Source organism: Ahaetulla prasina, chromosome 4 (genome assembly GCF_028640845.1).
Source record: "Ahaetulla prasina isolate Xishuangbanna chromosome 4, ASM2864084v1, whole genome shotgun sequence".
Lineage (NCBI taxonomy): Eukaryota > Metazoa > Chordata > Lepidosauria > Squamata > Colubridae > Ahaetulla > Ahaetulla prasina.
Genome location: NC_080542.1, coordinates 113,100,948 through 113,389,305, shown reverse-complemented (window position 1 = coordinate 113,389,305; position 288,358 = coordinate 113,100,948). Strand labels below are relative to the sequence as shown.

The following is a 288,358-nucleotide window of genomic DNA, read 5'->3' as shown; positions in this document are numbered from 1 at the left end:
AGCCTCCAGTCCCCTAATCATCTTTGTTGCTCTTTTCTACACTCTTTCTAGAGTCTCAAGAACTTGAAGCAAAATATATTCATCTTTGGGTTTTCTAAATTGAAATGCTGAAAATTAGTAGTCTATAGAATCCAACCAGCTGGCCATTAGGACAAAATATCATCCAATAATTAATTTGCAAAAAATATTATTTAATGAGTGTAGATCCTAAACCAACAAAAATCACCTTATTCATACACAAAAGAAATCCCAGTATTTTTTCTATCCATATTTTTACTTCATGTTGTGTGTATTTTTTGCCCACTTGGAAAATAATTACAGTAACAATAAAAAACACCTTAAATTTGAGCAATTGCTCCAAGGAAAAGCTTTTTGGTTTCCAAAATATGTTTCTTTCCTCACTTAAAATCATATTATAATATGTAAAGCTGTGATGATGAAAGCCATGAATATGTCAGCATTTTGCAACCAGATGCCTTATATGTCATTTAAACCATTATTGCAGACTTATATTGGCTAGATTGTGAGTGGTGGGGGAGGGGGAGGAGAGAGATTCTAAACAATGTCTGCAGACAGATCCCAGCAAAGTACACTGAAGCTCCAGACAAGAGGCAAATGTTCCTACCAGTGGAGAAGCAAACTTCCCACAAGCTCCCCTACTCCTAATCATGAAGCTTTGCAATGATTTCATATAAAACTTTGTAGAACTAAGAAGAAAAAAGAAAAAAGGGAAAGGAAGGGAAGGGAAGGGAAGAGAAGGGAAGGGAAGGGAAGGAGACATTCTTCTTCAATGGTGATGCTGGGATTCATAGTTCATTCTAAACTGAGTTTACTTATGAAGGACACTTTCTCTTCATGAATGTGGTGACTTCTTTCCTTTCATGTTTCGTGCAGGGAAAGTGGATTTGAAGATGAAAATCCTTGTTAAAACTCCACTGCTTTGTATCCTTCTTCCAGTCTCCCCCTGCAGTAGAACTGCTCCTCCATACTTTGCATTAGCAATTTCCTGCTTCACTGCTTCCCCACTATAAAACAAGCTTGAAGATTTAGCGATCTCACTCAGCAGAGCTGTGCAACAGCACTTCCATTTTTCTTTGACAAAAATTGGCATCTCTCTTCCCTTGCGAATGCCTCAGCCTCTGTCAATCAGACTTCAGATGCATCAAGCGCGTGGAACAGCAAGGAAAAGGGAAAAAGAACAGTGTCAGCCATTTTTTGCTACAGCACTCCGGCTTTTTTATTTCCATCCTATCTTTCTCGCACCATGGATTCATTCTGCAGCATGATTCTAATTGCCTGAGCACCTGCGCTATGAAAAGAGATATATTTTCAGTTCCAGTGAACTATATATAACAAGCACACAAATATAATCTTTGCGCATTAGTTTGGAAAGCACAATTTTGAGCCTTCATATTGAGACGTGCCTTCTGCGTGTGAAGTTTTTGCCTTGTGTTTGCAAAAGATTAGAGCGAGAGATAGACAGAACTCCAAACATTTACCATGTGGGGCAAAGTTTGTTTTAGCTCTCACGAACCTAGCTTCACTATAATCTTAGGTTGCCAAAGTCTAACAGCCAATCCAGCACAGTAGATCTTTCCAGGTAATTTCCAAAATTTTCTGAGATGGTATGACACACTGGCTTCAACATGCTTTACCTGGAATAAGGGAAAATAGAATTGATCAGGATTATTAAGGAGCGATTTGCACAAGAGATTACCTAATTGAGAGATAGAAAAAGGGTGAGAAGGAAATTCAGAACAACGTCCTCTTGATTTTAGCATAGATAAGATAGAAATAAACTTGGACAATTGTCAAAATTGTACTATTATATTCTAGAACAGGGGTATCAAACTGGATTGAGGGCCAGATCAGCATTGCAGTTCTCCATGGGCTGACTGGAGGGAAAGGATGGGACAGACGCCAGCTACAGCACTCTGCTGGCCAAAGCGGGGTTTGGGGTGGGACGCGGCACAGGCCCTATTTTGGCAGGCAGAATGCTTCAGGAAGTTGCTCAGACCAAAAACAGGGTGTGGGGGGGCCCCTGCAGCCCCTGCCCCATTTTGGCTGCCAGAGGCACTGCAGGCTGGTAGCAAAAGATAGTGGTAGTGGTGTCTCTGGCAGCCAAAATGGGGTTGCTGTGCATGCCCCTCCCCCATGCCTGTTTTCGAGACCAGCTCCGTGGGCCAGATCTGGCACATGGGCTTTGAGTTTAACAACCCTGCTGTACAACAATAAAACATCATTGTTGAATCCCTGTGGCTTCTGTTTCTTGACCTGGTCTACTTCAAAGTCAATGATCTCTCCATCAATCTAATCAAAGCTCTGTAATCTTTTGGCATGTACAATCTAACAGGCTGGAAAGTCACCCATTTTGAAATTATCAGAGCTCTGCCTATTTCACTAGAATGTTATAGAATCACAAGACTATAGAGTTAGAATAGATTACAAGGATAATCTAATCCAACATTTTACAATGTGCAGAAAAACTAATTAGCCTATTCATGAGAAGTGGCTATCCAGCTTCTTCTTAATATCTTCCAAACATATAGAATTTATAATCTCATAAATAAATAAATAGATCATTCCACTCTTGTAAGTAAACAAAATCTAGGTAGTTACAGCTTGTATTCATTATTACTGGTTTTAGTCCATACCTGAACACTGTTCCCCTCAGTTTTCTTTAAAAGTTCCTAGTTTCTTGATTCAATATTTTGGGAGGTATGTTTTTGTGCTGTCAGACTTTGGTGTGAGTTTTCCACTAGATGTTATTTTTCAATGCTTTATCCATCCTTTTCTTTTTGAAAAATAGATATGCAACTGAATAGGTTCAGGTGTCTCCACCATCCAGGTGACTGGGAATTTGTCTAATCTTATGTGTCACTAGGTTTGTTGAGGGCAAATTTAATCTCCTGGGGTAATTGAATAGATCAGTTGTTTCCTTTTTGGATTTCTCACAACACACAAACCCTCATTGACCCAGGTAAACATGTTATGGAAACAGGTAATGAATCATATGTAGGTTTCATATCTATAGAATGGTGTCACTTCACAATTTAGGCACAAAATTCCATGTTAACTGCAAATTCTATAAAGACTACTTAATTTTAAAGTTTCACTTTCTGCATTGTACAGATGTCCAAGTGTTCTCTGATGCCAAGAGGCATAGTAAACAGTTCTGAAACTGCATTATAATGAGTGAAAACATTGTTCAACTACCCTAATCTTTCTGTTCTGGCTGGCAGCATCTGTCCAGAATCACAGGGATAAATCCTTCCCATTATCAGAAGACTGATCAGGAGTTGAAATATGGGATTTAAAGCAAGCATTTTGCTCCTTGAGCTCTAGAATCATCCCTGAGTTAAGCCAATAAATTCCAGCCTAATGTCAAATAACCATGATGTTATTCAATTAGGCCACAATGCTTAGATGTAAACAGAAGGGCCACCAGCTTCTTACCTTCCTTTGTCTAGTAACCTGCTACTTGGAATTTCCTTATTTCTGGCTATCTGTAGTTTTGGTTCAATGCAAAGTTCTCAAGAAAGATACGGAAAAATCCAGGGATGAAATGCTCCCGGTTCGCACTGGCTTGCCCAGTTGGGTAGCGATGGTGGCGGGTGGTTTGGAGAACCGGTAGCAAAAATCCCTGGCCCCACCCCCTGCCCCTGCTGAGCCACACCATCATGAGAGGTTTTCTTTTTTACTTTTAAAAGCAGTTTTTTTTTCAGTCAAAACCATGCCTTTAAAAGTAAAAAAAAAGCCTTTGAGGATCCCACGGCTCAGCTGAGATCGTCAGAACCCTTTAAAAGTTTTTTTTTAACAACCTCTTCGGCCAAAAAAAAAGTTTTAAAAGGCTCCTCTGGTGATCCCAGCTGAGTTCCTCATCACCAGAACCTTAAAAAACATATTTTCTACAAGCTCTTCAGCCGAAGAGCTTGTAGAAAATCTCCTTTTAAGAGATTCTGGGCTGCGATGAAGCACTTACCTTATACTGCTCCTTTCCGGCTGGGAAAGCCATGCTTTACATCAGTTGCATTAGCTAGCAACTGAAGCTGCCTGCCTGAAATCCATCTCAGTCAGCAACTCAATTTGCCTGCTTTGCTGGCTGAGGAACTCTGGGAATTGAAGTCCACAAACCTTAAAGTTACTAAGATTGGAGACCCCTGATCTAAAAAATATAAATAAAATAAAATAATAAAATAAAATATTTGCGCAGCTTTCTGAGATTTGGTGTGTTTCTGTAGTGTTTCACTCTAACTACACAAACACACAAAATCTCACAAAGCTGTATGTGCAATTTGTGTGTGTGTGTGTGTGAGAGTGAGTCAGTTGTGTTGTGTTGTGTGGTGTAAAGTGTGAAAGTTGGTTTTTGAGCTTTTTGTGGCTATGTGAGGTTCCTGCTTGTTGCAGGGGCCATTTTGGGTGAAGTGCAGCTGCTTTTACATTGTGTATGAGTCAGTTGTGTTGTGTTGTGTTGTGTGTGTGTAAAGTGTGAAAGTTGATTTTTGGTTCCTCTTATTGTTTTGTATACTTTGTTTATTATTTTTATTATTTATTGGTATTGGCCACGCCCACCAATTAAGCCACGCCCACAGAACCAGTAGGGAAAATTTTTAGATTTCACCCCTGGAAAAATCTGTCTGAAAAATTGCCTGCAATCAATCAATGTTGATCCTACTGGGTGAGTTGGAACAATAACCTCACTTACTGGAAGAATTTCTTGTATTCATCAGCATGAAACTTGCAAAATTATGGTGTACTGAGAGAGTGTTAATTTACTATTCTAATCAGCCACTACAGACAGTCCTCGACTTACATTGATTCTCTTAACAACCACTCGAAATTACAATGGAATTATAAAATATTACTTAACAACTGGTCTTCACACAACCATCAGAGCATTCTCCACAGTCACATGATTGAAATTTAGGAGCATGACAATTCAAATGCATTTACAATGGTTGGAACATCTCGCGATCATCTAATTGCCATTTGTGACCTTTCCAGGGGCTTTCTAACAAACAAAATCAATGGGGGAAGCTGGATTTGCTTAACAACTGCATGATTCACTTAAAACAGCAGTGATTTGTTTAACAACCATGGCAAAAAAGATCAAAAGTTAGACATGACTAATTGCCTAGCTTAGCAATAGAAATGTTGGTCCTAATTGTCTATGAAGATTCTCAATCATCCAGGTCATGGTTGTCCCAAAAGTGCTTGTTCAAAAACCTACTGAACTTTCTTTTCTTTTTTTCTTTTGGATGAGAAGCAAAAAAATTTCAAAGAAAAAAAGTTGCCTTTCGAAAAAGCACTCTCTTCAGTACTTCTCTCCGACCATTTTAGTCAACAAAATAGAACGCTTAGTTCTTTGTAAGGTGTTCTGGGGAGTTTTTCCCGCTCTTTCGTCTTTTCCTCAAGATATTCTAAGCCGGAGGTTGCCTCCAAGCAGTTGATGTTTTCCTTCAAAGACCATTTTGACTGCTCAGATAAAAGTAATCACGCAAGTCAATACATCAGTAACAGAAAATATCTTGTATTATTTTTTCCTTTTAGGTAAGGTTACAACACTGTGAACCCAACAGTAAATGGAATAAAGAAATAATTATACCTGAATTGATTAAAGTTACCCTGTCTGCATTCTACCCTGGGATGCATTCTGCAGTATTACAGATTGACACAAGATGGAGATAGAGGATTTATAATAGCATTTTGCAATTACCACAGCTTTGTAAATCATATCTTTGTCAAAGTCAAAATAGAAAAGGGCTTTTACATTAAATGAGGCAATCCATGCAAATTGGTCATTTCTCAGATGCAGTTTCACTGCCTCAAATTCTTCTTAATGTGCTGTCAAGAGTGAGACAGAAATGGACTAATGTACAGTACAGAACTATTCCATGCAAAAGAGCAACTAAAAATTACATTTTTTAAGCAGTGTAATATTAGATTGGCAGCTGTTTCGCTTATTTACTATGATCTCTTCTCAGAACTCAGAAACAGTCTAGTTGCTTGGGAGTTAGGTTTGAATGTGAGGAAAGCAAGTGTAAAAGATCCTTGCAGTTTTGGAATGACATTAATTTAAGGGAGTCCACAAGAAAGTATGTATGTGTATCAATTATATAATGGCTGGCATAGGTGGGCAACTGAACCTCTGACTATAGATATGCATATAGATATGCAATGTAATGCATATTAAAAAGGGATCGGGTTTTAATCTCCCTGCTGCTTCATCATCATGATTGCTGCAAAAAAAGAGCATGTTCAGAGAATTTCTGCAGTTTGCAAAAATAGAAACTACACAACAAAAATTGACAAAGGGAAACTTCCATATCTTATATCCATCATATTTACCTCTCAGAGAAAATTAATGGGAGAAGATTTGAGTTTGTTGTCTTGCAGAAACCTAAATGAGCTGAATCTTGCTTTGTTCTTTCTTGACCCCAAGTAGATGTCAGCAAAGTATTTGTTTTATTCCTGCACTAAAAATGACAATTTACTACAATTTATGTAGTAAAATCACTTTAATATATAGCATTGTTTTAAAAGGTGACCACCCATCATAGTATGAAAATACAGCTATTCCTTGTTTAATGACTACCTCATTTAGTGACTGCAGTTATGACAGTGATAAAAAAAGAATTTTATAATTTTATAACCAATCTCCATAGTTATGAACTGTGAAGCAAAAAGCAAGCAAGCAAGCAAGCAGAAGTAAGATTGTAAGTATGACCAAGTTTCACCTAATGATTAAGTTGCCAGTCTGTCTCCCTTCCTCCCTCCCTCTGTCTCTTTCTTCTCCATGTCACCAAGTTACTCTGAATGAAATGTAAACAAAAACCAATTACAATAGTGCAAAAACTAAGGTACATAGGATAGGAGCTGAGAATAAATCATACTTCATAATCCCTAAATTAATCAAGGAACAGTTCTCTGCACATTTTGAACACAATTTTGGTCACCAAACAAGGACCACCAGTGTTTTCTCTTTCTGTTTATACAGGAGTGCTAAAGTTAGGCAATGAAATATCAACAATGCTGAATTTATATGGACTATTGACTCATGCAAAGAACCGAAGGTGTTTCATGAAGAAGAGCAAAAGAGGGAGAAATTATTCTCATTCCAGGCACAAAAGACCAACACCAGATTCAAATTATCTTATTTTGGACATGTGGTGTGAAGATCCAGCTCTCTGGAAAAGGCTCTAATGCTGGAAAGTTGGACAGAAAGAGAAGAGAGGACAACCAGCAGCAATGTGGATGAAGCCCTGTCTTGGAAGCCCTGACAGAGCAGATTAGGGACAGATCATTATGGAAAAAAATCAATGTGGTTCTTAAGAGTCTACATAGCTCAATGGCACATAATCAATCAGGGTCCCTAACTCTGTGCAGAAAGTATCTATTTTTCCCTCTCTCCAGGATAACAACAAAAGGGCCATCTTCAAATGAGAAAATATTCCATAAGTGCAGTCAGAGAAAGTCCTTCTCTCCTGAACTTTATTCTCTTAATTTCACATAACGGAGCAGAGTCAAAAGGGATGGACATACTCTGTTTAGTAAAAAAGAAAGGAAGGAAGGAAGGAAGAATGAATGAATAAATTTCACATTTATCTGAACCTTACATTGTTTTATAGATAACAACACTTTTAATAATATTTGGGCCTGTGCAGCTCTCACAATATAACTGCTATTCCACTAAAATTAAATTTGGCTCATCACCAAGTAGGCAGCTGCATTTGGGTCAGTTGTATTTTTAAAGATTATGTTCAAAGGCAGCCTCATGTTGAGCAAATTCTGATAAATCAACTCTGAGAATGTGCCATTGAGGCTGACTCTCCAAAGCATCCCACACTCCCAAAAGAGATACATCTAAACTGGGCAAAGTTTTCCTGACCATAGAACATTAGCTGCAGGAATTTTGACCATTACGAGAATTCCGGAGGAAAGGTGTGGCCAACGTCGCTGCGGGACGGCGATTCCCTGGGGCTCCAGAGGAATGCCAATATCCCAGCCGTTTGGGGGTCCTTTATGGACCATAGCAATCTTGGAGAGACAGTGAACAAGGAAGGCATGATCGGGGCGAACAGGGAAGCAGCAAATTCCCTGGAGCGCCGACATTAGCCTTCGACTCTGTGGCATAGGAAGACAGCCATTAGAGTTGTCACAAGCTGGGGCAGCTACACAAAGAGATCGAAGCAGGAGAGGCAATTGAATGGAGTATTCTTTCCGGAAAAGTAATTTGCCAACTTATAGGTAAGAAGAAAACTTATTAAAGCTTAAAAGAAGTCTTCAATTTGAAATCAGCAGCTAAATTGGCATGTGGAAGTACAAATAGAAGAAAAATAAATGTAAAGCGGAACTTTGTAATTAAAGCCCCAAAAAGGACTTTCCATCTGAATTTAAATTTGGCTTTGGAAGAGATCAAATACTAAAAGGGACAGAAAATTGAAGGAAAACATTGGCTGCTAACAAAAGACATGAAGTAATAAATTTTGTGGATTAACAAGTGACATTTTGTTGCTTAAGCATTTGTGAATTGGAAAGAGACATCTGCTGGAGGAAAGAAAGTATCAAATCATTCAGATCAATGTGGGAAAATCAGGAGGAGGCGTTGTTTCAACAGCTGTCATGAGATTGTAAAAAAAAAACGGGGAGTGGAACCGATAAAGACTTAAATTGAAATAGCTTAAAAATATATTTGAATTGGACTTTTCCAGAAACAAAGAAGAAAAGAGATATTATATGGACTTGAATTTGGATTAAGTTAAAGTAATAAACTTGAATTTAGACTACACAAATTAAGATAAATAAATTTAAAAGGTTTTGTTCCTTGTACTGAAAATATGGAGAATTGGGAGGAATTATGGGAGACGCTGCAGATGGTCTGAGAGTCTATTAATGGAAACAAACAGGCAGAATTGTGGCTTAAAAATGAAAAAAGAGAAGATGAGGAAATTATGAGTTATAATGCTGAAAAAGACATCAGTGAGGATAATATAGATGATCACATTGGGATTTCATTGAGTGAAAAAATAAAAATGGAGAGAGGGAAAAAACTTTAAAAAAGGGGGGGAAAGCAAAAAAGAAAAGATTGAGAAGGAAAATTAAAAGAGTGAAAAAACAGATGATTACACTGGGATTAGCCGTGATAGAATAAAGAGAAGAGGAGGAAATAGAGAAAAATTGAGGGGGGACATCAAAAAAGTCAAAGTCAAAGTAAAGTGGAAAAGAGGAAGCAAGAAAGGGAGAAAGAAGAAGATGAAAGAAGGGGAGAAACGGAGAAAAATATTAAGAGATGGGATATGGAAGAGACTGAAAGAAAATAGTTAAAGTAGGAGAAAAATGAATAGAAGAAAAGAAATTAAAGTAGTGATAGACTTGCTTCCTTTTTTTGTGTGTGTTTGACAATGCATGGAATGAGAAAGAATTAAAGTTGATGATTAAGAAATACATTTTAAACATATAAAAGAATAGAAAATCCAGCAGAGAAAATTTGGAATAGCATGGTTTATAAATGAAGATGATTGATATTAAGATGTAAAAGGGAATAAAATTGAAATGTTAGTAAAGGATGTACACTGTTGGAAGAAAATAATAAGTATTGAATTTTGAATAGAAATGTTAAGAAAATAAGAGGTGGAAAGTTGTACTAATTGACTGTATGATATAAATGGAATAAGATGAAGACAATGTTAAGGTTTAAAATATAGGAGAGGAGGTTTGAAAAATATGTATAATAAATGAGAGAATTGGGGCTGTCTGGAACTAGAGATATTGAAAATAAATACAGCAATTGAGAGAGATAAGAAGGAGAGAGATGGAAGGGAGGAAGAGAGAAAGAGAAAGAAGAAAGGGAAGAGGAGAGGAGGTAAGGTAAGGGAAATAGGAGTAGGAGAGAAGGTTAGATAGGGAGGAAGTAGGGTGGAGAAGGAGAAAGGAAAGGGAAGTATAGAAGGAATAGGAGAAGAGAAGAAAGGAGATACGAAGAAAGGAGGGAGGAAAGGAGTGAAAGGAGAAGAAAAGATTGCTGTGAAAAGGAACTGGAGGAAAGACAACCCCAAAAATATTTGAAGGATAAAAATTGAAATAGTTAAAAAAAAAAGGAATGAAAGGGAATGAATATGAATAAAAATGGAGAAATTAGAAAATGAGGGTGAAAAAAGATGTGATTTAATAAAATGAGCAAGGAAATGTTAGGAAATAAATAAAAAATTATGAAAAAAGAATATTTTGGCAAAATTGTAACTAAGAAATATATATATTGTATAAGATAAGATATGGTCAATACTCTGTTCATGAATTGTGTATGTGTGGAGGGGGGAAATTAAAAAATCAACAAAAACTTTTAAAAAAGAGAATTCCCATGCCATGTACTATACCTCTCCTTTCAAAGGAATGTGACTTCATTGGGAGCTACAAACAGAATTTAATTGGTTATAATGTTTTTTTTGAAAAACAGCTATTCTGTCACATTGGAATTTAATTTGGCTGAAATGGCAAAATTGACTACTTTGATTAAAGAGAAGAATACTTTTGCTTCCACATGTAAACCACTTCTTAACTTCATGATTGATGTGGAAAAGAATGAAACTTTGACTTTGGGTTGATGCTAATGCCTTATTGTAATGCAACAGAAAGAGTTGGAAGTCAATGCATTTTTTTCTTTTCTTTTCTTTTCTTTTCCTCACCATTCATCACTTTTCTTTCCCTTTCCCCTCCCACCTCACTGCTCTTTTATTTACTTTTGTATTTTATAATAGTGAATAATTTAATTAATTAAAAAAAAAAAAAGGAATTTAATTTGGGCCCGATTTTCTCCATGAAATTCCTCATAGCATAAGGAAGGATCTCCACAGTCTTTCCTGTACAATAAAAGATGGAAAAATAGAATTGGGATCTATTAGGCCCAGAAAGGCCACCGTACCATCTCTCAAAATCCTGCCATGTATAATTTATATCAATTAGTGCATTTTTTCCTGCATCTCTAGGTCTGAAACTGAGGGTAAGGAATCTAGATGATTTGCTTCCCTAAGATCCTTTGTATCTAACTTCTATACCTTCTCAACAACCATCCCTCAAAATGAAAGATTGGATTCTGGACAAATGTTGTCTGTACTACTGGATTAATGGTTGGCTTTCTTAAGAGGGGATGCATTACTTCCCCCTTCAAGCCAGAGTCAATCCTCTTTTCAAAGAAATCATCCTTGAATTCAATTGTCTATTTGATTCTGGCCAGCTCCAATGCATACTTGCAAAATATGCCACAAGTATTATCAGTCAGAACAGAGCTGGAAGGGACCTTGGAGGTCTTCTAGTCCAGGGGTGTCCAAAGTTTTTTGAGTGAGGGCCAAATACAGAAAAATAAGCAAAGGCCTGGGCCACGGGGGGGGGGGGGGCTGAAATTTTTTTGTACCAGTTCTTTGGGCGTGGCTTATTTTGGGGTGTGGCTTGGTGGTCATGTGACTGGTGGGCGTGGCTAACTGCTCATGTGACTGAGTGGATGTGGCTATGGGCATAGAAACTACTCAGAGGGCTAAAAAAAGTAATTTTTGACCAGTCCTCACACTTATGACCATCCTCACATTTATGCCCATTGCAGCATTTTTAACAACCACATCACTCATTTCACAACTGCTTCTCTTCACCACGGTTATAAGATAGGGTGCAAAATGTAAAGATAGTTGTAGGTGTGAGGACCAGTCAAAAGTGTGAGAACCTGTCAGAAATCACTTTTTTCAGCCGTCTGGGCAGTTTAGGCTTAAGTATACTATATGTGTGTGAGTTATATATATGTGCATGTGTTTGTGTACGTGTGTGTTTGTGTTATGTTGATTTTTAATGTAATATTTTTAAATATAATTATTCAGAAAGGCATGCGGCTGGACAACAAACAGTATATAAGCCTAGTAAATTCATGTGTGGCCCGGGCCACACACAAGAGGTGACATATTGACACATGACTACTGTGTGTATTTCTAACTCGCCTATAATGTGAAGAACATTGCTCTCAGTGGGAGCAGTGATGCGGTCCTTTGGATTGAAGGATGGCTGGGATGTCAGGAGAAAGTTTGGTGGTTGAGACACGAAGGACTTCACAGAGATGGCTATCAGTCATTCTGGATCTCAGTCTGCTTTTGTTCTGATTTAACAGAGAAAATGTTCACATATGTATGTTGAGCCGAACAGGCTCATCATTCTTTTTGCGTGGCGTCTCATCAGAAGAAACTTGGCATGATCCAAACTCTGATAGAAGTCAGGGAGGGAGAGAAGCTGATGTTGACTCTTCAGAGAATCATCACATTGCATTTCAATCAGTTCTAACTGCAGACTCTCCTCCACTTCTTCTGCATCCACCAGGAAGGGGGTCAAGAACAGCTTGATTTGTTTTTCAATGACAGAAAAATCTTGAAAACGTTGGTTGAATTCTGTCACGAGAGATGTAATTACAGAAACATATTTCTCCTTTTTAGCAGAAAGGTCTGCCTTTGGAAAAGCAGACTTGATTTCAGACAGCGCAGGGAAGTGTGCAGCATTAAAGCTTCGTAGTTGTGTCTCAAACAGGCGGAGCTTTACACAGAAGGCTTTCATGTGCGCATACAGGTGTGACACCAGCTGTTCTTTGCCTTGTAGGTTCTTGTTCAGTGTATTCAGATGATGAGTAAGATCAACTAAAAATGCCAGGTCTGCCAGCCACAGAGGGTCACTCAGTTCATGAAGAGGTCGGTCCTTCTCTTTCAAAAAATTGTCGATTTCTGATCTCAGCGAATAAAACCGCTGCAGCACAGAACCGCGGCTGAGCCAGCGCACATCAGAGTGGTAGAGTACATCCCCGTATTCAGCATCCACGTCAGATAAGAAAGCTTGAAATTCCCTGTGGTACAGTCCTCTAGCTCGAATTACGTTGACAGTTTTTACAACAGTGTTCATCACATCGCCCAGCTGCACAGTCTTGGCACACAGTGCTTCTTGGTGGATTATACAGTGCATCCTAACAGCCCTCACCTCTGCTCTCTTTTACCTTGACGCACACCATGGATGCCATTCCTTTGCGCTCACCCGTCATGGCCGGAGCTCCATCCGTTGTTACTCCACAGAGCTTGTCCCATTTAAGCCCCATCTTTTCAACTGCCTCTGACACAGCGTCAAAAATATTTCCACCCGTCGTTGTGCCTTTTAGGCTCATCATATCAAGCAGCTCCTCCGTACAGCAAAAATTATCATCGACTCCCAGCAAAAAAATTAAAAGCTGTGCGGTGTCTGTGGTGTCTGTGCTCTCATCGCATGCTATCGAGTAAAAATCAAAAGCACAAGCTTTCTCTCTCAGCTGAAGTTTCAGGTTAGCTGACAAGTCCTCGATTCTCCGCACCACTGTATTTCTGGATAAGGTCACGTTGTTGAAATCCTGCACTTTTTCCAGGCACATTACTTCTGTGACTTTGATGAGGCGCTGCTTTATGAAATCACCGTCTGAGAACGGTTTGCCATGCTGGGCAATAAGTTTTGCGACTTCATAGCTTGCTGCTGTGGCGTTTTCCTGTATTTTGTTAGCACGAAATAAAAACTGTTGTTGAGCTTGCAGGCTAGCTGCCATTTGCTTGAATTTCTGTGCTCGTTTGGCACCTGTGTACGATGCGTAGCTCTGATGCTTGGTCTCATAGTGCCGACGGACATTATACTCTTTCATCACGGCAACATCTTCATTGCAAATCAAACAGACACACTTTCCGTTGATTTCTTTAAAGAAATATTCATTTTCCCACCGTGTTTGAAATCTTCTACACTCACTTGCTATCTTGCGTTTCTTGATTGCTGCCATTTCTGGTGACTCGTGGTAAATATTTAGGATATATCAGAAGCCTGAAAACCTGGGACATTACAATACAGATGGATACAGTCAGTCTACTAAAAAGCAACAATATGTGGATATCATCTTCATTTAAGGGGGGAAAATGTTTCATATTCATTCATCTTGACCAGGGGTGTGCAAACTTGGTCCCTTAAGACTTGTGGACTTCAACTCCCAGAGTCCTCAGCCAGCAAAGCTGGCTGAGGAACTCTGGGAATTGAAGTCCACAAGTCTTAAAGAGACCAAGTTTGGACACCCCTGATCTTGGCTTTTGTTTTGTATTTGGTATGAACTTGAAACTCCCTTCGTTATTCCCTGCCCAAGGGGTGGAGGTGCGAGGAGCCTCACCAGGCGGCCCAAGGAAGGCGAGGCTAGAACTGCTGGGGTCGGGCACGGCCAGCAGCCACTTTCCCGCTTGCCGCTGCCTCCTCCGCCCTCTCCCTTCTTATTCCATGCCCAAGGGGTGGAGGCGCGAGGAGCCTCACCAGGCGGCCCGAGGAAGGCGAGGATAGAACTGCTGGGGTCGGGCACGGCCAGCAGCCTCTTTCCTGCTTGCCGCCGCCTCCTCCGCCCCCTCCCTTCGTTATTCCATGCCCAAGGGGTGGAGGCGTGAGGAGCCTCACCAGGCGGCCTGAGGAAGGCGAGGATAGAACTGCTGGGGTCGGGCACGGCCAGCAGCCTCTTTCCCGCTTGCCGCCTCCTCCTCCGCCCCCTCCCTTCGTTATTCCCTGCCCAAGGGGTGGAGGCGCAAGGAGCCTCACCAGGCGGCCCGGGGAAGGCGAGGGTACAACTCCTGGGGTCGGGCACGGCCAGCAGCCTCTTTCCGCCTCCTCCTCCGCCCCCTCCCTTCGTTATTCCCTGCCCAAGGGGTGGAGGCGCAAGGAGCCTCACCAGGCGGCCCGGGGAAGGCGAGGGTACAACTCCTGGGGTCGGGCACGGCCAGCAGCCTCTTTCCCGCTCGCCACGTCCTCCTCCGCCCCCTCCCTTCATTATTCCCTGCCCAAGGGGTGGAGGCGCAAGGAGCCTCACCAGGCGGCCCGAGGAAGGCGAGGGTACAACTCCTGGGGTCGGGCACGGCCAGCAGCCTCTTTCCCGCTCGCCGCCGCCTCCTCCGCCCCCTCCCTTCGTTATTCCCTGCCCAAGGGGTGGAGGCGCGAGGAGCCTCACCAGGCGGCCCGGAGAAGGCGAGGGTACAACTCCTGGGGTCGGGCATGGTCAGCAGCCTCTTTCCCGCTCGCCGCCGCCTCCTCCGCGCCCTCCCTTCGTTATTCCCTGCCCAATGAGTGGAGGCGCGAGGAGCCTCACCAGGCGGCCCGGGGAAGGCGAGGGTACAACTCCTGGGGTCGGGCACGGCCAGCAGCCTCTTTCCCGCTCGCCGCCTCCTCCGCCCCCTCCCTTCATTATTCCCCGCCCATGGGGAGGAGCCGCGAGCCTCGCAGCGAACCACCGGGCAAGCACCGGGAGGTGGCCAAAAAGGGCCATATTCATTATACTTTTAGAATTTGCTGTGGGCCAATAAAAACTGACCCGCGGGCCGCAGTTGGCCCGCGGGCCGTAGTTTGGACACCCCTGTTCTAGTCCAATCCCTTGCTTATGCAGGAAACACTACACCATTTCAGACAACTAGCTTTCCAGTCTCTTTTAAATTATATTTCTAAATTATAGTTAGAACAACTTTACTAATCTAGTGTCCTCAAGCTGTATTGGACCTTTCCAAGTAAAGTAAGGGGCGTGCATAAGAGCACAAAAGTGCCTACCGTTCCTGTTCTATTGTTCCCTTCATTATATATATATATATATATATATATATATATATATATATATATATATATATATATATATATATATATATATATATATATATATATATATATATATAGGTCTTTGGTTGTTTGGGTTTTCTCCCATCTAAAATTGGAAGTGTCTTGGCCACGTTTCGCCGAAGTCTCATTTGTCACCTTCAGCCTTCAGCCTCGTGCTTCTGGGACCAACGTGATCGCAGCTGTTTCTTCCTTTTAACTGCTAGTGGGGTTTGAACTGATTCGGTGGGAGCTTGGCTGTGCTCTGATTGGAAGGGGGTTTGTCTGTGCTCTGATTGGCTGGCGGTGTGTCCTGTGTTGGTGGGGGCTTGGTTGGGCTCAGTCTAGTCTGTGCTGCAGGGGGATTTGAGCTGGTGAGCTGCATAGCTGTTGTTTGGCTTTGTGGTCGTGCTACATCTTCATAGTGGGTGTCAGTCTGCTGCATGAATGGATTGGAGGGGTTTGAAATGGCTAATGTTGCAGCTGCGGTCTGGCTTCTGGTCCTTGGTCGTGCTTCATGATCAGTGTGGGTTTGGGTCTGCTTTCTGGGTGGATGTGCAGTGGTGACATCCTGTGTGGACCTTGTGAGTGTGGGTCTGGTGTCATTCCTCGTGTTAGGGACTCGAAAACAAATATATATATATATATATATATTTTCTGACGTTTTCGCGGGTGTTTGTATGTAGGTCTTTGGTTATTCGGGTTTTCTCCCGCATAAAATTGGAAGTGTCTTGGCGACATTTCGACGAAGTCTCATTCGTCATCTTCAGGCTTCAGCCTCGTGCTTCTGGGAGCAATGTATAATTGCAGCTGTTTCTTCCTTTTTAACTGCTAGTGGGGGTTTGAACTGATTGGGTGGAAGCTTGGCTGTGCTCTGATTGGATGGGGTTTTTTTGTGCTCTGATTGGCTGGGTGTGTGTCCTTTTGGGTGTGTGTCCTGTTTAGGTGGGGGCTTGGTTGTGCTCAGATTAGTCTGAGTTGCAGGGGGATTTGAGCTGGTGAACTGCATTGATATTTTTTTTTCATGATTTTTTTTTTTTACTTATGACAATGTTTGTGTATACTGTTGTGACAAAATGAAATAAAAAAAAAGTAGGAATGCGTGGAATTGCTAATCAAGTATATTTGGAGGGCATCTAACAAAGGGAATCTGATTTATAGCTTGCTGTGGAAATGGCTGCATGAATCATCCCACTAGGAACAGAACCAGTGGACAGATGTCCAACATTCTTCTTGACTCATATTCAAAGTGCTTAATAGAATGCTCCTTCTTACGAGGAATCGGCCAGACATTTTGAGTTCTGCTGCTTTACTGGAGTAGTCTTTTTCTTTCTATTGTTTGCAACAGAAACAATAGAAGGAAAGGAAAGCGCTAGCATTCTGAACCTAACAATGCTGGGGCATGGAGAAGGAACCCTGGGTCTTCGAATCAGATCAATCAGATTCAATCTCAGAATGCTTAAGTTTAGTCTGCCAGTAAAACATTTACAGTGGAAGGATTTTATTTTATTTTATTTATTTATTTATTTTGTCACAACAATATATATAAGCATCACATAAAAAGATTATATAGTATATAAACATATATATGAGGTAATATAAGGAAGTATAAGCATATATATATATATATATGTTTTCTGAGGTTTTCACGGGTGTTTGTATATAGGTCTTTGGTTGTTCGGGTTTTCTCCCGTGTAAAATTGGAAGTGTCTTGGTGACGTTTCGACGAAGTCTCATTCGTCATCTTCAGGCTTCAGCTTCGTGCTTCTGGGAGCAATGTGTGATCGCAGCTGTTTCTTCCTTTTAACTGCTAGTGGGGGTTTGAACTGATTGGGTGGGAGCTTGGCTGTTCTCTGATTGGATGGGGGTTTTTCTGTGCTCTGATTGGCTGGGGGTGTGTCCTGTGTTGGTGGGGGCTTGGTTGTGCTCAGTCTAGTCTGTGCTGCAGGGGGATTTGAGCTGGTGAGCTGCATAGCTGTTGTTTGGCTTTGTGGTCGTGCTACATCTTCATAGTGGGTGTCAGTCTGCTGCATAATGGATTGGAGGGGTTTGAAATGGCTAATGTTGCAGCTGCGGTCTGGCTTCTGGTCCTTGGTCGTGCTTCATGATCAGTGTGGGTTTGGGTGGATGTGCTTTCTGGGTGGATGTGCGGTGGTGACATCCTGTGTGGACCTTGTGAGTGTGGGTCTGGTGTCATTCCTCATGTTAGGGACTCGTTTGTCAATAAGGGCGGGTTTGCAAATGGCTGGTAGGCGGGAGGTGTCATCTCGTTTGTTCATGCTGTGTGGGCGTTTTTCTATCTCAATGGCTTCTCTGATTATTCTGTTGTTAAAGTGTTCAGTTTTGGTGATAGTTCTGGTCTTTTTAAAGTCAATATCATGTCCTGTGACTTTAAAGTGTTGGACCAGGGAAGAAGTTGGTTCCTCTTTTTTGAATGAGTTCTTGTGTTCTTCAATGCGTGCACTTATTCTTCTGTTGGTTTGTCCAATGTATGTGGTGGGGCAGGCGGTATATGCGGTCTGGCTTCTGGTCCTTGGTCGTGCTTCATGATCAGTGTGGGTTTGGGTATATATACAAGGAGTATATGAAATCCCATGCACCGCCTGCCCCACCACATACATTGGACAAACCAACAGAAGAATAAGTGCACGCATTGAAGAACACAAGAACTCAGTCAAAAAAGAGGAACCAACTTCTTCCCTGGTCCAACACTTTAAAGTCATAGGACATGATATTGACTTTAAAAAGTCCAGAACTATCGCCAAAACTGAACACTTTAACAACAGAATAATCAGAGAAGCCATTGAGATAGAAAAACGCCCACACAGCATGAACAAACGAGATGATACCTCCCGCCTACCAGCCATTTGGAAACCTGCCCTTATTGACAAACGAGTCCCTAACACGAAGAATGATACCAGACCCACACTCACGAGGTCCACACAGGATGTCACCACCGCACATCCACCCAGAAAGCAGACCCAAACCCACACTGATCATGAAGCACGACCAAGGACCAGAAGCCAGACCACAGCTGCAACATTAGCCATTTCAAACCCCTCCAATCCATACATGCAGCAGACTGACACTAACTATGAAGATGTAGCACCACCACAAAGCCAAACAACAGCTATGCAGCTCACCAGCTCAAATCCCCCTGCAACACAGACTAAATTGAGCACAACCAAGCCCCCACCCAAACAGGACACACCCCCAGCCAATCAGAGCACAAAAAAACCTCCATCCAATCAGAGCACAGCCAAGCTCCCACCCAATCAGTTCAAACCCCCACTAGCAGTTAAAAGGAAGAAACAGCTGCGATCACACATTGCTCCCAGAAGCACGAAGCTGAAGCCTGAAGATGACGAATGAGACTTCGTCAAAACATTAAATGAAGAAGGGAGGAATTATACTTGGTTTCAATATGGGCAAATAAGTGCTGATGGAAAGAAGATCAAAAAATTGGTATAATGCAAAGGGAGGAAAATTTAATAAAGCAAATTAGAAATCAGACCCAGGAGCATATAAAGAGATTGTATAATGTGTTGCTTGAAATAGATTCGGAAAAGGATTTGGTAAAGGATTGTATGATAAAATGGGCACAGAATATTCAGGAACCAATAATGTTGGAAACATGGGAGAAAATTTGGGTTAGAAATGTTAAGTTTACACAAGCACAGAATTTAAGGGAAAATTTTTATAAGATGTTTTATAGATGGCATTTAGATCCCAAAAAATTATCATGTATGTATCCTAATATCCAAGCGAAATGTTGGAGGTGTGATTGTGATGATGCTACATATTTTCATATTTGGTGGACTTGCAAGAAAATTAAGGTCTTTTGGATAAGAATTTGGTGGATTATTCAAAATGTACTGAAGAAGAAGATAAAGTTCCTGCCACAATTTTTCCTTTTGGGAATTATAATGGATTGTACAGGGATTGAGACTAAACTGATTTTGAACTTAATAACAGCAGCAAGACTGTTGATTGGACAATACTGGAAGAAAGAAGAGATACCTACAATAGAAGAATGGATATTGAAAGTTATTAACTTGGCTGAGATGGCTAAAATCTCAGCGTTTTTTAAAAGACAATACGAGGAAAGATATTTAATTGAATGGAAAAATGGATTGATTATCTACAAAATAGATATCAGATTAAGAATTATCAGATTGCCTTTGAATAATTAGAAAGTTATTTTATGTAATGGGAGGTTGGGAGACGAAAAGCTTTGGATGTGGTTATTTGGATTGGACTTTACCTTGTGATTGACCCGGAAGCCGGGGTGGGGAGGGGTTTTTTGTTTTTTTTTTTTTTGGGGGGGGGGGGGGAAAAAAGGGGGGAAAATGTTTTTGTTTTTTTTAAAACTCTTTCAATAAAAAAAAAAAAAAAAAAAAAAAAGAGACTTCGTCAAAACGTTGCCAAGACATTTCCAATTTTACACGGGAGAAAACCCGAACAACCAAACACCTACATACAAACACCCGTGAAAACCTTAGAAAACATATATATATATATATATATATATATATAGATGTTAATATGGCTTTGCACTACATCCTACAGCATCCTGAGTCTCCAAAGACCTATGCAAGGGTCCTTTTTGTAGACTTTAGTTCAGCGTTCAATACCATCATTCCAGACATTCTTCTAACTAAGCTAAACCAGCTACAGGTACCGGAACAGACTTGTAAGTGGCTTCACAAGCTTCCTAACAAACAGGAAGCAGCAGGTGAAGCTAAGCAAGATCACATCAAATACCTGTACAATTAGCACAGGGGGCCCCCAAGGCTGTGTGCTCTCCCCACTTCTCTTCTCTCTGTATACCAATGACTGCATCTCCAATGATCCATCTGTTAAGCTACTGAAGTTCGCAGATGACACAACAGTGATTGGTCTCATTTGAGACAATGACGAATCCGCATATAGACGAGAGGTTGAACGACTAGCCTTGTGGTGCAACCAAAACAATCTGGAACTGAACACACTCAAAACTGTAGAAATGGTGGTAGACTTTAGGAGAAACCCTTCCATACTTCCACCTCTCTCAATACTAGACAACACAGTATCAACAGTAGAAACCTTCAAATTTCTAGGTTCTATCATATCGCGAGATCTAAAATGGACAGCTAACATCAAAAACATCATTAAAAAAGGACAGCAAAGAATGTTCTTTCTGCTCCAACTCAGTAAGCTCAAACTGCCCAAGGAGCTGCTGATTCAATTCTACAGAGGAATTATTGAGTCTGTCATTTGCACCTCTATAACTGTCTGGTTCGGTTCTGCAACTCAACAAGAAAAACACAAACTTCAGAGGATAATTAGAATTGCAGAAAAAATAATTGCTACCAACCTGCCTTCCATTGAGGACCAGTATACTGCACGAATCAAGGGGCCGGATAGCTCAGGCTGGTACAGCCTGTTATTAAGAACACAAAGCCTGCAATTACTGCAGGTTCAAGCCCGGCCCAAGGTTGACTCAGCCTTCCATCCTTTATAAGGTAGGTAAAATGAGGACCCAGATTGTTGGGGGGGCAATAAGTTGACTTTGTAAAAATATACAAATAGAATGAGACTATTGCCTTATACACTGTAAGCCACCCTGAGTCTTCGGAGAAGGGCGGGGTATAAATGTAAACAAAAAAAAAAAAAGAAGAGGGCCGTGAAAATATTTACAGACTCCTCGCATCCTGGACATAAACTGTTTCAACTCCTACCCTCAAAACGACGCTATAGAGCACTGCGCACCAGAACAACTAGACACAAGAACAGTTTTTCCCCGAAGGCCATCACTCTGCTAAACAAATAATTCCATCAACACTGTCAAACTATTTACTGAATCTGCACTACTATTAATCTTCTCATAGTTCCCATCACCAATCTCTTTCCATTTATGACTGTATGACTATAACTTGTTGCTGGCAATCCTTATGATTTATATTGATATATTGACCATCAATTGTGTTGTAAATGTTGTACCTTGATGAACGTATCTTTTCTTTTATGTACACTGAGAGCATATGCACCAAGACAAATTCCTTGTATGTCCAATCACACTTGGCCAATAAAAATTCTATTCTATTCTATTCTATTCTATTCTATTCTATTCTATTCTATTCTATTCTATTCTATTCTATTCTATTCTATTCTATATATATATATATATATAAGAAGAAAAAAGAAACAAGCAAACAATAGGACAGGAACGGTAGGCACGTTTGTGCTCTTATGAGTGTCCCTTATAGTTCTCTTAGGAATGGGGTGAGGTCAATAGTAGACAGTTTTTAGTTAAAGGTTTTGCGATTATGGGAAGAGACCACAGAGTCAGGTAATGTGTTCCAAACACTGATAACTCTGTTACAGAAGTCATATTTTTTGCAGTCTAGATTGAAGCAGTTAACATTAAGTTTGAATCTATTGGTTGCTCTTGTATTATTGCAATTGAAGCTGAAGTAGTCTTTAACAGGAAGGACATTACAATAGATGATTCTATGAGTTAAGCTTAGGTCTTGTCAAAGGCGACGTTGTCTAAGTTTTCTAAGCCTAGGATTTCAAGTCTGGTGGGATAAGGTATTTTGTTGTTTTCAGAGGAGTGGAGAACTCTTCTTGTAAAATATTTCTGGACACATTCAATTGTATTGATGTCAGAAATGTAGTTTGGGTTCCAGACAGGCGAGCTGTATTCAAGAATTGGCCTAGCAAATGCTTTATATGCTCTGGTTAGTAGTGTAGTGTTTTTGGAAAAGAAGCTATGCAAGATTAGGTTTACAACTCTTAGAGCCTTTTTTGCTATATAGTTGCAGTGGGCTTTAGCACTTAGGTCATTTGATATGAAAACTCCAAGGTCTTTGATAGGGTGGGGGTCATCTGTAAGGTAATGTCCATCAAGTATGTACTTAGTGTTTGGGTTCTTTTTTCCAATATGTAAGACTGAGCATTTGCTGGTTGAGATTTGGAGTTGCCAAGTTTTAGACCAAGCGGTTAGATGATCAAAGCCTTTTTGAATGGTAGATGCATTGACGGTGATGTTACATTTTCTGTGACTATGTGATTGGACTCCAGTGAAGAGTAAGCCCACAGCAGGCTTTATCCTCTGCTGGTAGAATACCATGTACTGTGCACACTACAATAATTTAGTAGGCCTCAAGCAACAATAATATTATGCAGTAAGACTTTTCTCTCAACTTTCTCATATAAAATGCACTTTAGCATGTCAGTCCCACAGGCATTTAAGTGTCACATTACTTAAAATTTCAGCAATTAATCAACTTTTTACCTTAATTTTTACCTTAATTTAAAAATCTTCACAATTGGACAGAATAATTTAGTTTGACCCCTCAATGCGAGAATCCAAATTTGATATGTATTCTGCAAATCTTATCAATACCAATGCCAGAGATACCGAGATATATTGAGATTATTATTTTCTATTATTTGGGAAGCTTGTTTGTGATCAGGTAATATTACAAATATGTCTTCCTTTATCTTCTTTGTATGAATCTGTTTCTATTCTATTAGTTCAATCTACTTTTATACCCTAGTCAAATAATATTGTAATTTTTGTTTTTTGATTCTAGGCAATATCACCCAGTTTTGTGTCATCTTTATTTAATAAGCATACTCTTCACCTTCTCATCAAATTAGTTAATGAGTATAGGATCCAGAACTGAACCACAATATCTCTTGTAGCTTGATGAAGAACTATTGATGAGCATTGTCTGTGAAGTTTTCAAGTTGGTTCTAGAGTCAATTTTTAAACATGTCCTCCGATTTGTATTAATCGATCTACTAATCTGAAAACCGTTGAGGATATTGTCACACATGCTTTGCTGAAATGAAGATATATTATATTCACAACATAACAACAAACTGAAAGAAATGAAATAAGATTATATGGATTTACACATACTTGCCAACTTCTAGTATCTACCACATTATTTTCAAGGTGCTTGTAGATCAATCATTTTATAAAGAAAACATCACAGGTATCAGTATCAGACTGATTAGAATCTAATCCCTCCTTTCCTTTTTGATATTATTTTCCCTTCTGTGGTCATCTGGGATCCCTTCCCAAGATAGGGGTTTAACTAGAACATCTGCAAATACTTCACTATTCTAGGATCCAATTTATTTGAACCTGTTATGATTCAGGGTCTGGATCTGGAAGTGTAATTCAAGGTCAGTAGGTATTCTCTGACTATATACATATCAAACATGAACCCATCTTTAACCACATCATCAATGTTACCTGATAAAATGCACATCCTTTTTTTCAATATGATCATGCAACTAAAAGATTTGCAGAGAAGGACGTTCAGGTTGGCCTTTACTCCTGGCAGCTGATGGAATTTTCTAGGCAATAAGGGACATAACATAGGAATTCATCCCACTGATCAAGACATGAAAGATGAGATGGCTTAGGAAATTTTGAAATCACCAGATAGACAATTTTTTAACAAGTACTTTTGGGATGGAGGGAAAGAGAAGAAAATTTGGAGCTATTGCCTCCAGTACAGACATATATTATCTAATTGCAGAAGAAATGAAGCATCTAAAGTGCTAATATTAACTCTCAACCCCTACTTTCTCCCATTTAAGGAAAAGTGGAAGGTTATCTTTCCTCCTACAAATGCTTGAATTACATGCTGAGGTAGCTCTGCTGTTTTATATTTTATGTTTATGATTATGATCATTAATACTGTATGCTAATGTTATGCCTCAAGCCAGTTGGATGAGAAAATAACTCTGTCATGACATCTTATTTCTCTGTTATAGGTAAATATATCCTTAGAGTCTATTTTGTTTGGATTGCCTCAAGTTTGTATAGATATTTCTGCTATCCCTGTAGGTATCCCCATTGCAAGATATGACTGGCAGGTCTAGGTGAATGGAAGTGTGTTGTAAAAGAGGCTATGGATCATGGGCCTCTTGTACCTGCAGGCTCATTTTTTTCATGGAAAAGTGCAAGATTCTTTTTATGTGAAGGGGTTGTGGAGAGACTCAGAGGCACCAGGTAAGTCAGACATTTGCCAAAGGCCCTTCACAAATCGCTTAGCCTTGGGAGTTATTGCTACACTTCCTCTTGATTTTCCATCATTTTACTTCTACTTTCTCCAGCAGTGCTACTCTCTTCATCTGCTATATGAAAATAAGTCATGCAACTGTTGTTTCACAGATACCTTTGGGAGAGAAGTACAAAAAACAAGACAGAAAAGTAGTGATGTGCCTAGGATATTTAATACCTGGAGTAAATCAGGGGCTGAGCCTCACTAATGATCTCAGGCAGCTGACTGGTGCTCTACATCTGCTGCTGATCCTCTGGATAGACTGCTAGGACAATGCACCACCTTGTTGCCTATATCTATTTGCCCCTCCCCCAGCCTTGCCTTCATTACACCAGTGGAAAAGAATTGGATTAAACATGAGCAATTTCACTGAGAACATCCATGGACATTAGAAAATCCAGTGCTATAACTAAGCGCTTATCCAAATGGTAAACAGCATAGTAGCTCATGTGGTTAGGATGCAAGCAGCAAGCCTGTTTTTGAGACCCCAGTGTGCCATGGGGTGGGGTGAACTCAGTGGTGGGATTCAAGTAATTTAACAACCTGTTCTCTGCCCTAATGATTTCTTCCAACAACCAGTTTGCTGAACTGCTCAGAAAGTTAACAACCGGTTCTCCCAAAGTGGTGCGAACTGGCTGAATCCCACCACTGGGTGAACTCCCATCCTTTGCTCCAGCTCCTGCCAGGGACCTGAAAGGAGCCTCCAACTGGGTATCCCCTGGGTAAAAGTGGTTTCACCAGTTAATCTTTTCTTGGAAATGCTCTGGTGCTTCTGACACAAACACGATACGATCCTGAATGGTCTGTGGCCCTCTGATCTCACAGCTATGATAGCTTTTTAAAACTTGAGCATGGGTTCTAGAAAACTCTGGCCATTTGTAATTTTAATGATTGAAGGAAAGAAATATATGATGAAAGAGTATTCATATTAATTATGATTTTAATTAATATTGATGAAAGTACATTTGCTTAGTCTTAATCCTGTTATTATGCAGAATATAGCTCCACAAACAAGAAAAAGGTATGCATTCTGATCCATTGCTAAAACCAGCAATTGCCATTTTCTACCAAAAACTATTTGGCATATATATAATTAACATCATACCTACTTGAATAAAAACAGAAATACAGGGGGAAAAAAACCAGAACATATTTTATAAAATTTTTCTATATGCATTTTTTTCTCGGTTGCTATAGCAGTTTTTAAAAAAGGCCCATTATATACAATATGCAGAGGCAAACCTGGGTTTTACGTTTAATGTTTGCTCAGTAGGGAACTGTGGCCAAATCACAGCTCCTTGACAAATGGACCTGTAGGATATTCATTTGTCACATTCACTTTTCACCCCTTTAGCTATGCAGCTAAACAGTATCAGCTATTAGGCAGCTTTGAGGCATTCTTGCATGTTCCCAGCTGTGCTCCAGGATTCAGGTTGCAAATTCTTTTGCAGTTGAACTTATAAAGGAAGGCTATACACTTGTTACAACCCTAGACAATTGTTCCTGGATCAGTGGAATTGAATATCAAAGGCTTTAAGTAATGATCCTTGTTTTTCTGGAGACCCGAAACACAACAGAAGGTGTGGGGGGAATTAAGATTCCACACTCTGCTATGCCAGTTGTCCATATTCTGAGTAATGCACCCATTGAAAGTAGAACTCTGAGGCAGATAGATTCCTCTAAGAACATGTTTACTGGATACATCATATTGGTACAGCTGGTGAAAACCAATTTTGAAAGTTCCCGCAGTTTTCACCTAATTAAAAGAATAAAACCTCCCCCATCCCCAGTGTCATCAGTCACATTATCCAATGAATATAGCTGTCAAGCTCTTCTCCCTCTTCAACAGCCACCTGTTACGATGATTTATTTATTTATTTATTTTTATTTATTAATTAAATTTCTAGACCGCCCTTCTCCCGAAGGACTCAGGGCGGTGTACAGCCTTATTAAAATACATAGATAGACAATAAATTTAAAATAATTTTAAAATGAAATATTTAACCGGCCAATTTAACTAAAAATAGCAAAACCAATTAAAATCAGTACAAAATTTAAAATTTAAAATTTAAAAAACTAAAAAATCTAATCCAGTCCTGCGCACCTGAATAAGTGTGTTTTAAGTTCACGACGGAAGGTTCTAAGGTCCGAGAGTTGGCGAAGTCCTGGGGGGAGCTCGTTCCAGAGGGCGGGAGCCCCCGCAGAGAAGGCCCTTCCCCTGGGTGTTGCCAGACGACACTGCCTAGCTGACGGCACCCTGAGGAGTCCCTCTCTGTGAGAGCGCACGGGTCGGTGAGAGGTATTCGGTAGCAGAAGGCGGTCCCGTAAATAGCCCGGCCCTATGCCATGGAGCGCTTTAAAGGTGATCACCAACACCTTGAAGCGCACCCGGAAGGCCACAGGTAGCCAGTGCAGTCTGCGCAGGATAGGTGTCACCCGGGAGCCACGAGGGGCTCCTTCTATCACCCGCGCAGCTGCATTCTGGACTAACTGCAGTCTCCGGATGCCCTTCAAGGGGAGCCCCATGTAGAGAGCATTGCAGTAGTCTAGGCGAGACGTCACGAGGGCGTGAGTGACCGTGCATAGGGCATCCCGGTCTAGAAAGGGGCGCAACTGGCGCACCAGGCGAACCTGGTAAAAAGCTCTCCTGGAGACGGCCGCCAAATGATCTTCAAAGGACAGCCGTTCATCCAGGAGGACGCCCAAGTTGCGCACCCTCTCCATCGGGGCCAATGACTCGCCCCCAACAGTCAGCCGCGGCTGCAGCTGACTGTACTGGGATGCCGGCATCCACAGCCACTCTGTCTTGGAGGGATTGAGCTTGAGCCTGTTTCTCCCCATCCAGACCCGTACGGCTTCCAGACACCGGGACAGCACTTCGATAGCTTCATTGGGGTGGCCCGGTGTGGAAAAGTACAGCTGGGTGTCATCACCCAGCGGCTTCATATAGATGTTGAACAAGAGGGGCGAGAGAATCGACCCCTGCGGCACCCCACAAGTGAGGCGCCTCAGAGCCGACCTCTGCCCCCCCGTCAACACCGTCTGCGACCGATCGGAGAGATAGGAGGAGAACCACCGATAAACGGTGCCTCCCACTCCCAATCCCTCCAACCGGCACAGCAGGATACCATGGTTGATGGTATCAAAAGCCGCTGAGAGGTCTAATAGGACCAGGGCAGAGGAACAACCCCTATCCCTGGCCCTCCAGAGATCATCCACCAATGATCTTGGTTCCCACAGGGAAACTTTTTATTTTGACTGTAAATTGGGCTATCTACTTGCCCCCTCCCCTTCTTTCTCAGTTTTTGTGGCAACTGTGAGGCAGCACAAGATGTCTTCAGCCAGGTTTGCTTCAGAGCTGACACAATGTTCATTGTTTCTGTCCACCAGAAGCGTTTTAGGAATGTAATAATCAATGTCCTTCCCTACATGGACATACGGTATATATTTTCCAATAAATCTTACCTTTTGACTCAATTTTGCCTTGCAAACCTGCTCATTATCCAACTTTTCCATGCTATTGGTCACAAATCAGATGCTTCTGCAGACATAACTGAAGATATCTCGAGATCACATATTTGAAATGATTTTGGGGTGAAACATTTGAATTCCTTCTCCTTACCTGCAACTGACAGGTAGACATCTTGCTAGTCTGATTCTGCACCTCCTCCTCCTCCTTTTCCTCCTCCCTCTTCTTATAGTTTAGAGAATAACAAAGATTTCTATCAGAATCACTTTTGAATGGCATCTCATTGTAGACTTTTAAAAAATGCTTCAGCACCTTTTACCTTGGCAATTGATCCTGCATACCTCTGTCAAGATCATCTTCCTTACTCTTACAATGTTTATTTATTAATTTGATCATGTACCCTGTTTATTAATTTGATACTGATTTCTTGTTTTATATGTCTGTTTCTCCTGTCCTTTAGATTGCCTAGACATTATAATTTAGGATTTAGTGCAATGTCAGTTATAATTATCTCTAGAAGATCCAGACTTGTAGTGAGTATTTTTAAGTTTGATATGGATTCTGTTTTCCCCCTCTATGTCTTCTGTTACAAATGAGAAGGGGCCTCTATGGCATAGCACTTTTCCCAGTTGAAATGGGACAACCTGCCATGCCCAACTCTCTGCAGTCAATTTGCCATGGCCAACTCATCATGTGGCAATTCACTGTGGGACAATTCAACAAATACAAGTACAAAAGTTAAATTAATCAATGGGGCCATAATAATAAAGTCAATCCAGAAAAACAGGAGTTATAATAATTTCGATGAAACCCTAGTCACCAATAGTAAAAATAACTGAGTGAAGAGATTAATACAGTGTTGATTTGTTCCATGGCAAGTTGTCCTGAGGTGAGTTGGTTGTGGAAGTTGGATATGGGCAACTTGGTTTTGCAAGTTGTCCTAAACCTGTTTCCAGAGGTACCCAGTAAGATATATTTATGTTAGGTTTCTACCTGAGCTATGGTGGTTAGAATGCAGCAGTGCAGGCTAACTCACTGATCATTGCCAGCAGTTCATTTCTGACCAGCTCAAGGTTGACTCAGCCTTCCAAGGTTGATAAAATGAGGACCCAGATTCTTGGGGGCAATATGCTGACTCTGTAAACCACTAAGAGAGGGCTGTAAAGATTATATAAGTCTAAGTGCTATTGGTACCAGACATATTGAATTTCCTGAAACATCCTATTTTATCTGAATAGAGAGGTACCCATCCCTAGGTCCGCAAAGATTTTCCCTTTCAGTCCAGATTTAGGAAAAATTAAAAAGAAGGCATCAAGGAATTTTCCTAGCCAAAACTCAGAAATATAGAGTTAAGCAAACCTTGTGCCAATCCTGTAAGAAATGGCTAGATGTGCAACTGTACAGCCTCACACCCCATGAGGTTTTTAAAGAACAATCCCTTATTAAACTAATAAAGTCAATTTTCTTGGAAAACAGGAAAAACAAAAAAAGTTAAAAAGAACCCAGCAATAGAACAAATCATCCAAGCTAAACTAGGTACTTTCAAATTCACTTCAGAGAGTCCAGTTGGAGACGGATCATATGAACTTCTTGCATTGATGTATAGGGCAGACTATCATTACCATTCTTTTCTCAGCATAACTCTCTTTTCTTCTTTTTAGAAACTTTAGAAGAAAATTGAAAGCCAGCCTCTTTGAAAAGGCAGACTATTGCTGTGATCAATCAAGCAAGATGCACTTTCTATGATGATATAACCAGCAAATGAGAAATAATGAGAGATAGTGAGAATAAAGTGGCTAAATTTCTCTTCCTAATAATCCTTGGTGGAATTATAGAGGCACACTCTGATTTTTCCAATTTTACCATTGTATAATTTGGATTACATGAAGGGATTTGTAGGAAAATCAAATATGAATTGTACTTATTCATAGAACATAGAAATAATAGAGTTTGAAGGGACCTAAGAGGTCTTCTAGTCCAACCCCCTGCTTGAGCAAAGGAATTCAGGTTCTTTTGGAGTTTGATACCTGTATCAAAAAAATATTTTTTTTTTAATATTGTTGTTTTACTGGATGACTTAAAAATGCATTACAAGATAAGTTACAATTCCACATGTGGAGCTTTCTCTAATATATAGATTTCAGAAACTATAACGTACTATAATGAGTTGCATTACTGCTTCAGAAGTGGGGAAGCTGGAGATTTTTCAAATATGTGAATTGTATGGTAACCCCAGCCTGAACGCAAGGCAAAATTCTGCTAAGAACCTTGAGCTCCCAGGTCTAACATGAATTTTGGCGTGCTTTGTGTTTCAGGCTGGGAGACTATACTAGCCCTTTCTCAATTCTGGTGGAAGGAAAATTTCACCAGTTGAATTGTGCCAATGACATCCTAGGTTAATTAAAAGTTGGAGAGACTTTCTGTGAAAAAAAAGAGAGAGCTGGGAATCATAGATAGAAATAGCTTCCTATTGTGGTCCACCTGTGGGGTTGGCAGCCGAGTCGGACAGGGAGGAGACTGGGGAGGACAATGGGCCAGTCCTGGAGTCAGGAGAAAGCCCAGACTAGGGCTCTGCGTCAGAGGCAGAAATGGGGCCAGGGCTATCTGGGAGTGATGTGCGGACTCTGGAGCCTCCAGAGGTGGACAGCAGAAAGGCAGAGGAACAGGAAGAGCCTGTTCCTAATGCACGCATGCGAAGAGCTGCCAGAAGGCAAGAGCAACTAAAGCAAAAAGGATGACTTGGGAGTAAGGCCAGATTGGCCCCTCCCATAAGGCTTAAAAGAGCAGCAACGGCTCTTGGGCTCTTTGTAGGAAAGCAATGTTGCTACAATTGTTTCTTGTCTCCTGTTTTGAACTTTGTGGGGTTCTTGCCAAGAAAAGCCTTTGGCAGGGTGCCAAAGAAGACAAAGGTTTGTGATAAGGCCAAAGGACTTTTTCTGAAGGACTTTGTTTTGTACTTAATTTGGACTAAGCTGAGAATGAAGTAATTCTCAGCTGTTCTAATAAAATACGATTGTTTAGGACTGATTGTGTCTGGTAATAACTACTTGGGCCTGAGTCACAACACTTCCATCCAATGTTCAAGAATGTAACTGGGCTATGGATCAAGATGCAAGAACTATTGTTATAATTTTTTATTATCAATGTTTATGTCTTCAGCCATGCTGCCTTTGGGAATCTGTCAGTTAATAATCCCTAGGGTTACCAGCATAAAGAATCCTTTTAATTGAATTTTAATGAAAAAATTCACTTTAGTCACACAGCAATTTTTGAAATCTAATTATCTCTTTAGCAGAACCACCCAATTCATTGCTTTTCTCAGCAAATTGTTTCCTTGTTCACCACAGGTCTTTTCTTGTTACTTTGCTGTAAGGTATTTTCATGTACAAGTATGTATGAGTAATTAAAACAATGCTATTCCTTAGAGTACTGTTATAGAAGACTTATCCTATCTGATGAAGTGAATATATGGCAGGCAAGAATTCTAAACATGTATTGTGTATTTTACAAAAATATTCCAGTAAAAAACCCCAAGAGTTAGGTTTTTTTTAGTGGTGAACAAAAAACCTCAATAACCATTTCTGTTCATTTGTTTCAAGGTAGCTGCCCATCTCTCTGTATGTGTATGTATGTGTGTGTGTATCTATCTATCTATCTATCTATCTATCTATCTATCTATCTATCTATCTATCTATCTATCTATCTACCTATCTACCTATCTCTACCTCTATATCTATATGTGTGTATGTGTGTGTGTGTGTGTGTGTGTATGTGTATGTATATGCATATGTATATGTATATGTATGTGTATATGTATATGTATATATCAGTGGTGGTTGCTACCGGTTCTCCCTGGTTCTTGCGAACTGGTAGTAAACATTTTGAGTAGTTCGGAGAACCAGTAAATGCCATCTCTGCCTGGCCCCTCCCCAAATCTATTGCTGTCTCCGCACTCCGAGATGATTGGCTAAAAAGAAAAAATCAGGACTCACTTGACAAAGAAGAGAAAAAAAACCCAAGACACTGTTGCTTTAAATTGAGAAGCTAAGAAACCTCCTAATTGATTGGTTAGAATGAAAAAATCAGGACTCGCTTCTCATCCAGGAGATCACTTGGCAAAAAAGAAGGGGAAAAAAAAGACGCTGTCGCTTTAAATTGACGCAGCTGCTGGAAGGAGATTTTTACTTGCAGAAGCAGTTCGTTTCTGAGTCAGCTGAACAACAAACTGGATAAGAGGAAGAATTCTTATATGGTTCTATGTTTTTGAAGTTTTGAGGTTTGTGCAACATGGGCTTTGTGTTTCTAAAATGGTTTGGGCGATTTACATTCTGAAATATCCTGTCTTGAATGAGTTTTCTGCCTGCTTGTAAATGGAGCTGAACTTCCGGCTTCCACTTTATATTATCTCTAAGCACCGGTAGCTGTTTTCTGCTTACAAAGTTTCCTTTATGAAGCTGGCAGCAATGTGGAGGGAATGAGGATTTTGAAATAACCTTCCCCTGGAGTGGGGAGGGAATGGGGATTTTAGGCTTGCTGTCAAAAGTATTATCAATCATAATACTAATGACTGTTTTGAACAATATGCAGGTTGTATTACATGAATGGCTATTTTATATGTGAAATTATGACTGAAATCTATATTGGTTCACACTGTGAGGAAGTTTCTCCTTTGTTTTAGGTTGCGTCTCTCTTTGTTCAGTTTCCATCCATTGCTTCTTGTTTTGCCTTCTGGTGCTTTTGAAAATACATTGCCCCCCCTCTTCTTTCTGACAGCCCCTTAAAAGCCTATCACACTCTTGGGCAAAGCATGTGAGCCATTTCCTCCTTTCAGTGATCCATGAAAGTGGATCTATAGCAGGGGTCTCCAACCTTGGCTACTTCAAGACTTGTGGACTTCAACTCCCAGAATTCCTTAGCCAGCTTTGCTGGCTGAGGAATTCTGGGAGTTGAAGTCCACAAGTCTTGAAGTAGCCAAGGTTGGAGACCCCTGATCTATAGTATGTCGATAATAAAGTTAAAAAAAGGTGAACAACATTTTTGCAGAACTATAGATATGTTGAGGCTGGGTGTGACAAGGAATGGCTGGGAGGGGAGGGGCCAGGTGAGGCACCCCTTGACGTGAGTGACATTGAGTTGGCCACCCCTACCCGGTCACATGACCATCAACCCACATCCACTGTCACATGGCCATCAACCCACACCCACAAAATAAGCCATGCCCATAGAACCGGTAGTAAAAACATTTAGAAATCACCCCTGATATATATGCTGTCCTGGGTCCGGGTCAATTTTCGTGGCTGGGACAACACACAATGCCACCACCATTCATCCACACTAGATTCAAACCCAAACCCATCCCACAGACAAAACATTACCACTATCCAGAAGCCAGACCATGCTGACATCACTTGCTGCTCTGATCCCCACACAAAGCAGGCTGACACACACCAGGAACACATGACAGGACCTTGGATTCGGAGCCAAACCAGGGCCCAGGATGCTGCATCACAGCCATCTGCTCAAGACATCACATCACAGAACTTCAGAGGCCACAACACCAAAGCTCAGGAACAAAAGACCAGGACCACACCCACACAGGATGCTATGAAACAGCCGACCAATCTGCAAACACCCACTCCATCTACCAATCAGGATGCAACCACAAAACCAACCAACCCGCTCACAGCAACACTCCCCACCTCAACCAATCTGCAAACACCCACTCCATCTACCAATCAAGATGCAACCACACAGCCAACCAACCTGCTCACAGCAATACTCCCCACCTCCCCACCAGTATTTATAGAGAGACGGCAGCTCTGACCACTCTTTGCTCGAGAAGCACAAAGCCAAAGACACCAGCCTAAAGATGATGAGTGAGACCTCGTCAAAATGTTGCCAAGATACTCTCAACCTTACACGGGAAAAGACCCGAATGTGCCAAGACCTACATACCTATATCTGTGAAAACCTACGAAAACATATATATATATATATATACACACACACACAAACATATTTATGTATGTAGCATACTTATACATATGTATGTGTCTATCTGTGTGTGTATAAAACCAACTTTGTAATCTTTTCCATTATTTTTAACAATCTTGATCTTAAATCCCTTCAAATGATGTCTTAGACTTGATTTCTTTTTTTTTCTGTCTCTTTTCATCAAATCTTTCACAACTTTGAATGGTCTCCTTTGTAAATCCAATATTAAAAAAAATACCCAAATCCCTCTTCTGGTTGTTTGTTTGTATGCTGCTTTTAATTATGAAATATTATTGGCTGGTTTCATTTGTTTATCCAGTTTTTCCTCTTTTTTCAGATGATTCTTGTAGACTATCAGTTTTTAAATCCACACTCAGATCTATTTCATTCTTGTTTTGTAGAATTCTTCCATGACACCATTCATACTAATAAGTCAAATAGATTTCCTCCTTTAATTATATTCTTGCTCCTTTTTGCTCCTTTTAGTGTCCGACTTTCAAAATTCCATCTTACCATGTTGTTTTTTTTACAGCCATTTTCACACAGGGAAGACTTTATTAAATTAATTTTAAAATCCCATTATAAATCTATGCAGACTTTTAATCCATTTGTAATTTTTCAAAAGCAACAGTCTAATCATCCTTTTGCTGTTTATGTTCCCAAATTACTAAGTCCTTAAAGTCACATTAAAATTTCTTTTGTTAAGGATTAAAGGAAATGAATGCCATCAAACTGATACAAAGGTTCTTAATATTAAAAAAAAACCTAGCTAAACAATTCTAAAGATGATTAAGAATGAGGCTTCACTGAACTTTATATACATATAGGGTACATTATGGTTGCAGTTTGAGATGGAATTCCATGGTTTATTTTTTTATTTATTTTTATTTATTTATTTTGTCACAACAATATATATTATTATTATTATTATTATTATTATTATTATTATTATTATTATTATTATTATTATTATTATTATTATTATTATTATTTAAATTTGTATACCGCCCTTCTCCCAAAGGACTCAGGGCGGTTCACAGCCAAGTAAAAATACAATACTATAAATACAAATTAAAATACAATTAAAAAAACTTATTAAAATTGGCCAGAATTAAAATTTAGAACTAAAACCCATTAAAACCCATTAAAACACTAACCCAGTCCAGCGCAGATGAATAAATAGGTTTTAAGCTCTTATATAAGTGTCATACAAAAGTTTATATAATATATAAACATATATATGAGTAAATATTAGGAGGTATAAGCACATTTATATATAGGAAGAAGAAAAGAAAAACAATAGGACAGATATGGTAGGCACGTTTGTGCGCTTATGCACGCCCCTTATGATCCTCTTAGGAATGGGGTGAGGTCAATAGTAGAAAGGTTTTGGTTAAAGTTTTTAGGATTATGGGAGGGACCACAGAGTCAGGTAAAGTGTTCCAAGCACTTATGATTCTGTTACAGAAGTCATATTTTCTGCAATCTAGATTAAAGTGGTTAACATTAAGTTTAAATCTATTGGTTGCTCTTGTATTATTGCAATTAAAGCTGAAGTAGTCTTTAACAGGAAGGACATTACAGTAGATGATTCTATGAGTTAAACTTAGGTCTTGTCGAAGGCGACATAGTTCCAAGTTTTCTAAGCCTAGGATTTCAAGGCTGGTGGAATAAGGTATTTTGTTGTCTTCAGAGGAGTGAAGAACTCTTCTTGTAAAATATTTCTGGACACGTTCAATGGTATTGATGTCAGAGATGTGGTGAGGGTTCCAAACAGGCGAGCTGTATTCTAGAATTGGTCTAGCAAATGTTTTATATGCTCTGGTTAGTAGCGTAGTGTTTTTGGAGAAGAAGCTACGTAAGATTAGGTTTACAACTCTTAGAGCCTTTTTTGCTATGTAGTTGCAGTGGGCTTTGGCACTTAGATCATTTGACATGAAAATTCCAAGGTCTTTAACGGGATGGGGGTCATCTGTGAGGTAATGTCCATCAAGTATGTACTTAGTGTTTAGGTTCTTTTTTCCAATATGTAAGACTGAGCATTTGCTGGTTGAGATTTGGAGTTGCCAAGTTTTAGACCAAGCGGTTAGATGATCAAGGTCTTTTTGAATGATAGATGTATTGTCTGTGGTGTTAAATAGTTTGACATTGTCAGCAAAGAGAACACAATTACTTGAGATATGGTCACAAAGATCATTAATGTATAGTATGAAGAGTGTTGGTCCAAGGACGCTGCCTTGAGGAACGCCACTCTTGACAGGAACTGTCGTGTCCCACTCCTCCGCTGACGGCTGGGTCCGGGAAATCCGAATCAGGCGTGCCTCTGCAGCTCTGTCCAAAGTCCTAGCAAAGTCCTCAGAGCAGGCAGGAGACCAGTAAGTGACTTCAGCAAGATAAGTTCGACTTTTTGCCTGACTCAGAGACTGCCAGAAAGTAGCTCCTTTATATAGGCCATGGGGTGTGGCACCATGACTCAGCACTCATTAAGGCCTGCCCCTCCCTTCCCTCTGTAGCCTCCGCCTCTCCAATCTTCTGATGCGAGGGTCACACCAATCAGCTGTTCTTGGGAGTAAACCCTCCTCAGGCTCACCTGCTGTGGAGGAGGGGGAGGGGTCTAGCTGCTCCGTTTGCCTGGGCATGGAGTCAGGGCTGGGGCAGGGAGATTCTCCTTCTGCAGTTTGTGTGGGCATGGAGCCAGGACTGGGACCGGGAGGCATACATTCCTCAGTGTGCGGGAGCAGGTAAGAAGGCCCCGGCTGCTCTGAGGGCGGGCAAGACACAACAGGAACAGGATTAGATAGAGCATTGCCAATTTTGACCACTTGTTGTCTGTTAGACAGAAAAGCAGATATCCATTTGTGGAGGGGTCCTGAAATGCCATAGGATTTCAGTTTTAGGAGAAGTTTATCATGTACTACTGAGTCAAAAGCTTTGCAGAAGTCTATGTAGATTGCATCTATTGTTTTGCCTTGATCAAGATTTGTAGTCCATATGTTTTTACAGTGGGGAAGTTGTAAGTTGCATGACAATTTTTTCCTGAAACAAAATTGTTTATTGGAGAGTAGGTTGTTAGTTTCTAAGTGTGAGGTAATGGATTGGTTGATGATTGATTCCATGACTTTGCAGGTGACACAGTACAGAGAGATAGGTCTGTAATTTTCGACTAAGCTGGGGTCTCCTTTTTTGAAGATTAGGATGACTGTGGCTAGTGACCAAAGTTTGGGAAGGGAACTGGTAGTGAAAGCTTTATCAAAGATTATGCTTAGGGGTTCTGCTATATTAGTGGAAAGTTTTTTTAAGAAGTATGCACATAGTCCATCAGGTCCAATAGATAGCGATGGTTTCAGATTATGAAGAGCTTTTCCAACGTTATCTTCTGTTGCAAGTAGATTATCTTCCAACATTATCTTCTGATGCAAGTAGAGATGGAATTCCTTGACTCCCAGCTGCTGCATTCACCAGCTGACTGCAAAACCCCTGATTTTCATAGTTTACTCATGAGTAGCAGCTATCGGAAGTCCGGCAATCCCATGATTTTTTAAAAAAATTTTTATTTGCATTTATATCCCGCCCTTCTCCGAAGACTCAGGGCGGCTTACACTATGTCAAGCAATAGTCTTCATCCATTTGTATATTATATACAAAGTCAACTTATTGCCCCCAACAATCTGGGTCCTCATTTTACCTACCTTATAAAGGATGGAAGGCTGAGTCAACCTTGGGCCTGGTGGGGCTTGAACCTGCAGTAATTGCAAGCAGCTGCTGTTAATAACAGACTGTCTTAGCAGTCTGCGCCACTCAAGGACCCTTGAGTGATCTCTTCTTTCTCTGAATGGATCCATCCTCTCATTCCTGATGTCAGCTGTAATGTCATCCTTGCTTCTGCAGGGACATCTAGCTCACTATGTTGACACTGAAATTTTGTGTAGCATATATTATGCAATGTGGAAATATTTGCCATCTTCTGGAATTTTTTAAAATAGTCTTAATCTTGCCTATAATTCTTGGATTCTGTAGTATGTCCCCTCCAAGTATTAATAGATCTGATCCCTGTTTAACTTTGAAATCAGCCAAGATTTCAAGTGTCCTATTGTTTCCTTTCGTTATATCCAATTAATATAGTCATTACAGACTCATACTCATATATATGCTTATGTATTGTACAATTATTTCATGCTTATGCTTATATATACTGTGTGACTAAATAAATAAATAAATAATAAATAAATAAATAAATAAATGCTAGATCAGTGGTTCCCAACCTTTTTTTGGCCACGCCCCACATAAACATCTCTAAAATTCTGATGTCCCACCCACCCCCATGACATATAATTCTTACTATTCAAAAAGTAAACAACTACTCACGTGGAGGAAGCCTAAAAGGCTATTAACTTGATTTAAATAATAAGTATTTATATACTGCTATCATGTCACTCCTAATTTTTCTTTTCTTTAGACTAGCCAAACCCAAATCCTGAAGCCATTCTTCATATGTTTTAGTCTCTTTGATCATCTTAGTTGCTCTTCTCTGAACTTTTTCCAAAGTCTCAACATATTTTTTGTAGTATGGTGATCAAAATTGGTTGTAGTATTCCAGTGTTGTAGTTCTTGATTTACAACCAGTTGCTGAATGACCATTCATACATATCCCTAAAAGATACCTACAACCAGGTTCCAAAATTCTGATGGTTACTCCCCTTTCCCAGTCATATGACAGCATTTTGGGTGCTTGATGACTAGCTCTTATTTAGGGCCATTTGCGGCATCCCATGGCCATGGAACCACAATTTGCACCATTTTTGCTGAAAACCAGAACTTGCTGTTTTCAGCAAAAATAGTCCCATAGTGAACAACTGTGGTGTTTGCTTAACAACCACTGCATTCTCTTTATGAGTGCTACAAAAAAAAGTTATAAAACTAGGTCCAGTCACATGGTGATCTGCTTTATAACCAACCCAATTTACTACAGTAATGGGAAGGCTCCATTATGTTCATAAGTTGAGGATAGCAATACATTTGCTGACTCTCAAACACATAAATTCGCCCTTTTCCAGCTCAACCATAAAAATAATTTTAGAAGCATTCAATTTGAGGTTTTGATTAGCTACAACACCCCATTTCATGTCAATGCAATGTAGCTATTCATATATTTGGATAAGTCATAGGTTTGGTTTAACAAGCCACAGTATCAGAGTTACAAATAATGGTAGGTAACCAAGTAACCAAGTCCACAATGGTTAGGGCAATTATTGAAAAGTGGGCTATGTCACATATTTATGTTATGATGTCAGATTTTCTTGTTTAAATTTTAGCTGTGACAAGTGTATTTTAGAGATTATTCTAAATCCTCATGTGATTCTTTCTTCAAAAAAATAGAAATGCCAGAGTTTTTCAGAGAATTTATAGTTACCCTTGAATATAGGATTGTTCATCTAGCCATAAATGAAGATACCACAAATAGTAAAGTAATAGTACACAAATAGTGTAAACCACAGTAGTAAAGATGACACATGGTGTTACATATTGAAATTGAGTGAGCATATGCTTCACTCAGATGTGCCAATCCGGCAGGAAAATACTTAAACTTCATTGGCTGAACCATCTGACAGCTCCCTATAAAAGTGCAAGCAGTCAGATGAGCCAGCTGCTGGGTTATACTGATCTACTAATAAAGAGCTGTTGTTACTGTTAGCACCAAGTTCTGTCTCTTCCATCATCAAATCTAACACTGGCGACGAGGGTGGGATTAGAAGAGCAGTGAACAAAAAGAGCAGAAGTAGATCTACACCGTCCCAAGGAAATGGGAACTATTGGCAGGCATCAAAAGGCTACCACCACAGAACTGAACTGCATCGGCCATTACAATGACTGCTCACTCCTCGCCAACCCCATTTAACCCAGCCACGGACAATTGGAACTCATACATGACCAGGTTCAAGTGCTTTATGGAAGCAAACAACCTCTTGAGTCTGTCAGACAACCAGAAAAGAGCACTGTTTCTCAGCTACTGTGGTAACAAAGTTTTTGACATGGCAAAAGCACTCGTTGCACCAGCTGCAGTGCGCATGGTGCCCTGGGCCAATCTCCAGAATGCACTACAAGCACACTACGCTCCAGTGCAATCCAAATTCATCTGTTGGTGCAAATTCCATAGCAGAGTACAAGAGGAGGGTGAAACTGTCAACCATTATGTGGCGGTGCTAAGGAAGGCTGCAGCCTATTGTGAGTCTAGAGAGCTGGAGGACTTGTTGCTTGAGCAGCTCATCAGTGGAGTGAGGGACATTAATTTGTAAAAGCAGCTGTTAGGAAAGCCTAACCTCACTCTACAGATAGTGCTCGATGAGGCCAGAGCAACAGAATCCTTGCACAAGTCTGCAGCTGCCCTACAAAAAGTGGGAAACACCATGGCTTTGCACCAGTCTGCCGCAGTCCACCAGGAGAGTGCTGAGTTAATCAAGTTATTGGAAGATGAAAATGACATTTGCCAACTACAGTTAGAGAGGAAGAAAATGAAGCGATATCCAGACGAAGAAGGAAGATAGCTACTGTATGCAGGTTGTGGGGGAAAGCATGCCAGGGCAGCGTGCAGATATAAAGAAACTGTGTCAGAGATGTAACCGCAAAGGGCATCTTGCTAGAGTCTGCTGCGCTAGTCAGCCTGCCATTTTTTGCACATGACAGCAGCCCAACACAGCCACAGCTGCAGACCAATGGAAGCCGGCCGCTTGGAAACCCAAGTGTAGAGGGGACCTGCTAACAGAGGAAAAGGAAGCATATCAAACAAATATCAGGCAAACTAATGCTTCAAAAGCAAAGAAAATACATATCACTGTACAGATAGAAGGCTCACAATGTGACATGGAGATCCATAAGGGGTCCTCTTTGACCATCATGTCCTGGGAATCAATGCTATGCCTGGCATCAAACCAAGAGACTTGAGTCTCCAGAGAATATAGCTAAAGGACTACCAAGGGAACCGGATCCCTGTCATTGGAAGGGGGACCTTCCAGGTGAGATTTAAAGAGTTCTCCAGACCCCTAAAACTAACTGTCATCATCGGAGCATTGCCAAGTCTTCTTGGTTTGGACTGGTTCGAGGCCCTGGTCCGGAATCAACACCGTCCACCACAATGACACAGATGACCTCATCCGAGAATTTGAAGATGTCTTCAGCAACGGCCTGAGAAGTATAAAGGAACGCCTACTTCATTCAGCCTAGACCCAAAAATTGCCCCAATTAGGCTTAAATCGCAAAGGGTCCCCCTTGCCCTCAAACCTAAAATTGATAAGGAATTAGATAAGTTAATTGGCTAGGGAATCCTTGAACCTGTCGATCATGCCCAGTAGGAAACCCCTATTGTCACATCTTCAAGGCTGATGGATCAGTCCGCATCTGTGCAGACTATAAATACACAATCAACAAAGGCCCTCCAGCAGAGCACGTATCCGGTTCCCATCGTTCACTATTTGCTTCATTCATTGGGTACGGGACAAACATTTAACAAGCTCAACTTGGCACAGGCATACCAGCAGCTGCCAGTTGACAGCTACACAACTGTGGTGCAAACGATTGTCAACCACAGAGGGGCATTCAAATGCAACTGGCTACAATTCAGTATAAGCATGGCACCGACTGTTTCAGATCATCATGGAATGGCTACAAAGCATTCCTGGGGTAACTCCCTATTTTGATGATGTTCTGGTAACAAAACAATTCTATTTGACTGATTAAATAGAATAGACATTCTCACTAAATTCAGAGAAGCCAGGCTTAAGGTAAAATGCGAAAAATGTCAGATTGGTGTGCCCAGGGTAGAATTCCTGGGGTACATGATCAGCAGGTCTGGGATACACCCAACTAAAAGTTTCAGTGATAAAAGAGGCGCTCACCCCCAAGAATAAAAAGGAATTGCAAGCATTCCTGGGGTTGCTTAATTTTTATAGCGATGTTCTGTCCCCTCCCGGCCTCAGCCACGCAAGCTGGCTAAACGAGCCAGTAATTGAGTTCACAGCTGCTATCAGTCCTGGCAGGGAATCTGCAGCTGCCTGCCAAAGTCTTCCTTTTATCGTGGGGTTTCCAGGCAACCAGGAGGTCAGCAGTCCAGGCTGAATGTTCAGCTCAGTTTTCCAAGAGTCAAAGAGTTCAGCTCAATTTTTGCTCATCATGGAGCAGAAGAGCAGCCAGGGCTGCTTTAATACTCTGTGGGGTATGGCTCCATGACTCAGCACTTCCTAAGGCTACCCCACCCCTGCTTCTGTTGTTCCCACCTCTCCTGCCTACGAAACCTAGGGTCCAGCCAAGCCTGATTGCCATCAGCCGAGTCTGGAGGCATGGCCTGGGGGGGAAGAGTCAGGGGTCGGAGGCTTCGTTATTTCCTCCATCTGGCCTGCTTCTGGCTCCTGGAGCTGAGCCAGGGAAGCCGGTGCTCCTGATGGCCCTTCCCCCTCACTTTCCGAGTCACTTTCTGGCAGGGGGCTCGGCTTGGGGGGCACAGACACAACAAGCATTTTTCTAAAACAAAAAGCAACTGTAGAGGAATCTCTGCATAGGCTTGTAGGAAAAAAGACTTCCTGGGTCTGAGATAATGCTGAAGCCACTGCTTTTGAAGCAGTTAAAGGACTCTTATCTTTGGACAGCATACTGGTCCACTATAACGAGACTCTACCTCTAGTTCTGACCTGTGATGCCTTCCCTTTTGGGGTTGGTGCTGTCCTGAGCCACCGCTTGTCCAATGAATGTGAGGCGCCAATCACATATTACTTTAGGATCCTGTCCTCCGCCGAGCATAACTACAGCCAGCTGGACAGGGAAACTCTGGCTGCAGTCGCTGGGGTCCAGAGGTGCCATGACTACCTATATGGTAGAGACTTTGTGCTTGTCACTGATCATAAGCCCCTCCTGGGTTTATTGGCCAGTGACTCCATTGATTTTGTCCCCCAGACTGATCAGGTGGACTATTTTCCTGGCAGCTTACAGCTACCAGCTGATTCACCAGCTAGGGAAGTTGTTGGGTCATGCAGACGCTCTCAGGCACTGCCCGCTGCCTACCCTGGTCCCCCGTTTACCTTACCCCCATTTGCCCAGTTCCCCTAATTAAGAAAATTGCCACCAGGGCACTTACCGCAGCTGACATTGCTAGACAGTCAGCAAAAGATAGAGACTTGATGCAAATAATGAACTATGAATGGCGAGGGTGGCTGGGTATCCCTATTCTGGGGTATGTGCAACCTTATTATGTGCATCATCTTGAACTGTCTATATTGAAGGGATGTCTGTTGTGGGGGAGAGGGTTGTCATACCCCCTAAATTAAGACATGCAGTGCTGGAAGTCTTACATGAGGGTCATCCTGGAATAGTAAAGATGAAAGCCCTGGCCCGGAGCTATGTCTGCTGGCCCAATATGGACTTTGAGGTAATGGAATGGGTTGTCACCTGCTCACTGTGTCAGGAATCCAGACTGGTACCCCCCTCTGTCCCGGTTAAGGAATGGGAAGCCCTTAGTCCGCCGTCGTCCCGGGTACATATTGACTTTGCAGGACCGGTAAAGGCCAAACCTTCCTGATTGTGGTCAATGCTTTTTCAAAGTGGCTGGAGATATTCTTGATGTCTACCATCACAGCCGAAGCAGTCATCCGGGTGCTCTGGAGACTGTTCACCACACATGGCCTCCCCAATGTGTTGGTATTAGACAATGGCCCTCAATTTATGGCCAATCAATTTGGCAGAGCTGGGCATCTGTAATGCCCTTGTGGCCCCCTTTCATCCAGCCATGAATGGTATGATCCGCTAAAGAGGCTCTATCCAGAATGGGCACAGGGGATTGGCAAGCACGGATCGATAAATTTCTCGTAGTGCAACTTATCATCCAGAGTGTGTCAACTAACAGGAGCCCTTCGGAACTCCTCATGGGGAGGAGATTGAGTACACCCAAATTATATTGCAGAGACACCATCCAATTCCACTGGAAAAATCCAGTCATTTAATATTGGGGCCCGAGTATATGCCTGGAACTATGCCAGAGGTGCCCTCTGGATTCCTGCCACCATAGTAGAAATTTCCAGGCCTTGCTTGTACAAAGTTGAGCTGGAGGATGGTAGATTGTGGCAATGACACTTGGACCAAATCTGAGGCCGTCTTGAGTCATCACCGCTACAACCACCGGAGACAGTTCAAACTGACCAGAGACTGATCCCTACAGACACTAGCCTACAAAATAAACAAATGCCTAACAGTAACTCAAACCCGATTGTACAGTGGGAACACCCACCTGAAGAACCAAGACTGCTGCGTAGACTGCTGAAGGGGCTGGGCCTGGTGACTCTGACCACACCTCACAACAGGATCCCGAAGCTTCCATTGGCAAGTGAAGAACCAGCAAATCCAATCGCTCAGGCCGATGGCCAAGAAACAACTGAACTGTGCAGGTCGTCCAGGGCTTGTCAATGTCCCACTTACCTATGTGACTATGTTTATAAATAATGTGTTTTGATTGGACTGTGTTCTGCCCTGAAGGGAGGGGTGTTACATATTGAAATTGAGTGAGCATAGGCTTTACTCAGGTCTGCCAATCCGGCATGAAAATACTCAAACCTCTTTGGCCGACCCTTCTGACAGCTCCCTATAAAAGGGCAAGCAGTTAGATGAGCCAGCTGCTGGGTTCTACTGATCTACTAATAAAGAGCTGTTGTTACTGTCAGCACTGAGTCCTGTCTCTTCCATCGTCCGATCTAATACATAGCATTAAATTAACCCATTATGCTTAAAACAATGTGTGAACTCAGCAAAATGTGCTTAATCTTAATAATGATCTATTTAATCTATTGGGATTTCAAATCTTCAGCATCTTATGACCTAGTGAGAAGAAAGGTGCAGGAAGGTGTAGATAACAAGCTACTGATTTATTTTGTGTTCTTATTTGTCTCTGCTCTTCATTTTTGAGAATGCTAATCTCAGTCACCTTCTTCTGCCTTTCTTGTGTGTGTGTGTGTGTGTGTGTGTGTGTACCCCCACCTCCACCCCCAGAATGTTTTGATCTCCTCCTGATAGGATGTGGTTAGCTAGATGATAGGCTTTGCTTATCCTTTTAATGCATTTCCTGTAAATAAATCACCTGTCTGTTGTAATTATAAAGCCTACTTCACTAATCATTGCTCAGGTAGAATTCTCATTCTCAGGAATGCTCATCTGCATACATAGAATGCCTCAACAACCAATATAAACAAGCAATGTTTACACTGGCTTATTTTTGCTAGGATGAGGGGTATCCATAATAAGCCATGATGGTATAAAAATGACAATATATGGATCATGCTATCATCAATAAAGGATGTAATGTGTATAAAATGATTTACCACAAGTGCACAAATTGTGTCTTTCATATGTTGATTGTTTGCTTTTCGTCCCCTCTCCCCAATGGCAATGCTTAAATCTGCTCACAGCTCTGGATTCAGATGATGTGTTGAGAAAGAAACAGAAACTGAGGTAAAATTTCCTAGTCTCCTCTTTGTGACTAATGCAGTAGAAGAGATGGAAGACCTTTCATAGGTGGAGGAACAAACTTATTGTGACAAACCACGTCTAACTATGTAGACAGTTTAGATTGGCTTCCCCTAGAATAGATTCAAAATTATGCTGCTTGAAATCTGATCATTTATTATTTCGAGATGAAGACTCCAACACAGTGCAGGAAAAATAATAAGAGAATTAGAAGAAAAGGATTTTTGTCAGCTTCACTTTAACACTGCAAAATTTGAATTGAACATTTCCTACAGATAACTTTTGACTCAACCAGAATAAGTCATCTTGTTCACTCTGAAACACTGAAGACAGTGTCTTTTCTCTCTCTCTCTTCTTTATTTTACCCATTTCACTAATAAAGACCAGTCTTCTTCCAGGGAACGTCAACCTAACTCCATTCCAGCCTCCCAAATAAAAAAAAATCATCTGTCCCCTCCATTTTTTGCCAGCCATTCCTCCTCCAAAGGCTGAAGGAGCCTGCTGTGGAAGATCTACCAAAATATCAAAGAGATAACGAGACTCTCCTGCTTGGGGATTCTAGTGTATCACATGCCAGATCATCATTTACCCTGAAAGAGAAGCTGACTCTGTTTAGAAGTGAAGGAGCTTTGATCAGTAGAAATAGCAAGTTAAAAAATGCAGTTGTGTTATGTTCTGTTTTTTATTTATTGAAGTGCTTGATTTTAACAGGAAAAATGAACAAGTTACTTCTGTGGCATGTTTCCATGTTCCTTTGTTAAAAGAATGAGAAAGTGGAGAAAACAAGCAAAGAAATATACATCTGAGCCATAGCTCCTGAATCAGGTTTGTAAAACTATAGGGACTAGCAGCTAAAGACTAGGTCCCATTAATCCCTTTGTTTTGCTGACTGCTTGTGGCAGCAGAAATGACAGTTCAGTCCCTGACAACCTTCAGCAGCTGGCAGGGCTCCTGGGTAGACTGAAAGTTTTACAAGTCTGCATTAAGTCGAGATATGTGGGTCTTTTTATCTACTAATAGTTTTAGGCTGTTATGCCAAAGCAATTTATCTTCCTATGTTTAGTTCTGGCACTCATTTGCCTTTGGCATTACTAGATTATTTCTCTCTTGACCTTTGCATCATCCTAGAGTCACTACACCTTCTGGCATTCTTCTCTTTTTGGAGGATCAGGTAGATCTTTTAAATCGGCCTACTAATAGCCAGGGAAACAAACAAAATTCTGAAAGCTGGAACAGAAACCACAGAAGATGGAAAGAACAACCCCTGGCATGAAGTTGTACTGATGAGAAAGTCACAAGAGCAGCTTATGATGATACATTGGATCACTGTTGCTGCCATTGTCATTTAACTTAATGAAGCGAAATCAGCACAAAGTTACAATTCCAAACGTACTCAGTAGGAAGTAAGATACATTGAACTCAGTTGGATTTCCTTCTCAATAAACATGGTGGAATGGTGCTGCCAGCCATAGTCCTTCACTTAATTGAGTTGTGGATCAGACTGCCTGTTGTTACAAAATAAAAGAGCATTTTCTAGACCTTCTTGGGTGGTAAATGTACATTGCATAGATTAATGAAAAAGCAAGAGGACACTATTTGCACAGTAACCTTCCTTATAAATAAAAAATCCAAATACAAACATGTCTAAATGTGCAGTTTTCTCCACTGAATGATATTCATCTACTTAGTAGGATGCCCGTCAAATGCACTAGATTACCAATCTCCTCACCCATAATTGGTATGCTATGGCCATAACTTTTCCATTAAAAATGCATTGATGGATTGTGTATTGAAAGAACGGTTGATTGTTGATTATGAGGGCCAATTACAAGCAGATAGTCCCAATTTAATTACTAATTTTTTTTTCTGAGAACTACTTAATGCTGTTGAGAGCTACTGCTGGTTAATGCAGGTAAAATTAGGCTTGATGAAAGAATAATCTCACTTTACAGTATTCTAGGACTGAGGCCATTTACCAAGATTAGAGATTCGTCCTTCTAAATCTCCTTCCTTTACCTACGGCTTTCAGTGTGTGAACATGTTCCTGTAGGATTTTTTTTTCATATTCAGATTTCAATAATGGAAGCATTTTCAAAAATATCACATCTTCTCTATGCATCTATATACAAGAGATGTTAACAAAGATGGGCACTGAGTTAAGATACCTATTTTTGTGGACTCTGGAGAATAATTTTTCTGTCAAGTTTCTATGGTATATTTGATGAGAAGATGTTTGTATTTTGATATTTGCATGAACAAATATTGAAAACTCTGCAGGGCTTAACAGAATGGAAAATGTCAACACTCCCCCTACTCCTTTAGTACCACACAGTGTTGCTGTGCACCTTAGGATTCTTGAAGGCTGAGGAAAAAAAGGAAACTTACCTCCTGTAGCTCAGCTCAGTAATACAAGACTAAGTCACATATCCAACGTAATCGTTTCATTACAATTAGATAAGATAATAGTTATTGTCATTTTTTTCTGTAAGCACACATTAAAAATGAAATTCTGTTGCCTGCTCTCAAAAGAAAGCATGTATCTACCCATACACATATATAACATGCATCTATACATGCTATATACCAGGGGTGTCAAACTTGTGGCCTGTGGGCTGGATGCATCATGTGCTGGCCATGCCCACCTCTGGTTTAGCAAAGGGGAAAAAAGTTGTGATATGTCACGTGACAATGTGTTGTCAAAAGTTTGACATCCCTGCTATATACATACATATACCTACACACACACACACATAATATATATATTAATTGCTGTCTATTTTGAATACATAGCAGAAAGAGGAAACTTGAGAATTCAACAAAGTTGATACTATTGTCAACAAAACTGTGACTGCATCAAATGTTCTGCTTCCGATACCAGGAAATCTCCTCCCAGAAGATAAAAAGGAAAACTGATCATGATGTGTAGCATTCCTGACAATACTGTGGACCAGTGGTGTAATGCTCCCGGTTTGGATCGGATCGCCCGATCTGGTAGCAATGGCGGTGGGTGGTTCAGAGAACCGGTAGCAAAAATCCCTGCCCCCCCCCCGATGCCCACCTGAGTCATGCGATCTTCAGCCGAAAAAATGCTTTTAAAAGTAAAAAAAGCCTCTGATGATTGTGCAGCTCAGCAGGGATCGTCGGAACCTTTTAAAAGCATTTTTTCTACAGCCTCTTCCACTGAAGAGGTTGTAAAAATTGCTTTTAAAGTGTTCTGACGATCAGGCAACTCAGCTGGGATTGTCAGAACCCTTTAAAACCATTTTTTCTACAACCTCTTTAGCCAAAGAGGCTGTAGAAAAAATGCTTTTAAAAGTATATATATAAAAAGTTGGCCATGCCCATCCAGTCACATTACCCCCACCACCAAGCCACGCCCACAGAACTGGTAGTAACAAATTTTACATTTCATCCCTGCTGTGGACCCTGCACAAGCATCACTTACATGGCATGTCCTAGATAGAAAGAAGTGAACTACCAATAATCTTTTCTACCATCCTCACCACCCCCTGCACCACCATTCAGTCTGAAGCAGTAATGCTTCCAAACCAGACAGTAATGTCATATGATGAATTGGTCTCAATCATCCATCCATAGAAAGTGGTAAGGAGAGGGGAAGGAAGATGTACTTTTCTAATGCAATGCAGAAAATACAGGTGCTGCTGTGCCCGCTTCACCAGTGTTTCAGTGTTGAGTGACCAAGCTAGCCTACTCATTAGCTGCACACCCAGAAACTTGGTACTGCTAACCACCTCCACAGGTGAATCATTAATATGTAGATATGTATGTCTGTCTTTTCTGAAAGTGACAATGATTTCTTTAATTTTTCCTACATTTATGACGAGGCTGTTTTCATTACACATTTCTTCAAGACTTAGATTATTCAGAACCAGTTCCTAACATTTGTAACTTGGAGTAGAAAGAGAAAATAATTTTCCTCTATCTGGATGAGATGCATAATACCTAAGGCTGACCAAGTTTTGGTACATGAGACAGAAAATCCCACAAGAATCTTTTCCCTTACTGTCAGTAAAAATATGGTACTAATTAAAAATAAATGAAAATTTGCTGCCCTTCGATGACATTCTAATTCAGCTGTCTGAGAAGATTGCTTCATGTTGCCTAATAACAGGATAGGCTAAAAGAATTCACTTCTTCATACAATTCATAGTAATGAAAAAGTCAATTGCTGCTTCCAAAGTCTATTAACATCTAGAATTAAGGTTCATGTTGGTCAGACTTCAGATCTGAAAGATTAAAGCAGATTTATTGATTTCATAAACAAAGACACCATACATGTGTGTACATGCATATATTTCTTTTATTTGTAGTGTTCATTAACATTTTTCTGGAGGGTTAAGAATAAAGCAATTCAAAATATTTTTAAAAGATGTATTGCAATGAATAGAGGTGAATGGGAAGAATGGTTAAATTAACATAAATTCATCCTAGTAGTTTGGAAGTAGTTTGCCTGCTTCCTAAGGATGATAGAGAGTGACTGGCCAAGGCCATCCAGCTGAGTTTGTACCTAAAGCAAAACCAAAGCTTATAGTCTCCTGCTTTCTAACCCAATGTCTTAACCTATGGGTGTCAAACTCGTGGCATCATGTTGCTGTCATGTGATGTATCGTGATGTTTCACGGAGCTGGGGTGGGTGTGGCTTGCGCAGGACGCATCTGGCCCTCAGACCACCAGTTTGATACCCGTCTTAACCACTGCACCAAATTGCCTCTGAAACTTAAATAGACATTGGTAAAAGCTCAGAAAGCAATTTAATTTAAACTACTAAGACAATCTGTGCATAATAATTCTTTATAAGTGCACCATACTGTAGTTTCCATTCCTTTATAAAAGGGGCTCCACATTTTCATCTGATGAGCTTACCTTGACCAACTAGGCAACAACATCAACACAATCTTAGCCAGTCACAGAAAACTAATCATGTCAGAACTGGTCACTAACTGGATAGGAAGCTATCAGGAAATCCCAGGGCTGAAGGCTATGCTACAAAAAAAAAAAAAAAAAAAAAAGCAAAGAGAAAAAAAAGCAATGACAAATCATTTCTGTATTGTTGCTAAGAAAATTACATGGCTGAATTCATGAAGTCTTTAGAATGTAATTTGTAGAAAGAGGTTTTTCTGTAAAATCTGTCCATCTACTTCCCTGTTCATTGTTCAATTTTTGGTTTTTTTAGAGGGGCATCTGGAAGGCCTCTGGGTCAAAAAAAATCAAGATGGTAACCACAACTGCAAAAGGGCCGTGGTAGCTCAGGCTGTAAAGAAGCCTGTTATTAAAACACAGCAGCCTGCAATTACTGCAGGTTCAAGCCCGGCCCAAGGTTGACTCAGCCTTCCATCCTTTATAAGGTAGGTAAAATGAGGACCCAGATTGTTGGGGGGGCAATGTTGACTTTGTAAATATACAAATAAAATGAGACTATTGCCTTATACACTGTAAGCCGCCCTGAGTCTTCGGAGAAGGGAGGGATATAAATGTAAATTAAAAAAATAAAAAATAAAATTAAAGCCTGGCTCTTTTTTTTACAGGCATTGGAGGGTCCTCGTTTCCTGATGTGGACATCCATGGCTGGTCTTATTTTTGGCAGTGGAAAAAGAAGTGCTTCTAAGAATGATAGCTCTTACAGTAATTAAAAATAGTTGATTTAAACTCCCTCCCTCATAAAACATGGAGATAGAAACAAAACCGTAGAACTTGGAGCTACAGCAGTCCCTGGCCCTCTGTCATTGGTTGAGTATATCCAGTTGCTGATATCTAATACAGGACACTGTTTATATCAACGTAGTTTAAGATGTATGAACTATAACTCCCATAATTCTGGGAACTGAAGTCCACAAAACTTCAAGTTGCCAAGTTTGAGAAACACTGGTTTAGATTGTAATATAGGAAAGCATAACTATAATGAAAAAAAGCAGTTTGGCTTACTCGGGCTTGTTTCATTAAAATCTATTTCTTCAATAACACAAACAGCTTTTACTTTACTTTTTTCTCAAAATAATCTCTCCATCTCTCCCCACTCCACCCCAGGACAGAAAAGAAAAGTTAGTCTAGATTTTTCACACAACTTTAACTTCCCAGCTGCTTCATTGTTGCTGTTTCCCTAGAAGCCAATGGAGCGAAACTGATTTAAATCTGGTCTGTAGTTCTGAATTATATAGCTCATCTTACTTCCCCCTATTGTTGAGCTCACTTCAGAGACTAATTTAAGTCAGAATGCCTGGAATGATATGGACACACTTCAACAACAAGTCCCATTGAAACCAGCAGAGCTTACTTTCAAGTAAATATTCCCGCTTGTTTGCCAGTTCCAAAGAGAAAAACAGTGCAAAAGGCATTCCATGAACTGCTCATGTTTGTTAAGAGTTGCATCAGCTATGCAACTGATGGGTGAATAATTTTTTTGAAGATAAATAGATACTCCATCAATAAGTAGATGGATCCAGAACAAAAGCTGAAGTTCATTTCATTAAAATTATGAAAATATCTAATTTAACTGAATTCTTTTTCATCAAATTCATTCAAGCCCTTTTCCTTCCCTTAGACAATTTCCCTATTTGTTCAATAACACTTAAAATTTGGTAAACCCTTCAATTTCCCATTCCCTGTCTTAGTAAATGCATGCAGGTAAATGGAAGAAAATAAACAAACTGCAGGTAAAACAGTGGTTCCATCTTTGCTGGATGAGTTTAGACCTTAATTATTCTTATGAAGATAAAATAAGAAGACATCTCCCTTTGTTCCAATACAAAAGATGGGGTAGATATGTAATTATCATTATAACCAGATTTAGAGTGATGGGCCAGTTTGGTGTAGTGGTTAAAGGCACCAGGATAGAAACAGAAAATGTGTGTGTTCTGAACAGGTGGTACAGAACCATCTGGGTTACCTTAAGGTACTCATTTTCTCTTAGGTTTTGGAAGAAGGCAGTAGCAAATCACTTCTGACAACTTTGCCAGAAACAAAGAAACCCCCACCTGCAGAAACATATCCAGTTGCCAGAAGTCAACCTTGATTTGAAAATGCTATCTATTTACCAAATAAGAGAAAGAGGCCAAGGTTTAAAGCACTTATCAGAATGGTATATGTGTATGACGTCCACAATTTCTCTAGTTTTACACAGGGGATATACCTATATGTGTTTGTTTCCCCCCAGTTATATTAACCACCAGGAGGCAGCATGTCTCTTGTTTCATCTTATTAGGAATCATCAGGTAGTCCTTGACTTATGACCAGAATTGGAATTGAAATTTCTGTTGCTTAGCAATGTGAACACAACTGCATAGTTAGTGGCACAGTCCCTATAGTCCTGGTCATTAGGTGAGGCAATCTCCTGCTGGCTTCCTACAACTAAAGTTTGTGGGGAGGCTAATAGGAAGATGCACGTCCTAAGCATACAGGCAGGAAAGTAACTGCTGCTGCTGGATGAGCAAGGGGTGGTAGACATGTGAGGGTATGTGAGAGAGGTGCCATGTGAATTGGGAAGAATTGCAAGAATGATAGCAGGGTGACTTTCTGTGGAAGCCAGAAGGGAAGATTGCAAGTTTTGCTCAGGTGATCACAGGGTGTTTAGCCATTGTTCATAAGTCTGAATGGGTTATCAAACATTACTTTGTAATCATGTGGCTGCAGGATGCTAGCACAGCCAGAATTATGAGGACCACATAAATAATCACAGCCACCATTCATTCAATGTCATCATAATTTGGAACAATCACTGACCAAATGGTTGTAGTTTGGTACAGTACTATTTGTATTCAGATTTTATTCTATGGGCTTTAAAGCCTTTACCAGAAACTGACACTCAATAGGGGTGCAGGAAGGAATGTAGGGACAATATCAGGTAGGTCAGCTATGAAACTGGGGGTATATTTTTCACGTTAAATATCACAGCTGGATCATGTTCCTGATTGTAGAGTCAGTTGGATTCAAATGATTGTATGTAGGGAGGGTGATAGCTTTAAATGCAAGCAATGTGACTTTATAAGCAGATGTGTATGTATTTATTTATTATTTATTTATTTTATTTGATTTTTATACCGCCCTTCTCCCGAAGGACTCAGGGCGGTGTACAGGCATAATAAAACTGACAATACAATATACAAGTTTAAAATACGATTTAAAAAACTTATTTTAAATTAGTCCAATAATTAAAATTTACCATACTAAGAAAACCCCGTTTAAAATTAATAAATTTAAACATTAAAATCCCAATTTAAGCCAGCCCTGCGCGGATAAAAAGATGAGTCTTGAGTTCGCGACGAAATGTCCGAAGGTCGGGTATTTGGCGTAAACCCGGGGGAAGTTCGTTCCAGAGTGTGGGAGACCCCACAGAGAAGGCCCTTCCCCTGGGGGCCGCCAGCCGACATTGTTTGGCGGACGGCACCCTGAGAAGTCCCTCTCTATGGGAGCGTACGGGTCGGTGGGAGGCGTGTGGTAACAGCAGGCGGTCCCGTAAGTACCCAGGTCCTAAGCCATGGAGCGATTTAAAGGTCATAACCAACACCTTAAAGTGCACCCGGAAGGCCACAGGCAGCCAGTGCAGTCTGCGCAGGAGGCGGTGTTACATGGGAGCTACGCGTAGCTCCTCTATAACCCGCGCAGCTGCATTCTGGACTAACTGAAGCCTCGGCGCACTTCAAGGGAGCCCCATGTGAGAGCATTACAGTAATCCAAGCGAGAGGTAACGAGCGCATGAGTGACTGTGCATAAGGCATCCCGATCAAGGAAGGCGCAACTGCGAACCAGGCGAACCTGGTGGAAGGCCCTCCTGGAGACGGCCATCAAATGGTCTTCAAGCGACAGCCGATCATCCAGGAGGACACCCAAGTTGCGCACCCTATCCTTTGGGGCCAGTAACTCGCCTCCAACAGCCAGCAGCGGCTGCAGCTGACTGAATCGGGTGCCGGCATCCACAGCCACTCCGTCTTGGAGGATTAAGCTTGAGCCTGTTTCTCCCCATCCAGACCCGTACAGCTTCCAAACACGGGACAGCACTTGACAACTTCATTGGGGTGGTCTGGGGTGGAAAAGTACAGCTGAGTGTCGTCAGCGTACTGCTGGTATCTCACCCCAAAACCACTGATGATCTCACCCAGCGGCTTCATGTAGATGTTGAACAGCAGGCGAGAGAATCGACCCTGTGGGACCCCACAAGTGAGGCCCCTCGCGGTCGACCTCTGCCCCCTGTCAACACCGTCTGCGACCGGTCAGAGAGATAGGAGGAGAACCACCGATATCGGTGCCTCCACTCCCAATCCCCCAACCGCGCAGCAGGATACCATGATCGATGGTATCGAGCGCTGAGAGGTCTAATAGGTCCAGGGCAGAGGAATATCCCCTGTCCCTGGCCCTCCAGAGATCATCCACCAATGCGACCAAAGCTGTCTCCGTGCTGTATCCGGGTCGGAAGCCGGACTGGAACGGGTCTAGATAGACATCTTCATCCAGGTGTTGGGGCAGCTAGTGCGCCACGGCACTCTCCACAACCTTCGCAACAAAGCGGAGGATGGAACTGGGCGATAATTACCCAAAATAGCTGGGTCCAAGAGGGCTTCTTAAGGAGGGTCTCACCACCGCCTCTTTCAAGGCGGCAGGAAAACCCCATCCAACAAAGCGTTGATAATCCTCTGGAGCCAGCCTCGTGTCACCGCCTGAGTGGCCAGTACCAGCCAGGAAGGACACGGGTCCAGTAAACATGTCGTGCCGTGAAGCCTCCCCAACAGCCTGTCCACGTCCTCGGGAGCCACAGGGTCAAACTCATCCCAAATGTGCTCAACAAGACGTGCCTCCTCTCCCTCGCTTGGATCATCCCAAATTCGGTCCAGACCGTCCCTCAGCTGAGCGATTTTATCGTATAGATAACCACTAAACTCCTCGGCTCGTCCCTGCAAAGGGTCATCCGCACCTCCTGATGTAGGAGAGGCGGGTCACCCAAACAGGGCGGCGGGCGGTTATCTGCCGACGCAATGAGGGTGGGCGTAGGGCGCCTCGCTTCCCTCATTGCCACTAGGTAGGTCCTAGAATAGGTCCTAACTAGTGTCCGATCAACCGGGCGACTGGACCTCCAGGTGCTCTCTAGGCGTCTTCTCCGACGTTTCATCTCCCTCAGCCCCTCGGAGAACCAAGGGGCGGACGAGATCTCGCGGGTCAGAGGCCGCAAAGGCGCGACACGGTCCAGGGCCCGGCCGTGGCCGCTCCCAGGCCACGACCAGTTCCTCAGTCGTGCCGTGGGCCAGATCCTCAGGGAATGGCCCAAGCTCCGTCTGGAACCTCTCAGGGTCCATCAGGCGCCTGGGACGGGACCACCGTATAGGTTCCGTCTCCCTGCGGTGGTGAATGGCGGTTCGGAAGTCTAGGCGAAGGAGAAAATGATCCGACCATGACATTGGTTCTGTTACTAAATCGTCTAATACCAGATCATTTAACCACTGTCCAGAGATATAAATCAGATCCAGCATGCCTCCCCATGTGCGTGGGGCCATCATTTACTCGAATCAGGTCCAAGGCCGTCATGGAAGCCTGGAACTCCCGAGCTGCCGTCGATGCCAAGCCAACTGATGGCAAGTTGAAATCCCCATGACTATAAGTCTGGGGTCTCAACCGCCACAGCAGCAGTACCTCCAACAGCTCGGGCAGGGCTGTGGTCACGCAGCAAGGAGCCAGGTACGCGATCAACAAGCCCAACTGATTCCTATGGCCCCACCTCACATAGAGGATTCACAGCCGGCAATCTGAGGAACAGTGGCCTCCTCGGCTCTAGATCTTCCTTAATAACAACCGCCACCCCCACCCCTACCTTGGGCCTCGGCTGATGAAATGCTCGGAAACCTGGAGGCACAACTCAACAAGGCACCCCTCCGGGCCCAACCAGGTCTCCGTAATGCCCATAAGGTCCGGACTCCCCTGAATAAGATCACAGATCAGGGAGCTTTATTAGCCACGGACCGGCATTACATAACATCAGCCAAGATCCAAGCTCTGAGGATCATGGCCTCCTGAGGCAGGTAGGAACTGAGGGGCGGAGCACGTGATCGCCTTCAGACATCAAACACGTGCTCCCAGGTCTCGATACGCCTCCCCCCATCCGCCATATCTGCCTCTCCCACTAACCACACAGATGGAACCACAATTGTCACCTGGAACATCACCCTCCCCCGGAACCTTCGGACCTATTAACACTCCGCCGCAAACACGCGCAGTGACTGGCCCCACCCTCGACGGGCTACCCCCAACTCCCGCCCTTTCCCTCCCCCCCTTAAAATTTCCCTTAAAATCCCCCAATAAAAAACGACTAAAAGAGTTCATTAAAAATCCCCTAAGCCTCCTAGATTTCGCATGCCATCTCTCGGGGCGTGTAAATAGAAGCTTCCTTTGTTTTTGTGTTTAATCACCCGTAATATAATAAGTTGCAGCAGGTAGCAGTACCTTGCCAATTTCGCTGTTCTTGAAATAACTAAACCATGTGGGACCTAGTTTGCATTTGAATGGGATGCCATCAGGAAGTTCCCAAGTTTTAGTTTAGGCAGGGAAGTCAAAAATACATTCCAGAAGAAGGTAGTGCCAAAGCTATTTTGGTATGGTTGCCGAGATAACCCCATGGCCATCATGTTTTTGTAATCACCAATAATGAGCTCAAATGGAAGATTTCTTCTTTTAAAGTACTATAATGGAAACATCAGTTCTGTCGTGTCCCACTCCTCCGCTGACGGCCGGGTCAGGGAAATCCGAATCAGGCGTGCCTCTGCAGCTCTGCCAAAGTCCTAGCAAAGTCCTCAGGGCAAGCAGGAGACCAGAAAGTGACTTCAGCAAGATATGTTTAGACTTTGCCTGACTCAGAGAATGCCAGAAAGCAGATCCTTTATATAGGCCATGGGGTGTGGCTCCATGACTCAGCACTTATCCAGGCCTGCCCCTCCCTTCCTTCTGTTGCCTCCGCCTATCAAGTCTTCTGACGCGAGGGTCACTCCAGTCTGCAGCTGTTGGCAATCGACCTCCCTCAGGCTCACATGCTGTGGAGGAGGGGGAGGGGTCTAGTTGCTCTGTTTGCCTGGGCATGGAGCCAGAGCTGAGGGCTGGAGGTATTTCCTCCTCTTCAGCCTGTCTGGGCATGGAGCCAGGGCTGGGGCCGGGAGGCATACTAGGACATTCCTCCGTGTTCGGAAGCAGATAAGAAGGCCCCGGCTGTGGTGAGATCGGACGAGACACAACAAGTTCCTTCTCTCTGGAATGATGGGTAGGTGAAGCAAAGAACAGTAAGCAATGTTCAGCAGTTTGTTAACACATTTTTCTCAAGTAGGATAGGAACCTGAACAAAACTATGCCAAGTGGGCTAACTGTAGCTTTAGGCTATCTTTTAGATCAAAGGCATCTGGAGATGGAAAGAAACCTCATGGTAATCAATATTATACAAGTAGTCCTCAACCTATGACCATAATGGAGCCTGCCCATTACAGTCATAAGGCACGATGGTTGTAAAGCACATCTTCTATATGACTGATCCGATTTTATGATCTTTTCCATGGCAGTTGTTAAGTGAACATTACAGTCCTTGATCAGTATGACTGGTTTTGCTGAAAACCAGAAGTAACTGCTGGTTTTCAGCAAAACATCATAAAATGCAGTCACATAATCAAGGGACACTGCAGCCATAAATATGCGCCTGTTTCTGAGTTACCCAAATGCGGTCATTTGAAATATACAGCCATCCTTTTGGTTCAAGGAAAGCAGCATTGCTTTAACCAAATGTCAAATTAGATTTCTCTAATTTAAGGGCAATAGGGAAGCTGTGTTTCTTATGCTAACAGTATGTTTTTATTTGTGGATTAATTACTGAAAATTAAAAATCCTTGCTGATTTATTGTAAATCACCTAGACAGCTATCAGTAGATCCACATATAAATTCTGCCAAATTCCTTATTGGTGACTGCTATGATACTGCTTTGTATTTTATTTTTTTTGTAAAAAAGTGTTAAGCTGGTACAGCTTTATGATTTGCTTTCATTATTGAGTGGCACCTTTGTTAAGGAGGCCGAGGATAATTTATACTTAAGAATGACAAACTAGGACATTTATTTAGAATATGAAAGGAGCAAGGCTAGGATCTAGAATTCCAAAATCCCTTTTTAGTAATTTCATGGGGACAAAAGAGGCTTGGATTTTTTTGTAGAAATACACCCCAAGCTTGATGAAATGTTCGCTGTGGTTCCATCATGGTCACATCCAACTTCAATGCAGTTTATCTAAAGGTATTTAATCACCAATCAGCTTTTTATTGCAATGTTCTAAAGTGAAGCTTCTGAGTTGAAACAGTATTTTAGAGATTAGTATCAAAATGTCAGACAGCAATATTAATCATCCAGATGTGTTCCAAGAGAGCAGGTACTTGGCAGGACAAATGAAATCCTTTTCTTTTCTGCTAGACTAGAGCATTCATAGGGTGACGGTCTCTCTCTCTCCCCGTTTCCTCCTTTGGAAGACGATAAATCACAGGCTTTGTCAGCAAGTCATGAGAGGGGCTGCTGTTTGTTAGAATCTGTCCAGCCAAATATCAGAGTTGCATGGATTGGAAATTAGAGCTCCAGAGATTCTTTTAGAAAGGGAAAAAAAAATAATGAAGAGCTCCATTTCTTTATCCCCCCTCCATATTCTCAAACAGTTTGCTATAAAATCACAGAACCAAAAACAGGAGAGAAAAGAAGTGGGGGGAGAGGAAAATGTGGGTGGTTCAGTTTGGAATATTTTGTACGAGCACACATGAATGTGCATCCTAGCACAAGAAGTTGGCAATCTTTTTAAGGCCTGTGAAGGTATTGTCCCCAAGTCACTGCCATGACGAGTGCAAGCAGGCACAAATGCTGCTCACCTTCGGTCCGAATTCTTTCTTTTTATAATCCCCATTCCCCTTTTCTCAAGAATTTGGCACATGTCCAAAACAGTCACTAGACTGGGACTACACATGACTTCCATTTTCTAAGAATGTTTGTGGAACGTAGAGGTTGTGTTTGTACCTTCACTCCTCCATGCACTGATGGTGTTATTGAACTAGATAATAAAACATCATCAAGAAGAAAAGCAAGCCCAGAGAACACCAAGAATCCAGTAAGAAAATGTTTTGAACAATTAAGTGGGGTGATGAAGTGACATCTTGGTTTCTATGAGGGTCACAGAGACAAAGATGATCCAGCCTAAAGGAAAAACAGCTCTCAAGTGATCTACTACAGTACCTGAGAATGATCTCAACTTTGGGAGCATTTACCTTGTTTTCAACTGAGACACCCTAGGATTTAAGCTACAATGTCTTTGCTGCATCTCTCAATGTGCTGTAAGGCACCCTTGATGTACAAAGTGTACAACTTACAGTGACCAATCTATTTGTGAATTGATGTTGATGAACACAAATTCATGTCTTCATTACTTGCAAATTCACTTCGTCATCTCTAGCAAATGCACTCTAAATTAGGATTGCTTTTAAAACACCACGAAACAGAGTTCTGATAGCTGAAATAAAAGCTATCTGAAAACACTCTAAAAATTAGGTAACTTATAAGCTTGGTGTAGTAGCCTTCTTTCCTTATAGCATCTGCAAGATGTGTTCAGTATTATTAGCTCCTCAATTAATGTTCTCTACACAGTCTATTGTAGCACATTTGCATTGCAAAATCTGCCCAGAAATAAACCCATTGAATTCAATGGTATGCAATTCTAGATAAGTCTGTAAAGGTTGCAGTCTAAATCTCTTTTTTTTTTTGCTAAACCAAGACAGCAAAAAGAAAAATTATCCTTTCAGAATAAATCAGTGAAATTCTTAGTTAAGATTATTTACAATAGATTTACCAAGTCTCCTCTCTCTTATTTTTACTAGAAGTGAATTAATCTTAGAACCTCAAGTTACCTGTTCATGATTCCACATTTTTCAATCTGGAACACAATAGAATACCAAAAGTGTGTGTGTGTGTGTGTGTGTGTGTGTGTGTGTGTGTCTACAACTGGACTATATAAATTAATACTGGGAACTATGGTAAACTGGTATTAGGGGGCAACTGACACATTAAACTTTTTTTTTGTACTGGCAGATGAAGAACAGGAGGTATGCATGTTAAGGGCCAGAGGTGGGTTTCAGCAGGTTCTGACCAGTTTTGGAGAACCAATAGCAGAAATTTTGAGTAGTTCAGAAAACGGATAGTAAAAATTTTGACTGGCCCAGTCCCCATCTATTTTCTGCCTCCCAATTCCCAGATGTTTGGGAGGAAATGGGGATTTTTGCAGTAACTTTCCTCTGGAGTGGGGTGGGAATGGAGATGTTACAGTATCCTTCCCCTGTCACACCAACCAAGCCACACCCACCAAGCCACACTCACAGAACCGGTAGTAAATTTTTTTGAAACCCACCACTGTTAAGGGCACAGCAGAGAGTGGGCTGATCTTGAATCCATTGTGTAACACCTATGTTCAAGTCTCAAACGAGGCAGCCCAAGGCAATGATTCCGAAGTAACTATTCCGAAGTTATTGTTCCAATAGGAGTGAGGGAAATAGCCTCAGCTACCGGTATCGACCTCCAGTTTCACCCCGCCCCGGAAAAGGGCGGGTTTTGCATCTGAGGCGGCTCTCGCCAAGCCATGCCACGCCGCCCAACTTTTCTTATCTCGGGTACCAGACTTCGCGGCTCATTGCTTTAGCCATCTCGTAGCCCCCGCAGTCTACTCCAGGGAAGCGTCGGAAGACTTGAAGCTTCCTTTTCCAAATGCTTTATTGTTTGTTCGGGAGCCAAGGGCGACATCATTATTCATATTCATGGGATATTAATTGCTACTGAGAAAGAAGAAGGAGCCAGAAAGCAGCAAGGCAAGCGGGGCGGGGCGAGGCGAGAAACACAGAGAGAAAGAGAGAGAACGAAACGAAGCGAAGCCAATCTTTCTTCTGTCTCCCGGCGCAGAGGGCACGTTAATGCTTTGCTAGGGCATCCCTTTTCCACGCCCCGTGGTTCACGGCGAGGAGACCACCGTGAACGCGGGCGGCTGTGTAAGCCTGCGAAAGAGCGGAAGGGAGTCCCCTGGCGGCAGGGTACTGCACTGCAGAGCGCCTCGGGAGGACTCTGATTCGCCGCCAGTTTCAGGCTATAGAGGCTGGGTTGCAGCTTAAAGTCTCATAGCTTTCTTTCCCCCTTCCTTTTTCCAGCTGAAATGATTCGGACAGCGCTCTGGGGCTCTGCCACCCAGCCGCTTGTATTGCATCGCTTGGCTTCCCCTCCCCTTCACTTCCCCCGTCCACTTCTCCTCCCCCTTTCTTCCTTTTCTCTCCCTTCCCCCTAAAGAGATGATCAGCCAAGGTCTTTGCAGATAGATTTTATCGAAACTTAAAGAGCAGCCATCGCCGGGCACTTGCTGGCCAATAAGTCATTTTTAATAGAGACAAATCACTCGGAACGCCCAGGAGGCAATAGCGGTGGCTACTGCTGGTGCCGCTGGTTGCTGCAAAAAGACGCGGGAGGTCCGGACAGCCTCAGGTCTCTTTCCTCTTGCAAGTTTCCTGCCATCGTGACGTCCCTGGGCGATTCCCTTTCGAAAACGGCGGCACCTGTTTCCACGGGACCTCGGTCCATATCATGGAGCAACCGCGCCGAGGGGACCCTGTCCGAGCACCCGAGCCCGCGTAGCTGGCTTTGATTGTTGTGCCGATTTCTTTTCCTATGGACTATTGCCAGAGGTCGACACCTGCTTTCGGACCCCACATGCAGTAGGTGGACGCTTTCCTTTTCCCCGCGAGCCTTCGGGGGGGAAAGAGGGGGCGACTCGAACAGCGGGGAGATTTGGTGATCAGCAATGAGGCAAAGAGGGTCAGGACAAGCCAGAGACAGAAGAGCGGCTTCAAAGCACCGAAAAGGGGGTGGTGGGAGGTCGGGGGTGGTTGGACGATCTGTGGGAGAAAGCGAGGTGTGTGTGTGTGTGCGCGCGCGCGCGAGCTTCTTTGGGCGCTTCTCAGGTTCAAGCCACTGTCTCGAAACCTTTGCCTGGAACTTGAGCTTGGTCTCGGCCATGATCCGGGAGCCCAGGTTAATCGATTGGCTCCTCTCAGCCTCCCCCATCGCTCTCTTGATCCTTCTCCTCCCCCACTTTCCGCACCCTCCTGGCCAGGCGCGTAGCTTTACTCCTGCCCCACGCGAAGAATCGGGGTGGCGGCGAAAGATCTGGTGGATGCCCTCTCTTCCCACCCACCTAGACAAGCAAGAGCGCTGGACATTGGAACCCCCCCCCAGCTCTTATTAAGCCTCTTGCTCTGGAGTCAGCCCCCAACTAGTTAATTTGGCCCAAGGAAAGCTCTTCTCCCAGCGCCCTTGCCAGATGGACTAATTCTCTTTGAGGCATCCCCTTCTTCCCCCTCGCCGGCTGGGTGTCCTCCCCCTCCCCTTTCCATCAACTCGGCAGCTAACCTTGTCTCGTGGTCATGGAGTTTATCTTTTCATTTTTGCCTAGGCTGAAGCGAGCTGTCCTGGCTCTTTAAAGTAGATGCCGGGTGGATCTATGGTTCTGGCGAAACAGAGAGGGAGCCCGAGCAGCGCGAAGGAAGTTTGAGCCGCGAGGATGCAGCCCACATATTGGTACGCGGTGCTTCTGCTGCAACCTGTCCTGTACCTGGTAAGTTTCTGCGCCTCTCTTTCCCCCACCCCTCTCTGCTCGTGTCCTAGCCGGGGTTGCCGGCGGGATATCAGCAGGGGAGGCCTCGATCCTGGGGGAAACGTCCTACATTCCGGACAAACTTCTTGGATCCCCGAGTGCCTCCATCAATCACGGACATGCCCTGAGGCAGAGAAGAGCGTTGGGTTCCGGCAACTTCAAGAGTCTAAGCTTTAGGTTGAGGAGGGGGAGGTTGCTCTTGGGCAGTTTTCACTTGGAGCGGTGGGCTCCAGATACTGGGCAAGGGATATTGCAATCTTATCGACCAGGGCTTGTTTTTGTGTGGGAAATTCAGAGTGTGAAGGTAGGAATCCTGCGCAGCGATTCTTGGAAGGATTTTGCCAGTTAACAGTGGTGTTTCGGACTCATATTCTATAAAACTTTTTTCCTCCTCAAGTTCTTTTAGTTAAGCATTGAACATTCTGTTCGTTCACACGTAAGAAGGGGGTCAAAATCACAGGGCTCTTAGGAATCACACGGGATTGAGTTCCAAGGCCATTCTGATGAGTCCCCTGTCACCCTGATTCTCCGACCCCCTCCCTCCGGTGTACCGTCAGAAACTCTTCCCGATCCGGTGCCTTCCTAATGACCTCCATCTGTCTCAAACAATTGGCCATGCGCCTCATTAGTTGGGAATGGTGGGAGCAGTACGCTTCCTGTCCAAGCTGGGGATGATGGGAGTTATCGTTTGACAATTCTAGGCGGGCGTTTTGGGAATTGGAACCCAATATACGCACCAGGAGCTAGAAAGTGGAAAGTAATATTTGGTAGAATGCTTCTCGGTGTGATTATTAGAAATCAGCTTCCTTGTCTCCATGCCCCACCTTTCAGGGTTTAGAATGGTTTTCCGGACCGAGGAAAAAAGTCTTCGTTGTTACTCTGAAAAGTCCTTCCAGTCATTTTCCATTAGCTGGAATCTTGCGCGTGGGAAAATAAAGTCCTGTTGGTTATCTTTCCCCCGCCCACCACAGAATAAACTCTACTCATATGAACCATTCCACTATGAGCATCCTCCCTTAGCTTACTGGGAAAGTGTCTCGGGAATAACTCCCCTTTAAGATTACCGGAAGCATAGAGGTTGCAGCAGCTTCTTTTCCCGCCGATCCAGTTCTCTGCATGGATCGAACGATCTACATCACCAGAGCCCTCCGTTTGGTTTCTTTCGGAAGCCACCGGTTTGCAGATCGGATAAATGACAGTACGAGGATTAGGGCGGAGAGGGAAAAAACAAACAAACCAGAGAACAAGAGCTGAAAAGGCTTGAGTGTAATTTCAACCCAAGTAGCAGAAACCCAATGAGCTTCTTTAGGGTCTTCCCCCTCCCTCCGCTGCCTGTAATTGCAGGCTTTGGGCGCTTGAGGGCGCTGTGCCCCAATTTCAGCCTCGCTCGAGACATCTCGGGGTAAACAGGTGAACTCAGGGGCAACCCCTCCCGTTGGAAATCATCGCTCTTGGATGCTATCCACCTGCTCGTATAACCTTCGCTCCCTGTCCCTCCCAAAGGAGGATCGTGTGCCAGTTTAGAAGTTTAAAAAAAAAAATCTTGGAAAGCTTTTTTGTCTTTCCTTTTAATAAAAGACCAATATGCGTGCATTCTGACTACCCCTCCTCTATGCGGTGGACAGGTGTGGATCCAAAAGGAATGTGAGAATTGGCTGGAGAATGGACGCTCCGCCAAGATTCTCAAAGTGGTAAGACTCCGACTAGTGACATCACATAGGGCAATGACTCTGCAAGGCTTCATAGACTACGGACACCTGAAAGGGCCATTTACCTTTGCAATTTTTTTCTTTTAATTTTTTTGGGCCGGGTGGAGGGGGGATTTTGTAGCGTCATTCCTATTCCTTCTGATTGTTGTAAACTGTGTTAAGTAAACTACCGAACATGTAACCAGTGTCGAGATTCCTAAACTGCGTGATTTTTCCCACTTTCGCCCGTTTGCTAGAACTTAAAATAAGTCCTTATTCTAAATGTGCGGCACGCTGGAAGCAAGGGAGTCAGTTCTTTAATTGTAAACTGGAAGCATTTGAAATGCATTCCGTACGCAAATTATGCTGATTCAATTACTGTTTAGTTACCAATTTCATTACCTGACTGCCTTCACTCCCCCCCCCCCGCCAGCGGTGGAAACGGGAGGGGAAGGGGAAAAAAGAAATGTCTGAAAACAATGCAAGATTTAACTGAATTTAAAAATAAACCAACGCTTCAACCCTTTCTCGACTTGGCGGCAGACTTCCTCCTCAGCCCAACTTCATGGTTCGCGTCCCAGTCGCCCGCTCTTCTAATCGTACTCTAGTTCCTGGCTGAATTTCCCGGGGCCTTTCGGCAATCAGGTCGGGTGACAGCACTGAGCTTTTCAAGCAAACCTTAATTAAACTTGACTAAAGCATTTAATGCGACGGCGCGAACCAGTAAGGGGTAACTTTTGTTGCCTGCCGCCCTTTTCCCCATGGAGGCCGAATTGTACAGAATGGGCTGGAGCGAAACAACGTGGAGGGTTGGAGAAAAATAAAATCCGCTTTCATTCTGAGTTCCGCCGGCAGTGAAAATCGATCGAGGTATATAAAATGAAAGGGAAGATGGATCCCACCAGTTCCGAGGAGCGACTGCTGCCGGCCCGCAGCAGGCAAAGCCAGGGTCTTGTTTGGCTATTCAAGCGCAAAGCTCGGTTAGAAGCTCGGCTGGACCAGCTTCTTTTCTCAATCTGTCGGGCTCCCGTTTTTGACACATCCGATCTCCGGCCGCGGCTGTCCGAAAAGGTGAGAAGCTGTATCCACCCAACCAAAGTAACCTTAGCTACAAGCCGACTGAGTTGCTGGCTAAAGTTACTGCCTCTCCCAAGGCCAGGAGCTGTTAGGACAGCAGTTGCTTTTCTGGCCAAGCTCTGGATTGAAGCCAGGAATAGCTTCCGGGTGTGTCTGGCTCTCGAAGGAATTCGGGGCATAACCTTAACAAGTTTTCCCACTGCTTCCCTCTCCCCTCTCCTTTTGGCTTAGTCCTCGGGGATCTCAGCGTTGGCTTCTCCCGGATCTCAGGACCTCTTCTTTCTTTGCACCGGGAAGCGATGCGTTAGAAGAATGCCTGGATGGTGCAAAATAACCATTTCATCACGAAGCTTTCGTTAAAACAAGAACAATCTTCTGTTCGCGGGCGAATCGCCACCCATATTTAAAATGTACCCAATGAATAATAGATAATTCCCCAGGCTCACTGTAGGTGAGCCGAAACATACCGTTCCCTTTAACGTTTCGTGTGTGTGTGAGGTGGTGATGATGGTGGTGGTGGTTAGATACGAACTATTAGAGGAGTTGGAATCCTTTCTAACCTGAAACTTTAATCTGACATTACTTCTGGAGCGTTTCCAGCAGGCTTCCAAGTGTGCAGATTACACTTGTGGGTTATATATGACATTGGGACAGACATATGCAGGACACTGTGAAATAAGGCAATATAAAGTTCTGATACGCAAATAATTTAATATATAAAATCATATATTACTTTTATAGGCAAGTGTACAGTACAAATAGGAATTATATATATATCTTCTCCATTTACACACTAAACGCAAGAATAGTTATGTAAATGCGTGCACACACATATTAACACATTAAACGTGTACCTTTATATGTGTACCTTTATTAGATAAAGCTCCCCACCCACATATAAATTATTTAAAACTTTGTAAGAAAAGTTTTTATTTTTTGAGGGGGAGAATATGTAGTACGCGTGGCAACCAGATAGAATCCACCACAAGACTTGAACCGAGGCTCATTGTCACGGAGACGAATCTCGTTGATTTCAATAGGATTCACTGCGTTCAAACCTAGCCTGTGTGTCTCCGAAGAGGCAAGACAGAAGTATGAATCATAACTTGCAGACGAGCCTCTCCCCTCCGACCTTGATTTAAAGTCCCCCCCCCGGAAATCGTGGGGTTCTTTCCACTTCGGCGCTGATCACAGTCAAAATCTCCTTGCGCAGATTACGCCACTACGGGGAGTCGGCAACCTCCAGCCTTACTATAGAGATGCCTCGCACCCTGCTCGTAGGGACGCACGCTCAAGTTGGCCAGGTTTTCCCTACCGGGCGCCTGCCATATTGGAGGGACCTCATCTCTCATCACCCAAGCGGGATGGTAATGGGAACTGTCGTCCAAACAGGCTGAAGGGCGCCAGGTTGGAAAAGTCTGGGGGTCCATTTGCAAGGCCGCGTCGAAATATTTTCCTGGTGGTTATGGCGGCTAATATTCCCTTGAAAACATTGAAGCCACCGAGTCGTGGAAGAGCAGGTTGATAGATTTGTTTCGACCCGTGTCCTGCTTAATAGTATGAAACACCGAATCAAGTATTTTATTCTGATGATGAGACTTGTCCTTCTTTGCCTTCCTAGATTTATTTTAGGCACCTTTCCCAACATTTTCTGAACTCTAGATTGGAAACCAATGTCTCCTTTAGCAGTACACGGAGTTGGTGTGGGTGAGTACGGTCTAAGTGTGTTAAATAATAATCCCCTCTACCTCGCACAATGTTCTGGGCTAAATTACTTCGCAGTTTAGCGGTGAAGCAGACATGTTTGCCGTTTAAATCCTAAATTTTCACTCGTATCCTGATTGGGCAGTACAGTAGCTAGCTTTGCTGTCGATAAGGGGACTAACATTTGGAGATTAAGTCCCAGGTTTACTTGGCAGCCAACTTCATGGTCTTCAGTAGAGTGTGTGTAAAGGCGTAGAAGATCGAAGCTGTAATGTTAGAACAGCTAGCAATACTTTAGGCCTCTTTGCGTGGTTCACTTCGACGACTTCGGTGCCAGTCACTCGACCTCATAAAGCTGGTGACTAGTAATTGTGACGTGTCTTGTTTTTTGTTATTTTTAAATCGGAGCTGCAATCAGGAGCGGACCAAAAACCATGTCTGAAACTCGAACACTCCCCCCCCCCCACTAAGCCAGTTTAGGGAAGTTGCATATACTTTATTTCAAAGGTGAAAATATATACTTGATATACTATTTCAAATATGTATTTGAAATAGTTGCCATGAAAATGCTTTACAGACGCTGGCCGAAAATCCCAACAACTTCTGTTATGTATGTATGTATGTGTGTGTGTGTGTGTGTGTATATATATATATATACATATATATATATATATATATATATATATATATATATATATATATATATATATATATATATATATATATATATATATGTATGTATGTATGTATGTATGTATATATATATATGTATATATATAAAGAAGGCCCAGTATATAAAGTTGTCCCGATTCTGATCTCCACTCTTGTGTTCATATTGCCTTTTAGCTTCATCGGGGGAATGCCGTTCTTTCAAATTAAGGATCCCGCACGACTCGGGTAACTGCTGGTCTGACTTATCCCGAGGCCAATTACCTAAGGGAGGGGGCGTGACCACACCTTCCTATCTGCCCTTCTCAGATCACACCTCCCAAGAGGTCACCTGACTTCATCCTCGAAAAGGTTCTGCGGGGTATTTCGAGGCCTCTTCCCCACTCTGCACACCCTGAGGGCTGTCAACACTGGCGATTTCTAGCACCTTCCCGAGGCATAGAGTGATATATCACTAATACGGATAGGAGAGGACAATCGCTGGTGTGGATAGCCTGTTAGTGTAACCAAAGAAGGCTGGTAAGGGCTTGGATGCCACTGCTCCTAGACGGGGGCCTATGTTTAGGCAAGGATGAACTGTAGGATAAAAGGCTTGGCCCATGCTGTTTTTTTTTGGTAGAGTGTGTGTGTCTGTATGTGTGTGTGGGGAGAGAATAGCTTTTTTTTTTTTTTGGTGACACGGCTGCAGATTCTAGAGCAGCTTATATTTCTTTAGTCAATCCTCCCCAGTTCCATGATTTTGGTGTCATTCTTTTCTTCTTCTCAGAATTAAAGGGCAGAATTATAAACCCTCTCCCCCTGCCCCAAGTCAGCTAAGCATTTTCCGCAGGCTGCAAGGAAATTATTACCAACTGGGCCCTATTGTCCTCCACTAACCATTCCTCCCAAGGCTTTTTCAAAGATTGTGTGAGAGTGGGTGGGTGAGTAGTGCGAGTGGGAGTGCTGAAAGCATATGGCTATTATTTGACTGCCTCCTCCTTTCTTTGAAGCGATTTGCTGTACTTTTGTAGATATCCAGAGAAAGAGCAAAACAGCTGGCCGCGCACCCGCGGTCGTCACAATTGATTTTGTTTGTTTGTTTGTAAGGATAAATAAACAAAGGAACCACTAGTTGAATTTTTCTGCCTGTAGAAAAATGGTTGTCCATATTAAGGCTGTGTAGGATTTAAAGGGTGTTGCGACAAGCGACCTATGAAATAAAAGTAAGTGTCTACTGCTAGCTGTGTTCTGGGTGGAAGTATGTGGTACCGTCACACGCATCCACACACGTATAGTGATTATTTCTAAGCAATTAAGAGGAAAACAGCATGCCTTAAAGAATACTCTTTGCGCTTCTGTGCAGTCCACTTAGTGCAGGCTCCGCGTGTACCCAATACCATGCTTATCCCAAATAATACATGTACATTATTGTGGCATATCTGGAAACCTCGCTGGCACTACAGACACAACCGTGTCGTTAAAGTGCATCGCTCTCTCCCTTGGTGGTTCCAGTCTGCTAATGAATCGTTTCCTGACATTCCATTGCTTTTGTCCTCCTAATCCCAAAGACGTTTTCCTGGGATCAACACGCTCCCACGCTCCCCCACCCCCGGAATCCAATGCGGCTTCCTTTCGAGGAGATGAATAAAATGACCCGGTTATCCTAGCCCGATCTTCCGGTTCGGTTCATTAGCGCCTTGTTTCTTAGCTCGCTAATGCCGTTTTGTAGCGTTCAGGGAGTCAACTGGGATACCCACGCGTGTTAGTAACTTTCCTCTGCTGCAGTTCTGCAAGCATTGGAGTTCAAAAACTGCACTGATCCCGTCCATGATCCAGAGAGTTCAAGGAAGCGTTCTTCCTAAGGTAAAGCTTCGCAGGGACAGAAACCAAACTTAGATCTTTGCTAAAACACAAGTAGCGGTGCCAGGTCAGTTCAGACGGGATCTACTACGAATTCTCTTCTGCTCGCTTGCTTTTATACTTTTTCTATTTTTAAAATGGGGGTGGGGGCCTCTTGATGCTTCCTCTCTTTTTCTTTAATGTCAGGAGGGGAAAAAAAGATTAGTACAAAGGCATTTAAGTGAAAAGGGAGTGGACATTTCCCCCCTTGCTGCGTTTAGCTTGCTAATTGAACTCCCGCTTCCTTCGGCCTCAATAGCTTGTTTTAAATGTTGGAGTGGCGGGTGAGATGTGTGTGTTTCTGCATTTACACAGAGGCAATATTATTCCCATCTGGCGATTCTGGCAAATATTGTTGATTATATTCATAATATTGTAATATTAACGTTATTAACGCAAAATCGCCAGTAGAGCAGCGATGAAAAAAAAAGCAGTTTATTCTCTCTCCCCAATCCCTCTTGTTCTCTTGCTAGGAAGCGCCCGTTTCTCGAGGGAATGCAAGTCTTGATTCCCCAGGATCGCTGATCCTGTCTTATCTCTGTGCTGCGATCGGGGCGAATGGCGTCCAGTGATTTCCCTTCTAGTTTAACTCAGTCCGGGTTCGCCTAATTTAGCTTTTAAAGCACCCCCTCGGGTGCTTGGTAAATAGGAGCTTTTAGCTATATTTTATACTATAGACTGACAACTTGACGACTCTGCTTGACGGATTTCTACTTCTCTCCCTCCTCCCAGTCTTCGCTCCCCTCCACCCTTTTTTCTAAATCTTGGCAAGCACTTTATCAAGGATAAAAAGGCTATGCCGTAAGGATGTCACTCAATTTATGGTGAAAGTCGAATGAGTTACTTTTAATGAAAGTGCCTTCACGATGAATATTGCCAGCCATTTCCTGAACAGGCTCCCTCGGATGGAAGGAAAGGAGGACATGCCAGTTTTTCTCCCCTGAAAAATACCTCCCCCTCCAAACTCATTTACCAGCGAAGCCGACCTCCGACCTTTCCGAAAACTGTTGGCAGGACTGTAGAGCAGGTCGGCGCAGGGGGATGCCTTATTGCACGCTGAGTAGCGCAGCAGACCGATTTCTGCCAGAGGTGCAGCCAAGACTAAACTAAAATGATCTATGATTGAGTGAACCCAGTCAACAGTGCCCCATTCAGCTATGTGAATAAGCAAACCGTGGCTTGGTATAATCTGTAATCCCTGTCTCTGCCTTTTTATGCCCTAATCTTCTTACCCACCTCTGATGCAACTCCTTTATGATCATGCGTGGTAGCAAGACTCCAAAATTTAGGGAAGTGAGAGAGACGCCCACAGTAGAACACAGGTGTTCCCAGATATACAGTTATACTGGCCTCCAAGTTCAGCAAAGTTTAGGAGAGGCTGATATATGGGACAGCTGATCTTTACATACATACATACATACATACATACATACATACATAGAAAGACAGAGACATACAGAGAAAGGCAGACAGGCCGAGAAACAGAGATACCCCTTCTCTCAGGCCAATCTCATATGCATGCATGTATGTGTATAAAGTATGTTATTACTTTATACACATAACAATATTAACAATTATTGTTCTCTATATTGTTCGCTATCACATACCTTATTTCATGTTTTTGAATTGTATCCACAGCATAAATCTATTTAGGGTGAAGTTAATCTCTGAGAGTTTATCAATTTCTCTGTGGCCTATAATGTTCTTTTCTTACTGTAAACAAGTTTGTTTTAATTTCTTTGAATTAATTGAAAAATAGTCCAAAGCACACTTCTCCAACAAGGAATCTTCCAAGAATTGGCTGGGAGATTCATGGGATTTGAAATCCAAAACTTCCAATTAGGATATTTAGTAGAAAGTGATATCTTTTGGGTGAAGTAAATGACTTTAATGCAACCATGTTTAAGATCACAGACTCTAATGACATGAAAACTTCAGTTTCAAATAAAAGTAGCCAGAATTGCTGTTGGAACTTTTCCTAAAATTTATGAAATTTGTTTGCCAATATACTGGATCACTTTAATGGTTTTATCATTGGTTGTAGGGGATTAATGGGCTAGGTAAAAAATGATTCTATTTGAGATATTAAATACCACCCAATACCACACCAGTGCAGGCCACAGAACCTAGTAATATAATCCAATGCCATATCTAATTTATCATTCGGAATAAATTTCAATAGATTCATAGGAAGTATCTGAGAAGCATAATTATAAAAGAATTTAGTTAGTAGCAAATGAATTAAAAAAAGAGAAAAACAAATGAGTTATCTCTATCTCAAAGCAAATCCCATTGACATTCATTAACTGAAGCTGTAAACAAATATTCACTATACACTGCCGCAATTGACTAGTGTACTGGTCCCAATTATTCCTGAAGAAAAATAAAATAAAAATAAAGCAAACAGTGCATAGGTATTTAATGTGTGTATTGCTGCCTTTTTTTAATGCAAACTTTAGAATGATACAATACTCTTTCTCTGTTCAATTTTATTTTTATTTTATTTTTTAAAAATCCACCTTTATTACTTTATAAGTAAACTCAAGACAATAAATACATACTACTTCTCCCATTTCCCCCACAAAAGAACTTTATGATTTAGTTGGGCTAAGGTTCAAAGTCATCCAGCATCTTTCATGCCTAAAATAGCCCTGGAACTCACAGCATCTTAACTACCACACAAAACTGGTTGTTTTCTGTTGGTTCTAATTTTCTGATTGTTTCAAAATTTTCTGTGAGACCAGAGTTTCTTTTGCCTCCAAAGTGATCCTAATCAAACTTCTGGACTGGATATACTGGTGGCCAAGGTTGCCTTCTTCCTGTAGTTTCTGTCTCCCCAAAGGGTCGGTCAATCCATTATTCACTTAAAAGCAGTGAAAGTAAGTACGGTAGAAATCAACTAGTTTTTTGTTAACCACAGGATGGAGTTCAGAATGTGAGGGAAACCACAGATGTTTTCTAGGGTGAAATCTGGCAGTCAATGAATTATATTTACACAGAATAGCACCTGATTCACTCTTATTGTAAGGATATCATCTACTTTTTGATGGCCTTTCTTTGAGCTTCTCTGCCTGTACTTAACATAATTGGAAATGGAAAGAGCCTTTATTCCTTCTTAAAATTTATTAATTATTTTTCATCCAATTGTTCCATGCTTGTAGGTACTGCTTGACCTAAAAAAGTTTGCTTGTAGGTATCACTTGATCTACAGTAGTTTAATTAGTGACCATTCAAAGTTACAACAGCACCGAAAAAAGTGAGTTATGACTGTTTTTCACAGTTACAATTGTTGCAGTATCTCCATGGTCACATGATCAAAATTCAGACATGTGGCAACTGACTCATATTTATGACAGTTGTAGTGTCCTATGATCACGTGATCACCTTTTGAAACCTTCTGATGAGCGAAGTCCATGGGGAAGCCACATTCACTTAACAACCATGTTACTAACTTAACAGTGATTCACTTAACAACTGGGGCAAGAAAGGTCATAAAATGGGACAAAAGTCACTTAACAACTGTCTTACTTAGCACAGAAATTTTGGACAGAAAGTTGAGGACCATCTGTGATTGTTCATAAAATTAACAGAAGACATAAAAAGAGTGTGACATAACCTGATTTTTAAAAACCCGAAAGCCTAAGGATGAATACTTCCAATTCCCTTCACAGTGGATTCTAATTTTAAAGCTCATCGAGCAACTTTCTGCATCCTTGAAGCTTCAGATTCATCTCACTATAAACTTTTAGATTTCTAGTTAGTGTCATCCTTGGAGTTAATGTAATATCCATCTCCATTTATTACATATTTATATAATTATTTGATTATAAGGTAAAGGTAAAGGTTCCCCTCGCACATACGTGCTAGTTGTTGCTGACTCTAGGGGGAGGTGCTCATCTCCGTTTCAAAGCTGAAGAGCCAGCGTTGTCCGAAGACGTCTCCGTGGTCACGTGGCCGGCATGACTCAACGGCAAAGGCACACGGAACGCTGTTACCTTCCCACCAAAGGTGGTCCCTATTTTTTCTACTTGCATTTTTACGTGCTTTCGAAACTGCTAGATTGGCAGAAGCTGGGACAAGTAATGGGAGCTCACCCTGTTACATGGTAGCACTAGGGATTCGAACCGTTGAGCTGCTGACCTTTCGATCAACAAGCACAATGTCCTAGCCCCTGAGCCACCGTGTCCCATTTGATTATATCCCATCTTTATTATTCAAGTAGTGCATATAACTAATACTCCTTCCTCCTCCCATTTTTTCAACAACAACAACAACCCTGTGAAGTGGATTGAGTTGTGAGAAAATGTCTGGACCAGTTACCCAACTGGCTTTCTTGCCTAAAATGGAACTGGAACTCATGGTCTCCCAGTTTATTATATGAATTCAAATATAATCTTCAACAATATATCTCTGGAAAACTTTTCAATAAAACACTGAAAGTATTCTATTCCCACTGTGAACCTTTAAATACACAGTCTTGTTTTGTTGTGTTGCCGTATAGAGTAAATGTTTCAGCCAGAATGTCCATCTTTTATGGGTAGACTGGGTGATTATATTCACATGAGAAGGTATTTACTTTACTTGACACCACTTCAAAAGTATATCAAATATCTAATTTACTGATATATAAACTTTCATGTTATTCAATTCCAAGACTTTGTTGGGTCTTATATGCACTTAGAATTATTGGACAAATTAGTAAGCCTTAAGCTACTAATTAATGCATGCCTTCATGCATGTTAATCACCAACACTGTTTCAGAGGCCATCTCTTTCCTGTACATCTGTTTACCCAATCAGGACTATTTTATCAGTTATCAATATTTTCAGAATATTTTATCAATATTTTGTCCTCTTTCCCAAGGGTAAGAAGGTTTTCTCTCTCTCTTTCAGAAAGAGAGGGAGAACTTTCTTACCCTTGGAAAATGAGGAAAAAAACCTATATCCTATATCCCTCGCTTTTGTGGTTTTGTGGAATCTAAACTAGGTTTTCTTAAACACGAACTGTTCCTAACCTGCTTTTCTGTCATCCCAATCTTATTGCACTTTATTTGCTTTTCTAAGGGACTGAGTAAGAATGCCTGTTGAGTGATTATTTCAGTACCATGGACAACTACCACATTAATTTTCTTCTGTGAATTGTGACAGAATAGGAGAAAGTTCCCTCTTCTAAATATGGATAGAGTTTTAAGTGTTATATTCTCAAAGGATCACAAGCACATTGCATTCAGCATCTCTACTTGTAGTAATGGCACTTTCTGATTCTAGTACCTTGTACAAAAGGGTAGTTGAAAAGCAGTGCTCTAGAATGCAATCTTTTTCTTTGGAAACAAAGAAACAAATAATTAAGACTGATGTCTCATTAATCATTGGTGGGGATTTTAAGTGGAACAACTGGAATAAAATGTCTCTTTGAGAAACATTTCTTTCAGGCTTCTTCCCTCTCCTTCCCCATATTATGTTTTAACAGTTCCTTTACAATTTGTTTTTAAGAGACTGGACAAGAGATAAATAAATATTCAAAGGAAGACCAAGTTCCTTTAAAACCAGCTTCCACTAAACTTTCCAATGTAAGCACCTTCATTTTCTAGGAGCTCATCCTCTTCTCCCCAAAAAGAAAAGAATTTTTGAAATTAAAAATATCAGCCAGAATTCACTTATTTCCCGCTTTTTTATCTGACTAACCAATTTGCATTAAACATGAATAGATGAAAAATTGAATTGATTTTGGATGAAGTACCCAAGGATTAAACATAGAAGGAAAGGCTTTGGGGATACATAATTTTTAGAATCTTCCCCTGAGTGGGTTAAAACAAACAAACAAATAAACAAACAAAATTATAATAGATTGGAAAGATTAACTTGGAAGATTATTGACAATGAAATAGCTGCAGAAGGTTGAAGGCAGAGAACATTTAATGACCTTCACGAAAACATAGTTAAAGAGGGAGTTTTCTATTGAGCCTCTCACTAAATCAGCAAATAATAACAATAATTAATTAATTAACCTTTGCCTTTACAAAAATAATGGCAACAAATCTCATTTGACTCAAAGCCAAACCTCAGGAATTATGCCACAAGGATGCTGTTACAATCGACAAGCCATAGTGATGGAAATCAACACATTTAAGACGAGTGTTTGCCCAATTAATCTAAACATAAATGACTGTTTATGAGTTGGGTTGGGGAGGGGGATGGTATTCAAACCAGCATATTTCCTTGCTAAGTAAAACATAATCACTGACTTTGCCTCTCAATCACATAAATCCTCACTTAATATTGACAGAGCTGTTCCCCAAGGGCTTTGCGTACCAAGAAGTGGTTGTCAATAAATACAAGAAAGTTTCAAGGGGTTGCGTAGCTGTAAGAATGATAGGGCCCGTGCAATAAAGAATGCAGATGGAAAGACTGTTTTGAATCAGGCTTATTCAAACTCCAATGAAGAATATGTATGGGGATTGTGGGCAGCAAAGAATAGAAGCTAAATCACTTAGAATGTTGTAAGCTCTTTGGAGATTGTGAAATAAAGCTATTTGGGTAAGAAAAAGTCAAGACTTATCTTAGCTATCCACTTGTGCACTTTGCTATCTGTGAAGTGGATAGAAGATTGCTCTGCACAGAAGAGGTGTCTGTGGTGCAATTCAGTGCCTGGAAATTTAACAAACATTTTGAAAAGCAAAATACTTAGGGTTTTTTTAAAAAAAATTTCCACAAGAAACTGAAAGTGGCCTATATACTTGCAACAACCCTCATATAATCTAGGATATGATGGTTCAAGGTCACCCAGCAACTCCCAAGTACATGGTTATATTTTGTTAAGCTCATCTTTTCTGGTGATAAATCTTGTGTAATATTTTAGATATACTATATAATCATTTTTCTGATTTTCCCAATTATTCATTTTCATACAGAATTAACCTACAAGATGATGACAGGATTTGACTCTGAATCTTTCTATAGTCCAGCACTTGGTTGTAAATTTCTCCAATCTTGTATTTTATATTTGTTCTTCCAAACAAAATTCCGTCCAAGCTGAAGGTGATATGTGGTGTAATCCAATAAATTTGTGAGCACAAGATTGGAGAAGGTTGTTCTGCTTGACAGATTTTTCTTTTTTCTTTATTATTATCTTTATATTTGCCTTCTCCCCAGAGGTCTGTTTTATGTTATGTTATGTTATGTTATGTTATCTTTATTTATCTTTATTTTATCAAAAATAACATTGGGGTTAGACTGAAAGATAATTACTAGCCTCATGTCAACATATATGTTTCCATGGTTGAGGAAACCAAACCAAACCAAACCAAACCAAACCAAACCAAACCAAACCAAACCAAACCAAATCAAACCAAACCAAACAAAACCTGTGTCTTCATCAAATTGCTCTTCAAACCTAATTCCCCAAGTGATGGCAACTTTTACAATAGAAGTGAGGCATTCTAAATATTGTCCAGCTAGACTCCTAACAACCTCAAACAATTTGGATAATGGTGAAGAATGCCTAGTAGTAATCCAAGAGATCGAAAAAATGAATATGTTCTTCATATCTTCTTTATATGATTCCTATTTTTTGTTTTGTTTGGGGTAATATGTCCTCATTTTTGGTCCAGTTTTGGTTGCCATGATGTAAAAAAGATGTTGAGACTCTAGAAAGAGTGCAGAGAACAGCAACGAAGATGATTAAGGGACTGGAAGCTAAAACATATGAAGAACAATTACAGGAACTGGGTATGTCTAGTCTTATGAAAAGAAGGACTAGGGGAGACATGATAGCAGTGTTCCAATATCTCAGGGGTTGCCACAAAGAAGAGGGAGTCAAACTATTCTCCAAAGCACCTGAGGGTAGAACAAGAAGCAATGGATGGAAACTAATCAAGGAAAGAAGCAACTTAGAACTAAGGAGAAATTTCCTGACAGTTAGAACAATTAATCAGTGGAACAGCGTGCCTTCAGAAGTTCTGGATGCTCCAACACTGGAAGTTTTAAAGAAGAGTTTGGATAACCATTTATCTAAAGTGGCATAGGGTTGCCTACCTAAGCAGGGGATTGGACTAGAAGACCTCTAAGGTCCCTTCCAACTCTTATACTCTACTCAATGTCCGTGTTCCAGAAAACCCCTCCTGCAGAAAAGACTCCGAAGCCAACATCTTTCAAAGTTCTTTTACTAGCATAGGTAAACTGGCACAGCTGGATGAAAACCGAAACTGGGGATTCAGGTTCCTCCCTCAGTATTACAAACTCCAAAATCTCCACCCTCATGACTCCTCTGCTGGTCACATGTTCCAATCCTCAACCGTCCCATGTCGAAGCATTACCCCGGCCACTCCTTCTCCAGATGTGAGCCCAGCCTGACCTTGACCGGCAGGAAAAATGTTGTTATGTCTAATAGCTACTTGTACCCTCACCCCGCACTCCTACTTTCCCACACTGGAGAAAGTGGCAGTGTGTGGAAGCCTTTGGCCTAGTATGGCTTCCAAAGCTAACTACTCTACTCTACTCTACTCTACTCTACTCTACTCTACTCTACTCTACTCTACTCTACTCTACTCTACTCTACTCTACTCTACTCTACTCTACTCTACTCTATTCTGGCTTTTTTCCTATTGCACTTTCTATTGTTTTCTGTGGTATCCTATGCTGGCAGGTTCCTTTTCATATGTAGATTGTATTGTTCATTGAACAGGTCTGTCATTTAACAGGGGGAGCCTTCTCAGCCACTCCAGGTCCAGCTAGTTTCCCATTATACTCCTTATTAGTGGCAGCAGCAGTAACAGTGAAGAACGCAGCAGCTGCTTTGAATCCACGCCTTAGCTAGCAAATAGTCTGGCTTCCTTTTTTTAGACTGGATTAGAAGAAAAGATGATTGAAGAAGAAAATTGTTGGTGTTTTGTCTCTTCATTTGTGATGAATTTTGAAAGTCATTATAATGCCTATACTTCTGCATTATTTTGACTGGTGTTTTCTAAAGCTCTCTGCCTTAGGAGAGGGAATAACTTGGATTTTGGGAATCTTTAGCAGCACATCCATTGCAGAAAAAGGATACCGAGGCTACATTGCCACTGACTGCAGAACAGTGTGAATTGTGCAGAGGATCAGTAGCTAAGATATAATCTGAAAGAAAGGCTTGTTTCGGAAAAAAAACCCTTATATGGCTCTATGGTAAGAGAAAATCTTTAGTTATTGAATTAGTTTACTGTAGTAAAGTGAAACAATTACTAGGGTTTTCAGGATTTAGTTTTGACAGTGTGATAAGTCTATTGTCCTACATATGAAGTGGCTGCTTTAGGGGTTTGATTTCATGCTTTGAGTCATTTTGTATTGATTTGATATTTCTTGTTATATTGATATTTCATATAAGAACTTTTAAATACTTATTTAAAAGATAGTGTCAAAGCAATAGCTTTGAAAGGAAGGGAAGGCTCCCTCTCAGGAAAATTGTAGGCCTCTTCTCTACATTTTTTTCAACATAGACAAAAGAAGAGAAAAGAATTGATTCTCTTGCCATTTTACATGTGCTGATGTGAAGGGGAACATGGCACCTTAGTAAGAAGAAGAAAATTGTACACATGTGGGTGATGAGAGCTGCAATATAGAGGCAAATCTTTTCATTGAATCGAAACAACATACTCTTTGCTAAGCTAGTTCTTTATATATATTGTATGTTGGAAGTGGAGTTCCCAGAAATCCTAGCCAATATAGCTGCAGATTTAGTAACCCTATCCAGAGTTGGGGCAAAATGAAGATGTTGTTTATTTCACGTTATTGTCTTACAAAATCATGCCAGTATCTTTTCCCAGCTGTTGTGGGACCTACTGGACTGGCAAGATTTACACAGATTTTTCTTCATCCTCTAGAGTACTGCCCTCAAAAGCTTGTTGCTTTGTTATGGTTTGTTGCCCGAGTAATTGTTTCTTGTTTTGTTTTCTATATTTTATTCAGTTGCCTTAATAGCTAAACTACTCAATAGCTAATTAATAGCTAAACTACTACTCTATTTATTGAGATTTTATAATTTGTCTATTGATAAGAGATGAGATATAGGAAGAAGAGATTTTTATTGAAATATTAGAGAAAGTGAAGTTAGTGTTTGCACTTGTCTGGTGGCAGAGAGAAGTAATTTCTTTATACATGTTTTTTCTTATTTTTTTCTTTTTCTCTGCACTTTTAGTTTTTTATATTCATAGTCTGCATACTTTTTATCTTTGTATTTGTAAACTTTAATTCAAATTATTATAAGAAACTATGGGCCATATATTTTGCTTACTGAAAAATAGAATCAAAAGAACATTAACTGAGATTAGATTTTTCAGTGACACCGTGCTGATGTATAGTAGGCACAGTGGCTCCACGCTTTTTTCTAGATCTAAATAAACAATGCTGGTGAATTCATTACAATATAAACTCTTTGGAATTAAGATGCTAAACAAACACCTTTCTCAGTATATGCTTACCAAGTTTTATGATTTGCTTTCAAAGATTCTGCTTTGTGTGTTTCTGCTAAGTGAAGTGAGCCAAGTGTGGTTATTAAGTATTCTTGATAATGGCACCTGAGTTTTATTAGAATACTCCCTAGAGAAGTTTATCTGATGTCTTCTTGTGCTTTATGTATTTGATAAAGATAAGGTTATTTTCCCAGACTTTTTACCTACTACCTGTGCTCCCACTATATTAAAAGAATGATTTTTAATTTCATTTTTCTTGTAGATATATTTGTATGCTTACATTTTGTTTGTTTGTCTGAGTAATAGTTCCTTGGTGATTTTTTTTGCATTTTATTGGTTTGCCTTAATTTCTAAACTACCCATATATTTATTGATGGGCAATCAATAATAAATCATGTCATTTGGGGATATAGAAGACTGGATTAGATGAACTCTTGGCCTAATCTAGGAGCACAATTTTAATAATCTTAGGCTCAATCTAATCATTCAAGTAAAGAGAAAGACATTGGGGAAATTGACAAGCATTAGGAACATGTTATCAAGCTTTGTGAAAATATTTTCACAAAATGATGCATTAATGATGATATTTAGTTTCTTGTTGTACAATATTGATTATTCCATTAAAAAATCTTATATATAACTATGGTCGAACTTGGAAGATCAAGTAACTAAAGTTCTAAAAAAATATTGTTACCTAAATAACTTGATTTTCAAAGTTTATTTATTTATTTATTTATTTAACAGATTATTTATCTGTTTATTAAAGATAAACAGAATGCACACTTAATCTATTTTATGAATAGATGAAATAGAAAATAGGAATCAAGTTACTTTGCATGGGTTTAGATCATGGCTGTCAAACTCACAGTATCACATTGCCGTCATGGGAGGTTTTGTGACTTTTTTCCCTTTGTGGAGCTGGGGTGGTTGTGGCCCGCGCATGATGCATCTGGCCCATGGGGTGCCAGTTTGACAACCCTGGTTTAGATAGTTTCAAATACTGTAGGTATTAAAAGCAGCAAAGTATGATTGGTAAATCTCAGAAAGAGATCTACAGGGTGCTACCATGGCAATGATTTCGTTACATGGGGTGATATTAAGCTTTTGGCTCAAGACTGGAGTATACCAAAGAGTAACCAGGGTTAGAATCTACTACTATGTATCTGAAAATCACACTGGACTGATTTCTGAGAAAACATGTAGATTTGGGGCTACATTTGTTAGTCCATAAACATTTCTTTCTTAGCCCAAGGTATCAAAGTTATTTCTCAACTAACCAATTTTGTCTCCTAGGAAAAGTTTGGCTAAATACCCACCATCTTGATGAGTCTCTGATGATAATTCCTAGTGCTTCTAAAACTTTCCTATGATCTCTTTCATTTTATCTAACTACTTTTTTTAAATTTTATTTTGTCACAATAGTATACGTAAACATTGATATAAAACAACAACACATCATAAAAAGAAAAACATATATATATAAGCAAAAGTATGCAACAACTATATTAATTTGATATAATGAAAGGCAGCAATAGGACAGGTAGGCACTTTTGTGCTCTTATGCACGCCCCTTATAGTCCTCTTAGGAATGGGGTGAGGTCAATAGTAGACAGTTTTTGGTTGAAGTTTTTGGGATTATGAGTAGAGACTATAGGGTCAGGTAGTGAGTTCCAAGCGTTAACAACTGTTACAGAAGCCATAGTTTCTGTAATCAAGGTTGAAGCGGTTGACATTAAGTTTGAATCTATTGTTTGCTCTTGTATTATTGTGATTGAAGCTGAAGTAGTCTTTTATAGGAAGGATATTGCAATAGATGATTCTCTGTGTTAAACACAGGTCTTGTCGGAGTCGGCGGAGTTCTAAGTTTTCTAATCCCAGGATTTCAAGTCTGGTGGCATAAGGTATTTTGTTGTTTTCAGAGGAGTGGAGAACTCTTCTTGTAAAATATTTCTGGACGCGTTCAATTTTATTAATGTCTGAGATGTGGTATGGGTCCAGACAGGTGAGCTGTATTCAAGAATAGGTCTAGCAAATGTTTTGTATGCTTTGGTTAGTAGTGTAGAGTTTTTGGAGAAGCAGCTGCTTAAAATTAGGTTTACAACTCTTAGAGCCTTTTTTGCTATGTAGTCGCAATGGGCTTTGGCATTTAGGTCATTTGATATGAAAACTCCAAGGTCTTTAACAGGGTGGGGGTCATCTATAAGGTAATGTCCATCAAGCTTGTACTTATTGTTAGGGTTCTTTTTCCCAATATGTAAGACTGAGCATTTGCTGGTTGAGATTTGGAGTTGCCAAGTTTTAGACCATATCGGATACAAAGTCAAGGTCTTTTTGAAGGGTAGAAGTATTGTTGGTGGTGTTAAATAGTTTGACATTGTCAGCAAAGAGAACACAATAACTTGAGATAAGGTCACAGAGATAATTTATGTATAGTATGAAGAGTGTTGGTCCAAGAACGCTGCCTTGGGGAATGCCACTTTTGACAGGAACAGGATTTGATAGAGCATTGCCAATTTTGACCACTTGTCTGTTTGAATGGAAGGCATTTATCTAATTGTGAAGAGGTCCTGAAATGCCGTAGGATTTTAGTTTTAGGAGAAGTTTATCATGTACTAGTGAGTCAAAAGCTTTGCAGAAGTCTATGTAGATTGCATCTATTGCTTTTCCTTGATCAAGGTTAGTAGTCCATATGTTTTTGCAGTGGAGAAGTTGTAAGTTACATGATAATTTTTTTCTGAAACCAAATTGTTTATTAGAGAGTAGGTTGTTTGTTTCTAGGTGGAGTGTAATGGATTGGTTTATGATAGATTCCATTACTTTGCATGTGACACAACATAGAGAGATAGGTCTGTAATTTTCAACTAGGCTGGGATATCCTTTTTTGAAGATAGGGATGACTGTGGCTAGTGACAGAATTTAGGAAGGGAACTAGTTGTAAAAGCTTTATTAAAGATTATGCTTAGGGGTTCTGCTATATTAATTGAAAGTTTTTTTAAAGAAGTATGCACATAGTCCATCAGGCCCAATAGATAATGATGATTTCAGGTTGCGAAGAGCTTTTTCAAAATTATCTTCTGTGAAGTCTATATGTGTTAAGTCGTTGTAGTCATTGTTAGTACGATTGGGGAATGTCGGGTCTGAGCCATCGCTGTTTACAAAGACTGAGCCAAAGAATGTGTTAAAGAGGTTTGCTTTAACTGTTTCATCAGTACATTCTTTGCTGTTAAATTCTTTTAGTGGTGGAATGGATCTTGTTTCTTTAAATTTATTGTTCACAAAATTATAAAAAGCACGATTGGGATTAGTGCGTAGAAGATCTTCTTGTTTGGTGTGGTAAATGTTACATTCAGTTTTTATTTGGTTGCAAATATTTCTGTAGCGGTTTTTGAAATTTGCTACATAGCCCTTTTTGTGTCTTCTCCAGAGGGATTGTTTTTTGGATTGAAGCTTTTTTATTGATATGGGTAATTTGTTTTTTTATTTATTTTGGTGGTGATTTGTGGTACATATAGTTTGATGATTTTATTGATTTCAAGTAGGAATACTTTATAGTGGTCTTCTGCAGTGGTACAGGTTGAGAATAGATTTTGCCAATCAAGAAATGTGAGATCGTTGTTTACAAGGTCATAGTTGGCTTTTTTAAAATTGTAGTTTGTAGTACTATTATTATGACGATTTATGTGAGGGCGTATATTGAGACAAAAGTCACCGTTGGAAAAGGGTTCTTTTATTTGTAGTCCATAAATTGAGTTTGTATTATTACAAAAGACAAAGTCGAGGCAGTTCTTGAGTCTTGTATTGTGAGTTACTAGTTGTTCAAGACCTAGGTTTGTAACGGCGCTGTATAGTGTAGTATGGATTGGTTCGGTTGTACATTCATTTGTTATCCAGTTTATAGAAGGTAGATTTAGATCACCCAGGAAGATGAGAGGATATGGGCAAGAGGTAGCCCATGTTAGCAGTGAGGTTAACATATTTGCATGAGCGATGTCGTAGTCAGGGGCTCTGTAGCATAGTATGAATCTAAGTGTGGTGTTAGTGGACAGGTCACATACAATAGTTTCAGGAAGAGAAAGTTTATGTGCAACTTGGTTATTTTTTAAGTTCAGTGATTTTCTGTAAAAGATAGCTACTCCACCACCTCTGTGGTGTTCATGATCTGATCAAAAGACTTGATACTCTTTGTTTGAAATAACGGAGTCAGTGAGGGATGAGATCAGACATGTTTCACAAACAAATATGATATCAAATGTACCATTGTTTAATAAGAGGATAAATTCAGGTAATTTGTTTACAATACTTCTTGCATTTATTAATTTACATTTGAGACCTGTAGTGTTTGGTGTAGGAGAGGTAAGGGGCGTGCATACCTAGTTTTGATTGATAGTTGATTGAGGGTTATGTGCAACAGGTGGTTGAAGGAAAGTTGGTTGAGCAATGAGTGGTTGATTGTTGGATGGATTTTCACTTTTCTAATATTCTCAACCTTTCTGACCACAATGATTTTTCCTAATTTATTATCTACTCATCCCATATACCAAAGAAAGTGAATTTCTGCTTGTGAGATCATCAATCATTGCTTTCAAGATTCAGTGGGTTTTCATTTCATTTTGATTCCGCAGATCATTTCTTCTTCTTGTCCTTGGTATTTAGTTCCCAGATTCATAATCATAAGAAGTCTGTCCTTTTTCTCCTGCTGTTTTTCAGTGTCCAGTTTTCACAGCTGTTCATTACCACTACATAGGTAAAAAGAATAAATGGATAATTTCTCAATTCTGATTTTAATTTAATTTTTTAAATTTTCTGGTTCTAATTTTATTATTATTATTATTATTTAATATTTAATCTTCAATTCGATTCACAATCTGGGACTGCTAAAAACTTAACAGTTCAATTTCTAACCAAGGACTTAATTGCTGTTAAGAATGTTTAAGTATATAGGCAGTTCCCAATAAAGTGGTTTGTATAGTCAGAATATTCAGGTCTGATAAGTCCAAAATTTCAACCACCACCACCACCACCACCACCCCAGACTTAACAATTGTTGATAAGAAAGTCAAAAGAATCTGGATAGTGGATGTGACAGTGCCTGGGGCCATCAGAATAGCAGAGAAAAAACTGAAGAAGGTAACAAAATACAAAGACCTACAAATAGAAATAGAACAACTGTGGCAAAGGCAAGCAAGGGTAATACCAATAGTAATAGGTGCCTTGGGTGCAATCCAGGGGTGAAATGCTACCAATTTGAACTGGATTGGGAGACCCGGTAGTGGAGATTGGGGATGGTTTGCTTACCGATACAATTGCTGGCTGGCCACATCCCCAGACCGGTCCATGGCCCGCAGCCCTGCCATGCTTCCCTGCCTTCCATGCTGCCAAACTCATTGTTTGGAGCGTCTAAGGAAATGTCTTCCAAATCTTCAAGTTTGACTTTAAGAACTCAGAGAAGCCGACAGCAAAAGTAGTGGCAGTGGGGGCAATACGTGTCTGTGTGTGTGTGTCCCTTCTTGGTCCTCCTCTCCCAGGTGACAGCCGGGGCTTCACAGCCTCCTCTTTTCCTAAGAGGCCCACTGCCACTATTGCTGTCAGCTTCTTAAAGTCGATCTTGAAGAGCTGGAAGGCATTTCCTTAGATCGCCAAACGTCAGCAATCTAGATCTTCTTACACCTTCTCCTCCCCATTCCCCCCACATTTTTTCATTTCTGTGCCTGGATTCCGCTTCTTACACCTTCTCCTCCCCATCCCCCCCATTTTTCCATTTCTGTGCCTGGATTCTGTTTCTGCAAGAGAAGGCTCCGATGTTTGCTTGGGTGGCGGAGGGAAACTCGAAGTGTTGGGGGCTTCAGAAAGGCAGAATGTGTTTCAGAATGTGCAGCTCCTGGCTCTAACAGTGAGTGATGTCAAGTTGACCATGCCCACCCATCACATGACCACCAAGCCACACCTATCAAGCCATGCCCACAGAACTGGTAGCAAACATTTTTACATTTCACCTCTGGTGTAATCCGAAAACAACAGGAGCACCACTTGAACACCATAGGCATTGACAAATTTGCCAGAGGTCAATTGCAGAAGGCAGCTTTACTTGGAACAGTTTCCACCTTCTGACAATATCCATAGCACCATCAAACATCCAGATTTGGTTTACATTTAATCAATAGTCAAAAGTCATTTATAGCATTAGTAATAATTGTTTTGAATATATTATATATACATACACATGAGCACACATATATACAGTACATATTGGCAATCTGGAACATAACATTCATTTTTACATTCATAATGTTAATATGTTTCATAGTTTGTTTTTTTAAAGAATAGTGAAGCATAAAGCGACATTAGAATAGCACTTATATACTGCTTTACAGTGCTTTACAGCCTTCTCTGAATGGTTTACAGAGTTAGCATATTGCTTCCAACAATTTGGGTCCTCATGTATGTTCTGAAAATGCATAGTCTTTTTAAAGCATAGTTTCAATTCAGAATGATTTTTCTATCTGTTTCAAGGCTGGCCTAGGGTTTAGTTTTAAAATTAGTTTTAAATGGGGTTTTGTATTATTTTAACAATATTTTTAAATTTGGCCTAATGTAATAAGTTTTTTAAAATGCTGTTTTAACTTGTATTTATTCTTATGTTTTCTATGTTTTTATAAGGCTGTAAACCGCCCTGAGTCCTTCGGGAGATAGGGCGGTATAAAAATTTGAATAATAATAATAATAATAATAATAATAATAATAATAATAATAATAATAATAATAATAATAATAATAATATTTTCGCTAAGGTTTTCACAGGTATGATGACCTGGAATTAACTGATTCTCTAGGATATTTGCTGAAACCCTAGGACTGCAAAGACTCCTGTAAATATTGGGGAAGATAGCAATGTTAACTACTTCTAGCTACCAAAACACTTAATAACAATTTCAACTTGATGTGTAATAGTGAATGTATATAACCTTGAGGATAGTTATCTTCTCAACATTATTTTCTATATACTTCTAAAACTCATTGTCATGACCTTTAAATGAACTAATTTACATGTGTCCAAAATCTAGAACCCATGACTGTCAATGCAATTAAATTGGGAAAATTGTAGCTGTTTCAGTGTTACTGGTTGCAGTTACATGATCTTCATGTTCAATGTTCCATGACAGTTTCCCAGCCAATCTTGCAATCCCTTGCTCCTTTGGTCATCCAACAGCAGCTACTTACCTGCCAGTGGGGATGGATGAGATGGGAAGGGAAGGGAAGGGAGATTTCTAATGCTCAATGGGGAGGTTGCCAGGAAGTCAGAAATTGGTCCTCCTTCCACCGTTTTTTTGCCTGTCATTATTCATTCTGTTTCTGTTTAGATAAAAAATTATCTCTGAAATGATGACCCAATGGGCCATGGGTTGTCTAGGATGAAAATAAATGTGGTGGAACCTCCATATATATGTCCATAGGTAAAAGCAGTCTAAAATGGTATGTGTGGTGGTCCGTCAGCAGCCTACGGAGCTGGCAATGGAGTTGGACTGCGATGAGGCTGAGGTGAAGCCAGGGCCATCGGGAAGTGAGGTGTGGACTCCAGAGCCTCCAGAGCCTGATAGTAGTGAGGCAGAGGAACAGGAGGAGCCTGTTCCTAATGCAGGCATGAGAAGAGCTGCCAGAAGGCAAGAGCAGCTCAAGCAGAGAAGACAACTTGGGAGTAGAGCCAAGAATGATTGGCTCCCTCCATTAAGGCTTAAAACAGACCAGCACCAGCGTTTGGCCTTTGCCAGAAAACAATGTTGTAGCTGCGTCTTCTGCTTTGTCTTCTGCTTCATCTACGTCTTTGTTTTTGTGGCTTCTGGACATTTGCCAGGAAGGGCCTTTGGCAGTTTGCCTAATTGGACCAAGGTTTGCGAGATAACTGAGGAATTTGTGTTGGGAGGCATTTGTTTTACTTTGAGTTGAATGACGCTGGGAATGAAGTAATTCCCAGCTGTTCGAATAAAGTTTGTTTGTTTTTTCACGGACTGAGTTTATTACTACCTACTTGGGCCTGAGTCACAACAGTATGTTACAAGAAGAGCAATATTAAAAAGACTTACTGAATCTTGTCTAGTGCCCGTCCTCTAGACCAACATTCAGCATCACATCAGGGCCAACCAGGAACTTTGAAGAAAGTAGGAAACATGGGTAAAGAAGATGCCTCTCTTCCATGTTTTTTCCCTAGCATTGATATGTTAAAAATATGTTGTCCATAATTTAGGAAGTAGCCTGCCTTCATTTGGATTACTAACCATTTAAGGCATATATATTTATGCCTTTAAAGAAATAGATTTAGTTCTGGTTTTAGCTTCCAAGATTGCTATTTATTATTTATTTATTTATTTATTTATTTATTTTATTTATTTGATTTTTATACCGCCCTTCTCCCGAAGGACTCAGGGCGGTGTACAGGCAAAAATAAAACAGATAATACAATGTACAATTTAAAATGTAATTAAAAAACTTATTTTAAAATTAGCCTGAGAAGTAAAAATATACAATAAACTAAAAACCCCATTTAAAATTAATTAATAAAAATTTAAAATTAATAAAATTCAATTCAAGCCAGCCCCGCGCGAATGAAAAGATGTGTCTTCAGTTCGTGACGGAGTGTCCAAAGGTCAGGTATTTGGCGTAAACCCGGGGGAAGCTCGTTCCAGACTGTGGGAGCCCCCACAGAGAAGGACCTTCCCCTGGGGGCCGCCAGCCGACATTGCTTGGCGGATGGCACCCTGAGAAGTCCCTCTCTGTGAGAGCGTACGGGTCGGTGGGAGGCATGTGGTAACAGCAGGCGGTCCTGTAAGTACCAGGCCCTAAGCCATGGAGCGCTTTAAAGGTAGTAACCAAAACCTTAAAGTGCACTCGAAAGGCCACAGGTAGCCAGTGCAGTCTGTGCAGGAGCGGTGTTATATGGGAGCTACGCGTAGCTCCCTCTATCACCCGCGCAGCTGCATTCTGGACTAACTGAAGCCTCCGAGTGCACCTCAAGGGGAGCCCCATGTATAGAGCATTACAATAATCCAAGCGAGAGGTAACGAGCGCATGAGTGACTGTGCACAAGGCATCCCGATCAAGGAAGGGGCGCAACTGCCGAACCAGGCGAACCTGGTGGAAGGCCCTCCTGGAGACGGCCGTCAAATGATCTTCAAATGACAGCTGATCATCCAGGAGGACACCTAAGTTGCGCACCCTATCCTTTGGGGCCAGTAACTCGCCTCCAACAGTCAGCTGCAGCTGCGGCTGCAGCTGACTGAATCGGGATGCCGGCATCCACAGCCACTCCGTCTTGGAGGGATTAAGCTTGAGCCTGTTTCTCCCCATCCAGACACGTACGGGACAGCACTTCAACAGCTTCATTGGGGTGGCCTGGGGTGGAGAAGTACAGCTGGGTGTCATCAGCGTACAGCTGGTATCTCACCCCAAAGCCACTGATGATCTCACCCAACGGCTTCATGTAGATGTTGAACAGAAGGGGCGAGAGGATCGACCCCTGCAGCACCCCACAAGTGAGGTCCCTCATGGTCGACCTCTGCCTCCCTGTCAACACCATCTGCGACCGGTCAGAGAGATAGGAGGAGAACCACCGATACACGGTGCCTCCCACTCCCAATCCCCCCAACCGGCGCAGCAAGATACCATGGTCGATGGTATCAAAAGCCGCTGAGAGGTCTAATAGGACCAGGGCAGAGGAATAACCCCTGTCCCTGGCCCTCCAGATATCATCCACCAATGCGACCAAAGCTGTCTCCGTGCTGTACCCGGGTCGGAAGCCGGACTGGAACGGGTCTAGATAGACGGCTTCATCCAGGTATCGGGGTAGCTGTCATGCCACAGCACTCTCTACAACCTTCGCAACAAAGCGAAGGTTGGAGACTGGACGATAATTACCCAAAATAGCTGGGTCCAGGGAGGGCTTCTTGAGGAGGGGTCTCACCACCGCCTCTTTCAAAGTGGCAGGGAAAACCCCTTCCAACAAAGAAGCGTTGATAATCTCCTGGAGCCAGCCTCGTGTCACCTCCTGAGTGGCCAGTACCAGCCAGGAAGAACACGGGTCCAGTAAACATGTAGTAGCGTGAAGCCTCCCCAACAACCTGTCCACGTCCTCGGGAGCCACAGGGTCAAACTCATCCCAAACAGACTCAACAAGATGTGTCTCCTCTCCCTCGCTTGGATCATCCCAATTTCGGTCCAGACCATCCCGGAGCTGAGCGATTTTATCGTATAGATAACCACTAAACTCCTCGGCACGTCCCTGCAACGGGTCATCCCGCACCTCCTGATGAAGGAGGGAGCGGGTCACCCGAAACAGGGCGGCTGGGCGGTTATCTGCCGACGCAATGAGGGTGGAGGCGTATGAGCACCTCGCCTCCCTCATTGCCACTAGGTAGGTCCTAGAATAGGACCTAACTAGTGTCCGATCAGCTTCGGAACGACTGGACCTCCAGGTGCTTTCTAGACGTCTTCTCCGGCGTTTCATCTCCCTCAGCCCCTCGGAGAACCAAGGGGCCAGACGAGATCTGCGCCGGGTCAGAGGTCGCAAAGGCACGACACAGTCCAAGGCCCCAGCCGCGGCCCGCTCCCAGGCCGCAACTAGTTCCTCAGTCGTGCCGTGGGCCAGATCCTCAGGGAATGGCCCAAGCTCCGTCAGGAACCTCTCAGGGTCCATCAGGCGCCTGGGACGGAACCACCATATAGGTTCTGTCTCCCTGCGATGGTGGATGGTGGTTCGGAAGTCTAGGCAAAGGAGAAAATGATTGGACCATGACATCGGTTCTGTTACTAAATCATCTAGTTCCAGATCATTTAACCACTGTCCAGAGATATAAATCAGGTCCAGCGTGCCTCCCCCCATGTGCGTGGGGCCATCATTTACCCGAATCAGGTCCAAGGCCGTCATGGAAGCCTGGAACTCCCGAGCTGTAGTCGATAACAAGCCAGCTGATGGCAGGTTGAATCCCCCATGACTATGAGTCTGGGGGTCTCAACCGCCACAGAGGCAAGTACCTCCAACAGCTCGAGCAGGGCTGTGGTCACGCAGCAAGGAGCCAGGTACGCGATCAACAAGCCCAACTGATTCCTATGGCCCCACCTCACATAGAGGGATTCACAGCCAGCAATCTGAGGAACAGTGGCCTCCCTTGGCTTTAGATCTTCCTTAATGACAACCGCCACCCCCCCACCCCTACCTTGGGCCCTCGGCTGATGAAATGCTTGGAAACCTGGAGGGCACAGCTCAACAAGGGGACCCCCCCCCCTCTGGACCCAACCAGGTCTCCGTAATGCCCATAAAGTCCGCGGACTCCCCCTGAATAAGATCGCAAATCAGGGGAGCTTTATTAGCCACAGACCGGGCATTACATAACATGGAACGGGTAGGGACTGAGGGGCCGGAGCACGTGATTGCCTTCAAACATCGAGCACGTGCTCCCAACTCTCGATACGGCCCCCCCTCCGCCATATCTGCCTCTCCCACTTACCGTACAGATTGAACGAGCCTCTAGTCCTGGAACAGAACCCTCCCCCCCTGCCTTCAGACCAGATGTAATAATGTCGTGAACAAGCACAGGGGCTGGATCCCTCCCCGATGGGTTCTCTCCCCTACCTGTCAAATCCCTCCCCCCTCCCAACCCTTAAAATCCCCTCTAAAACTCCCCTTAAAAAATCTATTAAAACAACTAATTAAAAAACCCCTAAGCCTCCTATTTTTCGCATGCCACCTCTCAGGGCTCCAAAGCCCGTCCTCAAGGTGGGCCCTCGATAATCTGGAGGGCCAAACCCGCGAGAGAGGGGCATCTCTCAGGGCAAGTAGGTCAGCCGCGGTAAATGTTCGCATCACAGAGAAGGTCCGGCAAAAGGCCCATCCTGGGCTGGTCAAGATGATAGCAGATGATAAAGCAGATGATAAAATGACCACGACCAGTCTATCCTGATGGGAAACAGTTAGTGGTAATCCTTGTGCGGTAGATGACCAAACCGCTAACTCAGTCAATTCACCACCCCATACAAACAACCAGGGGTGGACTATGAAAGAAGGGGGGAGGAACGATGATAAAGATGTTATTTAAAGATGTTAAATAATGGAGGGGTATCCGCTGGGCCCGTGGGCCTTCCTCAAGGCACCACCAGGTATCCATGCCACCCGCTAGGGCAAGGCCACAACCATGTTGGGCCTATCGGGCCATCCGCTGCCTCAAAGCACCGGGGCAGGCCGCCGCTGCCAGCCACCTCCGCCCGGCCATCGCCGCCGGAAAAGCCCCATCGCCACCGCAAGAAGGCCACCGAAATCCCCACCATCCGGGAAGGGACACCAGTCGCCAAGTCCTGCCAGCAGTCCCGGGGTTCCACTGGCGCCAACGCCCAACGAAGGAAAACCAGGCTGCCGCCGCCGCCGCCACCGGGAGATCAAAGAGGCCGACGGAAGCCCGGGCGGCCCTCCAGATCTTCATTGGGGCGCAGCCCCTCCGGGGCTCCTCCCATCGCCCCCGAAGACGCCCAGCTCCAAGTCACCCATCTTCCAAATGCCTGAGTCTTCCACCATCAAGGCAGGAGTCCAGGGGGTCCACGATGTCAAACGACCCCCCACCGCCGCCGCCGCCAAAACGCCGAAAAGGATCACCGCCAAAGCGCCGCAACTCCGGGGCTCCTCCCAACGCCCCTCGGAGTCGCACAACGCCAAGTCACCCTTTTTTCGGGCGACTAGGTCTTCATCCATCAGGGCGGGGGCCTAAGGTGTTATTAAGGCCCCCCCCAGACCCGGACAGAGCCCGAAAAGGCCCGTCGCCGCTCCCCCGATCAGCAGGGAGACGCCATCTTGGACATGCTCAGAAGATTCCAGACTGGGAAGCTGGAAAACATTACTATTAGCAAGCACAAGACTAACATACATCTTCCATGGATCAGCAAGGGAAATTGTTTTGGTTTTGAAAAGACCTTTGAAAAACCCTACAATGAGCAATATATTTATTCAAATCTGGCTGCAAGTTATTAACTACATTACTGTAACAGTGGTTTTCCTAATACATTAGCTTTGTCTTTACAACTGTAATTTTGAGTTAGAAATAATGATATTGGGTGTTTAATAATATTTCTCCGTATCAATATTTCATTTTGCATGCTTTTACATATATAGATACACACATTATTTTTTTAATTCTTTTCCTTTTTTTTTCTTGTTGAATTATTGTTCTTTCTACTCCATTTTTTAAATCTTGGTGTGGGGATTTGGCTTTCTTTTTTTCAGATAAAATTAAAACAAACAATACAATATAGCAACTGAAAATTTGATTCCCTATTAATTTGATAGGTAAAAATATAAAATATTGGTGGATCTCACTAAGGGTGATAACAAATTTGAAGTGGTAGATCAGAATGGTATCTTGAAATTATAGAAGGTGATTTATTTACTTGGCACTGGTTTTTGCAGTGCATTGGCCATATATCAATATGTTACATATATTTTACTTGGTGGAATGCAGGAAATATTACACTGGCTTGTAAGGTGTCTTTAGATTAGAGACCCAGCTTGCATAGACTAGCATAAATATGCTTGGAATAAAATTAAGCACTTTTGTAGTGGTTTTGGCATATTGTTAGCAGGAATATTGAATGTGACAAATTATGAATATGTTGATAACTAAGTGCATTATGACTTGCAATGTAAGAAGAATGAATGGAGGAAGATGTATTATTGATTTATCATATTATTTATTTACAGATTTCTAAACTGCTTCACTCCAAAAGATTCTAATGAATGAAATGAAAGAAAATTAAATATGATATATTCCTATGAAACTAAAAGAAAGGAGAAGGATATAGTAGAATTGTATGAAGGTTACCTGGTTTTCGTAGAGTAGAATTGATGCATATGAGGAAAGTAATATATAGAATTAATTATGAATCAAAAGTCTGAAATATATGTTGGAAAGAATGAATTATTATTATTATTATTATTATTATTATTATTATTATTATTATTATTATTATTATTATTATTATTATTATTATTAATTACATTTGTATACCACCCTTCTCCCGAAGGACTCAGGGTGGTTCACAGCCAGTTAAAAAGTACAATAAATACAAACTAAGAACAGACTAAAATTTATATAAATAGTGCCCAGAATATTAAAAACTAAACAATATAAAACTAAAACCCCATTTAAAATTTCTTATTCAGGCTAGCCCAGCTCAATGAAATAAAAGAGTCTTCAGCTCACGGCGAAAAGTCCGAAGATCCAGGAGTTGGCGAAGCCCTGGAGGCAGCTCACTCCAGAGGGCAGGAGCCCCCACATGCTTATATATATGCTTATATATCATGTAGTTATTTCATGCTTATGCTTATATATAGTTGTGACAAATAAAATAAATAAATAAAATAAATAAAAGGATCAAACTCCTTGTAGTAGACAGAGTTAGCCTGCAATACTGCATTCTAACCACTCCGGTGTCACAGTGCATGGAATAATGGAATAACATGCATAGAATAATGGGAGAACCAAAAGAATTTATGCCATTTTCCAAACGGATGTGGTGAAAGGGAAAACATTATTCTGCTAGGTGACATGGATGAATGCATAAGAATGTGTAAAAAGATTTTTGGGCCATTTGAGGATTAAACTACATATTCAAAACAAAGAGACCTTTTTCTTAAAAGATACTCACCAAATAATCACCTCATTCATTCCTGGATCCTCAAATGGTTGTTGAGATAATGAATTGAAAGATGCTGTGGATGAGAAGAATGCACTTCAGAGCAATTAAAAATAGATAAAAATTTAAGAAAAACAAAAAGATTAACTGATTTGACACCAAAGTGAGGGAATTTAGGAAAGAGTATTTTAGAGAAACTATATAGGAAATACAAGAGTCAGATTGGTATACTAGTTGAGGCACAGGCTAGTACTAGAGAGATTATGAATTCTAGTCACACCTTGAGCAGGAAACTAGCTGCACGGTTTTGGGCCAGTTACTCTCTCTTAGCTCTAGAAAAGAGGCAATGGTAAACTTCTGTAATTGACAGGATTGCCAGGAGAAACGCCCAAACCTATATACCTACATACAGACGTATTCAAACCTAACCCCCCCCATATAGTTAGATAGATGGGAGATAGATAGATGATAGATAGATAGATGGATAGGGGGATAGAGGATGGGATGGAGAAGAGATGGAAAAGGAGAGGGAGCTGCCTCCCGATCTCCATTTTCACTGGCAGAGGGTTGCAGGAGGCTGTGGCAGCTGAAAACGGAGCTTGGGAGTTTGTTTTCACTAGCAGAATGCTCGGGCCACCACAGGTGTCCCCAACAGGAGTGATATCGAGCTGGGTATGCCCCCCCCGCCTCCCCTGCCCCCCCCAAGGTCAAAGACAACCCTGATTCAGCCCTCAATGAAATTGACTTTGACACCCCTGGGCTATATGGAATAACTGTGTCATGCTTTGACAAAGATGTTTTGTGCCATAAAATTATGCATTCTCATAATTAGGTTTTTTTAGATATTATATAGTAATTCTGGTAACTAGAAGAGGTTTATGAGCTTGCACAATTTATGCACAGAAGCTTCTTGTATTGCTGCTGGTTGAGATATTCAGAACTGTGTAGCAAATCTTTGTTTCATTTTTATAAGCTGAGATATATATTGGATAGTAAAGCAATGGATGTTTTAAAGTATAACAACAAAGGTCAGAAAAGTTTGAGATTAGAAAAAGAGCTTCTAAGATGAATTACCACATTTTAAAGCTTGGTTGGAATTTTTAAGTTTCTTAGTGAAGCTTGTTACAATATACACATGAGCTGTTTCAGATAGTTGGTCGCTCAAATGGAAAAGTCTTTAGGAATAGATACAATTTGGAATCAGGTAAAGTCCTAAATAGTCCTAAACTATATATCTATATGGAACTATGTTTTGGGAACTTCTCCCTTATGTTGACAAAATGGGGAAAGTTGCCTGAGTATATAATTTGGGCTTCCTACTTTGTTAATTAGAATATTCTAAGACTAAAACCTCAATAGAAGCAGTTAGTAACTTGTATAAATAAATTTCATAAACTCATTCTGATTATCAATTAACAACCAGTTAAATATGTAAAATGTTTCTATTTGTTATAGTTCCAATTAGTGCCAGTAAGAGTTGTAAGGAAACAAAATCATTGTATAAACAAAAGAGCTTTACCCCTTTACTATGCCACTATTAGCAGAAGGACCCTGGCACACAATTTATCTTACTCACAAGATAGTTCTTTATTGAAATAGAACTCTAGGCTGCATTGTATCATGATAACATATGATTTTGGTTCTAGAGGCTTGTCAGAATCTGAGTGATAAATTTACAGATTTATTTATAAATGCCAAAAATGTTTTATTCCTATTTTCTGTGTTGACTTTAAAAGAGTGATTTGTAAACTTAATTACTTTGCATGTTACATAATTTATTAGAATGTAATCTAGCAAAGTACTCTATGTAGTTTCATTTTAAGAATGGCTTGAGAAACATTTAGTTATTTATGTATGACATCTTTGCCCAAAGGCCCCCAAAGTAAGTTATGAATGCTCAGTAATAAATATATATACGATATGTTCATATTTATAATCTATTCTAAAACACATGACAAACAAAGGAAAAAGGGATGGAGGCAGAGGAGGGAAAGGCAAGCATTAGTTTTTAATATTGTATATTATATCACAATTATATTACTTTATATCATTGTGCATATTTTGGACAAAGAAATGCATTATTCACAAAATAATTTCTTGGCTGAAAAGTCTGAGAGTTTCGACCACATCACATCTGAAAATACCAACAGGGAAAACTATGTGTAGGCAATAACTGATTGGGTTTAAAATAGCTTCTTATGTCTTCTGGTATTGAGCCTGGTTGGTCATAAAAATGTACTGTGGTAATCACATAAGATAGGGACAACTAAGATAGGAACAATTATTATGCTATGTGTCCTGCAGAGTAAGTTCGAAAGTAAGTGGGTTTCAATTTTTTTTACTACCGGTTCTGTGGATGTGGCTTGGTGGGCATGACAGGGGAAGGTTACTGTAAAATCTCAATTTCCTTCGCAACAGCTGGGACTTGGGAGGCAGAGAATAGATGGGGGCGGGCCAGTCAGAATTTTTACTAACGGTTCTCCAAAATACTCAGAATTTCTGCTACCAGTTCTCCAGAATTGGTGAGAACCTGCTGAAACCCACCTCTGGTTCAAGAGCCTCTGTTTTGAATCTGTTTCAGATGTTAGAATGTTAGAGTTGGTCTGGGAGATCTTGAGCTGAATTTCAGCCCTGGTGACAAAGCTCAGTGGGTGACTGAGGCAACCACTTTATTCTGCCCATTCTAATCTAGGACATAAAGCTACAGTGGAAATAAAAAGAGATCACCATAATGGACTCCATAAAGAAAAAAAACCCTATGCACTGTAAGACCAAATGAACTAAAATGTTACATATACAGTACATAGTACTCTGATAAATTCTACATAAGTAAGAATAATAAATATAGAAAGTTCTAAAGGCCCAAAGACTTGTTTTCTACAAAGCTTGGGCTAGGGTTATGGAACCTCTTATTGGATATACTCAGAGGTGAAATCTAATTTTTTTTGCCACCGGTCTGGTGGGCGTGGCTTGGTGGGCGTGGCTTGGTGTGGGTGTGTGTGACTGGCTGGGCGGGACTAACATGATGTCACTCATGTCACTCTTTCTTCTCTTTCTTTCTCTCTCCCTTCCTTTCCTTTTCTTTCTTCTCTCTCTCTCTCTCCCTTTTTTCCTTCCTTTCTTTCTCTTTCCTTCTTTTCTCTCTCATCAGCTTTGCTGCATGGGGGCTCTCATTCTGGTGGGGACGGCAGCTGATGAAGCTAACCGCCCCACATTCCAGCCACTCAGGAAGCCTCACCCTGGCTCCACTTACTAGCCCTGCATCCTGTTTCTCGCTGGTGGCTCCCACTCCTGCTCACTGCTTCCGGGACCGCTGCCGAGACCTCAGATCTCCTTGTTGCTGCCTGCTCCCTACTGCCTCTCAACTGAGAGGCAGACAGGAAACAGCAGGCACTCAGGTCGGCACTGGCTGCTTCCACGCCTGCTCAGAGGCCCCAAACTTGATTGGGAACAACCCAGGCCACTCAGGATTACTCAGGGCAGCTTGCCCAGGAGTAATCAGAACTCAATAGCCCAGGCAGCACAGGATTAATTAAGGCTTGCTAGTCCTGATGAGGTGTAGTTGGGGCTTGTGCGCCAGTTGCATGGTGGCGGGTGGAGTCAGGGGAGTAGCAGGGCGGAGTGCGACGGGTGCATTCTCTGTCATTGGATGGATGCAGGCAGCGGGACCAGAAGTGGAGGCAAAGGCAAGCAGGCAGTAGTCACCAAAACACCCTGTGGAAGCCAAGCGAGCCTTGCCAGTTTCCCCAAGGCGGCTCTTCTTTGGCCAAGCGCAGCGGGTCTCCTTTTCCAACTGCCAGCATCGGCCTTACATTTGCCTGCCCTCCTGGGGCTGCCAATGCGCACCCCAACAGAGCAGCAGTTTCTGCTCCAGCAGCTGCTGCAGGAGAAGGAAGAAAGTCCTCTGGGAGGGTGGGCAGCCTGGCCTGGAAGTGGTGTCCCCCCCATCATGGGCTGGATGCAGGCAGCGGGGAAGGCAAGTGAGTGGCAGTCACCCAAAGGCTGCACTGAAGCCAACCGCGCCAGACCCAAAAGGCGAGCGAGCCTTGCAATGTCCCTCTGAGTAGTCTCGCAAACCTATCCCTCTCCCCCCCCAGCTGAGAGGTGCTGAGAGGGGCAGTGCTTCTTCACCAGTGGATCCATGCAGTGGATCTTCTGCGCATGCGCAAAAACTGTGCATGTGCAGAAGGTAAAATGTTACTTCCTGGTTAAAACCAGGAAGTAACGACACCCAGGCGGGTGGGTGGAGCTTCATGATTGCTACCGGATTGCCGAACCAACTGGGACGATCGCTACCGGATCGTCCAATCCGGTCCGATCCGGGAGCATTTCATCCCTGGATATACTGTATAAGATGCCATTTTGTTTACTGTTATGTGCTTTGTTTTTTGATTGTTTATTTGTTGGGGTTTTCAGGCAGTGAGATTTTCATGCAGTGATAGATTGGAATAAGGCAGTGCCTAAGGTGCATAAAGCAAGCAAGTAGCTGTCTAATCATCCCTTATTATCAAGCTTTTCTGAATCATTCTTTAAAGATATAATTCAACGATGGTGAACCTTTGGCATGCGTGCCAGAGGTGGTGTGCAGAACCGTCTCTGTAGGCATGCGTGCTGTCGCCCCAGCTCAGCCAGCTGGTCGTCGGGTTTCCGAGGTGCACATGCACACTGGCCAGCTGGTTGTCGGGTTTCTGGTGCTCTGGTGTGCGCACGCATGCATGTTCTGGTTTGGGAACTCTGTGCCTAAAAGGTTCACCATCACTGAAATAGATCATGCTGCATTTGCTTATTTGGCTTCCCTTAGTTTTCTTTGCTGGTGTTCATATGCAAAAAGTTCAAGGGATGAGGCTGTGATATGATTTGTGCAAGTGTTGATGTGCAACATTTCTGGGTGCTCACACGTGACATAATCACAGCTACCATCTTGACTTTTTTGAATCCTTCTCAAATTTATCTGTTTCTGGAAACACTGGATCTATAGAGGTTTTATAAACCACCAAAGTTTTACAAACCACCAAAGTTTATTGTAACGTGATGGAGGAAATTAATTGCATATAAATCTACTTCACTATATCAATAAAATTTTGCAGTCTACAATAAATTCTTATTCAAAATCCTTGTCAGAATTCAAGAATTCAAGTAGCCCTCCTCAACTTTAAGCTCTCCAGTTGATTTGATTCTAATTCCAATTACTGTTAGCCATATTAGCTTGGGCTAATGAGACTTTTATTGTTGAAAGTTGGGTAGCATATATATCTAATAAATTATTATTATTAAATAAATTATTATTATTAATAATAATAATTTTAGTCAGAAATATCTGGAGGAACTTATATGGGGAAGGATAGACTGGCAGCAAAGTATAGAACAAGAGAAGAATAATTTTATGTCCTACTGCAGAATGATAGTGGAATATTTACAGATCTTTACTACTGTATAGTACCAAAAACCCAGCCAGGATAATCAATGATGATAAATGATGGGAGTTAATGTTGGCAAGTTCCTGAAGATCAAAAATTCATAGGGCATAGGGACATAAGAGAATTCTTCTTCACCTGGAGAGTGAAAGAAGATCGTTTGCATCAATGCTAAACTGAAGATCAGAGGATACAAATGATTCTGCTTCATTTTACTTTTGTAGAGGATATGACTTTGAAAAAAATCTTGCTATGCTTAGAGAAAAATGTGGGGTGTTAGAAACCTGAAGTATTCTTTTCAGAGGCAGTATAATTTCTCACCTTTATGTGGATGTAAAAATGTAAATACAATTGCTGGAGGTAAATGAAATATTTGAAGGTCACACTAGTATCCTCCATAAAGAGATCCAGATATACCATTTGATTCATCAGTGCCTGAACAGACAATAAGGCAGTCTATTGCTCTCTAGTAATCTTTTTCTAAGCACTTTATGGCCAATATTTATGTCCCTAGTTTCTAGTTTGGGAAATAAGAAATCTGAAATAAACCTTTAAGAACTTCATTGTAGGTATATTTATATCCTGACTTAACAGCGTATCAAGCAATGAACTTTATAAAATGCCAAGCCTTCCTGGATTACATTTTCTTAGTTGCAAAATGGCAGTACAGAATATTTGTAGAGATAGGAAGAACAGCTTTTGAAAGCTCTGGAGCAATCTTTGCTAGACTTTAAAAGAAAGAAAATCTTTAGCATCCTTATCCATTATTTCGTCCTGCACCATAACCACAGCAAAATAGACCCTTTCATTTTGCTATCATTTTCTGCTAGCTAACAAAAGCAGACATATTTGCACAGGTAACATTTTGCATTTATCTTAATTGCTAAGCAAATGCTCCCAGTATTGTTTGGATTCATAATTTATAAAACTTGCATGTTGAATTTTAAGAAAATCAGGTACATCCATGTGTCTTCATGTGTCACTTGAGGTCTCAGGATTCTCTAGGAATGACCATACCTGGACTCTGTTCCTTTCTTCCTTTTACATGGACACTAATAGATTAATCAATTATTTAGGCCTCAAATTCATGTCCTCTGGAGATATTGGATCACACCAACATCCCAAATTAGCACACAATCTATTTGACCTGAAAGTGGTAGGACATGTAATCAAATACATTTTGAACATGTCCATAAAGTCACCACAAGTTGAGTTTGACTTGAAGGAAATTCAAACAAGCAATTTGGAGACAAATTTTCCTTAAATCACAATAACAAGGATTTCCAGTTCCATTAACAAGATTAACATGACTTTATCTCCATTAGCATTTAAGGTATAACAATTTTTTTGATCTGTTAATAGCATTTTCCCCATCATTCTTTTTCCCCTGCAGATTAGTTGTTCTAAAGCAAAAAGGACAATCTTTTTGTGATTAAAGACACATTTAAGAACCTTTTTGATTGGCAAGGGACCATGGTGCCTTGTAAGGTGCTGATGCAACGTGAGTGGGGCCAGAATTATTTGGATTCATTGTTGTGGGCTTTTAACACAGAATACAATCATTTTATTATTTTATTTTATTTTCAAACTTTATGGCCACTTCAAGCTACTGACTCTAAGCAATGTACAACTCTCCAAAACTTCAATTTGGGATTAAAACAAAATAATTTTTAATGCAAGACTGTGTTGTAAATAACTATATAAAACTGTGAATCAACATTCAATGTAATATATATCAATCCATTGACTTTCAGTAGTCAATGATGCAAATCCAAGTCTTTTTATATTGGCTTAATTGGTTTGTGGTCCTGAAAATCAGTAATAATAGAAAAAAATTAACTTTGGGATAGAAGATCTGTTTAACTATTATAGTAATAAAGTAGGAAAAATAAAATTGAGATCAATAAATATGAAGTTAATATAACACAGTAATATATTTGTATGTTATTAGCCTAAGCTAATAAAACAAAACAGCAAAATCCAATATCTTAATATCTTGTATGCACATAGCAATTGTGGATCAGATTGTATTTCATATGTATATCTCACCATCTTTTAAAGTTTTCTCTAGTTATTCAGTGTTGAATCTACTGCTTTGGAGCTAAGAATGCATATGCTGTATTTAAGAACTACATGTTTGCAATTCTATGAACATCACTTGAATTGAAAGCTCAATATCATCTAATGAAAGTAAATAAGGGACTGTAATAGAAAAATGATGTGCTTTCGCAGTAAGCCTACGAGTGGGGAGACCTAGATTCAAATCTACTCAGCCATGAAAAATTATTGGATGACCAGCCTTTCTTACAGAATTGCTATTGGAGGATAAACTGAAGGGAGATCAACATGTAACTTGTATAGAGCTCCTGGAGGAAAAGCAAGATATCAATCAATCGATCGATCAATGAATCAACTAACTGATATTTCTCTTGTGTATAATAAAATCTGCCTATGCTTTTGCCGGATATGTCCATGTAATAACTGGGTTACCCACTTGATCCTAACCTGACATTTGATTGTCATTGGCATCCTTCAGTCTCAAAAGACTATGGAATCGTGCTCTGGGGAGAGATCCTAAAACAACATCTAGTGTGACTAAAAAGGGCAATTCGAGAGTGGCAATCCCTTCCACACAGAGTGCAGATACATTCTGTCCCCTGCCCAGCCCCCAGATTTCACTGGTTCTGGGACTGCCTCTTTGCCTCAGCCTGCCGAACCAATGTCTCTTCGAATTGGAGAAGGCCATGCTGCGTCTTTAGCCTCCAAGCTGAATGACCGGAGGTCAAGGTTTCCCAGTTATTAATGTCCATTCCCAGGGCCTTTAGGTCCTTCTTGCAGATATCCTTATATTGCAGCTGTGATCTTTCGGATCTCCTTTATGGAGAATTAGTGCAGGGAAAGCGCCTCAGAGGGAGACCATTTGATTATATAAAAATGAATATATACACAATCCAGTCATTATAAGCTGCACTCATTTTAGTCTTTTATTAAATAAATGCAAAATAAAAGTGCTTAACTTTTGCTCACTTGTTGAGAATTGAGAAGTAGACATACAGTAGTAAACATTTTAATGATATGGGTAGAAGTTGACTGGTGGCCTAGTGAATGTACATGAAAATTTGTGCTATCATGAAATTGTATGCAACAGACATATATGTTCTGGTTTAAACAATGTTTGCTTACATGCTGTTTTGTTGGTATGAAGCAATTCCTTTTTCATCACGTATACAGTTTGTTATTGGATCTGGCTTGCAGGTAACTGGATGACCAAAAGATGATAAAAAAGTGTTTGCTGTCATCTGGATTTTGCAGCCCAGATCTGGTAGCCCTATAATGCATCTCCTCTTGTGTGAGATTATTTGAAGCAGGATTAGGTTTAAAAGAACATTTTAATAAAAAGGAAAACTATATATCACAATGAAGAGTGCAGATTTGAAATTTATGTCATAATGACCGTCAAAAGGATGCTGTCAAGACTCCGACTAACTGCATTCATATATAGGCAGAAACATCTCACCCACTGAGAACAATTAACAGGAGGAAAGATCGAAAATGGATCTTTACACTGAAGCCGGAAGGGTCTATCAGGTTCTTGAACAGCATGGGGGTAGGAATCGTATGAAAAAGGTCATTGATTTTGTGCTAATGATTTTTTGAAATATGGGTTTTATTCTCTTCACTATTTCATTTTATATTGATGCTTTTAAATTCTGTTATATGATTTTGCAATCAACTCCTCTAGAATCAAGCAGTTTAGAACAGATAATGTTTTCATTCAGGGGAAATAGGCTAGTGTGAAAAGGAGCAGGCATTCAATGCTATAGGAAAAAGAAAAATATTACTAGGTTAGAGTTACCCATATTGATCTTTGGACTTTGATGGTGGCCTGTCTGATTTCTTTTAGCCTAAATCAGTCAAGGCTGTAGACTTCCCTTGACTATGCTTTATTTCACCTCATTTGAGCAGCTGGCTCAGAAATGATTTCGGGAATCTTTAGACTTGACTCAGCCCCTTTTCGACTCTCCTTACAGTTCAGATACTGAAACACAGCAATTAAGAACAGCCCTGTGTGCTGATGCAAAGAAATGCAGTTTGGGAGTTAGTCTTAATTAATGAACATTGCGAAGGGGTCAGACCCCTTCACCATTCCTATTCAGCAAGGTTTTAACTATAAGCTAATGAAGCAAAAAAAGAGAGAATCCCTTCCCAAGAATCTTGAGAAAATATGTCCCTTGTTTGCATACCTATCTTCAATGTTTAAGTAGGAACATATAGTAGTGGGAGATCCTACTTGGGAGGCACCTGAATCTTTTTCCTTTTTCCTCTAAGTCTCTGCTCTTTATTTAAGAGAGTTGATCTTCTATAATATAATGTGTTTTTAATACCTTGTATTTATTCCTACCTTTTTCTGAGGAGCCAGGTGCAGCATTAACAGCATATTTGCAATGGTATACAAACACAAGGAAGGGATGATTAGCAGTGGTGGAATTCAGTTTGGCTTGGTGGGCATGGCGTGGCTTGGTGGACATGGCAGGGGAAGGATATTGCAAAATCTCCATTCCTACCCCACTCTGGGGCCACTCTGGTATTTGCCGGTTCTCCGATCTACTCAAAATTTCTGCTACCAGTTCCCCAGAACCTGTCAGAACCTGCTGAATTTCACCTCTGGCGGTTAGTTTCGTTTATAAGCACAGGAGGTCTAGAAACTACTCACCTTTAACAAACTCAACTGCATGGCAGGAAAAGAATGGCAAGAGGTTTTCCTTCTCTTTTTCCCACAAGTAGTCTATCCCAGCAGGTAGACGAGACCAGGAACACTCAAAGGACTTTTACTGAGGTGGGATATAATAATAGAAACTGGGAAGTTTGCATCTGTATGTCAGGCACATATTTGATCCCTTATGCTTATACTTCAATCAAATAGGTAGGCATCTCCTTCAGCCACTTCCAAATATTATCTCATAGTTCTGGACTTAAAAAAAATATGCTATAGCCAATTTTTTTTCTAGGCATTCCTGCTTATCTCCATCAAGGTAATCTTCCTTATTATCTTTGTCTGCTTGGTTGTCCAAATTGACTGAAGCATTTTGGTGCTATTGATCATTCTTGTCAATGTCCTTGGCTTTCATCATTGTCAGCATTCCCTACTGAAAACCTTCTTGGCACTTACAAAAGTTTTTTCAGCAAGCCTTTACTTTTTGATATTTTAATTTTTAGGGTTTAATTTGAACATTTATAATCTGTTGTTTTAAGAAGAATTGTCAGGATTCCTCAAGAGTATAAAACAATAATGCTATAAAAAATTTCAGTCTAAATACAAAACTATCATACACATCTCACTAAGCTAATTATGGTTGCTTAATTATGGTTTGTTGAAAAAATCATAGTGCCCTGGATTCTAATAACATATTAAGCCACAACCTATGCTGTAGAAGTCACAATGGCTGAATTAATATAATATACTAAGTCAAAACCAAACAAATCACATCAAGACTTAATATAATATGTGAACTGACACCTATGACTATAAATCACACAAAACTGCAACTAAGTGAATAATTTATGATTGCTTGATTCTGTAGTGCTGTAGGATGCTGCTATGTAAGTTTACAAGTTTACCCCAAGATTCAGATTAAAGCAATGTCTGTAGTACAGTAGAATGATGGGTTAATTATGGTTATAATATTGTAACCAGATATAGAATATAGAGTATTATAATCAGTTATTATTCCAAGCCATACTTTATATTTAGCCTATGCTATCATGGGATATAAAATCACTTCTTCAAATATAATTTCTGATTCATTTTCTACCAGAAAGATTTCTTAATTTCAATATGCTGGTTTTATAGTGGCTAAGCTTCCTTATCCCATAGTTTCCTATGTTGAAAAGTCTTTCCTAATCAGCATGATTCATGGAATGATGGGATATATAGTCCAACATTCTGAGAAACAGGTTGCTTGAGAAAGATGGCACTAAATAGATTCTGAATATACATCCTCATTTAATAATTAAGGGACAGAATGGACTTTCAGGACAAATCTTCCTACTGTTAATTTTACAAATGTTTTCAATGTACTAAATAGTAAAGCAATTCCATTAAAAAAAATCCAAGTCAGGAACTTTGAGGTGGAAACTGAAGGATATTTATCAATGAATTCCGCCCCCCCCCCGCCTTCCCCTTTAAAAGCACATATTCTGGCAGAGCTACAGGAGGAATGACAAAATTAACTTGCTCAAGGGAATGGTATATCTGATATCCAGGTGGCCTATTAAAGCAGAGAAATGTATTTCTTTTCTTTAAAGCCAGACATGTAACTATATTAAAAATCTATTTGGCAAAAAGGAAGGGATGTTATAGTACCTACAAAAAGTAACAGTTATTAGCATCTATAGTATCTGTCAATCTGAAATCCAGAGGTCTTTACAGGTACTGATAATCCTCAATTAACAAATTGTTTAATGACTATTCAAGGTTACAATGGACTTTTAAAAAGCTACTGTGACCCCATTCTTAAACACAGTCATGTGTTCAGATTTCAGGCACTTGACACCTGGCTCACATTTGCAATCAGTTGCAATGTTCTCTGGCCACATGACTATGTTTTGTAATGTTTGTTGCTCTTTTTTTTAAAGCAAAAAACAGCAAAAAAATATCCATTGGATATGCTGGATTTGCTTAATGACCATGTGGTTTGCTTCTAAACCATTTGATTCACTTAATGACCATGTTGATTCAATTTACAAGCATTGTAAAAATGGTTATGAAATCGAGTCCAATCATGTGATGTCTTGGTTTATAACTGCAATGACTTACAACTAAAATTTCAGGTGAGGACTACCTACACATTTAACAAATTGGCAAAGAAAATATTTAGTTTTGTATTCCAAAGCAAGGTGCTGAAAACATTGTAATCTTCTCCTTTGCCAGTGTCCAAGAGTTATTTAGTTTATAGGTTCCATATTGGCTAAAATAATGGGACCTGTAGCCTCAGTTATGCTTATGACCAATTCCTTTGCTCTAAGAATTAGAAATAGCCAAATTGAATACCTTGAGGAACAGAAAGATCAGGTTCACATGATACATTTATCTAGAAGTTGTAGCTCTATGCTACAAATATTTGGAAAGCCACTAGGTGACAGGAAGGTGGTTCATAAAAGAAATTCTTTTGATGCCATCTACTGATTGCCCAATCATGAGACTCCTGCTCATGATTAACATGATTAAATTAGCTGTGGTTTAATGTAGTTCATAGGTGGGTTTCAGCAGATTCTGGCCAGTTCTGGAGAACCCGTAGTAAAAATTCTGACTTATAGACCCCATCTATTCTCTGCCTCCTGAGTCCCAGCTGATCGGAGGAAATGGGGATTTTGCGATAACCTTCCCCTGGATTGGGGTGGGAATGGAGATTTTACAGTATCCTTGCCCTGTCACACCCACCAAGCCACACCCACCAAGCCACACCCACAGAATTGGTAGTAAAAAATTATGAAACCTACCACTGATATAGTTGATTAATTCAATGGTATGACACATTGAAGAATAAACTAGTCATACAGACTTAGTTTAACAATTAAATGTGTTTGACAAGTCATGCAGATTTAACCAATGCATTTACTTACTCTGTACAAAGGGCCTTTATCTAAAAGTCTTTTTCTTTTAATGTGTCCTTAGCAATTTCAAATTATGATGAATATACATTTTTATTTAGTATAGGGAAAATAATTTTAATGTGATTTAGGTCTTCAAATATGTGTCTGACATACAGATGCAACATGCTTGAAGAACAGGCAGTCGTTAAATTTTATTATTTTTGACTGCACACCATTTGCTACATATTGAAAAATTTTAATATTTATTGCTGCAAAAATTACGGAACAGAAACTTACAGTAAATTAAAAATGTGCTCTTAACTTCAAAAGTATTGTGGTCAATTAATTGGTCTTTTCAAAATGCAATAACCTTTGTAGATGCTGCATTAAATATGAAAGTAAATGAGTCTTTGAGACTTTACATTTTATGTGGATGCTTTTAAAATCTAAATACATGTATTGATAGATCCAAACGAGTTCAGGACCTCAACAGATATGAAAAGGCATTAAATTTTTCTAGTCCTGCCTTAATTAGAAAATGGCTTCTGTGTAAGTTATTTGAACAGGGAGAAAATCTTATACTGAAAAACACTACTGAATCATGACAAACAAAGAGTGAGTTGGGAATAACCACCCTTTCATAAAAATGAAAAAAAGAAAGAAATTTGTGTTGTAAAAAGGCTTCGTTTGGCACCACCGTTGGAATGTTCCTTTTGTTCTAAATAGCATTAAAAAGAAAGTACCGTATATACTCGAATATAAGCCGATCCGAGTATAAGCCGAGGTCCCCAATTTTACCCAAAAAAACTGGGGTAAACTGGGGACTCGAGTATAAGCCGAGGGAGGGAAATGAGGCAGCTACCGGTCAGGGAAAGCCTCCCTCCCTCAGCCAAGAAGGCTGGCGGCTCCCCCGCCCCGCCCTCTCACTGCACCGGCAGGGCTTCCCCGCGCTAATGCAAAAGCCCGCCAAGTTTGCACCATCCGGTATAATGTGAAAAAAAGAAGAAAAAAAAAACTCGAGTATAAGCCGTATATACTCGAGTATAAGCCGAGGGGACGTTTTTCAGCACAAAAAACGTGCTGAAAAACTCGGCTTATACTCGAGTATATACGGTAATTTCCTAAAGATTGTGATAGGAAGAAAAGAACTACGCTTCCCCTCCTTGATCTTGCTTATCCTGGATTTCATTATAAGTATTTGCTTTTTAAAATTAGTGCATATTAGTTAGTTTATTTCTTCTTTGATGACACTCTGACCCTGAAACTTACCTGTGGTTAAATGGACCAGCATTTACCCAACCACCTTTTGTGGGTTCGCATCATTGGTGAAATCTACTTACTTTTGCTACCGGTTTGGAGATGGGAGCATGTGGGAGTGCATGCTATGCCTGCGCGTGCCTCTTCTGCACATGTGCAGAGCCTTCAGCACATGCACAAGGTCAAAAATTGGACGTAATAATGTCTTGGTGGGCGGGCGGAGCCTCCTGCCACTGGCGCTACTGGTTTTCCTGAGCTGGATAGATCTGGCCAGATTTCACCACTGGTTTGCATGACACATTGAACCAGATATTGCCCATGTGGATTGGGTTTGCGCAAGACCCTTTACTAAAATATGATTAAATTGATTATGTATGTATGTATGTATGTATGTATGTATGTATGTATGTATGTGTATATATATATATATATATATATATATATATATATATATATATATATATATATATATATATATATATATATATATATATATATATATATATATATATATATATATATAGCCATTCAAAGCATGTGGCATAAAGCTGGCTAATATTTCCATCCTTTCCTAGGCAGTTACTTGATTCCCCCAAAAAGCTTTTCTAGAAGATTGGATGGCCCTGAACAGTAGAGATGGGAATATTTACTTTCATCAATATCTTTCTGTTAATTTGCCTTAGGATCCAAGCCTAATGTGAGCGATTATCTCTCCCTTAGCAATCTTCTCAGAGGAACTTTTCAGGGAACAGGAAGCTGTAGGGAAAAGCAACAGACAGAAAACTTTTCTTCCACGATTTTCTCCAGGCTACTTTGTCTCAGGAAAGTCACATTTTTATTCAGCAAATTTATTTAATTTTCTGCTTCTGTTACTAGCCTTGCATACCAAATACATCTTGGCAACGCATTTACATTCACAGCCATTTTCTGAGAGAAGTATGGTGATTCTGAAGTGACACAATTCCATTTTTTTATAAGCTCAAAGCTGAAAGTGTTTTGCTATGATTTACCTGGAAATAAATCTCACGGAAGACATTGGACCTCCTTCTGAGTAGCCACTTAGAAAATGGCACAGTTGATCTCAAATCTACTTAGGTAGCCACATTCTTTGTTTGTTTAAAAGAAAATAACATCTTACATTGGAACTTTTTCTGAAGCAATTTTCAGTATTTATACATTTTTTAACTAGCAAGTGCAAATATAAATTAAGAAGAAGAGACATGGAAAAACTGTTCGAGAATTCTTCTGTATGTTTCTGAGACTCCAAAGACCCCTTGAAAGCACTTCCAGAGGGCCTAGAGAGGGGAGTCCAGAGAGAGCATAGAGAGTCTGGAAAGGAGGTCCAGAAAGGCCTCTTTTGTCTTGGGGAATGGCAGGCATTTTCTGAATTTTTGACATGCTGAGCCATGCCTGTCCTAAACCCTAAATATTCCATAAGATATTGTTTTCTTTATTTTCCAGGAATAGGATACATATTGTTCCTTATATAATAGAGGGAGGTAACAGCAAAACAAAATTATTTTATTATGATAGCTAAGTAAAGTATAACTTGCAAAAAAGAGCAAGCAAATCCTAGCAATCTAATATGTAGTTTTCAGTATCTTGAAAAGTATAATCTGAATGTTTACATGAGGACCTTCATTGCTGGAGCTGCAATATATTCAGTGTAAATGCCTCTAAAACATGTTTGTCTTAATGAAAAGATGAAAGAGAGAGAATTAGATATATTTATCTTGTGTACAATTTCAACAATTTCATAAATGAATACAAATACCACTTGTGGAAAGTATTGAAGATGTTTATATTACATTAATGTAACTTCCCAGGGGATGCATTCTAGTGACAAAACACAAATATAATTGAATTGTTCAGTAATGTAATTGCCATTTTATCAAGAGGAATGACAGATTATATGCCTTGCATGTATAGTTGGTTAGAAAAATGAGCCTGAACTTTAAGACCTATTCAGACTTATTATATGATTAAGTTTCCTATATAATAATAACCAGATTACTGGAATTGCAGTTTGCAATGCTAAGGGTTTTGGACTGGACCCAAAAAAATCTCAGCTTTAAATTCTTACTGTGTTCACTCCGTAATCTTCAGCCAATCATTATTTCTACTTTAATTTACACAACAAGATTATTAGGAAGATAAAGTTGAGGACACATAAATGACACCTTGAGCTCTTGGGAAAAAGCAAGGAGATAAATGTAAGAAATCAAATCAATATCCTGTGTAAATTGAAATATCTTGCGGAGGTTACTGGAGCCCTGACAGTCAGCAGCAGCAGTTTAATGAGGACTAATTAGATAGAAATGGGAGATTCAGCTTCACACTACCACCTGCCGTGCTCGTGAGTTCACAGAAGCCTGGCACGCTCCATAAAAAAAATCTATCAACAGACACATTGACCTACAACCAGCCTACATACCCCTCAGAATCCAAATCAACCACACAGCCAACTAGATAACACCGACCCTCAACCAGCCCAAGGAATCTTCCACCTCAGCAGTTCACCTCCCAATGACCCTGACTGTCAGGGCTCCAAGTAATAGACCGATAGCAAGCAAAATTCCGAGGCAGGTCGATTCCTCAAAGAATAGCTTTACCTGATGTAATCTCCTTATCACAAGACTCATTGATGACTCACAGCTGACTCATCACAAGACTCCCACTTGCAACACCCACACTTGAAGCCCTTATAAACAGAAGAACACTGACATTCCCTAAACTAAGGCTAACCAAGGCCGGATGCGTCACAAGCTTTCCCAGTTTAGTGAAAGGGAAAAAAGTCCCGAAACGTCATGTGATGCTGCCATGATGTGAGTTTGACACCCCTGCCCTAAACTCTGCTGAAGATGTTACCTAGCCTGGTAATGAAACTTTCGGAAACCAATCCACAAGCTTGGAAAACAAACCCTTATCCTACACTCGAGCTACATATTTTCACCACTATTGCAAAGGCTTTCTGGTTTCCAGTTCTGCATATGATCTTTATGATCATAGAGGATTTATCTTTGATAGCACTGGACTCAAGCTCTGACAGTGGATCAAAGAAGATTGAACAGAATTCTCTTAAATCTCAGAACATCAAGAATTATATATATAGGGACTGCCACATTTGTTTTATTAAGGAGACATTTTCACTCCTAAATTCCTTATGCCCCACTAAACTTATTTGCTATTGCTAGCAGTCAAAATATGCAGAAGAGATAGAATGCTTGGTCGATCTATCGTAGATTGCTTTTAGCAGAACTGGGCATATAAAACAAGGTGTGCCTTGTTTACAGTATGTGATATTTTGGTAGGCCATGGTGTACAGGATAAAAAAGAAGAAAATACAGTGGTCTTGAGCTTTCTTTTACAGAGGTAAAGATGAGCAAGTGACAAAATGTCAATTATGAATGATGTGATGACACAAACTTTCCCCACATGTATTTGTAAATAATTTGAATGTGAAAAGGTGGAATTTGCATTGCAAGGTCATTGTACATTTTGTCACTTTGCTACCCCCATGGCCAGAAACATATGCTTATGAGTTTCTTGTTCCTTTGAATAGCCTAAGAATCGACAGGTAGGAAGATGAAATTGTTCATTAATATTTAGTTAGCTTGGACAGCCAACTAAATTATAGTGACCAGACGTCCCGCTTTTGGCTTGAAAAGGGGAGTGGATGGATCGTACGGGAAGGAGAGGGGGGAAGACTTGGGAAGCTGGCAGGGGGCAACTTTGCACTTCCAGCGGGGGAAGGAAAGGCGGGAGATCCAGGCTCGGCGCTGCATGAGCCTGCAGAGATGCGCTTGCGAGCGCCACAATTTTCCTTTCCTTTCCTTTCCTTTCCTTTCCTTTCCTTTCCTTTCCTTTCCTTTCCTTTCCTTTCCTTTCCTTTCCTTCCCTTCCCTTTCCTTCCCTTCCCTTCTTTTCCCCTTCCCTTTCCTTTCCTTCCCTTTCCTTTCCTTTCCTTCCCTTCCCTTTCCTTCCCTTCTTTTCCCCTTCCCTTCCCTTTTCTTTCCTTTCCTTTCCTTTCCTTTCCATGTGAGAGAGAGAGGAAGGAAGGAGGAAAGAAAGAAGGAAAAAAGGAAGGAAGGAAGGGTCCTATACAAAGGATTGACTTAAAAGTCCCTACTGGGGGCTTTGAAACCTTCAAAGTTGGGACCTTAAGGGGGCATCAGTTTAATGCTGAAAGACAACATTAAAGGTCACCATTGTAGTCCATTTATTGAGGTTTACCCCAGTCTCACTTTTCAGTCTCTTAGCTACCTTTGTCTGATCCCTCAGAACATGCAAACCAGACAGAGTACAGGTAATCTTTGATTTACAACAGCTCACTTAGTGACCGTTCAAAGTTATAACAGTACTGAATAAAGTTTCAACGGCACTTAGTGATTTATTACCACTTTTCACAGTTATAATCTTTGCAGCATCCTACACACTCTGTACTATGTAATATGATTAATTTAAATAGTATATTTTGGATGTTCAGTAGTAGTAAATAAATAGACAGGGAAATTGTATCTGATTGAGACCTTTGAGGTGAGGAGAGGCCAGGCACCCTAACCTTTGATGTGAGTGACATCAAGTTGGCCACACCCACCCAGTCACATGACCACCAAGCCACACCCACCAAACAAACCACACCCACAGAACCGGTAGTAAAAAAATTAGAACATGCCCCCCCCCCCGGTCAATGGTGTCCCACTTTACCAATGTTAAAATCTGGTCACTATAAACTAAATAAGCTATATATATATATATTATTGAACTTTTTTACACTAAAAGCATAGAAAAAAAGGAAAAAGAAAAGATTATATCACTTAACAGTATTCGTGGTGTTTTTCTTCTAGCAATAATCCGTGCAATAATTACAAACATTAAATTGTACATATTTGTGTTCTTATTTTATCTATTGATTATACTTAGTAACAAAATATTCTTGTCTATCTCCTTTCCATCCATACCACCGTTCCCATATACCATAAAATACCGATATCTCTTTATCTTTCAAACTCAGAGTTAGTTTGTCCATTTCTGGGCAATTCATGATCTTTTGAATAATAAGTGTCTCTGTGGGCACACATGGCTGTTTCCAACATTGAGCGAAGGCCATCCTAGCAGCAGTTAATATATGTAGTATTAAATATTTTTTACTCTTCAAGTATTTTTTTTAAAATCCCCAATAAAAAGAGTTCGGGTTCTAGATCCAATTGTTCATTCGTGATTTTTTGTAGCCACTTTTTAATTTTTAACCAATATTTACGGGATTCGGGGCAGGACCACCACATATGGTAATATGTTCCCTCTTTATTTTTACATTTCCAGCATATGGGAGACATTTTGGGATACATTTTCACTAGTCTCGAAGTGGGTAGGTGCCACCTGTAGAACAAAGTTTATATGCATTTTCTTTGTATGCTGCTGATTTTGTTAGTTTATAATTTCCGTTCCATATTTTCTCAACTAAATAAGCTAACGGGTCCTCCCAATGATTAGATGTACAGTATTTCAATTTAATGCTGCCTTTTTATAAAAATGATCATATAGGCATTTAAAGCAATTTTATATGTATTTTTCTTTTTAAAATAAGGTTGAAATTTCTGTTTTGGTGATGCTTAAATACCATCAACAAGAGGAATCCTAGCTGCTGCTATTACCCTGAGTATTTAAGCCCTGCCTAGTGGGAAAAATCCTGCCTTGTGGAATGTTGTTTTCACTGATGAAGGTCTGTTGGAGAGAAGCATGGATCTCTGTACATGGAACACAAAGCAGTATCTCATTCTCCAGATTTCTTAGAAATATTGCCTTTTAATGATCTTGCTAATTCAAAATGATGAAGATTTTACTGTTGATATATTCATAAGAACTTATTCTCTTCCAACAAGTTGCCTTCCAGATATGTCACAGTTCCTACTCACACCTCCTAGCTTGGAATCTGTAAATCATTGGATTTTCAGTCTAATTTAAGGAAGATTGATTGAATGGAATCAGACTTTAAAATGCTATTAAAGAAATTGGATTAATGTAAGCTCCTGCTAGATTTCTGTTCTAAATGCGCCCAAGGATGACAGTAGTTTAGAGAGTTGGTTCCAGAAATTCTTTACTTAGCTGTAACTGTAGCAAAGGATATAACTGTTTCTTTGTTTATTATGAGATATAATTTTATAACCAATCTCTCATAGTAGCTTAATGTAGTTCCTGTCACATCATCAGCAATCATTGAACTTAGAGGAACCCATATTTATCAGTTTGGAAACAAAGTAATGCTATTTCCCAAATAAATAATTATTTTGGTACAATCAGATGATTTACTGAATATATAATGTATGCTAGTTTGTAATCACATATGTAACATGTTTATGAGATGGTTTGATGTAATGATGAAAGGCACCAGTTTAGAAACCAGGAGATCATGAGATCTAGTCAGACCTTGGACAGGAAGCCATCTGGAGGACTTGGGGGTCAGTTACTCTATTTCAGCCATAGAAAGAAGGCAATGGCAAGCCACATAAGAAAATGTTGCCAAGAAAAGTGAAGGGACTCATCCAGGCAGTTAACCAAAGGCACAAATATATAGATAAATATAACTATTTAATTTTCTTCTAAACCAGACAGAAAAGAGCTGTTCATTTCTTTTAGAAAGTTACAATGCTTGATTTTAAATTGAGGGAGCTAATTAGGAAGGAAGGAAGGAAGGAAGGAAGGAAGGAAGGAAGGAAGGAAGGAAGGAAGGAAGGAAGGGAAAAAAAGCCTTATTAAGATTAGGGACATTAGGCTAATTGCATCATAAGGCTAACAGAATGCTCCTTCCTGAACTATTTTGGTAATGTATTAACTTTACAGTTTACATCTTCCTATCTCTAGAAATCTCTTTATACTGCCCCACAAATAAACATAAAATTCTTGTTACCTTTAAGTTTCTAGAATGCTGAGATCTTCATTAAATATCTAGTTCCAAGTGCTGGTTCATGATAAGGTACTATAAGTAGTTACTCAGGCAAAAGCCTTTTCATAATAGATTCTCATGCAAGGGATGTTTTTCTGAGTGATCTGACTGACAAAACATCAGTTAAATACGTTTCCTCATCTTATATCATCTTGCTGATATTTTTAAAGTTATTGTATCTCAGTCATACTCGTAGATCTTCATATGAGACTTGCCTTAGTCTTTTCTAGCTAATGTTTAAAATCAGCTTTTCTATTGCTTGGATGCTGGATTTTGTTAAATGAGTTTTTGGCTACGTGATATCTAATATATACTTTATATATAAATTAAGTCTCTGCTTTAAGTCTGGTGACTTCATGGACACAATCACATAATTTTTATGATTGTCTATCTTCTATTTTTTCAAGAGTAAGCAAATTTAGCAGGATGAATTTGAGAGCACAATGGGGATATGAATAACTTATAATGCTTGCTCAAGCTTTATAATTAATGTTTCCTCCATCCCAGTATAGAAAGTGTTTTAAAATCCTTCCCCAGTTTCAAATGAACTAGCTACATGAAGTATGTATTTGAGTACAATGTTAGGAGTAAAATAAGAAAACATACTTTGCATATAGAGGGCCCCCTAAATTCAATATCTTGGCTCTACAAGAAAGGCAGGGAGCTACTCCTCTATGAAGTCTTGGTAGTACTGGGTTATATTAACCAATGTTTCACCTGTATCAGATAACTTTTAATGTTAATGTTTATTATGACATGGAATAGAAGAAACAAAGAAGAAGCACACTGTCCAGACTTCCTGGAGCATGATATTCTGGTGGCATTGGTCTGTAGATTCCAGTCAAAGAAATGATACACTACCATTTACTATATTAACGTAGAGATGGCCCTCCATCAATCCCAGCCAGGTTAGTGATGTTTAAAGATGCCCCTTGTGTAATCCAGTTGAATTGCATAGTGTCTCATTAATTAAAGGTATTAGATTCCTGTAAGAAAACTATATCTTAATCCTGACAAACAACAATCTCTCTGAACAAACTAATAGGAAAGTCAACTTGGACTGTAATGTTCCAGTCAGAGTGAGATGTTCTCTCTGGTCATATTAACGTCATGCTGATTTTCATTTATTTTTAAAGCCGCGTGGCTCCCCTACCATGTCGAAAACCCTAATAAATAAATAATGAAGCATTAAACGGCTCAGTGTGTGCCGGCAACAGGAATTGTCAGTCTTTTAATTTTGGAACATTTAAAACCTGCCATAGGTGGTTCTGCCCTGAGTTGATGGATAGAGGTTGGTCCTTAGCAGTAACCTTTCTGCACACATTTTCTTCCCTCCCCCATCTGGGACCAAGCTCTCCTGGAGAATTAATTACCATAAAGAAGGTCTCTTGCCCCTGAAGGCCTCCTCTCTGGTCATGGTTCAGCTTGTCAGCAACGCAGGGTGGAAATGCTTGAACCTGGATAGCCTGCAGATCTGTTGACATCTAGATAGATGGAGTCTAATTTCTAGTTTCATAGTATAATATCCCTGAGCTTTGGAATTTTCCACCTTAGCTAAGGGCATAGGTAAATTTTGCTACAGCAGGATGCACTGCATGATCTCCATTGCAATGGTTTCAGTTTGTTCCTCAGTACAATGTATCTTCTTATGACAGATTTAACTAAACGAATATATCATAATAATTCTCTAATAAAATGTGGGCTTCAAGAAAATAACCTGACCTTCCAGTCTAATTGTTCAGTTATCAGACCTGCTTCCTTTTCAGCACTTGTGGTTGATCTAATGCTTTAATCATTTGATGGATGTCTTTGAGCATGGAAAGTAATTTCTTTCCATGGGTTATTGCTAAACTGTTTTTCAGAAGGATGTACTTTCTTCTATTGAAGGGGAAAAATGCCATTCATCTATAAGGAAGGAAACAAAAGATTGCTTTTTGGTAGAGACACCATGTAGCCCTGATAGAAACTTAAAATGATTTCATTGTAGGGTTCCAACTTCACTGCTATCATTTTAAAAATGGCATTATGTGGATATAAGATTATCCACTTTATCTAAACTGGATAGTTATGGGTGGGGCTTCAGGAATAGTGCTGATTGGTGGAGAAATTCATGATAGGCATGGCAATCTTGCAGAACCGCCTGACCAGTCCCTCTAAGAAACAAGTTGTACAGGTGAGCCTCCCATATGACTTACTAAGGCTCTTTTTTGATTTACATCACTCATTTTTTAAAAAACAACAACTCTTCATTCTTATACATATTTGTTTTGTGAGATTCAAGATGTTGGTTACCAGCTGGTTTGATCTGCCAGGGTTAGTTCCATCAATTAAACAATGTCATCTATTGATTTATCTATAAATATATCTAGAAGGCAACTAGTTGGAAGAGAATAAGCTCTTTTTTTGGTTTATTAAAACCAAATGGGTTTTGGTTTTTTAAAACCAAAATCATTTAATGCTTTAATAAAGGCATTTTACAATAATTAAATAGTGATAAAATAGGGATGTTCATAGAAAGATTAAAAAAAAAAGTAAAGATGGTAACTTCAGTTGCATAGTTGTGACTTTTTTGACTGTCCTCTTATGTATGCCCCTGGATAATTTAGGAAAAATAAATATTTTGATTACTTCATAAATAGAACTAAAAAAGAGCAAAAAGTTTGATAAATTGATATATATTATTGGATGTAGCTTTCAATTCATTCTAGATATGGTGTAAAAACTCTAAAACCAGGTTCCTGAGTTACTTAATGGTTACTGCTAAATTGTATTATTCTGTGGGAGATAAGTAATTAAATTGTGGAACTTTCCAGCATTTTCTTTGTTTAGTTGCCTCTAGTTCAAGGCCTTTCAACTCCTTTGCCAAAGGCTGACATCGCTGAGAAAATTAAAATTTATTTCCTTATTTGTGAATGAAAATTATTAATGATCTGTCCAGTGAGATAATAACTGAAATAACTTTCAATTCATTTTAATGGCCTAAAAGACTTGAAGAGGTTGTTACTATGATCCTTGTTTGTTTTGATTTAGATTGGTATGTATTTTCCATATAAAGTGACATTAAACGGCAACAAGAGGCTCAAGGGTCATAAAATTTTACAAGGATTTTTCCCAAGATCTGAAAGTAAAAATTCAGTAATAGAAAAGAAACAAATGATTTGCTAAGCTTTCATGACGTATGGGACATATCCGCACTCATTATTCAAACTGCTCTTGTTCTATGCATTACCAGCTTGATTCTAAGCTGGTTTAAGAAAATCTTGCCTGGACTGTGATCCTCTGGTAACAGTTTGCATTCTGCACAGCATGTATTCTACTGGATAATTTTCCTGGCACTGAGCTCTCCGTCTTACTGTTTCAGAAGAGCAATAGGCATTCACTTAACTTCCTGTGGGTAGTTTCTAGTTCTCTAATTAACTTTTTGCCTTGAGACCTATTCACCAGCTAGCTATGTATGCCAGAAGCACATCTTTTTATACCCCTCTCCATCCCTTTCTAGATGTTAGCTTGTGAGGTATTCCTGTCAAGAAGCCTTCTGGAATAGTCCAAAAACAAGCAGATTAGGTCTATTACTAAAAAGTTATACTAACAGCATGAATTACCCATCTTAAATTTACTATGGAATCCTAAGTATAGAGTATATGCTAACAGCATCTTTCAAGTCTGAAAGCACTTGTCCCTCAGTTTTACTCTCCTATAAATTAGGGAGGGTGTCTTTTGAAGTGCTTTCACCACCCTTTCTCTTCTGGACTCAACTTTCATTCATCAGACCATTGTCTAGGCTTCAGTTCTTCTTCCTGTTTCACAAGGACAGTCCCACATATCTTTACACTAGCAAGTGCTCACTTTATTTTATTAGCAATCAATACATCCAGTCCAGTTTGGATGAACTGGCAGTGATAAAAAGGAGAACTGGTAGTAAAAAAATGCTTAAAAAGTAAAAAAAAAAAGAAAAAAAAAAAAAGAGAGAGGTTCTGATGATCACAGCTGTGCCATGCGATTGTTGGAACCTTTTTTTATTTTTTTAAAGCATTTTTTTTACTACAGGTTCAGGCAAATAGGTAGTAAAAAAACGATTTAAAAAATAAAAAAAAAGATGGCCATGCCCACCCAATCACCAAGCCACACCCACAGAACCGGTAGCAAAAAAAAATTGCATTTTACCACTGAAATGGTGGTGAAATTATGATAAATTATGGAATCAATGTGACATTTTAAAAAAGAATTGTTCTTTTTTGCCTTAGAGAATTATTTCCGTAGAACTTTCTTTCAGAACTACTAGATCTCTAGAAATAGAAGAATGGAGCGACAACTGTGTACATAGATACAAGATTGGCAAATTTTCAGAGAGTGAAACTGTCCTGACTCTGAACATTTTTCTGATTTTTCTCTCTTCCTTCTGCCATTCTTCTTCAATTCCCAACTGAAACCAACCTGCCAGAAGCTATAACAATTCCATTAAAAGACAAAAACTGCAATAGTTGTAGCAAAAATTGTACAGTGCCTAATTTTCTACCTATGAATTGGACTTGTAGCTATTTTCTCAGAAATAGGATAGTTGGGTTATTAGAGGAAAAGAAAGTATAAATAGGAATGAAATAAAAATAGTCCAGTCTTGCCACTGGACTGACCAAAATTAAAACTTTCCCTCTTTATATATGTATTTATCCTATTATTTATTTATTAAATTTATATGCTGCCTATCTCAGTGTTTGGGATGACTCTAGGTGGCACAATATAATAAAAGGTAAAGGTATAAAAAACACTATAAATGTAAAAACCAATTATAATGACAGACATTTAAATGCTAAATAAAAGACCACATGCTTAGAGCAGAGCAGTGGTGGTGCCTTTGCTGTCATTGCAGCAACAGTACAGCTTCTCTCTCATGGCTCTGTACCAATTGGCAGAGCCAGGTTTTAAGGTCCACCTAAAGGAGGCTGGGGGCTGATCTCATGAATGGGGGCAAGATATTCCAAAGGGTGGGGGCTGTGGTAGAAAAGGCTCTTTTCCTGGATCTTGCTAGCTGAAATTCCTTAGCTGGTGAAGTCTGCCGTAAACTCTTTCTGCCACAGTGAGGTTGATCCCACCGGGGCATGCCATATAGGACTGTAAAGATGACGGTCAATATTTTGAATGGGACCTGGGAGCAGATGAACACTAGAGGCCTCCAGAACTGTTCACACTGCTGCATTCTGGACCAATTGTAGCTTCTGAATGTTTTCATTTACATTGCTATATATTTTGAAAGCCCAGGAAAGTCTACAGAGTAATCTGGCTGCCTGCAGTTGCTAGTTTGTTTAGTTCATACTTTTGTACTACCCAGGGTATACCAGGAAGAGGTGAGCTGGCTTCACACATTGATTCCCAATGGAAAGTAAAATGGTTCTTTGAATGCCTAATTATAGGAAGACATATAAATGACTCCACAAAAAGGGTGACAGGCTTTAAACTACTACATCAGCAATGGATAATCCTGAATAGGATTCGCACCTCACATGGCAGCTGCTGGGACTCTCTGTATAAATAGGGCATAATATCCTCCTCTCAGTGTTATTGCAGGGTCCCACCTCAAACTGTAAATCGCATTGTGACTGGCTGTCAGCTAAGAGCATATACAGGTCCAGTATCCAGGGGTGAAATGCTCCCAGTTCGGACCGGATCAGCTGATCTGGTAGCGATGGTAGTGGGTGGGTTGGAGAACTGGTAGCAAAAATCCCTGCCCCCCCGCCAATGCCCCCCCCAATGCCCAGTTGCCTGCTTCCCCGCTTGCCGCTTCTTTTAAAAAATGCTTTTAAAAGGTGAAAAAAGGCTCTGAAGATCCCAGCTGAGCCACCTGATCGTCAGAGCCTTTTTTTTTACTTTTAAAAACATTTTTTAAACAACCTATTCGGCCGAATAGGTTGTAAAAAAATGCTTTTAAAAGTAAAAAAAAAAGATTGCGCGCCACAGCTGATAACCCCCTGTTTTACTTACCCTATGCCTCCTTTTGGCATGCACTATGCATGCACACCTTGCATTTACCAGAAGTAAATCAATTCAGATTTCACTACTGCCAGTATCTGATTTTTTTTAATATAAACAATGCTGCGTTTCTATGGTGAAATGGCTTAGACATTGATATTTGAACATAGATTTTTTTGATATTTATATTTTATTGGGCTCTACTAATCTAGTTGAAATGTTAATGTATATTGCTAGTCCATGTATGATATGCCATATGCTAAATAAATGAATAAAGCTTCTGAATCCTCTTCAAGGGTAATCCCATGTATCCTTCTTCTTGATTTTAAGTGAAACCATACATTGTAGATTAAAAAGCAGGAGACTGTGAGTTCAAGTTCCATCTTAATCCTGGAAGTCTATTGAGATTCTCAGTCATCCAGATCATGGTTGTCCCAAAGGTGCTTTTTCTAAGGCAACTGGACTTTGAAAGATGTTTCACTTCTCATCCAAGAAGCTTCTTCAGCTCTGACTGGATGCTGAGAAATGGAAGGATTTATACTCCTTTCACACAGCTAGTCATTTGCATTCTTTTAGTGAGTTGTTAAGGCCACCTGGAGGTTTATCTCTGTCATCAGGGTCACCTGAGTGGTGCAAATGGGTGTGTAGCCTTCTCGGAACTGTTGAAAAGACTGGAGATAGATGATGTCATATCCCTCCCTCTCTGTTAAGAGAGGGCTGTTCAATTTTGACATAGATTGGTTCTTTGACCCCTCTCAATCATCAAAGCTAGCTGGGTGAGTTTGAGCCAACCACTGCCTCCCAGCCCAATCCTGCATCAAAGGATTGCTGTTTTAGGGAAAGTAGTAGTAAGAAGATATGTCGAATATATTCACTGCTCTGAGTTCTTCGTAAAAATAATAAAGGTGACATATAAATGAATGAATGTATGTATACATACACACATACATACATACCAGGTAATGGACCACAAAATTAGGAGATATTCTTATGGGTTGCTGTTGCAAGATTGCAACTGAGACTTCTCCTATGGAAAGAATGTTATAATGCAAATGCTAATGCTGATTTTAACATTAATAAATTGTACCAATTTTACAAAACAGGAGCTGATGAAATCTGATTTCTGCTGTGATTTGGTGCTACCTGAATAATAATATTTTCAGTTTCTGCTCACTTCAGATTCTGACCCTCTCAAAGAAACCTTGGGAGCAAAAATGAAAAACAATAATAATCATGAAGTCATACAAGAAATAGGACATCAGTGAGAATAGTACTATGTTTTCTCAGATATTTGATTTCTCAGGGGTAATTAAAAAAGCCAATTTACTGGAGGGATCTTTTTTTTTAATTGACCTAGAACTCAAAGAACAGAAGGGAAAGTATCTTGGTATTAATTTTTGATGAAACTACTAAAATATGATACAATGAAGGTTCATAAGAATCAGATTAGTGACACATACTTTCTCACATGTACAGTCATTTTCACTATGTGCATATTTAAACATATAGTAGTTCAGTTTACTGAGCTGGGGTGACAACACAAGCTCAGATGAATCTAATTTGAAGAAGAAAATTCATGAACTTGTAAGGAAGATTCTTTGCCATTATAGAAAACACCCATTCATTGTAAAATCTTATTGCAGCCATTTTAAAAAAAAGAGTTCATGGTGTAGATCCTGCTTTTCTGGTTTAAATGATTTTACAGGATGCTGCCATTACTTCTCAGCATCCTAATGTTTGAATTCCATCAATTTTTCATTTTTCAGAGGAAAGAAATCCTTACTTTTTAAAGTCAAATACCATAGAGGCAGTACTTGTCTTCAAAATATTGTATTATAAAAGAGACATAACTGTTACTGTTCTAAATACTGGGATTATGTTTATGATGAAACAAATAATGCAAGTATAATCTTTTTATTTATTTTTCAAAGCATTTTTTTATTTTTTTCAAATATAATTTTGTTTGGGCGAAACTTAATGTATATTTATCTCACTGTATTTATCTTTCCTTTATTCATTTTGAATTTAAACTATACCATTTGGATCAAATCTGATATCTAACACCACACACACACACATACACATAAAATGTGTGTGTGTGAGAGAGAGAGGGAGGGGGGAAGAGGAAGGAGGGAGAGAGAGGGTGGGGAGTGGGAGAGAGACCGAGATTAGAGACCAAACACAATAATAAAACAACCTCAGCGGGATTCCACTCAACAGGATCCAAATATTTGGGGGAAAAGGTAAGTCTTGACAGCTTTCTTAAAAGTGAGTATTGTTGGAGCCAGTCATATATTTTGGGGGAAATTGTTTCACATGTTTCCTTGGTCCCAGAAAGTGACAAGAGAATGCCCACCCTGTAGGAGTATATGGTGTGATTAGTAGCAGCAGCACCAGAAATCCTCATTTTTAAGTTGAAAAAAATCCATTTATTCTGCAGTATTTATTAAACACATGAAGGTCTTCTAGAGGCTGATGGTGCTCTAATCAACCTTTCTGGAACATGGTGCAAAACAAACATCTGCAGTCTTTCTGGCAATGGGCTACATTTTCCAATCTGTGATTATAAAAGTCAGAACCAATTCTTACTTGCCAGCTGATGAGAAACAAAGACAGGGAAAGCAGGGTTTTGTGTGAACATGGCCATTAATCACAATAGAATTCTATTCATTGAAGGAAGACCTGGAATTAAAGGATGCTGCTGAAGGAACTGGCCACCTTATGGAGCACATAAACCCTTACACATTCTTTCTTTTATCATTCTACTGCTTTTGTTAAGGTAGATGGAGTAATGTTTATGCATTTGATAACCACTTACTCATCCTTATGTTGGGAAGTAGCAGCATGGGAAGATCAGAAGATGCTGCAAGCATTGAGAATTTCTCATCACAGAATTGTGGGAAATGATAACAAAAAGCAGCTACTGGACCACTGAAATAAGGATAAGAATCTGAATAAGGATAAGAATCTGGAAGTGTATGAGATGGAAAAGCTACTCAGATAACTTAATGTATAAAACTGCATTTGAAGTATGAGATAAATTTCTTTTCATGCAATCTAGTGCCATCTAAAAGGTTTGGGTGAAAATGCTGGTAAGTAATAGCTAGCAGGAGCATAAGCTGTTGTAATCCTACTCAGCTGGAGGCCACTAAGCTGTCTATTGGTATGATGGCCAAGGGATATTCATGAACATTCTGTCTTCTCTCCAGCAGCCTAGATTGTCCCTGTCTTTCCATAGTTCTGTTAAATTCCAGGGAAAAACATATTTTGGGAACTCTTTCTTGGATATGGATATGTCAGAATTTGTAGTTACTACTTAGATCTGCCCAGTTTTTCTCCCCATACATTTGATGAGGAATTACAAAAATAAATTTATGCCCATCCTCACTTGAAAAATTCCCAGTCTGCTCTTACATCCATTTTCATCTAATATTTTTTGGGATACTTCTAGATATAATCGCATCCCAAGGCAGTGACCTAGGTTTAAATGTCTAAATACTCAAATGTTTGATTCAGTTCAAATGTGATCAGTAACAACCTCAGGGTAGAGGGGGAAAGGGACAGTCTGATGTTGTGACCAGGTCCCATGCCTTTTCATGTACACATATCTCAAAGGAGTAGAGACTGTGCTGTGAATTTGGAACTATGTTTTCATCATTTTTATGAAGTAGTGAGTTCCTTCAAATGCAACTAAATACAATGTTCAGTAATACCTTCATAAATGTTTGAATCAGTGTATACCGATGGGAAAAGTTATAGCCACAAGGAAGGGCTGCTCTGAAGTTACTACTGAGAAATATGATATACTTACTCAATATTCTGACATACAATATATTTTGCTCTAGATGGCAATGAATATGATTAGTTTTTGAGAGATTCCAGCGGATGCAGATTCATAATGCTTGATCACACATGAGTAAATTGGTGTTGGGGGATTTTTCTAATGATATCAAACTAATGGTTACAAAATTTGGAAGCTATAGCTGATCCAGAATGTAGCTATATGAGCCATTATGTGACATCTCAATGTGCTCATGTGATACCTTTGCTCTGCAAGCCGTACTGATTACCAGTAGCTTATTAATGGTTTTTATCAGTGCGCAACTACCACCTAGTAATTCAAAGTACTGGTCATTTTATATAAGTTTATAAGTCCTGAATAATTTGGGACCTAGTTATTTATGGGAATACATCATGATTTACAGTATCACTTATATCTTTCATGTACACTGAGAGCTTATCCACCAAAGACAAATTCTTTGTGTGTCCAATCATACTTGGCCAATAAAGTATTCTATTCTATTCTATTCTATTCTATTCTATTCTATTCTATTCTATTCTATTCTATTCTCTATGTTCTTCCCAGGGGTGAAATCTAGCAGGTTCTGACAGGTTCTGGAGAACCAGTAGCGGAAATTTTGAGCAGTTCGGAGAACTGGCAAATGCCACCTCTGGCTGGCCCCAGAGTGGGGTGGGAATGGAGATATTGCAATATCCTTCCCTCAGGAGTGAGAGGGAATGGGGATTTTGCAGTATCCTTCTGCTGCCATGCCCACTAAGCCATACCCATAGAACTGGTAGTAAAAAAAATTGGATTTCACCACTAGTTCTTCCTAAAGATAAGACAGGATGAGTGTCCTATCAGTTAAACAGGGTTTTATGGAATTCTGGAATCATGTTCAAGTATCTTCAGTTAATGACAGTAATTGGGATTATAGTTTCCATCACTAAGCTGTGAAGCCATAAAACATTCATGACTGCAATGGTTAGTGATGGCCAATTAGCTCTGGACTGAGTACCTATTGTCAATCCTATTATCAGTCTGGAGCAATCCAGACAGGGATTTCTGAAGTTAGCTTTTGTTTTTTTTAAAGGACAGAAACAGCATGGAAGACAAGCAGCTTAAGCTGTTGTGCAGAAATGCCCTAAGAGGAACCCCAGTGGTAATGCAAAAGATCTTACTGAGACTAATTGTGTTGCCTCTTCTGCTCAATGAAGCAAATTGAATTGTCTTTGCAACATAAAGTACTTCCCTGAGCAAAACAAGCCACCTCACTTAGGCCTATTTATTATCTAGACCACTTGTTTTGTTTTCATGTCAATGTACTTACTAGATGGGCTTTTGCTGTGCTAAAATGCTCTGAGTTAGGTGAAGAACTGCATCACTCCATGCTTTATGGGTCCAGTACCATACCTGCAAGTAACATTAAGAGTATGTTAAGAAGGCATTCATAACAAGTACAAAACTGGGACATAGAAATTGACCAGTGACAAGTTAAACCAAACTGAACCAAACCAAACCGAACTAAACCAAACCAAATTTTCCCCTGATAAATAATAATTGGAATCTTGAGTATAGAAAGGTTATTTTAAAAATCTATATGGAACCCTATTTTTTATATTCATATTTGTGCAAAAAGTCCTGGAGCATCAATTCTCAGGTAACAGGAAATTCCTCTGTGAAACAATGTGTTGAATTGATTGTGGCTCACATAGTATTTCTACTATGTGAACATATACAGAAACAAGCCAGATTTTGATGGACCAGAGAGAATAGGGAGAGAGGAAAAAGGGAAAGAATTTTATCTTAGGACAATTGCAGTGAGCATAGCTGTAAAAGTTTGGCTTTAGTATGTCGTTGATTTTAAAAAGATACTGCATCTCCAAGGAGGTTGTTCAGTCAGTATCTTAATGTTGGTTACATTACAATTGTACCTGTGTTACGGTTTATATATCTGATTGTATGTTGTTGCCTAATGTTATAAGTGAAAGTTGTAAGCCTTTTATAATTTTCTAACCAGTATTAGTAAGATATTATCACTAGGGTGAATCTTGGAAGGCAGTTAGTGATTAAAGTTAATGTTTTGTTATATTTCTTGTATATGCTTTTTAATTAAGGATTTTGATTAGTGAAAATTGTTTCAAACTAAACATAAAAAAGGGGATTTTCTTCTTTGTGTCTAGTTCCTAAATCATAAAGTTGCTTATCTTTATTATAAACCAAAATAGCCAAAATAGCTCCCATAAGAAGCTATTTATTTTTTTATTGTTAATGCAAAAATCTAATAATAAAAGTCTATATTCCAAATTTAACTGGACACCTAAAGCATTTGTAACTTTTTAAAATCAAAGTTTATTTAACTCTTTGCTATTTATTTCAAATGTTTTAAATTCCTTAGCTTTTAATTAATTTTTATTTGGTTCAAAGTTGAAAATAAACTCACCTGGCAATTTTTCAAACATATCATTTCGAAGATCTCTATAGCTTCAGTTAATAAGAAATTTCAGAAAGTGATTAAGCTGGCAAACTTACTGTGTTTTAACAGGCTCTCCCATGGTTGTGAACAAGATAGCTAATCACTTTGTTTTTCTGTGCTCAAATCCACGGAAGACCAGTGTCCTGTGACCTCCATATGAGGAGGAACAATTATTATATTGCCACTTACAAGGTGATGAAGGTTGATGTAAAATATAAGCTTGACATAAATATAACCATACTATGTACATAAAACTCTCAGTAAAAACTTGATTAAAATAATGTTTAGCCAGTTGCCATTAACTAAGTATCAAGGCCCATTTTAAAATAAAGTTTGATGATATTACCTAGTTTGGGTAATGAAATGTCAGCAAAAAAACAACCAAGCTCAAAAAGCATGAAGAACCCCTCAAAGTTTTTCAGTGTTATAAGGACAATGTATTGCATGATATAGGGGCAACCACAGAGAAGGTGCTACTTTCTAATCCATGCTCCACTGCTCTCATGTGGAGGTTGGACCTTAAAGAAGACTTCTCTAGATGTCTTCACAGGAATCATATTGGAAAGGCAATTCTAATGTTTAGAAGAGTAAATCATATTGTTTTCAATTATTTCGAAAATCTTTTGATTTTTTGTGTGTGGTAGTTTTATTTATAGTTATAGCTGTATTGGTGGAAGCAGTACAAAACAATAAAAAATGAACATATAGTCTGCTAACAGACATTGCTTTGAATGTAATTGAAGATGGCATCAACATGATTTCTGCATTTCATTTTCAGAGGAAATATCCCATCAAATCTTAGTTTACAATTTTGGCACACACAAGTCTCCATAATATTAAAGAAGTCAGTAATTAATGGACATCTAATTAAGCACTTCACAAAGACATGCTATGACTGCTTTGGATCACATATCCCTAGTTCCAAGTGACAGTTGAGATCCAATTAAAAGTAAATATATTGTCATAAACAGTTGATATCTGACGGGTATTTTATCTTTTCTATTGATCTTTTAGTTCTCACTTTAATTAAATATTTATAAATATCTAAACTGCCATCCCCTTATTCATCCATCTGCAAACTATGTCATTTTGATTTGAATGGAATCTACTAAGGAAATTATTACAGAGTAAAACTACTTTGGACAACCACCTGGTTAGAATTTACCCTCAGTTGAACAAGTAACTGATCTATGTTGACTACTTTAAAATGGCTGTTACTATAAAACTTAAATACTTAATTGGTCTTTTAGGAAAGAGTATTTCCATAAGGAAATTGCAGATAAATTAATAACATATTATATGCATTTATTATATCCTTCTAAAATGTGGTTACTGAATGGAGCTAAGCATTGGCTAAGCTAGTTCCAAAATCTGTATTTGTAAATTGTTTGCATAAACAACACTTCTATTAAAATGCAAGTTTTTGGTTCAGTTATATAGAATTTATTTTTTTATAGCTGCCCAACTATCAACAATTTTTTTACAGCATACAAAAAACAATACATAAAAATGCTCAAAAAAAAAAAAGATGGCATAACAAGGGAACAAGCACACAGTATAAATATAGAAAGCCTATTGCATAGTGAAACAACTGTCTTAGCCCAAAATTCAGAGAAAAAGCCTTCAGGAGAACTAGGATCATGGCTGTTCAAATGTCCAGCATCAAATATGATGCTATTTCAGGGGTGAGTGCTGTTCTAGAGAAGGCATATTTGCAGGATCCCATATGGTGGCAATGATTGATAAATGGGTCTCAGAGAATGCCAACTCTCGGTTCTTATGGGCTGAACAGAATAGATATAAATCTGTTTTATGGCCACACAACCTGCCTACTTCCTTAAGACTTTTAGAATCTACAACAGACCAACATTAGCTCTCTTTGCTTCAGGATGGCAGTTTGTGTAGACTTCAGCCAGTTAATATGCCAGAAGAACTTCTGAAATGAGTGATCAAAGTTTTTTTTCATTATTAGAAGTGGAGTAGATAGCACTGCTTTATGAATCATTTCCCAAGAGATGTTTCACTTGAAGGAACTCCCCCATCCCTTTGATATTTTGCAGAGTCTTCCTTTGGAGTCAGAAGCAGGTCATATGAAAAACTGTGAAATGATATGTGTTATGTATTAACAGTTGTGCCTTTAAATATTTGAGCGGGAAATCAGCACGTTGCTGATTGGACGAAGCCTCCAGCAGAACTGTATAAAAGGAGAGGTTTTTCCCCCAGCCTGTTGCTGGGTTCACCCTATATTAAAGAGCTGTTGTCACTACCCTGGTCTCCAGCCTCGTTACTTCCCGAACTTAACATTGGCGACGAAGGTGGGATCTCGAGGCTAAGAGGAACCAGAACCGAGCTGAAGCACGCTAGTTCCGAACCCAGCAAACTCAGGGCAGAAACGCGGAAATGGCAAACACGCCGCCCGCCCCGTACAACCCGGGCAAGGAGAAATGGGGAACATATATGACCCGTTTGAGCTTTCTAGAAGCCAACGAGCTCAGGATCCCTGATAACCGCAAACGGGCTTACTTCCTAAGCCATTGCGGGCCGGAGGTAATCGAGATTGCGGAAGCCCTGGCAGAGCCAACGCCGATACAATCGGTATCGTGGCCGACTCTGCAGACTTTGCTGAAGAACCATTTCGCACCGACGCCGTCCAAATACGTGCAGCGGTTTGAATTCGGAGAACGTAGACAGATGGAGGGCGAGTCCATCGGAGACTACATGGCCGCTTTAAGAAGAGCGTCCAAGGACTGCGGATACCGAGACTTAGACGAAGTGCTACTCGAGCAACTCATCCGAGGGGTCAAGGACATCCGCCTACGGCGACGACTGCTAGCCAGGAGCAACCTGACCCTAGCCACCGCTCTGGACGAAGCCAGAGCACACGAAATGTCTACTAAAGCAGCAGAGACCCTGCAAAAGCCTCTTCAATCCAAGGCGAGCGCAAAGCCAACGCCAGTACACCAGGAGGAGATTCAGTCCGAATCCGAAGGTGAGGGCGAGGATGAGGAAGGGGTCTGCCGGACCGAAAGCGACACTGAGGATCGTGGCGAGTGCGGAAGCTGCGGAGGGCAGCATCAGCGCCAACGCTGCAGGTTTAAAGATGCAACATGCCGGTGTGGGAAGAAAGGACACTTAGCTCAGGTTTGCAGAGCGGCCCAACCTTCCCGCCGAAAATTCAAATCGGCCAATCAAAACGCGGAACCGGAAAGGCGGCCCGCGATTGGTTCAAACAAGAAAGGCGCGAAGTCTAACCAAACGACTGTCATTATAGGTCGCGCCTCAACCAAAGTGGAAAAGAAGATTTTCACAAAGCCCAAGATCGAAGGAGTACGGTGCAGGCTTGAAGTAGACACGGGATCAGCGATCACCATCATGTCCTGGGACACTCTGGCGAAGTCGCTGCCGTCCGTCGCGAAGCGCCATCTGCAAGCACAGCGGCTACGAGTGCACGACTACCAGGGAAATCGCATCCCTGTTCGAGGGACCACCTCCGTCCGAGTCGAGTACGGCCCTCACAAAAAGACCCTGCCCATCACGATCGTCGAAGGAACTCTGCCCAGTCTGTTGGGACTAGACTGGTTCCGTGCCCTGGGCATGGGAGTGACTGGCATCTACAGAAGTGACTGCAATTTGAAAGACATTCTCTTTAACGAGTTCGAAGATGTCTTCAAGGACTGCCTGGGCAAGTACAAGGGGACCCCTATTTCCTTCAACTTAGACCCCCAGGTAGCCCCCATTAGGCTTAAGGCGAGGAGAGTCCCTTTTGCCCTAAAACCAAAAATCGATAAGGAGCTTGACAAGCTCATAAATCAGGGGATTTTGGTGCCAGTCGATCACGCAAAGTGGGAGACGCCAATCGTCACCCCCATCAAACCGGACGGGTCAATTAGAATTTGCGCTGACTACAAGGCGACGCTTAACAAAGCCTTACAGAAAAGCGCGTACCCGGTTCCCGTAGTGCAACACTTATTGCACTCTTTGGGGCAAGGGCAAGTCTTTGCAAAGTTAGACTTGGCCCAAGCCTACCAACAACTGCCAGTAGACGCCCGCACAGCCGAAGCCCAAACGATTGTGACGCACAGGGGGGCATTCAAGTGCACCCGATTGCAATTTGGGGTTAGCGTGGCACCAGGGCTGTTCCAAAACCTGATGGAACGACTACTGCAAGGGCTCCCAGGGGTAGTTCCCTACTTCGATGATGTCCTAATTTCAGGGGAAAACATGGAGGAATTGGGGGAGCGGTTAAGAAAGGTCTTGAGCATTTTCCGGACAGCCGGATTAAAAGTCAAGACAAATAAATGTCAGATAGGGGTCGAATCGGTCGATTTCTTGGGCTACCGGATAGACAAGAAAGGAATTCACCCTACTGAGAGCAAGGTTAAGGCAATTAGGAAGGCTCCAGCGCCCAAAAACAAAGCAGAGCTGCAGGCATTCCTGGGATTGGTTAATTTTTACGCGGTCTTTTTAAAGAACAAAGCAACCGTTGCGGAACCGCTGCATAGGCTCTTAGGGAAAAATACTGTTTGGTCTTGGGGAAAGTCAGAGAATAGGGCTTTTGAAGCAGTCAAGAACCTGCTCTCAAGTGATAGCCTGCTCATCCAATATCACGACTCACTACCCCTAGTGCTGGTTTGCGACGCGTCCCCTTATGGGGTGGGGGCTGTACTCAGCCATAGACTTCCAAACGGCACAGAAGCCCCTATAGCGTTCTACTCTAGAACGATGTCTTCCCCAGAGAGGAACTACAGCCAATTAGACAAAGAAGCATTAGCCATTGTATCAGGGGTCAAAAAATTCCATGAGTATGTCTTTGGGCGGAATTTTGAAATCGTGACTGACCACAGACCGTTACTGGGATTACTAGCTGGCGACCGTCCAACGCCTGTGGCACTTTCGCCACGTTTGACTCGATGGACTATATTTTTAGCCGCTTACTCATACAAGCTGCAGCATCGACCGGGAAAAGAAGTGGGGCACGCAGACGCATTGAGCCGATGCCCACTGCCGGGGGCGACCGAAGACCCCACCCCGGGGACACCCATCCTCCTAATTGACTCGTTGGACTCTGGCCCAGTCACATCAAAGGAAGTGGCTCGGGCATCATACCGGGACATTGTGTTAAGGACTGTACTCGGTTGGGTACAGAGAGGGTGGCCCGCTGCGCCGGGCGAACGGTTCAAAGAATTTGTTAAGAAACGTGATGAGCTCTCGGCTCAAGGGGGGTGCCTGTTATGGGGTGATCGTGTAATAATTCCTGTGAAGTTAAGGGGCAAGGTATTGGACCTCCTCCACGAGGGTCACCCAGGCATCGTGAGGATGAAGGGGTTAGCTAGAAGCTATGTATGGTGGCCACTCATGGACGCAGAGATTGCTGAGAGGGTAGGGAAATGCCAAGCTTGCCAAGAGTCCAGACCGCTACCCCCAACAGCCCCAGTCAGAGAATGGGAAAAGCCCCAAGGGCCTTGGTCAAGAATCCACATTGACTTTGCTGGCCCTTTTCACGCCAAACGTTCCTAGTGGTGGTGGACGATTTTCCAAATGGTTAGAGATCATACTTATGAAGTCCACCACAGCCGAGCAGTAGTCGCAACCCTCGCCACCTATTCGCAACTCACGGGTTGCGGACACTCTGGTGTCCGACAATGAGCCCCAATTCACGGCAGCCCAGTTTGAAGAGTACCTGGCAGAGGAAGGCATCCGACATGCCCTCTCTGCACCTTTCCACCCTGCGTCGAATGGCCTTGCAGGCGTTCCGTCCGGGCGCTAAGGAGGCATTGTCCAGGCTCAAGCCAGGTGACTGGCAAACAAAATAGACTTTTCCTAGCCGTCCAGCATAGAACCCCAAGCACAGCCACTGGGAAAAGCCCAGCCGAATTGCTAATGGGACGAAAACTCCGGTGCTCACTTGACCGTTTGAACCCCCATTACACACCCGAGGGCTACAAGGGGGAGCTAGAAAAAACAAGGGAAATGAGCATAGGCGACCGGGTGTGGGCCCGAAACTATGGGGACGGCCCTAGTTGGCTCGCAGGACAAGTAACAAAAGTAACAGGGCCAAAATCGTATGTGGTAGAGCTACCAGACAACCGAATGTGGCGGCGCCACATAGACCAGTTAAGGAAACGAATAACTAACCAAACCAAACCAACAGAGACAGGTAATGACCAATACCACTTTGAATCCACAGCTGACAATGACCCGGGGGAGGCGCAAGACTTAGCTGAGGTCCCAGAGTTCCAGCGACGCCATCAGGTCCCGAGGAAACAGCAAGGAAAATTCCAAAATTAATCCAAGGCCGGATGGCCAAGAAAAAGAGTCGGCCAATAATCCAGAGCCCGATGGCCCAGAGAAAGAGCTGGGAGGAGAAAACAGCCCCTCCGACCAGCTCAAAACACCACCCAGAACTGAACCGCGCAGGTCAGAAAGAACTAGGAGACGCCCAGGTTATTTGCGTGACTACGTCGAAAAATAACATGTAAATAAATATGTAAATAAGACCAAGTGTTTTCTGGGAGGGGAGGAGTGTTATGTATTAACAGTTGTGCCTTTAAATATTTGAGCGGGAAATCAGCACGTTGCTGATTGGACGAAGCCTCCAGCAGAACTGTATAAAAGGAGAGGTTTTTCCCCCAGCCTGTTGCTGGGTTCACCCTATATTAAAGAGCTGTTGTCACTACCCTGGTCTCCAGCCTCGTTACTTCCCGAACTTAACAATATGCTTTTGGCACTGACTTTATCCTAGACATTACTAATAGCTCTGTTTTTTGAACCAATAAGATTCTCAACCAACATTAACTGGATGATAGGGTCTATGATTCTACACATTTTTTATTTTATTTTTATTTATTTAATTTTGTCATAACAATATACACAAAAATACATCACACAAAAAGATTATATAATATATAAACATATATATCAGGAGAAACAGGAAATATAAGCATATATATATATATATATATATATATATATATATCTATATATATATCTATATATTTATATATATATATGTATATGTATACACACACACACACACACACACACACACACACACACACACACACACACACACATATATATATATATATATATATATATATATAAAAAGAAACAATAGGACAGGAACAGTAGGCACGTTTGTGCTCTTATGCACATGGAAATATACAGAGTTTTACAGTCTGTAGTATGATTGCAGATGGCTCCCAAAAGTTTTAGGGATCATCCTGGAGCCTCCAAAAGTAATTGGTTAACAAATTATGATAATTTTAATGTGACAGAACAAAATATAAATGTAAAAGTAGATTTTAAAAATCTAATCATCTACTTCTTTTTGAAATGCTAATTGATAATACTAATTAAACTTGAAGGGGAACCCTCATCCCACAAAAAAATGAGTATAACTCATTTAGACTGTGTTCTGTGAAATTGGTTGGAATAATGTTTTTGAGAGAATTACAATGTTTATATAAATCTAGAAACGGTTCCTCTTCAAAACACACTATCTTCTCTGATCACTAGAATGATAGGATGAATACCATTGGAAAGAGAAAAATGGAAAGAGACATTAAATGATATACTGAAATCATTAACAGTTTACAACAGAACAACACTATTGTGTTTATTTACAATAAACAATATGCCACAACTTTTTATTGCAAATGCAATTGTTTACTAATGCTATTGAGATACCTGGGAGGCAGCACATCTTTATGGTACTTAATTCAAGGAGCTAGATAATAAATCTAAGTAAATTAAATTACAAATTGTGTTGTCTTTCTATGTACTCTGGCTGCTAAAAGTAGAAGCAAGTAATTACTGTGAAATGCAGCTTCTCAGCAACTACTACAGTTTTTAGTATAGTCTATTGCAGTGGTGGCAATGAGTGCCAAACAGGTCCGTGCTTCATGTGCATTATGTGCGTGCATGCCATTTATGCTAAGGTGTGACTCCTCCCCCATGCGCTACATGGTCAACCACACCATCTGCACATGCGCACAGCTTTTGTGTGTGCACCCCACAGTGTGCTGTGTGCACAATTGGACCATCTGTGCATGCATGTGGTTTTTGTGTGCACAATGTACATGCATGAACGCCATCTGCACATATGTGTGCTGCACACCAATACTCTCATGTGCATGCACAAATACACGTGCACGTGCAGGAGAGCACCAAAGACCAGCTGGGTCCCCTGAATTGCGTGCATGTGTACTGGAAGTGTATACACCAGCAGGGGTGCACGTGTATGCGCAGGTGCAGGTAAGTTGGGCGAGAGCTCGCATGCCAGGAAAAATGGCTCTGCGTGCCACTTCTAACATGCGTGCCATAGCTTCGCCATCAGGGGTCTATTGTATGTCCTCTACTGTATTGCACCTAGCAAAATAATTCAATAAGTTCTATATGCTTTTTGGGCACCAGGGACTGGTTCTGTGGAGAAAGGTTTTTCCGCAGATAGGAGTGGATTGGTTTGGCGGGCTGCCTGCATTCCCCAGATGGGGCTTTGCTTGTTTGTGCAGACTGGTTGCTGGCATGTTGTGGATCAGTGTCAGTCTATGGACCTGGAGTTGATGACCCCTACTTTGGAGAACAATTCTTTGCCAATCAATCCTAGGAAACCAACTTATATTTCTCTGAAAATTACTGGATAGCCTCTTTCTCCTCTCCTAGAATGATCCCAGATCATTGTGTCATGATGCTACCAATGTAATAGCTCCCCATTCAACCCCCTTTTACACTCCGTTGTTAGCTTCTTTTTTTTAATGCTGTGCCCTTCACTTACTGACAGAAGCTTGCATATGAATGCTCTGAGCAGAAATGTACCATTTGTAAATTACCATACAATGATGAAGTGAACACAGATACTGTGACCAAAGCTTAATGAGATATGGAAACTGATGGAGATTTCTAATCCTCCATCTTAAGTGGCTGTTGAAAATGCAATATTATTATTGATGAATGTGGACATGGAGGTGTTAGAACATTATATGTATGTATGTATGTATGTATGTATGTATGTATGTATGTATGTATGTATGTATTCACTAGGCAGAGAATCTCTATATTGTCATTCAATAATTAAAAAAATAAATAAAGCATTTACTTTGCATAAGATGAAGCACATTCATTTATTCAATCTGGGTAGCAAATTAATTATGAGGCAGAACCCATAAAATGAATGTAAAAATAGTTCCCTTCTGTCTGACACAGTTTTTGATTTTAAAGTAGAAAAGAGAGGCAAAAAAATATAAAACAGGTCACTGGTAAATTAAGTACATAAAGATCAGAGGTTAGATAATTAGTTCATTTACATGAGGTACAGGATTAAAAAAAAACTTAGCAGCATTAACTGTACCACATAAAGCAGCAATCTGAATTAATGAGCATAAATCAAAAGGACACCCCCCTCCTTTTCATCAACTAACAGTTAATCTCTTGATAGCAAAACAATCAGGTCAGCAGATGTTTTTATTGTTAGCTCTGGAATTAGTCAAGTAAATGGTGTTTGAAGGCAGCCTGTTAAAACTGAGAAGAAATGTTGGATCTAAAGCAGAATTAGCTTGCCAACTAGTTCAGTCTGTTTAAAAAACATTTTTGTTGTTGTGACCCTGTGAATCACAGCACAATCTGGACAAGATTTGTCTCCTGCAGCAAAGGGATAGAAGTGGTAGACTGAGAACCTACTGCTTTAAGGTTCATACTAAAATATTTGCTTCCTGCTACATCACTGGTTGGTTCTTCTTTCTCAGGATGGTGAACTGCATATTTAGTAGTACATTACATTCTGCTAAATTATGCTGTACATGCCACTGCCGGTATGAAGGGAATGATTGAATTCATGCAACAGGTTAGTTCAGTGTTTTTCAAACTTGATAACTTTAAGATATGTGAACTTCAATTTGCAGAATTCCCAAAACAGCATCAAAAAGACTGGATTAGACTGTGATAATGCCTGGTAATCCAGTCTTTTTGATGCTGTTTTGGGAATTCTGCAAATTGAAGTTCACATATCTTAAAGTTATCAAGTTTGAAAAACACTGAACTAACCTGTTTAGATTTAGCTTTAGATTTAGGATGTTGAATGAATTCAGCTATTGTTGAAGAAGATGTACCAGGCCATTACATTAAAGTTATACCTTTTTGTTGTTTGTTCTGTTTGGACATAAACTATTATAGGATTTAGGATTTATTTATTTGTCACAACAATATATATAAGTATCATGCATAAGATAAGAGCGTGCATAAGAGCACAGACGTGCCTACCGTTCCTGTCCTATTGTTTCTTCATATATATATGCTTATACTACCTTGTTTTCTCCTCATATATATGTTTATATATTATATATTATTATATTACCTTGATGAACGTATCTTTTCTTTTATGTACACTGAGAGCATATGCACCAAGACAAATTCCTTGTGTGTCCAATCACACTTGGCCAATAAAATTCTATTCTATATAATCTTTTGTGTTATGCTTGTGTATATTGTTATGACAAAATTAAATAAATAAATAAATAAATCATACAAAAAAGATTATATAGTGTATAAATCTATATATGAGTAAATATTAGGAGGAATAAGCATATATATATATATATATATAAGAAGAAGAAAAAGTAAAACAATAGGACAGGAATGGTAAGCATGTTTGTACTCTTATGCACGCCCCTTATGGTCCTCATTATATGAACTTAGGCTCTGTGTTTTGGTAACCAAGTTTTATATTGTAATGCATTGTGTGAATCAGTCACAATGTATAAATTAATCACAGATGATTAAATTTCATGCATTTGTTTATTACAAGTCCAATGTTATTATTTTTTGCTTGATACAATCATCCTTTCTCCTTGGAAATCTTGCATTTGAATTTTCTCTACTTGGGAAAGGCATTGGTTATATCTGAATCATACTGAAAAGACAGGAATATTAAAGAAGAAAAGGAGCATATTTAATTTCCTGAATACCATATTTAATATTTGAGTACTCTGTATATTCAAGTTTCCATTTGCTCTTTAAAAAGTAGTACCTGTTAATTTTTTAATACACTACATGTTTTTATTAGACTTCTTAACAACATGAAAATGGGAAAAAACTCCCTTCAATATGTTTATTTCATAAGTAATTTCACAGACATAAAATTACAAGCATTGGAAAGCAAAGTATGGAAAACATTATATGAGAAACATGTCATTTTTAAGTTGTTATTTCCTCAACCCCAGTACTTTGAATAGTTATTCATTCACAAGAGCACCTTCCCCAACTTGGTACCCACCAGTCATGTTGGATTACAATCTTCACAACCACCATCAGCCACAGGATGATAACTAGCTCTGAATGAACCATGGGACGTATTTAAGAAAATTACATGATTGCTTTAGTGCTTTTAAGGCAGCCGAACAAGGGCTCAAGACAAACATGATCCAATGGAAATCAGAAAAGATGCAGGATTGCTTCTGCAGCTAATCCAGAGGGATCCAAAGAAAGCTCCTTGGAGCCATTGTTTCCTTCCTCCGTCCCTTCCATTTTGTATTGAATTTAACCAGCCAAATAAACAAAGCATAATCTCGTTTGGTGCATACCTCAGTGCTGGCACTTAAACTGCCTCTAATGTGCCAGCTGCTTCTTTGTTTCTTCTTGCTGTATTAATGGATTACACATCATTCTCATTACTTAGTGAAAGAACAAAAAGTGGGGGGGACTCAACACTTGGGATATAAGAATAAGAAAATGGTGTTGCATGTTAGAAAGCATCCTAGATAAGGGGATTGGATGGGGCATGTTTTGAGGAGATTGATTTTCCTTTCTCTTTTAAAAGAAAGGAATATTTTCTTGTGGCTATATGTGCCTCTGCTCAGAAATATTCACCAATGACATTTATATTTGTAGACCAGCAAATGTTCCACTTCTTTTGCATTACGACATTCCATACAAAGAATGTTAGCCGTTCTGGTGCTGAGTATCCATCTTCCCAGGTTCCTTAATCACCAGTTTCATTAGCAATATTAAAGAACATGGAAAAGAAAGGACTGGAGAAAATGCACTTTTGAATGCTAAATTGTTTTGAACAATATTGTTTTAAAACTCTGCTTTGAAAGTAAAATCAAACTAAGACTAATTTTATCTTTGTAGTGTAAAAATTCTAGAATATATCAATGGGACCCGACCAGCAGCAGGTTTTCAACAGTATTGCACAGGTAGTCTTTGACATATAACAGTTTGTTTAGTGACGGTTCAAATTTACAACAGCACTGAAAAAAGTGACTTATAACCATTTTTCACATGCAGCATTCCCATGGTCACATGATCAAAGTTCAGATGCTTGGCAATGAGTCATATTTAGGACAGTTAGTTAGGCAGTGTGCTGGTGTTGAATGATCCCCTTTTGCGACATTCTGACAAGCAAAGTCAGTGAAGAAGCCAGGTACGTTTAACAACCATGTTACTAACTTATCAACTGTGATTCATTTAATAATTGTGAGAAGAAAGGTTGTAAAATGACAACTGTTAGCAACACAAATTTGGGCTCAATTGTGGACATAAGTCAAGGACTATCTGTACTAGCCCCATTGCTGATTTTGCTCTAGTTGAATTTACAAAAATTTACTTTACCATAATCTGCTATTTGGAACAGCATTATCTTTTCCATGTTTAGAGGTTTCATCAGTCTTATCTATCATAATCTTGTGCAGAAAAAGATATAACTACTTACCATTTTCTGTTCCTTGTCTCCTCAATGTGTTTATCATGCTGGAGCAATGACAACTTTGTCTCCTCCGTTGACTGTACATTACTGGGCCCACAAAAATATTTTAAGAGCAATGGTAGAAAAATGCCCTTTAACTTTTAAGCAACCAGTTTTTAAGGGGTTTGCATGACATCATCCAATCAATTGCTATGGACCATTCTAGACTTGACATTCATACATGTACAAAGGGATGTACCTTTGATCATGCTGCCATAACTTGCTTTTTAAAATCTCCCTCTGCAGATACCATTAGATACAGTTCTGTGAAAAAGATGTTTGCCCCCTTAGGGATTTTTGAATTTATTTCTTTATATGGCTGCCCATCTCACAAAGTGGTTAACTGCAGTATTGCAGGTAAACTCTGCCCACAACCTGGAGTTCAATCCTGATGGCTCTTGAGGTTAACTTAACCTTCCATCTTTCTGAGGTCTGTAAAATTAAGATCCAGATTGTTGGGGGCAATATGAAAGTAATGCTGTCATTGTAAACTGTCAGAGAGTGTGGAAAAACACTACAGGGTAGTATATAAGTGTAAGTGCTGTTGCTATTGCTAAAAGAACAGTTATCAGCTATAACATATGACAGCCATGATTAAAACAACAAACCCCCAATCACAAAATTGCATCAGTAGCAGAGCTCACCTAACCTCACTTGACTCAAATGCTTTGCAAAACAATCAAGTTTTCAAAGCCTTCTAAAACACTAGCATGCAGGATTCCCTATGCTCCTAAGGGAGAGGTGCTGCCACAGGGAAGATATGATTCCAGGTCCAATAATATGACACTGGTTGGGAGGGATAGGAACATACTCTTTTGCTATATCTGGTCAGCTGAGCAGAAGCAATGGGAGAGGCCCTGTAAATGGCTCCTTTGCTTTAAGGAGCTTTACAGATGATAACCAGCATCCTGTCAGTGCAATGATTATACGAGTTATATGAGAATTAAGAGAAATACTAATTGGGCTGCCCATTTCAGTGCATTCTGGACTGGCTGCAATTTTCCAATATTCTTCAAGAACATTCTTTATGCGTAGCACATTGCAGTAATCCAAATTTAGTCAAGGACATGACTAAGACAAGAGTCACTGTTAGCAAAGCCTCCTGGGTTGGGAATTGGTGCACAAGATGAACCTGTGCAAAGGCTCTCTAGCCAAAGCTTCCGCCAGCTCTTTAAGCATAATAAAAAGCTAGCATAATGTGAATATGGCCTTTAATATTGTATAACTGAAGCACATTTCTTGTTTTTATCTGCAATGCCCATATAAAATGGCAGGCCTACTGTTATATGGCTAGAGATGCCATTTTAATTTTTTTGGGGGGGGGAGCTTTTTTAACTTAGTGGAAACCTAGGTACTCCACTACTGGCATTTCTCTTATTGTAGCACCTATAATTAAAAACAAAAACCCAGCATCACTTTGGAGGTGAAAGAAATAAAATGTTTACTGGCATCTGCCTACAACTTTGTGCTTGAAGTTAGTTGTCTATAACAAATACCATTTAAGCCCATTTTCTTATCAATGATTTACAGCACTATGCAACTTTTTCTTCTTTTATAGACAGAATATTAATAAGATAGGCCTTTTCCCTCTGTTGGTGATGGCTGGGTGACACTAAAACATGCCATAAGGTGGAGGAAATGACCCTGAGGTATTTCAACCCTCTTATGGCAACTGGGGAGAACTGCAAAGATTTCTGTTGCACTGACTTCTGGGGGCAGCAAACCAGGCCACTGATTGCTTATCAGAGCCTTATAAAAGTATTTGGGACTGTTTAGTTGGGTTCACATGCCTGAGTTAACTTTTAGTAAATAAACAGTTTTTATCACAATAGGTGTGTTTTCAAAGACTTGAAGTGTAAATGACGATCCTGTTGATTGATATGTGCTCATAAGATAAAAGTAAAAGGTTTGTAGAGTCAATTGGGACATTTAATAAACACTATTATCTCTCTTCCCTCGCTTCTCTCTATTCATCTATCTTATGTGGCTACCTTACTTCAGACAAGGTTTCTATGGAAGGTGTAGAATAAAGCAAATATTTAAAGCATATTGTAAAACTACTGAAACATTTAATAAACAACATTTTTGCCCCAAAGTGTCCTGTGTAGGAAGCATTTTTATATAGTAACCTCACTGGATACTAGAAATGCAATCTAGGAATGAGTAGTTCTTCTTGTGAGCTATTATTCATTGAATTAATAACTTCATATGTACCAGCCTCTCCCAACCTAATGCTCTGCAGAAGTATTGGATTATAAATTCCATTAATTATAACTTTTATAATGATCATTTTAGCTAATTAGTTTCTTATTATTTCAGTTGATATGAAAATTGAGCAAGGAAGGTATGAATGTGTAAAGCAGATAAAACATTTCATTTCTTTTTTTCAATACCATGTGATAGCGTTTTGCTTTATTCTTTCTGTTTGGTATTCTGGTGCTATCTTCCTGATCAGTAATCTTCTCAAACCCCTTTCTTTGCTGTGTTATTTTGTATTCTTATTTTTTTTCCTCCTTAATTATATATAATTTCTCCATGATTTCCCTTTTAATCATTTTGTTATGATTATATCCTATGTTGGTGGATTTGTGTGGATAGTATTTATTAAACCCAGTGTTCAATTAAAAAAAATAAGTTTTATAATTAAGAGAAAATCCTTCTTCAGATCTAACCCTATTTTTGCAATTTGTTGAATTTCCCCTCCTTTGACCCAGAAAGATTTTCCCAGTGATTCAGATTTTAAGGTGTGCTTTCACTATCACTATTTTTAACAATTATATCAATTGTTAGATTATATCCTATGTTGGTGGATTTGTGTGGATAGTATTTATTAAACCCAGTGTTCAATTAAAAAAAATAAGTTTTATAATTAAGAGAAAATCCTTCTTCAGATCTAACCCTATTTTTGCAATTTGTTGAATTTCCCCTCCTTTGACCCAGAAAGATTTTCCCAGTGATTCAGATTTTAGGGTGTGCTTTCACTATCACTATTTTTTTAAACCCCCTTATTTTTTTAAAAAGGCGGTAGAAAATATCTAGATTTCAGGGGAACTATAGTATTTAAGGTTCACTTTCCAAAATCTTATATTGAAATGTAGCTTGGGTGCACAAGTGTAATTTCTTTAAAAAAAAGGCATTAAAAAAAAGCAATAGAAGGGAAAAATTACATTTTAATCCTTGGAGCATTAAGTTCGTCCCTGTGCTTGACAACCAATACAATGTAATTTCATATTGTGTCCTCTACCTTAGAGTTCTTTAATGTTTAAATGAAAGAGCTCATGAATAAATATCAGTTATTGATTAAACATTTATGAACTGATTATTTGAAAAATACCTAAGAAGTAGCTGCTACAGTTTATCCAAATGCTTTATCTATTCCTTGAAATGCACAAAAATGTGAATAAATATGCACTTGTGTGTGCAATATATCAATGATACAAGCTCTCCTTTAAAAAAAAAACAAAAAAAAAACTTATTTCATTTTTTAAATCTCTTGCTCCCTTCCAATCTGCCTGGTTTACTGCTTATTGTAATTTGAAAAGATTATTTTACTAGGGTAATGGACAATAACAAATTTGTAATTCATCCTTATAAACATGAACAGTAGCTCACATGCCTTGGTTGTTCCCTGCCAGGCATAATTTATCCCTATCTTTGGCTGTAAAACAGTGTGGATCTCTTAACTGAGTCCCTGACAGATGGTTTAAGCTTTTTTTTTTTTCCAGGACTCCATTTCCAATCATTTTGCCCATATTGCAAAATTGGCCTTGAAAAAGGGTAAAGAGTTGTTATGCTGCATTAATATCCCTCCTGAATTGCTTGCTGTGAAGGGCGCGAGAAAAACCAAGGAAATCAAAAGAGGAATGCTTTTTAAAGTGTGCCTTTGAAAGTTACAAATGTGCAACACATTGATGATTGTGGATTATGTCACAAATCTCCATTTACATTTGAATGCAGACACATTAAGAATAATAATAAAAACACAAATACCCTTGGTACCTTAGTTCATAAGCTATTAGGATGACATTCATAATGCAAAAAAAGTGTGAATAAAAAGTACTATAATTTGGGAAGGCTTCCTATAGTCTTAAAATCCTGCTGTTCAGCTCTTCCACTGGCTCTTAGATGAACAGAGATTTTCATTCAGCTTTCAAGTTTTCTGCTACCAGTTCATATAATGAAAGCTCTGATATCTGCATTCCTTTTCTGGCGAACATGAATTGATCACATTCACTGTGCCATTTTTTTTCATTTGGTTTTGCAGCTTCAGCTGACTGACTTATTCATATCAAAGTGCTGTTCTTTTCTTCTTATTACCTTTTAGTTTATGATCAAAATCAATGAGGACTGAAGCTTTCAACAACCATCTATAAAATGCAATTACTGTATACAACACACAGTAAAACTCCTGTGGTGTATATGTTGGGACATAATTTATGCCACTTACCTCCAGAGTGGTATTGATCTTCTTGGCTGAACGTCTTACAAAAGGACCCTTGAGTGTAAGTTCAAGGAAATATGTGGTTATTTGGATTGATCTATAATTTCATTAATAATGAGCTATCACCTGAACTCTACTCTTCTCCTTGGGTTTGTGTGTGTATGTGAGTATGTGTGCAGTGAGTGACCCTACCTTGTATCTTTTTGTTTTTCAACATGGACCTCAAATAGAGTGATGCCTGTCCTAACTGCTTTGTCATATTGTGCTCTAGTTGGGTGGAGGTCAATGCGCTACTAATGGAGGATAGATGGGAGGATGTAAGCAAATTGCAACAGCAATCTTAGATGTAATAGTGTGTGGAAGCGTGGATCTTTAAGGAGCTTTTAGTGAAAAAAAAAAACAGATTGGTGATATAATAATGGGTGATATACTCCACAAGCAATAAGAGGAGATTGATTTAAAAAAAGAAATCAGTCTGTTAACACATTCTTGCTCATGCGGTGGGTTGACACTGGTTGACTGATCATTTAGAATGTTTTGCTCAGAAAATAAAGCTGCACAGTGCTGACTTTCTCTGAGGAAAAGAGATATTGTTGATCTCCAAAGAAGATGGTTCAAGGATATGAAGATGTCCTGAAATCCAAGAAAGAAAAATAATAAGACAGGTGGAAGGAATTGGGAGGAAGGGCATGCAAAAACATTTATTGGATAATGAGGCTCACGAAAAAGAGTGAAAGCACTGGAAACTAAAATGTGGTTTAAATTGTCAATCTGATTTAATGAGATGAATCAGTTCAATAACGTGTGTTCATGATGTGCATGACTCCATCAAATCAGGAAATTGATTTGAAAGAACTAGATTTGACACATCAAATGGATTCACCAAATCAGTCTGAAGATTCAGTTTGAAGAGGTGAGCTTGTCAAATTATTTTCAAATGGCAACTTTGCAAAACCATACTAGGGACCTTAGGAGAATCATGCTATATCAAAGCTCTATAGATTCTAGATAGATTTTCATATTAGCCACAGCTACTTATCATTTGCATAATTCATTAGACTTTGCTGATACTTTTGTGCTGAGTGATGTTCAGTATACAGACAAATAATTAGGGGTCATTACAAAACTGTGTCAGCCTTCCCAACTAAAATGACCATTGCTTAAAAGTTCATACATCTGGAGAGAATTCAGATTGGGGAAATCTGATACATGGTGAGACTGGCAATATAAAACATTCCAGATCCTGAATTATAGCTACACTATTAGCTATTGTTTCCAGCAAATTATATAATGCTCAGCTCTGGTTTATATCACTATTATTCCATAGAATTATAGAGCTGAAAGGGGTTATTTAAATCATGGAATCCAAACCTCAGATCAATCCTGAATCAAAATTTAAATGTTTATTTTATTTATTTATTTATTAACGTTATATGTCACCCATCTTGAGATTCAAAGCAATTCTAAGTGGCTTCTGTTTGTAACGAAAGGCAATTTAGCTTCTACTTGAATACAACTAGCAGCATAAAGTTCACCATTGCTCTGCATAATTGATTCTGCCATTAAACTAGTCTTCATATTATATTTATTTTCTCTGTCATTCAGTGAGAATCTGCCATCAGCAATGTGAGTTCATTCTATTTTATCATGCATTCTGGAATGAGAGAGGATAGACCTTGAACTTTTTAAAATTATAAATAGGAAACTCATATTTTCTCTTCAAAACCATTCTAGGTGGGTGTGTTAATGCCTTCTACCAATCCCACAACAGAAGATATCACTGTATATGGAATAATAAGCTGAAAAAAATGTTTGGCTCTAGTATGCCATGATATGAAAATACAAATATTTTGGAAGAAATATTTCCAAAGTGTGATAGTAAATATTCAGCAGGTTAATTGTTGTGGTTAGGAAATTGCTCTTTGTGATATAAAATAATGTTCTGTAATAAATAACACTACATTAGTTGAGCCTCACAAATCCCATATATCAGGAGAAATGTGCTGCTATCAAAGGTAAAGTCATGTCTCCCTTCACAGATATTGCAGTGTTAGGCTCTATTGTATAAAACAGGTAATGAGGATGTCTTAGGAGATCCCTTTTAAAATTCCAGTCGCGGACAAATTGCTGAGCAGTGAAACATTTTATTTGCAAAGAACAAACCTCTATTACTTGATCTCTCAGTACTGAGTCTTAGGTAAATTCTTCAAATAAAAGACTGCAGGGCAAAGTCACTAAGCTGACACTTTCCATTTCAGAATCCATGTTCCCTGAGATTTTGGACAACTAGTGGTAATTTGCTGTATTCTCTTGGAAATCTGTGTACTGTATTAAAAAAGAGAGAGGTTCTCTGGAAGCCAGTTCATCTGGATGAAGTTTCACTTAGTTTCATTCTTGCATGCAGTATGACTTATATTTTAATACTGTGAATTTAAGATTTCTTTAGTGATTAAATAATTACAATTTAACAAACATTTCAATCTGGTCAAGAGTGCAATAAAATAACAAGGATTGGAAATGAAAGAATTAGTCTGCTTTCTTTGAAGATAGCAGGCACTCATATTAAGATTTAGGCATTCACCATTGATTTTTTAATGATTTTTTTCTCCAAAAGGTTTTCACAAATTAGGAAGAAATAAGAAGAAATCAGGATAGATTGTGATTTCAGTGTAATCAGAGGTTGCATTTATAGATCTGGATTAGAAAGGGCAGTGAAATATAATTCAATACATCCAATGGGATGGAAATAAAACTGGGGTGTTTATGGAGTTTAATTTGTTTTTCCTTGGACAGTAAGCCCTTCACATCACTTGGATGTTACTTTCAAGCAAAGTTTGGTCAAAATGTTGTAAAGCAAGTTAGCATTCTCTTAAGGATTGCCAAGCCTTAAGTTCTTTCCCTTCTGCCCATGAGATCCTTATCTGTGTTATATGGCAGATGTATTGCTTATGTGGTTATGCCAACAATGCATATGGGTGGTTACACAGAGGACTTCTAAAATATACCCAGGAAGGTTAATTAAAGAGCTGCCAGCTGCATTTTTTCAACATGCTGAACTTGATAGCATTGTATGTAAACTCATATGACATTTGATCCCAAATTAGTTCATGGTTCAATATGTAGTAGGAATTCAGAAAATAGATTAAGTTAGTAACTGGGTTTTGTGCTACATGAATGAAACCATGGATCGTGTTTCTTTGCATGATATCCCAAGCTCTCAATTAAGTTTGAGGTAGTATTGAGATATTAAGAATATTGAAACTGGGCTGCAAAAATGAAAAGGACCATTAACTAATTTTGCACCTCTTATCTTCTTTTTTTTTGGTATCATCTGGTGATCATCTGGTTTTTTTTGCATCCTACATGTTATGTAACCATTCTGAGTTGCACTGTCAGTCAAACCAGTAAATAGTGGTATTCCCATTATTTTACACCCCTTATATAATTTAAATGGTGAACAGGGAACACAAACACAGCAACTCTAAGAAGTGTTATGAACAAGGCTTTCTTAACAGTGGAACTTAGATTATGAGACTCTTTCAATAGAAGATAATATATGTGGTTTAAAGATGAACTATGGAAACCTTGGTGCTTGCTGAGCTTGATTGTTTGTTTGTAGATATTTTATTACCCAACTAGGTAACATTATCAGTATAAATAAATATGAGATTTGCTCCCTGTTTATATATGGTAGCTTGCTGTGCCAGTATTGTTTGAAGTGTGTTTTTCTTCTTGGTAGTTCCTTGTTTAGTGCATTGTTTGGTGCTTGATTGCTTGTCTGATGTTACTCCCTGCTTCTTTGGGACTTCGGAGCTAGAAAGGATATGTTATGTTCTTTTTCTTTTTTAACTTTTTATTGTTTCTTTTGAATAGCATATATATTTCTAGCTTTCTATGGATGTTTGATATCCAAGTGTTTTTAGATTTAGCTTGCTCTAAGACATTTACAGTTTTCTAGCTGAAACTATGTTTGCCTATGTGATTAAGGAATTTTTATTGTGTTGACTGACTGCTAATTGGTGCAGTAGTACTCTGCTAGTCTTCTGTCTGTCTGTACAATACTGGTTGTTGTATATAAACTACTGTATGTATGTATACACACACACACACACACACACACACACACACACACGGGAGCAAACCCTTACTCACTCGCACTGATTATATTACCTAGCTAGTAATGAAATGTCAGCAAGCAAACAACCAAGTTCAGCAAGCACTAAGAACTTCATTCCCTATCAAGTTAATTTTGCCCAAGTCCTCTTAGGTACTAGTGAAGGGGCCGAGTATAAATTTTTCTATTTTAGAAAGAAACTTTGTTCTTCATCTTTTTGTTCATTATAACCTCTAATAGCGCAACATCTTTATTTTTTGCTGTGCTCTGATTGCTTTTTTAAGATTATTTATGTTTCTGTGGAATTGGGTCATAGATTTAGAGTGGAACATTTTGGATTATCAGCAGAGAGCTAGGCAAAGAGACAATCCAAAGGGATAAGTCCAGTGATTCAGCCAGTTCGCACCACTTCGGGAGAACCGGTTGTTAATTTTCTGAGAAGTTTGGCAAACTGGTTGTTGGAAGAAATCATTAGGGCAGAGAACCGGTTGTTAAATTACTTGAATCCCACCACTGGATAAGTCTATAGGCTTTATGGTAGTCTGCCATTAGTTCAATGTTAAGTCTTCAACGGAAAAGATTCAAAGAACAATGCAGTGGAAGAGCTACAAAAACTATGCAAAGAAGACCGCTGAAGAAGAAAATGTAATCCTATCCTTTTTCTTTTGTTATTCCAACAGATCCACTTTGTTCTGTATATACTTTTTTTTTGTAACCTTGTGGAGTGAGTTGGGAGGAGGTGTAACAAAATAAAAATGTGAAGGAAAAAAGCTGTTGATTTTAGAAATTCTGCACTACTTGGAAGTAGCATTTAAGACCAGATGTACATTTTCAGTAGTAGGTATGAATTAGGGATAGATTTGCATACGCAATAAAATTATCCCCGATAACTACACTTATTGTCTTAACTTGAAATTCATCTAAAATTACACAAGAGAAAAGAAAAGAGAGTTGATTGCCTTTGAAGATGAAAATATGCTGAAGGTGAAAATAATTTGAAATCCAAACATCCATAGACACTTGGGGTAGGACTTGTTCTAAAGTCTCTGAGGCAGTTTTTGACATTTGCTCCTTTCTTACACAAACATTTATCAGCCTGGATATGTTTTTTTTTTTTTTTTTAATTCAAAAAGTTTTACAAAATTTTTTTCCCCCCTTTCCCCCCCTCCTCCCCCCTCCCTTCGCAACCCCCCTCCCCCCCCCGACTTCCCGGAACGAGCACAAGGTATAGTTAAAAGTAAAACAAACATATGCTAAAAAGTTTTCGTCCCAACTTAATTATACCCCTACAATCATCAATTCCTAACTTCCCCCAAAAGCAATCAAAAATAATACATCATAATCATTCAAAAACAGTCTGATAACTCTTAGTCTGATATCTACGTTGAATATAGTCAATCCATTTTTTCCATTCCTTTAAGTATCTTTCTTGCGTATTGTCTTTCAAAAAGGCTGATATCTTCGCCATCTCAGCCAAATTGGCAACTTTCAATATCCATTCTTGTATTGTTGGTACTTCTTTTTTTTCCAATATTGTCCTATTAGTAATCTTGCTGCAGTTATTAGATTTAAAATCAATTTAGTCTCAATTACTGTACAATCCGTAATAATTCCCAACAAGAAAAATTGCGGCAGGAACTTTATCTTCTTTTTCAGAACATTTTGTAAAATCCACCAAATTTTTATCCAAAAGGCCTTTATGTCCTTACAAGTCCACCAAATGTGAAAATATGTAGCGTCATCACAATTACATCTCCAACATTTTGCTTGCATTTCTGGATACATACACGATAATTTTTTAGGATCTAGATGCCATCTATAAAACTTTATAAAAATTTTCCTCAGATTCTGTGCCTGCGTGAATTTAACATTTCTAACCCAAATTTTTTCCCACGTTTCCAATAATATTGGCTCCTGAAAATTTTGTGCCCACTTTATCATACAGTCCTTTACCAAGTCCCTTTCAGAATCTATTTCAAGTAACACATTATACAATCTCTTTATATGCTCCTGAGACTGATTTCTAATTTGTTTTACCAAATATTCCTCGTTCTGCTCTATACCAGTTTTTGATCTCCTTCCATCTAGCATGTAATTGCTCATATTGAAACCAAGTATAATTTTTCCCTTCCTCTCTTAATACTTGCAGAGATTTTAACTGCAAATTACCTCTTTCAGTATACAAAAGATCTTTATATGTAATCATTTCCTGCTTCTGTTCTATGTTTATATTTTCTACTGTATGTCTTCGACATGCCCATATAGGAACCTTATAATTTAGTTTATAAGAGTATTTTTCCAAACACGCAGAAGGGCATTTCTTAGCACATGATTTTTAAAGGCCTTATCCACTTTTTGTCATAAATTAAATATGCATGCCATCCATATAACAAATCATAACCTTCTATATTCAAAATTCTGTCCTCTGTTAAATTAAACCAATCACTTATTGCAGAGAGAGCAGCTGCTTCATAATATAATTTAAAATTAGGCATTTTAAACCTCCCTTTCCGAGAATCTTGAATTATTTTCATTTTAACCCTAGCTTTTTACCTTCCCATATAAATTTGTTAATTCCTTCTGCCATTCCTCAAGATTCTTATCTTTCTTAATTATTGGTATCATCTGAAAGAGGAATAAAAATCTAGGTAAAACATTCATTTTAATAGCAGCAATTCTCCCAGCAAAGATAATTGCAATTTTTCCAAACAATCAACTCCTTCTGAACTTTTGCCATAAAACCTCATAGTTATTCTTATACAATTTCACATTTGATGACGAATATAAACCCCTAAATACTTAACCTTCTTTACAATTTCAAATCCTGTTACTTCCTCTAGTTTTTCTTTCTGTTGTCTGGCCATATTTTTTATTATCACTTTTGTCTTTTTCTGATTTACCTTAAACCCTGAGACATTCCCATATTGATCAATTATTTCCAACAAAGATTTACTAGAATTTATAGGGTTTGTTAAAGTAATCACCAAATCATCTGCAAAAGCTCTTAACTTATATTCATACTGTCTAACTCTAATTCCCTCTATCTCCTTTACTTCTCGTATTTTATCCAATAATGGTTCTAGAGTTAAAATAAACAATAATGGTGATAAAGGACATCCCTGTCTTGTTCCTTTCGCAATCTTAAAAGGTTCTGTTAAGCTACCATTGATTATAATCTGTGCTGTTTGCTCTCCATAAATTGCCCTAATTATTCTTAAAAAACCATCTCCAAATTGCATCTTTTCTATTAATTTAAATAAAAAATCCCAATGCAATCGATCAAAAGCTTTCTCTGCATCGAGAAAATAAATGCTGCTGGAATAAAATTTTTCTTTTCTAAGTACTCCAGTAAATTAACAATCTGCCTAACATTATTCCTCATCTGTCTCCCTTTTATAAATCCAGATTGATCATTATGAATTCTTCGCTGCAGAATCAACATTAATCTATTAGCTATTATTTTAACAAAATCTTATAATCATTATTTAAAAGTGAGATTGGCCTATAATTCCCAGGTTTAGAACAATCCTGTTCCTCTTTGGTATCAATGAAATAAAAGAGGTTCTCCATGAGGGGAATTCTCCTAGTTGTATCTGATTAAATAATTCCTTAAGTGGACCTAACATCTCATCCTGTAAATTCCTATAATAACTAACTGTAAGCCCATCCATTACCAGGAGTTTTCCCATTTTAATTGTTTAATTACCAAAATAATTTCTTCCGAGGTTATAGGCCGATTCAATTCATCCGTTTGTTCTAAAGTTAAATTTTTAACCTTATATTCCTTCAAATACTTATCAATATCCCTATTCGATATATTATCTTTAAGATATAAGTTTGTATAATATTCTAAAAAAGCTTTTTTAATTTTATCCTGTTGATATCTCTCTTTACCTTTGTATTCTATTTTTTCTATAGTACGTTGTTTTTGTCTTTTCCTTAAAGTGTATGCTAACCACCTACCAGGTCTATTTGCATTACAGAAAGTATTATGTTTGGCATATTGTATATTTGTTGCCACCTGATCAGCCATTATCATATTAAATTGATTCTGTAGTAACTTTATTGCATCTTTAAGTTTTTGATCATGTGGGTTATGTATTAATAATTGTTGTTTCTTATAAATTTCCTCTTCTAAATACCTACGCTGTCTTTGTTGCTTATTTCTCTGTCTATTATTAAGATATATTAATACACCTCTCATAAAAGCTTTACTGCAGTCCCAAACCATTTCTATCGATGTTTCATTATTCAAATTATAATCAAAAAATTCTTTCATCTGCTTTTTACATTGATTTACATTATCCTGATATCTAAACAAATTTTCATTTAATCTCCAAGTTCTTCTACCCTCTTTTCCATATTGCAATTCCATCCAAACAGGACTATGATCAGACAAACATCTTGGAAATATCTTAGTTTTCTTCACCCTAAAAAGCAAATCATTAGAAATTAAAATAAAATCAATACGTGAGAAGGATTGATGCCTATCAGAGAAAAAAGTATAGTCTCTTTCCTCCAGATTCCGCAGTCTCCATACATCTCTTAACTCAAAATCTTCTATCATATCAAAAAAGGATTTAGGCAGCTTTGCATGTGCAGGTATCTTCTTGGAAGAAGTTCTCTTGTCCTTTCGTGTATCTATTACTCCATTCCAATCGCCCAATATAATACACGATTTATAATCCCATAGGATCAACTTATCATATAACATTCTATAAATTTTTCTTGTTGCTGGTTGGGTGCATATATACCAAGCAAGAGAGTCCTTTTTGTTTCTATTGTAAGTTCAATAGCAATATATCTTCCATAAATATCTGCCTCTATTAACTTGGCTGGTATATCTTTTCTCAAATAAACCACTATGCCATGTTTTTTCTCCAAAGCTGAAGCAACAAAATGTTTACCTAACTTTGAGTTTATTAGGTACTTTTGATCTGATAATTTAATATGCTTTCTTGTAAGCAAATAACATCATTTTAAGTTGTTTCAAATAATGAAATATTTTTCTTCTCTTCTGAGCTGAGTTCAAACCATTGACATTCCAAGTCAAGATTTTATTTGCCATTACTGGGCTGCTGAAGCCTTTGGGCAATCAACTGAAGATCGTCCTCCCGTATCTTCGGCCGTGCTCCTCCCACCGCTTCTGTAGCAGAGTCCTGAACTTTACTTTGAGTTTGTTGCTCCTTTTCTTTACGCTTAAGGGCTCCTCGTCAGTCTTTGTTCTTGTGGTTGTTCCTCTGATGGTAACATCACTGGAATCACCTCAGCTTCCACACCCATTTGAGTCTCTTGAATTCTTTTTCTATTATTTCTATTTCAAATTTCAGCACTGTAGAAAGAAAATCTTTGGCCTTAAGCACTGTGTCAATACGATATCTTCTTCCCTGATAATACACTGTCAAGCCAACTGGAACCTCCCATCTAAATTGAATCTGGTATTTCTTAAATTCTTGTGTAAAAAATGTAAAGTCTTTTCTATCCCTTAACATCTTGGGAGGGATCTCTTCAAAACCTTCAACTCCTGTTCCCTATTTTCAAGTTTTTCTGAAAAGCAACTTGCAAAATTTGATTCCTCACTGTTCTTTTCAAAAAATAAACCACGATGTCTCTAGGAAGTTTCTTTTGCCTAGCAATCCAAGAATTAACTCTATAAATTTTGTCAATTTGATAAGCAACCTCTTGTGGATCAAGTTCAATAAATTCAGCCAGAGCTTCTGATAAATTTTTTTTTAAATCTTCCCCTTTGTCTTCATTCAAACCTCTAATTCTCAGAGCTCCTTCCATCATTCTATACTGCATCACCACCACTTGATCTTCATTTTTATCCAATTTGATTTGCATTCCCCCCATTCTATTTTCTATTTGTTGATTTGACTGAACAATTTCTTGCACCTCCTCCTCCACCACCTCCAGTCTTTTTGCCAAACCTTGAAAAGCCATTAAGATATCTTCTTATTTTTTATTATTCTCTTATTTCTTCTCTTATTTTCTCATTATTATCCATAATCTCCTTAAACCTTTCTTCAGACACTTTCCCTTGCTCTTTAATCAGATCTTCTAAAGCTAGTTCAGAACCCCTTCTGCCCCCAGTCTTAGGTGGTTTAGTAGCCATTTCAATTTTAAAATTCACAAAATATAAGTCTAGAAACTTCTCTTCTCCCCTTTAAGTATAGGAGAGCTCAGTTCACTTCATTAAAATCCACACATAACATTTCTTATCTTCTTAGTTGCACAGACTGTTTAAAATTCCATTCGTCATTTTCACTCCCGTTCAAGCGCCATCTTAGAGTCAATTAGAACAAAGGAAAAAAAAAATTCTCTTTTTTAGAAAGTAGAAGTCAGGAAATCAAAAATACTTGCAATCCAATAATCATCCGCTTGCACTCATTCCGTCTGCTTAAAGAGATCCATAAAGATAAGACAATTAGCAGAGATGGACACCTTCTTCTTTTCCTGCTTTTGCAGACACGCACTGAAGTCGGAGATGGCAGAAATATTTATGGGACCCATCGACCCTTCGAAGCTCTGCTTAATTAAAACAAAGCCTCTGGGGAGGTCTACCAACATTCCTGCGCTCTTATCTTTCCTCTTTCATCCAGAGAAAAAGATTAAAGCCGGCTTTTCCTGGCTTTTACGATGTTCAGTGCGGAGCCCCTTTAATTAGGGCTCAGCGAAGAGGTGGAGCCACCCGGAAGTCCAGCCTGGATATGTTTTTAATCCAACAAGCCATGGATAAGACCACCATAAATAGGCTGTAAAAAAAAAATGAGAAAATCTCTGGATGGTAGCAATGAGGCATAGAAAATCTAAATTTCTGCTGTCTCCTAGTGGTATTTTGGTTTTTTGCAACCTAGATATGGTAGCTTAAATTGAGGATTTTTTTTGTCCTTGAATATCATATGTCACCCTGCTAGTGCAGTCTGTCAATACTGTAATGCTCTATTGAAATTGTATGACATAATTTATAGTTCTCTAGGCCTTTATATGTGGAACATATGTTCAGAATGAATCTGATTCTTGTATTAACTAGGTTAAAAATGAATAGTATAGATAGATGCAGGATCACAGTTTGGGCATTTGCTGAGAGCACGTTGCAGGATCCTTATTGGAAATGGGTGAGGGGAACAGACAAAAAGCCAAACAATTATTTTTGAAAAGAATTATATTATTAAAATACAACCCAATATTGTTTATAATAAAATGATAGATTTAGTTTTTTATTTCCAAGAATTATTCTTGTTTTTGTTTTGTTCTGTTCTATTTTTTTCCAGTTCTATTTATTTATATCTGTACAATAATCTATTTATTTAACCATATGATATGGATTTGTAAATCAGAATACTCTAACATTTTTTCTTATTATGTATTTTTAAACTGTTTTAATTTATTTCTATTTATCCTTATCTGGTCTGTTTCTTTCTGAGCCGTTGGGCTCCTTCCCTTGGATCAGGCCTGTCAAACTGGCGGCCCACAGCCTGGATGCGTCACATACAGGTTACAGCCACCTCAGCTCCACAAAGGCAAAAAAATGTCATAATATGTCATGATATGTCACATGACATGATTGAGTTTGATACCCATGCCTTGAATGGTGTCAGGAGACCAGGTCTTTGGTGGAAGATGATATCATTGTCATTTTGAAATATGAAGGAATTTAGCATTTGTGAAAATTGGTGGCTGTGACTTCCATTCAAGAATTTCACTTGTTGAATTCTTCATCTTGCCAGCACTTGCTCCTAAAGGTTCAGGATTCCTGAAACTTCCTGCTTTCCACTAGGAAAGGCTTACTTGAGGCTTTTATCCCATTACTATCATTATTGTTGTCAATGACATTACTATCCTTCCTAGTTACTTCCCATTAGTATCCCTTGTCATTCAAAAGTGCTGCTGTTTCCTTGATCTCAGCTCCAGTATACTCTTTCCCCTTCCCTTCCTTTCTTTATTTTTGCTTTTCTCCACACTTCTTTGTCTCTCCCATCTTTCTTTTCCTTTCATTGCCGCTACCATCTTTTCTTTTCAAACTAGACTCTCTTTTAAAAAGCTAGCATATACAATATGAGAAGAGCACAGCCCTTTTAGGATAATGGGAAAGAGAGGATTGTTTCTTTGCTGTGCATCCATACAGTGTCATTGTTAGGGTACGGTTGGGGTACGGTTGGGGTCAGCCCCGCTTCCTCAGGGCTATGTTGGCAATAGCAGCTATCTTTTAAATGGTTTCATTATGTATGGAGCATAACAGTGGAGCCATCCATTGGGGGATCATTTAATCAAGGTTCTATAGGTATTATAGGGAAATTAATGTACGAGCCATGATGGCACAGTGGTTAGAATGAAGTATTGCAGGCTAACTTTGCCTACTGTCAGCAGTTCGATCCTGACTGGTTCAAGGTTAACTCAGCCTTCCATCTATCCAAGGTTGGTAAAATCAGGACCCAGATTGTTGGGGGCAACATGCTGATTCTGCAAACTGCTTAGGGAGGGCTGTAAAGCACTATGAAATAGTACATAAGTCTAAATACTATTGCTATTAATGTAAGAAATTATTTATTTGTTAAATTATTTTGCTGTGGATAAAACGTAGTATACATATTGCTCTCTTCTCTCATTTTTGTCCACAATGATAACCCTACCAGGTAGGTTGGACTGAGGAGGAGTTACTAGCTCCAGATCACCCAACTGGCTTCTGCAGCTGACTCTGGACCTGGGAATCCAGCCCATTCTAAGCATCTATATATGCTATTTTATATGGATTATATTGTAAATAATAATTACGATTTAAAAAGCAACAGAAATTTGTGACCCGGTGATATAAACTCCTCCTCAGTCTAATGTTCAGACACTATAGCAGCTAAGAATAGGTAGCATCAAAATCCCTCTTCTCCTTTTAAATGAATTCTTACTTTTAAACTTTTAACCTTCAAGAACTGGATTAGGCAGCTCATCAGACAGGGAATTATTCTTTGTAAAGCAAGTCCCATGGCATCTTTGTTAGTGAATCAGATCAAAAATAGCCCTTGCTAACAGTTCCTTATTTTAAGCTCATTTCATTCTAAGAAAAGGTATTTCTTTTCTAGCCTGCATAATCTTAAAAGCATTTCATGGAACTAAATTTGTCAGATAGGCAAGATTCAGCTCCAACTGACTCTCCAAGCTAGATACATAATGCTAGCAGGCAGGACTTAATTAATGCCACATAAATCTAGATATTCCCTACCTAAGACCTATACAAAAAGGCACAGCACTATATTTTTGAAGAATATGAGGCTGAAGGATACTAATTGAGATAACAGATAAGGTAACTGAATCTTCAGATTGGAATTTGGACTGTCCAATTTAGCATTCAGCCAGTCTTTTCAAATCTGAGAAGTTTCCAAATGGGAGGACTCGGCTCAGAAGATTCTCTGCAATGACCATTTACTAGCTAGTAAATTCTAAGAATTAAATTGACAAATCTACCCCCTGCCCTCCCCTCCAAAAGACCAGAGATGCTATTTAAGAAAACATGGCTGTAAGAAAAGGCTTTTAGATCTCCTACCACTCTCAGTTTCAGAAGCCACATGCTTCTTCACAGGAGTACTTGTATTTAGAACAGCTCAGTGATTCTATACTCTGCACCCTGCATAAACAATTAAGGGAAACATTCATTCACAGCAAGCCAACAGTGCCTTTGCTTAAAAGCAAACTTATTCAGGTTTATTATTCTGTAGGTCTGCATGAAGCTAGGAAACCCATTTGTTAATGGATTTAAGGCCTACTAAGGTTTCTCAAATACTTCCGAAGGGCTTGACCTGCAGGATGTTTTGTAAGTCAGGCATTATTACAAAAGCTGAGCAGAGGCTGGACAAGAGGTCAGATACTAATGTTATAGCTCAGGAAATCAAACACTGTGTGGTTGGCCTGTCATATTCACTGCTTGACAGCTGCCAAATTGGATCCCATTGTTACCAAATTATTTTCAGAGAACTGGACAGAGACATGGCCTTGTAGGGGTAGGGGGGAACTATTGTGACAGGCTCCATTAACAGGAGCCTGAAAAACGCCGAGTGTAATGCTTAGGAATAGCAGCTGGGTCCTCATCTTAATCTTGTCCTAACAGCAGTATTATCTCCCATGTTGTCATAAGGCTCAAAGAATAATTTCTGATGAACTTCTTTTCCTTCCTGATTTAGAACAATAGGTGGAAGATTATAAAAGGTTCCTCCTCTTAGGAATCAGAGGATGCCACTGCAACTTTAGTTACACACTACCTAGGTTAATGGCATTTTAGCTACATGATAGCTCTCAAGGATTTATGTTTCCATTTTAAATAGAATGATGTCAGTGCTGCTCATTTGGTTTAAGCTAGTTCTTCCACTCTCCTCTAGAGTATTAGAGGCAAAATGAAGCAACCATTAAGTCAAAATGATAAAATGCTTTAAAATTCATCTCAACAGCTTCCCTGTGTCACAAGATGCAGGATGAGTAACCTTGCAGGCACTGCAGCTACATTTTATACTATCTGTTATCTGTTTCCCTTTTGTCTAGTTAATATGTTATCCACCTTGTCAATTTTGTCCTCAGGCTGCTTTTTCAGAATATCCAGGTAGCAAAGCCCACAGACCTACTCTAACCATCCATCGCTGGCATCATCTATGGAAGATCTGTTAAGCTTTTCAATGACCTCCCAGCTATTCATCTATTTATTTATTTTAAATGTTTCCACAATGATTTTGTAAGATCAACTTTTCACATGATGAGTTTTATCAGACATAACTTAAATTACAATAAAAATAAAAATGGCATAAACTTCATGGGGTATTGATATAGACATGAATTGAATTGAAGGCTGAATGGTAGGAAAAACTTCCTAAAAATATGAATGCTAAAAATGGCCAAGGTTTGTCAGTGGGACTAATTATCAGGAAAGGTGATGGGTTCCTCTTTATTGGCTATCTTGAAGGAAAGTCTGGAGAGACGTTTATCAGAGGTGTCTTAATTTGGATTAGATGATTTGTGTGACTCCTACTAGCTCTGTGATTCTATTTGATTATAAAGAAGAATGATATATCAGAATTAGAATTAGAATTAGAATTAGAATTTTATTTATTGGCCAAGTGTGATTGGACACACAAGGAATTTGTCTTGGTGCATATGCTCTCAGTGTACATAAAAGAAAAGATACTGAAATGAAAGGAATAATAATTCAGCACTAAATCAATTTATAGCAGCAAAATATCTTTATAATGAAAAATTAGTTAAAAACCAATTGGTCCTACATACCAATTTGAAGGTTTGCAATTATGGGACCATAAACAAAATTTCCATAGTTAAATTATTGTTGTTAGTTGTGAAGTCGTGTTTGACTCATTGCAACCCCATGGACAATGCTCCTCCAGACCTTCCTATCCTCCACCATCCTTTGGAGTCCATTTAAGCTCATGCCTACTGCTTCAGTGACTCCATCCAGCCACCTCGTTCTCTATCATCCCATTCTTTTTTTGCCCTCAATCTTTCCCAGCATTAGGCTCTTCTCATTAGGTGACCAAAGTATTTGAGTTTCATCTTCAGGATCTTGCCTTCTAAAGAGCAGTCAGGGTGGATTTCCTCTAGGACTGACCGGGACTCGGAGTCTTCTCCAGCACCAGAGTTCAAAGGCCTTAATTCTTTGGCGCTCAGCCTTTCTTATGGTCCAACTTTCACAGCCATACATTGTTAAATAGCAATTGGGAAATACTTAGATATATTCTAGAAGTCAGTTATGCTGTAATCATATGAACATTTAGGATCAAATTTAAGATCATCTTTACTATTTTGCTAGAGTAATTCTCCAGCTTTAGACTTATTTCTATGCTTGCCTCCCTGTTCCTTAGTTCCTGTCTACTGTAATTATATCTAACTGATCCTGTATGTGATTTTGAATCACTGATCATTCTAGCCAGGATCCAGCAACTGTTGGAGGGCCACAGGTTCTTCATATGAATGTAGGATTTTAATACACATTTTCCCAATCTCTTTTCTGCCCAGGAGTCATTCAACTGAATTGATTAAACCAATATATAAGGCAGAAACAAAGAAAATCCTTTAGGAAATTTCCAATTCACTTCTACAGTGCATTGCCTCAAGTCTTAGCAATGGCTATTGAAGCTATTGGATTTGATAGCTTCAAAAGATAACTAAGCAAATTCATGGAGTGTAGAGCTATGAACAGTTATGAGCTATGAGAACTAACCTGAGTCCACCTATTGAGTGGCAGTATGTCTGAAGTATGTGTTTGGCCTCTGTGTAAAACAGGACCATAGGAATAAATGATATAATAACATTTTTGGATCTGGGAACAGGCAAGGAGCCTTGCAAAACATTGCAGAACAAGAAAAGATGGACATTCTAGTTGTATCTCATAAATGCATAGCCAATTCCCCTTAAATCATGAGCACTAGAAGAAAAATTAAAGGTATCAGGAAGACTTGCTGAAAAAACAGGTTTACAGTTCAAAAATTTCTAATTTTCAATATTCTGTAATTTAGTTTCATTTTTTTTGAATAAACCAAGTTACTGAGACTTTGTTAGAATCTGAGTTTTCTGTACATCTCTGCTGCTGTCATGTAGATGATCAGCTCAGATATAACTACTCTAATTTAAACTTACTTATCGGTAATAAATTGAATGCCAGCTAAGGGGTACCTATTCAGTTAGGACAGAATAAAAGCGGGGGCAAAGCAGAAGTGGAATTTTAAACCCCCTCCCCCTGTTTTCTGAGACACTGTTGCCTGGCATGGATGTTCCTCCTTTTGCACTAGCTTCCCATTGCTTTTGCCTGTGCACCTGATAGTGGAAAATTCAACACACACATAAACTAGGAAGATTTTGAAATGACAAGATGCTGAAAGGATTTTTAATGGGGGAGAACTATCAGAGGAAAGGATTAAACTCTTCTGACTTCAAGCTTCTGGCTTGAAAAACTGTCAGTATATTGAAGGATTTTATGCATGAGGCTCTCAGAACTTGATGGTATTACTGATGATACGCTGACAGGTGGTGAAGGAGACTCAAGCCAAACAAAGACATCTGCTGTTGATGTCAATAAAATACAGTAGTCAGTCTATTACCATTAAAGACAGGACAGAAATGGCTGTTCTACCATAGAAGAGAGGCTGTCAGAAAATTGTGAGGGCAGATCAGGAGGAGTCTATAGCAAATAGCTTATAGAACAGAAGCCAAATTTAACGCTTTTCCAGCTACAGTCAATTTTTGGTGCTGTCCAAAAATGTTGCACTACAAAGCTCCTGGAGGAATGATGCCAGGCAGAGTGACAATCTGCACATTGAAGGTTGGATCGCTTATAAGCCACTGGAAAAAAAAGAACATGGATTTACCCTATACTAGAAATGAACATAATTATTTTAAGTAGCAGAATAATCTAAGTGAAAACCATAATGAATTTTTATAATCAGTTTCTGGGAACTACCCTATTTTACCCTCTTGACTAAAATAGTGAGCAGTATCCCAAATTTTTCATAATCATCAAAAATGTTTAGTACCACATTTTGGAAAACAGTTTAGTGAAAGCTGAGTTTGTCTAATGCAGGGGTAGTCAACTTTTTTATACCTACCACCCACTTTTGTATCTCTGTTAGTAGTAAAATTTTCTCACCGCCCACCAGTTTCACAGTAATGCGTCATGTATCATCGTCTGCACATGCCTCTTGCACATTGTGGATTGGGTTTGGGGGGGGCACTTGCTACCAGCTCTGCTTGTCTGTTATAGCTGGGTGGTGTGGGGGGAGATGCGCAAGCTATTCTGGGACAAGGCTCTTTTGTTTACGGTCGCACTAAAGCGCCATTTAGTTTCACTTACGTAATGTGAACTAAACTTATGCGCGGGTGACACAAATAGTATATTTTCAGAAATTTAAATTGTCACAGGGAATTTTATGAAAACCTAATGAAAATGTTTTTAAATAATGCTATGAATTTTTTTAAAAAAGTCAATTAAATTAAAAAAAAGGAAAGTGCTTCAGTATTGGACAAACCCCTACCACCCACCGTGAAAGCTGGAATGCCCACTAGTGGGTGGTAGGGACCAGGTTGACTACCACTGGTCTAATGGAAAGGAACAATGGCCATTGTTGGGGAATGAATGGAAAGATCTGCAGCTAGCAAGAGGGTTTGGTCTTTAATAATTTAGGAAAGGGCTGGTTTACTACGTTTAACCTTTTGGTGTGGTTATAATAGCCTTTTGGTGGGTTTTGAGACTGTGTATCATAAAATCACCTACACAAATCAAGTGCTGTACTATTACAGTAACACCCCAACCTCCCACAAGATAAGCTTTAAGAACATTATTTAGATATTTTAGAACACTATTTAGTACAAACTTCCTTTTTACAAACCTGTAACCCTTAATTTGGGATAGAATCAGAGTGACTGAATAGAGCTCAGTGTTTACTGGCCAGATGCCTTCCTGATGCCTATGTGGCATTCACCACAGATATTTTCTCTTTGTGCCCTGAGAGAGAAACACCTGTTGTTGCCTAGGGTTGAACTTTCAACCTTCCTAGGGGTAGGTAAGCACCTTTACCACTAGGCCACCACTCTATGTAGACAAGTACAATTAGGCTCCATTAACCCTAAACACCAGAAAAAGAAAACAGACCATCTATACCACATCTACCCAACAAATTGGATATCCATGCAACTTCCTCTGATTGTTCAACTTAATATAGCACAACTAACAGAAGCTGCAAAAAGGATAACACTGCCCTGCTTCGAAAACATCTCAGAAACCAGACAGTAAACAACAGCCCAGTCAAGGAACCATCAAGATTGACTACTCCCAACTCTGACAAGGCAAGCCACTAGTGTATAAAATAAGAGCAAACCCTACTCTTTATAGTTATTTGATGAGGTTACCTAATTTGATAATGAAATGTCTGCAAGAACTATTGTACCATTATTGGTAAAAATAGCTGTAGAAATAGTAAATGACTCTGGTAACTACTGACCTAGATGAGGTGGTGTTCCTAACTCTGCGAAGCAGCCAAGACTAGCTGGGTTAATCTGCAATGAAGTAAAGCATACAGTAAAGTAAAGACAAATTAGACTGGTGTGTTCAAGGAAGCACTAAAAGGAAAACATACTTTACAACCCTAGCAGGAAAATTATCCAGAGGCCACATTTGTGATGAGAATAAGTAAGTGATCAAAGGCCTACTGAATCAAATACATTGTTGATAAACAAACTACAGCTACATACAACAACATAAGTAGGAAATAGCTGGAAATATCTTAGGGGAGGGAACATTAATTGTTGCTACACTTTAAAAAAAATAAAAGGAGTTCTCCAACCATAAATAACAATCTGGTCCTACGGAATCCAGTAGGTGGGAATCTCCCATTTCAAATAAGATATAAAAGCAATGCCATTCTCAAACTCATCGAAAACCATCTCTATAGTCTTGTCTAGCAAATGCCATAGTTTAATTATGCATTGTATAAATAAATGTTTTTTCCCCCTGTCCTGAATGATAAAATGGCTCTCTATTGTAGTAGCACTTCTTACTTCTAGCTCAGGGGTCTCCAAACTTGTCAACTTTAAGACTTGTAGACTTCAACTCCAAGAATTCCTCAGCCAACATGGAGGAATTCTACAAGTCTTAAAGTTGCCAGGTTTGGACATCTCCTGCTCTAGCTAAAGATGAAGGAATTAAGGTATGGATCTATGTTGTGGAAAAGGGTGTGGTCATCTATCACTCTCTAAAGTTGTTCAGAATAAACTTTTAAGGTCTGGAAAACAACCAGAACAGTTCGATTCATCTGAACATTGAGTTGGGATAATAATTCATTGCTTTGGAAAGATGGTACTATGTATTATGCCTAAGTTTTACTTCAAATATCTGCAAATATTCTTGTATGTAAAAATTCTGATGATTCCTTTGTGAAGCCCTTTTCCAAACAAAGTCAAATGTAAGTAACTGCTACGCCTGGAATCATTACTGCTTTGGGTAGAGAGAAATTAAATTCTATAACAAGATTTAATTAGGCTTCTCTGTGTGTCAAATATTTAAAATCTCTGTTCCTATTATTTTTCTGTAGTTCCTTAGAATAAAGATGAACTGAAATGTGACCTTGTGCAGTGCATTTCAATTTTTTTTTGCAAAAAATAAAATAAAATTGTGAGGACATGAAACCTTCCAAATCTCAATATTACTACATATCACTCCTGCCACGTCTCTAGATTTATGACAAGCCCACTTTTTTGTTAAGTGAGGAAGTATATTGTTAACTAGCTGACATCTAAATTACTGGGTATTTGAGAACATCTCATACAGATGAATAGATGCAGCATCCAAGAGTCGTTTCTGAATCAATCACAGTTCTCATTTTCTGAGTTCTTTCTGCAGCCATAACAGCTAGAGATATGGTGAAAAAAATAAACCAAAGTGGATACTCTGTAAAACAAGACAGCTCCTTTAGTGCCCCAATGCTCTACATTATGGAAATGTCTTATTTGAAAGGAGAAAATATTTTGCTTTTCAAAAGGAGAAGCAGAGATCAATAGGACAAAACAACAAAAACAGTTGCTTTATATAGGCTATATCCTTTTAAGGTAGGGCAAAAAGAAGATTCGTTTTCTGATAGCTTTTGAAAAATGCTGCCATCTGCCACTGCCTTGAAAACAAACAATAACCCCCTCCAAAAATGAAACAATCCGAGAGCTATATAAACTGATTATTCACATTGTTTTGTGGTGGATGTATATGTAATGCAAGAAGGAGTATGAGAGACTTCACATACATCCACCCACCCAGCCACGGACACACAGGGGAACGGAGGGAGAGAGGGACAGAGGGAGGGAGGGAGAGAGAGAGAGAGAGAGAGAGAGGGAATATAAATATTAAGTAATTATGATAAGGTAGTAATGGGCATGCCTTGGTTGTACTGGTTCCCAATTTGCTTCTGGGTGTGTGATACAAAATGCTGATCATTGTCTATGGCATAGAGCTTGGTTACTTAAGGGACCACGTTTCCCAGAATATCTGTCCAACTAGTCTGATCTGATGGGGTTGATGTGTTCTGAATTCCTTCATTTAGATCAATGTTTCTCATCCCCAGCATCTTTGAGATGTATGGACTTCACTCCCAGAATTCCCCAGCTAGCTTGAACAAAGTAATAGAAAATGAACAAAGTAGAATAAACAAAATAATAGAAATGAAGGAGCTAAAACAGAGAAAGTAATAGAAAATGAAGAAGCTAAAACAGAAAAAGTAATAGAAAATGAAGCTAAAGTGCTCTGGGACTTAGAATTCAAACAGACAAGCATCTACCACATAACACTCAGGCTAAATAACAGTCAATAAGAAAGAACAAAATGTCTGGCTAATGGATGTGGCAGAACTTGGAGACAGCAGAATAGAAGAGAAAGAATTGGAGAAAAGCACAAAATGCAAAATGCAAAGACCTGCAATAGAAATAGAAAGACAATGGCAAAAGAAAGCAAAGGTAGTACCAATATTAATAGATACCATTGGTGCAATTCGAAAACAACTGGAGCACCACTTGAACACAATTGACAAAATCACCATCATTAATTGCAAAAGGCAAATTTACTCAGAACAGCTTACATCCTGCTACAATATCTTTTAACATCATCAAATAACAATATCTACAAATCCCAAATCCTTGAGAAGGGCTCAATAGGTGAATAAAATGCCAAATTCAGAATAAATATCTTGTTGACTGTGCAATGAACCAAAACAATAATAATAAGCCATAACAATTGCTTGAATTATGTCTTGTGTCTAATTGTAGAGAAAATGATAAAGTAGAACTGGAGAATTAGTTCTAATAGCAACAGTTTATTCTCAGAGTATGCTTTTTTATACAGAAAAGTGGTTGCCCCTCTTCTCCCTATTCCTCCTGACTGAAGGAAAACCATGCAAAATCATTGTAATTACCACCTGAGACATCACTTTCTTTTGTCACTGTTTGAAAAGCACTGGCAGAAGCCTGCTATATTTGTACCCAAGACATATTTCTTCAGCATATGTTGACATTTTATACGTGGGTTATTGTATTTCTAAATTGTCATGTTTTCCAACATTAGACATCTGTGCAGATAGACAATAGTTGGGAAGGATAAATATAAAAAACATAATAAATACAACCATAGCTTTTCATACTAAAAAAATTGGTTGCAGATAGGATCAGCTACTTTATTCGATTAATTGAGTTTTGTAATACATTGTCCAGTATATATCTCAAAATATCATTTTCAAAATTTCTCTTGTATCTGTTACAATGGTACTTTCTTCTGATCTTAAATTTTGGGATTACATTAACATTCCTTGAAACACCAGCTAATAGATAACATGGAAAAATATCTTTCTGATGCTGCCTGTTCCTTGTCTTTTTTAAAACAAATTCTTATTAGTTTGATATGGACAAAATGACAAATTTTCATATTATTATTATTTTATTTCTGAAATATGTTATCTTTTTCTATAGGTGTGTAGATAGGTAGATAGATAGAGCTGAGGTGGTGCAGTGGTTAGAGTACAGCACTGCAGGCTACCTCAGCTGACTGCTACCTGCAGTTTGGCAGTTCAAATCTCACTGGCTCAAAATTGACTTAGCCTTTCATCCTTGTGAGATTGATAAAATGAGGACCCAGATTGTTGGGGACAATATGCTGACTCCGTAAATCGCTTAGAGAGGGCTGTAAAGCACTATGAAGTGGTATATAAGTCTAAGTGCTATTGCTATTGCTATAAAGTAACTCCATTTTATGCTAATTTTATGCTAATAAACATGGTTATTATTTTAATGCTTATTATTTATTTAGTGTATGGCGTTAGTACATGAATGCCAGGAGTCTACAATGTTATTACAGAGTAGTAGTTTGTTCAGTTCACACATTTTATTCAAAATTTCTGATGAAAATGCCAAAGAATTAAAAGTTTTGGAATGGAATCCTATGAGATAAAATGCACCCACTGGTGCAAGGGCCAATAATTCAAAGTTTAGGAAGTACAGGTCTTCATATACCATCTAAGCACAGTGGATTCAAATGTCAAGTTCATCAGGGAAAACACCAAGACAACAGGCTGATGTTCTTAGAATGTGAGGTTCTGATTGGGACCTTAGCAACCTAGAAATAAAGATATATAAAAAACTCAAACCAATATCTGCTGTTTGACTCCCACTATTCACTCAACAGAAACTAGGAGTCATCAGGAAACCACATCATAGGGCAGAAAACATCCCCAGCTCCAGGGATGCCCAAAAGAAGGAAAACAGACACCTGAAAACAGTTCTTAAGACCTGTGCTTAATAAAATAAGTCACCTTCAAGATCCAACAAAAGAATGGCAGGAAGAGTTGAAAGTCAGAGTGAACAGAACCTGGTCATGGCTGGTATATCAGAGAAGCTAAAATGGATATTTGGAAAACACCACATAGTTTTATATTTAAAACTCACCAACACAAAGGAAGAGGCTTGTCCACCCTAAAAACTGGACACCAACATAAGAAAGATATTCTTCTTCTTAAGTTGAATGTTCTTTAACATAAGAATAACCTAGTGTATACAATCCAGCAAGGAGTGTTCTGAGCTCTACATAGCTCAACACCAAGCAGCCTTTACTTAATCAGAAGGCCCAGCATAGGATAAATAAAACCACAGGACCACAATCAGCAGAATATCTTCATTTACAAGAAAAAGGTATCCTTTTGCAGACAATAATATTCACATTTTGGACAAGGAAGATAGTTTGAGAGAGGAGTGAAAGAAACCATTTATGCCAAATAGAGGTCAAGGCCACAGACACAGGTGGCCTCAATGGTTCTCTAAAAGAATACAAATGACCAGCTTTCTGCAAGGATTATAAATTCTTCCATTCCCCCCTATCCAGTCAGAGCTGAAGTAGCTTCTTGGATGAGAAGTGAAACATTTTCAACGAAAAAAACAGAAATTCCAGTTGCCTCTTGAAAAAGCACCTTAGGGACAACTGGATGACTACAAATCTCCACAGTCATCCCACCCAGAGAAATAGTCTTCATTCTTGTCTTTCTAAGGAACAGGAGGACAAAAACTATTTATTTGTAAAAAGGTGCCATGGGAGCATGTTTTGGAGGATTATTTTAAATCATTGGTTTAGAGTTGGAAACAAGTGAGGATTTGAGTGTGGTGGGCAATATAGCTTCCTCTCAGTATAGTACAGTTCAATAATTAATGCTGATTCCCAGCCCTGAGATCATCATCTAGCATTAATGGAATGGATTAGTCTCAAGGACATTAGAAATTATTCCCTTTTTAAAAAAACTTCAGGGATCATCTTAGCCTTTTGAAGTAGTCCACGCAAGAAACATTAACTAGGAACATTGCCATTATCTTTAGTGTAAAGTTACATTAAACAAAATCTTGGAAGACATAAACTATTCCTCCCTTTTTAGACTCTGGAAAAACTTGGATGAATCCCTTCTGAAATGCTCCCCATGATTTCCCCTCACTTGCAGACTGAACTGTCCCCTATGAGATCATTGCCTAAACCTTGGTGGCCCGTTATAGGCCACGACCACCCCAGCTTTGCAAACAGAAAAAATGTTGCGAAACACCACGTGATGGCAATGTGGTCCTGCAAGTTTGACATCCATGGCCTAGATTGTCATTCTGTCTTCCAAATTCATATCTATATCCCATCACAGATCAGCACAGAAATGATGATTCTAACTCAACTTTGAAAAAAAAATGGCTTGGAACTCTAGGGTGAGGCTGGGAACTGTGGGACTGTAGGAATGAATCAGATTAAAATATATTAAAATGTATTGAGGCTTGGAGTAAACACTATCAAAATATGTTCTAATTATTTTAGTAGCTACTAGAACTGACTATAAATGTGCAAGATCTGTTTCTCATGTCTGTTTCTTTATATATTGTCACTAAAATATAAGATAGTTTATATGCTTATAGACCTAAATGCATTGTGAATTTATGAGTGAATCATTGTGTAATTGAATGGCTGTTCAAAAAGAATATATTTCTCTTGCTCTCTAATCAATAGGTTAATTAACAGTTTGTTTTGTTCAGCTGTCTTCTTCTCATACTCATATCCATTCACAATTCTATTTTATTGATTACATTTGTAATTAAAGCACACCAATTGTAAATATTAACAATTGCAGATTTGGCTGTTTCAGTTAACTGCAGCAATGAATTTGTACCTATATTTTAGACACCATTTGTCCTTGTTTAATCCCAAGTAAAGCACATATAGTTCATTTGTGATTCAAATATATATAGTTCATTTGTGATTCAAATGGTTACAAGTGGGACCTGTATGTATGATGGATGAGTGTGTCACTTCTATTTTTGTCAGCTCCACTCAACCTTTTGGTAGCCAAAAGCTCAATTTAACTGTTTTTTTTTTGGGGGGTGGGGGGGAGATAATGAGAATAATGAGTATGGTGATTATACTTAGTAGTCAACTCTATTTTAGGATCAAAGTATAATTTTTACATACTTTCCCTTTTTCCATGCTGGAGACTGAAGGCTCTAGTTTTGGCATCTGTGTCATTATCATTGGTAACAGGATCAGGGGTGCTTTAGAAATTGCCAGAATGTTGTCAGGGGCAGGGAAGAAACGATTGGCAGAAACTTTAGTTTAGATCTGCAAGTTGATTATTTCTTATTTAAATCCCCCTTTTAAAAATCTGATACTTTTGTTTTGCTTATAAAATAGCAATGTAAATTCTTACAATTTTTAGCCAGATGAAATTCTAAACTGATAATGTTTTAGGTGTGACTAAGTTCAGTGGCATTTATTTTGTGATTAATAATGAGAAATAATCTTACAATGCAAAAAACAGCACCTCTCATTTAGCATCAGAAGTTGAAAAAAGTCAGCAAGCTTGTAGATATAGAAGACCTGATAAAATGCTGCTTCATTGGACACCATCAATTTCTGAACAAGCATATCAGTTATTCTGAATGGAAATATTCTATAACAGAATACAGAATTAGTAGAAATTAGTGCAAAAGGTCCTCTGGGTATAGACAAGATACATGAATTATATTATAATTTTAGCTTTCTTCTCTTTATCAGTTTTTAAAATTATAATTGCTCTCTTCCCCTCTCTTTTTGTGTTATAATTAAGAGCATAATTTTACAAGAAAAATTAAGAAAAATAGAAGTTGGCTCTACTATTGGCAGAATGATACAACTTTTGGGTGATAGTTGTGGAATACAAAGCAGCATCCGTGAACTTGGTATCCCTTAGATACATATATAGCATTCTTATTTGGAAAAGGGAACCATAGCAGTTGGTTGTACTTAGGAGACTCCAGGTGAGTGAAGCTAAAATAGACAATACAGGCTTGATAGATCGTGATGGTTTCACTTATTATGAGTCAGATTTTAATAATACATAGTTTGAAAGCTGCATATCTGCTGGAAGTTGATGGGACAATAACCTGATAGAACAGGAAGAATTTGTTGTTCTTTACTTCCTTGAAGTGGAGCATCAGCAAAAGTGGCAGAAACGTGTATTTTTCTACCAGACAATCACTATCAACTGAATGATTGATTTGGATGCTAAAGGATCTCTAGGTTGCAAGAAGAAAGAAAAAGAATTTTAACAGCAATGGTTGAAAACTTGGAATTATTCCACTATTTCAAATACTGATTTCTTAAGCAATGAGAGTTCACAGAGAAATCTCCTTAGGGGAACATAAAAGTTCTGGCATCTGTACTCTGTTTTGGGAACAAAGCTTCGGAAGAGCTATCTATGTTGCCTAATGAACCAAGAATCAAAACCTTGGATTACATTACTGTTATGATTTCTTATCCCAGTAGGGTCTCTTATCAAAATGTGGTCTCATTAAGATCAAGTAGCCCACTTCAATATAGCATTAAAATGTATTACACTAACTTAGCAGAAATGAAATATAATTATCTGAAAAATTGTCTGCTGGGTTAAATGCATGTTGCATCTAAGATAGATTTATTCAGCAGCCTGGATTTTCACATGTATGAAAGATATCTGTAGCACTGTAGCACTGAGCAGATCCAGGTATTATTTTTATTGGCTCCTGCATGTTTCCTCAGAGGGCAGAGTCTAAGAATTCAGTGGTTTCTCAATCAATATCTACTGAACTAAGGTCTGATTTTTCAGACTTGCAAAAACAGGATCCTTTGAAATTAGAGATAATTTGATGGTGTTAGTCAATTGCATTAAGTGAATACGTTGGTTATACTAGTCAATTGCTAAGAGCTGAGTTAATTCCTGAATTTCAATAATGAAATTGAAATGATCAGTTACTGTCTATTTTTTTCTACAAATAAGGAAAGTAATAATAAAAGAAAGTTTGCTCATTTATTGGAATCATCCATCACTATAAAATCTCAAATAGTATCACTTAAACAGTGTTAATTTCTTCACTTTGGAGTTAGAGATGCCAGACAATATAGTTCAGTCCAATTTTAATAACTATGACCTAATTTATTTTTTCTGAACTAATATGTAGATTATTATGGTTACTCTAAACACTGTGGATTTATTTAAATTTTTCACTCACAAACTGCGTACAAAAATATATACATGTTCACAAAAGAAAATGTATTAGGAAAAGATGCATACAAAATATATGTAATAGGGAAAATAGTGGAATTATCAGATAATTTAGTGGAATTAAAAAAAATAATAACAAATGATGCTAAATTGGATAGAACTGATTTATGATTAGGAGTATCTGAAACTGGTACTAACTGAATATTGATTATTTTGGCATTCCTGCTATTGACATATAGTTAATCTATTTAGGAGCATGAGACAATGATAAATACAGCCTAAATATTTAAGCCTAGATATAATCACAGGATTGAACATTTTGTTGTTTTCATCATTTCAGTTCAGGTTAATATGCAGAAAAGGCTTGGGGCATTTATTTTTTCTTTATTTTGTCTGTTGAATAATCTATAAGCTATAGCACTGTGATGGTGAACCTATGGAACGTGTACCCAATGTGGTATGTGGAGCTATGTTGCCTGTTGCCCATTCCTCTTCTGGGTTTCTGGCAAGCATGCATGCATAATGATGAGCTGGACATTTTGCATGTGGCAGTGCCAGAAACTAGAAGAGCTGGTCTTTCGTTTTCCTGCATGAGCATGCGCGCCGGCAGCTGATCATCACATGCACATGCACGCAGGAAACCTGGAGGAGCAGCTGGATGAAACTGGAAGTTCAGCTGCTGAAACCAGAAGTTCATTTTTGGGGTGCACATGTACCCTGGGCAGCTCCTCCATTTTCACCCCTGAAAATGTTCACCACCACTGCTATAGCACAAAGACAATAAAGCTGGCATATTTATTTATTTATCAATATTAAAGAGCCACATCTTGTAAAAACTGGAAGATTCCAAATGTGCTTTTAATACACATTTTTCAAGGTTCTAACCTTTTCAATCTTCACTGTTTATTCTTCATGTATTCTAAAATTGCTTACTCTAGCAACTGATTTTCTTTCTTTCTTTTAATCTTCTGAATGCTCTTCTCATACAAGAGATTGAAGAACTCTCCCAGAAGAAAGGTCAGGACAAATTCAAATTCACTGATCTTGGTGAAATCATTTTGAAAAGTTAATCGTTATTTAAATTCTGTTAATTTCATTTGGAGGTTAAGTTCAACCCATAATCTAAATATTACATGGAAAGAGATATTTCACTACTAAGCCATGGAAAGCCAGTCAGCAAACTGTAGGGATGGATCAAGAAACTTTAGACACTGGAAACAAATCATAGCAATCTGACCCACATCCTTGGATGGGTCATCAGATGGAACATCAGAGCATAAATGAAAAATTTCCAGTTTATGCTCTGGGTCCCCAGATGATCTATTTGTCACATATTGGAAAAAATGAATTTATTAGAATGTACCTACTAACCCTTTGACATTTTAATGTTCTTATTTATTACCTTGGGTGATTGGAAGGATCTTTGTCTGTCTCTTTTAACCTATCTATATTTAAAAACCAAAATTGCAACCAAAGACTTGCCTTTGGCTCACTGAACTTATCATAACTGTCCAAGGTCTTCTTGAATTGCAATTTTCATAGAGTGATTTGCTTTGCCCCATGAGGAAATAGAGGATAAATATTAGAACCAGAGGCATTCAAACATAGCATTAACTATGGCTTAGTGTTATGTATGAATTTGTGATATCTTAAAAATAGCTATTTCTTAATGGTGATGAAGCTAGGTTATAGGACTAGAGATTGTTCTGACTTACTGTTATATCTTATTTCTCAAACCATTGAATACTGTTATACTTTAAAAGGTAGTTTGATCATGGAGATGGCTATCAGTTTTTGAACTTATATAGCATTCTATAGTAGAAGTTCACATTTTGGGGGATATCTAATAGTGTTATTCATTTTTTGAATAAAGGATTAGTGGTTGCATTTCACAAAGAAGATAGCACTATAGACACATACTGCTTTATAGTGCACTTTCTGAGCAATTTACAATGCCAGCATATTGCCCACAAACAATCTGAGTCCTCATTTTACTGACTTCGGAAGGATGGAAGGCTGAGTCAACCGAGAGTCAGTCAGGATCAAACTCCTGACAGTGGCCAGAGTTATCCTGCAATTTTCAATTTTAACTACTGCACCACCATGAATCCAAAAATAGGATTGATAGGGCAAAATTAAATTTGACTAAATATTATATTAATTATTTATTAACTAAATATGGGTCACATGGAACATTCTTAATATAATTTATTTTTATTTATTAATAAATATGGCAGCAAATTTTAGAAGGACTCTGAGCTGTTCCCAAGTTTTCAAGGGCCTCTGGTATGGCATTCTTCTAGGAAAGTATTTAATAAAAATAATTGTTTCATGTCATATTAAAACTGGTCTACTGCATACAAACCATTACAAGAAATGTTTGTTGTTGTAAACTTATTCCTGGCTGAGGACAGAATTATAAAAATGTTATAATTTACTGGAGAACTAATCACTTTATTGTTGATTACAACAGCATGCTTATGTTCCTTGTGTAATAATTTAAATTTTATTCAAATGGTAGATTAAGGAGAAAGATTTAGCTTGTTTCTTTTTTTAAAAAATGTAATAATTTGGGTCAACCATTATCAAAACATGGTTCAACTATTCTGATAAATGTAGTGATTTGGGAATGAATGCCACATATTGGCAAAGTGTACAACTTTATAGGAAATCTTAATTCAAACTGGAATTGCAATAGTATTTGTGATTACATAAGTGTTCATGATAGCTAACTATGGGTAACAAGCTAATCATCCCAGCATAGTTTATTCTGAGAGTTTCTAAACAAGATAATTTCCAAATAAAAGGAGTTAGATAAAGCATAATTTATCTGAATGCAGATGGCAACAACCAAACAATCAGGCACTCAGGTAAAAGATAAATACTTTAAGGCATGATTTGGTAATTGTTCATAATATCCTATTGAAGTTAAAAAAAATCCTTTAAAATGTTTTATCATTAAATCACAAAACTAATTTTGGTATAGCTCTGGCAAGAAATTTCACTCTTCATTAAAAAGAACAGTACAGTAACACAAAAATATTTCATTAATGCAGAATGTTTTAGAATTGGGCACAGCATGTAGAATTGGGTTAATTTCTCAATGAATATTTCATTACATTACTGAACTTCTCACTTTGCTATGATAATCCCATAATGCTATATTAACTATATTAAACAATCTTGCATGGTGTTGATTTTGGGATTTGTTTAAATAAACATTTCAAGGAAATGAACCAAACTGTTTTGAGAACAGTAAATTTAAGACTATTTTAAGATCTTTAAACTGCATGTAGAAAATGTGTAGGAAAATTGGTAGTTTTGTAAATACGAAACATTATCATAATGTAAGAAATGACAGTCTATATAGTCATTTTGAAATGTATAGAAAAGAACCAATTACATAGAGGCATGAACTCAACTCTTAGCATGAACAAACAGCCATGTATGTACAGTAGTGAGAAAAACAAGAAGCTTCCACAGTTATCTAACTAGAAGGAAGAGGTTATGTACAGAAAGAAAGGGCTGATCTCATCAAAACAGTAAGACAATTGTTTCCTTCTGGCAAAGAATTATGAATGATTTAGATGTCACCCATGTATCTAAATCTTTGATATAACAAAAACTTTTATTTTTCAGTAAGGCTGGATACAGAAGCTGAAATGAATGTGAGAACCATGAATTTTTATTTCACCTGAAAATGTATTGGATTGGAGATGATGATAATGGTAGTGAACTAGTATATGTATTAGAAACCAATTATATTTCCACAGTGTGACAGGCTCTGGATTTGGAAACATTGTTTGCCTGGAACAGGACCTAGAAGAAATTCAGTGAAGTATATATTAAAGTATGAACTTTTTCCTCAAAGCAGTATTTTCATGAGAATTTTTATATGCATTAGAATTGCCAGTGATGATGCCAACAGCAATATTCAGATAAGTGTAAAATGCATGCAGGTTGAAGCATTGTTGTGATTTCTTTTTCTTTTTGTGGGACAAGTATCTCCATCATATTTTAACATGCTTTATTTGATACCTATTTTTATTTTTGGCTGGAAAGAAACAATTTGGTTTGTTTTAATGGAAGTTATCCCATCTGGATAATGTACAAGAATGAAATATTAACTTTCATAAAACAATAATAAAATTGACCTGATGGATAAACCAAATAAACCAGTTTTGGCCTGAAAAATGGAAACATTTTTTTTCATAGCAACTTGTAAAGATTGAATTATTATAGTATCTCTACTTAACACATGCTATATTTAATTGGAAGCCATTTTCTTTGACAGTTTTTTTTCTCCTAACTTAAAATCCTGTGCAAGAAATATATTTGTGTGAATGGCTCCATTGCTAGAGATGTATTTATACTCCATATTGAATTAAACTTCTATTTAGAATTTTGTGAACAGAATGTTTTACACACAGGTCTTTCCAATTGTTTGCTATACTTGGTAGTGTAGGTATCTGATTCTTCAGATTTACCACACACTCTTTCTACTTAATATTTGATCACACAACTTTGCTAGTCTTTTCCCTTTTATATTCTTTGGGAAGTCATGTATTTTATTTAAACATGTAAGAAGAGATTAATAAAAATCAAAGGTAAAGATCTTAAAGCACAAATCCCTGCAAAATAGAGAGGTGAGAATTTGTCAGATATGGTTGGAATACACTTTAAAAAGTCTGAAGGCTCCTTGAGAATTATGGATTGCTTAGAGATATGCATCCAATTGCTTTTCTCTGCTCTGAGAATAAGTTGGAAGGCACATCTTGATTTGTTCCAGTAACTGAAAAATAATACTCATACTGTTGGAGGACAAAAGGAAAATGATTTATTTAGTTCCCTTAAAGATGGAAAATTCAATAGTATGATGAAGCTTTCCCCCTTATCTGGTTATGAAAATGCAGAGTAGGCCAGCTACCGAAGGTACCTATTCTAAAGAAGAATGACAGAGCTGCATTGCCAGCCAGGTGGGAAAAATAAATATGAGAGTTACAGATAAAGGGAACAACTCTTTTTACTGTCAATGGTACAGGAAGATATTCATCTGGTAGGCTGGAATGTTTTTGCTCTTATCCACTAAAACAGATTCTCTGAAGTTGTTTGTTATATTGTTTTAAGCTGGCATTTTGAAGCACATACTTACTAGTGATGTGTATGTGAAAGAACCTGTATCACAATAATGAGGGATGTAATTTAAACACTGTCACTGAGATATGTTAATAGGGATGATAATGATAAAAACAGAAGCTTATTAAAATACAGGGCTGTACATGAGCTTTTACAGCATTTTGTTTCTGCATCTTCAGAAGGATGATTAGAAAGAGGATGGTTGTTTAATCTGCCCTTGTTCAGCTGTTCACTTTCTAATATGAGACTCTTTCCCCTGGAGAGATTCTTTTTATTCCACAGTAATATTTAATACCTTCAAATTATTTAGGAAAGCAACTAATTTAAAATGGGGGTAGTCCTTGATTTACAACCATGTTTTAGTGACCATTCCAAGTTACAATAGCACTGAAAAAACTGAAAAAAAAAGGGACTTGCAGCCAGTTTTTGTAATTACAACTGTTGCAAATCCTCAACACAATTTTGATCACATGATCACATGATCAAAATTCAGGCACTTGGCAGTCAGTATGTACTGATGATGATTGGAGTAACCTGGCATCACACAATCCTTCCAGCCAGCTTCTAATAAGTAAAGTCAATGGGAGTAGTCAGATTCACTTAATGACTTCATAATTTACTTAATAAATGCTGTGATTCACTTAACAACTGTGGCAAAAAGTTGGCAAAATTGAATGTGAGTCAGTTAACAACGTCCTTTCTTAGCAATGAAAATCCTGATTCCAATTGTGATAATAAATCAAGGACTCTGTATACTAGAATCAATCAAGCACTACTACTTTATCAATGCCCATCAATGATTTTATTGTCTGACTGTGCAATTCTTCTATGAGTTAGGGGGAATTTTCATTTGGATATACACAATGGTGGGATACTTCCAGTTTAACAACCGGTTTGATGATCGCACGCTTCGCTCAAGCTTGATATTTTAATATTACAAAAAGAATTATATATCAAATTTGATTATTTTGCAAAGACTAAAATTTTTCATTCCTTTTGAAAATGGAAATGCTTAAAAATTTATATCTGATTTACAACTTGGAGACAATGCATTGGAAGAGAAAAGAGAAAGTATATTGGGCTTCAACTAAATAACACTGATAGAGGTATCAATGGAAATCAATCCATATTGAATTTTTATTTTTTTCTCTCAATCTTTTATTTAAGATGAGAATTTGAAAAAACTTTTATTGATTCACCTAATATCACCCTCTAATAAATCTATCTACTGTAGTCATTTAGAAGCAGATAATAGGAGTGTGACTACACAAATAAGGCTCTAAAAATATATGAGCACATTTGTCAATGCATTTGGATTACAAAATTTGATACCATATCCCTCAACCCACTTTTGTTTAGCATCTTGCTGTATACAAATTCACTTCAGTGAGATTTTCAGGGAACATAGCTCTGGAGTTTCTCAACCTTTAAGATATGTGGACTTCAACTCAGTGGTGGAATGTAAAATTTGTTACTACTAGTTCTGGGGGCACGGCTTGGGAGTGGTGTGGTAATGTGGTGGGTGTGGCCAACTCTTTTTTTTTAACTTTTAATGGCATTTTTTCTACAACCTCTTCGGCCAAAGAGGTTGTAGAAAAATTGCTTTTAAAAGGCTCCTCTGGCAATCCCAACTGAGTTGCCTGATCCTCAGAGGCTTTTCTTTTTTTTATTTTTTATTTTATTGAAAAAGTTTTACAAAATTTCCCCCCCCATACATCCCCCCTCCCCCCAACCCTAACCCTTTCCCTCCCTCCTCCCTTCTTCCCCCATTCTCTCCCCCCCGACTTCCCAGAGCAAATACAGAGTATTGTATCTAACAATCATAAACTAAAATATGCTAATTAACATAAATTCCCATCCATCTTCTTGAACCCCAACTCCCCTTTTCCATAAAAAAGAAGAAAAAGGAAAATATTAATACTAATACAATTACATTCTATTCATTTAAAAATTATTTAGTATTTTGTTATTTCAATCCAATATTTTTTTTTTTAAAAAAAACCGTCTCCATTATATATATCTTTCAAAAATAATCTTTCAAATATGCTGATAATTCTACTTTCTCATCTAAGTCCATTAAGTTTAAAGTCCAATCTTCAGTAATAAACAATATCCCATCTTCCAATGTTGTAATATCAAAAATTATTCCTCAATATACCTTATAATCCATCATATTTGTGTATCCATCATACATAATAATAAACATCATCTTTTTAACTTATACAAATTTAACATTTACCTCATATTCTTCCCCATATTCCCCACACTATAAATTTCTAAACATTTTACACCCCATTTATCATACAATCCATAACTAATTATATTTCTTATCCCTACACAATATTACACTATCAAAGGGTTTCAATATATCTTATATTCCCTCAAATTTATATATCCATCATACCCTGAAAACTTTTATACTATCTAGTTTAACTATCCTAAAAGTAAATATGACTTATTCTTTCTACTTTTTATATTCAAAAATATCCCTTATAATTTACCCTATCCCATGAAAGGAAAGTATTTCCATTTGAAAATATTACTTCTTTACTCCTTGCTCTTTACGTTTAATAGTTACAATCATACTTTGATCCTCCCCTGCAGCTTTCTGTGTTTCTTCTCCCAAATTTACAGCCCCAATTTTAGGTTGTATTTGCTTTGCTTCCTTTTTCCCTTTTTTAACCATTCCCACCTCTCCTTCCATCTTAACTTCTAACAATGGCAAACTTCTAGCCTTCAATACTTTAGTATAAAAATCACTTGCTTTAAAAACTGTATTAAGACAATATTTCTCTCCCTTATAGTTTACTGTTAATCCAGCTGGTACATTCCATCTATACTAAATCTGGAGATTTCTAAGCTGATCCATCAAAAAAGCATATTCTTTTCTATTTCTTAACATTTTAGAAGGAATTTCTTTCAATACCAATACCTCTTGTCCCAATATTTGAATTTTATTTTTATAAGAAACTTGTGAAATTTCATTCCTAATCTTCCTAGATGTAAAATAAATTAATAAATCTCTTGGCAAATGTCTCTGCTTTGCAACCCAAGAATTAACACGGTAATTTTTTTCAATTTTTTTCAAAGTCCACTGGTTTCTGTCCAATCAGCTGTGCAAAAGCCTCTGCAAAAATCTTTTTTAAATCCTCTCGTTTATTTTCTTTCAGGCCTCTTACTCTCAATGGAGATTCCATAACTCTGTATTGCAATAAAACCCACTCTTCTTCTGCTCTCTCCGCCTCTATTTTATTTTTTAAGTCCAAATTAACTTGATTAATTTCTTCAACTCTATCATCCAACTGCTTTATATTCTCCGCCTTGGTCAGAAACTCCTCTATTTTGCTTTTTAGGTTCAAATTAACTTGATCAATCTCTTCCACTTTTTCATCCAATTGTTTTATATATTCAACCAGAGTCTTAAATGCTGCCACCACTTCTTCTCTTATCTCTTCATTCTCATCTGCAACAGAATCTTTAATTTTTAATATTTTCTCCTCAATTTCCTTAATTTTTTTATCCCGAACAGAAATTTGAGCCTTCAGAAATTCCTTCAGCTCCTCTTGTAATTTAAGTAGTTGAACTAACGGGGCTCCAACTTCCTTGAAAACAGCAGGCTGTATTTGTACAGAAGCCATCTTACTTTGATTTTATAATTTGGAACAAAGTCAAATCTTTTTGTAAACACAGTATTTAAGTTGAATAAGTCAGTTGTATAATCCTTCCAGCTTTCACTTTATAATTTCTTCATATAAATGTAAAATTCAGCAAGTTTAAGCAAAGTTATAAACGGTAACAGTGTTAATAAGCACCTTTTTGACTTTCTGAGTATGACTCTGTTATACTCAGATGCCATTTCCTTTCTTCTCAAACAGAATCCACACATGGGGTTGAGGTCTGGTACTTACATCTACCTTGCCTCCTGACATTACTCTGTCTGGTTAAGTCAAAAATCCATTTAAGCTCAATATTGATCGCAGATGTGGTCGTGGCGTTTTGCTCTGCCAAAAAAGACAGAGCGTCCTGGACCCAGAGGTCTTCGGGTTCCCAAGGGAGCTCTTCCCTTCAAGCCTCCAGGATCATTCCTGGTGCTTTTGGGCGAGCTCTACCTCCACCCAATCGTTCACCTTTCCCTCTTCACCTGGGGGAAAGGTTTCCAAGTCGCTAGACAGCTGATTTTTGCTGTCTTAGCGCTCTACATGATCCAGGGCTGGCAGTCTAAAAAGACCGCCCTCAAAAACTAGCGGAGCCACCGGAAGTCCTTTTCTTTTCTTTTAAAAGCATTTTTTTTGCCTTTAAAAGAAAAGAAAAGCCTCTGATGATCAGGCAACTCAGCTGGGATCGCCAGAGCCTTTTAAAAGTATTTTTTTACAACCTTCAGCTGAAGAGGTTGTAGAAAAATGCTTTGAAAAGGCTCTGATGATCCCAGCTGTGCTGCACGGTCATCAGAGGCTTTTTATTTTACTTTTAAAAGCATTTTTTCAGCCGAATAAAAAATGCTTTTAAAAGTAAAAAAAAAACCCTCTGATGATCACACAGATCACACCCACCACCATCACTACCGGATTGGGAAATCCGGTCCGAACCAGGAGCATTTCACCCCTGCTTCAACTCCCATAATTACCGAGCTAGCATGCATGAAGATTTAGGATTACCTACTGCTTTTTTCTGGTAACTATAAAACAACAATTATAAGTCCATGACAGCAAACCTATGGCAGGCATGCCACAGGTGGCATGCAGTGCCCTCCCTGTGGGCATGCGAGTCATCACCCCAGTTCAGCCCTGCCGCACATGCGTGTGTGCCTCCCACCAGCCAGCTGGTTGTTGGGTCTTTGCCATATAAGCAAGGGGGGTGAGACACATGCTGGGGCCCTTGTGCGCATGCGAGGTGGGTGGGTGGGTGGGTGGGGTGCATGTGGGGACTATGTGTGCATGCGCAGGAGTGGGGCATGTGTGCAGCCCCCCAGGGGGTTCATGCATGTGCACACTCCCAAACCTGCAAAATGCATGCTTTGGACATTCAGTCTGGAAAAGGTTAGCAATCACTGTTATATGTCAAAGGTGAAAATGAATATGCCGTTTCAGAATAGTTAGATGTTATGAGTTAAGCCTTGGTTTTTCACACTTTTGAACCACTAGGGTAGCCAATAAAGTTTCTTGAACCTATTTCAACAGTATGATTAAAAGTAGTTGAAATATATTTGAATGTCTGCCAAGGAACTCAGATTGATGGGTTAGTGAAAGAGGTACATTTATAAACTGAATTATGCACACCCAGTGTCCACTTCCTCGGTGTATATTATCTGAACAAAATGAATATAAGGAAAGGACAGAATGGAGCAATTTAATCAGGAGAGTTCTTTTTCATATGGTGTTCCTTTCCTCATAATGTTTTTGATAAATGTTTTGCCTTCTCAGGCTCTGGAAAACACATGTCAAACTGAACACCTTATACTTCAGCTTTAATTGCAATAATACTAGAGCAACTAATAGATTTAAACTTAATGTCAACCGCTTTAATCTAGATTGCAGAAAATATGACTTCTGTAACAGAATCATCAGTGCTTGGAATACTTTACCTGACTCTGTGGTCTCTGCTCATAATCCCAAAAGCTTTAACCAAAAACTTTCTACTATTGACCTCACCCCATTCCTAAGAGGACCATAAGGGGCGTGCATAAGCGCACAAACGTGCCTACCGTTCCTGTCCTATTGTTTCTTCCCCTATGTATATATATATATATATATATATATATATTTATATATACATACATATATATAGGTCTTTGTTATATATATATATATATTTGTTTTCTGAGGTTTTCACGGGTGTTTGTATGTAGGTCTTTGGTTGTTCGGGTTTTCTCCCGTGTAAAATTGGAAGTGTCTTGGCGACGTTTCGACGAAGTCTCATTCGTCATCTTCAGGCTTCAGCTTCGTGCTTCTGGGAGCAATGTGTGATCGCACCTGTTTCTTCCTTTTAACTGCTAGTGGGGGTTTGAACTGATTGGGTGGGAGCTTGGCTGTGCTCTGATTGACTGGGGTTTTTTTTGTGCTCTGATTGGCTGGGGGTGTGTCCTGTTTGGGTGGGGGCTAACAGACCCCCAACAATTTAACAGACTAAATTGAGCACAACCAAGCCCCCACCCAAACAGGACACCCCCCCAGCCAGAGCACAGCCAAGCTCTATACCTCCTTATATTTACTCATATATGTGTTTATATACTATATAATCCTTTTTGTATGATACCTACATATATTATTGTGACAAAATAAATAAATAAAATAAATAAATAAATAAAATTTAGAGGTTGGGTGGGCTATAATTATGCTGGAAGTTATTACACAAATTGCTTATGTTTAAATGCAAAAAAGAAATAACGTGCCTTGTTTTGGAACAGAAACGTCACATAAAACAAATGTGCTCTTGGGAGATACGTGGAGGCAAAGTACAGGAGTATATCCTAAAATGTGTCTCAATAATAAGAACATTTTGTGGATTCTAATAGTTTTTTGTCATGATTAAACTATACTAAATTACTTTACTGTACTTCTTATGTTGCTACTAAAGTTTTTTTTTATCTTCCACACTATAGCACAGAAGAAAACTTTAGGCAGAAGATAGAAAAGTTGCAACATTGCAACTTAGTAAAGATTTCTACGCAGTTGATTTGATATTGTTCTTCCCCAATAGTGAAAGGCAATAAGGAGAGAAGGGAAAGAAGATTCCAGAGTCCTCTCTACTTGTTGATCCTTGAAGCTGAAAACTCTTAGTTCTTTTAGGACTGATTAAAGTGAACTATTTCCTTAGGTCAGGGTTTTGGTTGGAATGATAGATACTCTAGAGTACAGTATCTAGAAAATTCCTGATTGGTGAAAACTACCCTGTAGTAGGATGAATACATTATCTTGGCTTGAGTGGCTGTGACTTTCTCTTCCAGTCAGTTGGAAGAAAGGGGCATGACTATTTTTCATTATAGGGCTGGAAAAGCTGAGTAAGGGAGTGGAAACCCACTGGGGAGCAAAGAGGTTAAGCATTTCTTCCCTCCAAACCTTCCCTACAGCCCTACATTTTGCAGCCACCAATGGCCAAATTTTAAAAGTGTATTTGGAATCATTGAGACTTTGGTGAGGAGTTTAAATGTAGAATGGGAAAAATCATGCCACTACACAATTATATTTATGTGCTGGCAAATTTCAACAGAGTTATGTCAAATGGGTAGAAATAAATAAGAGGCTGGAGAACTGCGTATATGTCTACCTGATCTGAAGGAACATGACTAAAAATTGACAGAAAAGAAGTCCCATATGTCTGAGTTATTATCAGCCTTCAGAAATAAACTGGACAGGATATAGGCCTAGATAAATTAACTCTATTATAAGATTACATTTAACAGGAGGCACAAATTTCCAGCTGCCACTTTTAACTGCTTGGTCCATTAAGGCCTGTCCGTCCCAAGTTTCTTTTTTTGATTTTTAAGCCATTGGGGGCGGGGTGGGGACAATCCTTCCTCTCTTGTTTGATTGTTTCTGAGGTGACATCTCTTGCTTTCTTTCCCCAAAGTCCATTCAGCAAAACCAATTCTATACAACTACAAATCTAATTAGTTATTTGCCAGTTTAATCATTTGAGATTATTTGTGCATAATAATATTAATTGTAAAAGACAATGACAATAAATTAACATGTTAAGAACACATTTGACTGAGTGGGCCACAAAATAAGAAGATATTTATTAAATTTATTTTGAGACTCTTTATATAACCTCATATTGCCAGAGTCTGCTGGATAATTCGACAGATATAAATCTAGAAATAGAGATCCAGGAAAAGAAACAGAAATGGCTGTAGTTGGGAGACAAGCTCCTTAGAAAGAAAATTTTACTTTGAAATGTTATCAGGACAAGCATGGATAACATTTTCTAACCTTTATAAAGCATTTCAAGTGTTCTGAGCACTTAATGGGCATTAGCTAGCTGTAATCCTTACAGTTATCCTGCAAAATAAATTAGAATTATTAAGTATGGTGAAGGAGAAATGAAGACTGAGTGAGGAAGCTTTTATATATTAAATAGTAAAATCTTATTTTTTCCCCTAGTATTTCATGAAGGTACCTATTTTGAGAGTTTGGTGATAAAAGCGTTAATCCAGATGTAAACTCTCATTGTTTAATAAGAGCAATAGCTAAATAGTTATTAAAAATATAAGTTCATTTGCTGAATAAGGTAGTTTGAGTGAAACTGAAAAAGGATTGTTTGCCCAGAGCAGGTGGGAGATCAGTTTTTGATATTAAAAACAAGCTCCTTTGCAGAGCACGTGCTTCAAGACACCACATTTTTAAAATAATGGTTAAGACAATTTATGATTTTAAGAAACCACAAAACTGTCCTCTTTCCACTTCTTGTCTCTCAGACCAAAATCTTGCCAAACCATAATTGGTCAAAGTGTCTGGGATTAAACCTGAGCAGTTTGAGATTTAATATGTAGATTGCCATATCAGAAAGTGCCTGAGCCAGCAATCAGGTATTCAGCTTTCCTTTCACATTGCTAATCTACACATTTGTCCTGATCAGTAGCAAAGTGATAGCTGGATAGATATCCGATAAAAGGTGAGGCAGAAGTCCTGGATTAGCCCAGTTCTTCATGCATTAGTACAAATTACTGGTAGTCTGTATCAAAATGATTAACTGGGCTTCCTTCCAAATAACATGGGACAATCTTATTGTTACAATATTTATAACCAGAAAGCTCAATAAGCAACAGTGAAATCCACTTACCTTTACTACCGGTTTGGGAATGGGAGCATGCACGTGCTATGCGCATGCACACCTCTTCTGCACATGTGCGGAGGGTCAAAAATGGGATGAAATGATGTCCCGGTGGGTGGGCAGAGCCTCCCGCCGCCGGCATTACCGGTTCGCATGAGCTGGGTAAATCCAACCGGATTTTACCACTGTCTGTAAGGTATCTAGAAGCAATGCTCCCTCACTGAATTAAGGCCCCAAATTAGTCTCTTCCCTATCTTGACCTTGACTTCCCTCAGAAAATTGGGAAAATCATGCTTATGTTTATCATGTTTCTCATAAAAGAAAAACTCAACACTTGAATAATATATATATATAATAGTACATAATATGCTGGGTTGAGTTAGTAGATATTTGTGCTAATTGTACAGCATTGTTGTATATCCGTAAATTGTTGAAGATGTCAGCCTTTATGTCTTCTTTTCAATTGTGAAAAGTAACCTCTGATCTCATGATTGTCCTTTTTTCTGTGTCTTATTGTATTGTTTTTACTTTGATCTTTACTAACTTTATTCTTATCTATAGCTTTTGTTGGCCAGAAAATTATTAACGTTAATAATCAGTCTAGTAGTCATGTTCTATATGCTATAATACAGTAATTGTCACCAGATGTCCCCATTTACAATTAGTGGTTTTATTTGAAATGACAGCAGTTTTACTTGTCTACTTATAGAATAAAATCTCCTTGAGTCCAGTGTCTGATTTGACTGAAACTTGATTCAAACTTTTGGTGAATTATAGTCATGTAGTTTTTCTTGGCAATAATAAATACATCATTTTCTATTGCTTTCTTTTGGGATACTCCCCCCTCCCATTTTTTAGTCTAGCTGATACTGTGAGTGTCTTCTAATGGGCTCTCATCTAGGTATTTACCAAAAAGGTACTTTGGAATGCATGTTGCATCTTTCTCCAATTCCTTCAGTTAAATGTTTGGGGTTTTTTCCAGGAACATATTGCAGCTGTACAGGAAATTGTACAGGAAAAATTCAGCTGCTTGAAGGAGCTGCAGCTGGGGGCTATGTGAGCACTCACACATGTTCTGAAGCACTTTTTTGCTTTTGAATCCAAAGTGCTGCACAGATTTATAAATCCAGTCTGATCTTGCTTAGGTTCTCCCAAAATCAAAAGTTAACTAGGTGTTGCCTCTTAGTTGGCCTATCTAGTCTAGTTTATATATATTTATCTTTATGTCTGAATTAATTTCCCCAAAAAAGCTATTATCAAAGAAATTCAACAGAATACTGTAGATTGTTCCCAAATCTATGATAAAATAGATTTTAAAGCAGGGCTATAGTTTATCTCAACATTTCAAAGCTTTAAAATTCAAGAAAAACTGGAGTATTAGATTAAATTATTGTGGATTCCATGAAGCTTTGTGTATACATTTCCTGATTTTTAACATTGCTTTGGATACACTATCATGCTGTGTAAAGCAACTTTGCTATCCCTTTTGCTTAGATAGATAATCACTAAAACATACAGTGCTTATCTACATTCATCTAAACAAATCTCTACAATGTCCCTTAAATTTCCAAAGTTAGGGTAGGGCACAAAAATCTTATTTTGTGTTCCGACTTTCTTATTTTGGGTTTCTGGACTTTGAAATACAGCATGAGAGTTCCTTTGTATAGGGAGATGGGTGCCATACAAATTTAATAAATAACTAAACTTTTACCAATGTCATAGTATAATGCAAAAAATGTCCTTCTGTAAAATGGAAATTTTTTTATATCTATCTATCTATCTATCTATCTATCTATCTATCTATCTATCTATCTATCTATCTATCTATCTATCATCTATTTATTTAAACATGGTTATATGGCTTCGCATCGCACAGCAATGACTCTGGGCAAGATACATGGTTAAAATACAATTTTAAGCAGCCAGCTGCTATGCTTGGAAATACGCCCATCCTGAAATCAAAGAGCTTATTCTTGAATTAGTCTATAGGATGGTATTTTTCTCTGAGAAGATGTTTTCTGACCTTAGAAAAGTCTTTTGTCTTAATAGCCCTTTTATTGCCATTTCTAACTAAAAGGATTTCATCTGGACATGTATGGATACAGAGAGTGGCAAGTGTAGAATTCTGCAAAAATAGTACAGAATCCACTAGGGAATCAAGAAAGAAGACCATGATTGGAAGGACAGAGATAATAGAAAGCCTTAGGCCAGTTGTAACTCAGATTGTTGGATGGGAATAGTTACTCAAAAGGCAGAGCAGGAGGGGAGCAAGAAACAGAGGCAGAGTGCAAAATGAAACAAGTCTCGCTTGAGGTATTTTTGCCATTTGTTTTCTGAAACAGCATGACTTTTCTTATGAGATCACCAACCACCCTGCTATGGAATCAGAATCCGAGTCGGCTTGGTCCAAAATGCCCCAGATATTTCATGCTGTATCGGTGCTTAATGCATTATCTAATATATAATGTAAGCATGCAAACTGTTACCTTAACCATTTGGCATTCTGCTAAGGTTAATGCATCATAAAGGAATGTCACAGTTTCTGATGAATCTCCACCCGGGCAAACATCCCTTATAGCTTTTTTATTGCTGCTATGATTTAATTCACATCTGACATATATCTTTATAGAAAGCAACTTTATATTTGCTTGCTTTTCATAACAGGTGATAAAAGATTAATAGAATGCTTAAACAAAACACACAGCTTGTATTTGTGCTCATTATTTAAACAAGGGTGTCACAACAAAGGGATATTCCTAGAGAGATTTTTCTTTCAAATGGCATAATATTTAGTATGTGCCTTTATTCTGAAAGCATTCTTATTTTGTAAGCTGTTGAGTTTTTTGTTTTTTTAAAAAATGCTATTCCAATTGCAAAATTTCCTTATGCCACAGGAAAAAGAGTCAGGAGATCTGTAACCTGCTCTTCAATTGGAAGACTTATGGAACATATAAGAGAATATGTCTCCAATTAGGAGACCAAAACTGACTTTATATTATTTTCCCAGTCTTTGGATAATGCAAATCATAAACTTCAAAATCAGGAAAGTATTTCAGATTTGACACAGCATTCTTCTAGCAGTTGTATATTTTTTTCACATCTCTCTCTTTTTTTTAATCTCCTCAGATGCACACACAAACACAGAGCTATAGATCCAACCTTTCTTAAAGGCCAGGATGATCAGACTGCCCCAGGAGAAATAACTAAATAGCAATCTCTTGCAATTACAGCTGCCATGAGGGAAAGACAGAGAAAGGCAGAGTTAATATAATGAGAACAACCGAGTTTCTGCTTATCTTCAAGAAAAGAAGCAAGCGACATAGCTGATGGAATCCAGAGTGTAGGAAAGATAATCATGATATTTGACTTCACTTGTCAGGCTCTTGTCAGGCTCTAATGCTTAACATTCTTGATCTATAAACAGGAAAAATATAGTATCAAAACAGTATCAGAACAAAACAAAATCCACAGAGATAAATAAAAAAAAGGAAAGACCAATTTTAAACAGGAAATAATTATGAAATGAGTATGTATAGAACAATGATTCAAGACTTAAAATGCAGGTTAAACCTTGCACACACTGAGAAATATTGATCAGACTTGCCACAGTATTGATAAAAGGACTGTTCATATGTAGAAAGTACAACCAAATGTCTCCTCTTCAAGGTTTTAAGTCGGCTGTGGTAAAGTCTTTCCATTAGAGTAAAATAATTTTCTTAGCTGCAAATGAAGCATAATAAATGCAGAATTATTCACATGTCAGGACAGTACAGTTACAAATTAATTTATTTAGAATGCTTTTAGGGCACTGCAAAAAAAAAAAAAATGCCAGAGAAATAGACCCAGGTCTTTCTATGCATCCTTTTCTCTGTCCCAAAATTTACATTGGAAAAGCCAAGTACAGGTAGTCCTCAATTTACAACAGTTCATTTAATGACCATTCAAAGTTACAATGGCACTGAAAAAGTGACTTATGACTGTTTTTCACACTTACAATGTGGCAGCATCACTATGGTCACATAATTAAAATTTGGATACTTGGCAACTGGTTTATGAGTGTCCCAGAATCATGTGATCAACTTTTATGCCCTTCTAACATGCAAAAGGGAAACAGATTCACAACAACTGTGTTACTAATTTAACAACTGTGGCATGAAAAATCATAAAATGGGGCAAAACTCAATTAACAACTCTCTCACTTAGCAACAGAATTTTTGGGCTCAATTGTCATCGTAAACTGAAGATAACCTGTACAAACAGTCAGAAACCATCCTTGAGGGATGTTATATCTAGCCTCCAAACTAGTATTTCTCAACCTTGGCAATCCCAGTCAGCTGGGAAATTCTAGGACTTGAAGGCCACACATCTTAAAATTGACAAGGTTGAGAAACACTAGTCCAAACTGGAATTGGCACAATATGAGCTAAATTTAAGCACCTTTGCTAATCATTTTCAAATAAGATCTGAATAAATTAAACTGTTCTAATTTAAACATTAAAATACTTTTTAAAGCAAATTAAATGTAATTACAAAGTTTACAGAGTGATTTTATATCTATAATGTTACAAATTTAGTATTGCTTATATTTCAATTTTTCCTCATCTCATGTCTGCATGTATCCAATTTTGAATCCAGAAGTGTTAGGAAAATTTGTTTAACCTTAAATTAGAAAAAAATAGAACAGTTTAAAACATCTAAAACAAAGGAAACAAGGAAATGCTTGGTGGTGGTGGGCTATTACAGAAATAAACTATAGATAAAAGAAGACCAATATAAGTAATTCTTGACTTACAACCATTTATTAAGATCAAGTGAGATACTAATATTTCTCTGTAAAGTCTTAGTAAGACAACACCTAGAATACTGCATCCAGTTTTGGTCACCACATTATAAAAAGGAGTTGAAAAAGTGCAGAGAAGAGCAACAAAGACCATTAGGGGACTGGAGGATAAAGAAGATGAAGAATGGTTGTGAGAACTGGCCATGGTTAGTCTAATGAAAAGAAGGACCAGGGGCGATATGATAGCAGTGTTCCAATATTTGAGGGGCTGCCACAGAGAGGCGGCGATCATCCTATTTTCCAAAGCAACTGAAGGCCAGACAAGGAATAATTGATGGAAACTGATGAAGGAGAGATTCAACATGGAAATAAGGAGACATTTTCTGACAGTGAGAGCAATCAACCAATGGAACAACTTGCCAGAAGTTGTGGGAGCTTCATCACTGGAAGCTTTCAAGAAGAGCCTGGACAGCCACTTGTCAGAAATGGTGTAGGGTCTCTTGCTTGGGTGGGGGGTTGAACTAGATGACTTACAAGATCCCTTCCAACTCAGTTAATCTATTAATTTATTGACCATTCAATGGCATTGAAAAAAGTGACTTATGACCATTTTTCACACTTACAACTGTTGCCGCGTCCCCATAATCATGTGATCAGAATTTGGATGGTTGGCAACTGCTTCATATTTATGATGATGGCAGTGTCCTGTGGTCATGTGACCACCTTTTGAAACTTTCTGACAAGTAAACTCAACAGGGAAGCCAGATTCACTTAATGTCCATGTGACTAACTTAACAACTACAGTGATTCACTTAACAACTGTGGCAAGAAAGGTTGTAAAATGAAGCAAATTTTTTAACAAATGTCTCGCTTGGTGACATAAATTCTGGGCTCAATTGTGGTGGTAACTTGAGGACTACCTGTATAAAGTCAGAATTTGAAAAGGTACTCTGATTTTCATTTGGTTTGTTCAGAGGACTTACTTTTTTAGGATTGTTCTTATATGTTGTGCACACCCTTAGTGGCATTATAAAATGAACCACAGCTAATATTTTAAAGAAAACAGGTGTTTTGCCCTTTCAGGCCCAATCTATTGTTGTTAATAAAAATTATATCTATTGTTTTTCTTCTTAGTGATCTCTACCATATGAATATGTAACCCTGTTGGGCTGCATTTTTAATAAATATTTTCACTGAGCAAGTATCATGTGGAAGAATATTTGCAATCTATTTTAAATTTCACTGTAACCAGATAGGCTCATACTGACATCTTGTATAAGGACGCTGTATATTAAATCTGATAGATTCAACATGTAAGCAATATACGGCTATATCCATCCCTCTCACTTATAAAAAATTATAACATTATAGGACAGACAAACAGTGAATTGCTCATGTGTTATATACAACTCAGCTCCTTTTTTTCTGCCATCAGATTCCCCAGACCTGCAGAATTACAGAATTATGCTTCTAATTTGTTCCTATTAAATAAGAAGCAGAATTGTGCTACTCTTCTAATCAGATGAATACATTTTACTGAAAAGAATCTCAATTCTTCCCAAAGCTCAAAACAAATTTGGCTACATTCCTTCTGATGACAGCATCTATCATTATATCCCAAGGAAGCTGAGAGAATGAATGAATGAATAAATAAGTTGCTGGAATTGGGTATGTTTAATTTAATGAAAAGAAGGACTAGGGGTGACAGGTTAACATTGTTCCAAAATCTCAAGGGTTGCCACAAAGACGAGGGAGTCAAGCTACTCTCCGAGGCACCTGAGAGCAGGACAAGAAGAAATGGGTGGAAATCAATAAAGGAGATAAGCAACCGAGTACTAAGAAGAAATTTCTTCACCATTAGAACAATTAATCAGTGCAACAACTTGTTTCCAGAAGTTGTGGGTGCTCCAACATTGGAAGTTTTAATTGAAGATTGGAGAACCATCTGCCTGAAATGGTATAGGATTTCCTGCCTGAGCAGGATATCTTATACCAACATTTAAAACACAAAACACAAATTTATACTCATTATAGCTTTTCCATATCAGTAACAATAACCTTCGTAACAATCATATTTAGGTTTTATTTCTATACTTCACTATCCTATGTTATACCATATTTACATTATAATATCTACTCACAATCATATTATCATCAATATTATATATTTCGTATAGATTTTACATTATATATTATACTTTTTACAATGTATACTTTAAGTTTTACGCTTATTCTCAAACCAGGTATACCATCTATTCCAAATTTCCTCTCTCTCCTTCATTTCCATAGACAGTCTATCCATTTTTGCCCATTTATAAATTTTCCTTATTATCATTTGATCTGGAGGAGTATCAGCCTTTTCCCATTTCTGCGCAAAGACGATTTTGCTTGCCGTTAGTATATGTAACATTATGTATTGTAGTTTTTTACCCATTTTCCCATCAAAAATACCCAAAAGAAATAGTTCCGGCTTTAATTCTATCCTCTATTCAATTATCTCTTCCAACCATTTTCTTACCTTATACCAATATTTTCTAGCCTTCGGGCAGCTGCACTACATGTGGTAGAATGTTCCCTGCTTATAGCCACATTTCCAGCACTCAGGTGATCGGTTTAAAAACATCTTGGCCAATCTGGCTGGTGGCAAATGCCACCGATAAAACTTTTTATAGAGGTTCTCCCTGTAAGCAGCTGACATCATTAGTTTATAGTTTTCTCCCATAATTTATCCCAATGATCTAATTAAACATTATCTGTGAAATTTTTGGCCCAACTTATCATCGTCTCCTTCACATTTTCTTCTTAGGTTTTAAATCTTAATAAGAAATTGTATATTTTTGTAATAATTTCCCCCCGGTTCCTAATAATATTTTGTCAAGTTCCAATTGTTCTCCATAAATGCTGTACTGCGCTGTATATTCTTTTTTAACATGACATGACATGACATAACATGATACAATACAACATGACACAACACAACACAATGACATTGTAAATAAGAAAAAAAAAAGAGAAACCTCAAAGTAGCCAATGACAACTGGATATAACAAGTTTGGTAACTGATATTATATTTTTTTAGATGCTCTTAATCTTCCAGTCAAATCCAAAACATAACTGTAATTAGAAATAATTGATGGTGTTGTTTGTACACTGGTAAATAGATACCAGGCAATAACATTATTAGCCATAAGTAAAAGCAATAATTCATTAGAATAAACAAAAAATGCTGGAATAAAAAGTGTTTATTGTGAAAAGCTTAAATTGATAGTTTACTATAATCTTAAAATGGAATTCTCAGCTGGCTTTGCTCAGATTCTTAATGAAGGACAATTCTGAGATCAGAGTTAAAAGGTTCTACCCTTTGTCTAGCTGAGATTAGAATCAGAGATCAATATATTTTTCTGCTTTTCCACCACTTTGGCATAACCCTACATATTGGATAATCATTTAAGCATTCTCCTTTTTCTTTGTATGTACTAGTTTGCTGTTTTTGGGAATTGTAAAAGTGTACCTGCATACAAAAGGACTGGATCTCCTATCCTACTCTCATGGTCATCAGGAAGCATTGGAAAATCAAAGCACACAAATGAAACAAAGTGACCCACTTTAAATAAATAAATAAATAAATGCAAGTTTGATGAACTTGTCAAAATAATTTTATTTAAAGTGCTAACTAAAAGAATCCCCCAAGAATGACATTATATAGCTGGTATGGTAAAAAGGACATAATGTTGATTTCTAAGAACTAAAAATGTCTAAGAACTAAAAAATAAATAAATCGGTTATAAAAGCAACATTGTGGATACCTTATAGATACAGTCTGTTGAACATTTATGGCTAAGTGCCATCCCCAGAGTGAACTCCAATTGATTTATTTTACAGCACACTCATTTCATATTGCCTATACAGAAATACTAACACATTAATACTTGCACTTGGAGAAATCTTATATTTAAAAATAGATTCTCATTCTCTCTGTGTGTTCCTATGTACATGTGTTAAAATAATGTAATAATTGAGCATTTTTTCCCCATCGAAACATGTCTTGTGGAGTCACTTAGAGACAAATTGAAACTAAATCATATAGGCTTAAATATGTATGAAATTTCAGTTAAGTATAGATTGAAACAGTTTAGAAATATTGAATACATAGGTTTGGGGTAGAATTGTTCATTATATTTGAAAGATGGAAGAGAACCTTCATCTGTCAGCAAACATTAAGGATTGTTTCATACAAAGAATCAAATATCTACTAAGCAAGAATGGTTAACGTATGGCCTTCAAAGCTTGTTAGGCTTCAGATTCCATCACCCATCAATATCAGTAGTCTGGTGAGAGATTTGTAGAGCATCATTCATTTCAAGAGTTTATAGTGCTGTTTTTTGTGTCAATCCTTGGATTCAGATGCCAACTCCTGGATTAAGTGGCTTGATGACAATTTTCAAATAGTTGAACAACTGTCTCACAAAAGATGATGTAATCTTATTCCCTGAATTGCAGAAAACAACCAGAATAAATGAATAGAAATCTGATAAAATACTTTGCAAAAACAGTAGAACCATATAACCTGGTTTTCCTTCATTTTCAGGAATATTGCGATCATATTCATGCTTTAAGATGTGTGTATTTTGGACCTGTGAAAATAGTCCTTGGAATTTTGTGCCTAGATACTACAATAATAAAAATGTCTGCAATGACTCAGCAAAAATTAACTAAAGAGATACACCTGGGCTTCCACAAAGGGGATAAAAAAAGATCAACATGGCATCTGCAATAATTCAAAGTCTGCTCATTTTGATAGGCAGGTAAAATGGGGGCGGGGACAATTTTTTCACACAATCTTGGAGGCCATCTTAATTTTATTTTACAATCTCTTTTTAATGTTTGAAGACCTGGTGGCAGCTCTGGCTAGGGGGAAACTTTGCATGCTTCATTTCAAGTGCCAGTTTCTAGATCAGGAAATTTTGCTAACAGTGATTCTTGTCCTAGTCATGTCCTGTTTGGATTACTGCAATATGCTCCATATGAGGGCTGTCCTTGAAGAATATCTGAAAGTTACAGCCAGTCCAAAATGCACTGGCACAGGCAGTTATTGCTATTTCTCTTAATTCACATATAATTCTACCATTACAGAAACTGTTCTGGCTTCAAGACTGTAATTTATGGTGCTGGTTATCATCTAAAGCTCCTTAAAGAAAAGGGCCAGACTATTTGTAGGGCCTCTCTCATTGCTTCTGCTCACCTGACCAGATATAGCAAAAGAGCATGTTCCTATCCCTCCCAACCATTCATATTATTGGACCCCTGAGTTATACATTCCCTATGGTAGCATTTCTCCTATATTCTATATCCTTTTGGCATATAGGGGATCCTGCATGCTAGCCTTTTACAAGGCTTTGAAGACTTGATTGTTCCTCAAGGCATTGGGTCAAGTGAATTTAGGTGAGCTCTGCTACTGATGTGGTTTTTGTGATTGTGATTGTGTGGTTTATTGTTTTAATCATGGCTATCATGGGTCATGGCTGATAGCTGTTCTTTTAATCCTTATATATCATCCAGAGTCAATCGTGTAAGAATTTATTTATATGGGCAGCCATATAAATAAATAAATTCAAAAGAATCACAAAGGAAACAAAAACCTTCTTACAAATTGTATATAGTGATATCTTCAGGGGGAGATTTAAAAAAGCAAGTTATGGTAGCATGATCAAAGATCCAGCCCTGTGTCCCATCAACATGTCTAAATTGGTCCATAGCAACTGATTGGATGATATAATGCAAAGCCCCCTAAAAACATGGTTGCTTAAAAATTAGGGGGCTTTTGCTACCATTGCACTTAAATATTTGTGTGGCGAGGATGATGTACAGGCAACGGAAGAGACAAAGCTAAAAGGGTCACCTGCTGTTGCTCAGCATGGCAAACATACCAGTATTACCTTAAGTGTAGTCAATGGAGAGACAAGGAACAGAAATTGGTAAATGTTTTTTTAAAAATATGATCGGTAAGACTGATGAAATATTTAAACATGGAAAAAGTAATGCTGTTGAGCAGATGGTTAGCATTCAGATTTTGACAAATTAGATGATTTCCACTAGGGCAAAATAACCATCATGCTTGGTATTGTTGAAAACCTGCTAAAGTCTCCATTTCATGGTCAGGGCCCATTGAAATCATCTAAAATCCATAGTAAAATATTTCTTAGTTTACTTACTTTCAAAGCAGAGTTCTAAAACAATATTGTTCAAAACAATTTAGCATTCAAAAGTGCATTTTCTCCAGTCCTTTCTTTTCCATGTTCTTTAATATTGCTAATGAAACTGGTGATTAAGGAACCTGGGAAGATGGATACTCAGCACCAGAACGGCTGACATTCTTTGTATGGAATGTCGTAATGCAAAAGAAGTGGAACATTTGCTGATCTACAAATATAAATGTCATTGGTGAATATTTTTGAGCAGAGGCACATATAGCCACAAGAAAATATTCCTTTCTTTTAAAAGAGAAAGGAAAATCAATCTCCTCAAAACATGCCCCATCCAATCCCCTTATCTAGGATGCTTTCTAACATGCAACACCATTTTCTTATTCTTATATCCCAAGTGTTGAGTCCCCCCACCCTTTTTTTGTTCTTTCACTAAGTAATGAGAATGATGTGTAATCCATTAATACAGCAAGAAGAAACAAAGAAGCAGCTGGCACATTAGAGGCAGTTTAAGTGCCAGCACTGAGGTATGCACCAAACGAGATTATGCTTTGTTTATTTGGCTGGTTAAATTCAATACAAAATGGAAGGGACGGAGGAAGGAAACAATGGCTCCAGGGAGCTTTCTTTGGATCCCTCTGGATTAGCTGCAGAAGCAATCCTGCATCTTTCCTGATTTGCATTGGATCATGTTTGCCTTGAGCCCTTGTTCAGCTGTCTTAAGAGCACCAAAGCAATCATGTAATATTCTTATGGTTCATTCAGAGCTAGTTATCATCCTGTGGCTGATGGTGGTTGTGAAGATTGTAATCCAACATGACTGGTGGGTACCAAGTTGGGGAAGGTGCTCTTGTGAATGAATAACCAAGCTACCTATTACATTGGTTACCCTACACTCTACTACCTATTCCTGACTCACCCCTTTTCTGATGCCCACAACTCTCCCTATAATTGCAACTGAGACTGCTGGAACTACCATTGTTAAGTGGCACAGTCGTATGATATTTTGCTTAGTGTTCCTTCACTTAGTGATGGAAATTCCAATCCTAGTTAGGATCATAATCCGATAACTATATATACTTTGTTTCTAGTTGGTGCATAACTGCTCTATAGCCATTAGAACTGAGACCATCAGAGACAGAATTGGCATAGAACCAATGTTAAATTACATTCAAAAATAGCAAATAAAGTGGTGTGTTCATCTGGAGAAGATGTTGCAGGATTCTGTACTATAAATACAAAAAGAGGAGGAGGTCAAAGAACACAAGACACACCCAGAAGAAGATGGACAGACAACATCAAAGATACACTACAACAACATCAGTTAACAATGGTTGGGGCCACCAGAAGAAGAAAAGACATAACTTTGTATCTCCCTCAACACCCAAAGTAGTAAAGGAAGTGAAGAAAATGAATTTTCATAATACAGATGCTATTTTGAAAATAGCAATTATATTTGCATTTTTAAAAAAATAATTTGAATTAAATGTAAAAGAGATTTATGTTTAAAATCTGTTTCCTACTTAACAATATTTAAACATTAATTAATACTTAGATATTAAGACTTAATATATCTGCCACAGAGGTGGGTTTCAGCAGGTTCTGACCAGTTCTGGAGAACCAGTAGCGGAAATTTTGAATAGTTTGGAGAACCGTAGTAAAAATTCTGACTGGCCTTGCCCCCATCTATTCTCTGCCTCCCAAGTTCCAGCTAATCGGGAGGAAATGGGGATTTTGCAGTAACCTTCCCCTGGATTTGGAAGGGAATGAAGATTTTACACTATCCTTCCCCTGCCATGCCCACCAAGCCACGCCCACCAAGCCACACCCACAGAACCGGTAGTAAAAAAATTTGAAACCCACCACTTATCTACAATATGGGGAAATATGTTCCATCAAACTTAGTCACTTTATTTCTGAATAGACAGTTATTCAAGCTGCACATTAGGTAAACACTGAAACTTTAAAAAGATCTTTTAACAACCTTTCCTGCTGATATTATCAGGAGCAGGAAGCCAATCCTCAATTGAACCTATGTACACATCAATTTTTTTTTAAATTTTGTCACAACAGTATACACAAACATTGACATAAAAAGAACAACATATTATATAAACATATATATAGGCTAAAATATGTATAAAATATAAAATATAGGCTAAAATATGTGTATATATAAGAAAAAGTATTAATTTGATATAATGAAAGGGAACAATAAGACAGGAACGGTAGGCACTTTTGTGCTCTTATGCACACCCCTTATAGCCCTTTTAGGAATGGGGTGAGGTCAATAGTAGACAGTTTTTGGTTGAAGATTTTGGGATTTTGAGAAGAGACCACAGAGTCAGGTAGTGAGTTCCAAGCGTTAACAACTCAGTTACAGAAGTCATATTTTCTGCAATCAAGATTGAAGTGGTTAACATTAAGTTTGAATCTATTATTTGCTCTTGTATTATTGCGATTGAAGCTGAAGTAGTCTTTAACAGGAAGGACATTGCACTAGATGTTTTTGTGTGTTAAACACAGGTCTTGTTGGAGTTGGCGGAGTTCTAAGTTCTAATCCCAGGATTTCAGGTCTGGTGGTATAAGGTATTTTGTTGTTTTCAGAGGAGTGGAGAACTCTTCTTGTAAAATATTTCTGGACACGTTCAATTGTATTAATATCTGAGATGCGATATGGGTTCCAGGCAAGTGAGCTGTATTCAAGAATAGGTCTAGCAAATGTTTTGTATGCTCTGGTTAGTACTGTAGAGTTTTTGGAAAAGAAGCTGCGTAAAATTAGGTTTACAACTCTTAGAGCTTATTTTTTTATGTAGTTGCAGTGGGCTTTGGCACTTAGGTCATTTGATATGACAACTCCAAGGTCTTTAACAGGGTGGGGGTCATCTGTAAGGTAATGTCCATCAAGCTTGTACTTAATGTTGGGGTTCTTTTTCCCAATTTGTAAGACTGAGCATTTGCTGGTTGTGATTTGGAGTTGCCAAGTTTTAGACCAATCGGATACAAAGTCAAGGTCTTTTTGAAGGGTAGAAGTATTGTTGGTGGTGTTAAATAGTTTGACATCGTCAGCAAAGAGAACACAATAACTTGAGATAAGGTCACAGAGATCATTTATATATATTATGAAGAGAGTTGGTCCAAGAACGCTGCCTTGGGGAATGCAACTTTTGACAGGAACAGGATTTGATAGAGCGTTGCCAATTTTGACCACTTGTTGTCTGTTTGCAGGAAGGCATTTATCCAATTGTGAAGAAGTCCTGAAATGCCGTAGGATTTTAGTTTTAGGAGAAGTTTATCATGTACTAGTGAGTCAAAAGCTTTGCAGAAATCTATGTAGATTGCATCTATTGCTTTGCCTTGATCAAGGTGTGTAGTCCATGTTTTTTGCAGTGGAGAAATTGTAAGTTACATGATAATTTTTTTCTGAAACCAAATTGTTTATTAGAGAGTAGGTTGTTTGTTTTTAGGTGGAGGATAATGGATTGGTTGATGATAGATTCCATTACTTTGCAGGTGACACAGCATAGAGAGATTGGGCTGTAATTTTCAACTAGGCTGGGATCTCCTTTTTTGAAGATAGGGATGATTGTGGCTAGAGAAGTTTGGGAAGGGAACTAGTCGTGAAAGCTTTATCAAAGATTATGCTTAGGGGTTCTGCTATATTAATTGAATTTATTAATATTAATTATTAATATTAATTATTAATATTAAGATAAAAATGCAGTTATTTAAATGCTAGTTTCTTTCCCCCCCAAATATTCCAAGTGTTTTCTAAAATGTCAAAGAAGTCAAACTCTGATCCATACTGCCTCTATCCATGCTACTTGAACTGTGTACTATATGTTGCTGTTTTGCTTTTAATTTGATTTTATGGAATGCAGTGAGTGACTAATATATTTCATAAACCCTTGGGATTATCATGATGTTCCATTTATCTTGCTATGGTACCTTGGACTAATATTCACCTGCAATATTAAAAACATGGTGCTTGTATAATTTTCTTTTATTAGCTTAGTTAGTGAAAGTTATATAAATTGGTTGCATTTTCTACACCCTCCCACAAAATGGATGAAGGTTCATTTTGGATTTCTTTTGTAATTTGACATGAAAATTTCAGATAGATTTGGAAACTTAAGTAAATTAGACTTTAATTTTATACAAAAAATAACTTCCTTACTGCAGAACATTCTTCTTAGAAATATCTTTCTAACCTATTTAGAAACAGCAAAAATGTTATTTATAGCCATGGATACACACACAGCAAAGTAATTGGAAAATCTATCCAGAAGTCAAAAGTCAAACAAATCTGAATCCCAAGTAAGAAGGAAGAAACCAGATAGCAAAGATAAAATCGGGGCAGTGAATAGTAAATATACCATATTTACTATTCTCTACTATTACTTATTTGGTGCTTATTAAGTTGATGTGGCTACAAAATCATGCATTCAGACTGAATAACTCCAAACAGAGCTATTTTGCAGGCATATCTCTATATTCTGCTATTGAAACCTGTGGATGCATTGGTGAATCTAAGGCAGAGGGGACTGGTTCTAGTGCGTCTTGTATTAGAGTTGGACTCAGCTGTTTCATAAAATGAATGGGATTGTTTAACCTGTCTTCTTCCTTTGGGGACCTGTCCTTAGATTATATTAATTTAGTATATTCAGAATAGCATATTCTGAACGGAATTCCTAGTCAGCGATGAAGTTACTGGGCAGACTTCTTACATCCAGCAATCTTAATCTATTTGTTCTTGATGCTGAAAGTGGCTTAAGAAATTGCTGTTTTTATTTAGCTCCTTTCTACTGCTTTAGCAAATCCTGGCCATGTGTTTTCTCTGGTAGGCAGTTATACAAGCCTTGAGTGGTGGATTCTCTTCCCTTTCCCATTTCTACCTGGAAATTTGTACCAGGGAAGCAAATACCAATTGTTTCCCTCTGAGTGGGACTTTGACATTTAGTTTCCACAGATACATCTTTAGTACGAACCTGCCCCCACGTCCCCTCACACTTGGTGACTTCCTGCACAATGTATCCATTCGTGGATTAATGGAAAATAATCTAGCATTACAGTTGGATCACTGTCAATTGAGTTTAAGAGGGAACTGTAAATAGGATGGCCAATTTTGCTTGGTAAAGAAAAACATGGGAAAGGATGAATAGGTTATGAAAATTTTAGTTGTTCAAAACAATGAAAAAAAAACCCTCTAGTGGTTCATCAAATCCTCCCTGATCTGCTATTGCCTTCCTTAACTGTTGGTACATTGATTACTTTTCTGCCTTCCTAACTTATCTTTCCTGATATATAAGAAATCCATTGACCTTCATCTTTTGCATGCTTTCCTAGTTGGGGCATCCTCCAACTTAGTGGACTTCAACTGTTAGAAATTTCCATTAATTTTCTGGTAATGAAAATGCTGTGCGTTTTTTAATGAATTAATTCAATGCAGTGGCCAAATACTTCAAGAGAATGTTGACCAATAGCCTATCTGAAGCATCTTCAATTCTCAGTGGGAAATATTGCATTTTCAAGTGAAAAGGTGGTTCACTTGGTGGTTTACTTCAGTGAGACACGTAGGATCCAAATAGAACTTTCAGTAATTGGAAGAGGTTTCTATGTACATATGAATGTGCAGAAATCTTTTTCAATACTTGAAGTATCAGAAGAGGCTTCATGAATGTGCAGTGCAGGAGTGGTGACAGATAAGACATGTCTCTGAGTCCCAGAAGATGGCGCTATTTAATCAACCAAACTAGAACATCCTGTTTGATATAGGAGAGGCAGAGACAACCAAGGATAGGCAGACAGTCCAATAAAAAATCAGCCTCTGAGCTATTGTCCTAAGTTACTGGGACCTTGCATTGTATTTGGAAATCAACAAATAACCAGTGCTGCTTCCAAAGTAGAGATGTCAGATAGACATTCCAAGTTGCACCATAACTGCATGTGCCATCACATTTTGGACCGACTGTGGTTTCCAAGTGATATAAAAGGCTCCCTGTAGAGAATATTAGGGTAATCCACAGTTGCACTACCACCACTTTACCACTACTCATATTAATAATATAAGAACAAAAATGCATGATTGGAGCATATTGAAAGAACAGATTTATAGCTAATCATGAAATGTGGGAAAACAAACAAACACCAAATTATTGTGGAAATAAATAGGGCTTTGAGCCTGTAACCCAACTCTAATCTTCCAAGTATAAATATCCATGCAGCGCTGCATAGAACTGCATGGTCAGCAAATGGGCTATTGTTCATATATTCCTTGCTAGTGGTATATAGGAAATAAGACATCTAACAAGCATATTATGCTTCAGATGTTTTGCCATGCTATTTTGGATGGGCTGCAGTTGCAGCAAAATTGAAATATGAAACATTTGAATTATTCCAGGCTTTACATATAGAAGGCCAGATTGTGTAGGACTTAAAGCATCAGACTAAAAACTGGGGAATTATAAGTACTTATCTCACCTTGGGCATGAAACCAGCTGGATAATCTTGGGCCAACCACTCTCTCTCAGCCCTAGGAAGCAAGCATTGGCAAACAACTTTGAAATCTTGCTAAGAAACCTGCAGGAACCTGTCTGGATAGTCACCAGAAGTAAACACAACAAAGACACAAATAAAGGCTTTAAATAGAAAAGAAACTGGAGATATCTTGTAGAATGAGTCAGGCAATACTGATATACTCGCTATACGCTTCCATCTTCCTCTGCACATCCTGATTTGCCTGCTCATTATCCCATTGACTTTAGCTTCTCTATCTCTGCTCATCTGTTGCTGTAGATGTTTCTGATTTTAAAAATATCCCTTCCTCAATCTTCCCAGCACTTTTCCCTACAAATCTCAATATACTTGGCTTAACAATATACTTGGCTTCAAGTATAACATATACCTGCCCTACTTTGGGTCACATGGCCCTTTCCCAATCTTTCTAGTGCTTCCCTTTTTCTAACCTCCTTTTGGTTGTTGAGTGATGCTAAAAATATCCCTGAATTTTCCTAATCTACCCCAAACTACTTTTTGCTCAGAATCAAATTCCAGGTTGTGCCAAAACATGAATTGTCCAACACTGGTTCTTCCATGCATAGAAAGCTTGACCTACAGAATGTTTTGCACAACCCAGTTTTGCACAACCCATATCATATGGTTTCTGATATAAATCCAGGATATTCTGTCAAACTTTAGCAAAAATGCTAAAGGTTTGAAGACATTTTGGAGGAGGTGACATTGGCTGATGATAAAACTCTGTCCCATGAGTATAGTCCTGCTACACATTTTATGTCAGAATGTTGCTCAAACTGTAATGCTGTACAAACCAGATTGATGGAGATCCATACTTTTCTGTCTTTAAATAGTTTGAATATTAAAAAGTAAAATAAAATGCTTATAATCCATTGGCCATGAATATTCAGATTGATTCTAACTACAGATCTGCAAAGAAGGTGCTAATTCATACCTGGTTTCTATTAAGTGAAAACAGCATGACTGTTTTCAGATTTGGCATTCATTGTCTGTAGTTAGCATTTTGACTTTTAAAGACATCTTTTTAATTATTTTAACTTAGCTTTTAAAAACACACACACACGCATGCACACACACACTCCAAAGTGCTGCTAATTTGAACTGAAGTTTTAAATTGGTGTATGAAGAATTCTATAGAACATAGAATCATAGGCCTGGAAGGGACTTTGGAGAGCTTCTAGTCAACTCCCTTGCTCAAGTTAGGAGCCTTAAATCATCCCAGTCAAATAGTTGTCCAGTCTATTTTTGAACACCTCCACTGAAGGAGCACTCATTAGTCTGGGAGGCAAACTATTCCATTGATAAATTGTTCTCACTGTTATAAAAATTCTCCTTTCTTCTAGGTTGGATCTCTTTTTAATATATTTTAACACCATTATTTATTGTCCTGCCCTATGGTCCTTTGGATAATTAATCAATTCCCTCTTCTTTATGACAGCCTCTTAAGTACTGGAAGACAATTGTTATGTCTCCTACCAACCCTTTTCTTCAATAGGCTAGACATCTCTAGCTCCCTCAACTGCTCATATGATTTAGCCTCTAGCCCAGGGGTGTCAAACTCAAGGCCTACAGGCCATATCTGGCCTGCAGGGTACTTAGATCTGGCTGCAGGGCCACCCTGTAAACAGTGAAGGATCAGCCTGGGGTGCCACTGGCAGTGAAAAAAGAACTCAGAAGGGCGCCGTGTGGCCCTCCCAGTCTGTGTTTTTGGCCACAATGGCTTCTTGCAACCCTCTACCAGCAAAAAAAGAAGCTTGGGGAGGCTGCTCATAGGGCTCTATTTTCAGCTGCGACAGCCTCCTGCAACCATCTGACAGCGAAAACGGAGCTCAGGTAAGCTCCATTTTCGCTGGAAAAAGGCTGCAGTAGGCTGTTGCGGGAAAAATCGACTGATGTTGAACTGGCCATTCCCCTCCCCCGAGGTCGAACACAACCCTGATGTGGCCCTCAATGAAATCGAGTTTGACACCCCTGCTCTATCCCCTTTATCATCTTCTCTGCAATAGATACTCTAAATTCCAGTGGTGAACATGATGAACATGTCACACTCCTATTAAATTCAAAAATCACTATCCAAACAGAGATAGCAAGGAAGATGAAGAGGATGGACAAGGGCAAAGTCTAATTATACTGCTTTGATATCAGAATCACTCATTTGTGTGTTTCTCCATCAACTGCCAATATATCAATTTCTTAACACTTCTTCATACCTACAAATCTGTTCTGGAGTATTTGGTGACCCATCAGATTATTGCTGGAAATGAAGGAAAAGAAGATTTCCAGGACAAATTCTATTGTATAAGTGGAAATGGAACAATAGGGCCTTCTGTATTACCATAATTTTATTTTAATACAGTTTATTTTATTAATGTAGACATTATTCCCACACAGTGAAATTCAATTGGAAGAAATTAAGCATGAAACAAAAATTTAGTTCAATCAATAAAACAAAGTTAATTTAATTGTGCAATAAAACAATCTTCAATACAAAAGGTACCCCATTTAAACTATTTTAAATTAGTATCTTCAATGCCATTTATAGAACTGAAAATATGCTATCAATTTTGTTCTAAATCAATGATAACAACATTGATTAATAGATTTTATATTCTGAAGCATTTTAATTTATGAAGCCAACTCTAAAATTTCAGAATGTTTGATACTTTGAGAGTTTTGGTTACATTCTCTTTTATTTCCTTTGCTTGTACATTACTGCTAATATTTATGATCCACACAATTTCTCTAGAATATATAAGAATAAGTCCTCTTGAGATTATAAATATCACAAGAATATCCTTCACACCTGGTTGTGCTCATTCTTCAATCACTTTCAGGGCTGTAATTTCTTTGCTTAAGATAGCTTCCTTAGATGAAGACAGTATATTGAATAATTGTCTTCTTTCCAAATTGCATTTGCAGAGATGAAAGTAAAACTGCAGTATTACAATCTTTTATTAACCTCCAAAAGTAAACACAAGCTGGAAGATACATCTTGGCAGAAATTTGGCATCATGGCAGGACCAAGTGATCCCAGGAATTATCTTTTCAAAACTTTTGTTACTAGCAACGTTAGAAAGTTGTGTTTGATATATTGAATCAGAAATATGTTTATATTTGTTTCACAATCTGAATTTACCTATAGGAAATAGAATCTATAGTCGAATTGTTAGTATAATGCTTATTCAGTGATTGGATTCATACATCATTCCTAAAACATTCATTCATTCATTCATTCATTTATTTTGTCACAACAGTATATATAAGCATAAGCATGAAAATAACTATATAATATATAAGCATATATATAAGCATAAGTATGTAATCACTATATTAATTGAATATAATGAAAGGAAACAATAGGACAGGAACGGTAGGCATGTTTGTGCTCTTATGCACGCCCCTTACAGACCTCTTAGGAATGGGATGAGGTCAATAGTAGACAGTTTTTGCTTAAAGCTTTGGGGATTTTGAGAAGAGACCACAGAGTCAGGTAGTGTGTTCCAAGCATTAACAACTCTGTTACAGAAGTCATATTTTCTGCAATCAAGACTGAAGTGATTAACATTAAGTTTAAATCTATTGTTTGCTCTTGTATTGTTATGATTGAAGCTGAAGTAGTCTTCAACAGGAAGGACATTGCAATAGATGATTCTATGAGTTAAACATAGGTCCTGTCGAAGGCGGCGGAGTTCTAAGTTTTCTAAATTCAAGATTTCAAATCTGGTGGCATAAGGTATTTTGTTGTATTCAGAGGAGTGGAGAACTCTTCTTGTAAAATATTTCTGGACATGTTCAATTGTTTTGATGTCTGAAATGTTGTATGGGTTCCGGACAGGTGAGCTGTATTCAAGAATTGGTCTAGCAAATGTTTTATAAGTTCTGGTTAGTAGTGTAGTGTTTCTGGAGAAGAAGCTACGTAAGATTAGGTTTACAACTCTTAAAGCCTTTTTTGCGATATAGTTACAGTGGGCTTTGGCATTTAGATCATTGGATATGAAAACTCCAAGGTCTTTAACAGGGTGGGGGTCATCTGTAAGGTAACGTCCATTGAGTTTGTATTTAGTGTTTAGGTTCTTTTTTCCAATGTGTAAGACAGAGCATCTGCTGGTTGAGATTTGGAGTTGCCAGATTTTTGACCATTCTGACACAAAGTCAAAGGTCTTTTTGAAGGGTAGCTGTATTGTTGGTAGTGTTAAATAGTTTGACATCGTCAGCAAAAAGAATACTTTTAATATGGTCACAGAGATCATTAATGTATAATATGAAGACTGTTGGTCCAAGAACACTGCATTAAATAAAATAACACATTATTTTGTTTAATCATAGATTATGGACTAAACTGACTGGATTCACAGAAAACTGAAATGAAATAAACTAAACTAAACCACACCACACCACTGCATACCAAACAAAAAACCCAATTCTGTTCGGTTTTACTCTTGTCACCTATGTGATATTTGGTTCTCTTCTGTATGATTAGATTCATTTTACAGCTTGGCTATGTGTGGGATCTGAAGAATCACAATCTGTAGCCACCTTTTCACAATACCACATTTTGCTTTGCTAACTAAAAGTACAAGCATGGTGTGCTCTTAATATATAGTAGGGTGAATAAAATACCATATAGTAAGGGTCTTTTTTATTGCCTCCAAAGCCTTCTTTGGCAATAGTAATTGAATATTGGCTTTCTTGACATTTAAGGTGAAAAATGCATACTGTAGATAATGCAAGGTGTAAAATATTTTAACAGGTAATGCAAGGTTAAAATACTTGTTTGAGAGAAAATGAAATAAAATTATTAATCTGAATCTTTCCCCGAACATTTATAATTCATCAACATTTGAGCTGCTGTAGCTTTGGTCTCTAAAATATTACACATCTCAGCTACAACAAAATTACAACGTAAGTCAACAAAAATGACTTATGATTTATAGAACTTTTCTTCGTTTACAAAAACAACCATTATAGAAGAGAATAGAATAGAATAGAATAGAATAGAATAGAATAAAATAGAATAGAATAGAATAGAATAGAATAGAACAGAACAGAACAGAATAGAACAGAACAGAACAGAATTCTTTATTGGCCAAGTGTGATTGGACACACAAGGAATTTGTCTGGGTGCATATACTCTCAGTGTACATAAAAGAAAAGATACATTCGTCAAGAATCATAAGGTACAACACTTAATGATAGTCATAGGGTACAAATAAGCAATCAAATCATATTAGGAAACAGTAAATATAAATCGTAAGGATACCAGCAACAAGGTTACAGTCATACAGTCATAATAATTATATAATTATTAATTATAAGCTATATTTACAACCTATTTTATTTTAAGAGCTTAATGTGGTATGCATACTGCCAGACAAATTAAAGTAAAACAGTTAGTGATGGACTAACACAATGATTTTACATGACTGAGAAAAAGCGTAAGCTTGTGCCACGGGTTTAAGTTGCTGTTGTGTGATTAACATAATCCCCAAATAAATTGAAGAGAAAAAAAGAGAAATCTCCTTCAAATTATATTTAACAATGAATATGGCCATATACGATATCCCATGATTTAATTGGTTGGCAGATATATAAAAATGCATATTTTGAACAGAAAGCCCTGGTGGGGTGTTCATTGTATTGTTGCACTTTTTGCTACGTTTTTAGTATTTGCTTTTTTTCCTTCAGAACTCTTAAAATGTCACTTCCAGTATATTCTTTATTTTTGAACAATAAATATATAATAATCTATGTGCTGGCAGAAAGAGATTAGTTTCCCCCCAGAAAATCAGTTAAATCCTATGTGAATATTGATATCATGCTTTTACAACTAGCAATAAAAGTGCATTGCCTTGATCGACTGGGGACTTTGGATGACAGATTAGGGTTTAGATTTTTTTTAAAAAAAATATAGAGAACAAATTAGACAATTAACCTTTTACATAATTATGATAGAAACTATCATTATCAAATGCTGCTGGGACTTTATTTCAGTTTATAATAGAAGAATTATTGGCATAGACATTTTAACTAAGTCTCTTGTTTTCTCATGTTTGTAAACAAATGCTCATAAAACTGATTATTAATTGCAGTACTGTAGTTCCAATAATTCTTATAAAATTCACAATTATGTATAGCTAATAAATGAAGGCAGAGTGCGTATTCCCAAAATAATAATTCGTCCTCACCCCTACCAAACATACACATGTTTCTTCCAAGTTTCAAACTGGCAACCTTATCTCTGTCAAGTGTTAATTCTAATCACTGTGCTACTTCCTTGGTCTTATTAAGAGAAGATATAGAACCTATTATAGTTCAACGGGAAAGGATTTTTAAAATCATTGTTGTACCTGCATATTTCTGCAATTTTATGCTTTCACTCTGTAAATATAAATTTAACTTAACTTGCTCTGTCTATCATAGGTATGTATGTATATTACACAAGTACCCTGTTTCCCCCAAAATAAGACATCCCCTGTTAATAAGCCCAATCAGACTTTTGAGCGCATGGCAATAAGGCCTAGTGCTTATTTCAGGGTTCAAAAAAATATAAGACGGTCTTATTTTCGTGGAAACACAGTATATATGTCCAGGAAAACCTGTCTACCAAAAGAAAAAGAATTAGTCCTCCTTTGATGGGACAGAAAAATGAAAGGATCCTGCAGCAGAGAAATGTTTCAGTAGGAAGGTGCAGTGGCTTGCAATTTGGAAAGAATAAACTGCCAGCTGCTGTCCAAGTGTCTCAGTCTGGATTTTCTTAAACCAGTTTAAAGCCAAGCCAGAATGAGCGAAGGGCAGGAGGAGCTTAAATGGTTAATGCAGCTATACCTTGAGTATAGGATGGCAGGAGAGTGAGAAAATTCTGCCAAGATCTCCGAGCTAGATTTGGCCTTATGGCCAGACTTTGTATCTCATGCAGCAGCATTTCCACTTCGGTGTTTAATGATATTAACAGCTGATGCTAAGCTGAACAGAAAATTTGACTTCCAGTGTTAATTTTTCCCTTCCCCTCCCAAATCAGGTTGACACAGGCATTCTCAATTCTAAATTCCCCTTTGAAGTGAGTAACAATGCTTCCTCTAGCACTGCCAGCAAACGGGAAGCTGTCATTCCTTTGTCCAGTTTATCTAACCATGGAAGATCAGAGACTAGCTTATAATAGATCTTCTTCAAGAGATTCACTGAAGCCTCTTTAGAAGACGGCTAATATTTGCCACCCTTAAACAGGAGGAGAAGGTTAGATTCTGATCTATCAGAAAAGAAAAAATATAATATGACCAAGGGATTTCTTATGTAGTCCTGGCTAGAGATTACAAATTGCATCAGACAAGAGTAGAAGGACAAGTAGTGAAATGTACCATTCTAGTGAGTTTTCAATGAGGTCAGAAAGGTTGAGGCAGCTTGTTGAGAAATCAGTCTTAGCAAGTTAAATCAATGTATTGTTGGGAAGAAGAGTGGAAAGGGAGATAAATGTAAATCCAAATATACTTGTAATACTTATGAAGTGGACACTGGAATAAAAGCAATCTGGTTCTGATTAGATCCAGAATTAGTTACACCTGCAGTTGTACTTCAAATTCAGAATGAGATGGATTGATATCCCTCCCTCCCTCCCTACATCTCATCCTTCTAGTATTTTTACATCAATTAAAATGTTTAAAGTTATATTTTACAACAAATTCAAAAAAATAACAGCCATTATAAAAAAGAAAGCTGACAAATATTTAACATATATACTAATACTATGTGCTTATTTTGTTGTACTGCTCTGTTTATGTCAGGGATCTTACATCTTGATGAATGCTGTGAGTTAACTAGTCCGTTAGTCTGACGGCTGCATCTCTAAAACCTTTTTATATTTTGATACAAAAGTTACTAATAGGAGATTAATAATTGAAGAGGAGGGGTCATGGTAAACATTAAGTGTGTCATTTATTAAATTAACCTTTCTCTCTACCCATTTAGAAATCCAGATGGGAACTAGATGGAAAATCTGCCCGTCAATTTAAATTTTGACAGATTTTTAGTCAAAAACATTATATTTCAATGTATTAGTGAACATACCGGAAGAAGTTGGATATGTTTTTCAAAGTGGAGAAAGAAATATTTAGAACTTCCACTATGCTGATTACATTATTTTGGTAGCCGAAAACACAAAGTATTTGCAAGCTCTAATTAAAACAAAACAAAACAAGGGCCACAGTAAAAAAAATGGGCCTAAAATTAATATAAAGAAGCCAATGACATCAGGTACAGTAACTAACAGAGCTGACAACAAAGCTACAATATTGAAGCAGTAGATAGCTTCTGTCCTTTAGTATAACCATCAATAGTAGAAAGACACTAGTCAAAACCACAAACTAATGTTTGTAAAATAGCCGGAAAGGCTATTGGAAAAGTTATTCAAATGTTTTGTTGTATTTATAGTTACAAAGATCTGAGTACTGGTGTTCTCTGAGACTCTACAGAAGCAAAAGTTTAGAGGTTGAAGAACCAGTATTAAAAATGATGAATGTATGTCATATATGCTGATATATGATTAATCAAATGGCAACAGCCACTTTAAGTGAAGATATTCAAGCAAATATAAGAATAGGTAAATTAGGAAACACAACTGAATTTTACTATGCTTTTATCACTTCTACTTTGATTTTTATTACTCTGTTTTTCATAACCAATTTAAAGGATGGAAATGATGCCCTTTATTTATTTTGTATTTTTTTTAAATAGACGGAAGTATCAGGACCTTTTCTGTATGCTGATAGCCACAGGAAGATTTTTATTTGTTGTTTCTGAAAAAAATAACTGGTTCATCTGAAGTGGTATTAATGTAAAGTGACCAGATTTCAGCGATGGCAAAGCGGGACACCATTGACGACCGGGGTGGGGGGGCTGCGCATGCGCGAAGGGTCTACCCACCTGGCTGAAGGAGGAGGAGCGTCTCTCCTCTCGGCTCTCGGCTCTTCCAGGCACCTTCTCGGCTCCTCCAGGCAGCCTTCGGCGGGCGAAGTCAAGCGGCGTCTCTCCTCACGAGAGCGGGTAGAGGAGAGATGCCGCTAGATGTCTGTAACACCACTCCCCCACCTCCTCCTCCTCCTCCTCCTCCTCTTGTGTTGCCACCTCCCATTTTCAGAATGGGAGTGAATGGAGTCTGCATCTGAAGGTGGGATTTTTAAATTTTTTTTTTTTACATCGGGACTTTTTTGAAATGCCACAGGACGCGGGACAAATTATTAAAAAGTGGGACTGTCCCGCCAAAAGTGGGACATCTGGTCACCTTATATTAATGGAAAGCTCACAGAAAGAAAAAATAAATTGCATTCTCGAGAAGAAGTATGTTTTTTCTAAGTCCAGTTACATATATACTACATTTTGGAATGTCCTTTGAGAGTAAAAAAGGCATCATAAGTAGGCAGAATTGCAATGGTCTGTGCATTTGAGAACTTGAAACTCTCTTAATCATGTGGTAGATGCCACTTAAGTGTTCTCTGATACTATGGGGCCATAACAGCAGAGTTCTTAAGTTGCCATGTACTGATGCTAAAGAAGTAAGCCCAGTAAAATATGACAATTATGGATATATGTTGTCCTTTCAAGACTAAGAAAATAAAACTGCTTTTAGGGACAAGGGACATTGATGAATAAGTTTGTGTGTGTGTGTGTGTGTGTGTGTGTGTGTGTGTGTGAGAGAGAGAGAGAGAGAGAGAGAGGAGTAGGGAAGAGATATCTTGTCTTTCTTCACACTCTATTTTATGGAACAAACGGAACCAGACTAAATTAATTAAATTATTAGTTGGCAAAAGCAAGGGCATTTATTATTGTTGTGATCCTGAATTTGACATTCCTGATTTAAATAGTAATAATTGTTTCAAAATCTATATTTGTAGAAAGAAATCAACATCTTATGTAGATTTCCATCCTATTTGTTCTCACCCATTTTGTGTGATAAATTGTGGCAAGAAATATTTTGAGATGTATAAATGGGTTCTTTGAACTTCTATATTTCATAAAACTCCTTTGAGAAATCTGTCAAAAACAATTAGCTGCAGTTTTGTTCAGTTTTATTTTTAATTTTTGTTTTGTAAGTTTATTTTAGTTCTTATCTGCATTAATTTCCTGATTAGAGAGAAAGAAAGGAAGGATTCTACATGGAAATTAATGTACGTTTCTAAATGAGACTTGCCCTTTAACATATTTTTGCTTATGGTATTCTGGTTAATATAGAAAGTCCTGAAATGAGATATTTTTGTATAACATTCAGTTGTTATTGTGTAACATAATTTTTCCTGTTTCATCTATGGAATTGGTTTCTTGGTTTCTCTATCAAAACCTTACTCTAATATTTTGCCTTTTGGTAAGCTGCTATGAATCTATTCAATAAAGTGACTTAGAAGTTTGAAAAATAAGAAAATAAAATATTACTAACATTCAGCACAGTAATTACAATTGCCAACAGACATGGTTACATTAAGGGATGCTTCCCCTTCCCCCTTTTCTATGCTGCAAGTTAGTATTTGGCCAACAACTGCCGAAGCGATTTTTAATTATGAAAGTCAATTAATGTTTTCATTTCAGCTACAGCAGGTGTACAAACAGCTTAATGTCAGTTTTAAAAAAAAATCAACTCCATGGTGCTGCATACAGAGGGAGCAAAAACTCAAACTCATTGAAACAAATTGACACAGGTTCTATTTATTTCGTGAAGCTCAGTTCTTTGATATTGGACTCAATAGCAAGAACTGTTGTTTCGTTTGTTTATAGATATAAGGAGGACCTCTACATTTTAATTTTAGTAACTTCTGTAATATTTCAACTTTACTAGCACTTGATTCAGTTTATCTAAACTAAAGCATTTTGCATTTTCTAGATTTTCTTTCTACTAGTTTTCTTTGCCAATTTTTTTCCTGATCTAGCAGGATGTTGGAAAGAGATAATGTAAATGTCTGTGTCAGCAAAATAACTCTTTCTACACCAAACTGGGCTAGGTTTAGTATGGGCAAAAGGAAGATTAACTTAATAAATGTTCTACATTCAACTGAAGGCTTTGGAAAAAATAAATCTCTTTTCCCAAACCCCCACTATAAGCCTGTTGTTGGTTAGTAGCTCAGAAGTTTGATGACTACTTACTTCTAAGCCCCCTCCTTCTCATCACCTGGCTACTTTTACCGTGTTAGAAAAAAATCAGAAATCATGTTCTGTATTCTTTTCATTGCTTGTTAGATAATGAAGCAGTGATTTCAGTTTATAACTAATATAAAAATGTCCTGAAAAAGCTTAGGAAAGCTTTTGCTACCAGCACATACTGGATCAAATTCTGTATGAACACACAGAGTTTTGTGAACCTCACATATTTAAGCTAATAATGGCAAATAAACTCGATTCATTATGTACCACAAAGCTAATGTCTTAGTGACCATATAGACAGAACAAATATTTGAATGCGTTATATAAATAAAACCATACAAATTGTTATAACTGATTTTAGAAGTAGCATTACTGCCACAATGCAATATTATGGTGGAACTTGGCATAATTTTATATGTAGATACAAACCAAAATTCTTTTTCACACAATATTAGAACTTGGTTTTTTCCCTTCCTACATTGCTACCAGGTCTGGAAGGTGAGAGTGGAATGGGAGATTCAAGACTGATAAAAGTTCTTTATAAAATAGGTTGCTAAATTATGGATTTGCTAATATCTATTGAAATGATAACTACTAACTCATTTTTAATATAAATTTTATTAAAACTTTTAAGAAGATAAAAATGAACAAAAACTAATACAGAATAAAGAAAGTAGAAAAAGAAAAAAAACACAAAAGTGCAAAAAAAAAAGTTAGAAAGAAATAGAAATAAGAAGCTTTCAATTTCCTTTGTAGGAAATACAAATATGATTTATGAAGTTATCTCTTATTCTATGATTACAAAAAGCTCTTTTTTTGCTGTTATTTATTTATTTTCTGATTACCAAAATGATGGCTAATAATTCTGATGATTTTGCAAATGACTTGATGAATTCATGAATGAATTCATCAGCAGCTATGATTCTTGATGACTATATTTAGCCTCCTTAGACAGGCAGAAATACCAGTTACTAAAAAAAATGAAAGACAATTCTCATGCCCTGTTTATAGTTTCTGAGAAGGAGCTGCTAGGATAGATAGGCAGATGCAGCTAGGTTTGACTAATATTCTTAGTACTTTCTGCAGTTAGACACATTATACCAGAATTGGGATTTACTTATTCCTTACCGGTTCACAAATATGAGTGCATGTGCCACCTCTGTGCATGCGCACGGCCTTCTGCACATGCACAGTAGTTGCACATTATGTCTGGGTGGGTGGAGCCTCCCGCAGTCGCTGCTACTGGTTCTTGAGAGAACTGGCTGCATTCCACCACTGCATTATACTAGTATTCCTGGTGTTTGAAGCAATTCTGCAAATCTCATTTATTTCCATTTAGAAGTGAATCCTACTGAAGTTAATAAGAATTATTTTCAGATATGTTTAAGAGTGAAGCCCAAATATTCCATGGCATATTGTGTTTATCATACTACATGGGCGCCTGAGTGCATGCTGAAATCATTGCCAGTAGTAATAGCACTAAAGACTAAAACATGGGCCTAATCAAACCAATCATAGGCTAACTAGTTTTAGGCTGTACCATTAGGATCATGAGAAGAACTTCTAATTAGCTAGGGAACAAGCTAAGAGTAAAAATCCAGCAGGTTCTGATAGGTTCTGGAGAACCAGTAGCAGAAATTTTGAATAGTTTGGAGAATCAGAAAATACCACCTCTGACTGGCCCCAGAGTGGTGTGAGAATGGAGATTTTGCAATATCCTTCCCCTGGAGTGGGGAGGGAATGAGGATTTTGAAGTATCCTTCCCCTGGAGTGGGATGGGAATGGAGATTTGCAGTATCCTTCCCCTGCCATGCCCACCAAGCCACTCCCACCAAGCCATACCACGCTCAGCCAGGCCCACAGAACCATTAATAAAAAATTTGGATTTCACAATTGGAACAAGCAACTAACTTTGGAATCAACTAACTCATATTTTTTGGGTACTGCCCCTTATTACCTGCCATTGTTTAAAATTATGTGAGAGAGTCCCAGCTGCTGAGTCCAACATCCAGCATTAACTACTTTCCCTCTGTTGCCAACTCTGGAAAAAAGAAATTCATCACTATATCTAATGTAAGTAAAACTATACATTCTATAACTCTTTTTTTGAAACTTAGAACATCTATTGTCTAATTTCTCTTGAAACATTTTGGAACCAGAATGTTGTTGCTGACTCATTCTGCTTTAAATCCCAAAATGTTTATAAAGATGCTGTATAGTGGCAACCCGAAAAAATAATATTGCATTAACATCTCTACTGTTGTCAGCAATTTTGTGTGTAAAATTTTACCACATAGAACAGAAGTTTTTATCCAACTCCTACATTATCATACCTGAGATATTAAGGTGTTTCTTTTGTTTGCCATCAGGCTTCAACTGAGTACTCCTAATATGATGTTGCTGTATCAGCTAAAATAATATTTTTCTTTGAGAGCCTGTTTTGCTGAGTTACTTTAAAACAAATAATAAATGTAAGTAACTAGTAGAAAAACGAAGTAGAGGACGAATATGATGAGGTGTAATAGAGATACAACTCAGTAAAGTTAAATAGATATTTCATTCTCATTCTTCTCATTTTCTGAATGAGAAGAATTCATTTTCTGAATCTCTCATTTCCTTGCTTAAAATTCTGAAGACAGTGATATTTTAGTGTAATTCCAAACCTCCTTACCCAATCCATATAGGTATGAAGGAGTCATATCAATATTGGATTATTTGAGGCGTGTACAAAATTTATGTTTATAATTTTGATGCAGAATAATGATTAAAATTTTGTTAGAACTCTTACCCTGGCAAAATATAAAAATTACAATAACATGCAAAAACTGAAGAACATCTATGCTTTAATTTGCCACCTGTATCTCTTAGGGCTCCTACAACCCCAATTTCTATACCCTTTTCTTTTGTAATGTGACATCCTCTTGTGCTTGACTACAGTATTCTTAGTAGTGGCATCTGCCTCTGGTTTTGATTCCTTTGAAAATGAGATTTGTGATGCCTAGAACTGATGGAAATATGCATACTAGTTCACTTGTCATCCTACCATTAAAGTGAAAAACAAAAATTAGTTTAAAAGAGATGAAAAAAAATATCATGACTTTATTGATGGGACAATAGAAAAAAGGTGCATAGGTGACTTAGGTTTTGGCTTAGGTCTTTGCAGAATTCAGCCTTATTCTCCAAAGATGCAGTCTAGGAGTGCTCTCAAAGGAATTGAGATGTTTAACTAACTAACCTAATAAAATAAAGTACCTTCTGGCCATTGGCCCAAAGTAGGTCATGACCCACAACCTACAGATCATCTATTCTTCAGGCAATCAGTCTTAATTAAGTCTGAGATGAACTATTGTCACTTTCCAATAGTGATTATTTAATAATTACAATCCAGTTAAGCAAGTGTTTCCCCATGTTCCTTAACTCAATACAATATGGAAATAATGAAACACAATTTCAGATTATGTTCAGTCAGCTAGAAGAAAATTTCCACTTGGGAACACTATCACTGTGTATTAATGCTACATTAATAGGGCTGAAGGAAGAGTACATACAAAAGTATTGGATACTTCAACTCTTCTCAATAGATGCAAAGCCTGTACTGGCCTTGGGATAGACTCCAAAAAATTCAATATAGAACCCAGTTTTAATTACCCAACAGGTATTCACATAGACCTCTATTTCCTGAGCATTTTGGAAGCAAACTTGTATGTGATCAGCAAGCTTCATGAAGAAACTAAAACCTTTGACATCCATGAGTGGATTGTAGGAACAGAGTTCTACACTTCACAGTTTCTAGTATTTTGATTCATGAGCACTAGTCATATTTTCCTCTTTTTTTGAATCTCTGGAGAATATAACAAATATGTGAAGTGGCAATCCCCATCCAAAAAAAGTTCCTTTAAGGCGCCATATAATTTTATGTGGACTAAATTTAAAAAAAAAACAATTCAGGAGAAAGCAGAGCTGAAAAAAGGAGAAATTGGCAACAGAGTATAGTTAGATCTTACACATCAGGTCTGATTTCCCATTGATCACACTATTGTCAATGTTAGACTATTTTATTTGGAGGCATCAAAGAACTTGTGCTGTTCTAGGTGATTTTATGTCCCAGTTGACATGAATAGATCTAATATACAGACATCTAGTACTAGACATTTAGTACTATACTATGCTACTATTGTATTACTATATAATAAATACTATATCTATTTATTGATCTATAATCTGACTTTTGTGTGGGTCTAAATTTGGAAATTCATTAACATTTCTAGGATCCTCAGTGCAACATCTCCATTTAATAGGTTCAGGAATTGCTTCCTTGTGTACCATCATATTACCATCCTTACTTGAAATACTGCAAAGCAGTGGGGAAATTCAATTTTTTTTACTACTACTACTAAATTCAATTTTTTTTTCTGGGGGCACGGCTTGGTGGGCGTGGATACTGCAAAATCCCCATTCCCTCCCCTCTTCTGGGGGAAGGATATTGCAAAATCTCCATTCCCACCCCACTCTGGAGCCAGCCAGAGGTGGTATTTGCCAGTTCTCCAAACTACTCAAAATTTCCGCTACCGGTTCCCCAGAACTTGTCAGAACCTGCTGCAAACATAGACTAATCTCTAAATTATTCTATAACTTTTCTTTTAAAAGAAGACAAAAGATGGATAGTTGAAGCTATATTCTTCATTTGGAAAATTACTTACCTACCAATTTATTTTCTGGGAAAATAATGGCTATTTTGAAATAATAGTGACATAGTGAATAATAGTGAATAATAGACATAATGAAATAATGTCTTTACTATAGGCATCTCTTGCTTCTTACAGCAGCTGTTTTAGCAACTATATTTTCTGCTGGGTTTGCAGCAATTAATCACTTTCTCAAATCTATCATGAGAGCTGTCTTTTCTTGTTGAAGCAAACTGGTGAGTTACAGTGCGATTTCTATTTAAGTGTCATGATAAACCAATGACAAAAATGTGACATCATAATGAAAGCCCTATTTTTTTCTGCTTCTGTCCCAACAATGGCCACAAGGGAGTCAACTGGGCTGTGTTGTGAATTACAACTCATGTCTCATCAATTCCATGCACCCAAACCTCCTGTTAGTTTCCTAATACTCTTATACTTGGTAACTTTGTACAGTAAAGCCTATTGCAAGGAAAATGGAACCAGCAGCAGATGTGAATTCTAATTAATTTAAAAATATAACCAGTTCTCAGGTCATTATTTTTGGTATGGGAATAGTGTTGTTCAAGAGAAGGCTTCAACATGGGTGTTATTCTTATATGTGAATGTTGTAACTAAGAATTTCCAGTTCATCCAAGTTGGGAAAAATCTGTCCAAGGGGTTTTATTTTGAAATAAAAATTATCAGAATCAACAGATCTATTTATATCAATAGTAGCTATTAAAATTCAAGGACACTGTGGCCTTTTCCCCCCTGTCAGTTAACTAATTCTAATATATAACCATGAATGGGCAGTAACAGCAAGAGAAGTTAATGAAAAAGAAAGCAAAGCTGTTTTGTGGTCCAACACAGTGTGTTGCTGCCTGGTGGGAGTGGCTTCCCCATAAATATTAAAACTCAATAGCGTTTTGATGTTTACAAGATTTGCTGTACCCCCTCCTTTATGAGTTAGACTTTCCCCAAAATAACTGCTATATTACAAGATATTATGATTTTGTGGCTTATGCCAATGTATAAGCAGCAGCAAAAGAGATTCACTTCAGCAGTGTAACCCAAGTTTTATAGGAATACAGATAACAATAGTCCTTAAACTTATATACCACCTCACAATGCTTTATAACACTTTCCTAGTGGTTTACAGAATCAGAATATTGTCCCCAGCAATCTGGGTCTTCATTTTACTGACCTCGGAAGGATGGAAGGCTGAATCAACCTTGAGGCAGATCAAATTCCTGGCAGTGGGCAGAGTTAGCCTGCAATACTGCACTCCAACCACTATGCCATCATAACTCCACATTCAGTTGAGATGTTTCTGAGCAGAATTCAGGAAGTGATGTCAAAAACTGAGAAATTATCTGCCTGTTAGTATGATTAGAAGTAGACAGCATGGTACCCTTCAGATGTTTTGGACTTTAGTTCCCATAAACCTTACTATTGGCTGTTAGGATTTATAATCCAAAACATGGGAAATATAAAATTGTCCTATCCTGTTGTAGGGAATACAAAGCTAGATAGGTCAGTAACTTGTTATCAAATAAGGTAACTTTCAATAATGTTCCAATAGTGAATGAGAAATTTCAAACAGAAGTAATATAAATATAGAGGAAATGATATTTTATTATTTTAAGTTGTCATAAAATATCATTCTTCTACATTTGTTTTAGCTGCAGCACATAATACTAAAATAGTAGATATTTGAGTTTGATAACCAATAGAGATGCAAGCCAAGTACAGAATGAGAACTTCTAGATACTGAAGTTCTCATTCTGGTTATTGCTGATTAATTAAATATATTAGATGAATTTGGGAATTGGGTTTACCTAATAAACTAAGCAATGGTTTGCTTAATTATGACTTATGAAACAAATGACAATTGGTTGAATTAAAAAAAAAGCATTGTGTAAAGATCAGCCATGGTTTATAAATCACAGAGATTCAACTAAGCCAAAACCAAACCATTTTGGCTTTGCGTATTGTACAAACCATATGGCTTTTTCAGTTTTGCATACTGCTTGTTAACACACTTGTTAATGTTTTCCAATGGGAAACAATTTGGTTCTGTATGTATTTTATAGCTCCTCATTTTGACAGCATTGAAAACATTTTACATATGTGCTTAGTCTTTTCATTTCAACTCTGGCCCACCTTTAACCAATAAACTTCTGCCCTTCTCAAGTTTGATATTTTACTGGGTTTTCACTTGAGGTGCCTTTGCATATGAGTGCTGAGAATTTTGTGTCCCTTTAAAGCAGTAAGTGACTACTCAGAATTAAGAGAATGACCTGTGTTTACTGTATTAGCCCTCTTCTCCCGTCCTCAAAAGTGACAGGAACCTATTTACAATTGATTTACAGCAGTGCACCATCTGTGAACTGAGCCAATTCATCTTGCCAGAATAAAAATATTCAGAAGCTGACAATGAATGAATATCCACGGCAAGCTTTTTATTCCCAGGGACTGTTGGAAAGCAAATGATCAGTACAAAAGAACCAGGAAAATCATGGAAACAGGCAAAAGAAACTAATTGAAATGATTTACCACTTTTTGCAGGGTTTCCACACACCAACTACTGTTATTTAACTTGACAGAAAATAAATCATTATCTTAACTTTATTTTAAGGATTAGAATTCCCATATTTAGATTGTGGGACCTGCCCCTTTTTTAGTTAAGTGCAAGGCCAATAATATTCTTTCCTGAATTAGGTAGTCATCTCACCAGAACTCTGCAGTCTCCCCCCCCCCCCCGCACTATTTAAATTTGAATTTGATTTAAAACATGAAACTCACGAAGAAACTATTCCTATAACGCTTTCACAGATTGTGGGCAGATAGGTAGAATAGTAGTGTAACCAAGTGAAAACTAGCACAAAATACTAAAATATTAGTATTAGTAAATACTAAAATATTAGTATTAGAACTAGCACAAAATTCCAAAATACTTTGAGGAAACTGTAGGAAAAATTTCAGTAAATTTTTGGAAAATGGGAAGTTAAACCTTATGTGCCTAGATTTGAGACAACTCAAAATACCATTCTAATTTCCCTTTTGCTTTGAATTGTCAGTATTTCCCTTACTTTAGATGGGAAAAGAGTTCATTATTGATGCCTGATAGTTACCACTGCCGTAGTGCAGGGACTGAGCTTATTTTAAACCAAATCCCCAAATTTGCTATTACTAAGTTATAAAACTTGAGTACTGTGTGGATTAGATTCCCATTTGATATAGAGTTGTGAGTTTCTCTGAAGCAGTCAATAGTTCATTTTCTGTTAAGGCAGAAGTTGGCTACATTTCTACTTCTCTAGCAATCCATTTGCTGCTGCTGGAGGCCACTCAGATTAAGAATGTCTGAAATATTTACTCCATTTTTGTTTGTAGAAAGCCAAGAGTATTGGTGAAGGATGAACGGATGAAACAGGTATCTTTATCCTCACTCTCTCCCTAAAAATCTTGTGCCTCTGTCAAGTTAGATCTATCTTCTTCATTTTGGAACGGGCACTAAATGGGAAAGGCAGCCTTCACTCCTGCCAGCTACCTGGATAAATCTGTGCAGTTTTCTAGGCAATATGTTAAAGGAGTTTGCCAACTTCCTAGTGTTACCCAGCTGGACTAGATACCCAGCTGGACTAGAACCCACAGTCTCATGGTTCTAGTCTGGTACATATCTCTCAAAGGCTTTCATGCCACAAAATAGGAACCTTAAATTGTAAAACAGTCATTTTTGCTTCTTATGGCCCAATCTGAAGAATAGTGCCAAAAATAGCCAAAAGGTTGATCTCTCCCATTCATGAGACATAGTACATCCTAGAGTCCCCAGGCAGAGAGAAAGAACAGTCTTTGAATAGCTAAGATGTTGCCACCCCTATCCAGAAGGAATACAATGCATTTTCTCAGAACTGTGACTATCAACAAGGCATTAATAAGGCATTAATGAAAGATGAGATTAAATTAATTAGAATCCCCATAGATGATTGTACACGCATTTACTTAATCAAGAATATTTATTAACAAACATGACTATAGAATTACAGTCAAGGAAATCAAAAGAGTGACATTATTATAGCATCCTGGGGTAGTATTAATATCTTACTTGTTGTATCTTACATAACTATCAAAGCCCTACAGCAGCATTTCTCAACTCCAGCAGCTTTAAGGTGTGTGGACTTCAACTGAATGGGGAAGTCTGGGAGTAGAAGTCCACATATCCTAAAGTTGGTGAGATTGAGAAACACTGCTTTATAGGAAAAAGGCAATAATTAGAAATAAAAGGCTTCCTTAATGAAAATATGTAATATGGAATCAGTGAGCATAGTTTCTCATTAATATAAGGCTGAGAATCTATAACCAATGATGTGGCTTCCCTTTGCCAAAATGCATCAGTATCAAGAAGAAAATTTATTTTTATTTCTTGACACGAGAATGGAATGCAATACAAGCAGAGCAGTTGAGTTTTTGCATAGTGGAGTAAATAATAATACAGGCACGCTGCATATCTAATGCTGGAAGCCATACCAAAAGTGTATTTTTCCTCTATGGGAGGCACTTACCATAATGAAAGCACTGTTTGTGTGCTCATCACTTTATATGATCGCTGAAATATATGTGGCTGGTTTTAAAGAGACTGAAGTTATATTGCTGGTGTTACAAATTCTACCAAAATCTATGAGGCCAGAAGAGGGGGTGGGGGGAAGTAGCATATGATTGTGGTTTGCTATGTCTGGTGATTGTGATAATGATTTACATTTGTGCTTGTCACACACACAGCAGTTTTCAAGATTTCGCTTCCTGGAATAAATAAGAAACAGCTGCGTTCTCTGTTTTGTATGTAACTGTTGGAAGATATTGATTTTCTAAATAACAGCAGTTTGATGTCTTTTATCCCTTTTATTCATTTAAAACTTTACCAGCTGTCATTTATTAACACCCATCCACCCACCAAGCTCGGGAAATTTTGACCTCAGTCTTTAGACATTTTTTTCTTTTAAAGTCCAGTAGTTGGACAGTTTCAAATATTTTATTTCAAAGCTATTTAATCCTTCAGTTTAAATATATGATATCTAATTTAAATAACACTATTTCACTTTGCAACTTGTCAGTAAGTCAGAATTTGTAATAATGGAATGTTATTATTCCTAACTGAAAATTACAGATATGATATGCAAACTTTCTTGATGTTTGGCCTAAATCTTGTTTCTCCATGGTAAAAACGTGCATCCAGATCTTATCCATATCCTTTAGCCAAAGTGAACAAAGAGAAGGACCTCTCTAACATTAGAAACAAAGTTGACCATATTATGCTGAAACTGGTGAAGTATCCTCAGCTCCAGGATGAATTTTTAAGTTAGATGAATCTAATGGGTGCAACATAACAAAGAATGCTAATAAAATTCATAATGCAGTGATCATTTGATCCTTTTGTCTCCCATCATGAATTAGAAATGAAGCTGTAGAAAAGATGGAGAATCATTTTACAGCCTTTTCTTAATCATTACATTGCGCATATATATTTTCTTCCTAATCATGTGCTCTATATACAGAAAATATATATGAGCAATGTAATGCTTAAGAAAAGGCTGTAAAATGTATGAACATATTTGTCAATACAAATATCTGACAAGATTTTGCAAGGTTGCAAGATATGACAATTTGCCCTGGAACCTCTTTTCTACTGGTTCAGTATCTCAATTCATGCAAACTTTTTCAGTATGAAAAAGTTCTGAAATATAACCTCAGCATGATGGGAGGGAGATTTGAATTTTGAATTTCCACTTTTAATTTTAAAGCCTACAATTCAAATTACCAGTATATCTTTGCTACATTGTTTATCTCTCTGTTGTTTTGCATGCTGGGCAAGTCATTGCTTTTAAGTTATAGTTGACTATAACTTATAGTTGACTAGTGACTGCCTAGACAAGTTCCTGGAGTTTTACTAAGAATATTTTTTGAAAGAAGTTTGCTTTTTATTTTTCTTTCTTCTTCTATAGATTTGTTTTTTACTTTGTGTAAAATTCTAAATAAACATAAATTAGATAAAAAGGAATTTTTTTTCTATGTCCTTCCCTCCTGTGTGTGTGTGTGTGTGTGTGTGTGTGTGTGAGAGAGAGAGAGAGAGAGAGAGAGAGAGAGAGAGAGAGAGAGGGAGAGGAATGAATAGGATTTAGGACAATAACTAGGTTTAGGAATTAATAAATAAGAATAATAATGTTTCAAAAAGAATTCATGAAAAATTATTAAGAGTTATCTTATCTGCTAGTTTTAAAATAATACCACCATTCTGCAAAAGAAAACTGAATATAATAAAGGAGCTTAGTTTAATCTGATTTTACAACTGTCTCAGGCTGCTGATAAAGTGAAGGATATGAAATAGTTATTGATAGCAATAGGAAAGATGCAAGATACAACTCTGATCTAAATGTACAATTTTGATTAAATAAAAACTGCAGACAAATAACATCATCTTACATTGCTCACACCATTAGTCAGTGTTCCCATCAGTAACTGTAACAAAAGGATTGTTAAGAAAAATAAAAAAAGCAAATCAAGCAAGACAATAATTAACAGAACTATTTAAAACAGGGTATGATATTGATATAAGTGATATAGATAACTGTAGCACACACATACACACACAACCACACACTGATAAATACATATTTTAAAAATATAACTTTCAAAGTTTTCAGTAACTTTACATTCTTATAACATTCAAACTTCAAAATATTTCATTATTCATATATTCCTATATAATATATATTCATATATTTTTCAATTGCCCTACCTGGGCCATTTATAAACCCCACTTTTGGGGCTGAAAATAAACTTCCTTGAGTTCTGAATTAATAGTTGTTTAAGCCCAGTTTGAGTCCAGTTATTTCAAATCAAATGATGTATTTTTTATTTTGGATTGCACTCTAAATGGACATATTGGTAATTACAAGAGACCTATGTTCACTAATAGAATTAAAATGGGTCAATCAACAAGTTTGTGAATAGGACTTCTGCCTTTTCTTGTCTCTCTGTGCCTATGTTACTTTGCAGTTCTTTGCATACTGAACATGAAGATTTATAAAGGTTTCGTTTCTGAATCATCTATGAAATCCTTTTCATAACTTAATCATGCAGAATTTTAAACATGGGCACATTCTATGTACTCTGTAGTACTTTTATGTACAAGTGATAGAATCCAATAGTCAGATGCACACATCTTGAAAAAATAGAGTGCTTTTTTTCATTTATGCATAATATGTGGCCACATAGTAAAACCAAATGATGAGAGTTTAGATATTAAGTGAATGGATTAGATATGTGTTTATATAAAGTCTCCAGGATAGGACTTGCCATTTCTCCAACTATTACTTAGTGGGAAATAACAGTGTAAAAAAAATACTATTTTCTTGGGGGATATTGGAAAAGGCAGGGTTACATGTAGAGCAAGTAAAGGAGATCTGTGGTACAGATTTTATGCTAGCCATTAATTATATAGGTCATATTTTTTCATGCTAAAATTGTTTAATACATCATGAAATGCAGTACTGCAAATAAATGGTAATTAATATATACTAATTCAAGTCTTAGTTCATTTTAAATATAATAACTATAACTTTGTAGAGGTAACTGGAATTATATGGCAACTATCTGAAGTTTCTCTATGTAATGTCCATGGACTATAAGTTTTCAAATCTTACTGTATGCAAGATTTTTAATCCATTTGTAGAAAGATACAATGTGCGCATTCATTTCTTCGTCATGTTCAGAAAACATGTTCAGTGTGATAATGTACAAAACTATCATGAGAAACTGTGCATCTCTTCAACCCAAGCCTCCATCAGTTAGTTGAGTGATAAGTATTTTAGTATCAGTGAAATCTGCCACAAAGATAGTGTATGATAACAGAATTGAGTATTATTGTAAAAAAGGTACAAATTGCACAGAAAATTTGAAAAACAAAATGCCCATAGCTTGAATTTTGTTCCAGACCTCATTTAAGACATTGCAGTTATTTCTGGATAAAGAAAGAATTGCTTTTATATCTCTATCAAGAGGCATTTTTGTCTTACTTTTTTTCAACGTTTAACTTTGCATTTGATATTATTTCTTATGACATACTTGACTGGATTTCATCTTGCTTATGTTTAAAAATCTTGATAATACTCTAAATAATAGTGACACAGTTTATAGATCTTTATTGGAATTTAACACTGTATTCATATGCCATGACAGTTTACAGCTTCTCTTTTATGTTTCTCTCTCATAAAATGAACTCTGTTGATGCATGTATTTTCTAGCTAGAACAGGTCATGTCCCTTTCTGTCGAAGTCCCCCTTGTTTTGTAACTGTGCATCCTTAGATGCCTGGCCACTATGGGCATTTAGAGACAGGACTTAAATGAAGTGTGAAATGTTGTGCTTTAAATGAATTGTTCTTCTATCTTATGAGCAAATGCAAAAAAAAAATAAAAATCCCATGTAAATAGAGGATAACTTTAAACCTGGTCTGTATAAGGGTTTAGCAGCTTTCTGTACCTATTCATTACCATACTGCTATCTTCTGTGTTTTTTTCCATCAAATGATTAAAGCAAATGAATTAGAATTAATACTAACAATACTTTAGTGTCAGTTGATGTTACTTCAGCCTTTTTTAGGGGCTTAAAATATCCTTTATGGTGGTTCAGGGGGTCATTTCCCCACCAGCTGGATCCAGCAAAGAGCAAGACAGCACTAGAGAAAAACTGAAATATGATATGAAACACATTGAAAATGATCATAGAATAGTGATAAAAGAAGTAAAAATTCAAAAGATACAAAAAAGTACCTTGTAAAATTGGGATTTTATCTTGCAACTATAAAGCTTTCCCCTTCCTAACCGTGAATGATGTGTGACCAAAAATAGCAAGTGTTTAGTTTCTGGGAATTTAATTTTGTTCCTGTATTTAGTAAATCAACCTGATATGGAACTGGTAAGTAGGAAGAAATGTAGAAAGAAGTGTATTTTCTCTTGTTTGATTTTTCTTTTTTAAGAAGGAAAGAATTTTATCTTCTTAACTGCATGGAAAGCAATCAAAAGAAGCTGCTGTTTTCTACTGACATTTTAGACTTTCAGCTATTATCTGGAAAGTGTTGCACAGCAGCTTAAACTTTGTCCTGCTTTTGTAGTAGTTATGTGTGTGTGTGTTTCTATATGCACGCCTTGAACAGAAGAGCAGCTATGTTAGACTCCATTTTTGTTTCCAAAATAGGTCTAGGAACCATCATTTTTGAGAGTCTTAGTCTACTAATTCTACTGATTTGTATGCTATCTTTATTATTTTTACAACCAATTTACAATTATTATTTTTACCTTCTATTTTCTCCGCACAACAACCATCTGTGAGGAGGATTGGGCTGAGAGAGAAAGAGAGAGAGAGAGGATTGGTTCAAAATCACAGAGCTGGCTTTCATGGCTAACATGGGCATTGTACTCATGTGCTTCTGCTTTCTAGCCTAATGGCTTGACCACTAGACCAGACTGGCTAATTAGTCTTAGATATAGCCTTCATAAAGAGAATGTTTCAAAATTCTCAAACTAATGTAATGATTTGGAGGATCCAGTTGTTTGTTTTACTAGAACTTTAACTTCTGGAGTCAGATACATGCTTAAGATTAAATAATTCAGAGTCTAGGGATTTATTGAGTCTTGAAGTTGAATGGTGCTTTTGTTCTTCATTTCACAGTATAATCTGTGATACTGAGCAAGTGTTTTTGCAGTTGCTATTTTCCCACCTAACATAGGAAGGTTGGGTAGACTGCTCCCAGAGGGGCAAATTTACTTCAGCCTGAGTTAGCTCTTTCTCTTATCAGCTGCAGATCATCCAGAATCCTAGAAATAGATCCAGATCTTTTCACTCTTCATATATTCTAATGATTTAGGATATAATGGTGTTTGCGAAATGTTGTTAATTATATCATACTGGTTTTAAGTAGCAAGGGATCAAACTGGCTTGAACTGGCTTGTCAGCTTCATTGGATTTTGGATCAGGCTGAAATAACATTCTAGGCACCATAGCAACCAGTAATCCATAACAGAGAATACTATGGTAATTTATTGACAGGCTCTCTAGACATTAATTTAATGATTTACCTCTGTGTTCATAAAAGAAGATGTGGGACAGATGCTGGAAACAGACAGAAATTTCCCCTGAGAGGTACAAGAAATACTGAGGGAAATCAGGATCATGCCAGAACAGATGATCAGGATATTAGATTGTCCAAGCTCCAAGGCCAGATGGAACCCATCCTGGAATTCTGAAGCAGAAAAGTAAATACAAAAGATATGTATTTACTTTTCTCCTAGATGCAGAACCATCTAGGAGAAAAGGGAAAAGGAGAATATGGAACAAGGTGGGAAGATTTCTTAAAATTCCATGTAATATATTTAGAGAAAGAACTTTCAAAATATGGTTTACATATCTTATTTTAGCAATATAAAGGATAGGAATGCTAATTTGACTGAAAAAAATCTGCTACTTAATTAGAAACAGCTAAGATTCAAGAAGAGGGATTTGTTTAATATTTTAATTAGGTCAAGAAAGAAATTCAGATGTGTGGAAGGACAAGTTCAAATCCTGAAAATACTGAGTATTACAAAGTGTACCATTTTTAATTTTCCTTTGTATTACCAAACTTTTCTTTTTGAGAAGTAGGCAGATATGGTTGTTATTATTTTACTTCAAATAAGAAAAAAACCTTTACTTTTCTTTGTGTGCATCAACAATTTATTTTTCTTTGCTTCATTTCATAATTGTTTGACTTCTCATATGTTTATGTTCTTTTATTCTGTTTCAGCCAGTGCAGTTTTTCTTAATTTTTTTTTAATTTCTTAATTTTTCTCTAGTCCACATTCTTTTTCTTATATTTAAAATAATTTTAAAAATGTTATTTTATATATTATATGAAATCTAGACTGATAGATAGGACGGTAAGAAATATATCCTGTGGTATTCAGAAGATTTTTTTTTAACATAGAAAGCACTAAATAGAAACTTTTGGTGGCTTGTTAAATAATTCAGTTGTGATGTTGATGATCTGTACGAAATATGTATAACATACGTTATTGTAGTTGACCAGTTAAAACAACCTTCTCCACGGTCATATTATCTAAATCTATTGGATTCCAAAACTCTGTTCAAGTTTTACAAATAGACCATTACCTACAACTCTAAAATTGTATCTGTCATGTTTAATCACTAGAGAACTGTAAGGACTAATATCTTGAAGGATATTATCTATACATGTCTTAATTACAATATGCATAAGGGAGGATGCTGATAATGCAGAATACTAGCTCATACCAGGGTACATATAGTTGTACATCTAAATCTTTTTTCTCTGTATTCCTTCAATCAACATTGAATAAACTGATTATTGAAAAATTGGATGTCATTTATAATCCCATGATCCAATCATCTTTATTATTATTTATTAGATATTTTTTAAAAACACCACTTTGTTATTTTATAAATAACTTAGGGGTGGTAAATATATCTAATACTCCTTCTTTCTTCTACTTTTTTCTCCACAACAACCACTTTGTCAGTTGAGTTGATCCGAGAGAGAGAGAGTGACCAGTCCAAAATCATGTAGCTGGTTTTCAATTCCAAATTTGGACTAAAATTCACATTCTTGTGGTTTTTAACATGGTGTTTTAACCTCTATATCCATGATGGTGAACATATGACACACGTGCCAGAGGTGGCATGCAGGCCCCTCTCTCTGAGCATGCATGCCGTTGCCAGCTGGTCTTCTGCTTTTCGGTGTGCGTATGCAAACCAGCCAGCTGGTCTTTGGATTTATGGTGCTCCAGCATGTGTGCGCACTCATGCACATGCGCGCACATTCCAGTTTGGGCACTTGATGCCGAAAAGGTTCTCCATCACTACACTATATCAAACTGACTCTCTTCAGACTGGTTTCCTATTCAATCCTAAAGTCAGGAAGCATAACTTGAATGCAATCATTCTGAGGAAGGCCAGAGGAGGAGACATGTTTTCTGTGCAAGTTTTCAATAAATGCAATAGAGATTAATTTCTATAGAGGGCTTTACTTAGTTCTGTACATAATAACTGCAAGAACATTGTTGCAAAAATAATATGGGTTTTACGGTAATAAGTACACTATTTGCAAAAGTTGTTCAGTTAATAGAACTGGCTAGAACTGCTTATATAGTATATTTATATTATAAGTTTGAAGGTCATATATATATATATTTCATGTAAGACTACTATTATTTCCAGAATCTCCATGGTTCAGGAATGAGCTTTGTGTGAGATTTTGGCAGACAGTGCTTCGTAAACCTTCAGAAAGGCTCTGTAGATTATTCAGTTTTTTAGTTATACTTGAGGAGACACAATTGGCTTTAAGTGTAATTTTAAATTCCATGAAACTGGCTTTTGTATATTTATCATTCTTATTAATTCATGTTTCATACAGTAGTTGTATGTTTATTACTGTTGCATCATTTATTTAAATATGCATGACTTGAGAGGGATACATAAATTTAAGCAAAGAAGTATTACATATATATTTTAATAATGTAAATGGAGCTTTCCTGAGTTTATAAAGACAGGTTGTGGCAACTGAGGAGTTTATAGTCTGAATCTGAATATATCAGTAATCACATTTTTTTCTCAGAGTGCAAGGTCTTACGGTATGTTTTTCTTGGTTTTGCTTCCTGCCAGACTTGTTGTTTCTCCAACTGTATAACTTCTAATATTTCTTTGCCTATTCAACTTTTTAGTTCTAAACATTACTTCATAGCATGTTTTTGTTTTAGTTGCAAAGTCATTACGACCCCATTGACAACGTTCCTCCAGGCCTTCCTATCCTCTACTATCCTCTGGAGTCCATTTAAGCTCATGCCTACGGCTTCAGTGACTGCATCCACCCACCTCATTCTCTGTCACTCCCTTCTTTTTTTGCCCTCAATCTTTCCTAGCATTAAGCTCTTCTACAGTGAGTCCTTCCTTCTCATTAGGTGGCCAAAGTATTTCAGTTTCATCTTCAGAATCTGGCCTTCTAAAGAGCAGTCAGGGTTGATCTCCTCTAGGACTGACTTGTTTGTTTGCCTTGCAGTCCAAGGGACTCGCAGGAGTCTTCTCCAGCATCATAGTTCAAAGGCGTCAATTCTTTGGCGCTCAGCCTTTCTTATGGTCCAACTTTCACAGCCATACACATTGCAATTGGGAAAACCATAGCAGGTATAAAGACTTAAATGCTGACTTAAAACTCAATATAGTACAGCACAATATGCCTACATGTAGTTCACAAAAAGAATATAAACTTTGGGTGTCTATGGCAAAACAGTGATACCCAGACACTCTGAACTCATGTAAAAATGAACATGGTACCAGTAGCAATGAAGTTGTGTGCCAATAGAAACAATTTGGATGGGCAAATTTTATTGTTTCAGAAAGGGGACTTAAAAACCAACACTGATGTTGCACAACTTCAAAAATTCATCCCAAGATATTGCTTTTTCAGATAGTTTCAGAAACAATGAAATATTTTTAAAGTATAAATAAACATCGCATTGAATGAGCAGCTATCTTGAAACACTAGTTAGGCTGCGAAGAACTTTTAGTGTATTAAACCTAGTTGGTTAAATTTTCTAAATTCTAATCAGATAATATTACTTAAACATTATATGAGCAATTGAAGCCAGTCTGGATTAAGATATTATCTGAGTCACCATTAAACTTAATATTCTTATTTTTAGGGTGAAGAGCATTATTATAAAGCAGGACTTTCTAATTCGTGGCCCACGCCCATATGCATCACGCACTGACCACGCCATGTCTGGTTTGGCTAAGGGAAAAAAGTCCAGTACATCACATGACACTGCCGTGATGACATGAGTTTGACACCTCTGTTGTAAAGTATGCATATCCTTAAATATCACATGTTGCAGACAAAAGGGAGAGGAATGATAAAAAACAACATGTTTGATAGGAAGTCAAATCTACTATAATTAATTTGAAATATAAGCTCCAAAGATATATCTGTAAACAAACATCCATTTTTAAATTAATTGATTTATTAGAGAAAAAATAAAAAAAATAAAAAGCCATTCATTCTCTATATTTCTGCTTAACGATTCAAAGTATTCATTTAAAATTGTTCCTAATTTTAATTGCTCAGGGCTTGGCCAAGATATTTTGCTTTCACTGACTGGGCATGGAAATGGTTCCCACCTCTCAGTCCAGGTTTTCAAAGAAAGCCAAGATATTTGGTCACATTTCCCATCCATTTCTTCATTCTCAATATTACAATAGCAAGTGAAATATCAGATCTCTATTGTGGTTGTCTCATTCTGCCTAAAATATTATTGCTTAATACCCTTTATCAAATTATTGCTCTCTAAATGGGTCTATCTCCAGCAGTCATTATCTTCAGCTGACCACTGGAGTGTATCTGGCTGGGAAAAGCTTCTTTAGCATATTATTTTCCCTTTGTTCACTATCTCTGACATTTTAGCCTTTCTGATTCACTTTAGCAGGTAATTGATTTTTATTGTAGATCTTTTTTTATTATAAATCCTTTAGGATATTTATTTTGTTCAAATAGATGCTGTCAAAGAACCCACCCAGATGATGAATTTCATGTGCATTCCATTACATGTTGTCACACACCTGCCACATGATTTCTAGCAAAATCTCATTAGCTTTTCCCTGATTAACAGAAAACAATAAATTTTATTTACATTCCCACAAGAATAACACTTTTAAAATAATCTGGACAGGATAAAAAAGGCAATCAATAATAGAAATATTATATTAAGCACCTGTATTTATTTAGCGTATGGCAAATACATGGACTTATAGCGGTTCAAATGTTAATCAGCCATTCAAGGACAAGGTGGTCTATGTTGAAAAAAATCAGCCAGTGTAAGCTCTTGATGGACAATCGGACACAACGTGATGGATATTTTGTTAAGGAACACCATAGTCGCACTGAGAGGTAGAGACAAGACCCCATTTAAACAATGAGTCCTGGCAGACACCATGTTGGGTACAGCTTCTGTTCAGAGTTGACCAATGCTGACAAGGAAAGTCAAAACCTGGCACTTTTTGTATAAAGTCATCTATGTAACTGCCTCTTTCTGGCATTCAGCAGTTATTTTATTAATCAACTCTCTCACACCACCAAAAATGAAACTCTTGATATTCACTTTTCAATATTTCACAAAGCTGGAGAGTTGGTGGCATATATAAAATGACAAAGGACATTATTTCAACATCAACGTAAGCAATAATACTGCCATGTCAGGAAAAATATTGTAACTATAATCTAATGTTAAAAAAAGAGAAAGAATAAAATTTAATATGCAGATCTTAATTTGCTGGCAGGTGGGAAGATCTTGTTTCAATTTGTGTTTGGAGAAAATATGACATAAAGGCACTGATGAGAAATTTGGAATACTTACTGTTTGCACAGTGAACTAGCATTTCAAAACATCCTTGCTAATTCCTTGTCAGGTTTTATGGACTTCCTATGTTCTTTTAGAAGGCTTTGTTTTCTACAAATTTATTTTTTTTTGTTCCTAATCTTTCTTAAAATTGTTATTTAGCTTTCCTGTCAATGAGCCCTAGTGAAAAGCAGATAATGGAAAAATCTTGTTTACTGTTGTTCCAGGTGGCCAGGATAGGTTTTTAAAGAGATTCCTGTTCTATTTTTTATTCTGATTTGATACTATGTACCCAGTATGAGATATCTAATCCTAAACCTTAATTTATTATAGTATTCTTATTAATGGCTGATCACTTAATTAGATACTTTTTATTCTAATATCATATTCAGTCCTAGGTAGTGTTGATATTATAGAAATATCCTCAAATTGTTTATGTTCCTAATCTGTCCTATAAGAGTTTACATGGCATGGGTTTGTTTTATTTGAGTCTAATTAATACAAAGCAGAGGAATATAATAATAATAATAATAATAATAATAATAATAATAATAATAATAATAATAATAATAATAATAATAATAATATCAGAGTTGGAAGGGACCTTGGAGGTCTTCTAGTCCAACCCCCTGCCGAGACAGGAAACCCTACACCATTTCAGACAAATGGCTATCCAACATTTTCTTAAAAATTTCCAGTGTTGGAGCATTTACAACTTCTGCAGGCAAGTTGTTCCACTGATTAATTGTTCTAACTGTCAGGAAATTTCTCCTTAGTTCTAGGTTGCTTCTCTCCTTGATTAGTTTCCACCCATTACTTCTTGTTCTTCCTTCAGGTGCTTTGGAGAATAGTTTGACTCCCTCTTCTTTGTGGCAACCCCTGAAATATTGGAACACTGCTATCATGTCTCCCCTAGTCCTTCTTTTCATTAAACTAGGCATACTGAGTTCCTGCAACCATTCTTCATATGTTTTAGCCTCCAGTCCCCTAATCATCTTTGTTGCTCTTTGCACTCTTTCTAGAGTCTCAACATCCTTTTTACATCGTGGTGACTGAATGCAATATTCCAAGTGTGGCATTACCAAGGCATTATAAAGTGGTATTAACACTTCATGTGATCTTGATTCTATCCCTCTGTTTATGCAGCCCAGAATTGTGTTGGCTTTTTTGGCAGCTGCTGCACACTGCTGGCTCATATCTAAATGGTTGTCCACTAGGACTCCAAGATCCCTCTCACAGTTACTACTATTGAGCAAGGTACCACATATCCGGTACCTGTGCATTTTGTATTTTTTGGCCTAAATGTAGAACCTTACTTTTTTCACTATTGAATTTCATTTTGTTAGATAGTGCCCAGTGTTCAAGTCTGTCAAGATCTTTCTGTAACTTTCTGTAACTTGAGCTTATCTTCTGGAGTGCAAATTTGATGAGTTCCCCTTGTCCAAGTCATTGATGAAGATGTTGAAGAGTACTGGGCCTAAAGAGTACTGGGTCTAAAACAGAGCCTTGGGGTACTCCACTGCATACTAATAAAGTAAAAGTGTTTCTTCTTAAAAATATAAGTTCATCACAGGCATAACTGGCTAAGGTGTGACAGCAATGGACCATATGGTTTCCTCCCTCCCTCCCTCCCTCCCTCCCTCCCTCCCTTCTTTTTAACAAAAAATGATACCTTTTGTTATCTTACCTTATTTCACCTTTTTTGTTTAATATACATTTTTCACTCCTTCATGTTTAGTTTATAGTCTCTGACAGCATTCTCTCTATGCTATCTGCCCAAACATCTGTTCCTTTACTGAATCAAAACCCTCCTTTTCCAGGCAGCAGAATGCAAATTTACAAAAACTATAAAACCTTCTCTTTTTTAAAACATGATTTTGCCAATATTAGGCTTCTGCTAAGAAGTTTTACAACTTTCTCCTGTCATGTCTCATTTTTATTCCTAATTCAATACATCTAATTTATTTGGGATCTTTGGTGGAGAAAGAAGAATACTTTTGCCAGCATTTGAATCTGCAACTCGTTCCATTTTAATGCTCAAGATTTGTGATTTTTACTTGTCCTTCTTAATTTTAGACATTTTAGAAAATGTAATAATTTTATATTGGATCAGTACTATATATGATCAAATGAATTTTAATTGATATTTTAATAGCAAGAGCGCTTAGACTTATATATCACTTCACAGTGCTTTACAACTCTCTAAGAGCTTTATAGAGTCAGCATATTTCCCCCAACAATCTGGGCGCCCATTTTAACGACCTTGGAAGAATGGAAAGCTGAGTCAACTTTCAGCTGGTGAGGAGGATCAAATCCCTGGCAGTCAGCAGAATTAGTCTGCAATACTGCAATACTGCATTCTAACCTCTGTGCCATCATGATTCTTGAATGTTTAAGTGTTTTTTTAAATCATGAATTAGCTTTTAATGCCACTTATTTTGAATGGCATGTAATTATCTAAAAAATAAAACACAAACATATTACTCACGTGCATGTGTACAAAACAAAAGAAGTAATCATTCAAAAATAGGCAACCACATATATGCTGAAACCAGTGGTGGGTTTCAAATTTTTTTACTACCAGTTCTGTGGATGTGGCTTGGTGGGTGTGGCAGGGGAAGGATACTGTAAAATCTTCATTCCCACCCCACTCCTGGGGAAGGTTACTGCAAAAATCCCCATTTCCTCCCAATCAGCTGGGAATTGGGAGGCAGAGAATAGATGGGGGCGGGGCCAGTCAGAATTTTTACTACCAGTTCTCTGAACTACTCAAAATTTCCACTACTGGTTCTCCAGAACCAGGGATGAAATGTAAAATTTGTTACTACTGGTTCTGTGTGGGGCTTGGTGAGGGGGGTAATGTGACTGGGTGGGCATGACCAACTTTTTTTTTAACTTTTAAAAGCATTTTTTTTTTGCAACCTCTTCACCAAAGAGGTTGTAAAAAAATGTTTTTAAAAGCCTGTGATGATCAGGCAACTCAGCTGGGATCACCAGAGGAGCCTTTTAAAAGCTGTTTTTTTACAGCCTCTTCAACTGAAGAAAATCCTTTTAAAGGGTTCTGACAATCCCAGCTGAGACACACAATCATCAGAGGCTTTTTTTTTAACTTTTAAAAGCATTTTTTCAGCCAAAGAAAAAATGCTTTTAAAAGTAAAAAAAACTTCTGGTGATCATGTGGCTCAGCTGGGGTGGGAGGGGGCAGGGATTTTTGCTACTGGTTCTCCGAACCACCCACCGCCATCGCTACCGGATCAGGTGATCCAGTCCGAACTGGGAGCATTTCATCCCTGTCCAGAAGTGGTCAGAACCTGCTGAAACCCACCTCTGGCTGAAACACAAACATAAAATTGGAGCTTGTTGTTCTTGTTGTTACTAAGAATGAAGTAAACTGTTAGGACTTTACCTGTTGCATGGCTGTAACAATAAAGAGAAATTTCTGAATCAGTGTTGTTTAACCTTAGCCACTTTATATGGATTTCAACTTACACAATTCTCCAACCAGCATCAAAAAGTGTCCTTATTCTTTGGACACTTGTTTCTATAACATCTTGTACTTTTCTTGATACCTTCTCTCACCAAGTGAAATAGGCTACAAGAAATGTTTTATTAATCCACAGGAGCTTTTTTTAAAAATACCTTCCAATGTACTGGCCCTACAATTTCCAGAATTCCCATAGAGCATGACTAAGTGGCTTTGCAATCCCCATGTACTAGTTGAAGAAGTCTTTTATGGCAAAAATGATAGACCTAGTCCAAGATTCCCTAACTAAGCGAAGAATCATGGTTGGGAATACATATATCATATTGAACAATTATGCATGAAAACAGAAATTGGTGTTGGGTGCCATATTAGAAAAAAATAGCATTGTGTTTTAAAGTCACATGTCTAGCCTTTATGAATACAAAGATAGGCATAAAAATATCTAGTATGTTTGTGTATTTGTGTGTGTGTGTTTGCATGAAAGAGAATGAGGGAGAGAGAAAGAATTGGACTGGGGCTGAGAAAGTCAAGAAAGCCTAAGTGCAATATGTATCTCCTTACCTCCTCCCATTATTAAGAAAAAATAAAAATAAGCTAATCTATTTTGGTTAGCCTCATTTTTCTTACAGCGTCTAATTAGATGATTCAGAAACTCATCAGCAAGACTTGGTAGTAGTGATTATCTTCTATTTCTTTTCTCTAGCAACTGTTGTTTGGTGACATATTGCATTGAAACTTCAGCTTGTTTATCTCCATCACAGCTAGCAGCCATGATTAAGAATATTAAAATCTAAAGTGTTTTTCATTTTTTCTTATGGCAGAATTTTTTTCCACCCTGGAAAAAAATCATACGGGTCTATGTGTTGGATACATAACTCTTCCATCCAAGTTTACCTTTAGTGGTGCAAATTAGAGGAAAGATCACTTGGTGTGATATTTCAGTCTGCTGCTGAGATCTACATAAAAGAGTTAAAGTTGGAAGAACAACCAATATCCATGCAGATCACCCACAATATTACTTTCAAGATTATGTATTACTTACTGTTGATGAATAAACTTTTGCTGGTTGTTCAAATTACTCCTGTTTTAATCTACAATTTTTTTTCTGATATTGTTTTGACATTTTGATAATGTTTAATAAATAAACATCAAACTATATTTTTGCCAACTGAACCAAGTGGTGTGTGTGCTTCCTCTGATCTGGATATAGAAATTTATTGGGAGTGAGTTGAGTGCAAATTAAACTGGAAATGACCCATGGTAATTTTCAATACTATGTGGATGGAAACGCCAGATGGTACCTGTAAACATGGAAGGAAGCTTCATTTGCATACATTACCTGGGATTTTTCCAGACAAATTTTAAATATTGATTCATGCCATCCATCTTTAATAACGGTGAAGCTGAACTTAACTACAACTTAGGATACCATAGTACATTCTCAATATCCAATTATCATTACTAATCTTTTTCTGAATACATTTATAAACTACCTACCTTCTAGGAGAGGGGTGTCCAACTCTAGGCCTGGGGGTTGGATCTGGCCCATGGGGTGCTTAGATCTGGCCCACAGGGCTGCCCTGGAAACAGCAAAGGACCTGTCCACAGTGCCTCTGTCAGCAAAAATGGAGCTCAAGAGGGGCGGTCCTCCCGAGCTCCATTTTCCCTGGCAAAGAGTTGCAGGAGTCACACTGAAAATAGAGCTTGGGAGATCGTTTTCACTGGCAGGGTTCTTAGGCCACCACAGGCACTCACAACACAAGTGACGCTGAGCTGGCTGTGCCCACTCTAGCTATGCCCACCCCGGCCCCCCAAGGTCAGACACAACCCTGATGTGGCCTTCAATGAAATTGAGTTTGTCACTCCTACTCTAGGACATTGCTTACCAATACTCCAAATTCATGACAGGTAGGAGTTTGAGCAAGTTCAAGCTAACATGACAAATTTACAGCACTAAAGATGATAGGATTCCAAGGGTGGATCACTCAATGAACAAATACTCTGCTAAATCAGGGCCCCCCCAACCCGCCGTTCGTAGACCAGCACCAGTTCGCCAGAAACCAGTCCACACGAACAAGGAAAACCCCATTTATGGGACGCCGGCAGCAAGGGAAACCACACCCCCTCTGGTCAGTGGAAAAACCTCTCTCCGAAGAACCTGGTGCTCAAAAGGTTGGGGGGCACTGTGCTGGATCACATCTACTGACACCTCTTCAGCAGTGTCTTTTTTTCATCAAATGTTTATGCTTTCAGCTTGAACATTAGCAGCAAAGAAGAGTTGGCAGAAAAGGCTGCCAAAAACTGATAAAGTTGAGTAGTTCCACATTTCTAATGCCAAAATAAGGTTATTATGTTTAACTAAAGATTGCCAATGAAAATTATTTAAAATTTATAGAATTATGCTACCATTGGAATTTTGAAACCTTAACTACTATGGAAGTCAGCATACTACAATACATTATTTTATTTATGAGTCAGGCTGTGGCAGGCTTTATTTAATGACAGTGTATACGACAGATTTTATTAATTCAGAGGAATAATGTTCTTACACTAATCTTATAACCCACAGCTCTAGTGTAGTACAACAATACAGGTTTATGCTGTTAAGTGTATTCTTTCTCTGTTGGCAAACCCCTTGTTTTCTGACTGAATTTTTTAAACAATTTGTCACAGATCACAAAACAAATCTTTTTATTTCATGAAGAAATTAAATTGAGGATTTTGATTTTGGTATCAATGTCATTGGCTATAAAATTCCCAATCCATTTGTTGAATTTCTTTTTCTAGGTTTTGCACTCTATCGCTAAAGGAACTTCAGTGAAACCGGGCAAACTGCATTTATAAATCTTTCAAGCAAACTGCGTTTATAAAACTTTTGTAATGAGACAGGGCTTTGAATAGCAATGCCATCCCTCTAGTGACCAGCGCTATAAAATAAGCAGTATTTATACCATAAAGCTTCTGTGAGGGGCACTGCAGAAATGTAATTTCAGGCAGCAAATCCATAGATAAAAGGGAGGGATGATATATCTGGGTGCTAGCTGTTAAAGTAGCTAGCATGAATGTATGGATATGTATGTATGTGTTTCTGCATGTATCACTTCCTGAAACTAAAATCAGAATTGGATGTAATTTATTTATATTATTTTACCCAAGTATTTATAATCTTTCGTTTTAATGGTCAGCCTTTAGGAACATTAAAAATTAAAGTGCTCTTTATGTAGCTTTCTTTGGAGTATCACTGGAATCACCTCTAAGTGGACTAACTCTGGTCATGGGAAGTAGAAAGTACCTCTCTCTTTTGATATGGCAATCAGAGATGAATGCAATCCAGTGATGAAAGCCTTTACTGCCAACTTGGAAATATGGAGAAGACAACAAATCTGAAGCTCAAAAAGGCTTGTAATGTCTTTAACAACCTCCAGATATGATGGAACTACAACTCTCTAAATTCCTGTCTGGAGGAAAGTTAAGTTAAGGCTGATTTAATGTTTCTTGGAATTAGCCCATACAGGTTTGTCAAATAATGTCATGTATGCAATCCACCAATAGATATCATTGAAAAGAGAAGTTCTCTTATTATAGGCAGTCTGTTCTGTCCTTGTTGTGGCTCCAGCCCCTGAATTTGGCCCCATGCCCGAAAGTGACTCTGAGAGTGAGGGGGAAGGACTGGTAAGGCTTACCTCAGGAGCACCGATTCCTTTGGCCTGGCTCCAGGAGCCAGAACCAGGCCAGTTGGAGGATGTAAAGAGGTCGACATCCCCTGATTCCTCCCTTCCTCAGGCTACACTACAGACGCAGCTGATAACCATACTAATCAAGCCTGGACCAACCCTTCGCTTCAGAAGATTAGAGAGGTATCATCATCAAAGGGAAGGGTGGGGCAGGAGCCCCACCCCACAGGATATATAAGGAACTTTGGGACTGCTCTCACTTCTACAGGAAGCAAATTAGCTGAACCGTGTCGAAGTGAGCTGAAGTCTTAATCTGTCTGAACTTTTTGGCAGGCAGCTGCATTTTCTTGGCCAGGACTGATAGGAGCCGTGTAACCACTGGCTGTAGGCCAGCTCATTACTCCAAAGTGAGGATGGAGACCTCCGTCCGAGTGATGGCTTAATTAGCCGGCACTATCAGCTCTGGCAGCAGAATAGCCAGCGTAAGCCAAGAGCCTCTGTTATCTTCCATGAAGCTGGTGAGTCACCTAGAAACAAACTTCAGCTCTTAATCAGTGGATTTGCCTGTTACAAAGAGACACAGCAGCTCTTGCTGCCTTTTATATCCTGTGGGGTGTGGCTCCATGACTTAGCACTTCCTAGGCCTGCCCCACCCTTGCTTCTGTTGTTCCCTCCTCTCCTGCCTACGAAACCTAGGGTTCAACCAAGCCTGATTGCCATCAGCTGGGTCTGCAGGCATGGCCTGGAGGGGGGAAGAGTCAGGGGACGGAGGCCTCGTTATTTCTTCCACCTGGCCTGTTTCTGGCTCCTGGAGCTGAGCCAGGGAAGCCGGTGCTTCCGAGGTAAATCCTGATGGCCCTTCCCCTTCACTGTCCAAGTCACTTTTTGCAGCAGGGCCGGCTTGTGGGGCACAGATACAACACAGTCCTCAACTTACGAACACAATTGATCCTAAAATTTCTGTTGCTAAGTAAGACAGTTAGTGAGTTTTGCCCCATTTTAGGACTTTTCTTGCCACTGTTGTTAAATGACTCACTGCAGTAGTTAAGTTAGTAACCTGGCTGTTAAGTGAATCTGGCTTTCCTGTGGACACTGCTTGTTAGAAGCTGGCAAAAGGTGATCACATGACTCTGTGACACTGCAACTGTCATAAATATGAATAAGTTGCAAAACATTTGAATTTTGATCATGTGGCCATAGGGATGCTGGAATAATTGTAAGTGTGAAAAATGTTTTTTTCTGTACCTTTGTAATTTTGAATGATAATTAAATCCCTCCAAGACGGAGTGGCTGTGGATGCCGGCACCCCGATACAGTCAGCTGCAGCCGCAGCTGGCTGTTGGGGGCGAGTTATTGGCCCCAAGGGAAAGGGTGCGCAACTTGGGTGTTCTCCTGGATGCACGGCTGTCGTTTGAAGATCATCTGACAGCCGTCTCCAGGAGAGCCTTTCACCAGGTTCGCCTGGTTCGCCAGTTGCGCCCCTTCCTTGATCGGGATGCCTTATGCACGGTCACTCATGCTCTCGTTACCTCTCGCCTGGATTATTGCAATGCTCTCTACATGGGGCTCCCCTTGAGATGCACTCGGAGGCTTCAGTTGGTCCAGAACGCAGCTGCGCGGGTGATAGAGGGAGTTCCACGTAATTCCCATGTAACACCTCTCCTGCGCAGGCTGCACTGGCTACCTGTTGCCTTCCAGGTGCATTTCAAGGTTTTGGTTACCACCTTTAAAGCGCTCCATGTCTTGGGACCTGGGTACCTATGGGACCGCCTGCTGTTACCTCATGCCTCCCACTGTCTCGTACGTTCTCACAGAGAGGGACTTCTCAGGGTGCCGTCAGCCAAACAATGTTGGCTGGCGGCCCCCAGGGGAAGATCCTTCTCTGTGGGGGCTCCTACTCTTTGGAATGAACTTCCCCCTTGATTACGTCAAATACCTGACCTTCGGACCTTTCGCCGCAAATTGAAAACATATTTGTTTATTCGCGCGGGGCTAGCTTAAATATTTTTAAACTGTTTAGCTTTTAAATTTTAAATTCTATTTATATTTTAAATTGGGGTTTTTTAGATTTTAATTATTTTAATTTTTCGGCCAATTGTGTAATAAGTGTCTTAATTTAGTTTTTAATATTGTATATTGTGTATGTTTTTAGCCTGGCTGTACACCGCCCTGAGTCCTTCGGGAGAAGGGCAGTCTAGAAATTCAATAAATAATAATAATAAAATAATAATAAAAATGAAGGTTTGTAAATTGAGGATGCTGTACATTTAAATAATTTTCTTTGGAGAATGCTGATAGTGCTGAGCCAGTGTGGAATATTTGCTTATCTGCTTCTCTGAATTCAAGCTCCTTTATCATGGTTCCCAATAATAATGATAATGTGCGTAATAAGTAATTACTCAATGTTGAAGGTATTATAAAGATTTTGGGGAAGTTAAGGAAAAAAACAAAGCAAAACATGAATGAAGCAAAATGAGCAGAAGTGAATGAAGTTAAAGCCCTTTGGTTTCAATGAGTCACAGTCTAGTTTTGTATAAGTATAATTTCAATTGTAGCCATTATCAATTGCCTGTTACATTTAAAAAGTAAAAAATTAATTGGGTTAGTGTGGGAGTAACTGAAATCTAGATAGACTGCAAGTAAAACCATAAATTCTGACTGTTTTATTTATTTTTATTTGTTTTATTTTATTTTGTCATAACAATATACGCATCACACAAAAAGATTATATAATATATAAATATATATATGAGGAGAAACAAGGAAGTATAAGCATATATATATATATATATATATATATATGAAAAGAACAATAGGACAGGAACGGTAGGCACATTTGTGCTCTTATTCATGCCCCTTAAAGTCCTCTTAGGAATGGGGTGAGGTCAACAGTGGATAGATTTTGGTTAAAGCTTTTGGGGTTATGAGAAGAGACCACAGAGTCAGGTAATGTGTTCCAAACATAGATAATTCTGTTACAGAAATCATATTTTCTGCAATCCAAATTGAAGCGGTTGACATTAAGTTTAAATCTATTGGTAGCTCTTGTATTATTGCAGTTGAAACTGAAGTAGTCATTAACAGGAAGGACATTACAATGGATGTTTCTATGAGCTAAACCCAGGTCCTGTCGAAGGAGTTCCAAGTTTTCTAAACCCAGGATTTCAAGTCTGGTGGGATAAGGTATTTTGTTGGTTACGGAGGAGTGGAGAACTCTTCTCGTAAAATACCTCTGGACACGCTCAACTGTATTGATGTCAGAAATGTGGTATGGGTTCCAGACAGGTGAGCTGTAATCAAGAATTGACCTAGCAAATGTTTTATATGCTCTGGTCAGTAGTGTGATGTTTTTGGAAAAGAAGCTACGTAAGATTAGGTTAACAACTCTTAGAGCCTTTTTTGCTATGTAGTTGCAGTGAGCTTTGGCACTTAGATCATTAGATATGAAAACTCCAAGGTCTTTGACAGGGTAGGGGTCATCTTTAAGGTAATGTCCATCAAGCATGTACTTAGAGATTGGGTTCTTTTTTCCAATATGTAAGACTGAGCATTTGCTGGTTGAGACTTGTAGTTGCCAAATTTTAGACCAAGCGGTTAGATGATCAAGGTCTTTTTGAATGGTAGATGTATTGTCGGTGATGTTAAACAGTTTGACATCATCAGCAAAGAGAACACAGTTACTTGAGATATGGTCACAAAGATCATTTATGTATAGTATAAAGAGAGTTGGTCCAAGAATGCTACCTTGAGGAATGCCACTCTTGACAGGAACAGGATTTGATAGAGCATTACCAATTTTAACCACTTGTTGTCTGTTAGACAGAAAAGCAGATATCCAATTGTGTAGGGGTCCTGTAATGCCATTGGATTTTAATTTTAGGAGAAGTTTATCATGTACTACTGAGTCAAAAGCTTTGCAGAAATCTACGTAGATTACATCAATTGTTTTGCCTAGATCAAGATTTGTAGTCCATAAGTTTTTACAGTGGAGAAGTTGTAAGTTGTATGATAATTTTATGATAATGACAATGTTAGTTGTATTTTTCCTCATTCTTATTAATTGAGCTGCAAACCAAGACAACTTTGTACATATAGATCAATCAATTGATAAACACATTTATTGATATGCCCTATTTGATTAAAAGAAAGCAAGAACTGTTGAATGAATTTTCAAGAGCTTGGAGAAACACCAGTCCTCTTCCAAATTGTTTAACATTTACATTTTAATGTGCCTAAATATATGAACATATTGGATGTTATTTAGCAAGCAGTATATTACAGTGGCATGCCGTTCTGCATTGCATGATAATGTAATTTTATTACTTTCTTTCAGATTTATGGCTTGCACTATTTACTAGGTGAAAAAAAATCATGCTTATTAACTAAAGTTTAATTGCATTATTATTATTTATAAAATCTATTGACCATTTCAGTTCCAATAGACCTTTAGTGTTTTAAGAAATATAAAACACCTTGACCACCAATAATAAAATAATAATAATGCAAAATAATAACAACCATTCTGGAATAGATGAGTCCATAGTATTGAAAGATTTAAAACAAAAAGAACCCATTTTACTAGCTTTTAGATGACCATAAAATTAGGAGCAATATTTGTCTTAGAGCTTAAGCTGTTTCAGAAGTCATGAGTCTTAGGAGAGAATGAGTCCTATTGAGTCTTGAAGGTGCTTTTTCAAAAGGCAACTGGACTTTGTTTTTCCTCGATTTTGCTCTTATCCAGGAAGCTTCTTCATTTCGGACTGAATTGTGGATAAGGGAAATATTTGTCCTCATTGCAGTCAAGGTTATTAGTACTCTTTCTGAGAGTTGCTGGGGCCACTTGGAGTTTATTTGTGTCCTCAGGATCATCTGAATAGTGCATATTGGTGTGGGTGACCTTTGGGACAACCATGACCTGGATGACTAAGAATCTCCATAGAGAGTCCTGTTGAGTCCTCTCCTATTATACCTCATTCAAGGGGGGAGATGTCTATCAGATATTCTTGCTCATCAAGATTGAGCAAATCTACATCTGAAAGGCAATATTGTACTTCTTACCTATTTGATAAATATTATCTTGTATTGTGTATATATTGTCTTGTTTGTCTTGTTTGTATGATACTATGTACCAGAGAGATATCTGTGTTCTCATGAAGAAACTAAACAAGAATGGCAATATTATATGTGAATGTATGTATATGTATTAATTAATCCTCATGGACTATATAGATATACTCAAATGAACAGTGTTAGGAAAGTGACTGCAGATCTGCATATGTTATATTTTTTAATTTTTAAAAGTGATTCAGGATTGGAGATTTTCAATAGATTCACAAAAAAACCCTGCTTCGGTTTTGTTTCTGCTTTATAGGTTAGTTTTTGATGTCATTACTTTTAAAAATAAATATTAAAAAAATGAAAAACAAATTGCTAGACCAGATAGGAAAGCATAAACTATTTATTTAATAAAACATGAAATGATGGAGGGTTCTAACCAAAAATCTACCAAACATTGCTTATAGTTAGCCCTCGTCACTCCATAGATTCCTTGTGACAATGAAACAGATGAAGATACTGTAGTTCATACCTGCTACCTAGCTAGGCACATTTGCAGGTCTGGATAGGAAATTATGTTAATTTTCATTAATTAACAGAGCTGTGGTGGTGCAGTGGTTAGAATTAAGTATTGTAGGTTAAATCTGATGACAGCCAGAAGTTCAGTCCTGACTGGCTCAAAGTTGACTCAACTTTCCATCCTTCCGAGGTTGGTAAATGAGGACTGTTGGAGGAAATATGTTGACCCTGTAAACTGCTTAGAAAGGACCACAAAGTACTGTGAAGTAGTATATAAGTCTAAGGGCTATTTCTTTTCATTACCAAGAAGTATCTTCTTTTTGTTATGTTCTGCTCAGACATTTTTCATCAAATATACATCTACTTTTAGAGGAACAGTTTTCTCCTGCATTTTATATATACAGTGTATGTTGTTTGTAAAATAGCTGTCCTGGAAAATACAGTTGTGAATGCACCTATCTGTAATTTGTACATGAGTAATTCTTTCTAACATATATATTTGTATACATTTTTTAAAGTATGATTCTCAAATGGGTTAAATCACACATATAAATTGGTATATTGCTCAAAGCATTTAGATGGACCATATTTCCTAACCTACTTGCATCTAGTATATAGGATTGAGCAGATTCTTATATCTTAATTTTAATTCATGTTGTGGGTTTAATGAGTTTCCTCTAAAGCTGTTTGCTTTGCAGGCATTCATCTATTCAGTCTATGTCTTTATTTTTTATTAAAGTCATAGTCCAGTATTTGCAAGTGCTTAGTAAATATCATTTAAATTAATTATATTAAAATATAAATACCTGAAACTTTAGTTCAGTTCCTGGTGACTATATGGACACATAACAGACTTTGTCTGATTTCAGAGAGCCAAATACTATTAGGTCAGGTCAATATATTAATAGGACTTCATTAGGGAATACCATACTATAAGCTGGGAGGTAAAAATAAATTCAGGAAGGAGATAGTTACAAACCATTTTTGTATGAATGTAAAAAATAATAATCCTTGGACCTGTTCAATTGAGCTTGATTCAATGCACTGTTTCATATACAAAAAAAAGTGGGATTCCTAGTCATAAAATTGCAATCAGCATCTATGGCCACTATAAATAAAACTTGACAACTGAGTATTTGAACACTCTCCCTCAACTCCTGGGTCAATACCCCGAGGCCCTTCTATTCATCTAGCTTAAATTAATGATCTCTCTTATGCACTAGGAAATGAATCAAAGCTCTCCTGAGCCATGCATTTCCATATTAAATTTGATTAATTTTGATGACTATCAATTCACACTGTTAATTAAGTAAGGTACAGTGATTAAAAAAGCTATGGCATGTTGTCTAAAAGTAATGGATGTTTAAATGGATGGGTCATTCCTAGCTGAATATAAGCAGGGCATTCCAAATATTTAGATGTTTAGTTCCAAAATTTGAAAATATAAATGCAGAATTAATATTCCTGAAACTTGTAGGTAGTTGGGTAATACCTCCCTTCTTTCTCAGAATGGCATGAATGGAAAAGTATATATATATCAGTGGTGGGCTGCTACCGGTTTGCACTGGTTTGGGAGGACTGGTAATAGCAATTTCGGCTAGTTCGGAGAACAGTTAGTAATTGCCGGCTGGCCACACCCCTGAACCGGTTCCGCTCGCTCACCCCAGCTGCCAGACTCTCTTGGCCCACCCCCTCCACCCACTTACACTGTGTGGGTCCTCCACATGTCCAACTGAGCTGCACGATCATCAGAGGTTCTTTTTTTATACTTTTAAAAGCATTTTTTTTACAACCTCTTCGGCCGAAGAGGCTGTAAAAAAAAAAGTGCTTTTAAAGGGTTCTGGCGATCAGGCAATTCAGCTGAGATCGCTAGAACCCTTTAAAAGCATTTTTTCTACAACTTCTTTAGCTGAAGAGGCTGTAAAAATGCTTTTAAAAGGCTCCTCTGGCGATCCCAGCTGAGTTGCTTGATCATCAGAGGCTTTTAAAAGCATATTTTTACAACCTCTTCGGCCGAAGAGATTATAGAAAAAAATGCTTTTAAAAGTAAAAAAAAAGGTGGCCATGCCCACCCAGTCACATTACTCCCCTCACCAAGCCACACCCACAGAGCTGGTAGTAACAAATGTTACATTTCACCCCTGTTGGAGACCCCTGACCTAGAGCACTTTAGGAGCAAGTAGGGGTTTTGCTGGCATTTCAGGAAGAAGGGGAGGATGGAGGGAGAGAGAGAGAAAAAAAAAGAGAAAGAAAGAGACAAAGAAAGAGAAAGAAGAAAAGAAGGAGGGAGAGAGAAAAGAGAGAGAGAAAGAGAGAAAGAAAGAAGAAAGAGAAAGAAAGAGGAAGAAAGGGGAGAGAGAGAGAAGAGGAAGGAAGCACCACAAACCCTGGCACTAGACATGGCTTCAGAAGACCCTTTGAAACAGGACAGCAATCTAGGGCTGGAAGGGACGTTAGAGGCTATCTAGTCCAACCCTCTGCTCTAGCAGGAAATCTTACATCGTCTGGATTATTTTGGTGCCTCAAACAGAGAGGAATATTGCCAGAAAGGAGATGGAGTTTACTTGGACAAGGCTGCCATGCAGAGGAAGGCAGAGATAGTCCTTGACTTATGACTAGAATTGAGTCCAAAATTTTGGTTGCTAAGCAAGAGCATTGTTAAGTGAGTTTCACCACATTTTACTCAATCCATGATCCCTCCTGGCTCTAACAATCATGTGCAAGTTAGGGAAGAACATCTGAAGGTGTGTGTAATGTTCTAAATGTACATTATAGAAGTTATAGTTAAATGTGTGGCAGAAAGTAGACTTGTGTGTTTTTCCAAATTTAGTAAGTGAGGTTGAATATGTATAGTTTTAGAAGGGGTGTGGGTGTGTATACAATATGTATAGTAGACAATGTATCTTTTTGTGTGCCTATACACACTGTACTATGTAATATGTATGTAAACATATGGCGTATATACATAGGATTAAATAGTATATTTTGGATGTTCAATAGTAGTAAATAAATAGACAGGAACACTGTATCTCGTTGAGACCTTTGAGGCGAGGAGAGGCCAGGCACCCTAACCCTAACTCTAACCTTTGACTTGAGTTGGCCACACCCACCTAGTCACATGACCACCAAACCACATCCACCCAGTCACATGACCACCAAGCTATGCCCACCAAATAAGCCATGCCCACAGAACCAGTAGTAAAAAAATTAAACCCACTCCTGATATATATAAAATACAATGCTTTTCCATTCATGCCATTCTGACAAAGAAGGGAGGCACTAGCCAATTCTCTCTCTCTCTCTTCTTCTTCTCTCTCTCTCTCTCTCTCCCTCCCTCCCACTTACTCTCTCTTTCTCTCTCTCTCTCTCTCTCTCACACACACACAAACATAGATATATAAGCTGGATGTCTATGCTTTGCTACGAAACTATGTGATCGGCCATGATAAATTGACACTTAAAGCCTGAAACTTAATGTAGAACGTGTAACTCTGTAGCACCAGGACACGTTAATATAAGGCAACTGGCAGTTGGAACAGAGGCGGAGTAGAATGTCGCAGCCCACAGGCCGGATGAGTCACATGCTGACCACACCCATGCCTTGTTTAGCAAAGGGGTATCATCACAGCATGTTAATATAAGGCAATTGGCAGTTGGAAGAGAGTTTTTTTCAGGTGGGGAGGAGGAGTAGAATGTCTAGCTCCTTAGCATCAGAACATGTTAATATAAGGCAATTGGCAGTTGGAACAGAGTTCTTTTCAGGTGGGGAGGGGAGTAGAATGTCTAATTCCTTAGCATCAGAGCATGTGAATATAATACTATATATGAAATACTAATGATCTGATGGTCATTTCAAAAAATCCCTTCTTAGTGAGCACCTAGAAGCCAAGAGGAAAATAGGTGCCAAATTTCAAATTTGTAGACTGTACCATTCCGGAGATTTTATGATGAGTGAGTGGTATTTGGCTGCATACATACATACATACACATACACACACACATATACATACACATATATGAAAAACAATAGAAAGAAGGGAGGCACTAAATAGAAAGGCATGTACAATCATCCCTTCTACCTCTTTTTCTTTTAGAGAGACATGGATTGCTTCTGCTGTACATTTGATGTTATCTTTTGGAGTCCAAAACATCCTATCTGGGCATATTTTTACAAAATTGGAATTTCAATGATTTATTTTGTTGTTCCACTCCAAACCTTTTCCCTAGACCAGGGGTTTCCAAACTTGGCAACTTTAAGAATTGTGGATCATGCTGTCTGGGGAATTCTAGGAATTGAAGTCCATAAGTCCTAAACTTACCAAGTTTGGAGATCTCTGCCTTTGGGTATAAATAGTCATCTTAACTCAGGGTTGAGCAGTCTGTGACCGTACAGATATTTTTTCCCCTTTAATTTTAAAGCTTCATAGTACTACCCAACTCGCTAGATTATAACTCCAGGTGACTTATAACAATAAAACAAGATATGACAAACACCACAAAGCAATCAAAAAGCAGTTATTTATTATTTCAGTTAATAAATTACTTCATTTATTTCATTTGTTATGATCCTATTTGAAACAACTGCTTCCTTCCTATGTTGCTACTAAAGAGCTATACATCTTAGATAAAGGCCTTTTCTGTATGCTAGAAAATGGAATTATAAGTGGAAAGAAGCCCATTTAGAATTGATTGTTTCAGGAAAAAAATAGAACATAGTTTTATTCTTTACTTTCCTTCCATCGTAGTTATAACAATTTTGCAGCTGGATTTTATTCGTGGATAGCTTGTATTTTTAAACAATTTTCAAACAAAACAGTTGCTTTTTTTTTTTTTTTTACTATTTTGGGGTTTCTTGTAATTGTCAAAGACTCTCATGATTATATACTTGTATGTTTATATACAGTTGTTGTTTGGCTTTTTCATTCTTGATCTTGATTGATTAGAGACTTGTTGGAGTGAAGTAACATATAACCCTCATAAGTAAGCAGTTAGGTACAATAGGAACAGTGAAAAGTTTATATGATAGATCTCATTGACACCTAACAAGGTCTTTAATCTTTTGGCTATTATAAGGAAAAGTTTAAAAAGGTCCAGATTTTTTTATCCAAGGATAAAGTTATGGTTACCTCTCAACAGTGGTGGGATTCAGGTAATTTAACAACCGGTTCTCTGCCCTAATGATTTCTTCCAACAACCAGTTTGCCAAACTGTTCAGAAAGTTAACAACCGGTTCTCCCGAAGTGGTGCGAACTGGCTGAATCCCACCACTGTCTCTCAAGAAGCTCATACCACCTGCAATTTTTTTTGACATCATACATCTTGGAATTTTGTGCAGTGTCCATAAAAATGAATGAATCACTTCATGTCCCAGTTTGTCTTGGATTTTAAAACATACGTGAGGATATCAGTTTCAGAGATTCTGTTTCCTGAAATGGATTCTATTTCCTGAAATGGTTTCTATACACAACCACTGGTGCCATTATGATAATTTTTATTTTTGTTTCCTTGAACATGCTCCACCATTTGAGGTGTCAGATCTTGGATATTGCTTTTTCTCAGAAGAGAAGCATTTTCTACAAAACAGCATGAAAATGGACGTGAATGTGTAGCTTCCTTGATTTGCCTATACATAGATTTCTCAATAGAAATTTGAAGCATTCACCATCACTCTTTGTTTTCATTGTAACATTTTTCCTCATAGATTTTAGCAATCTAAGTTCCGAGAGATTTGTTCTTTAGATTGTTTTCAATTCTGATGGTTGTTAGACAAATTTTATACTGATCTGATGATCACTACCACTGTCCTTCTTTGAAGCCATTCTATATAGTTTGAACCAGGGTTGAAATGCTCCCGGTTCGGACTGGATCAGCTGATCCAATAGTGATGGCGGGTGGTGGTTCAGAGAAAATCCTTTCCCCCCTATGCCCAGCTGAGCAAAAATCCTTTCCCCCCCCCATGCCCAGCTGAGCCACATGATGGTCAGAGCCTTTTTCTAACTTTTAAAAGCATTTTTTTACAACCTATTCGGCCAAATAGGTTATAAAAATGCTTTTAAAAGGTTAAAAAAAAAGCTCTGATGATCAAATGCTTTTAAACAGCTCTGACAATCCCAACTGAGTCGCGCGATCGTTGGAGGCTTTTTTTTACTTTTAAAAGCATTTTTTTACAACCTCTTTGGCCGAATAGGTTATAAAAAAATGCTTTTAAAAGTAAAGAAAAGATTGCGCGCCACAGCCGATCACCCCCCCTGCGCTGTTCTACTTACTGTATTCCTCCTTTTGCCATGCACTGTGTGCGCGTACCCCATATTTGGTTCGTGGTGCGCACTGCACATGCGCACGCAGCGCACATGTGCAGCAAGCGAACCAGTAGTAAACCAGTTCAGATTTCACCACTGGATTGAGCCTACTTTAGTTTTAAAAGCATTTTTTACAACCTCTTTGGCCGAATAGGTTATAAAAATGCTTTTAAACAGCTCTGACAATCCCAACTGAGTCGCGATCGTTGGAGCTTTTACTTTTAAAAGCATTTTTTACAACCTCTTTGGCGAATAGGTTATAAAAATGCTTTTAAAAGGTTAAAAAAGCTCTGATGATCAAATGCTTTTAAACAGCTCTGACAATCCCAACTGAGTCGCGATCGTTGGAGCTTTTACTTTTAAAAGGTTAAAAAAGCTCTGATGATCAAATGCTTTTAAAAGGTTAAAAAAGCTCTGATGATCAAATGCTTTTAAAAGGTTAAAAAAGCTCTGATGATCAAATGCTTTTAAAAGGTTAAAAAAGCTCTGATGATCAAATGCTTTTAAAAGCATTTTTTACAACCTATTCGGCCAAATAGGTTATAAAAATGCTTTTAAAAGCATTTTTTACAACCTCTTTGGCGAATAGGTTATAAAAATGCTTTTAAAAGGTTAAAAAAGCTCTGATGATCAAATGCTTTTAAAAGGTTAAAAAAGCTCTGATGATCAAATGCTTTTAAAAGGTTAAAAAAGCTCTGATGATCAAATGCTTTTAAAAGGTTAAAAAAGCTCTGATGATCAAATGCTTTTAAAAGCATTTTTTACAACCTCTTTGGCCGAATAGGTTATAAAAATGCTTTTAAAAGGTTAAAAAAGCTCTGATGATCAAATGCTTTTAAAAGGTTAAAAAAGCTCTGATGATCAAATGCTTTTAAAAGGTTAAAAAAGCTCTGATGATCAAATGCTTTTAAAAGCATTTTTTACAACCTATTCGGCCAAATAGGTTATAAAAATGCTTTTAAAAGGTTAAAAAAGCTCTGATGATCAAATGCTTTTAAAAGGTTAAAAAAGCTCTGATGATCAAATGCTTTTAAAAGCATTTTTTACAACCTATTCGGCCAAATAGGTTATAAAAATGCTTTTAAAAGCATTTTTTACAACCTATTCGGCCAAATAGGTTATAAAAATGCTTTTAAAAGGTTAAAAAAGCTCTGATGATCAAATGCTTTTAAACAGCTCTGACAATCCCAACTGAGTCGCGATCGTTGGAGGCTTTTACTTTTAAAAGCATTTTTTACAACCTATTCGGCCAAATAGGTTATAAAAATGCTTTTAAAAGGTTAAAAAAGCTCTGATGATCAAATGCTTTTAAAAGGTTAAAAAAGCTCTGATGATCAAATGCTTTTAAACAGCTCTGACAATCCCAACTGAGTCGCGATCGTTGGAGCTTTTACTTTTAAAAGCATTTTTTACAACCTATTTGGCTGAATAGGTTATAAAAATGCTTTTAAAAGGTTAAAAAAGCTCTGATGATCAAATGCTTTTAAAAGGTTAAAAAAGCTCTGATGATCAAATGCTTTTAAAAGGTTAAAAAAGCTCTGATGATCAAATGCTTTTAAAAGGTTAAAAAAGCTCTGATGATCAAATGCTTTTAAAAGGTTAAAAAAGCTCTGATGATCAAATGCTTTTAAACAGCTCTGACAATCCCAACTGAGTCGCGATCGTTGGAGCTTTTACTTTTAAAAGCATTTTTTACAACCTATTCGGCCAAATAGGTTATAAAAATGCTTTTAAAAGCATTTTTTACAACCTCTTTGGCCGAATAGGTTATAAAAATGCTTTTAAAAGGTTAAAAAAGCTCTGATGATCAAATGCTTTTAAAAGGTTAAAAAAGCTCTGATGATCAAATGCTTTTAAAAGGTTAAAAAAGCTCTGATGATCAAATGCTTTTAAAAGTAAAGAAAAAGAAGACCTGCAATGTTGATACTGGCACTGGACTTTAAGAGTTCACTTTAAATTTAAAGAGTTAATAGGCTATGTTGTACAGTTAACATTTCAATCCTGTCCAATTCTTAGAAATGTGTTGCATCTTTGTCACTAAGGCACTCTGGTGGAATGGCCTAGGCTTGAAGAAAAAGGGAATGATCAGAAAAGAGGCTTTGACCCTTGAAATTCATAGAGTATTGATCATGTAATAAGTGTCTAAGTCTAAGATGTTCAAAAGAAAATAACTTATCAAATATAATAAAAACATGTTGCTTGTTAAGTGATAATAACTGTATAGATAAAGATAATTTGTACAGTTGGGATAAAAACAGTCATGGAAAAAAGTCCAATACCACCTTAGTAAAATCATTTCCCACACTATGTTGCTTCAAATTAAGACTTCTCATTTAGTATGTTAACAAGGAGGAGTCCAGTTAATAATTACAGTGTAGGGTGCTTGTCTTCAGCCATCCATGGCCTCTTTCATGGAACTCCATTCAATTTTTCATAATTTGATTTTTAATTTATTTCTATTAATTTTTTCATCATTTTATTTTATGTTTTGGTTTTGTTGGTTTTTGTGGAACTTGACTGTTCTTCTTTAAGTTTTTATCGTTGCAAACACAAGGTTGATTATCATTTCCATGTGTAACTTGTGTGATGACTTGGTGTTTCCTCAATATTTTTTTAACTTACCTTTCTATAAAGCAATGGGGATGGGGCTCTCTAATATCATATTTATCTCCCTCTCCCCCCTCTCTCCTCTCTCCTCTCTCTCTCTCTCTCAATACCAACCAGATTTCAGCTATTTCAGCAGCAAGTAAGCCTTTCTGAATAAAAATACACTTGTTTCTTAGCAGAAAGAGAGTAAAAATGAAACTAGCATAGATTCCCTTGAAGAACGTATCAATAGTGCCTGGGAGCAGCAATTGAAAAAGTTCTCTTTAAAGTGTAAGCTGTGATAATAGGAGGAGAGAGTGATGCACTGCTCCCAAGGACCTTAAAAGCTGGTCAGTTATATGTAGGACAATGTGATCCCCCCCCCAAGACAGATTTGTCTCATGAACATACGGCTTTGATGCTCTTAATCAGCACTATCCATGGTGTTCTAAAGCAGACTTTTATCCATTGAATTTGTAACAAGGAAACCAAACATGCTCCTTGTTATAGCTTGGTCAGAGATCTTGCCTCATCATTTTGGACCAGCTGAAGTTTCCCTAGTTTCACACAAAGTACATTTTATGTAAGTTGAATGCCATCACGATTATATCTAGCATTTCTAGGGAACAAACAGACAATCCTTGGGCTTAGCCTGTAGTAGCTTAGATTAAACATCATCACATCATTAAACAGCTTTATTGTCATCCATTAATAACACCAATTTATAATTTGAACAACTTCTTTGGACTGTAATGGGAGAAAAGATGGAAAGTTGGGTATCATCAGCCTACCAGTTGGAGGACAATCCAAGTGACAGAGCTCCTGGCCTTATTAACTTTCTAACAGAAGTGGAGGGAGGGAGGGGAAAATGCCTTCATTTATAGTATGTATATATTTATGCAGCCAAATTGAATGCATAAAAAATAAGTTTCATGTATCCCATTTGCCATAGTCTTTGAATTATATGATATAGACAATGAGTTTTACTGTTGATTATAGTTTCGTGGTTGTAATGTTTTGCTTCCCTAATTTATCTTTAAATTAAACTACAAGCCCAGCCTTAGCTTCAACAACCATTGCAAAAACAAGATTAGTTTTTGGAAAGCAACTGAACATAACATTTAACAGACACAATGGAAACATCAGCAATATTAAATATGAGAATAGGCATGTCAGAAGTTTCTATTTATTTTAATGGAGAAAATGTTGGAGGTAAATACAACATTGCAAATCAATTGGCATGACTTCATAGCACTTTGCATTTCTATGCTTGCCATGTGATAGCTGATGAAATCAAGCAGAGGGAGCAGGAAAGCACACAGTACAAAGCCTTCACATTTCATATAATTAAACATTATGAAGAACCATTGCAATGCAAGAGGCTACTGTTAGCAGGGCTGGCAGACTGTATCATTATCAGCCAATTGTTGTAAAAAAAAACTTTCATTTTGGATTTCATAAAGGCTAAAATGAACCAGTGCTTCTATTTCAAATGAACTTTTGAGTGCCACATCAAATTACAGAGACAATTTGTGGGTTAATCCCATAGTGTATACTATATACATAAGCAAATTTTAATCTGAAATGGGAGGCAAAGATAGAGCAGGCATTTTTGAAAATTGCTGAATGAAATGGAATCATCTCTAGGACCTCCTATCCTTTTGTGATTAAAGATGGGCCGCAGTGTGGCTCAGGCTGTAAGACAGCCTGTTATTAAACACAGCTGCTTGCAATTACTGCAGGCTCGAGTCCCACCAGGCCCAAGGTTGACTCAGTCTTCCATCCTTTATAAGGTAGGTAAAATGAGGACCCAGATTGTTGGGGGGGCAATAAGTTGACTTTGTATATAAATATACAAATAGGATGAGACTATTGCCTTACACAATGTAAGCCACCCTGAGTCTTCGGAGAAGGGCGGATATAAATGTAAATAAAATAAAAAAAAGATGGGGAGATGAGCTACTAAAAATTCCTCAGCTCTTCTTCCATACCAAATTGGCATATTTTCTTTTTTCAGCCCCATTTCTTCGCATTTGCTCCTGCTCTCAAAATGCGCTTAAGAATTATATTCTTTTTCTGCTTTTCTGTGACGTCTTTGTCGCTGCTTTGCTTTGTTAACTGACACACCTTTAGTATGTTTTGTTATAACCTCCTTCCTCAGTTACTCTGCTGATCTCAGCTATGGTTACAAAATAGCTCTCAGAAGCTAGGTATATTTTATTATTCTTGCTATTAAAAAGAAGGAAATTGTTGTGACCCAGGTTCCTGGACCCGGACTCCTGGACTCGGATGATTCAGAAAGTGAGGGAGAAGACCTGGCCAGCCCTGCTTCTCTTGAGCCCTTTCCCTCCCTGGCACCCACTCAAAGGGATGGGGAGGGGCCGGCACAGCCTGATTCCATGGAGCCTCCTTCTGATTTGGCAACGCCCCAAGAACAGTTTTGGAGCGATGCAAGGTCACGTAGACGTAATCGCCGTGCGCAGCAGCGGAAGAGTTGGGACAAAGCCAAGTCATAATTGTCATGCAGTGACATCTGCAGAGACTATAAATAGGAGGCGGGACTTCCTGGTTTTTTGTCTTGGACAAAGTAATGAGTTGGCGCGAGCTAATGAAATGGCGAGCTAACTATTTCAATGGAGGAAGAATATATTCGTGAGTAATTCTGGCCTTATCTATAAGTTCGTCGTTACCTCGAGAAACTTGGCAGGCCCGTGGGTAGGCGTGGCCAGGTCATGTATCTATGTAAATAAAAGGAAAAAGAGGAAGGCCTCTGACGGACTCTTTGCTGGGAGTATTGGGGGAAGGGAAACAGAACATTTTGTCCAAGACCTGACTAAAACATCTTCCACCAAAGATGGATCAGCAGCAGGTACAGCAGCAGTTAGAGCAGCTACAAGCAGCTAATCAACAGCTCCAGCAGCAAGTGGCTCACTTGGCAGGCCAACTTGCTGCCAGGAATGTGCCTGCAGCCCCCCCCCATCCTCCCACTCCTCCTCCTCGTCGCAAGTGCCCGATAACCGTACCGGATAAGTTTTCTGGGCAGCCTGAGATGTTCCCGACCTTCTTGGGACAGTGCCAGCTCTACATGGCTATGAGGCCAGAGGATTTCCCAGACGACCGGGCTAAGGTGGCCTTCGTGATTAACCTTCTTTCCGGCTCGGCTGCTCGATGGGCCACGCCCTCTTGCTCCAGGACAGCCCCTGCTGGCGGACCAACAGCGTTTTGGCAGCACCTCGCACCATGTATGAGGACCCGTTCGAATGCTGGCGGCAACCAGGCGCCTTAAGGAACTCAGTCAAGGAAACGCCCCTGCAGGAGTACATCGCGAATTTCGTCTTTTGTGCCAGGACTCTGACTGGAATGATGCAGCGCTGGTGGGCCAGCGTTCCAGGAGGGACTCTCAGAGGAATTGCAAGACGAGCTGGCCCGCGTGGGCGCGCGGACCCTCGACAACTTGGTGCCCTTTGTCTCCGCCTCGATGCCCGTCTGCAACGGCGACCGTCCCGTCGCACCCGGGACCCTCCGTCGACATCTGCACCCCACTTCCTGCACCACCAGCACCCAGGGTCGCCCCACGCTTTGTAACCGCTGCGGAAGAGCCCATGGAGTTGGGAGCGCCAGACCTCGCCTAACAGCCCAGGAGCGGAACCGAGGCGCCAAGGGGATTGTGCCTGTACTGTGGGGAGCCCGGCCGCCGCTTCTTGCCCCAGAAAGCGAAGTGGGGCACGCACGCCGGTCCCGAATCACAGCGTGACCAATCGAAGCGGGCAGGCCCGACCTGGGAAACCCTAGGTCGGGCACGTACTAAGCCCCACTGGGCGTTGCGGAAGTAGACTCTGGGCCCCTCGGCATCTGATTCTGGACACACGGATATGGTTGGGGAACCAGTCGGACGGGCTCCAGGCGCATGCGCTGGTGGACTCAGGGCCACAACAAACTTTATGGACCAGGCCTTTGTGACCCAGTTTGCGGTCCCGTGGTTCCGTGGACCCTCCGATGCGGTAGAGACAATTGATGGGCGAGAACTGGTGTCCGCCCCATTAAATTTGCCACCCAGCCTTTGCGCCTGGCTATTGGGGACCATGAGGAGGCGATCCAGTTTTATGTCACGGCGGACCTTCATTTTCCTTGGTCCTTGGGATGGCCTGGCCGGACCCACGATCCTCAGGTGGCCTGGTCGCGAACGCCATCTCTTTCCCGAGTCTGCAGTGCGTCGATCACATCCGCCACACCTGTGCCGGCCAGAACGTCCCCACCGCTGCCATCACCTTGCCTCCTGAGCTGACGGACTTCGCCCGGCGTGTTCAGCGAGAAGGAGGCGGACCGACTACCCCGCATCGGCCCCACGATTGCCCGTGGACCTTCTGCCCAACGCACCACTGCCTGTGGGACGCCTGTATTCCATGTCGGAGCCCGAGTTGGCCGCCTCAGGGACTTCCTGGACAAAAACCTGGCCCGAGGGTTCATCCGCCTTCAAAGTCCCTCTCGGCCCCGGTCCTCTTTGTGAAGAAGAAGACAGGGACTTGCGCCTATGCTGTGATTACCGCCGGCTAAACGCCATTACGGTGCGGAATCGCTACCCCCGCCGCTCATCCCGGAGCTACTGGAAAGGTTGCGGAGGCCACGATCTTCACCAAGCTCGATCTCCGGGGCCTACAACCTGGTGCGGATACGAGAAGGAGACGAATGGAAGACGGCATTCGCACCGATACGGACACTACGAATACACTGTCATGCCATTTGGGTTGACCAATGCTCCGCCGTTTTCAGCACTTCATGAACGACGTGTTCCGAGACATGTTGGATCGGTTCGTGGTTATCTACCTCGACGACATCCTGATTTACTCCCGGTCCAGGAAAGCCACCTTCGACACGCCAGTCTGGTTCTGCAACGCTATGGAGCAACAACTCAATGCGAAGCTGGAGAAATGCGTCTTCTTCCGGACTTCCATAGAATTCCTCGGGCATATCATCTCGCCCGAGGGCATAGCCATGGACCCATGTAAAGTAGAAGCTTTGTGTAGCTGGGAAGCCCTCGTCGGGTGAAGGATGTTCAGCGCCTACTGGGCTTCGCCAACTACTACCGGACCTTCATCCCGGCTTCGCCACACTGACAGCTCCACTTACCCAGCTCCTCAGGAAGAAGGTTGCATTCGGTGGGGTCCCCGCAGCAAGAAGCATTCACAGCCCTCAAGAAAGCCTTCACACGGAACCCGTCCTGAGGCATCCCGACCCGCTCCGGCCTTTTGTGGTGGAAACGGACGCGTCAATGTGGCTCTGGGAGCGGTGCTGCTACAGGCTCCGGCGAATGGTGGCACACTTTTTCCCTGCGCTTACTACTCCCGGAAACTCAACCCTTCCGGCGCAACTACACTATCTGGGAAAAGAGTTGCTGGCTATCAAGGCTGCATTCGAGGCTTGGCGACACCATCTGGAGGGCCCGACATCAGGTGGAGGTCGAACGGACCATCGGAATCTCGAGCACCTCACCACAGCTCGGAAGTTGAACCAGCGGCAGATCCAGTGGTCGTTGTTTTTTGCCCGGTTCAACTTCCGCGTGACCTACATTCCCAGCGGTCACAACCGGAGGGCGGATGCCCTGTCCCGCAAGCCAGAGTACCTCTGCGCCAAGGACCCCCTTCCTCCACGGACAGTGCTGCCGGCAGAAGCCTTGGCCGCAGCACGGGAGCCAGTGGACTTGCGGGCCCAGGTGCGAGAGGCGCAGCGCCAGGACGCCTGGTCGCAGCAAAGGAGAGCGGAGGTGGGCCCCACGTCTCCTTGGACCTTGGAGGAGGACTTACTCAAGTTTCGGGGGCGATTATATGTACCCACAGGACCACTCCGAGCCCTCGTCATGACCCAGTGCCACGACAACCCTGCAGCAGGACATTTTGGGTTCTTCAAGACCCTCCACCTGGTGACACGGACCTTTTGGTGGCCCCGAGTGCGGCATGATATACATGCCTACGTGACATCCTGCGTACCGTGCCGGCAAGCCAAGACCGCCACGGGGGCCCCTCCCGGGCTCCTCCAGCCCTTGCCGACACCCGACAGACCCTGGGGGGCGATCTCTATGGATTTCCTGACAGACCTGCCGCCCTCTGGGTTCACCACGGTGCTGGTGGTGGTGGACATGCTCACCAAGATGGCACACTTCATCCCATGCCGCGGACTGCCCACAGCCGCAAAACGCCCGCCTCTTTCTGCAGCACATCTTCCGCCCATGGTCTACCGGACAGGGTGGTTTCGGACCGGAGTTCAGTTCACAGCCCGCTTCTGGAAGAGCCTGATGGCCGCGTTGGAGGTGCAGGTGTGTCTGTCGTCATCGCACCATCCGGAGACCGGCGGGGTACAGAGAAGGTCATCGGTATACTGGAACAGTATCTCCGTTGCTTCATCAACCAGCAACAGGACAACTGGGCCGACTACCTGTCCCTGGCGGAGTTTGCTTTTAACAACTCTCAGCACACCTCTACTCAGATGACCCGTTCTTTGCCAATGTGGGGTACCATCCGCGGCTCTTCCTCTGGCACCACCGGACTCTCCTGTTCCCGAACGCAGACCTTCCTGACGGAATTGCATGCGGTCCAACAGTTGGTACGTCAGCAGCTGAATCGGGCAAGGAGGATTACAAACGGTCCGCCGACCGCTCCCGACGGGCAACGCCCGCTGGCAGTTGGAGACCGGTGTGGCTCTCCACCAAACACCTCCCGTCCGACCGCCCGGTAAAGAAGTTGGACCACCGATTCATCGGCCCGTTCCCTGTCGTGGCAGTCATCAACCCGGTAGCCTACCGACTGACCCTGCCACGATCCATGCGGATCCACCCCGGTTTTCACCGGTCCCTTCTGGTTCCTGAGGCCACACGAGTCCCCTTCGGTGCCCAACAGCACCGTCACTGTCGCCGAGGACGGATCGGAGGAATCTGAAGTCCACAGCGTACGAGACTCCCGCTGGCTGAAGGGTCGTTTCCAATATTTGATCGCGTGGAAGGGATACGGGACTGATTTCTCCTGGGTAGATGCCTCCGGCGTTCATGCCCCTGACCTGGTGCAGGCCTTCCATGAGCAGAACCCAGCTCGACCGCATCCCGATCGTCAGCCCCGGGGGAAGGGCCCTGCGGTGAGGGATAGTGTTGTGACCCAGGTTCCTGGACCCGGACTCCTGGACTCGGATGATTCAGAAAGTGAGGGAGAAGACCTGGCCAGCCCTGCTTCTCTTGAGCCCTTTCCCTCCCTGGCACCCACTCAAAGGGATGGGGAGGGGCCGGCACAGCCTGATTCCATGGAGCCTCCTTCTGATTTGGCAACGCCCCAAGAACAGTTTTGGAGCGATGCAAGGTCACGTAGACGTAATCGCCGTGCGCAGCAGCGGAAGAGTTGGGACAAAGCCAAGTCATAATTGTCATGCAGTGACATCTGCAGAGACTATAAATAGGAGGCGGGACTTCCTGGTTTTTTGTCTTGGACAAAGTAATGAGTTGGCGCGAGCTAATGAATTGGCGCGAGCTAACTATTTCAATGGAGGGAAGAATATATTCGTGAGTAATTCTGGCCTTATCTATAATTTCCTCGTTATCTCCAGAAACTTGGCAGGCCCGTGGGTAGACGTGGCCAGGACATGTATCTATGTAAATAAAAGGGAAAAAAAAAAAGGAAGGCCTCTGACGGACTCTTTGCTGGGAGTATTGGGGGAAGGGAAACAGAACAGAAATATTGGCTAAACCATCTCAGGTGCAAGCAAACATGGCCATATTTTTCACTTTCCATCTACCTGCTTCCTCTGGCACATAAAAATATGCTTCATTAGTTATTGGCCAGTAGTTGCATTTTTAAAAATATCCTGTAAGGCTTTATTTGTCTTTATTTGTTTTAGGTAGCCCTTCACATTTCCTTTTGAGAACAAGGTCTCTGATTTTGGAGGGACTGACAGCATATAAATTGAGTGACTGCCTATAAAGAAAATGTCTCTTTCTTGACTTATGTAAGATATTTGGGCAGGAATTTTTGAAATTATTTTTGGCCATTAGGTTTTCTGAGCAATCAAGGTGATGGGAAAGGTTGATAAATCAGTAACCGAGATTTATCAGTGCAATGGAAGAGAAAAGTCCCTTATTGTTTATTCCAAAATGTTCTTATAAGGTTAACTAGTAGATACACTATTTAAATGCCAAGGCGGTCTTGCATCATTTCTTTTTATCCAGTTCTAGAAAGGGAATGTATGACATTTCAGTTTATTTCTGCTCACTATTCCTTAGGCAAGGTGAGAGAAATAGAGTAAATCTTTCTGAACTATCTAGGCACATAAGTCAACAGAATCTTTTCAAAAGATAAAGAAATAACTTTAGTAAATATTTAATGAAGAAAAAGATAAAAAGGGAAAAGTAAAAAAAAAAAACCTGAGTAGTGCAGAGTTATATATTTTGAAAAGCAAGTGTTATATTGGAAAGCTGATCAGCTGGAAAAATATATATTGGGGTAGACTGCTCTAGTTAAGTATGTTAATTCAAGATTTCTGATCCAACAGTATCTCATGTATTGGTCACATTTGGTGCTGTGAATTGACTGGGAATGCCCAAGAACAGATATGGGCTACAAAGAGCAGAATAAGGGATTTTTCTAATTTTTATGGTTCAGTGGGATGAATCTTGTTTGATAGCTATCCTTCCTATTTTGCAATAGGCAAAAATACAATAAGCAGTAAAAGGGTTATCAATGCCATTAGTGTCTTTAGCTTCCAAATGAGCAAGGTATAGTTAAACAGAACTGGCCAAAAATGACTTGTTTTGACCAGTAAGGACACATTGGAGCAACAGGAATTAATGCTATCAGTATAATGAGATTCCACATGTCAGATCTATATTCCCACTAAGAATAAGAGAAGTTACCGATATGTCTGCCCTTGAGAGTTAATTGAAATGTAATGTAACAAACAGCATAACCCCATAACTAAATAAGTAACTACAAGAATACTTCATACCACCCAGGAGAATTTTCCTCAAATGTTCTTCTCCTCAGAACCAAATTCTCTTTCATCGAACAAAATAAATATGGGGGTGTGGGGGAGAGGCCAGAAAATTGTTGCTACCCAGCATTACTATTATTTGTATATTGCCATGTTAAAATATGACTTTTACACTTTGAAATTAGAAATAAACAACTGACTTTTAATAGTAAGACTTGCTTAGGTATATTATTCATGTCAATACATAACTGGAATAAATAAATCATGTTTCATAAATAAATAAACCTCTTTTTTGTGACCAGTTGTCAAATTATCATCTTCTTCAATTGTGACAATCTTCTGATTCTTTGTGGAAAATGGTACTACTAATCTTAATAATTATAAATGGAAGAAACAATTTGGTAAACATTGTAGCAAAGATTGCATAGCATGAACTCATACAAAGACTACAATTTGGTTCACACATCATACTAAGACATAGTTTATATAAACTACAGGTTACAAGCATGGGAGTTGCACTCACATAAAAGCCATAATTACAATTCAGCGTAACATATGAATTCATTTGCAGAAGTAATGGACTAACTTATGATCTATCATAGAACTTTGCAGTCCCCAAATAAAAAAGTTTGCTATATGAACAAAATGAGACAGGTACAGATGATCACTCTGACGCCAATCTTTTCTAACCTGGTATTCTACAGATGTTGAAACTACAGCACCCAGTATTTTGAATCCTAATAGAGAAGGTTGATTAATATGATTGCGAATAAACCTGAGACTTGTGGTTTGCTTTCTCTCCTCCAGGAAGTAGAAGGAATACTTCTGTTTTGACTTTATGACATATGGATTTGCCAATTCTGTAAGTTCCAACAAAAGATGCTGGTATAAATACTCAAAGATGAACTAAATGGCTGCTATGAAGATAAATAGCTTGATAGTGTTATTTGCATTAGTTTCAGGCATTTTTTTTTAAAAAGCTTTTTCAGCCTAAGTAAAAATCAAAATTAATATTTTCTCTTTTTAAAAATCATAGATTTGTCATCTTCAGCTCTTAAATTTTTAGCTATTATGAAATAGCTCCATATGGCAAAGATGAACTTCGACTGCAGCGGCTAATTTTTTATAATATTACATTTTATTATCTGCGTTGTTTTGGATTTTACTGATTTTTTATTGTGTTGTTTGGATTTTATGTTTTTAAGATTTGTTTTTAAATTAGATATGTCACACAAAGAACTATTTTATGTGGTTATTAGAGATTAAGTAAATAATTCTTCTTATCTGATTTTATTAGCTTTGCTTAGATGAAATCACATACCACCAAATAAAAACTGCAATTTGTTCTAAAACAATTAAAAAAAAACCCTTCCTTTCCTCAAACATAAAAGACAAGAAGAAAGGGAGGGAGGATTTGTGAGCACAAGGTTTACAAAAACACATTCTTTATCATTTAAGCCAGGGGTCTCCAACCTTGGCAACTTTAAGCCTGGCGGACTTCAACTCCCAGAATTCCCCAGCCAGCAAAGCTGGCTGGGGAACTCTAGGAGTTGAAGCCTTTCAGGCTTAAAGTTGCCAAGGTTGGAGACCCCTGATTTAAGCTATAGCTAATAGTCAAGAGAGAGGCAGTTGAAGAAAAAATAATTCTCAGTATGCTTTCCTAAAGAAATAAGGTTTAATAAAATTTCAAAAATTGTTAAAAAGACTGACCCTCCCCGCTTTTGCTTTATAAAAATTCAGCTTTCTTCAAAGATTGATGTATCTTGTATAAAACAAGAAAAATAGTAAATAAGACTTTCAAAATTACACTCACTCACTCTCTGTCTCTCTCACACATAATTATATATCTTTAATTGCTCTTTAGATATCAGTTGTATGATAAGCAGACCTTTGAATATTGATAGTATATTTTATACAGGTAGTCACTGGCTTATTACTACAATTGGGGACATAATTTCAATAAGTGATGTGATCATTAAATGTCCCGAATCCAATTTTATAATTATTTTACTGTGGTCATTAAGTGAATATACAAAATATACTGTGGTCATTAAGTGAATAAACATGATTTGCTTAGGTTAAGCAAATCATGTAGTCATTAAGTGACTCACATGGTCATTAAGCAAATCTGGCTTCCCTAATTGACTTTACTTCCCAGCTGGGAAGCTTGCAAATCATGATTACAATAAACACAAGCTGCTGCAGCTGTTGTAAATGCAAACTGGTTGCCAAGTGTCCAAATTGTGATCTTGTGATCATGAGGATGGTGTAACAATTGTAACTTCAAGGCTGGGCCATAACTCACTTTTCCCAAGGCTGTCATATGAACCACCATAAACAGTCATAAGTCAAGGACTATCTGAAACAGCATTTGAGCTACTTTTAGACCTGCAGTTCAGCAGATTTGGAAGGGGACAGAATATGTTTTAATGTGTCTAAGTGTGTTTTTGTTCTTGATTTTTCAGGTCACTTGTGCAAATTTAAGCAGTGGTGGCAAATCAGAACTTCTAAAAGCAGGCAGTTCCAAATCCATACTAAAGCATATATGGACAGAAAGCAGCAAAGACTTATCAATCAGCCGGCTGCTGTCACAGACTTTTCGCAGAAAAGAAAATGAAACAGATTTGAGTATGCGGTATGATGCTCCCGAAACTTATTCGGAGCAAGATTTATGGGAGTGGCTGAGGAACTCCACGGATCTTCAAGAGCCTCGATCCAGAGCAAAGCGACGGCCCATTGTCAAGACTGGGAAGTTTAAGAAAATGTTTGGCTGGGGCGATTTTCATTCCAATATCAAGACAGTCAAGCTAAACCTACTGATAACTGGGAAAATAGTTGATCATGGCAACGGGACATTCAGTGTTTACTTTAGGCATAATTCAACCGGCCAAGGGAATGTATCAGTGAGCTTGGTGCCCCCAACCAAAATAGTAGAATTTGACTTGGCACAACAAACAGTGATTGATGCCAAAGATTCCAAGTCCTTCAACTGCCGCATTGAGTATGAAAAGGTTGACAAAGCCACCAAGAACACGCTCTGCAACTATGATCCTTCTAAAACATGTTACCAGGAGCAAACCCAAAGTCACGTCTCATGGCTCTGCTCCAAGCCCTTTAAAGTAATCTGTATTTACATTTCCTTTTATAGTACAGATTATAAACTAGTACAGAAAGTATGCCCAGATTACAACTACCATAGCGACACGCCATACTTCCCTTCGGGTTGAAGCAGACCATACATCTAAGACTGAGGATCCCAAGGAATAAAATAAATCAAATAAAATAAAAGAGGTCATATGACAGGGCTATTACCTCAAAGAAGAAGGCCACAACTTTTGCCCAGAATGTGTCTACATTTTGCTGCTGATATCAACTGGCTGCAAATATGTTAACGGAAGCCAATCTAATCATTTCTGCCCAGTCAGCTCCATTACATATCAGTCCAGTTGTAAATCACTATTTTAAATGATGCCACATATGGTTTCTCTTTCTCTTTCCTTCTTCCTCTTTGCATCTACAGAGGTACCTCTTAAGATGACTTTCATCGTCTGATATGTTCAGGATCATCTATCATCAAGCAAAACAGATTAATTAGCTAAAGAATGGTTATGGAAATAACCAATGTTATGGAAATCTAAGTCTTGAATACATGATAATCAGTAATCCCCATTCATGCATTCCTTCACTTGAAGTAGCTGTACTGGTAAATATTACTGTGTAGGAGTAATTGCTTGTTCAAAACTGGGATAAGGGTGGGTGGCAGGGGATATGTGTGTGTTTAGAGTTCAGTAGTTCTCTTGATATGAACACAATTTAGGATAGTGACTTTTCTCCAGCACACTGTGGGCACATTCAAGGTGATGTTAGGTGGCTCTTATTCTGCAGGGGGGGCCTATTGAACAAATAAAGATGAGCAAACATTTGGAATTTACATGTTAACAGACCTGATGATTTTTTGCGTCCTGATAGTCATCACTTCAGACAGATAGGTTCAACTTGGCAGTCATCCCCAACTGAGAAGTCCTACAGTCACCATGTAGGAAAGAAAAATGCCTGAAAGGCAACCTGTAAGTTGTAAATGTCTGTCTTATCTTTATTACACAATATTGTAACAAATTCAATATCCCAGTCCTCATTTGTATGAATGGTTTGTACTGTACATAGTTTAACCAGTGTTATTTCAGCTGCTAATTAATATTAACTTGTAATTGTCTCTTTCTCTCTCCTCTCTTTCTTCTGCTTATTATAGGTTAAAAACAAAACAAGGAAATGAGGAATCCATTTTATCAATGTAGCTGTAAACTCCATTTAAGAAGACAGCATTCTGTACAAAGCATATATTCAGCTAAATTATTGTTGAGAGCTATACACTTACAACATTTACAGTCTGTCTGTATTTAGACTTTTTCTTTCCAGGTGAAAAATATTGAAATGTACATAAAAATAAAATACTGAAATTCAGTTTCAATATGCATTCTGTAGCTGGTGGTTTAAATAGCACGAGAACACTGATTATTCAATGAGAATATGTTCTTTTGCAAGTCGATATATATGCTGGAGACTTTGATGTTTGTTGTCCCACACTGCTGACCCATAAAAGTTGGGCCCTACAGATCAGGTTTCTTATCTTTATATGCAACTTTTCAATCAACGAAGAAGTTACTAATTCTCAGTGATTTTCATAAGAACTCCAAGGATTTGAAATCAAATTTAACATAATGTCAAGAGGTCACTGTGTCAGACTAAGGTTGTACCAATTTCCTAAAAATAGAAGTGAGATGCAGTGCATATTGGAAATTCTGACTCTTGTACTTCATTGCCCCTGCCCCTCAATACTTTTGACCTGGTAGGAGAAATTTGCTGGATGGGGAAAAAAGTTGCAAGCAGAAAAATAGCAAGTAGGGAAGAGATCAGCATCATTTATACAGATGCTACTTAAAAAGGTTCAAAGCATTATCTGCCATTATGACAGTAGCTTCTTATTTCTGATTTGGTAATGAACCACAAATGAAATCTATAGCATCATATTATATAGATTGCTTCATAGTGTAAGTCATTATCTCATTTTAGGCATTTAAATCAAGAACAGGTGTGATGAAGATAGCTTCTGTTAACAATATACACAATCCTGTTCACATATTCTAAAAAAAATTTCAGTGTATTTGCTTTCTTTTCTACTTTCATGGAATTCCTATAAAATGGGACAGGCTGCAACCCAAAGTCTATGAGTCAACTTTGGACTATGAGTATAGTCCAAAGTGTTTATTGTGTCCATCACAAATACAATTGGCAAAATATAGATTGGAATATTTTGATAAACTTACAGGAGACCTACAGTACATCAGCAAGCATTCCATCATTCCTGTTGATTTAACAATATTTTTCTCTAAGTAAATTTGTCAATAAAAGAAAGCCTAAAGAAGAAAGGAGAATCCATGAATAAATATGTGTAAAAGGCTTTCTAAACTTGGTTCTGCAACTACTGTCCATTTTCTTAATGATTCATATATGTCAGGATTATCCATGGGAGGACTGAAAAAAGTCAAGATGATTCCTTCTATCACATGCTCATGATTCCCATTGTTTATTTACAGTTAAAGACCAATGATTAAAAATACATCAAACACACATACAGATACATATACATATTGTATAGGACATAGTCAATTGAGTTGATCATTCCATGATTTAACACTTTGTGGACAAATGTTCTAAACCTGTGACCTGCGGACTCCTAGGGGGGGCTGCAATGTGATCAGAGGGGGACCACAAAAGATTGAAGAAATGTTATGATTTAAATCTTGGGGGTTCATGGTCATGGTCTTTGGCCACAAAAGATATTTAAAGGAGGTCCGTGGTGAAGAAATGGTTGAGAACTACTGCCCTACTGAATTGACTATGATCTTAAAGTTTCTACAAATTAAAAAAAATGCTTAAAATTAAATAATTGTTAATTAAATACATAGATTTTGTTCTGACCTTATCCATCCCATATTCTCTTTTTGGGAAGTACAACCAGTAGCATGCCAGTCAAAGACCATTTTAGCTCTTGGACCTAGAAAAGTTGTACTTTCTGTAGCTATCATTCAGGTTGGCTTTTCTTTGATTTCAACTAGTACATGGAAAGGTTATTTGGACAATTGATGGCCTTGAATCTTTAAAGTGTTATGTTGAATGCTTCTGCTTGAAGTGCTATGCAGCATGTGACCTCATTCATCTACCATATGATATGACATTTAATGATCTATCCACTAATGTGAACTGAACAAGATATTGCTCTGTGTCCACAATAAAAAAAGGACGGCTGTAAATCCTTACTGCATTTGAAACTAATGGAGTTGTGTGGATTAGCATCTGAAAAAAAATGGGTATATTATCAATAAGTAAAGTGAAATTCGAGCACTAATTTTCACCAGAAAAAAAATATGACAAGAATCTGCTGGAAAGTTAGGATTCAGTGTTACAAGAAATCAAGGGTCAAAATCATTTGGATCTTTAATAGATATCTGTTTCCAACTTCTTTTTGTTTAGATTTCCTAATGTCTTTCAAACATATTGAATTGCAGTCACACAGTTGTCACCCTATTTATCTAGAACAGGGGTGTCAAACTCACATCGTCACAGTGGCATCACGTGACATATCGGGACTTCCCCCCCTTTGCTAAACTGGGTGTGGGTGTGGCTAGTGTGTGATGCATCTGGCCTGAAGACTGGGAGTTTGACAGCCCTGATCTAGAGGGTAGTAAGATTGGAAAGGTTGTTTTAGTTTGATCCATTCTCGTAAACCAAATATAAAATATATGTCTGCATGTGTGTGTGTGTGTGTGTGCACATGCGCGCACACACACACAACTACACCCATGTATATATCTACATATACATACATGTACACACATACAGTTGAGCTTCAGCTCCTCCAAAAGGTTGGCTTTCTTTGAAGAAGAATTAGTAATTTATAATTGTTAAAATTTGTAGAGAAATTATAGACAGGGTATCTACAAGAGAAGTCAAAAAGTTAAGACAGCAGCTGCAAGCATGCATTTGAAGTACTACCCTTTTTATATGCACTGCAATACTTATGAAAAGGGTAGGATTTTGATTACCTGTTCATGGCCATCATCTTAATTTTTTGACCCCTGTGGATGTGCCTGATTATAGAATATCTGAAAAGTAAGCCTATTAACTGTTTTTAATTTGTGTAATTACAATTAATCAATTAACATGAACTCTTGTTGCCATTCCATCCCTTTCTTTGTCTTGACCTTGCCTCTTTTCTGGAGTGCAATCTTTGGCATGCTGCTGAGAAGCCAAAGGTGACTCTCCTGCCTGAAAATGTAGCCTTTCTTTGCACATTATCAAGTTAAGTCAATAAAATGATGTTTCTAACAAAAGTCATTCTAACCTTCATGGAGTCTTATCTTAAGTGTTTTCTGGCTTTCTTGTTTTATTGTTTTTCCAGTTTATCTCAAAAGTTTCTTTTCCCTCTTGTCCACATCACCCCCAATATTGGTGGATTTCACAGCAAGCATTACAAATACTAACTATAACTGAAAGCCTTTTTTCCAGATTTGGGAAAAAACCCCACTTCAAAATAAAACCTTGGGCCACAGTGATTTAGATAACATACTGTAGCAAATAAGCTATATTGTCTTATGCTCAGCTGGAATTCAACATTTAAAGCAGAGCAATAATTAATTTTCTGTACTTTTTAAAAAGGTATGTTGTTCATTTTTGCAGAGGTTTGATCTTCTTTTTTAAATACTCTTGTGGTCTTGATTTATGGATTCCTTTTGCTTGCTAGAATAACTAGCCTGCAGTCTCAAAAGCAAAACTAGTTTGGTGCAATATTTGTCTGAGTTAAACGTGCTAAACTGAGGTCTGAGAGTATATCTTTGTTTGATTTCAGATTATATTTAAAAGAACTTTGCCTTGTGTAAACTGGATGCTTTTCAAGTTAAACATACAGAAATAGAAGCTTTGCATATTTAGAAGTCTCATCATACTCTGATGTTATTCAACTTCACATTTAAACTTAAGTATCTATGCATCTTTTTAAATTTGTAACATGGATATATTTTTTTCAAATCTGTAGCCTTTTAAGGCTGGTATGGTAATAATTTCCTCTTACAGTTTGATCCTAATGTTTTTTCTCTGAAAATAAATTGTTCTGTGCTCCAGTATGAACAGTGAGAACAATTAAGCAGTGGAACGGCTTGTCTTCAGCTTGTCGGTGCTTCATCACTGGGGGCTTTTAAGAAGAGACTGGACAGCCACTTGTCTGAAATTGTATAGTCTCCTGCTTGAGCAGGGGGTTGGACTAGAAGACCTCCAAGGTCCCTTCCAACTCTATTATTCTGTATTCTATTCTGTATATTAACTCCTTCTCATTACTTTTGAGATTGCAACTTCCATCTCTTTCAGAACAGAGAAAGAGATGTTAGCATCACTAGCATGATAGTTTTCTGGCATAGTTTAAACCAGGTTTATGGTTTTATAGTACCTTGCAGCCAAGATTAGACATTAATGTTTAGATAGCCATATTTGTGAAAAAAAGTGTTTTAAACAAATAGAAGTAGAGATATAATGCAATGTGTTGTCAATTTCATATCTTGGATGTGTTCTTTCTTTCTCATATTATTCTCTGTATTTATCTTTCTCAGTCACATAGTTAAAAGTTTTCCACTGGCTTCATAATATTGCCATGTATTATGTGTTAAATTTCTTAAACGTTTATTGTAAACCTGATGGATGACCTGGCTTCTGCTTCAGTATGGATATGTAGATTTGTGTTATTATCAGATGCCCATGGTGCCATTATAGTCTAATATTCATCATTATAGTAAATGAAAAAATAGGTTTTTTTTTGGCCAGGAAACTGATATAGCTGGAGAAATATTGTGATAAGCAAGTAGGAATTTGAAAGAATTTTCAGTTCCATTTGAACTGAAACCTAGACCTTAATCCTAATCCTAGGCTAAAGATCATTGATTAACCCTCTTCATTCATTGTACAATATGAAGGCAATTGAGCTGTAAACATTAACTTGTCTTTCCAAAATAAATAAAGCAATTATGTTTTACAGAAGGCTCACTACTTCTATTAAATTTTTATTTAATGTTCCTAAAATATCTACAGCCATCCTATCTGACACAACTTGCAACAGTTATTGGATTTGTTGCACTCGCACATCATAAACACATTCTGATTTCTGGGGTTGAATTCCATTTGAAGATTAAACAATCCTTTTTAAATCATTCAAAGAATTAAAACTAGCTGCATAAAAATACTAGCATACTGTTTAATTCCTACTTCCCTAAGAGATTATGTTTTTTTCCATGCTTCAATTTTCTGAAACGGAAACCGTTATTTGTTATACTTGAAGCAATAGATAAAATACATTTATTATGCTCAGAAGGCTAATACCTGTTGCAATCAAATGAAACCACAAAGAAACAAGCATTATTTCCAACACAAAAAATATCTCTGTACTTAAAATATATTATACTAATGGGTAAAGAGCCTAGGATGGGGAAAAAATATTTTCATGATCTAATGACATTCCTGCTATTAGGAAGTGTGGCAAATGCTTAGGCATCCATTATAGCATCAAGACAATCAAAAGGTCAAGATGGCAGTTGAAGAAATACACTTGAATCTTTACTCTTTTGTAGATGTGTGCCTCTTTGACATAGATATGAAAAGGAAAGGGGTTGCTCAGCCAACTGAGATCACCATATTGATTTTTTGACCCTCTTTGCAGACATCACTAATGCATGTTTGACAATAAGTTATCATGTTTGGTCACACAGACAGATGTTCAGGCTGGATCTGGCATTTTTATTCATCTATCAAGTCCTTCCAAAACTGAAATAGGTAGATATTGCTGTTTGATGGTGTTAAAGGTATTGTCACAAGATATAAACTGTTCCAGGTAAAGGTGCCTTTTACAATTGACTGATGGTGAACTTGTCAATTCCATTGGGGTTCAGTGGTGGTCCAGTTGTTTTGGGATTGCACCCTAGGTGCCTATTACTATTGGTACTACCTTTGCTTTCTTTTGCCACAGCTGTTCTATTTCTGTTTGCAGGTCTTAGTATTTTGTTATCTTCTCTAGTTCTTTCTCTTCTATTCTGCTCTGTCAGGTACTGCTAAGTTCACTGTCTAGCCTTTTTTGTCCTTCTTATCGACAATTCTGGGGTGTTATGTGGCAGATATTAGTATTATTATGCTGGAGATAAGAGAAGTGTTAGTGATTTTTTTTCTGGAATGAATTTAGTATTACCTATGTTGATTTGAGTGAATTGGAGAGTAAGGATAATCTTTGCTGCTATTCTTCAACCAGAAGAATATCTAGGCCAAGCTGTGTCTAATCTGAGAGATGGGTATGTATCCAATCTCTAATTCCTAAAATACGATTGAAAATAGTAAGAAGTATTCTTAAGGAAGAATATGTAGATAGAAAAAAAATTGTTTCCCCAGTCTGATGCCCTCTAGCTATGATGGACCAAATGTTCATAATTGCTATTTAGCACAGGGAGCTGGCCTGTGATAGCTACAATGTATTGTCTTCCAACATATGTAGAGGTGCAAAATGGGGAAAGGTTAGAGTAGATAGTATACACTCTATAAAAATCTGTTGCCATATTCTCAACAAACAACAAAAAGCAAAATATGCAGTTTTTTTAGGGTTGGGGACTGTAAAAATCTCCAATCAATTCCAGTGTCATCTGTTGCCAGAAAAATAGCTTAACAGCAACAGCTTAGCCAAATATAATACTCAGCAAACACCAGAAAGCCACAGAAGAAAGCAATGAAATAGCTATGTCTCTTATGTCCTGTTTAGATATCAATGTGGAAGAGAAAGATCTCTGAATACTTTATGCTGGAAGCAGACTATTGGGGGAAAAAACTATTGCTAACTCGATCCTCTTTAAGGCAAGAGAGACCACTCTGTACCTCAAGGTCTTTGCAGGAAATTTAAACATTGCCATATAACAGTGATGGTTAACGATGTTAGGTACATGTGCCGAGTGCCTAAAGCTTGCACACACATGTGACCAAATCCCCCAAAGCAATGTGAGCAACCTCTGTACATGTGCCCCACTCCTTTGCATGTACCCCAACCTCCTGTGCATGCGCTCCAGCCTCCCATGCCCCATTTTGGCTTCCAGGATGGTGCAGAAGGCTTTCCAGGCCCAAAACGGGGGGTGGGAGCACTGTGCGAGGCGCCCGTGCCCTATTTTGGGACTGGAAAGCCTCCTGCACCCCCACGCATGCACCCCACCCCTGCACATGCATGTCAGAGACCTGAAGACCATCTGGCAGGTTGGGAGGCATGTATACATGCACGGTAGACTGAGCTGGGGTGACAGCTGGCATGCCTGCAGAGAGGCTGTGCATGCCACCTGTGGCATGCATGCCATAGGTTCGCCATCACAGCCATATAATATTCTATGCTCAAGTCTGCAAAGTTCATAGAACCTTATTATATTGGAGTGGGACAAAATGTTATATCAAAGACCATCTCTGCCCTTTATTTGATGGGCTGCTTAATAATAGCTTTTTCTGTTTATTTTAAAAATATAATGTTTTATCAGTGATATAAGGGGGCAGGATCTGTTCTCCACACTCTACCACTATGTTCTTTTGACCTCTCCATGTATAAAATACAAGTGGCAGGTTTTTTTTTAGAACATTTGTTGAGGAAGCTGAAATCAAGAATCACTCTAAGAATCATAAGAAATCATGCATTGAGGCAAGTTTTAAACGAGATCCTGCACAAATATTTAGATTAAATTTAAACTTTTCTTTCACACATATATTTTCTTGGTTTTTTTAAAAAAATTGGAAGATAAATCTTTTCACCACATAAAAAATCTCTTATTTCCATGAAACTTAGGGATGCTTTTGTTGCCAGTATTTAAAACTAAAGATTTTCTCCAAGATTTAGCACATTTAATTTCCTACTTAAAGTTTTCTAAATTTCAGCAATTCCAAACAATTCCTTTTTAAAAAAAAGAAAATGTTTGATCCTGCCATTGGTGCTGCCACTAGATCATTGGCAATAGCGCTTGAAGTCCTTAGCCTAAAATGTTGCCCACTCTTGATTTATCTAGTGTTAAGTGCACTAATTTTTATTATGTTATGTTACATTATGCTATTACTATTACTACACTACATTAGTATATTTATTTAAATTAATTAACTGCCCATCTCCAGTGGACTCTAGTGGCATACAACACTAAAAAAATCCATGAAAACAGCTAAGAACATTAAATCACATAGTCAGCCCAGGCTAAAATAATTTAATTTTGCAAAAACAACAATGTAAAACAGAGCCTTTGAACAAATAATAAAGCCCCAGGCTTGGGGTTTTATGCTTATTACTTAAGCAGAGAAGTTGAATATACAACAGTATATCTAATTTAATGAAAGAAAATGACTAAGGGTGACATGATAGCAGAATACCAATATCTAAAAGGCTGCCACAAAGAAGAGGGGGTCAGACTATTCTCCAAAGAACCTGAAGGCAGGACAAGAAGCAATGGGTAGAAACTAATCAAGGAGAGAAGCAACCTAGAAATAAGGAGAAATTTCCTGACAATGAGAACAATTAACCATTGGAATGGGTTGTCTTCAGAAATTGTGGGTGCTCCATCTCTGGAGGTTTTTAATAATAAGAGATTGGGTAACTGAAATGGTATAGAGTCAACTTCTTGAACAGATGGCTGGACTAGAAAGCCTCCAAGGTTCCGTCCAATTCTGTTATTCTATTCTGTTCTGAATAACATTATAATAATGTTATTGTAAATGACATTGTAAATAAATAATTTCTACTTTGAAAGAATATGAACTGAATATGATGGGTATTATTTCCAAGAAATTATGAATGAAACGGAGCCTGCATTTTGCTTTCTCTCTTCGGTAAATATAGTCAGTTAGCTTATCTTCTGGACATTAGTTAATAAGTGATCTTCATGGAAAAACAGTGGTAAAACAAGAAGCCATGAAATACTTCCAACAATGGCTGTGTGCAAAGTGTAGCTAGTTTTCATCAATATAAGTATTATATTCCAGTATGTCATGGCAATAAGATGTTCAGCTTAGATTTTTACAATTCTATAATATACAGTGTCAGATCATTGGTTTGTCTGGTCAATTTCATATTCAGTCACTATGACAAGTCTGACTCTTTTTGACCCCATGGACCACAGCACACCAGGCTCCCCTTTCTCCCACTAGGGAGGGAGGCCTCCACTAGTTTGTCCAAATTCATGTTCATGTTTCTGGCCAATGGTCCTGGGTTTTTACATTTCTACAATACCAGTAAATATATAGTATGTGTGTGGCTATATTTGTATTTTCCTTCCTACCTTCCTCCCTCCCTTCCCTCCCTCCCTCCCTCCCTCCCTCCCTCCCTCCCTCCCTCCCTCCCTCTTTCTCTTATTTTGTGTTCCTTTTAATGGTCATGATATGTTTAATGTTTGTACACTTATTGGTGATTAACTCAGTGAATATCATGTAGATGTTTCAAAGATGTGATTTCTGATCCATCTTTTGCTTTATGTAAGACACATGTTGAAATTTTCTCAAGACTAAGGAAGACTGAAAATGTCTCAAATCACTTAAGGCGGATATGAAAATAAATCATATCTCTCAATTTAATGACAAACTTAGAAACTGGTTCATGGAAACTGTTCAAGGCTATAATACCAAAACTAGGCTTTTGAAACAGAAAATTGCACAGTAAGACTGACACTACTGACAATACCTTGCATTGCCTATATATAATACTCATAGCTAAGAAGTAAAGTTGGAATATATAATAAGTATGTAACATAATAAATAAATAAATCCTCATTAATTAAAATAATTTCAGAAGTGTTCCCAAAATTTTCATTTTTAAATGGTTGAAATCCTGCAAGATAATGAAATCATATAAAATCGTTACATTTGAGCATTCTTGTCCCCAGAATTTATGTAATCTGGACCATTTTTGAAAGATACATTAAAAAATAAAGTCTTTAGAGATTCTTAGTTATCCAGGTCATGGTTGTCCCAAAGCTTTTTCAGGAGGCAACTGACCTTCTTGCTTTTTTTCTTTTGAAGACATTTTGCTACTCATCCAAGTGCGTCCCTATAGATGATATAGATATAGATATAATTTGATAATGTGACCCCAGAAGTTTCTTTGTGAAGAGATTCTGGTTATTCATCAGGCAGGATACTTATTCATAAGCATTATTTATGATGCTTCCATTTTTGCTGGATAGGGGTCATAATGCCACCTGAAAAAGCACCTTTGGGACATTAAAAAACAAACAACATTTCCCATATAGAGGTCCATGAGCACTATGTTGTCATCTACTGACATAAACTCAATGAGTAATGATTTACTTGTACAAGGCATTGAAAGAACATAGATCAGTGGCACCAAAATGCTTTGCAAGTGCCTTCAGTTAAGAATCAACTTTCCGCAGAAAGTCATTCTTCCTTGAGAGAGCTACCAACTAAAAGTAAACCATGTCATACCCAAAGGTTTGATTGTCTGATTCAGTAGTTGTTTCTGCCTAACATTCTAAACCATAAACTATAGCATAACACTAAAATCAAAGCCAATTATGTCTTTGAAGTTCATGTGAACCATGTAATATAGTATCTGCTAATTTTGATTGATAGTTCTGACCTGTTAAACATGAGTTAAGTAAAATGAGGACCCAGAGTAGATAGATAGATAGACAGATAGATAGATAGATATGCATATACTTATACTTATACATATATAGATATAGATGATATAAAGGTAAAGGTTTCCCTCGCACATACGTGCTAGTCGTTGCTGACTCTAGGGGGCAGTGCTCATCTCTGTTTCAAAGCCGAAGAGTGAGCGCTGTCCAAAGACGTCTCCGTGGTCATGTGCCGGCATGACTCAATGCCAGAGGCACATGGAACGCTGTTACCTTCCCACCAAAGATGGTCCCTATTTTTTCTACTTGCATTTTTACGTGCTTTTGAAACTGCTAGGTTGGCAGAAGCTGGGACAAGTAACAGGAGCTCACCCCGTTACATGGCAGCACTAGGGATTCGAACCGCTGAGCTGCCAACCTTTCGATCGATAAGCTCAACGTCCTAGCCCCTGAGCCACTGCGTCCCTATAGATGATATAGATATAGATATAATTTGATAATGTGACCCCAGAAGTTTCTTAATGAGGAGATTCTGGTTATTCATCAGGCAGGATACTTATTCATAAGCATTATTTATGATGCTTCCATTTTTGCTGGATAGGCGTCATAACTCAGTAATAACAGGTCAGTTGATATGGACAAATGCTCTGGATTGGTGTGAAAAGAAAAACAAATATTCAGTCCCCTTTTAATGTGCAACTAGGTTTGTTTACTTATACATTATAGGCAGAACAATACAATACAACAGTGGAAATTTATGACAATAAATGCAGCATCCACAGTAGTCACTTATGTTGGGACTTATGTTATGTTACATTTTATCTTTCCAAAAATCTGGAAAGGGTCCAGTTTGCAAAAGGAGATATGTATTAATATTAGGAAATAGCAAAGGACTGATACAGGAACCAAACTAATTTTTTTCTTAAAAAGTAAATGTATTTACAGTAATTACTTAATTATGGCAAACTATAGTGCTTTGATCATAATAGACCAAGTTGTGATGATTTCCAGATTAATGGACAGGAACAAAAATGACCCCTTTTTTCTGTTTATCATTTGATATCTAAAACATATAATGCAAATCTGTATAGGACTGAGGCTTGAGACTGGGATACATAGGCTTATTTCATCTTGAATAGCTAAGTATAACAAGCAAAAATATTCGCTCAACAATAGAATGTGTGTTCTTAGCTGATAGTTAACTGAAGGAAAGGGTAAGGTTGAAACTACATATACTGGAGAGAGATGTATTTGCAAAGAAAAATATTTTCGGCTGTTCCAGGAAATCAGTCAAAGTATTAAAAAAGTATTTTCATAGCTCTAGGAATAGAATTCTGATGAACATCTACTACAAAAAAAGGCAATATGTAAATATGTTGCATGAAAATGGGAAGCTACACTAATTAGATTCTCACATTGAACCAAATTATGGTTTTCATAACCATTTTGTTAACTAACCCACAATCGGTGTGATTTACACAACACACCAAATCATCAATAAGTAGCAATATCGCTTGGCATAACATGTGAATCCAGCCTTCATTTCAGATGGATTACTATAGAGAACAATTTAATACAGAAACAAGACATTGTCATACCCATCTGATGAAATCATTAACATGAAGTAGCTATTACTTCAGTTATATCATGCTTTTGTGTGTCTGATGTCACTTGAAAGTGACATAGATATATTTCCTTTGGTCTAGATACTCCTTCAGTTTCACCTCCCACTTATCTATGTCCTTCTTTATTTTATCCCACTGTTGACCTACCTACCTTCTTCACTTGTTCATTTATTTTTTCATATATTTTTAAATGCTTGCTAATCGGATGATGTTAGAAATGGAAAAGAAAGTCTCATCTCCTAACAAATTGGTATAGCTATAAACCAGGTGACAAAAACACTGGACGTTAATATATTCCTCAATCATACAGCTTATTTCACGAATGCAGCAGCTTGTTTAGTATAAAAGAAAAGATGTGATACCTCTTATTTCTTCACTGTTTGATCAATAAAGATAAAAAGAAGTGAAAAACAATGACCGAATCATAGAATACAAGGCCTGGAAGGGATTTTGAGATATTCAGCCTAACCTCTGCCTTTTGCAGGAATCTAGAACCAATTCATCCCTAACAGAGTGCTGCTGAACTCTATTGTCAAATGTTAGATAACTGCAAGGCCTCTATTGAGGAATAGCTATACAATCTGAGGCAAATATAGGCAAATATATTGTAGATGGGCCTTTTCCAGAACCTTTTTATGATGCCCTTGCATCATTTATACTGACAGTAAGATTTCATGCTTTATTTACAGAAACTTTGTATTTGTGGATCCAGGGATATAGAAACACTTGCTCATGTCCTCTTCTCGATGATACCACAAGACATAATCTGATCTCCCCAATAATGTGCAAATATGATGGTCACACAAATACATTTTGTGTTTATTATTTTTAAGGGATGCTAATTCCACACTCACACAACAGATGGCCAGATTTCTTCACCAAGTTATAGAACACCGTTCCAAAGGTGCTTTTTCAAGAGGCAACTGGACTTTCTGGTTTTTCTTTGAAAACTTCAAAGAAAAACCAGAAAATACAGTGCCTCTTGAAAAAGCACCTTTGGGACAACCATGACCTGGATGACTGAGAATCTCCATAGACATTTATAGAACAGTACAAAACTTTTAATTAGATATGTCATTTTTCTTTTTTACTGTAAAGGCTGATCAAAGAAGGTAATAAGGAAATTTGATTTAGCAGACTATTTCATTGTTGAAGAACTTTTACTATTAGGATTTCTTTCTCGTGATGTCCAACTAGGGACAGAGCTTATTAGCAGCACTGATGTTCTGAGTATTTCCAACTTATTAACTTTTCAACAGAACTTTAAAGTAAATTAAGATATACCTCAATCTCACCAAAGGAAAATCCTTGTTGTTGTTAGTTGCAAAGTCATGTCTGACCCATCACGACCCCATGGGCAACTTTCTGCCAGGCCTTCATGTCCTCTACCATCCCCCAGAGACTACTTAAACTCATGCTGACTGATTCCATCCAGCCACCTCATTCTCTGCCACCCCTTCTTCTGCCCTCAGTCATTCCCAGCATTAGGTTCTTCTCCAGTGAGTCCTTCCTTCTCATTAGGTAACGAAAGGATTTGAGTTTCATCTTAAGGATCTGGCCTTCTAAAAAGCAGTCAGGGTTGATCTCCTCTAGGACTGACTGGTTTGATCACCTTGCAGTCCAAGGGACAGGAGTCTTCTCTAGCAACATAGTTCAAAGGCCTTAATTCTTTGACCCTTAGCCTTCCTTACGGTCCAACTTTCACAACCATATATTGCAACTGGGAAAACCATAGCCTTGACTATACGCAGTTTTGTTGGCAGGGTGATGTCTCTGCTTTTTAGTATGCTGTCTAACTTTGCCATAGCTTTCCTCCCTGGGAACAAGCATCTTTTAATTTCCTGGCTGTAGTCCCCATGTGTGGTGATCTTGGAGCCCAGGAAAATCTTACCTGTTTATAAATTAGTTAAGCTTTTTTTGCATCTATTACCCTGCCCTTAAAAAGCAAAGTCTACTTCCATTAACTGTAGCCATTTAAAACACCTATTCTGGTAGAAAATACTGAGCCAATTGTCACTTATTCTACAAACCATGATTTTGCATGATACACAAACCCAGTCATTGACTACCTTTATGGCTTAAAGTATAATATAAATAACTCAAATTATTCAAAGGGATGACTTAGTACATTTGGAAAAAAATATGCCAGAGATCAGGCTGCTGGAACCATATATCAGCCTAGCAAAGGAGACATGGATTATTTATTACCTTGGTCCAAATATCAGCTTCAACTACAGCTCTATGAACAAGTTAAGTGAGGCTCAAGAACTTTTAAAAATAGTTATTAATTATAACAAAAGAAAACACAATATAAATCAACAACAGTTTTTTTCCAAGTTGAATATTTTCCATACAAATGGAATTTAAGTCTCACAGTAGTCCTGCTGGTTAGAGATTTTGGAAGCTATAAATCCACATATCTGGAAACAGTTCACATTGGACAATGATAATCCAAGACATGGATTTGGAGGAAAATGTTCTACATGTCTGGTAGCACCAATTTGAATTTTGTTTGTTGACTTGTATCCTGCAACAGACTACCATTCATCTATTTGAATTTTCTGCAAGCACACCTTTTCATTAGATTTATTCTCTGGTGATAACAATAATAATAATAATAAAAATTTGCTTTCTAGTTGTGTATGTGGCTAGAACAGTTCAGTTTCTAGCTTCACATAACATGTTTGTTTTTTCCCCTAATGAAACCAAGATTTATTTATACATTTATTATATCCAAGTTCATAATCACTCTGAACTGAAGCCTAAAGCTTCCATATGAGTACAACTGCCAATATAAGCTGCATTTCTCAGAAAAAAAGTAAAACGGAACAGAATTTATTGGTGATGTGCTTAGCAATTAATAAGAGGAACTCCACAGCTGACAATACATATTCATTTCAACAGCTTATTTAGTAATCTACTACAGTGAAATAGCCAGTTCTGTCTCAGTGCCATCTGGTGACATTTTTTTTACACTAACAAGGAATGGAGAAAATGTATGCTTTTGTTGTCCCTCGTTCCCTTTTCCCCTGATCCTTTCATTTAGCCCATAAGCGCTAAAATATCCTAGACAATGGTCCAAGAGCTTTAATTTTAAAGATTGCATATCTGCTTTCAAACTGATCACCTTTCTTTATGAAGACAGATAGAAATTGCATGATTGGATAAGCAACTTCTATATCCATGAAGGACCACTGAATGGTTATACTTCACTGACTGATTGAATTATCTTTGGACAATTTGACACATATCATGTAGAAAATGCAGTAACTACTCATTCAAGATTTTTCTGAGTGTTTCTATTTTTCAGAATTAATCCACAAAAAAAACCCTTTTGTAAAACACAATGTGTCACCCATAGTGTTGTTTCCTACTCTGACTCTGAATTTCTAGATGGACAACTGTAAGCAAACCCAAAAATGAGGAACTTCCTAAAATCTGATATTTTTTGGTAAATCTAATGAAGATAGCAACTTGTTTAGCATAGGCTTAACAAACATCTCAATTTTTAATAGTCTACAGATATATATAGTGCCCATTAGGGAAAGTGTTGCTAGCTTTTCATATACACGATCTTTTTCATCATTGTTGTTCTTAGCTTTTCTTTTTGACCTGGAAATCATCTTTTTTATTTATTTATTTATTTATTTATTTGTCACAACAGTATATATTAGCATAAGCATGAAATAACTATACGATATATAAGCATAAATATAATCATAAGTATGTAATAACTATATGAAATTGGATACAATCAAAGGGAACATTAGGACAGGAACGGTAGGCACGTTGGTATACAAAGTCTTTACAAAGCATACTCTACTTGTGTAACACACTGTAACTATTAAAGTTTACCAGCCACAATTGGTTCTTTAATGAAATATGATAAATTTGAGAAGGAACTATGATATCTGTTTGGATACTGGAATGAAGAAGTAGCTAAAATATTTTTTAGCTGAAAGACACCACACCTAGAGATAGATAGATCTATCATCCATCTCTCTCTCTTTTTTTTCTACCTTCCTTCCTTCCTTCCTTCCTTCCTTCCTTCCTTCCTTCCTTCCTTCCTTCCTTCCTTCCTTCCCTCCCTCCCTCCCTCCCTCCCTCCCTCCCTCCTCATAAAATGGTGATTCTATCAGTGTTGATGGTGTTCAAATGATGTTCCAGATGTTTTGGGAGTTCACCCAAGGGACCTATTACTATTAATACTATTTTTGTTTTCTTTTGCAATAGTCATTCTAATTCTATTTGCTTGTCTGTGTGTTTTGTGATTTTCTCCAGTACTTTCTTTTCTATTCTGCTGTCTCCAGGTATCATCACACCCACTCTCCAGACATTTTTGTCTTTCTTATTAACAATTGTTAAGACTGGGATGTTATCTGGTAGGTGCTCATCTGTTTGAGTTCTAGAGTCCCAGAGCACTTTATTTTTTCCATTTTCTATTACTTTGTCTATTTTGTGGTCCCACTAGTTCTTGCTTGCAGGTAAATGGTATTTCTTGCAGATATTCCAAAGCACTGTAGCTATTATGTTGTCATGCAGTTGTCTTAAACTTCTTTGCAGAGAAGATTGTTGTCTATAGCTGTCTTTTCAGTTCTCGCATTTGCTCTTAAGGGTTGATCTCATGCAGCCAGAATTAGGTCTTTCTATCTCTTTCTTCAATTCTTAGCCTTTGCCAGATCTTATTATCTGCTTTGCTTCTTAAGGTTTTTTGTTTTCGGGGTAGGGGGTGGAGAGGTATATTGGCCACGTCAAACTTTACCTTGCCATGTTTTTTTCCCTTTCTATTCTTCATTTGATCTTTGGTGTCTCCAGTACTCAGTGAGCCTTTATGATATACTAATCCCAATTCATCTTCTTCAGATTCTTTTCCAATGCTCTTTTCTCCTTCAATTGTCTGGTGTATTGCATTCTATACCTACCTATTTTCTGAAACTTCATGAGGGGCTTGATGATTTGAAGAATTTAGGAAATTCTGATTTACATAATTGGTTTTAGCATTTGAGCCACTTCCACTGTCAGAAAAAAATTATACCAAAGCTACTAGAATCTCAT

The 288,358-nt window shown here is 38.4% G+C and overlaps 1 protein-coding gene across 1 annotated transcript; it reads left to right on the top strand.

The window, feature by feature from the left end:
* Positions 1 to 63,229: 63,229 nt before the first annotated feature.
* Positions 63,230 to 270,218, top strand: NXPH1 (neurexophilin 1). Its single transcript, XM_058183363.1, has 2 exons — positions 63,230 to 63,315; positions 269,457 to 270,218. The coding sequence occupies exons 1-2, from the start codon at positions 63,262 to 63,264 to the stop codon at positions 270,216 to 270,218; spliced, it is 816 nt and encodes a 271-aa protein (XP_058039346.1). The 5' UTR covers positions 63,230 to 63,261.
* Positions 270,219 to 288,358: the final 18,140 nt, after the last annotated feature.

What these genes read in the sequence shown, in the direction of transcription:
- NXPH1 (XM_058183363.1), top strand. Translation starts at nt 63,262, where the DNA reads ATGCAGCCCACATATTGGTACGCGGTGCTTCTGCTGCAACCTGTCCTG. An exon ending in TGCAACCTGTCCTGTACCTG is followed by an intron (nt 63,316 to 269,456) that starts GTAAGTTTCTGC and finishes TTGATTTTTCAG; the next exon opens with GTCACTTGTGCAAATTTAAG.